The sequence below is a fragment of the Anomaloglossus baeobatrachus genome, chromosome 4, assembly GCF_048569485.1.
Source record: "Anomaloglossus baeobatrachus isolate aAnoBae1 chromosome 4, aAnoBae1.hap1, whole genome shotgun sequence".
Lineage (NCBI taxonomy): Eukaryota > Metazoa > Chordata > Amphibia > Anura > Aromobatidae > Anomaloglossus > Anomaloglossus baeobatrachus.
In genome coordinates this window covers 116,044,250-116,332,607 of record NC_134356.1, presented here as the reverse complement: position 1 = coordinate 116,332,607, position 288,358 = coordinate 116,044,250, and positions in this window count along the sequence as shown.

Genomic DNA, 288,358 nt, shown 5'->3' with positions numbered 1-288,358 from the left:
TGCTTAGACCGCATGTTGTCTGGTCACAGCAACAGCTTCCAAATGCAAAACCACACACCTGTAATCAACCCCAGACCTTTTAACTACTTCATTGATTACAGGTTAACGAGGGAGACACCTTCAGAGTTAATTGCAGCCCTTAGAGTCCCTTGTCCAATTACTTTTGGTCCCTTGAAAAAGAGGAGGCTATGCATTACAGAGCTATGATTCCTAAACCCTTTCTCCGATTTGGATGTGAAAACTCTCATATTGCAGCTGGGAGTGTGCACTTTCAGCCCATATTATATATATAATTGTATTTCTGAACATGTTTTTGTAAACAGCTAAAATAACAAAACTTGTGTCACTGTCCAAATATTTCTGGCCCTAACTGTATATATATATATCCAGTGCCTACAAGTAGTATTCAACGCCCTGCAGATTTAGCAGGTTTGATAAGATGCAAATAAGTTAGAGCCTGCAAACATCAAACAAGAGCAGGATTTATTAACAGATGCATAAATCTTACAAACCAACAAGTTATGTTGCTCAGTTAAATTTTAATACATTTTCAACATAAAAGTGTGGGTCAATTATTATTCAACCCCTAGGTTTCATATTTTGTGGAATAACCCTTGTTTGCAATTACAGCTAATAATCGTCTTTTATAAGACCTGATCAGGCCGGCACAGGTCTCTGGAGTTATCTTGGCCCACTCCTCCATGCAGATCTTCTCCAAGTTATCTAGGTTCTTTGGGTGTCTCATGTGGACTTTAATCTTGAGCTCCTTCCACAAGTTTTCAATTGGGTTAAGGTCAGGAGACTGACTAGGCCACTGCAACACCTTGATTTTTTCCCTCTTGAACCAGGCCTTGGTTTTCTTGGCTGTGTGCTTTGGGTCGTTGTCTTGTTGGAAGATGAAATGACGACCCATCTTAAGATCCTTGATGGAGGAGCGGAGGTTCTTGGCCAAAATCTCCAGGTAGACTGTGCTATCCATCTTCCCATGGATGCGGACCAGATGGCCAGGCCCCTTGGCTGAGAAACAGCCCCACAGCATGATGCTGCCACCACCATACTTGACTGTAGGGATGGTATTCTTGGGGTCGTATGCAGTGCCATCCAGTCTCCAAACGTCACGTGTGTGGTTGGTACCAAAGATCTCGATCTTGGTCTCGTCAGACCAGAGAACCTTGAACCAGTCTGTCTCAGAGTCCTCCAAGTGATCATGAGTAAACTGTAGACGAGCCTTGACGTGACGCTTTGAAAGTAAAGGTACCTTACGGGCTCGTCTGGAACGGAGACCATTGCGGTGGTACGTTACTTATGGTATTGACTGAAACCAATGTCCCCACTGCCATGAGATTTCCCGGTGCTCCTTCCTTGTTGTCCTTGGGTTAGCCTTGACTCTTCGGACAAGCCTGGCCTCGGCACGGGTGGAAACTTTCAAAGGCTGTCCAGGCCGTGGAAGGCTAACAGTAGTTCCATAAGCCTTCCACTTCCCGATGATGCTCCCAACAGTGGAGACAGGTAGGCCCAACTCCTTGGAAAGGGTTTTGTACCCCTTGCCAACCTTGTGACCCTCCACGATCTTGTCTCTGATGGCCTTGGAATGCTCCTTTGTCTTTCCCATGTTGACCAAGTATGAGTGCTGTTCACAAGTTTTGGGGAGGGTCTTAATTAGTCAGAAAAGGCTGGAAAATAATTAATCCAAACATGTGAAGCTCATTGTTCTTTGTGCCTGAAATACTTCTTAATACTTTAAGGGAATCAAACAGAATTCTGGTGGCTTGAGGGGTTGAATAATAAATGACACTCTGAATAAACTTTTCACAATTTAAAAAAAAAAAATAAAAAAAGAAATAACATTCTTTTTTGCGGCAGTGCATTTCACACTTCCAGGCTGATCTACAGTCCAAATGTCACAATGCCAAGTTAATTCTGAATGTGTAAACCTGCTAAATCTGCAGGGGGTTGAATACTACTTGTAGGCACTGTATATATACACACATACACTAGCCATTGAACCCGTTCTACATCTGGGTGTCAACGATTTAGTATCGGGGAGGGGCTTTGTGGGTGGGTGTTTTTTATCTCTTCCTCCCTTGATACTTTCCTCCTCTTTATTTAAATTTTTCACCTTAGCTGACATCATCATCCATATGGCCGGCATGTGCGCAGTGCTACGTCCACTTTGTAGTCAGTGCACACACATACTGCCGACTCCGGCTCCGTTTTATTGAAGACACTGTGTCTTCTGAAACAAAACTGGTGACTGGTGATATTGACAGAGACAGTGTTTTCAATAAAATGGCACCGGAGTTGGCGGTATGTGTACGTACAGAGTCCAGTGCCATTTTATTGAAGAATTCAACTACAACATGAACATACGGTAGCACTGCACATGTATCGACCAAATGGTTCGATCCCAGCTTGGGCCAGAAGGACGCGTTCAGCATTATATAGTGAATATAGTGAATAAATGAGTGTATTGGCAGATAACAGAGAGCAGCAGCTTGCAGTGGTCGGCAAAGGTGATGTCAGTGAATTGGCCTCATTTGTGTGTGTATTAGCAGATAACAGAGAGCAGTAATGCACACCCTTGTGGTTGGTGCAGTGACATCAGTGACCTCAGCCGGCCTCCGCACTGCTGTATCTGCTTCAACAGATTCTCAACCTCCTGCTGCCCAGGGTCCTGCTCTGAGACATCACTGCTGGCCTCTAAACACACCGCACCATGCAGCCTCCACGGAGACCTCACGCAGAGAGGGGTTTTTGGGGAACGCAGCTCGCCTGGGGAATCTCTGGCGCTCGGGTCTTGTGCTTCTGCTCCTCGGTGGCTCCAGCACGGGGTCGGACCCGGGGGCTCAAGCAGCGCCTCCTCGCCCACGAGTGAAAAGGGGAAGGTTTGGTAGTGGGATGTCGGTTGTGACGCCACCCACGGGGTTGTGGTGATGGTGGGCACCGCCGCTGCTGGTGACGGGGGTTCCCGGGAGCGATGGTGGGGAGCAGCTGAGGTGGTGGCCCCTCCGTGGGTAGGGGCCGTTGGTCCCGGGGCCCCGGTTGGTGGTCGGATGGATGTATGTTGGTGGGTAGGGGCTAGGTGCAGGTGCCGATGCGGGGAGGCAGCGCCGAAGCGGGGCAGCGATGTGGTGCAGCGCTGTGCTGGATGGCACTGGTGTACTCACTCAGGCAGTCAATAACAGAGTCTCTAGTAAACCAAACGGCTGGATGGATGGGGCCTGCTGTCGGCTGCGGCGTCTTCACTCTCCCCGGATGGGTTGATGGCGGCTGTCTTTCCCTGCACCTGTGTGTAAGTGTTTGACCCCTATGGATTCCCACGGGTGGTCCGCTCCCCGGCTTGTACGTGTTGGGAGAGCCCGTTTTGCCCGTAGGCTCTGGCCCTTGGATCTCTGGCCGTTGGCGGTGGCTCTTATCCGGACGGGTTGGGCTGTTGCCTTCTGACTGGACTTTGTTGGGAATGAACCCCTGAGGTCCAGACCGCAATCAGAAAATTTGACCATTATGGCGGCTTCCGAGCCTAGTCGGGGTCTGAGTACCCTGCCTTGGTGCTTAGCTTCACTCCGCTCCCTGGTTCAGTACCGGTGGGCCACCGCCCGACCCCGGTCCTATGGTTCCGCAGACGTTCACTAACTACTGCAGACGGCCACCACCGTCTGCCGACCTTGCTGACTGTGCCTGGCCTCCGACCCAGACACACACAGTCTCTCCATTTCAACCTCCAACTCCACTACTCCTCACTCAACTGTCTACTACAATCTGCTGTTTTTTCCCGCCTCCAAGCCTGTCAACTCCTCGGTGGGTGGGGCCAACCACCTGGCTCCGCCCCACCTGGTGTGGACATCAGACCCTGGAGGGGGCAAGAAGGGTTTTGTTTGACGGGTGTTCCCTATCAGGGGAGGGGGGGTGTGTGTATGTGATGTTATTCTGTGACCCCTGGGGTCCAGGGTGTCACACTCCCATGTTCAAAAGTCAAACCCCTGCAGCCGGCAACTTCGGCTTGTGCAACCCATGCCCTGCACAAGAGCATGCTGGTCAGCAGCCTCCATAAAGGCGCTGACCAGCACATCTCGGTTTTAATTCTGCAGTAGTATAGAGGCATGGCCTGTAACTGAATGGGGCAGGTCTCTTGGGCTGGGTGCGTGTCTTCTTGCCATCCTGGCTTTGGAAAAAAGAACGAGTTCAGCATTATATAGTGAATTCATGCCCCGCCCCCATATGTCTCCCACACGTAATTATTCCCTCACAAATGCCTTCCCCATATATTATATATATATATATATATATATATATGTGTGACGCCCTGACCTATCAGGTCGTCACAGGGTATTGTGCAATCTGCCCTTCTGTGCAATATCCACCTCTTCCTTGGTTACGGGTCCCCAACCAATGGTGTTGCCGAAACCCGCTAATCAAAATCCTAGGAACACTCTGCACCACACCCACCAGACACACCAGTGGACGGCCTGAGTGGAATAGGGGCACGGCATTGTCGTGGATGACAGCCGGCGGCCTTGAATCATCACCGGGCTGGGACCAGGACGTGGACTCTAGGTCAGGGACCCTAGGTCAGGCAACCTGACAATTTACCCAACGAGAACGGAGCCTTCAAGATCCGCTCTCCAGCCGCTCCAAAATCAGGGCACTAGCGCAACGAGGAGGATAGGACTTTCCACACATACGGTCCAGGAAATCCCAAGCGTGAACCCTAAGAGCAAGCTCCCACAGTTAGCCATATTGGGGAGTGGGACCCGATTAGTTTCAAGCTACAGGGGCTAATAGGAAGAGAACGGTGCCAAGAGAAAGGTCACAGATCAACAGGCAACACCAGCAGAAATGGGACCCAAACGTGCTCCCCTCAGCGGCAGCGGTGTCCAGAGCTTTGGTCTACTAAGTTGTCGGTGTCAGCGTCATTGGACTGAGTGAGTACGCAAGTGACCCTTACCTCCCCAACGGCACATCTCTGTCACCATTAAAGATGAGCGAACCGGTCGCGGTTCGGCTCAAGCTTGGTTCGCCGAACGGAGGTCTGGTTCGAGTTGGGTTCGGCGAACCACTCGAACCCATAGGAAACAATGGGAGGCAATTACAAACACATAAAAACACATTATAAATGTACACATACAGTTAATAAACATTGCCATAACACTTACCTGTCCCCGGGATGCGTCCTGCACTCTGTCTACCGCCGCTTTTCCATCGGTAATCGCTGCATCTTCCCGGTAACCAGCAGTGATGCAGGAGCTATCGTGACGTCAAAATAGCCATGTGACCAGTCACGTGTCTATTATCTCATTGGCTACAGACTGGTCACATGACTATGACACGTCATGCTAGGACCTGTCATTGCATCTCTCTGGTACAGGGTGCACGTTTGTGCATCGCCGTGTACCGGCGACATGCTCTAGCACACGGTCGACTCCCCGTTCTGCTTCCCCGTTCCCTTATTGACCGGCTGACACAGCCAGTCAATAATGGAGATCACCGTTGCCATAGCAACGCGCTTGGTAGCGGTGACGGTGATGTCACCGCTACCACACGCAGCGGCACCGGAATCACGTGATCGGAGCAGCGTTGCTATGGCAACCCGTCGCTTACAGCCGGGAGCCTGTGGTCACTCTCACAGAGTGATTTCTTCACGGAGCACAGCGTCCTTTCTCTCATGCTGTCTAATGTAGCAGAGCTGCATGTGTTGAGAAAGAAGGCAGAAGAGCATGGATCGTGGACGGGTAAGAGGGGGTAATAAAGATGGAGTCCCTAAGTGTGTCTGTGTATTTATTTCTATTAAAGTATTTTTTTTCTGTATTGTGTTTTTTTTTAACCCTTTATTGGAGATTCTTAATGGCCGGGTCAAACTTGCCTGACATTAAGAATCTCTGGCTTAATACTGGCTAGTAAAACAAAGCTGGTATTAACTCATGATTACCCAGCAAGCCACCCGGCTTCAGGGCTGCTGGAAGAGTTGGATTCAGCGCCAGATGATGGCGCTTCTATGAGAGCGCCATTTTCTGGGGCGGCTGCGGATTACAATTCGCAGCAGAGACGCCCTCAAACCTCGGGCTAACCTTTGCTGCGGATTCCAATCCCCAGCTGCCTAGTTGTACCCGGCTGGACACAAAAATGGGGCGAAGCCCACGTCTTTTTTTTTTTTAATTTCATAAAATTAATGAATTAATTAAAAAAAGGGCTTCCCTATATTTTAAGTTCCCAGCCGGGTACAAATAGGCAGCTGGGGGTTGGGGGCAGCCCGTAGCTGCCTGCTGTACCTGGCTAGCATACAAAAATATGGCGAAGCGCACATCATTTTTTTTGTACTTTTTTGGCAAAAAAAATAAAAATGCTTCCCTGGATTTTCCATTGCCAGTGAAGGTAACACCAAGCAGTGGCGGTTAGCAGCCAGTAGCTGCTTGCATTACCCCTAGCTAGCAATACAAAAAATGCAGCGGGATCCCATATATATATTTTTTTTAATTATTTATTTAAATAACTAAAAACAAAAAGGGCTTCCCTGTATTTTGATTGCCTGACATCACAGTGCTGTAAAAATAAATCATTAATAAAATTACATAGCGCTCCGCGGTATTTTTGATTCTCAGCGCAGTCAAAGCAGACAGCTACTGGTTGCCACCCCCATCTGCCTGGCGTTACCTTGGCTGGCAAGCAAAATACAGGGAAGCCCATTAATTTTTTTATTTTTTTTTTAAAAATAGTTAAAAAAAAATGACGTTGGGTCCCCCCATTTTTGATAGCCAGCTAGGGTAAAGCAGAAGGCTGTAGCCTGAAAACCACAGCTGGCAGCTTTACCGTGGTTGGGGATCCAATGTGGAGGTCACCCCCGGTTTTTTTTATAATTATTTTATAAATAATAATAATTACAAAAAAAAGTAGGGTCCCCCCCAAATTGGATCACCAGCCAAGGAAAAGCGGACAGCTGTGGTCTGGTATTCTCAGGGTGGGAAGGTCCATAGTTATTGGCCCTTCACAGCCTAAAAATAGCAGGCCGCAGGCGCCCCAGAAGTGGTGCATCCACTAGATCCGCCAATCCTGGCGCTTCACTCCAGCTCATCCCGTGCCCTGGTGCAGTGGCAAACGGGGTAATAAATGGGGTTGATACTAGTTGTAATGTCACCTGACATCAAGCCCAGCAGTTTGTGATGTCATGGCATCTGTCAGATACCTGACATCACAAACTGTCAGTACTAACAAAAAAATAGACAAAACAATGTATTTGAAAAAACACTCCCCAAAACATTTCCTCTTTCACCAATTTATTGTAAGGAAATAAATAAGGGGGTCCCACAACGACTCTGGACTGTCTAGAATATGATGGGGACATGCTCAGGGAACGTATCCCCCATTTTCTAGGAGTGCAGACTCTCCATGTGAGGAGAAATTGGTTAAAGGATTTCACCAGCACAAAACTCCAGGCATTTTGTTCTTTAAAATAAAACTTCCTTTATTTTCCTATCATTAAAAAGTCCATGCTATGGTGGTCAAGCCCATGTCAGAGAGGACGCGTTTCGAACATCCAGTTCTTATTCAGTCTCTAAACCATCTAGTCACAGAACTGTTTAAAAAGGGCTGAACCCAAACATGTGATCAAATGCAAGGAGAGAGCAAGACAATTACAAAAACATTAACCCCTTGAGTTATATCACTCCATATAATGCTTATAACACTTATATATATACAAAGTATTTTTTAGCCAGATTAATATGCAAACATCAATTCATTTCTTTTATTTAAACCTTTCGGAAATCTTGTGCCCATTAAAAACATCCATTTTATTTCTCTCTGAAAGAGGATATCTTTCAAATTTCCACCTCTTCTAGGTAGTTGAATTTTTTCAATGGCATTGACTTTCATGCCTGTTAAATTACCTGCATGTGCGTCGCGAAAATGTTGAGACGCTCCTGATAATTTTCTGGTGGTGGCATTATTAACATCATAAATGTGTTCAGATATCCTCTTTCTGAGAGAACGACAAGTGCTGCCTATATATTGTAACTGGCAAATAGTACACGATATTAAATAAACCACATGGTCTGAACTGCAGTTTATGAGTGACATTATTTTATACGTTTTTTTATCTGTAAATGAAGAAAATTCCTTCACATTTGACATATAACCGCATAGTCCACACGATCTGTGGCCACATTTGAAAGAGCCTGTGCTGGGTAACCAATTGCCAGTGTTTTTTTCTTTTTTAGTGGAACCGCACCTATTCATATGATCACTAGGTGATAACATGGATCCCAATGTAATGTTCCTTTTTGAAACAAATTTAACTCCATTTTTTAAGATTTTGTGTAATGTGTCATCTGTACATAAAATGGGTAAATATTTTTTAATAATTTTGATTACATCATAATAATTTTTACTGTATGTTGTTGAAAAAACAACTGAAAATTCTTTCTGGGGATTATCTCTGGTTTTATTCATGTCCAAATATTGTGACCTACTCACTTTGATTGCCTTGGTTTTGGCTTTCTGGAGATTTATCATTTTATACCCTCTTGCCAAAAACCTTTTTTCAATAGTGCTGCATTCTACCTCAAAACCATTTTGGGTGTTGCAACATCTCCTAGCACGGATATATTCACCTGTAGGGATGTTATTTATAACATGCTTTGGATGGCAACTTCCCGCATGTAATAGTGAGTTGCCTGATATGGGTTTTCTATAAAGACTACAATTAATTTCACCATTGTCACCCTTCCCATGGAATTGTATATCCAAAAAATTAATTTTTGATACATCATGAAAAAAAGTGAAAAAAAGATTATGGGCATTATTATTAATGTATGATATGAAATCCTCAATTTTTTTATTTGGATTTTGCCATACAATAAGTACATCATCTATAAATCTCAGATATAAAGCTATATCCGAGAAAAAAGGATTGCACTGATTAAAAATATATTGTTCTTCCCACCAAAACATAAATATGCCTGCTAGAGAGGGGGAAAACCGTGCGCCCATTGAACATCCCTGTAACTGAATATATCCTTTATTTAAAAAGGTAAAATAGTTGTTTTTGAGTAAAGACTCAGTTACGTCAATCAAATAGTCCTGTAATTCAAGTGAGTAGTCAGAATATTTTTTAAGCAAATCTTTCAACGCTAAAATGGCAAGAGAATGTGGAATGGATGTATACAATGATTGCACATCACAAGTTAACCAACTAACCCCATCCACTTCTTCAAGTGTGTCAAAAAACTTGAAAAACCAGCCGTTTTTTCAAAAAAATCGAAAAAAACAAGGAGGAGCGGCCGCAAACATAGAAAGTCATGTGTACCAACACAATCATTTCACGAGGGGGAAAAGGAAATGAATATTGATAATAATAATTTCTCTGTTATAAATATGTCAGCATGCATTTTAAACAGCAGTGAAATTAGTGTTTTGAAAAGGGGTTTAAATTTTGTTCCCAACAAGAGGTTAGAAGGGCAGTGAGCCCCATAGGGGTGAATGGACCCCATGACGATCGGGAGGGTGCAAGGTTAGGAAAGGGTTAATAGTTTGCATGGGATGGGGGATGTGTGGGAGTACAGGATTGGTAGTAGGGAGCTGTAAGGGGATTGGGGGGGAGCAAGGAAGGGGTGGGGTGTTGGGAGAGGTATAAGAGAGGGGGGTGTGCTGTTTACCTCCCCTTTCGTCGATTGATCTTTGTGTCTCAGGACGTAGTGCTGCTGCTGCTTCCTGCCATGGCTGCCCTTGCTGAACTCCTGGAGATGGTGCGGGGGGCATCCGAGGTCATGGGAGTGGATGCCCTGAGGCAGCAGCTGGCAGCGGTCTGTGGGGCTGGAGCGGCGCCGCCTGCTGTTCCAGCGCCCGGGCCGTGGCTACGTGCTCGGCGGGCGCGACCGCCGGAGCGCTACTCCCCCAGCTGGAGGGGGAGAATCAGATCAAGGAGCCCCTGCGGGGACCCTCCGGAGCAGCGGCGGAGCCCTCCAACTAACCTAGGGGAGCAGCCGGCCACCGGGAGGAATCCGCGACGGAGATCCCGTGGGTCGGGGGTGGGCGAAGCCTCTGCGAGGCCCACTTCCGGTCCGCGGCCTGCGCAGCACCAGACCGGAGCATGGATGACGGCAGCCCCCAGTGATGTGCCGGCTGGGGGTGGCGCTCGGCGTGACGGATTGCCGGAGGAGACTCCCTGCAGGCCGCAGGGGAGAGCAACAGGACGGGGGACGGGAGCGGATGTGAGTGGCGAGGTCAGGAGATCGGAGGAGGGGTACGGTGGCCCGCAGGCACAGAGGAGATCGGTAGTCACGGTCCCCCCCGGCGAGGAGCGTGCTGGGGGTGGGTCCCGGCGAGGAGCAAGCTCGGCACGGCCTTCCGGCAGTCGGCAGGGAGGGAGCCCACTGAGGACGACAGGAGAAGGGGCGGCGCAGCAGGATATCACGATTACAGCGGGAAGAGACGGCGGCAGGGCGCCACGGCAGGAGAAAAGGAAGAGGTCAAGCAGGAGTCGCCCGGACGAGCGGGGTGCGGTGACCGTGGGAGTCGACGGCCGCCAGGTGCGGGCTGTCCCCTCGCTGGTCCCCCCTGAGGATTTCGGCAGCGCATCAGACTCCAGCGAGGAAGAAGGAGCAGCGGCAGGTCGGACGGAGCGGCAGCTGGAAGATCGTGGCACGGCTGTTCCGGCGTCGGCTCAACGGCAGCCTGGTGAGCAGACAACAGAAATGTTACATGCTGTGGGTAGCGCGGGCGAGGGCGGGGGTTCCGTCGCGGGACGCGTTGCGCTGGGGGCGAGTGCGGTCGGGCAGTCTGGTTTACCGGGTCCAGAGTTTTGGGGGCAGCTTTTGGGGGTGTTGCAGGGGTTGTCTGCGGAACGGGGTAGTCGGACTGGGCCTGGGGCTCCGGTGGGGGCGTGGGTGGGCCCCACGGAGGTGGTGCGGACAGAAGCGCCGGTGCGCGATGTTGCTGCGGGGGACACGACCTCGGCGGCAGGTACGGGACAGGAGGCTGGTGGGGCGGCTTCCGTGGGTGCGAGTAAGGAGGCGGAAAAGGAAAAAGAAAAGGAGGATGAGGTAGTGCGTTTGGATGATAGGGCACGGAGTGAAATTTATGTGTGCTTTGAAGGGCAGTTAGGGGTTCATTTGGAAAAGGAGGTGAGGGAAAAGATTTGGAAGGGGGAGTATGTGGAAATTTTTTCCCTGCTTCCCTTGGAAAAGTTTAATTTGGATAAGGTGAAACCTAGTGATACAAAAAAGGAGAAGGAGGATGAGGAAAAACGGCGGTATAGGTTGATCCCGAGGACGTTTACCAATTGGTTGCAGGCCTTTGCTATCTTAGCCAGTGTGATCGGGGAAAAGGAGCCGGAGCATTGTTCCGCCCTATTTGGATATATGGACGCGATAGGGGAAGCGTATAGAGTATACGGCGGTTTGGGGTGGTTGAGATATGATGAGCAGTTCCGGCAGCGGAAGGCTCTGCGGCCGGGAGTCCAGTGGGGCCACAAGGATATTTCTTTGTGGATGCGGTTAATGACGGCGCCGGCTCAGCCCTTTCGAGGGGGTGCCGGGAGCCCGGGTGCGAGTGGCGGGTCCTCGGCTGGACAGAAAAAGGGAGCTTGTTGGCAGTATAACGAGGGACAGTGTAAGTTCGGGGCCTCTTGTCGGTTCAGACACGAGTGTTCCGGATGTGGAGGGTCCCACCCTCTGGCCAGGTGCTTCAAGAAAGGCAAAGGAAAGGCGGGGGAGGGGTCTGGAAAAAGGGAGGACGCCAGTGAGGGTAGAGGCGATGCTTCCCTATTTAAGTAGATACCCGGATGTGCGGGCGGCGGAGTTGTTGGAACGTGGTTTTACAGAGGGCTTTCGGATTCCGTTTGAATCTGAGGCGCCGGTGTTTCGCCCGGGAAACTTGCGGTCCGCAAAAGAACATCCGGCGGTGGTGAAGGAAAAGCTGCAGAAGGAGGTGGAGTTGGGGAGGATGGCGGGCCCATTCCAGGACCCGCCATTCTCTAATTTACGGATTTCCCCCCTTGGGGTGGTACCTAAGAAGGAGCCGAACAAATTTCGGCTCATTCATCATTTATCTTATCCGGCGGGATTGTCGGTGAATGATGGGATATCACCGGAATTGTCGGCGGTATGTTATGTATCGTTCGATAGGGCCTTGGAGCTGGTAAGGGTAGCGGGGCGGGGGGCCCTGATGGCAAAGGCGGATGTGGAAGCAGCTTTTCGTTTACTCCCGGTGCATCCAGAGAGCTTTCATCTCTTAGGGTGTATGTGGGATGGTGAATACTATGTGGATCGTTGCCTGCCGATGGGCTGTTCCATTTCGTGTGCTTATTTTGAGGCATTCAGTACGTTTGTGGAATGGGTAGTCAAGGAGGTGGCAGGAGTCCATTCGGTGATTCACTATTTGGATGACTTCTTTTGCGTGGGTCCGGCGGGCTCTTCGGTTTGCTCCTTGTTGTTGTTTACGTTAGAGCGGATCGCGCGGAGCCTGGGTATTCCGTTGGCAAAAGACAAAACAGAAGGGCCGGTGACGGTATTATGTTTCTTAGGTATCGAAATTGATACACTGGCAATGGAATGCCGGTTGCCGGAGGGAAAGCTGTTGGATTTGAAGGCGTCGGTGCGGTTTTTGTCTCAGGCCAAGAAGGTGCGGTTGCGCGAGTTGCAGTCAGTGCTCGGAAAATTGAATTTCGCTTGTCGCATTATGCCGATGGGGCGGATATTTAATAGGAGACTGGCGAGCGCAACCGCAGGGGTAAAAGCTCCAAATCACTTTGTCAGAGTGACAAAAATGATGAAAGGGGATTTGTTGGTGTGGGAGGAGTTCTTGGACCGGTACAACGGTCGGACCCTTTGGATGAGCGAGGCAGTGTCCAATAGCCAGCTGGAATTGTACACGGATGCGGCTGGGGCGACAGGTTTTGGAGCAATTTTTCAAACGCGCTGGTGCGTGGGAAAGTGGCCGCGGCGGTGGGTGGAAGCAGGTTTGGTGAGGAATTTGGCGCTGTTGGAATTGTTTCCCATTATTGTGGCGGTGGAGTTGTGGGGCCCTGTTTTTGCTGGAAGAAGGGTTTGCATGCATTGTGACAACATGGCGGTGGTGCATTCCATCAACGCACTGTCGGCAAAATCCCCGCCGGTTGTGGGGTATTTAAGGCATCTAGTGTTGCGTTGTTTGGAGTTAAACATTTGCGTGGTGGCTCGGCATGTGCCTGGGATTCGCAACAAGGTGGCTGATGCGCTATCACGGTTTCAGTTTTGCAGGTTCAGGAAGCTGGTGCCGGAAGCGGACGCGGAGGGGGAACCTTGCCCGAACTGGCTGTGGGACCTGGCATCGGTGTAGCTTTTGAGGGAATTCGGAGATCGGTGTCTGAGGCTACTTGGTGCCGATATCAGGCGGTGTGGCAGGAATGGGCAAAGTTGGAAAGTAGGGAGTTCATGGAGTCGGGTTACCAGGGTCGAGTGTTGGGGGTACTGATGTTAATAAGTGGGGATTTTTCGGAAGGCAGGTCTGTTTCGGTGATTGGTTGCAAGTTGGCGGCGTTGGCCTTTTTGTTCCAGATGCAAGGGGTTCGTGACGCGACTAAGGATTTTCTGGTGCGACAGGCGATGAAGGGTTTTCGAAAAGGGGCCCAGTCGCGTGACTGTAGGCGGCCGGTGTCATTGCCATTGTTGGTGCGTTTGGTGGGGGTGTTTAGGGGAGTTGTGTTCGTCTCCTTATGAGCGGGTGTTGTTCTCGGTAGCTTTTGTACTGGCGTTTTTTGGGGCCTTTCGTATTGGCGAATTGGTCAGCCCGACTAAGCAAGCGATGGGTGGTTTGCTGTTGGGTGATGTGATGCTGGGGGAGGATAGAGTGGAATGTCGGCTTCGTTTTTCTAAGACGGATCAGAGGGGCCGGGGGCGCTTAGTAGTGTTGTACGCTTTACCGGGGCACCAGTTGTGCCCAGTGTTACATGTGTCAGAGTTTTTAAAGGTGCGCGGCGGTTACCCTGGTGTTTTTCTTAGACATACGGACGGATTGGCTTTGTCGCGGTATCAATTCAATGCGGTGCTGAAGATGGCTCTAGCAAGGGTGGGGGAGGAGCCACGTGAGTACGGGTCTCACTCCTTCCGGATTGGGGCGGCAACGGAGGCCGCCAGGTGGGGCTTGAGTGAGGATTGTATTCGGCGGATTGGGAGGTGGGAGTCTTCCAGGTTCCGTTTGTACATTAGGCCTCACTTGGTCAGGTGATGGTCAGGGGTGGGGGATTCAAGGTTGGTGTTAGATGCCGGTTTGTGGGCAATTTCTTGTGCTGTTGCTGTTTTTATTCGTGGTCTTTGTATTTTATAGGTCCATGCCTTGTGTGGATCCTCGGGCACTCCTATGTGTATTGGGGAGCGTTGCGGGCGGATGTGCGGCGTGACGGTCGGCAGCTCGGAGTGTCGGTGTCAGAAGCTCGAGTAAAGTGGCTCGGAATTCGGGGCATGACCTGGGGTAGGGTGCGCCCTGAGGTGGCTTATTATAGCCGTATGGATCGTGTCCCTGATGTGTTAATTTTGCATGTGGGAGGGAACGATTTGGGAGTAAGGTCGGCGAGGGAATTGAAAAGGGATATAAAGCTGGACCTGTTACATTTGTGGAGGGCGTTCCCGGGCATAGTTATCGTTTGGTCGGACATTATAGCTCGGACGCAGTGGCGTTTTGGGAGGTCGGTGGACCGTATTAATAGGGCTCGGAGCAAGCTGAACCGGGCTATTGGCAGGTTTGTGGCGAGAAATGGTGGGTTGGTGGTGCGGCATAGAGAATTGGAGGAGTCCACGGAGCAGTATCTAAGGAGAGATGGGGTTCACCTGACTGATGTGGGTCTGGATTTATGGATGTTGGGTTTGAGGGATGGCCTAGAGCAAGCACTGGGGGTGTGGGGGGCCCGGGCCAAGTAAGGGTGTCACTTGGCCGGCCTGTGGCGGGGTGATAGGTCCGTCTGAGAGGTTGGGAGTACCGACAGTCGGCTTGTTGGTACGAAGTCGCTCAAGGGGAGTGGCTTCGGAGTGGATGGGAACTTGTGGGCGGAGGTCCCGCAGGTTCTGGGTAGGGGTAATTAACGATGGAACGTTGTTACCCCTCACCTCGGGCCGGGTGGTCACGGCCGAGGTGGTCCTCTGGGCCGGTTTGGAGGTTACGGCCGGGGGGTTAGGAATGATGGTTTGCCTCTCGGACGGATCTATCGGTGTTTCTGGTTATACGGGTATATATGTATAAGGTTAAGTTTAACAATTGAGTGGCATGTTGGGCCACAAGTTTGGTATACATATATACGGTAAAATAAAACTGTGGCCATTCCTGCAATAAAGTCGTGGTTCTCGTCTTCATTTAGGTAGATATGGTACGGGGGGGGTGTTTTACAGGATAACCTGCTTATCCCTTATAGATGCGTCAAGAAGGGCAGTGAGCCCCATAGGGGTGAATGGACCCCATGACGATCGGGAGGGTGCAAGGTTAGGAAAGGGTTAATAGTTTGCATGGGATGGGGGATGTGTGGGAGTACAGGATTGGTAGTAGGGAGCTGTAAGGGGATTGGGGGGGAGCAAGGAAGGGGTGGGGTGTTGGGAGAGGTATAAGAGAGGGGGGTGTGCTGTTTACCTCCCCTTTCGTCGATTGATCTTTGTGTCCCACCCGCCCGCCCTGATATATAATTATATGTATATGTTCAAAAAAAAAAAAAAGATAAAAAAAAAAAAAAAAAAAAAAAAAAAAAAAAGGTGAAAAGGTGATGGTTTTTTCAAAAAAAAAAAAAAAAAAAAAAAAAAAAAAAGAGGAATAAAGGAGAATACAAGGTTGAGTTGCTAATTTATTGTTGTCACAGCGGGGTGATAGGTCCGTCTGAGAGGTTGGGAGTACCGACAGTCGGCTTGTTGGTACGAAGTCGCTCAAGGGGAGTGGCTTCGGAGTGGATGGGAACTTGTGGGCGGAGGTCCCGCAGGTTCTGGGTAGGGGTAATTAACGATGGAACGTTGTTACCCCTCACCTCGGGCCGGGTGGTCACGGGCGAGGTGGTCCTCTGGGCCGGTTTGGAGGTTACGGCCGGGGGGTTAGGAATGATGGTTTGCCTCTCGGACGGATCTATCGGTGTTTCTGGTTATACGGGTATATATGTATAAGGTTAAGTTTAACAATTGAGTGGCATGTTGGGCCACAAGTTTGGTATACATATATACGGTAAAATAAAACTGTGGCCATTCCTGCAATAAAGTCGTGGTTCTCGTCTTCATTTAGGTAGATATGGTACGGGGGGTGTGTTTTACAGGATAACCTGCTTATCCCTTATAGATGCGTCATGATCTTTTTAAAACAATACTAGATGTTAATAAGTTTATCCGAAAATTAACAGTAAAAAAACACTTCTTTCACGATGAAAATGAGGTTAATGTTCCTAATGTTTCAAATGCATCAGCTGACATTTTTTTCTCTCCTATGTCATTTAAAGAACAAATGGCTTTACAAGATTTGCATGATTTGTCAAGTGATAGTGGTGCCGGACCCAATCCACATTGTGCGGTTTCCCACTTTAATGTTCCTAATCCCAGTTTTTATCCCATACCTTCGAGGTGTGATCAGATGACTGATTTCCAGAACATAGTAGAAAAGGAGTTAACTGCTCTTTCTCATTTACAAGAACCTATGGTTCAAAATTTGTCTAAGACTGAGAAGGATGCGATTATTTCCTTGCAAAAAAACTCTAACATCATAATAAAAAATTCTGACAAGGGGGGGGCAGTCGTAGTTTTGGATACTGGACTTTATGAAAGGGAGGTATTGACTATGTTACAGGATTGTGATACCTACAGGAGAGTCGATCATGACCCCTCTGCAGATATAAAAAAATCCTTGGAAAAAATTCTAGAAGAAGGCTTACATTTGGGTTTAATTGATGAAAAATTGAGAGATTATCTTAATCCATTTTATTGTTTAATACCATTATTGCATGCCTTACCCAAGTCACATAAAAACCAATTTCCCCCAAAAATGAGACCGATTGTCTCAGGTATAGATTCTTATACTGAACATCTAGCAGAGTGGTTGGATAACCACCTTCAATTTCTTCCTAAAATGTCTCCTGGCTATGTCCTGGATAGCAAACATGTGTTGAATATTATTTCTCAGATGAAATGGCAGGATAATTACAGTTGGTTAACTTGTGATGTGCAATCATTGTATACATCCATTCCACATTCTCTTGCCATTTTAGCGTTGAAAGATTTGCTCAAAAAATATTCTGACTACTCACTTGAATTACAGGACTATTTGATTGACGTAACTGAGTTTTTACTCAAAAACAACTATTTTACCTTTTTAAATAAAGGATATATTCAGTTACAGGGATGTTCAATGGGCGCACGATTTTCCCCCTCATTAGCGGGCATATTTATGTTTTGGTGGGAAGAACAATATATTTTTAATCAGTGCAATCCTTTTTTCTCGGATATAGCATTATATCTGAGATTTATAGATGATGTACTTATTGTATGGCAAAATCCAAACAAAAAAATTGAGGATTTCATATCATACATTAATAATAATGCCCATAATCTTTTTTTCACTTTTTTTCATGATGTATCAAAAATTAATTTTTTGGATATACAATTCCATGGGAAGGGTGACAATGGAGAAATTAATTGTAGTCTTTACAGAAAACCCATATCAGGCAACTCACTATTACATGCGGGAAGTTGCCATCCAAAGCATGTTATAAATAACATCCCTACAGGTGAATATGTCCGTGCTAGGAGATGTTGCAACACCCAAAATGGTTTTGAGGTAGAATGCAGCACTATTGAAAAAAGGTTTTTGGCAAGAGGGTATAAAATGACAAATCTCCAGAAAGCCAAAACCAAGGCAATCAAAGTGAGTAGGTCACAATATTTGGACATGAATAAAACCAAAGATAATCCCCAGAAAGAATTGTCAGTTGTTTTTTCAACAACATACAGTAAAAATTATTATGATGTAATCAAAATTATTAAAAAATATTTACCCATTTTATCTACAGATGACACATTACACAAAATCTTAAAAAATGGAGTTAAATTTGTTTCAAAAAGGAACATTACATTGGGATCCATGTTATCACCTAGTGATCATATGAATAGGTGCGGTTCCACTAAAAAAGAAAAAAACACTGGCAATTGGTTACCCAGCACAGGCTCTTTCAAATGTGGCCACAGATCGTGTGGACTATGCGGTTATATGTCAAATGTGAAGGAATTTTCTTCATTTACAGATAAAAAAACGTATAAAATAATGTCACTCATAAACTGCAGTTCAGACCATGTGGTTTATTTAATATCGTGTACTATTTGCCAGTTACAATATATAGGCAGCACTTGTCGTTCTCTCAGAAAGAGGATATCTGAACACATTTATGATGTTAATAATGCCACCACCAGAAAATTATCAGGAGCGTCTCAACATTTTCGCGACGCACATGCAGGTAATTTAACAGGCATGAAAGTCAATGCCATTGAAAAAATTCAACTACCTAGAAGAGGTGGAAATTTGAAAGATATCCTCTTTCAGAGAGAAATAAAATGGATGTTTTTAATGGGCACAAGATTTCCGAAAGGTTTAAATAAAAGAAATGAATTGATGTTTGCATATTAATCTGGCTAAAAAATACTTTGTATATATATAAGTGTTATAAGCATTATATGGAGTGATATAACTCAAGGGGTTAATGTTTTTGTAATTGTCTTGCTCTCTCCTTGCATTTGATCACATGTTTGGGTTCAGCCCTTTTTAAACAGTTCTGTGACTAGATGGTTTAGAGACTGAATAAGAACTGGATGTTCGAAACGCGTCCTCTCTGACATGGGCTTGACCACCATAGCATGGACTTTTTAATGATAAGAAAATAAAGGAAGTTTTATTTTAAAGAACAAAATGCCTGGAGTTTTGTGCTGGTGAAATCCTTTAACCAATTTCAATGCACATGGACTGGCTCTCCAAACCTCTTCTCCGTGCACAGCCCAGGATCACTGGCTTCCATCACACAGGTGAGCTGGGCAAAAAACCTCTTTCTATCTCCATGTGAGGAGTATGGGTGCAATGAATCTGCACCCACTCTCCCCAGGTCCACAGCAGCAGAGTCCATGTCGTAACTGTTGCTACCAAAGCTGCAATGCCCTGCTCATGAGGTAAGGGCATGCGGAATCTGGAGAACTATTCTACATTTCCAAATATTGGTATTTGCTGATATTATTGCTATTCCACCTACTATATATTGGGGATAGGATCTTGGAGATGGAATACCCCTTTAAGTCCAGTTATCCAGCTGAATGAATACTAAACAACAGAGCTCGCTATTTAGATGTGTTTTCTTGTGGCGTATAACGGACTGTCATGTTTGGTAGTCGTTCAGCAGGGCAACTATAAAATCAAATACCTCCATTTGGAAATGTAGTATAGCTCTCCTGATCAACTATGTTCCTTACCTCATGAGCAGGGCATTGCAGTAATAATTATAATAATAATTTATTCATTTATATAGTGCTATTAATTCCATAGCGCTTTACATACATTGGGAATACTGTCCCTATTGGGGCTTACAATCTAAATTCCCTATCTGTATGTCTTTGGAGTGTGGGAGGAAACTGGAGAACCCGGAGGAAACCCATGCAAACATGGGGAGAACATACAATCTCCTTGCAGATGGTGTCCTTGGCGGGAATTGAACCCAGGACCTCAGCGCTGTAAGACTGCAGTGCTAACCACTGAGCCACCATGCCGCCCGTTTAGCTTACAGATGCATAACCACCAATCACTGTGTCTGAAGACAGGAAGCTGAGCTGACAGCCGCTTTTTGCATGCGGTGTATACCGGTGATCACGTGAGCGGGGACCGGAAACACCAGCCTAAATCATGATCTCCAGGGTCTCAGCTACCCCCTGAAACCCCGGAGATTTTCTGACGCTGGGGGGGCGCTTTTCACTTATTTCTGCCTGCTATTTATAAACGGCAGACCAGAATAATGCTTTATTCACATGACCGATCCTTTTTTGTGGTCCGCAAAAAACGGTTCATTTTTTTACGGGTGCATCCGTGTGGCATCCGTTTCTGTTCCATATACGGTCCGTATGTCATCCGTGTGCCTTCCTTCTGCAAAAAAACAGAAGGAGGGAAAATACATAAATTTACCCAGGATCTGTGACGCCCTGGACCCCCAGGGGTCACAGGTAACAACACACAACACCACACACACCCCCACCCCAGTGAGGCACCAGCAGCCAACAAGTCCTGACCGCCTTCCTCAGGTCTAGCCAGGCACACCAGGTGGGCGGAGCCAGGCGGATAGGCACGCCCTCCGAGGAGTCTGCTGGCCTGAGGCAGGGAAAGGACAAGTGAGTCGAGTGGGGAGAGGAGTAGTGAGAGGAGTAAAAGTGGCGAGCTGAGAGTCAGGGGCCTAGGACAGAGCCTAGGACCCCTTGGAACGGTCAGGCAGGCAGACGGGGGTGGCCGTCTACAGGAGTCCAGTCATGGACTGAACTGCGGAACCGTAGGGATCGAGAAGAGGGTGGTGACCCTTCGGACTCGAACCGGGGAGCTAACAAGTCAACCGGAGCACCAGGCAGGGTACTCAGACCCCGTTCTAGCCCAGAAGCAACCGGGCTCAGACAAATCTACTGATTGCGGTGTGGACCTCAGGGGTTCATTCCCACCCAAAGTCCCGATAGACGGCAACAGCCCACCGATTCCGGATAAGAACCACCGCCAAGGGCCAGAGATCCAAAGGGCCATGGCCTGCGGGCAAAAGGGCTCCACCGGTACCAAAAGCTGGGGAACGGACTACCGTTGCTGAAGCATAGGAGTCACTATAGCAAATTTAAAGGTGCAGGAGAAAGGCGACATTGCCAACCTCACTGGGGACACACGCAGCTGGCTGCGGGCACCGATCTACACCGAACTTGGTTTACCATTGACTCTGTGTGGTTTAATCGTGAGTATACCAGTGCCATCAGGCACCGCGCCGCAAGCGAGCCCCTGCGTCCTGCAACCCCCCGCTCCTGCCACCTGGCCCCAGGACCAACAAACCCCCTACCCACGGAGGGGTCAACACCTAGCTGAGACCCACCAAGGATCCCGGACGAGCCCCCGCACCCTCACCGCAGCGGTGGTGCACATCACCTCACCACGACCCGTGGGTGGTGTCACGAATTGTTACCGGTCACCGCGGCTCCGGCCGTGAAAGCGGTCCACCCCAAACCAAACAACCAAACACCCCCCCCCTTTCCAGAGCGACGTGGCCCCCGGTCCGGAGGCACTCGAGCCACCGACAACCCGAGCCCGGATCCAAGCGGCTCGGCGGAGAGCAGCCGAGCCCCCAGGGCGGTACAGATCCAAAGCTTTAACCTACATGAGGCGGTCATATGTTCACTCCAGTGCCATTTTCTACTGCTTTTCACAGCGTAGAGCGCTCTGGTGATTTTCTTTTGCCTGTACACTTTATATCAGTCTGTCATTATAGTGGCAGAAAGACACATAATGTCCCACTCTCCTGCATTTTGTAATTTTGCACCCTTTGGTGCCTTTCATGTGGCACTAAGGGGTGCTTAGCCTTGTATTTAGCCAAAAAAATGAAAACAAATGACGTGGGGTTCCACCTATTTTTGTAGCCAGCTAGGGTAAAGCAGACGGCTGCAGCCTGCAGACCACAGCTGGCAGCTTCACCTTGGCTGGTAATCCAAACCTGAGGGCACCCCACGCTGTTATTTTAAATTAAATAAATAATTAAAAAAAAAAAAAAACACGTGGGGGTCCCCCCAAAATTGTATCACCAGCCAAGGTAAAGCAGACAGCTGGGGTCTGAAATTCTCAGACTAGGGAGGTCCATGGTTATTGGACTCTCCCCAGCCTAAAAATAGCAGGTCGCAGCCGCCCCAGAAGTGGCGCATCCATTAGATGCGCCAATCCTGGTGCTTCGCCCCAGCTCATCCCGTGCCCTGGTGCGGTGGCAAACGGGGTAATATATGGGGTTAATACCAGATGTGTAATGTCACCTGGCATCAAGCCCTGGCGTTGGTGATGTCAGGCGTCTATCAGATACCCGACATCACCAACCCAGTCAGTAATAAAAAAAAAATAGACGACAAACACATTTTTATTTGAAAAAACACTCCCCAAAGCATTCCATCTTTCACCAATTTATTAGAAAGAAAAACAAATCCAGGTCTGCTGTAATCCGAGGGGTTCCCATGATGATCCATACCATAGTCCCTGTCCCAGTCAATGAAGAACAGAATGTTCCCCATTGGCTGGGAGAGCAGTGCAGTGACCTGAGCTAACATCAATAGGTCAGCCCAGGTCACTGCAGGGCATGACTAGTGCTGCTGTCAGTGAGGTACATTACCTGCGGTGAAGATCTCCTGCACTGCTGATAGCAGAGCTGTCACTGACTTCAATGACCTTTACAGCCAAGTATCATGAGAGCCTGTGATGTCACCGCTAGTGACAGTCTCTGGTCGGCAGCGAGAGGAGGAGATGTGACAAGCGGCGTCCATGGAGGACAGTGATAGCTGAGGTCGGGAGGGCGGGACTTCATCACCGCAGGTAAGCCGAGCGGGGCCATGTGTGAGGTGGGCGGAGCCAAGCAGGGTAATGTGTGCAGAGTGCCAGGTGGGCGGAGCCAAGCGGGGTGATGTGTGCGGAGTGCCAGGTGGGCGGAGCCAAGCGGGGCCATGTGTGCGGAGTGCCAGGTGGGCGGAGCCAAGCGGGGCCATTTGTGTGGAGTGCCAGGTGGGCAGAGCCAAGCGGGCCATGTGTGCAGAGTGCCAGGTGGGCGGAGCCAAGCGGGGCCATGTGTGCGGAGTGCCAGGTGGGCGGAGCCAAGCGGGGCCATGTGTGTGTAGTGCCAGGTGGGCTGAGCCAAGCGGGATAATGTGTGCAGAGTCCCAGGTGGGTGGAGTCAAGTGGGGTAATGTGTGCAGAGTGCAAGTGGGTGGAGCTTAGCGGGGCCATGTGTGCGGGCGGCGGAGTGCAAAAGTAGGTGGAGCCTAGCGGGGCCACGTGTGCGGGCGGCGGAGTGCAAAGTGGGTGGAGCCTAGCGGGGCCATTTGTGCTGAGGACGCCAGTGCCGGGGACTGCATGGCTGGGGACAGGTGAGTGTGAGTGTGTGTGTGTGTACATGCCGAGTGCAGGAGGGGGCGGAGCCCAGCGGGGAAGTGTCGGCTCCCTGCACACGTAACTAGGATAAATATCGGGTTACTAAACAAAGCACTTTGCTTGGATACCCGATGTTTATCTTGGTTACCAGCTGACCGCAGGCTGCCAGCGATGGCTCCCTGCACACTATAGCTGTAAAAAGCCATGCTTTTGCTGATAGAACCGTTCTCGAACGTAACTCGAACTGCCGAACTTTTACCAAAAAGCTCGAGTTCGAGTTCTAACTAGAACACCCCCCAAAATCACTCGAACCGTGAACTGGAGAACCACGAACCACGAACCGCGGTCAACTCTAGTCACCATCACCGAGTTCCGGGGCACTCCCCCCTACCCGTGGAGGGCTTAAACACCTGGATCCCCACTCCATCGCCACTGGGTACTCCCCAGCTTCAGCGGTAGTACTCCACCTTACCACACACCACGGGTAGCGTCACGAACTGTAAATACACCGTCCCCTGTAAATATCCCCTTAATTAGAGTGGCCGCACGACCCCCGGGTCCGGACGCCCCTCAAGACACCGCGGATCCGGATCCAAGCAGCCCAGCTGCTGACACGGGGCTGTCACGAACAAGATACGAGCAGGACCCACATACCTGGGTGATGTGCGCCTTGAAGACCAAAATTCGCCAGTCAAGATCCTATTCTCGCCAATTCCGACATCTTCCTCCATCTTTTTGCGCCAAAAACGCCATCTTCCCCACGAAATCGTGCAAAGCAGAAGGCCGCCCTTCGTCCTGTGTGTGAGGCCGAAACCGGAAGTTCCCAGAAGGCCACAGCATCGAGAGGAGTGCTGAGTGAAAACCGAGGGGGCGTGACGGAATGTAACCACAGTGGAAGAGAAGCAGGGACTCCAGGACTCTGCCATAACGTTCCTGGACAGCGCAGAGGCAAGATGGCTGAGGGGAGCTGGTCTCCAGAACGTGCTGTTCCCAGGACCACGACCTGGATCAAAGAAGAGACGGAGCAGCTGTGCAGGTGAATGCGGACGCAGCTCCTCTTTATACTGGACCATTGGAGGGAAGAGATGAGGGGCCTGGTGGTGCGAGCCCATGAGATTGAGATCCCACGCGAAGAGAGGGTAAGCAGTTACCCAGCCCCTGTGTCCAGTCCCAGTCCCGCCACCAACCCACATCCTCATCGGACGCCGAGCTGCCTACCTCCACCCCGGCAGCGGAACCTTCAGTGCCATTGTATGAAGCTCCAGCTGCGGAAACCCCGATTCTGTCTCTCGACCTGGTCACGACAGCGGTCACCCCAACACCGGCCAGACCAGACCCGGCCGCATCACCGGGCCCGTCCTTAGAGGCGGAGCACCCGGACTCTGCAACCCCGGCTGCGGAGCAGTCAGTTCTCCTGTTAACCAAGGCAGAAGTAGAGCCTGGAGGGCTGCCGGTTTCACCGCCATGCGGCATCCCAATGGCTGTTGGGGCCGCAAGAGAGCTAGTAAGAGCCAGCTAGGGAGCCAAAGGCGGACGCCAATGCCCCCTACTGGGAATGACAACACTTAAGATTGAAACCAAAGATGACGAATCCAGATCAGAAGCAGCGGGAAGCAGTTGCTTGTGCACAGAGGGCGAAGAAGCAGCTGAGGAAGGCCACATTCCACATCAGAGGGCCATGGCGCAGGGGCCTCGTAAGGCGGTTCAACCCCGAAAAAGGGTAGGGTTTCCTATGGAAAGCAGATCTCTCCGAGGAGGTGTTTGTGTGGCGCCCTGGACAAGCCAGGGGCCACAGAGCACAACACCCACACACCCCACACTCCCGGTCAGGCACACCGAAGTCAGACACAAAACCCTTGTTGTCTCCCTCCAGGGGCTGATGTTCACACCAGGGGGTGGGCCAGGTGGTTGGCCCCACCCACCGAGGAGTTCACAGTCCTGGAGGCGGGAAAAGTAGACAGTCTAACTAGGGAAGTGAAAGTGGAAGGAAGGAAAGTGGCAAGTGAGCAGACAAAAGTTGGTCCGGGTGTGTGGCCCGGACGGACCAGCAAGGTTGGCAGACGGTGGTGACCGTCTGCAGGAGTGGCCTATCTGAGTCTACCGTAAGGACCGTGGACGGGCGGTGGCCCGGCGGTACCGGACCGGTACGCAAGGAGAAGCCAGCACCATCTGGCAGGGGCTTACGGACCCCGGCAAGGCTAGGAGTCGCCGTGAATTTGCCGAATTCGTTAGTGAAGGGAACCTCCTGGGTTTCCCAGCAGCCAAGTCCCGACAGAAGGCAACAGTCCAACCAAGAGAGGGAGACACCGCCACCGCCAAGGCAACCGTTTCCCCGGGCCAGAGCCTGCGGGCAAAAGGGGCTCCTCCAGCCCATATCCAAGCTGGGGAGCGGGTTACCGGTGGGAACCCACTGGAACCATCTACTGTACATAGGTGCAGGGAAAGGCAGTCACCATCAACCTGCCGGGAGAAACAACACCGCAGCCGTCTGTGGGACCCGTCCCTCCAGCCGTGTGTTTTACCGAGAACTGTGTCCTCATCATTGGCTGAGTGAGTACCACCGTGCCGTGCGGCACAGCGCTGCCCCTGCGACCCTGCACCTCACAAGGCCCTGTAACCCGCCTGCCATCCATCCCTACCCCTATCACCGGGCCCCGGGACAACCAACCCCCTACCCACGGAGGGGAGAACTAACAACAAAGCTGCTCCCTGTCACCACTCCCGGGATCCCCGTCTAGAGCAGCAGTGGTGTCACCAATATCACCACAACCGTGGGTGGCGTCACGGACAACAATCAAATCCCCACAATCAAAATCCCCCTTTTTCACTCACGGGCGAGGAGCGGCGCTCGAGTCCCCGGGATCCGGCCCACCGCTCGAGCCACCACCGAGCAGCAGCGGCAGCCGCAGCAGCAGCAGCGGCCGGACCCGAGCAGTGGGAGAGCGCAGCGTCCCCTCCTCCGCCCGCGACAACTTGGCGTCACGAACAGGATCCTACCGTTCTACCGACTGGTGGAAGTGCGCCTTGTGTGACCGCCGGAGGTGTCCGGCCGGAAAATTTGTGAAGCCGCCATCTTGGGCGCGAAGAATTCCAGCTCGAGCGTCTCCTCGAGTAGTGGAGGCGCGAAGGCCAAAACCCGCCCCTGTAGAGGAGGAGCCGGAAAGAGACTAAGGGGGACGGAAACAAGATGTCTGCGCCCGCTGGAAGAGCGGCGGACGCAGCCGCGGGAGCACCCGTAGATGGGAATGGGCCTGCCCAAGTCCCGGCCGCGCTGGCGGGGGGGCGCCGCGGCCCCAGCTCTCGCTCAGGTGATGCCGTTCTCTTTGCCCTATGTGCCCGGAGCTGCCTGTCTACCGCAGTACGATGGGAAACTTGATGCCTTGTAGGTTTTCCGGAAAAAAACTTAGTCCGCTACTAGAACTGTACCCCCTGACTGATAAGCAACGTGCAGCGCTAGTGCTGGGGCAGCTAACCGGCGCGGCTGAGCAAGAGGCGGAGACCTGGGTCGAGGGGGACCGGTCCTCTGTAGCCACCATATTCGAAAAGCTGCAGACTGCATTTGAGACCCGTACCAAGGCCGAGTTGCGGATGCAGTTCTATCAATGCCGGCAACGGCCCGCAGATAGTATTCGGGACTATGCCCTGCGCCTGCAAACCGCACTCCGCACACTGAAGCGGGTGGACACCATCAACAGTGTGGACAGTAACAAATTAAGTGTGTTAAGTGAGCAGTTTGTGCAGGGGATGAGGTCCTCAGAGGAACGCAAACAACTTTGGCTGTGGGCCCTAGAACACCCTGATGTGGACTTTGCCGTCTTAAAGGAACGGGCCATCAAAGCTCTGCAACCCCCCACATTTGAAGCTCCTGAGCCAGCCCCGTGGCCGGTGGAGACTGCTCCCGTCGTGGTGGCCCCTACCCCAACAGCAACTCCAGTGCCTGCAGCCCCAAGCGGAACGATGGAAGAGCTCGCTGCTCAAGTTCGCCGCATGGATGGGGACCTCGCTAAGATTCTCGCCGCACTCCAGCCTCCTACCAGATCCCAGGCCCCGGTGAAGATGCAGCTCGCCGACAGCCCTGAGGACGTCCCCTGGATGCAGCGGAGAAGGGCCAATGACCCACGGAATGGGCCCCCAATCTGTTACAGGTGCAGCAAACCCGGCCACTACTCCCGACGATGTCCGTTAAACGAGCAACCCCTGGGGCCACGGGCCAATCCTCAGGAGTAGAACCCCATGGCCCCCCTACTGGCGGGACCGGTACATCGGGGCCCGGCCCATCATCCCCGTGGCTGTGGACGGCATACCGGTGATGGCTCTCCTGGACACTGGATCACAGGTAACCACCATACCATATACACTGTATCAACGGTATTGGGGAAAAGATGAGCTGGCTCCCCCAGATGCCAGTATAACACTGATTGCTGCTGATGGACTCCCATTGACCCAAGTGGGATACAAACAAGTGGCCATGACTGTGGAGCGAGCTGAACTGCAACACCAGGGTATGATTGTGATAATGAATGAACCCAGTGATCATAACCCGAAAGTAGTGCTAGGGACCAACGTGATGGAGCACTGTATGAGTGACGTGCTGACCCTACTGCAGCAGCTGGCCGCCACGGTGGCGGGGAGCCGACAGAGAGCTGTGCAGCGTGAGATCCGAGCCTTGATGTACCGCCAACATGTGAACTCAACAGGAGGAGAGATTGGTGGGGTGAGAGTGATGGATGTTGCCCCTTTGATTGTGCCTCCCAGGAGCGAGATGATGATTTGGTGTAGGGCAGCGGTAGGGCCCCAGGGGCGTGACTACCCCACCATGATAGAGCCCATGCCCTCTGAACACTGGCCCACAGTAATGGCCGCCCGAGGGGTGGTAGATGTAAAGAAGGGGAGAGTGCCCGTGAGGGTGCTGAACTGCGGGGAGGAAGAAGTCAGGCTTCCCCGGTACGCTACCCTTGCCAAGCTGTTCACCTTGGATCCCCACACCATCCACGAGGCCATTCCCCCAACCTCACCACCTACTGCCAGCACTCACCCATCCCAAGGGGAGTTAGACGAGTGGTGTCGACAGCTACACGTAGGCACTGTCGATACCCCTACACATCACAAAGAAGGGGTATACCGGGTGGTACGGGAGTATGAGCGGGTTTTTAGCAAACATCCCCTAGACTTTGGGCAGATTAAAGGGGTCCAACACCATAGCCCCACCGGTGAGCATCCCCCTATTAAAGAGAGGTACAGGCCTATTCCCCCTGCACACTACCAATGTGCCAAGGACATGTTGAGGAACATGAAGGAGGCAGGGGTTATTAGGAACAGCTGTAGTCCCTGGGCCGCCTCGTTGGTACTGATTAAGAAGAAGGATGGCACCATGCGGATGTGTGTGGACTACCGAAAAATTAACCAAATAACACATAAGAACACTTACCCTCTGCCCCGCATTGAGGAATCTCTGGCTGCGCTGAGAACCGCTAATTACTTTTACACCCTTGACCTCACCAGTGGGTACTGGCAGGTGGCTGTGGCACCAGAAGACCGAGAGAAGACTGCATTTGCTGTCTGGGGCATCTAAACTTTGAGACCGTCCTGCTGTACCTGGATGATGTGATTGTGTACTCCCAGACATATGAAGCCCACCTGGAGCACCTAGCTGAGGTGTTCGCGTCCCTTGCCAAATATGGGATGAAGTTGAAGCCCTCAAAGTGTCATCTGCTGAAACCCAGAGTGCAGTACCTAGGGCATGTGGTCGGTGCAGAGGGTGTCGCCCCTGACCCTGAGAAAATCACCGCCATTCAGGACTGGCCGAGGCCGACCACAGTGAAGGAGGTGAGGCAGTTCCTGGGCCTGGTAGGGTATTACCGTCGCTTCATCAAGGGGTACACGAAGATGGCTGCCCCCATGCAAGACCTCCTCGTGAGACAGACCAAAGGTGGTAGACCCCTAGGAGCCCCATTGGTGTGGGAAGAAAGGCATGAGGAATCCTTCCATCAGCTGAGAGCGGCCCTGATCAGAGAAGAAATCCTAGCATACCCTGATTACAACCACCCCTTCATCCTTTACACCGATGCCAGCAATGTAGGCTTAGGGGCAGTCCTATCCCAGGTCCAAGACGGAAAAGAAAAAGTGATTGCTTATGCTAGCCGAATGCTTCGACCGACTGAGAGGAACCCCGAGAACTACAGCTCTTTCAAGCTTGAACTCCTGGCACTGGTATGGGCTATCACCGAGCGGTTCCGCCATTACCTGGCAGCGGCTAAGTTCACCGCTTTCACGGATAATAACCCGCTGACCCACCTGGACACCGCCAAGCTGGGTGCGTTGGAACAGCGGTGGGTGGCTAGGCTAGCCAACTACGATTTCACCATCAAGTACAGGGCCGGCCGTGCCAATGTTAATGCCGATGCACTCTCTCGGATGCCCCACTTGTTGGACGAAGGGCCTGAGGATGACGACCTTGCAGAGATTGAGCTGCCCGCATTTCATCAGCCACCAACTGAGAAGGTCCATGTCTATCAACAACGGATAAACCTGGACTCGCTGCCCAGCCAGGAGTGGCAAGAAGCTCAGGACCAGGCACCTGCTGTTCGCTTAGTCAAGATCTTGGTGGAACAAGGCGCTGCTGGAATAGACCCTGCCGCCCCTGTGCCTGTGGCGAGAACGGACCCGGCTGTATCTACACCAGGGGAAGTTGTACCGTGAGCTGATTAACGCGAAGACTCATGAGAAAATCCGCCAGTTGGTGATTCCCCAGGCTAACGTGCCCACCGTCCTGCAAGCATACCATGATGGTGCTGGACACTTCGGATGGAAGAAACTGGAAATGCTGTTGAGAGAGAGGTTCTATTGGAGTGGAATGCGGGAATCTGTAGAGGCCTGGTGCCGAGAGTGTGGCCCTTGCACGCTGAGAAGGAAGGACGACGCCAGCCAGAAGGCGCCTCTACACCCGATCGTTACACATCAACCGCTGGAGCTGGTCGCCCTGGACTATGTAAAGCTCACACCCAGCCGAAGTGGGTACACCTACGCTCTAACCATTGTAGACCACTATTCAAGATTCATGGTGGTTGTCCCAGTCAAAGACCTAACTGGCCGTACCGCCGCTAGAGCGTTCCAGGCTTATTTCTTTCGACCACATGGATACCCTGAGAAGGTGCTTACTGACCAAGGCCCGGCCTTTGAAGCGGAGGTGTTCCATGAATTTTGTCAGTTGTACGGCTGCAAGAAGATCCGGACCACGCCTTACCATGCCCAAACCAACGGCATGTGTGAAAAGATGAACCATCTGGTCCTGGGCCTCCTCAAGACGTTGCCGCTAGAAGAGCGGAACCAGTGGCCGGAGAAGCTACCTGATTTGGTCGATATGTACAACAATATCCCTTCCAGCTCAACGAAATGCACACCAGCATACCTGATGAGGGCTCGCCCCGGCCGGCTACCGGTGGATCTGGACAGGGAATTGGAAGCCCCAGAAGCACTCCCTTCGACAGCTGAATGGGACACTCGGTGGAGGGTGCAGTACCGACAGATTCAGGAATATGTTGAGAAGAACTTGAGTCGGAGTCGGGAACAACAAGAGCAGCGCTTCAACCAGAAGGCGTCTGCTGGCCCTTTCCAGCCTGGAGATGTAGTGCTGAAGCGAAAGAGGAGGACCCACAAGCTGGATGATCAATGGGAGTAAACCCCATATGTCATACAGCCCACAGGATGGGAAGATGGGAAGGCCTACCAGATCAGTCGTGACCAAGGGGGCACTTTGGTCACGGTTTCCCGGGACCATCTAAACAGGTGCCCACCAGCATTGAGGGCAGCGGCTGAAGTTCCGGTTCCTAAACCAGCGGAGAAGGCAAAAGAGGTAATCCACACCGTGATGGGTGACTTCCCAGCGGACTGGCCTACACAGAATGGCGTGGTGATTCTTCCAGTGATACTGTTCCCACAACCCGTGGATGAGGAAGTGATGGAAGTGGTCGACCATGAGCCAGTGCCCAGGGATGAACCTGTACCCAGCTCCCCTATGCCTCCGCCTGCCCCACACGATAGCAGGGAAGAGGAACTGATTGTTCTCTCTGCCCCACTGCCTGTCCCCACTGACACTGGACCCCGGAGGTCCACTCGACCCAACCTAGGTAGGCCCCCACTTAGGTACAGGGAAACTGTTCTTTAAAAGGGGGAAAAAGTGGGTGTGTGTGTTAAAAGTGCTGTTAACAGTTTTGAAAATGAAAAAATGATTAACCGAAGATTCACCTGATTGAAGCTTTGATTTGCACCGGTCGTTGCTGGCAACTGGTCCCCGTTGGGACCCCCTTTTCAAATTATGCATAAGGGTCTCCTTATGAACAGGCCCGAGAACTAGCAGGGCAACCACAAACTTGTGGCTTGTAAATAATAATGTTTTTATGGCTTATACCGTTACCGCCTCCGGAGAGGCAGATTGGAGGAAGGGCCCACAGTGGAGCAGGCTGGGGCCCAGCCACCACCGGAACCGGTGGCAATCCTCTGGGGGTTTCAGGGGTTCCCCATGGACGTGGGTCCCCTGAAAAGGACAGAACCCGCTCGGGCAACTTGTGCTGGACTGGGGTCAAGGGGTGCTGCCTATTTGCTTAGGGGCAGCATCAGGGCCAGGTTCCTTGGGTGGGAGAGAGCGGAAGCCGTAACCGTAACGTTTAAGTAAGAGTACCTCTCGATGTGGGAAGATGTTATTTTAATTGTAATGTGTTACCGTTTTTCTATTTTTCAGTTGGTGAAAATAAAACCGGTGATGGACGGGCAGCCTGCGGACGGTCTGCATTTAACTAAGGGGGAATGTGGCGCCCTGGACAAGCCAGGGGCCACAGAGCACAACACCCACACACCCCACACTCCCGGTCAGGCACACCGAAGTCAGACACAAAACCCTTGTTGCCTCCCTCCAGGGGCTGATGTTCACACCAGGGGGTGGGCCAGGCGGTTGGCCCCGCCCACCGAGGAGTTCACAGTCCTGGAGGCGGGAAAAGTATACAGTCTAGCTAGGGAAGTGAAAGTGGAAGGAAGGAAAGTGGCAAGTGAGCAGACAAAAGTTGGTCCGGGTGTGTGGCCCGGACGGATCAGCAAGGTTGGCAGACGATGGTGACCGTCTTCAGGAGTGGCCTATCGGAGTCTACCGTAAGGACCGTGGACGGGTGGTTGGCCGGCGGTACCGGACCGGTACGCAAGGAGAAGCCAGCACCATCTGGCAGGGGCTTACGGACCCCGGCAAGGCTAGGAGTCGCCGTGAATTTGCCGAATTCGTTAGTGAAGGGAACCTCCTGGGTTTCCCAGCAGCCAAGTCCCGACAGAAGGCAACAGTCCAACCAAGAGAGGGAGACACCGCCACCGCCAAGGCATCCGTTTCCCCCGGCCAGAGCCTGCGGGCAAAAGGGGCTCCTCCAGCCCATATCCAAGCTGGGGAGCGGGTTACCAGTGGGAACCCACTGGAACCATCTACCGTACATAGGTGCAGGGAAAAGCAGTCACCATCAACCTGCCGGGAGAAACAACACCGCACCCGTCTGTGGGACCAGTGTCCTCATCATTGGCCGAGTGAGTACCACCATGCCATGCGGCACAGCGCTGCCCCCGCGACCCTGCACCTCACCAGGCCCTGTAACCCGCCTGCCATCCATCCCTACCCCTATCACCGGGCCCCGGGACAACCAACCCCCTACCCACGGAGGGGAGAACTAACAACAAAACTGCTCCCTGTCACCGCTCCCGGGATCCCCGTCTAGAGCAGCGGTGGTGTCACCAGTATCACCACAACCGTGGGTGGCGTCACGGACAATAATCAAATCCCCACAATCAAAATCCCCCTTTTTCACTCACGGGCGAGGAGCGCCGCTCGAGTCCCCGGGATCCGGCCCACCGCTCGAGCCACCACCGAGCAGCAGCGGCGGCCGCAGCGGCCGGACCCGAGCAGTGGGAGAGCGCAGCGTCCCCTCCTCCGCCCGCGACATTTGCTGCTCGAAGAGATATAGAGCAACACCTCCCGAGTAGAGATGAGCGAACCGGTCCCGGTTCGGCTCGAGGCGGTTCGCCGAACGGGGGGTCTGGCTCGAGTTCGGCTCGTCGAACGTTCGACGAACCGAACTCGAGCCCATAGGAAACAATGGCAGGCAATCACAAACACAGTAAAACACCTAGAAAACACCCTGAAAGGTGTCCAAAAGGTGACAAACAACTCACAACATAACACAAACACATGGGAAAGTGACAAGGACATATACTCATGTGAAAACAAAACAGCTGGACAAGGAAAAAGAGGGAGACACACAGATATATGAGTATATGCAAAGAAACATCGATTCCATTATTGTGCAACTTGAGCCCTGCTCATTTTAGGCTTCCAATCTGGATAAATTGCCTGAGCTCGCCACGTACGCCTTGAGGATCTTGTCGTGTCCTGCAGCCAGCGTTCTCTCGGAACCTGTCTTCAGTGCTGCTGGGGGTCTGCTGGCAGATAAGCACACGTGTCTGTCCACTGACAATGTGGACCTGGCTCTCAGAGGACTTTTCTTCCCCTGGGTCAGCCAGGGGAGGCGAAAGGCACGCGTATTTTTGAGAGTGCTTCATGCAAAGCATCTTTTTCTTTGTCAAAAGGGGGGCTCAACCGATGCCAGTCAAGTGGGGTGTGTGTGGCCCAGTTAGTGGCAACGAGGGAGACTGTGGTTGGAGTCCCCTCGCTGTGTCTCTAAAAGAACCAAGATGAACAAGTCATGGCTCTCAGAGGACTTTTCTTCCCCTGGGTCAGCCAGGGGACGGGAAAGGCACGCGTATTTTTGAGAGTGCTTCATGCAAAGCATCTTTTTCTTTTTCAAAAGGGGGCTCAACCGATGCCAGTCAAGTGGGGTGTGTGTGGCCCAGTTAGTGGCAACGAGGGAGACTGTGGTTGGAGTCCCCTCGCTGTGTCTCTAAAAGAACCAAGATGAACAAGTCATGGCTCTCAGAGGACTTTTCTTCCCCTGGGTCAGCCAGGGGACGGGAAAGGCACGCGTATTTTTGAGAGTGCTTCATGCAAAGCATCTTTTTCTTTTTCAAAAGGGTGCTCAACCGATGCCAGTCAAGTGGGGTGTGTGTGGCCCAGTTAGTGGCAACGAGGGAGACTGTGGTTGGAGTCCCCTCGCTGTGTCTCTAAAAGAACCAAGATGAACAAGTCATGGCTCTCAGAGGACTTTTCTTCCCCTGGGTCAGCCAGGGGACGGGAAAGGCACGCGTATTTTTGAGAGTGCTTCATGCAAAGCATCTTTTTCTTTGTCAAAAGGGGGGCTCAACCGATGCCAGTCAAGTGGGGTGTGTGTGGCCCAGTTAGTGGCAACGAGGGAGACTGTGGTTGGAGTCCCCTCGCTGTGTCTCTAAAAGAACCAAGATGAACAAGTCATGGCTCTCAGAGGACTTTTCTTCCCCTGGGTCAGCCAGGGGACGGGAAAGGCACGCGTATTTTTGAGAGTGCTTCATGCAAAGCATCTTTTTCTTTTTCAAAAGGGGGCTCAACCGATGCCAGTCAAGTGGGGTGTGTGTGGCCCAGTTAGTGGCAACGAGGGAGACTGTGGTTGGAGTCCCCTCGCTGTGTCTCTAAAAGAACCAAGATGAACAAGTCATGGCTCTCAGAGGACTTTTCTTCCCCTGGGTCAGCCAGGGGACGGGAAAGGCACGCGTATTTTTGAGAGTGCTTCATGCAAAGCATCTTTTTCTTTGTCAAAAGGGGGGCTCAACCGATGCCAGTCAAGTGGGGTGTGTGGCCCAGTTAGTGGCAACGAGGGAGACTGTGGTTGGAGTCCCCTCGCTGTGTCTCTAAAAGAACCAAGATGAACAAGTCATGGCTCTCAGAGGACTTTTCTTCCCCTGGGTCAGCCAGGGGACGGGAAAGGCACGCGTATTTTTGAGAGTGCTTCATGCAAAGCATCTTTTTCTTTTTCAAAAGGGGGCTCAACCGATGCCAGTCAAGTGGGGTGTGTGTGGCCCAGTTAGTGGCAACGAGGGAGACTGTGGTTGGAGTCCCCTCGCTGTGTCTCTAAAAGAACCAAGATGAACAAGTCATGGCTCTCAGAGGACTTTTCTTCCCCTGGGTCAGCCAGGGGACGGGAAAGGCACGCGTATTTTTGAGAGTGCTTCATGCAAAGCATCTTTTTCTTTGTCAAAAGGGGGGGTCAACCGATGCCAGTCAAGTGGGGTGTGTGTGGCCCAGTTAGTGGCAACGAGGGAGACTGTGGTTGGAGTCCCCTCGCTGTGTCTCTAAAAGAACCAAGATGAACAAGTCATGGCTCTCAGAGGACTTTTCTTCCCCTGGGTCAGCCAGGGGACGGGAAAGGCACGCGTATTTTTGAGAGTGCTTCATGCAAAGCATCTTTTTCTTTTTCAAAAGGGTGCTCAACCGATGCCAGTCAAGTGGGGTGTGTGTGGCCCAGTTAGTGGCAACGAGGGAGACTGTGGTTGGAGTCCCCTCGCTGTGTCTCTAAAAGAACCAAGATGAACAAGTCATGGCTCTCAGAGGACTTTTCTTCCCCTGGGTCAGCCAGGGGACGGGAAAGGCACGCGTATTTTTGAGAGTGCTTCATGCAAAGCATCTTTTTCTTTTTCAAAAGGGTGCTCAACCGATGCCAGTCAAGTGGGGTGTGTGTGGCCCAGTTAGTGGCAACGAGGGAGACTGTGGTTGGAGTCCCCTCGCTGTGTCTCTAAAAGAACCAAGATGAACAAGTCATGGCTCTCAGAGGACTTTTCTTCCCCTGGGTCAGCCAGGGGACGGGAAAGGCACGCGTATTTTTGAGAGTGCTTCATGCAAAGCATCTTTTTCTTTTTCAAAAGGGTGCTCAACCGATGCCAGTCAAGTGGGGTGTGTGTGGCCCAGTTAGTGGCAACGAGGGAGACTGTGGTTGGAGTCCCCTCGCTGTGTCTCTAAAAGAACCAAGATGAACAAGTCATGGCTCTCAGAGGACTTTTCTTCCCCTGGGTCAGCCAGGGGACGGGAAAGGCACGCGTATTTTTGAGAGTGCTTCATGCAAAGCATCTTTTTCTTTTTCAAAAGGGGGCTCAACCGATGCCAGTCAAGTGGGGTGTGTGTGGCCCAGTTAGTGGCAACGAGGGAGACTGTGGTTGGAGTCCCCTCGCTGTGTCTCTAAAAGAACCAAGATGAACAAGTCATGGCTCTCAGAGGACTTTTCTTCCCCTGGGTCAGCCAGGGGACGGGAAAGGCACGCGTATTTTTGAGAGTGCTTCATGCAAAGCATCTTTTTCTTTGTCAAAAGGGGGGGTCAACCGATGCCAGTCAAGTGGGGTGTGTGTGGCCCAGTTAGTGGCAACGAGGGAGACTGTGGTTGGAGTCCCCTCGCTGTGTTTTACATGCTTTTAGAAGGGCATGAAATGGCTTGGAGGTTGACTTTCATCATATGCAAACTGTTGGCTACCAAAATGCTGCCTTTCCAACAACTGTGGTTATAGGCAATGAGGAACATACTGATGAAGATGAGACGCAGATACCCGATTGGGATGACAACTTAAATATTCGGTCAGGGCAAGAAGAAACTCGGTCTGAGGGGTAGGGGAGTGCAAACACAACAATTGATGATTAAGTTCTAGATCACACCTACTGTCAACCCACAGTCAGACACTCGAGGAGGTCAACAGAGGCGGTGGAGGAGGATGCAACCGACGTCGAAGTAACCTGGCGCCTTCCTGGACACAGTCGGAGCACTGGTAGCACGTCTACAACTGCATCCTCAGCCACCACTCTGCCTCTGAGCATTATTCGGGGTGGATCAACAGGTCGCATGGCCTCTAAGCCTTGCCTAGCCAGGTCCTTTTTTGACATAGAAAAAGATCGCCCAAATTATGTGATCTGTAAAATTTGTCATGGTTCTCTTAGTAGAGGTCAAAACCTCAGCAGTTTGACAACTTCTTCCATGAATCGTCACATGAATAAATATCATATGGCCCGATGGGAAGCTCACCGTGCTGCAATGCGGCCTAGCGGAGCGAACCATCCACCGCCTGCCCCTTCCAGTGCATCCGCGCGCTCGTCATCTTCTAGGACTGTGGGGACAGCTGTCACACCTGTTTTTCCACCCACAACTTCCACCACTGTAACCGCAACAGGCAGTTTGCTTGGTAGGTCGTCAGTTGGTTTGGAAGGGGAAACAAGTGAGTGTGTACAGCTCTCTCAGACATCGATAGCACCAACTTTGGATGAAGGCAACATCATGTCTCCGCCTGCACTTTCCTCACAAAGCTGCATTTTTCCAGGGACACCCGACTCAACACCGTCTACACACAGCAGCCAGATCTCTGTCCCTCAGATGTGGTCAAATAAAAGGCCACTTCCTGCGACCCATGACAAAGCGAAGAGGTTGACTCTATCCCTCTGTAAGCTGTTGACTACAGAAATGCTGCCTTTCCGCCTAGTGGACACACAGGATTTTAGAGACCTTATGTCTGTCGCTGTGCCCCAGTACCAGATGCCTAGTCGCCACTACTTCTCTAAGAAAGGTGTGCCCGCGCTACACCAGCATGTCGCACACAACATCACCGCTTCCTTGAGAAACTCTGTGTGTGAACGGGTGCATTTCACCACCGATACTTGGACCAGTAAGCATGGACAGGGACGTTACATGTCGCTGACTGGCCACTGGGTAACTATGTTATAGATGGTGAAGGGTCTGCTGCACAAGTCTTGCCGTCCCCACGACTTGTGTGTCAATCCTCTGTCTGTCCAAGTTCCGCCACTGCTTCTGCATCCTCCACCTCATCTGGGTCCTCCACCTCCGCCCCAAGCCTGCCTGGTCAGGCCACCAGCGTTCTCACTGCGCAGAAGGAATCACGCACCCCTCATTACTATGCTGGTAGCAGAGCGCAACGGCATCAGGCGGTCTTTAGCTTGACATGTCTTTGAAATAGGAGTCACACAGCGACTGAGTTGTGGGCAGCTCTGGAGACTGATTTTGATAAATGGTTGTCTCCACTCAACCTGCAGCCTGGTAAGGCCGTGTGCGACAATGCTGCAAACCTGGGTGCGGCCCTTCGCCTGGGCAAGGTGACACACGTGCCTTGTATGGCTCACGTGTTTAACCTTGTTGTCCAGCAATTTTTAACACACTATCCCGGCCTAGATGGCCTTCTGACCAGGGCACGGAAACTGTCTGCAGTGCTCACTTCCGCCGTTCAACCGCCGCACCTGAGCGACTTGCATCGCTCCAGAAGTCTTTCGGCCTGCCGGTTCATCGCCTGAAATGCGATGTGGCGACACGCTGGAATTCAACTCTCCACATGTTACAGCGACTGTGGCAGCACCGGCGAGCCCTGGTGCAATACGTCATGATGTATAGCCTGGGCCAACGAGATGCAGAAGTGGGGCAGATCACCCTGATGGAGTGATCTCAGATCAAGGACCTATGCACCCTTCTGCACAGTTTCGACATGGCGACGAATATGTTTAGCGCTGACAATGCCATTATCAGCATGACGATTACAGTCATTTACATGCTGGAGCACACGCTAAACACTATTCGTAGTCAGGGGGTGGGACAACAGGAAGGGGAGGAACTACAGGAGGATTCATATGCGCAAGACACAACAACATCACCAAGGTCCAGACGTTCATCATCACCAACGCGGCAGGCATGGGACCATGGGGGACAGGGATCAACAAGGGCGCATGGTAGCAGGTGAGATGTTGAGGAAGGTGCAGGAGGACATGAAGATATGGAGGACGAACTGTCCATGGACATGGAAGACTCAGCAGATGAGGGGGACCTTGGTCAAATTTCAGTTGAAAGAGGTTGGGGGGAGATGACAGAGGAAGAAAGAACGGTTAGCACCTCTATGCCACAAACACAGCGTGGACTTGGTGCGCATGGCTGCGCAAGACACATGAGTGCCTTCTTGTTGCACTACCTCCAACATGACCCTCGTATTGTCAAAATTAGAAGTGATGATGACTACTGGCTTGCCACACTATTAGATCCCCGGGACAAGTCCAAATTTTGTGACATAATTCCACCCATAGAAAGGGACGCACGTATGCAGGAGTATCAGCAGAAGCTGTTACTCGATCTTAGCTCGGCTTTTCCACCAAACAACCGTGCAGGTGAAGGGAGTGATTCTCCCAGTTGTAACTTGACAAACATGGGACGGCCTCGTCATCTTCAACAGTCTACCCGTACCAGTAGGACCGTATCTGGTGCTGGTAACAGCAATTTTATGGAATCTTTTCATAATTTTTTTAGACCCTCCTTTGCAAGGCCACCAGAGACAACAAGTCTGACACATAGTCAACGGATGGAGAGGATGATACAGGAGTATCTCCAAATGAACATCGATGCAATGACTTTGCAAATGGAGCCTTGCTCCTTTTGTGCTTCAAATCTAGAAAAATGTCAAGAGCTCTCCAGTTACGCCTCGAAGATTTTGTCGTGTCCAGCTGCCAGCGTTGTCTCTGAACGTGTCTTCAGTGCTGCTGGGTGTGTGCTGACAGATAAGCGCACGCGTCTGTCCAGTGACAATGTGGACAGACTGACGTTCATCAAAATGAACAAGTCATGGATCCAGAAGGAATTTACTACCCCTGTGTCATCCTGGGGAGAGTAAATGCTTGTGGATTTGGAATGTGCTTGATGCAAATCAAAACATCCTGTTTGCAACTAGGGCACAAGTGCTGCCACTGATAAGGTGTCTGTGTGGGGCCCAATTTTTGGAAAAAAAGGGAGACTCCGCTTGGAGTAACCCTTGCTTGCTGTGTTTTTTAAAAATGATACAAGATGAACAGATCTGAAGGCAAGATGAAGCCAACATCATGTCTCCGCCTGCACTTTTCTCACAAACCTGCATTTTTCCAGGGACACCCTACTCAACACCGTCTACAGACAGCAGCCAGATCTCTGTCCCTCAGATGTGGTCAAATAAAAGGCCACTTACTGCGACCCATGACAAAGCTAAGTGGTTGACTCTATCCCTCTGTAAGCTGTTGGCTACCGAAATGCTGCCTTTACGCGTAGTGGACACACAGGATTTTACAGACCTTATGTCTGTCGCTGTGCCCCAGTACCAGATGCCCAATCACCACTGCTTCTCCAAGAAAAGCATGCCCGCGCTACACCGGCATGTCGCACACAACATCACCACTTCCTTGAGAAAATCTGTGTGCGACAGGGTGCATTTCAACACAGATACTTGGACCAGTAAGCATAGACAGGGTCATTACATGTCACTGACTGGGCACTGGCAAACTATGGTGAGAGATGGAGAAGGGTCTGCTGTACAAGTCTTGCCGTCCCCACGAGTTGTTTCAATCCTTGTTCTGTATGTAGAAGTTAATACACTGCTTCTGCCTCTTCAACCTCGTGTGGGTCCTCTACCTTTGCGCAAACCCTGTGTGGTCAGGCCACCCTTCCTTGCAACTGCGCACAAGGACTACCACACACCTCCTTACTATGCTGGCAGCAGAGCTCAATGCCATCAGGCGGTCAAAGTTTTACTTTGAAATGTATGGGAAATGTGAGTCACACCGCTATTACAGAGAATAGTAGTCAGGCAGGGTCAAAACATTAATTGAGGAACAGGAACAGAATGGGACGGCCAGGACTTAATCAGAAAACAAGCAGAGGTGAAATGCGTATCGGCCAACAAGGTACATAAACAGCAAGCAGGAAAAGTAGTCAGGTAACAAGCACACAAAATCATAAAACTGAACTGGGGGTAAAATTAACCAGAGGTTCATAGCTATGTCTGGCAGTGGTCTGCAGACAGGATGGGCATAAAAAAGGGTGTGGTGTCTTCCCATTGGTTGTAGCTGAATGATGGTATTTCATCTGTGAGATACCCACCAGCTACATTCAGCCAGAGATTCTGCATCTGTCAAGGTAATGCAGCCCAGTGGGTGAGCATAACCTGCGTCCACCTGCGCCGCTGGCATCGACTACTCTCCCATCATCAGCACTATTCATGAAAGGAACACGTTGTCACCTGGCGACCGGAGTACAAATTGACGGAGCGGACTCCGTTGGTGACTTAACAGCCGTGTGCGGCAATGATGCAAACCTGGCTGCGGGCCATCCTCAGGGCAATGTGACACACGTGCCTTTTATGGCTCACGTGTTGATCCGAATTCTCCAGCAATTTTTAAAACACCATCACGGCCTACATGTCCTTGTGCAGCGGGCACGCTCGCTATGTGCTCACTTCCATCGTGCGCACACAGCAGCTCAACAACTTTCATCACTCCGGAAGTCTTAGGGTCTGGCAGTTAAACGCCGGAAATGCGATGTTCCGACACGCAGGAATTGGAATCTGCACATGTTGCAGCGTGTGTGGCAGCACCGCAGAGCCCTGCTGAAATACGGTAAGACATATAGCCTGGGATAAGTTGATCCAGAGGTGGTGCAGATCACGCTGCTGGAGTGGTGTCAGATCAAGGACCTATGCACCCTGCTACACAGTTTTGAAATGTCGACGAAGATGTTTAGCACTGGCAATGTCATTCTCAGCGTGACAATTCTGGTCATCTACATGATGGAGCACACTGTAATTATTATTCGGAGTCAGGTGTTGGGACAAGAGGAAGGGGAGGAAGTACAGGAGGAGTCATATGCGGAAGGGATAACAAGATCTACGAGGTCCAGATGGTCAGCGGCACCTATGCGGCAGTCATGGTGAGGGAGAGGGATTAACAAGAGCGCATAGTATCAGCAAAAAGTGTTGATGAAAGTGCAGGAGCCCATGAAGAAATGGAGGACGAACTGGCGATGGGCATGGAAGACTCAGCAGATGAGTGAGAGCTTGCTCACATTTCGGTTGTGCGAGGTTGTGGGTAGAGGGCAGAGGAAGGATGCACGATTCTCACCTCTCTGCCACCAACACACCAAGGACTTGGTCCTCCTGGATGCACAAGACACATGAGCGCCTTCTTGCTGCACTACCTACATGACCCTCGGATTGTATGAATTTGAAGTAATCCTGAATACTGGGTTGCCACACTGTTAGATCCCCGGTACAAGACAAAATTTGGCGAACTAATTCCTGCCATAGAAATAGACGCACGTATACAGGAGTATCTGCAGAATGTGGTACGCAATCTTAGATCTACTTTTCCACTAAACACCAGTGCTGCACAGAGTGAATCTCAACACTTTGTCATGGATAGGAGGAAATGGTCTTTTACTTGTCCACATCGGAGGGACCGAGGGATGGCTGCTGTGCTGAGATGGCGTTGAGTACGGTGTCCCTGCACAGTTGCACTTTTGGTCATATCCCAAAATGAGTTGAAAAAGGACAGATGCTGTTGGAAAGGGGAACAGGTGTGTTGGAAAGGGGAAAAAAATTTGGGTCCGTGGATTTGGTGGTTAAACAACTGTAACATTTGCTGAAGAAACAACATCTGTTACAGTGGGACTGGCAGATTTGGATAAAGTGGTATATAATCTGTGACCGCTATATAACAAAAATTAATAAGAAAAGAAAGAGAAAGGTATATATCACCTTCAGCAGTCAGTGTCCACCGTGCTCCCAGTTGGAAAAGGAGAGGTTGGCAACTTGAAGGTTTGGTGGAGGATACAGAGCTGTGTGGCTATGAAACTAATAGTAGCCTGAACCGAGTTAGACGCCATTCGGATCTGGAGACTGTGAGCCCTGTTAGCGTCACAGGGTCCACATGCCCACCCAGCCCAGGAACTCCCTGTTAACAACACAGGGGCCATTGAGTACGCTGACCGTGTGCGTAGGGGCCACACCTGTGGACAGCAGGCGCATCAGCAGCAGCAGGCCTGTTAATGCCACTGGGCTGCACAAGCAGGACTGTTAGGACAGGAGCTGGTCTTAACCGTTCTGCGTTACCAACTGTGGTGGTGGCCTGCATCCACCACCCTATCCCTGCCTACCTCTGGCCTAAAGCCGCAATGGGTTCAACACATGGAGGTGTGCTCTTTCGGAGCATAATAGAAGACTGCGCACCTCCTTGTTGGCTCCAGCCCCTTTTATAACCTGGGTCCGCCCCAAACCAGGGTGAACCACAATGCACCTCCTGGAGACAAAAGCAGAGTGACACGTCATGAGTGGCATAACTAGCGTCCTATTTGGAAACGCAACTTCAATGATGACCTCATGGCTGCCATGACCCAAACACCTCACCAGTCATCGTCTGACCATCAATAATGCGGTGACAAGTCATAGGTGTGGGCCTCTGCAAGCCATTTGGGAGGACACCTGATGCCCTGTGGTCTATATGGGACCCCCACATCAGGGCCAGGGCCAAAGAGTTCATTACCGGACCTAGTCTCTGATGCAGGAAGTGCCTGAGCATGCTCAGTAGCATGAAATACAGTCTCTGAAAAAAGACTATCAGCTTTAGCATGGTGTCTAGGCACAAAACAGGACTTAGACCCGGCACAGAATGCAAGCACCTGTGCAAAGAGGCTTTTCACACTTAGTGTGGGAGCATGCGCTGTATCCCGAAATGAAGACTTAGCGTCAGGAATGGCACAGTCAGGCTGAGCATACTCACTAGGCGAAACACTGTAATTATGCTGCAGCTGGGGTACATCGGCACACGCATGCGCACTAGCTGCCTCTCCACACTTAGACGTGGAGGGGAAATTTGTCTTGGAGATGCTGTCTATGAACAGAAGGAAAAGCTAAAGGAAGCCTGACTTTCTATCCCTCCGAATTATGAAATGCAGCAATGAATTCCATGAGTTTGCTATAACATTAGCGTAGCTAAATGTGCATGAGGGTGTGATGTAGAGGTGCTAGAAATAGCTTGTCACCAGTGGGGCACTAATGGAATACAACAGCCAGTTCTATGATGCCACAAAATGGCAGTATTTTGTGCTATCATTATAGCTTATTAAAAACAGAGCACGAGGTTGTCATGCAGAGGTGCTGCACATAGATTTGCAGTAGTGTGAATAGACAAAAGTACAATAGCCACGTTTAGGATACAACTAGGTACACTGAGTGTTTGCTACTATAAATGGCTGAGTTTAAAAAAGTTTGAGTGTGCAATGCAGGCAGACGTGCTGCAAATAACGTTCCAATACTGTGAATTGACAAAAGTACAATAGCCACGTTTAGGATACAACTAGGTACACTGAGTGTTTGCTACTATAAATGGCTGAGTTTAAAAAAGTTAGAGTGTGCAATGCAGGCAGACGTGCTGCAAATAACGTTCCAATACTGTGAATTGACAAAAGTACAATAGCCACGTTTAGGATACAACTAGGTACAGTGAGTGTTTGCTAGTATAATGGCTGAGTTTAAAAAAGTTAGAGTGTGCAATGCAGGCAGACGTGCTGCAAATATCGTTCCAATACTGTGAATAGACAAAAGTACAATAGCCACGTTTAGGATACAACTAGGTACACTGAGTGTTTGCTACTATAAATGGCTGAGTTTAAAAAAGTTTGAGTGTGCAATGCAGGCAGACGTGCTGCAAATAACGTTCCAATACTGTGAATTGACAAAAGTACAATAGCCACGTTTAGGATACAACTAGGTACAGTGAGTGTTTGCTAGTATAATGGCTGAGTTTAAAAAAGTTAGAGTGTGCAATGCAGGCAGACGTGCTGCAAATATCGTTCCAATACTGTGAATAGACAAAAGTACAATAGCCACGTTTAGGATACAACTAGGTACACTGAGTGTTTGCTACTATAAATGGCTGAGTTTAAAAAAGTTTGAGTGTGCAATGCAGGCAGACGTGCTGCAAATAACGTTCCAATACTGTGAATTGACAAAAGTACAATAGCCACGTTTAGGATACAACTAGGTACACTGAGTGTTTGCTACTATAAATGGCTGAGTTTAAAAAAGTTTGAGTGTGCAATGCAGGCAGACGTGCTGCAAATAACGTTCCAATACTGTGAATTGACAAAAGTACAATAGCCACGTTTAGGATACAACTAGGTACACTGAGTGTTTGCTACTATAAATGGCTGAGTTTAAAAAAGTTTGAGTGTGCAATGCAGGCAGACGTGCTGCAAATAACGTTCCAATACTGTGAATTGACAAAAGTACAATAGCCACGTTTAGGATACAACTAGGTACACTGAGTGTTTGCTACTATAAATGGCTGAGTTTAAAAAAGTTTGAGTGTGCAATGCAGGCAGACGTGCTGCAAATAACGTTCCAATACTGTGAATTGACAAAAGTACAATAGCCACGTTTAGGATACAACTAGGTACAGTGAGTGTTTGCTAGTATAATGGCTGAGTTTAAAAAAGTTTGAGTGTGCAATGCAGGCAGACGTGCTGCAAATAACGTTCCAATACTGTGAATTGACAAAAGTACAATAGCCACGTTTAGGATACAACTAGGTACAGTGAGTGTTTGCTAGTATAATGGCTGAGTTTAAAAAAGTTAGAGTGTGCAATGCAGGCAGACGTGCTGCAAATATCGTTCCAATACTGTGAATAGACAAAAGTACAATAGCCACGTTTAGGATACAACTAGGTACACTGAGTGTTTGCTACTATAAATGGCTGAGTTTAAAAAAGTTAGAGTGTGCAATGCAGGCAGACGTGCTGCAAATATCGTTCCAATACTGTGAATAGACAAAAGTACAATAGCCACGTTTAGGATACAACTAGGTACACTGAGTGTTTGCTACTATAAATGGCTGAGTTTAAAAAAGTTTGAGTGTGCAATGCAGGCAGACGTGCTGCAAATAACGATCCAATACTGTGAATTGACAAAAGTACAATAGCCACGTTTAGGATACAACTAGGTACAGTGAGTGTTTGCTAGTATAATGGCTGAGTTTAAAAAAGTTAGAGTGTGCAATGCAGGCAGACGTGCTGCAAATATCGTTCCAATACTGTGAATAGACAAAAGTACAATAGCCACGTTTAGGATACAACTAGGTACACTGAGTGTTTGCTACTATAAATGGCTGAGTTTAAAAAAGTTTGAGTGTGCAATGCAGGCAGACGTGCTGCAAATAACGTTCCAATACTGTGAATTGACAAAAGTACAATAGCCACGTTTAGGATACAACTAGGTACACTGAGTGTTTGCTACTATAAATGGCTGAGTTTAAAAAAGTTAGAGTATGCAATGCAGGCAGACGTGCTGCAAATATCGTTCCAATACTGTGAATAGACAAAAGTACAATAGCCACGTTTAGGATACAACTAGGTACACTGAGTGTTTGCTACTATAAATGGCTGAGTTTAAAAAAGTTTGAGTGTGCAATGCAGGCAGACGTGCTGCAAATAACGTTCCAATACTGTGAATTGACAAAAGTACAATAGCCACGTTTAGGATACAACTAGGTACACTGAGTGTTTGCTACTATAAATGGCTGAGTTTAAAAAAGTTTGAGTGTGCAATGCAGGCAGACGTGCTGCAAATAACGTTCCAATACTGTGAATTGACAAAAGTACAATAGCCACGTTTAGGATACAACTAGGTACACTGAGTGTTTGCTACTATAAATGGCTGAGTTTAAAAAAGTTTGAGTGTGCAATGCAGGCAGACGTGCTGCAAATAACGTTCCAATACTGTGAATTGACAAAAGTACAATAGCCACGTTTAGGATACAACTAGGTACACTGAGTGTTTGCTACTATAAATGGCTGAGTTTAAAAAAGTTTGAGTGTGCAATGCAGGCAGACGTGCTGCAAATAACGTTCCAATACTGTGAATTGACAAAAGTACAATAGCCACGTTTAGGATACAACTAGGTACAGTGAGTGTTTGCTAGTATAATGGCTGAGTTTAAAAAAGTTAGAGTGTGCAATGCAGGCAGACGTGCTGCAAATATCGTTCCAATACTGTGAATAGACAAAAGTACAATAGCCACGTTTAGGATACAACTAGGTACACTGAGTGTTTGCTACTATAAATGGCTGAGTTTAAAAAAGTTTGAGTGTGCAATGCAGGCAGACGTGCTGCAAATAACGTTCCAATACTGTGAATTGACAAAAGTACAATAGCCACGTTTAGGATACAACTAGGTACAGTGAGTGTTTGCTAGTATAATGGCTGAGTTTAAAAAAGTTAGAGTGTGCAATGCAGGCAGACGTGCTGCAAATATCGTTCCAATACTGTGAATAGACAAAAGTACAATAGCCACGTTTAGGATACAACTAGGTACACTGAGTGTTTGCTACTATAAATGGCTGAGTTTAAAAAAGTTTGAGTGTGCAATGCAGGCAGACGTGCTGCAAATAACGTTCCAATACTGTGAATTGACAAAAGTACAATAGCCACGTTTAGGATACAACTAGGTACACTGAGTGTTTGCTACTATAAATGGCTGAGTTTAAAAAAGTTAGAGTGTGCAATGCAGGCAGACGTGCTGCAAATATCGTTCCAATACTGTGAATAGACAAAAGTACAATAGCCACGTTTAGGATACAACTAGGTACACTGAGTGTTTGCTACTATAAATGGCTGAGTTTAAAAAAGTTTGAGTGTGCAATGCAGGCAGACGTGCTGCAAATAACGTTCCAATACTGTGAATTGACAAAAGTACAATAGCCACGTTTAGGATACAACTAGGTACACTGAGTGTTTGCTACTATAAATGGCTGAGTTTAAAAAAGTTTGAGTGTGCAATGCAGGCAGACGTGCTGCAAATAACGTTCCAATACTGTGAATTGACAAAAGTACAATAGCCACGTTTAGGATACAACTAGGTACACTGAGTGTTTGCTACTATAAATGGCTGAGTTTAAAAAAGTTAGAGTGTGCAATGCAGGCAGACGTGCTGCAAATATCGTTCCAATACTGTGAATAGACAAAAGTACAATAGCCACGTTTAGGATACAACTAGGTACACTGAGTGTTTGCTACTATAAATGGCTGAGTTTAAAAAAGTTTGAGTGTGCAATGCAGGCAGACGTGCTGCAAATAACGTTCCAATACTGTGAATTGACAAAAGTACAATAGCCACGTTTAGGATACAACTAGGTACACTGAGTGTTTGCTACTATAAATGGCTGAGTTTAAAAAAGTTTGAGTGTGCAATGCAGGCAGACGTGCTGCAAATAACGTTCCAATACTGTGAATTGACAAAAGTACAATAGCCACGTTTAGGATACAACTAGGTACACTGAGTGTTTGCTACTATAAATGGCTGAGTTTAAAAAAGTTTGAGTGTGCAATGCAGGCAGACGTGCTGCAAATAACGTTCCAATACTGTGAATTGACAAAAGTACAATAGCCACGTTTAGGATACAACTAGGTACACTGAGTGTTTGCTACTATAAATGGCTGAGTTTAAAAAAGTTTGAGTGTGCAATGCAGGCAGACGTGCTGCAAATAACGTTCCAATACTGTGAATTGACAAAAGTACAATAGCCACGTTTAGGATACAACTAGGTACACTGAGTGTTTGCTACTATAAATGGCTGAGTTTAAAAAAGTTTGAGTGTGCAATGCAGGCAGACGTGCTGCAAATAACGTTCCAATACTGTGAATTGACAAAAGTACAATAGCCACGTTTAGGATACAACTAGGTACAGTGAGTGTTTGCTAGTATAATGGCTGAGTTTAAAAAAGTTAGAGTGTGCAATGCAGGCAGACGTGCTGCAAATATCGTTCCAATACTGTGAATAGACAAAAGTACAATAGCCACGTTTAGGATACAACTAGGTACACTGAGTGTTTGCTACTATAAATGGCTGAGTTTAAAAAAGTTTGAGTGTGCAATGCAGGCAGACGTGCTGCAAATAACGTTCCAATACTGTGAATTGACAAAAGTACAATAGCCACGTTTAGGATACAACTAGGTACAGTGAGTGTTTGCTAGTATAATGGCTGAGTTTAAAAAAGTTAGAGTGTGCAATGCAGGCAGACGTGCTGCAAATATCGTTCCAATACTGTGAATAGACAAAAGTACAATAGCCACGTTTAGGATACAACTAGGTACACTGAGTGTTTGCTACTATAAATGGCTGAGTTTAAAAAAGTTTGAGTGTGCAATGCAGGCAGACGTGCTGCAAATAACGTTCCAATACTGTGAATTGACAAAAGTACAATAGCCACGTTTAGGATACAACTAGGTACACTGAGTGTTTGCTACTATAAATGGCTGAGTTTAAAAAAGTTAGAGTGTGCAATGCAGGCAGACGTGCTGCAAATATCGTTCCAATACTGTGAATAGACAAAAGTACAATAGCCACGTTTAGGATACAACTAGGTACACTGAGTGTTTGCTACTATAAATGGCTGAGTTTAAAAAAGTTTGAGTGTGCAATGCAGGCAGACGTGCTGCAAATAACGTTCCAATACTGTGAATTGACAAAAGTACAATAGCCACGTTTAGGATACAACTAGGTACACTGAGTGTTTGCTACTATAAATGGCTGAGTTTAAAAAAGTTTGAGTGTGCAATGCAGGCAGACGTGCTGCAAATAACGTTCCAATACTGTGAATTGACAAAAGTACAATAGCCACGTTTAGGATACAACTAGGTACACTGAGTGTTTGCTACTATAAATGGCTGAGTTTAAAAAAGTTTGAGTGTGCAATGCAGGCAGACGTGCTGCAAATAACGTTCCAATACTGTGAATTGACAAAAGTACAATAGCCACGTTTAGGATACAACTAGGTACAGTGAGTGTTTGCTAGTATAATGGCTGAGTTTAAAAAAGTTTGAGTGTGCAATGCAGGCAGACGTGCTGCAAATAACGTTCCAATACTGTGAATTGACAAAAGTACAATAGCCACGTTTAGGATACAACTAGGTACAGTGAGTGTTTGCTAGTATAATGGCTGAGTTTAAAAAAGTTAGAGTGTGCAATGCAGGCAGACGTGCTGCAAATATCGTTCCAATACTGTGAATAGACAAAAGTACAATAGCCACGTTTAGGATACAACTAGGTACACTGAGTGTTTGCTACTATAAATGGCTGAGTTTAAAAAAGTTAGAGTGTGCAATGCAGGCAGACGTGCTGCAAATATCGTTCCAATACTGTGAATAGACAAAAGTACAATAGCCACGTTTAGGATACAACTAGGTACACTGAGTGTTTGCTACTATAAATGGCTGAGTTTAAAAAAGTTTGAGTGTGCAATGCAGGCAGACGTGCTGCAAATAACGTTCCAATACTGTGAATTGACAAAAGTACAATAGCCACGTTTAGGATACAACTAGGTACAGTGAGTGTTTGCTAGTATAATGGCTGAGTTTAAAAAAGTTAGAGTGTGCAATGCAGGCAGACGTGCTGCAAATATCGTTCCAATACTGTGAATAGACAAAAGTACAATAGCCACGTTTAGGATACAACTAGGTACACTGAGTGTTTGCTACTATAAATGGCTGAGTTTAAAAAAGTTTGAGTGTGCAATGCAGGCAGACGTGCTGCAAATAACGTTCCAATACTGTGAATTGACAAAAGTACAATAGCCACGTTTAGGATACAACTAGGTACACTGAGTGTTTGCTACTATAAATGGCTGAGTTTAAAAAAGTTAGAGTGTGCAATGCAGGCAGACGTGCTGCAAATATCGTTCCAATACTGTGAATAGACAAAAGTACAATAGCCACGTTTAGGATACAACTAGGTACACTGAGTGTTTGCTACTATAAATGGCTGAGTTTAAAAAAGTTTGAGTGTGCAATGCAGGCAGACGTGCTGCAAATAACGTTCCAATACTGTGAATTGACAAAAGTACAATAGCCACGTTTAGGATACAACTAGGTACACTGAGTGTTTGCTACTATAAATGGCTGAGTTTAAAAAAGTTTGAGTGTGCAATGCAGGCAGACGTGCTGCAAATAACGTTCCAATACTGTGAATTGACAAAAGTACAATAGCCACGTTTAGGATACAACTAGGTACACTGAGTGTTTGCTACTATAAATGGCTGAGTTTAAAAAAGTTTGAGTGTGCAATGCAGGCAGACGTGCTGCAAATAACGTTCCAATACTGTGAATTGACAAAAGTACAATAGCCACGTTTAGGATACAACTAGGTACACTGAGTGTTTGCTACTATAAATGGCTGAGTTTAAAAAAGTTAGAGTGTGCAATGCAGGCAGACGTGCTGCAAATATCGTTCCAATACTGTGAATAGACAAAAGTACAATAGCCACGTTTAGGATACAACTAGGTACACTGAGTGTTTGCTACTATAAATGGCTGAGTTTAAAAAAGTTTGAGTGTGCAATGCAGGCAGACGTGCTGCAAATAACGTTCCAATACTGTGAATTGACAAAAGTACAATAGCCACGTTTAGGATACAACTAGGTACACTGAGTGTTTGCTAGTATAATGGCTGAGTTTAAAAAAGTTAGAGTGTGCAATGCAGGCAGACGTGCTGCAAATATCGTTCCAATACTGTGAATAGACAAAAGTACAATAGCCACGTTTAGGATACAACTAGGTACACTGAGTGTTTGCTACTATAAATGGCTGAGTTTAAAAAAGTTTGAGTGTGCAATGCAGGCAGACGTGCTGCAAATAACGTTCCAATACTGTGAATTGACAAAAGTACAATAGCCACGTTTAGGATACAACTAGGTACAGTGAGTGTTTGCTAGTATAATGGCTGAGTTTAAAAAAGTTTGAGTGTGCAATGCAGGCAGACGTGCTGCAAATAACGTTCCAATACTGTGAATTGACAAAAGTACAATAGCCACGTTTAGGATACAACTAGGTACACTGAGTGTTTGCTACTATAAATGGCTGAGTTTAAAAAAGTTTGAGTGTGCAATGCAGGCAGACGTGCTGCAAATAACGTTCCAATACTGTGAATTGACAAAAGTACAATAGCCACGTTTAGGATACAACTAGGTACACTGAGTGTTTGCTACTATAAATGGCTGAGTTTAAAAAAGTTAGAGTGTGCAATGCAGGCAGACGTGCTGCAAATATCGTTCCAATACTGTGAATAGACAAAAGTACAATAGCCACGTTTAGGATACAACTAGGTACACTGAGTGTTTGCTACTATAAATGGCTGAGTTTAAAAAAGTTTGAGTGTGCAATGCAGGCAGACGTGCTGCAAATAACGTTCCAATACTGTGAATTGACAAAAGTACAATAGCCACGTTTAGGATACAACTAGGTACACTGAGTGTTTGCTACTATAAATGGCTGAGTTTAAAAAAGTTAGAGTGTGCAATGCAGGCAGACGTGCTGCAAATATCGTTCCAATACTGTGAATAGACAAAAGTACAATAGCCACGTTTAGGATACAACTAGGTACACTGAGTGTTTGCTAGTATAATGGCTTAGTAACAATGAGTTGTAGTGTGCAATGCAGGCAGACGTGCTCTGCAAATGTCTTTGCACTAGTGGGACTATAGCAAAGTCCAATAGCCACGTTTAGGATGCCACTAGGTACACTGAGTGTTTGCTAGTAAAATTGCTTAGTTTAAAAAAGTTGGAGTGTGCAATGCAGGCAGATGTGCTCTGCTAATATCTTTGCACTAGTGGGACTATAGCAAAGTCCAATAGCCACGTATAGGATGCCACTAGGTACACTGAGTGTTTGCTAGTATAATGGCTTAGTTAAAATGAGTTTGAGTGTGCAATGCAGGCAGACGCGCTATGCAAATGTCTTTGCACTAGTGGGACTATAGCAAAGTCCAATAGCCACGTATAGGATGCCACTAGGTACACTGAGTGTTTGCTAGTATAATGGCTTGGTTTTAATGAGTTGGAGTGTGCAATGCAGGCAGACGCGCTCTGCAAATGTCTTTGCACTAGTGGGACTATAGCAAAGTCCAATAGCCACGTATAGGATGCCACTAGGTACACTGAGTGTTTGCTAGTATAATGGCTTGGTTAGAATGAGTTGTAGTGTGCAATGCAGGCAGATGTGCTCTGCTAATGTCTTTGCACTAGTGGGACTATAGCAAAGTCCAATAGCCACGTATAGGATGCCACTAGGTACACTGAGTGTTTGCTAGTATAATGGCTTAGTTAAAATGAGTTTGAGTGTGCAATGCAGGCAGACGCGCTATGCAAATGTCTTTGCACTAGTGGGACTATAGCAAAGTCCAATAGCCACGTATAGGATGCCACTAGGTACACTGAGTGTTTGCTAGTATAATGGCTTGGTTAGAATGAGTTGTAGTGTGCAATGCAGGCAGATGTGCTCTGCTAATGTCTTTGCACTAGTGGGACTATAGCAAAGTCCAATAGCCACGTATAGGATGCCACTAGGTACACTGAGTGTTTGCTAGTATAATGGCTTAGTTAAAATGAGTTTGAGTGTGCAATGCCGGCAGACGCGCTATGCAAATGTCTTTGCACTAGTGGGACTATAGCAAAGTCCAATAGCCACGTATAGGATGCCACTAGGTACACTGAGTGTTTGCTAGTATAATGGCTTGGTTTTAATGAGTTGGAGTGTGCAATGCAGGCAGACGCGCTCTGCAAATGTCTTTGCACTAGTGGGACTATAGCAAAGTCCAATAGCCACGTATAGGATGCCACTAGGTACACTGAGTGTTTGCTAGTATAATGGCTTGGTTAGAATGAGTTGTAGTGTGCAATGCAGGCAGACGCGCTCTGCAAATGTCTTTGCACTAGTGGGACTATAGCAAAGTCCAATAGCCACGTATAGGATGCCACTAGGTACACTGAGTGTTTGCTAGTATAATGGCTTGTTTAGAATGAGTTGTAGTGTGCAATGCAGGCAGACGCGCTCTGCAAATGTCTTTGCACTAGTGGGACTATAGCAAAGTCCAATAGCCACGTATAGGATGCCACTAGGTACACTGAGTGTTTGCTAGTATAATGGCTTAGTTATCAGTTGGAGTGTGCAGAGGACAAGAGGGTACAGTGGCAGGATTGTGGTGCTCTGGGTAGAGGAATGGAAGCCTGCCTTTCTATTCCCTCCTAATGGTGAAATGCAGGTAGGAAATCCCTGACCTGGGCTACACAGACGCTGTTGCTGTTTGCAGGACCTGTCACCTATGGCTCTCTGACCCTGCCGGTTGGAGCCCTTAAAAGGACTGCTATAAAGTGCTCTCCCTAAGCTGTCTAACGCTGTGTATGCAGCGCATACAGCTGTATCGGCTATAGGACTCAGGAAGACGGAGCTGCGACAGTGATGTCTGACACCAAAGACGCAGAAGGCAGATAATGGCGTCCGTGAAGAAAATGTCCGGTTTTATAATGCAGGGACATGTGACATGCAGATCCTATCACACATGCCGTTGCTTCTCTGGCTCAAAGTCCACTTAGCTGTGTGTGTGTCTGGGATTGGCTGACATGCTGGCCCGCCCCACAAGACGCGCGCACTTAGGGAAGGAAGACAAGAAAAAAAAAAAAAAAAAATGGCGATCGCCATTATAGAAACAGCAGTGATCTGAAGGCGCTGTTCACGCACACTATACACTGAAATGTCATAATAGTTTGATTCACAGAGTGACTTACACTATTACAGCAGAAACCAAGCTATGATTTAGCTGTTTTTTGGCTGCTAGAACCGTTCTCGAACGTTTCTAGAACTACCGAGCTTTTGCAAAAAGCTCGAGTTCTAGTTCGATCTAGAACATGCCCCAAAATCACTCGAGCCGCGAACTGGAGAACCACGAACCACGAACCGCGCTCAACTCTACTCCCGAGAGACAACCCGGGCCGTAATCTGGAGCCGGGAGAGGTAGTTGGATACACTCGGCATTGGAGTGAATGGGGCTGGTACGCCCTTGATGTGAAACGGCTCGCTATGGTAAATGAGCAGGTGTTGCCAGCCACTGCTGTCAATTACCAGCCTCCCAGTGAGCGGTGCCAGAAATGTTTAATTTAAATAATAGGAATTGTTAGGTATCTGTGCCTTCGTTTGGTGTTTTCGAAAGTTTATTGTTTTTCATATAGAACATATTAGAAAATGAGTGTCTAATCAACCGGGTCTAAATGAAAAGAGTGAAAATTACCAGATGTACGAGAATATTTGTTATAGTGTGTACCCCGGTACATAGACTGCATTAAGTATACATATATAGTAAAAATGGACCACGGTCACAGGACTGGTTGTGACCAACATGAACTTGTGTTTTTGTAAATAGTTGCACCTCCTGTCTGTGAATGGATACTTGGCCTTGATATTTCCCTTGTCATATCTTTAAACTTGTCAAAAAGTTGGATATTGACTAAAAGGGCCACTTAATATGGTGGTTATGGTGGTCTCCTAAAAAGAGCCACTCCTTGGCTGAGTCCTTCCCGGAGGGATATCTGGCTGGTTTCTGTGTCGAGACTCCTAACAGAGGCTCCACGGACTTTTTTGATTTGCATATTTCCCAGGAGGCAATGTACCTAGGATTTCACTGTGTTGAGCGCCCTTGCTGGCTGCCAGCAGTGTTTTCTCAGGCTCCACTGACTTTTTTGATTTCCACTCACTACCTTGGACGGTTTCAGCCCAACGATTTCCCTAGGCCCGTCCCGAGGAACTCTCTCTCAGGCATGTCTGTCTAGTCCCTGCACTCTTCTAAGCCCATCCCAAGGTGAATCTAGAGGCCCCGTCACACACAGAGATAAATCTTTGGCAGATCTGTGGTTGCAGTGAAATTGTCGCGGGCGGAGGAGGGGACGCTGCGCTCACCCACTGCTCGGGTCCGGCTGCTACTGCTCGGTGGTGGCTCAAGCGGTGGGCCGGATCCCGGGGTCTCGAGCGGCGCTCCTCACCCGTGAGTGAAAGGGGGTGGTTTGGGTTTAGGGATATTGTCCGTGACGCCACCCACGGTTGTGGTGAGGTTGGTGACACCACCGCTGCTCTGGACGGGGATCCCGGGAGCGATGACAGGGAGCAGCTTGGATGTTGGTTCTCCCCTCCGTGGGTAGGGGGGTTGGTTGTCCCGGGGCCCGGTGAGGGGGTAGGGTCGCGGGGGCAGCGCTGTGCCGCACGGCACGGTGGTACTCACTCAGCCAATGATGAACACAGAATCTCCGGTAAAACAAACGGCTGGATGGACGGGTCCCACAGACGGTTGCGATGTTTCTCCTCCTGGCAGGTTGATGGTGACTGCCTTTCCCTGCACCTGTGTAGTGTGTACGGTTCCAATGGGTTCCCACCGGTAACCCGCTCCCCAGCTTGGATATGTGCTGCAGGAGCCCCTTTTGCCCGCAGGCTCTGGCCCGGGGAAACGGATGCCTTGGCGGTGACTGTGTTTCCCTCTAACGGTTGGACTGTTGCCTTCTATCGGGACTTGGCTGCTGGGAAACCCATGAGGTTCCCTTCGCTAACGGATTTGACAAATTGCATGGCGACTCCTAGCCTTGTCGGGGTCCGTAAGCCCCTGCCGGATGGTGCTGGCTTCTCTTTGCGTACCGGTCCGGTACCGCCGGGCCACCGCCCGTCCACGGTCCTTACGGTTAGCTCCAATAGGCCTCTCCTGCAGACGGTCACCACCGTCTGGCAACCTTGCTGTTCCTTCCGGGCCACACACCCGGACCACTTTCTGTCTGCTCCTCTACCACTTCACTCCTTCCACTTCAAACTCCAAAACTCCACTCTCTCCTTTTCTCGCCTCCAGGACTGTGAACTCCTCGGTGGGCGGGACCAACCGCCTGGCCCACCCCCTGGTGTGGACATCAGCCCCTGGAGGGAGGCAACAAGGGTTTTTGTTTGACTTTGGTGTGCCTGACCGGGAGTGTGGGGTGTGGTGGTGTAGTGCTTGTGACGTCCTGGCTTGTCCAGGGCGCCACATTCCCCCTTAGCAAAATGCAGACCGTCCGCGGGCTGCCCGTCCATCACCGGTATATTTTCACAACTGAAAAGAGATAAACGGTAAAACACATAATACAAGCATATTAACTCTTCCCACATCGGGAGGCACATTTCTTAAACGTTGCTAACGGTAACGGCTTCAGCTCTCTCCCACCCAAGCAACCTAACCCTGATGCTGCCCCTAAGCAAATGGGCAACACCCCTTGACCCCAGTCCAGCACAAGTTACCCGAGCGGGTTCTGTCCTTTTCAGGGGACCCACGTCCATGGGGACTCTCTGAAACCCCCGGAGGATCGCCACCGGTTACGGTCGTGGCGGGCCTGGGCCATCACTTCCCTCCAGGCCCATCCTCCAAATCAGCCTCTCCGGAGGCAGTAACGGTTTAGCCATAAAACATATTTATTTACACACCACAAGTTCGTGGTTGCCCTGCCAGTTCTCGGGCTTGTCCGTAGTAGTTTCTATGCATAACTTTTAAACAGTCCCCACGGGGACAACAGTTGCCGGCAACGACCGGTTCTAATCAGGGTTTGTCAATCAGGTGAACTTCGGTTGATCACTCTTATCATCTGTTAAAACTTTCAAAACGGTACTTTCAACACACAAAGTCCCCACGGGGACAACTTGCAACGGGGCTCCGCTGCCATTACTCGGACTCTTCGGTGTCGGCCGGGGGAGGGGGCGCGGTAGACACTCGGGCCTCTTGGCTGCCCCTCAGCTTTGCATCCAACGCGAACCACCCCCTCTCCCCGCAGTGTCGGGTGTACTGTACTAGGTCTCCCGGCATTAGGTTGTGGCCCGGGTGTTCCTCCGGTAGGTGGGCGTTGACATTCCGCCGGGCTACAAAGACTTCGGCCTCCAGGCCCGGCTCGTAGATAAAGCCATAGCCCCGGCGGATATCAAACCACCTCACCTGCCCTTCGTAGAGTGGGCCCCGGACACGGAAGGTCGCTTGACGGAGGCTTTCTTTTTCCCGGATCATGCGGGTCACCAACTCCGCCTTCTTTCTCTCCCTCTCGGCGATCTCCGGGCCCAGCGGCGTCGGCTCCCTGTCCCAATACGGGGCTGCTGCGAGCTCCGGCGCACGGGTCGGGCCCCGCGAGACCTTCTGGACACTGCCCACCACTGGCAATCTGGGTGGAAGGTCCCGCGGTGACTTGGCCTGGGGTGCTGCCCTGCAGCGGCAACCCGGCGCAACCTCAGCCGAGGTGTGGGGGACGGGCGCAGGGGTCCTCTTCCGCTGGGCCTCCTGCACGGAGCGGCCTGTCGGCTCCGGCTCGGGAAAAGTCTCCGCAGATGCCTCCGGTTCAGGCTTCGGCACCTTCCACGGTAGCAGTTCTGGTCGATCACGGGCTCCGGCTACAGGCCGATACGCCTGGGCAGACGTGCGGGGTACCACTACCGGTTGCGGTGGTAGCGGGCCTAGTGGCGGGGGCGCGGCAGCCAATATGGGTAGCGGGGGAGGTAGCTGGGCGAGCGGGTATGGACCGGGTCCCTCGGCCGCGATGACTGACCCACTAGGGGTACAGGGGCGTGGGTCACTCACCCTCCCTTCTGAAACTCCCTCTTCCTCGAGTCTCCGCACGGTCGCCACAACTTCCGCCATGTCGGCCTCCCACTCCTCCAGGAGGAGCTGCATTTTGACGTGCAGCCGTTGTTGGAGCTGAGTGGTCCGGACCTCCACCCACGCTGCAGTTCCAGGCGCGGGGGCTACGGTGCTGCGGGACGGCATAAACATGGCTCTGGCGGCCTCTTCTAGGAACCAGCAACTTTCTGTCTGCTCCTCTACCACTTCACTCCTTCCACTTCAAACTCTAAAACTCCACTCTCTCCTTTTCCCGCCTCCAGGACTGTGAACTCCTCGGTGGGCGGGATCAACCGCCTGGCCCACCCCCTGGTGTGGACATCAGCCCCTGGAGGGAGGCAACAAGGGTTTTTGTTTGACTTTGGTGTGCCTGACCGGGAGTGTGGGGTGTGGTGGTGTAGTGCTTGGGACGTTCTGGCTTGTCCAGGGCGCCACAAAATCATGGACATATTGTTCCATTTTGTACACAGCCACAAACCTGGCACTGATTGTCCACAATTTCACTGCAACCACAGATCTACCACAGATTTATCTCTGTGTGTGACCGAACCTTTAGGCGCTGGACACTTGGAAGATACCTCCAGGTTCCCCAACAGGCCCAAGTTACCAAGTACCGTCCATACTCCTAGAACCCCACTGCAGAACTGACTTCTCTCAAGCCTGTCTCTCCAGCCAACCCTCTGGTTCTCTGTCACTCCTCCCATCCTGGTTCTCCTTTCCCTCTGCAACCGGGAAGTACCTGCTACACTGTACATTCTAAAATCTTCACTAAAGGGGGCTTTACACGCTGCGACATCGCTAATGCGAACTGGTTGGGGTCACGGAATTGGTGACGCACATATGGCCGCATTAGCGATGCCGTTGCGTGTGACACGTATGAGCGATTTTGCATCGTTGCAAAAACGTGCAAAATCGCTCATCGGTGACATGGGGGTCCATTCTCAAAAATCGTTACTGCAGCAGTAACGAGGTTGTTCCTCGCTCCTGCGGCAGCACACATCGCTCCGTGTGACGCCGCAGGAACGAGGAAGCTCTCCTCACCTGCCTCCCGGCCGCTATGCGGTGGGAAGGAGGTGGGCGGGATGTTTGTCCTGCTCATCTCCGCCCCTCCGCTTCTATTGGGCGGCGGTTCAGTGACGCAGCTGTGACATCATTGTGACGCTGAACGAACCGCCCCCTTAGAAAGGAGGCAGTTCGCCGGTCACAGCGACGTCGCCGGGCAGGTAAGTATGTGTGACATGTCTGGGCGATGTTGTGCGACACGGGCAGCAATTTGCCCGTGTCGCACAACAGATGGGGCGGGTACCCACGCTAGCGATATCGGTACCGATATCGCAGCGTGTAAAGTAGCCTTTAGGCTGCTTTCATACTACGTTTTTTTAACATGCATCATGAACGTTTTTTTAACGCAAAAACGGATCCAGTGCAAATGCGTTTTCATTTCAATGCATTTGCAATGGACTCGCATAAACATGCGTTCACATGCGTTTTCGTGCGTTATAGTGAGGATCCAGCGACTTGCAGTTTTTTAACTTTTTTCAAAAACGCTTGTAGCGTTTTTGTGCTGCGTCCAAATACTGTTTTTCACTGGATGCTGACTAAACTGCACGCAAACGCATGTGAACGCCGGCATACTGATAGACAGGATCCTGCTTGCTCTACTGAGCATACCCACAAACCAGCCTGGCGTGATCAGTCTCTCTCTCCCCTTCCCTCTCTCCCTTCCCTCTGTAATACTATTGTATGTACTGAGGATTTCGATAGCGTTAGGGCAATGACAACCAGAGACGAGTTCTTGTTGCAGAGATGTTTATAATATGTAACCAACGATAGGTACACAAACGGAACAAAACACAGTAGAACAATAAACACAAGAAATACCTTCCAGGATCGGAGCGAAGGGAATTCCCGGGGCCACGCACCGGACTCCCCCAGGGAGACCACCAAGAGCGAACCCCTATACAGGGACTGTCTGGCAATCACCCCAGAAGGCCTAAATGCGCAGCAGCCGGGACAATAGGTAAAGTCCAAAAATGTCCACACGGGATGAGAGTCCAGAAGGTTACGAACCGGAAGGAACCGGGCAGAAGTGCTGACCAAAGACGGCAGACGGAGTACGGGCACAGCTTGATGAGACCGGGTAAAGTCCAGAGTCGGTGTCGGTTGTTTTTCAGGAGGATCCAAATGTCAATCAGGAACCAAGAGCAGCAAAGCAGGAGCACACAGCAAGCAGTATACTCAGGCACTGGACTAAGCTTAGAGGCGGCCTTTTAAGCAGCTGGACAGGAAGTAGGGCAACAGAACAGCAAACTCCATGTTAACCGAGGGCAAGCTCTTTCAAAAGAGAACTGGAAATCCCGGAAGCCTGACACCCTCTCTCTATCTCTCCCCCCTCTCTCTCCTCTCTCTCTCCCCCGCCTGAGAGCGGCGGACGCTCGTAACCAAGGTAAAGATCGGGTAACCAAGCAAAGCGCTTCGCTTAGTTACCCGATGTTTACCTTGGTTACGTGTGCAGGGAGCAGGCAGCCCGGCTCCTAGCAGCTACGGACGCTCGTAACCAAGGTAAATATCGGGTATCCAAGCAAAGCACTTCGCTTAGTTACCCGATGTTTACCTTGGTTACCAGCGTCTGCAGCTGTCAGATGCCGGCTCCCAGTCTATCACGTTCAGTTCCCCTCACTCCCGATCACATGACTTCAATGCCCGCCCATAAACTTCAAGTGGCAGGGTCCTGCAAAATAACACATGCGTTTGCATGCGATATTCTTTGTAAAAACAGGATACACTTTTACAGCAAAAAACCATTCATGACGCCTGTTAAAAAAACGTAGTGTGAAAGCAGCCTTAGGGGTACTTTGCACGTTGCGACATCACAAGCCGATGCTGGGATGCCGAGCGCGATAGTCTCCACCCCCGTCGCAGCAGCGATATCTTGTGATTGCTGCCGTAGCGAACATTATCGCTACGGCAGCTTCACACGCACTTACCTGCCCTGCGACGTCGCTCTGGCCAGCGACCCGCCTCCTTATTAAGGGGGCGGGTCGTGCGGCGTCATAGCGACGTCACACGGCAGGTGGCCAATAGAAGCGGAGGGGCGGAGATGAGCGGTACGTAAACATCCCGCCCCCCTACTTCCTTCCGCAGAGTCGGCTTAGACGCGGTGACGCAGGTAGGAGATGTTCCTCGCTCCTGCGGCTTCTCACACAGCGATGTGTGCTGCTGCAGGAATGAGGAACAACATCGTACCTGACACTGCTGCCAAATTATGGAAATGTTGGACCCTACACCGATGATACGATAACAACGCTTTTGCGCTCGTTAATCGTATCAAAAAGGATTTACACACTACGATATCGACTGCAATACCAGATGTGCGTAACTTTAGATTTGACCCCACAGATATCGCACCTGCGATGTCGTAGTGTGCAAAGCCCGCCTTACTCTAATCCCTATCCAGCGAACACTCATACTTTACATTAAACTGTTAACACATTAATCACACATAACAGATTATACTTTACACTACTATAAAATACACATTATAATAAAACGCAATCTTCAATGAAAACACTTTAAACTCTAGATGGCTCCGGCAGAGGCACTGCTCAGCAACACTTAAGGCCCTGTCACACACAGAGATAAATCTGCGGCAGATCTGTGGTTGCAGTGAAATTGTGGACAATCAGTGCCAGGTTTGTGGCTGTGTACAAATGGAACAATATGACCATGATTTCACTGCAACCACAGATCTGCCAAAGATTTATCTCTGTGTGTGACAGGGCCTTTAGGCTCTTTTCAGATTGCGGTTTTCCCTACGTCCACAGGTCCTGTCGGAGCATCCGTCCGAGCCACCCCTCCCCTGTGGCGCCCCTGACCTGGTCAGGCACCACTGAGTACTGCACCCATGCTGGGGACAGTACAAGACAGGTAATCCAGAAGGCTGACCGAGGTGTGACTATACAGGCGCATAGTGATCAGGTCTCACACATGTACCTATGAGAGGACCCCTGGGGATCCCAGGAGGGGGAAAAGCCTTCACCTCCACTGGAATAGTGGAGGGGGCCAAAAGCCTCCATCTCCTCTCAAGGGGTGTGGTAAGAGAGCCTGGTTGCTAGGTGGCGTAGGCAAGAACAGGAGAGGAGGAGCAGTGAGCCGGTTCAGTGCAGAGTCCAGGGAGCTCCGAGAGGAGCTGACCCCTTCCCCTGGGGCTGTTGCAGTCTGACAGCGTCCGCGCAGTGGCTACCGACGGGGGAGAACGGTCACCTAGGAGTGCTACCCGAAACCCATCTCCAGCTAGAGAGAGAGCACAGAGTGGGAAGTAAGGAGACTGCTAGGGAGTACCAGGCCCAAACGGGCGGCAGATCCCGGAGCGGGGATAGATCCACCTTTCCCTGCTAAACCTGCCGGTGTGGGGCCCTCAAAGCCCACACCACAACACCTAAAAGCCGCAGCCACGTAGCCACAGTTAGGGCCCATAGTTCACAGGAGGCAAGCAGCTGGAGTGATCTGGCCCAGGCAACAAGCAAACGGCAAACGAAGGGGAGAGAGGCTTCAGCAACTTCCCTGGGTGACCCCCATAGGGACTAAAAGTCGGGGTTACCCCAAACCACCAAGGGCTAAGGAAGGCGAGTTGGTAGTCACCATCAGAAGTCAGCCTGAAGGATGCCTGGTTCCCGCCTGGTTCATCCCAGCTACGCCCGGGTTACTCACCCTGCCACCTGAAGTGAGTAAAACCCCTGAAAGACATCCTGCGTGTGTGGAGTTATTCTGCGCCTTGTGGTACTACGCACCTACACAGGGCCCTGGGGCTTGCCTCACTCTCAGGAGGCTATTCCAACTAACTGCACTCACCATCAGCCCCAGGTGTCCCTCAACCTGCAGTGGCGGTCCCCACTGACCGCAATACTGAGAGTGGCGTCACGACAAATAGAAGATTCCCTACCTGTGACGAGATCCAGCCGAGTGGAGTCCCTGAAGGTAATGCACCGACACCACACCTGAGGGGCTTCACATCTGGCGTCACGAACAGGATAAGGACTAGACCTGTTCAGACAGGTGACCATGTGCCTGGGCGGTCCGCTTGAAAAATTGGAAGCGCCGCCATATTGCCACCATGAAAAGCGCGCTGAAAAACAACAGCAGCCCGCGCTGGGAGAAGTTACCGCCCACGAAGAGGTGTGGCTACCCAGAGATCCCCTGCAGAGTTCTGACCTCGCTTGTGAAGAGAGCGGAAGCGTCCAGAGACGGCGGAACGGAAAAGAAGCCAGCAGCTTGTTGTTAGAGAAAATGGTGTCTGAATGCAGAGACCCAGAGCCAGGCTCCGCTGCCTGGTGGTGTCGGGAGCTTGCCGAGTTCTGCGATCAACTGGAGGCCAGGGTCGGAAGGCTGATCAGAGGGGGACGTGCGGAGTTCCTGGGAATGACCGCGGCGGTTCAGGCCTATGAAGAGAGAGCCGCGCGCCGAGTGCCAGACCGGGCGGTGACGACTCAGACCCCGATGCTGCCACCGATGGGTGAGTCCAGTGATGCCCCTGCCAGCGCGAGTGCCCCGACCCCTGCTGCCACGTCCGCGGTCCCTGAAGAGGCGTCCGGCGCGGCGACGCTGAAGCAGGCCGCAGCCACGCCAGGTGCAGCCCGCCAAGCTCAGGCCGCCGCAGCGATGCCCTGCTCGGCCCACCAAGACCCGGTCCCTGCAGCGACGCCCAGTCCGGCCCGCAGAGAACCGGCTGCCACCGCGACCCTCATCCGCGCCGCAGGTGTGACGCTGACCCAGGCCGCCGCCATGCTAGGCCCGGCCCGCCGAGACCCTACCGCAGCCACAACGCTCGTCCGCGCCGCAAGTGAGGTGCTGAACCAGGCCGCAGCCCCGTCAGGTGCGGCCCGCCAAGCCCAGATCGCTGCAGCGACGCCCAGCCCAGCCTGCAAAGACCCCATCGCAGCTGCGACGCCGATCCAAGCTGCGCCAGAAGTGCCCATCCAGGCCGCCGCCATGCCAGGCGCGGCCCGCCAAGACCAGGCCGCCGCCATGCCAGGCGCGGCCCGCCAAGACCAGGCCGCCGCCATATCGGGCGCGGCCCGCCAAGATAAGATTGCATCACCATTTCCCCCGGCCTGCAAGGCCAGAGCAGCCACCGCTCCCCAGTCCAAGGAGGTCCCTGCTAGGAAATCCCTGATAGGTGAGGACCCCGCATACTGGCAGCTGAAGGCTGACCTGGAGGCCAAGTTCCCACAGGAGATGGTGGACCGGTACATGCTACCCCCGCATACCCCCAAGAGGATTCCGGCAACCCCTGCAGCAACCACGCCAAAGAGTCCCCCGCCTGGGCCTGCTGATGAAAGTCCATCCCCAGCACTGCCACCAAAGGAGTGCTCAGAAGAACTAAGGGGGAGGGGAGGCCAGGAAGCTGAGAAGCTGACTCCAGAGCCATCCGCACTGGATCCATACCCAGAGCCGGAGATGTTGCCATATTCCCGCTGGGATGAAGAGAGCCCGACACCCTCCGCTGAGGAAGACTTGTCCAGCAACCTCACCTGGGAGCCTGCCAGCAGTGAAGCAGCCACCCAGCAGAACCCAGCCCGTAGGACACGGCGCCGCAGTAGAACCCAGTCTTTCCCTGCACCGCAATCTCCAGAGCAAAGAGATGAAATAACGGCCAGAGACCTACAGGAGAAACGGTTCCTGAGAAGAGCCAAAGCCCAGGTCAGAGGACCCCTTTGTCGAGGAGTAGTGGAAGATTTCAGCCTAAAATCAGGATACGGCTTCATAGTAGCACCTGGTATGAAAGAAGGCATTTTTGTCAACAGAAGAGACGTTAGAGCTCATTTGCCCAGAGGACATCCTGGAATGAACCTAAGGATGGGAGATTCAGTGGAGTTTACCATGCATCAAGGAGAAAGAGGCTGGTATGCACTAGATGTAACCCCATGTCCTAAAGAAAAAGAAACAGACACAGACGAAGAAAGAGGTCAAGAAAGCAACAGGTGCCGCAGCCCTACAGGCCCAAGCCCTGGTGAGGAGGAATCTGCATAAAGTAAAGTACACCAAGTTACTGTTTGACCAGTTTGAAGTTTTGCAACGTTTTCAAGTTTAAGCAATGTGCCCACATAAACTAATGTGTGAAATGAACCTTAAGGCTATGAACTGGCTATAGCCACAAACTCTCGCGGTGTAAATAGTTACACCAGAGGGCACCACCACCACCAGAGTCAGCCTGTTTAGGGGCTTGGCTCGTCTGCAACCAGGGGGCACGTCCGTATATAGGGCCTTGGCTTACCTGCAACCAGAGAGCATGCCTGTTTATGGGGCCTGGCTCTCCACCACAAAGAGGGTACCTGGTCAGCACCAACTGTGAAGGCCGCCTCTGGATCCTGCCAGAAGTGGCTGAAGGCGCGGCTTCACCAGGCCAGGTATGCCCTGAAGACCACCAGACCATGAAAGCCGCCTCTACATCCTGCCAGAAGTGGCTGAAGGCGCGGCCAACGTGAGAGGGTTTTGGGTGGGTTAACGGACTTGTGGATGGAGGGTGGTGATGTATGGTACCTGGTGCTTTTAAAAATGTTTTACATGTTTTAATGTTTTATGCATTTTAAAATGTTGTCTTGCAGCCTGAGGACGTGCTGGTGATAACTAAGGGGGAATGTGGCGCCCCTGACCTGGTCAGGCACCACTGAGTACTGCACCCATGCTGGGGACAGTACAATACAGGTAATCCAGAAGGCTGACCGAGGTGTGACTACACAGGCGCATAGTGATCAGGTCTCACACATGTACCTATGAGAGGACCCCTGGGGATCCCAGGAGGGGGAAAAGCCTTCACCTCCACTGGAATAGTGGAGGGGGCCAAAAGCCTCCATCTCCTCTCAAGGGGTGTGGTAAGAGAACCTGGTTGCTAGGTGGCGTAGGCAAGAACAGGAGAGGAGGAGCAGTGAGCCGGTTCAGTGCAGAGTCCAGGGAGCTCCGAGAGGAGCTGACCCCTTCCCCTGGGGCTGTTGCAGTCTGACAGCGTCCGCGCAGTGGCTACCGACGGGGGAGAACGGTCACCTAGGAGTGCTACCCGAAACCCATCTCCAGCTAGAGAGAGAGCACAGAGTGGGAAGTAAGGAGACTGCTAGGGAGTACCAGGCCCAAACGGGCGGCAGATCCCGGAGCGGGGATAGATCCACCTTTCCCTGCTAAACCTGCCGGTGTGGGGCCCTCAAAGCCCACACCACAACACCTAAAAGCCGCAGCCACGTAGCCACAGTTAGGGCCCATAGTTCACAGGAGGCAAGCAGCTGGAGTGATCTGGCCCAGGCAACAAGCAAACGGCAAACGAAGGGGAGAGAGGCTTCAGCAACTTCCCTGGGTGACCCCCATAGGGACTAAAAGTCGGGGTTACCCCAAACCACCAAGGGCTAAGGAAGGCGAGTTGGTAGTCACCATCAGAAGTCAGCCTGAAGGATACCTGGTTCCCGCCTGGTTCATCCCAGCTACGCCCGGGTTACTCACCCTGCCACCTGAAGTGAGTAAAACCCCTGAAAGACATCCTGCGTGTGTGGAGTTATTCTGCGCCTTGTGGTACTACGCACCTACACAGGGCCCTGGGGCTTGCCTCACTCTCAGGAGGCTATTCCAACTAACTGCACTCACCATCAGCCCCAGGTGTCCCTCAACCTGCAGTGGCGGTCCCCACTGACCGCAATACTGAGAGTGGCGTCACGACAAATAGAAGATTCCCTACCTGTGACGAGATCCAGCCGAGTGGAGTCCCTGAAGGTAATGCACCGACACCACACCTGAGGGGCTTCACACCCCCACTCTGCAAAGTGTGTTCCGGACGCATGCGCCCGGCGGGGCCATTCACTGTAATGGAGCACACTGCGTTAGCGTGTGCTCTGTTTTGTTCCATTTTTGCACATATACGTTTTCTGCAGACGGACACCCGAACGTAGTGGACTACATTCGGGTGTCCGTCTGCAGAAAACGTATATGTGCATAAATGGCACAAAACAGAGCACACGCTAACGCAGTATGCTCCATTACAGTGAATGACCCTGCCTGGCGCATGCGTCCGGAACACGCTTTGCAGAGTGGGGGAGGGGCGGTTCGGACGGATGCTCCAACAGGACCTGTGGACGTAGGGAAAACCGCAATCTGAAAGGAGCCTTAGACAGTCATTTTGTAAAACACAATTATTATGATGCTCACACTATAAAATACATCGGACATATATTTAAGCAGCATAGGATTGGGGTAATCTAGCCACCTCCTACACCTGCACACTTTATAGAGGATTTGTCGCCAAGTCAAAAATTGCTAATCTGTGCAAGATGTGTTGTAGGCAAACCTCAAGTTTCCATTGCATTACAGGAGCTTTGTTATGAAGGATTGTGGCTTTTGATAAGCTTGTTGTTCATTTCCAGTAACAAGCAAGAGATCTGACTATGCAGATCTGCTTCATAAAAGACATTATGAGCATTATATAATAGGTTTTATGTCTATAACGCCAACATATTCCCCAGCAGTTTGCAACATTATATCTATATATAAACTGTAAACTGGGGTAAATGGAGAACATACTCTTAGAGCACACATGCACAGATATCGGATTTGAAGTCTATATGGGCCAGACCATTTTATTTGGCCAACATTTAATAATTGGCATAATCTAATTTATATGGTACCTATCCTTTCACCCAAAACAATATAAAAACATGGTCTTCCTGTTCTCATACCCCACAAGTTAAAGCTGATTTTTGTGCACATACCAATTTATTATGTTCATGTACTGTCCAAAGTCTCATCATCTTTAACTTGTCATTTTCACTAGCATCCTATGAGCACTGTATGTGCAGAAAGATCTCTATTCTTGCGTCCCAACATGCACTGTACTGATATGTTTATTGACTTACCTGCCATGTCCTCTGTCATTCCTATATGCAGACTGGTATTTTTTTTACTCATTTCCACAACGCTCTAGAGACTACATCATCACTGTCTCCATTCGGCTCAATCTACATTCCCTATCAATATGTCTTTGGAGTGTGGGAGGAAACCCATGCAAACACAGGGAGAACAAACTAACTGCTTGTAAATGTCCTTGGCGGGATTTGAACCCAGGACCCCAGCGCTACAATGCTAACCACTGAACCACTTTTCTTCCCAGAGTAGGAGCAGTGAGAAAAAGACCCTCTTCAACTTCCTACATTCTCAGAATGCAAAAAAAGATGACTTTATTATACCCTATATAGCTCTATCCTTGTCCATAGACCATATATGGTATGGCCACTTTACACGCAGCGATGTCGCTGCCAATCGTACCTGCCCCCTGTCCCCTACCTACCCTGTCCCTGTCGGTCGTGCGTCATGGGAAAATCGCTGCCCGTGGCGCACAATATCGTTAGTCCCCGTTACACATACTTACCTGCCTAGCGACATCGCTGTGGCCGGCGAACCGTCTCCCTTCTAAGAGGGCGGTTTGTGCGGCGTCACAACGACGTCACACAGCAGCCGTCCAATAGAAGCGGAGGGGCTGAGAGCAGACGAAAGAAAGACACACCCACTTCATTACTGGTGGACGCAGGTAAGGAGATGTTCGTCATTCCTGGGGTGTCACACATAACGATGTGAGCTGCCTCAGGAACGACGAACAACCTGCGTCCTGCAACAGCAACAATATTTGGGATTAGAACGACGTGTCAACGATCAACGATTAGGTGAGTAATGTTGATCGTTAGCGGTCGTTCGTATGTTTCACACGCAACGACGTCGCTAATGTGGCCGGATGTGCGTCACGAATTCCGTGACCTCAACGACATCTCGTTACCGATGTCGTTGCTTGTAAAGGCCCGTTTAGAACAATGGTTAACACTATAAAGAAAATATATATTTTTTAAATCCCATACAAGCCTCTTAATTGATAGCAATATACAATATAATAATGTATCTATTCATTTTGGAAATGTTAAGTCTATATGGAATGTTAAAATAATAAGTAACATTTCTTTTAATCATAGTCCTTTATAGTATTTTAGTTTCATTCATTTAGTATGTTGGCAGAATTTCTCCCTGAATTTTCTCTCTAAACGTTCTGTTGTGTACATGATAGATACTGAGAAGCATATTCACTCTCTTATAGGGTAGTGCATATTCAGCATCTGTTCATTGCTGCCAATTATTCATGGCTCTAGTGCCAACTACAACAACCACATGTAATTAGCATTTGCTTGTGAGAGCCAAGTCATGGAGCCTATTTTTTTATGTTTATAGTTAACCTCAATAGAAGTAACACAGAAAAATCATTTACTTCAATTGTATTCTTTACTATTTATCACTGGATATGCAGGTGATTTACTGAACTATTTCAGGAACTAGGTCATAGATATGTGAGATGAAATTGGCCATACAGTAACATTTCCTTCAATGATCAAATACTTATATGGTTAAGAGCATATGGTGAAACAGATATGTAGACATTTTTGGCCCAATTTATAAATTTATTTAGTGGGACAGTTCATGGGCTAGCCAATAGGGAGATCCATGTTGCTGTTGATAGGCAGGTCTGACTTCAGTGGATGATTCCATGGTGTCATCTGATCTGTGGGTTGGCCCTCTAGCTTGGCCAGTGGGACTTTTCCTTCTTATATTGTGGTCTTCTTACATCTGGACATTCCTTGTATTCCAGGCAAGGTGTGGAAAACAGGAAATGGCAGCCATCCTTAAATCTGTGTCATGTGCATGATCTGAAACCTGAATTATGTAAGGCAAATCAACATATTTCCCACAATCCCTTTGTCAAGAGGTTAATTAAGTATTTGATGGAAAGGTCCTCCTCAACAATATAATAATAAACCATAAACTGTATACCCTTTTGTGATTTGGGTATGAAGGGGTGCATGAAAATAAACCAGAAAAAAGGAACACCTATTATTTACCCTGGGAGCTTTCCACATATGGGTGCTCTGAGGAACAGTTATCCTCCCTCTTCCTCTACCACACTACTGCTTCTTCCATCCTGCTAATTGTGTTGCTGATCCTGCCAACTCTGCACTGCTGTCCTCGCTCTGCATGGCACCTTGCCAGGCTGGGTCAGTGACTTCATCGTCCACCTCCTCATCTGACACTTCTGCACGCTGATACTCCTCCTCACTGGTTGACTTAATATGATTTGTTAAGACAGTAATTGCCATTGCACACTATCGTCCTTTTCTCACCGTGTCTGCTCAAATATTTGCCATCACTACAAACAATCTCCTCGTGTCCCTCTTGAAACGTGCATGGTGAAGGACCAGAATCAATAAAAGGAAATGTAAAGATTTGCTCTTCAGAGTTTCCAAGTGTGGGATAACTTGTCTCCTGTGGGAGGAAGAATGATCATTTTGAGGATTAGGTGGTCCACACTCTTGGCTACTGAGACTGGACCATGTGCAAGACAAGTTGCTGCCGGGAAACAGATGTAAAGCGTTACCTGCCATCAACCCGACCATCTGTTTGCACTGTTCTTGTCTTCATAAGCGTTGTTCCGTGCAACCCTGAAAAGTTGGAAAGGAAACTAGGTCTTGTGGATGACAGTATTTCTTATGCTCCCGCATGCAAACTGCAAGTTTTTGAAAAAAAAGAAATGTATCCCTGAAAAGGATTTTTTTTTAGCTCTTCCTACTGGGCCTTAAAAAAATTATTATTGAGGGCAGACTGATGGCCCTTCAAACTGTATGAGAGAGGTCCACCTGGTGGCCTTCCAAAAGTTATGAGTGAGGGCTAACTGATAGGCCTCCGAAATTTTTCAACGAGGGCTACCTGATGGCCCTCCAACATTTATGAGTGCCCTAAAAAAAATTGGAGAGAGGGACATATGTTGATATAGTAAGGGAGGAGAAGGAGGAAGAGGATAGGAAAAATAATAAACCATGAAACGTATATCACTTTTGGCATTGAAGGGGTGAATGGGAATATCCCAGAAAAAAAGGAACATTTGATTTGGCTTTATGTTCCGCTATTGTCATCTGCTGTGGCTGAGAAGTCGGTGCCAATTCAAGACTTGTTCATTTTGAGAACAGTCAGACAGTGAGCATTTTCAGTTGATCAGTTATGCCTTGGCGGCACTAAAAACCCTTTCTAACAAAACACTAGCAAAAGGGCAGGCCAGCACCTCCGAAGTGTAGAGAGAGAGTTCATGCCACATGTCCAGCTTGGATACCCAATAGTTGTACAGTTGTACAGAGGAATCACAGAGGAAGCTAGTACTGTTGTCTTGTTATTCTTTGACCATCTTCATAAACTTTTCCCTACTTGTTAGACTACCCTGCACATCAGGGCCTGGCCACTGGGAGGGTCTAATAAACTGTCCCAGGCCTCTCATAGTGTTCTCTTGCCTTTGTTAGACTTGGTGTGTATCTCCTTCATCTTCCCTCCTTGGTTGCCCAAGGAACTATGACCTCTGCCGCCAGCATTATTAATTGAGAATTTTTGTACTAATTGTTCTATTACGGCCTTCTGTTATTGCACCATTTTCTAACCTTCTCCACCTCAGAAAGGAGAGATGTAAAGTTCTTGCAGAAAAGGGTGCACACGCGGCTTACATTCCCAAGTAGCTCAGGGAAATCTGGTTAGGTTTTCTGGTTACGTTTTCAGAAAGTGGTGAACCACTTGGTGATCAACTTTATACAACACTACAATCTCTGCAGCTCTCGAATCAGCTGCCCCCCTCACACACACCAAAACCCGCACAATCAACAGGCAACCCTGGCACACAAGGCAGACTAAAGAACTAAGACGGCCTTCCAGAATTGCTGAGCGCAGATGGAAGAGGTCTCATTCCACTGAGCACTTCATTGCATATAAAGAGTCCCTCACCACTTTCAAGTCCACACTCACTGCTGCAAAACAAACCTACTTCTCATCCCTCATATCTTCTCTCTCTTACAACCCTAAACAGCTATTCAACACTTTCAATTCTCTCCTCCGTCCTCCGGCACCACCTCCCTCTCCTCTCATCTCAGCTGAAGACTTTGCCTCTTTCTTCAAGCGGAAGATTGACAACATCAGAGCAAGCTTTGGCCCACAATCACCACAGCCCCTTATCATAGCTACTCATCCCTCTTCCTCCAAATCCAGCTTCTCCACCATGACAGAAAACAATCTCTCCACTCTACTCTCAAGATCACATCTAACCACCTGTGCACTGGACCCACTCCCATCGCACCTCATCCCCAACATCACCGCAGTCCTCATCCCAGCCCTAACCCATCTCTGCAACCTATCACTAACAACTGGTGTATTCCCTTCATGCTTTAAACATGCCTCTATTACACCCATCCTCAAAAAGCCCTCCCTTGACCCATCCTCTGTGTCAAACTATCGCCCCATATCCCTTCTCCCCTATGCCTCAAAACTACTGGAACAGCATGTCCATCTTGAATTGTCCTCATACCTCTCCCCCTGCTCCCTCTTTGACCGGCTTCAATCTGCCTTCCGACCACATCATTCTACCGAAACTGCCCTAACCAAAGTCACCAATGATATACTAACCGCCAAAGCCAAGCGACACTACTCTATCCTCCTCCTCCTGGACCTGTCCTCTGCCTTCGGCACAGTAGACCAATCCCTCCTACTACAGATTCTCTCATCTCTGGGCATCACAGACTTGGCCCTATCTTGGATCTCCTCATACCTAACCAACTGAACTTTCAGCGTCTCCCATTCTCACACGACTTCCTCATCTCGCCCCCCTATCTGTCGGTGTCCCCCAAGACTCAGTTCTCAGACCCCTGCTGTTCTCCATCTACACCTTCGGCCTGGGACAGCTCATAGAGTCCCACGGCTTCCAGTATCATCTCTCTGCCGATGACACACAGATCTACCTCTCTGGACCTGACATTACCTCTCTACTACTCTACCTCTGGGCGGCACGGTGGCTCAGTGGTTAGCACTGCAGTCTTGCAGCGCTGGGGTCCTGGGTTCAAATCCCACCAAGGACACCATCTGCAAGGAGTTTGTATGTTCTCCCCGTGTTTGCGTGGGTTTCCTCCGGGTACTCCGGTTTCCTCCCACACTCCAAAGACATACAGATAGGGACTTTAGATTGTGAGCCCCAATGGGGACAGTATTGCAAATGTATGTAAAGTGCTGTGGAATTAATAGCGCTATATAAATGAATAAAATTATTATTATTACTAACCAAAATTCCACAATGTCTGTCTGCTATTTCATCCTTCTCTGCACGATTCCTAAAACTTAACATGGACAAAACAGAGTTCATTGTCTTTCCTCCTCCTCACTCATCTCCTCCAACAAGCCTTTCCATCAAACTTGATGGTTGCTCACCCACCCCAGTCTCACAAGCTCGTTGCCTTGGAGTAACCCTCGACTCTGCTCTATCCTTCAAGCCACACATCCAAGCCCTCTTCAACTCATGCCGATTACAACTCAAAAATATCTCCCGGATCCGTGCTTTCCTTAACCAAGAATCTGCAAAAACATTAGTGCATGCCCTCATCATCTCCCGCCTCGACTACTGCAACCTCCTGCTCTCTGGCCTCCCTTCCAACACTCTTGCACCCCTCCAATCTATCATAAACTCTGCGGCCAGCTTAATCCACCTCTCTCCTCACTACTCCCCAGCCTCGCCACTCTGCAATCCCTTCACTGGCTTCCCATCGCCCAACGACTCCAGTTCAAAACATTAACCATGACATACAAAGCCATGCACAACCTGTCTTCTCCCTACATCTGTGACCTAGTCTCCCGGTACCTACCTGCACGCAACCTCAGATCCTCACAAGATCTCCTTCTCTGCTCTTCTCTTATCTCCTCTTCCCACAATCGCGTACAAGATTTCTCCCGTGCATCCCCCATACTCTGGAACGCTCTACCTCAGCACATCAGACTCTCCACTACCGTGGAAAGCTTCAAGAGGAACCTCAAGACCCACCTCTTCCAACAAGCCTACAACCTACAACAGCCCTCAGTCCAGTAGACCACTGCGCAACCAGCTCTGTCCTCACCTATTGTACCATCACCCATTCCCTGTAGACTGTGAGCCCTCGCGGGCAGGGTCCTCTCTCCTCCTATACCAGTCTGTCTTGTACTGTTAATGATTGTTGTACATATACCCTCTCTCACTTGTAAAGCGCCATGGAATAAATGGCACTATAATAATAATAAATAATAATAATAATAATAACCACCAAGTTGAGCATGTGGGCCAGCCAGGCATGATACATGTGCAAGCTTGCCAAGCTTCAGAGCTGCCACCAGGTTACGGCCATTAAAACATGCCACCATACCTGGTTGTGGATTAAGCGGCTAGAGTCACAGTTTTGTCTGGTCTGATATACTTTTGAACAACTCTGAGGTGGAGTGCTGTTTGTCACCTAAAAAAAATTAGGCAGTGCTTACAGCTTCCAACTGATATGGACGACATGCTCGGAGAAGACAATTTGGAGATAGAGGATGAGGAGAGGAAGGGTCCAGCAACTAGTGTAAGAGGTGGGGGAAACCCTGATGGACCTGAGACCCACCATTCTCAGCGTTGGTAGCATGTGTACTGTCCCAGGGCCTGACTCTGTCCCAACCTCCACAAGGTTCAACCAGTGTGCAGTCAGGCAAATATAGCAACATTGGCCATAAATACTTCTCGATTTGTCAGTTGCTAAGTGAACTTTCCCAGTAAATGTGCTGGTGAGGGCACGGGTGATATAATGGGACTCGCACTGCTGTAAAGCGGGGATGGCACACTGGGAATAATAGTGGCAGTTGGGGAATGAAACCGAGGGATGGCCTCCACCATGAGGTTGCAGAAAACCTCAGTGTCTACAAGCGCCAATGCTAAATTTCCAGGTCAAGAAGTCTGGAAATGTGGCCGTTTAGTGTTTGGGGCCTGAGGATGGGTGGGTGGCTGGGCATTTATGTTTACATTCCAAGGCATGGGCTAAGGACAGCTGAGTCCTGTGCTAGGACAAAGAGTCGGAGAACATTGCTGATGGTGCTTATGATTGTGCAATGATAGGTGCAGGGCAGGAGACACTGACTGTGAACCCAGGCGTTCGGCCCACCTAATTGAGTGCTTTGATGTATTGTGCCTGAGCATGCTGGTGCTGCTGAAGCTTACAATAGTAAAAAACAAAACCTTGCTGACCATAAGAGCTTATGCTGTACATGTTTGAGAGAGAGAGAAAGAAAGATATAGAGCACATAGCTGACCATAAGAGCTTACAATTTACAGGTGAGAAAGATTGGATCTAGTTGACCTTTAAAAGCTTACACACTATAGGTGAGAAAGAGAGGACAACCTGTAGCGCCCCTGAACCCTTTCAGGGCACTACTAGATACTGCATCCTGTCACGGATCAAAAAAGTCCGTGGAGCCTCTGTTAGGAGTCTCGACACAGAAACCAGCCAGATATCCCTCCGGGAAGGACCCAGCCAAGGACTGGCTCTTTTTAGGAGACCACCATAACCACCATATTAAGTGGCCCGTTTAGTCAATATCCAACTTTTTGACAAGTTTATAGATATGACAAGGGAAATACCAAGGCCAGATATCCATCCACAGACAGCTGTTTCGGGGAATTGCCCCTTATCAGTGTGGAGTAGGATTATGGCCAGGTGGGAGCAATGCCTAGTAGACCGACAAGACAAAACAATCACAGATCTCGGGGAGACCAGCCAGAGAAAACACTGCCGGCAGCCAGCGAGGGCGCTCAACAAGTTTAACGATATGACAAGGGAAATACCAAGGCCAGATATCCATCCACAAAATGGATATCTGGCCTTGGTATTTCCCTTGTCATATCTTTAAACTTGTCAAAAAGTTGGATATTAACTAAAAGGGCCACTTAATATGGTGGTTATGGCGGTCTCCTAAAAAGAGCCACTCCTTGGCTGGGTCCTTCCCGGAGGAATATCTGGCTGGTTTCTGTGTCGAGACTCCTAACAGAGGCTCCACGGACTTTTTTGATTTGCATATTTCCCAGGGGGCAATGTACCTAGGATTTCACTGTGTAGAGCGCCCTCGCTGGCTGCCGGCAGTGTTTTCTCTGGCTGATCTCCCCGAGATCAGTGATTGTTTTATCCTGTCACGGATGCAGGGCCTACCCACAGGGACCAGGAAGCTCAATTCCGGTACCAATCAACACACATAACATCCCCAGTTCCCTCACCCAGACAGGGATGACTGACTGGTTAGGGACCCAATGGATGGCCACCTACTGGTAGAGCCAATCCAGCCCACTAGCCAACAACCTGGGGGATGAGGAGAAGAGACAATAGGGCAGTGAGTAGATGGAGGAGACGGATGTGTCTCAAGACGGGGTTGTGTAATGGTGGCCTGACTGGTACAGGAGAGTGGTTGCCAGGGAGGGTACGACGAGGTAACCTTGGAACCAAGGTACAGACAGGGCACAGGGCCCTAGGTTAGGTGAGCGTTTTAAACTGCCTAGCAAATACCTGCACAGTGAGGGGACCTCACTGACCCAAGAATCCGGGGGCACCAGCAGTAACGATTGAGCCAGGGACCAGAACAGAATACTGACCCTACAGGGTTCACACTGCCCGCCGTACGGACAAGAGCCTGGCAACTGACAGGAGGGGACTCCCAGACACTCCAAGTTACGGGGTTCCACAAAACGACAGAGAGGTGCAGGGGAAAAAGCCATCAGGGTACCACACCGGCATTGGGAGTACAGAGACCAGAGGTCTGAACCAGCCATCCAGCTTCACCATCTGCTGTGAGTAAAACGAGAGTTGCACTGCATTCCCATCGTGTGGTCTCCGTTCTTCCTACGCCACACGCCATCCTCTACACTCTGGGGCTCAGCCCTGCTTGTGGAGAGCCCAAGATCTCAGCTCCCATCACCACCAGCCCCAGTGGACATAAACTGTGCACCGGCGGCTCCAACTACTTAGCCGCAACCCGCAAGTGGCGTCACAATATAAACTCTTTCATCACTCTTGTATATAAACCCTTTTTAAAAGCGTCCCCAGGGTCACGGAACCGGGCAACGGCCATAGCACACCCGTGACACAGCATCCCCGTACATAAATATGTCCCGGACCGAGTACTCCATAGCCCTGGGCGACACAAACCCCTAGCCATGAGAACTTACACTCTACTCTGAGAGAGGACCCTGTTAACCATAAGAGCTTACATTCAACAGGAGAGAGAGACAGGCCACATGTACACATTGAGTATTTGGTGAGTTCTTTATCTCAGTATTTGTAGCCAAAACCAGGAGGGGAATAGTAAGAGGAAAAGTATAATAAAAACACGTCACCACTTCTGCATTTTTTTTTTACCCACTCCTGGTTTTGGTGTAAAAAGAACCTGATGTAATATTATAATATACTGACCTAATACTGAAAGTGTGAACATGGCCTTACCCAGTGATTCTGGAGATGGAAAATGATTCTGCTGTATAAATTGCAGATTTCTGGATTATAAGAACGTATTTCACATTGTATGTTTCTAAAATATAGAGAAAATGAAGGCACCAACAAGCTCAGTGATGAATTACTAATCCCAGGCAATTATTTTGTGACATTTATATAGTCAGTGAAGTAGCAATATAGTTATATAGTTTATTGATCTGCAAACATTGTTACTAGCGTGTGATATTGCAAGACAGCTTGCTAGAAATGTCTGTCTGGCTTACTTATTGTCTGTCTAAGGGGCTCAGTTAACCTATATCAGCAGAATTCCTGGAGCATGAAAATGACTGCCAAAAATAATACAGGAATTCAATTTGTCTTAGCGTCACCTCCTTCACATTCTTCATACTTAATCACTAGCTATTTCAACATACAGTTAGCTGACCTTTTTTCAGTAGTATGGTCACATACAAGGCACAATAATTAGGATTATTGGAAGGGAAAAGTAAATATAATTGGACTGTACATTAAACCTCATAAGTGACTTGACGAACTATAGTAATATATCATCTTAGCGGCCAGGAAGTCCAATATCTAGAAAAATCCAAACTATTCATACCAGTAAACAGACTTGGAGCTTGTTTTCATATATACACGTTCTGCTTATGACTAAGTAGCAGCATGCGAATTTGCACAACAGTGTTACAAGGTGGTATTTGTTAACTCATTGCTACATTTTGACTATGTCTAACAATGTGGTTTTATCTAGTATAAACGTCTTATTTGAAGTGAAGTCACGCTGATCAGCCTCTTTAACTCTTTCCTGGCCACTCCTAATGCACAGCATGGACAGCTGTGCTATATATTTACACTGTGTGCAGAATTATTAGTCAAATGAGTATTTTGATCACATGATACTTTTTATACATGTTGTCCTACTCCAAGCTGTATAGGCTTGAGCGCTAACTACCAATTAAGTAAATCAGGTGATGTGCGTTTCTGTAATGAGGAGGGGTGTGGTGTAATGACATCAACACCCTATATAAGGTGTGCTTAATTATTAGGCAACTTCCATTCCTTTGGCAAAATGGGTCAGAAGAGAGATTTGACGGGCTCTGAAAAGTCCAAAATTGTGAGCTGTCTTGCAGAGGGATGCAGCAGTTTTGAAATTGCCCAACTTTTGAAGCATGATCACTGAACAATCAAGCGTTTCATGGCAGATAGCCAACAGGGTCGCAAAATGCGTGTTGGGCAAAAAAAGGCGCAAAATAACTGCCCATGAATTGAGGAAAATCAAGCGTGAAGCTGCCAAGATGCCATTTGCCACCAGTTTGGCCATATTTCAGAGCTGCAACGTTACTGGAGTATCAAAAAGCACAAGGTGTGCCATACTCAGGGACATAGCCAAGGTAAGGAAGGCTGAAAAACGACCACCTTTGAATAAGAAACATAAGATAAAACGTCAAGACTGGGCCAAGAAATATCCTAAGACTGATTTTTCAAAGGTTTTATGGACTGATGAAATGAGAGTGACTCTTGATGGGCCAGATGGATGGGCCAGAGGCTGGATCAGTAAAGGGCAGAGATCTCCTCTCTGACTCAGATGCCAGCAAGGTGGAGGTGGGGTACTGGTATGGGCTGCTATTATCAAAGATGAACTTGTGGGTCCTTTTCGGGTAGAAGATGGAGTGAAGCTCAACTCCCAGACCTACTGCCAGTTTCTGAAAGACAACTTCTTCAAGCAGTGGTACAGGAAGAAGTCAGTATCGTTCAAGAAAAACATGATTTTCATGCAGGACAATGCTCCATCACATGCATCCAACTACTCCACAGCGTGGCTGGCCAGTATATGTCTAAAACATGAAAAAATAATGACATGGCCCCCTTGTTCACCTGATCTAAACCCCATAGAGAACCTGTGGTCCCTCTTAAAATGTGAGATCTACAGGGAAGGAAAACAGTACACCTCTCGGAACAGTGTCTGGGAGGCTGTGGTGGCTGCGGCACGCAATGTTGATCGTAAACAGATCAAGCAACTGACAGAATCTATGGATGGTAGGCTGTTGAGTGTCATCAGAATGAAAGGTTGCTATATTGGTCACTAATTTTTTTGGGTTTTGTTTTTACATATCAGAAATGTTTTTTTCTAAATTTTGTGCAGTTATATTGGTTTACCTGGTGAAAATAAACAAGTGAGATGGGAATATATTTGTTTTTTTATTAAGTTGCCTAATAATTCTGCACAGTAATAGTTACCTGCAAAACAGATATCCTCCTAAGATAGCCAAAGCTAAAAAAAAAAACCCCTCCAACTTCCAAAAATATTAAGCTTTGATATTTATGAGTCATTTGGGCTGATTGAGAACATAGTAGTTGATCAATAATAAAAAAATCCTCTAAAATACAACTTGCCTAATAATTCTGCACACGGCGTATAGGGCAGTGATGACATGACCATGTTAGAGATCGCAGATAGCACTGCTCCTGGTCGTTTACCTGGTTACATGTGTGATAGTATATAAACATCTGTCATTCCATGACCCCAGCAACATGATCATCGCAGCTGATAATTAAATGTGGCTGCTTGGGACTTAACAAAGGGTCCAGGGTTTTTGTGTAGATAGATAATATGTTTCTGATACGTTTTCACTGATAGGCATTAATGTAATATTCCAGACCATTATTAGTTTAAGCAACTAAAAATGATCAGAAACAAAGTTTGCTAGTGTCCTTGTCACTATTGGTTGCATAAAGCAGAACCTACAGCCCATTAAGGCTAGGTTCACACACTGCGTTTTTTTGACGCTGCGTTTTTGTGCTTTTTTTACGACAAAAAACGCACAAAAACGCACCCGCGTCAAAAAAACACGGCAAAAAACGCACACGTTTTGCCGCGATTTGCTGCGTTTTTGCTCACTGGGTCTTTATGTGGTTTTTATCAGTGAACAATGCCTTTAAAGATTGTTGAGAAAAAAAAAGGTCTGATGTCATTTCCTTCTTCAATATGTTCTTCATTCTCCACTTGTGTATGCAATAGAGCAGACAGCTGCAGAACTACAAGGCTCAGCATGCTCCATACAGGACTGTATGCTGGAGGGAGAGGCAGAGGGAGAAGAACTACAAGGCTCAGCATACTCCATCCAATAGTGTATGCAGGAGAGCAGACAGCAGCTGCAGAACTACAAGGCTCAGCATCCTCCATCCAGGACTGAATGCAGGAGTTTTTTGCCCCCCCAAAAAATGACGTGGGCTTTGCCTTATTTTTGTATGCTAGCCGGGTACAGCAGGCAGGTACAGGCTGCCCCCAACCCCAGCTGCCTATTTGTACCTGGCTGGGAACCAAAAATATAGGGAAGCCCTTTTTTTATATTTCATGAATTTCATGAAATAATTTTAAAAAAAAATGACGTGGGCTTCGCCCAATTTTTGAGTCCAGCCGGGTACAACTAGGCAGCTGGGGATTGGAATCCACAGTGCAGGGTGCCCATGCTTTCTGGCCACCCCTGCTGTGAATTGCAGTCCCGCAGCCACCCCAGAAAATGGCGCTTTCATAGAAGCGCCATCTTCTGGCGCTGTATCCAACTCTTCCAGCTGCCCTGATGCCGGGTGGCTCGCTGGGTAATAATGGGGTTAGGGCTAGCTGTATATTATCAGCTGGCCCTAAGCCCGAGATTCATGGTGTCACGCCAATATTAGACATGGCCACCATGAATTTCTAGTAAAGATAAAAAAAACCACAACACACAGAAAAATATTTTTATTAGAAATAAAACACAACACAATTAGTGACTCCATCTTTATTGAAATAAAGAACCCTTCTCCGCAGTAATCCTGGGTCGAGGTTCCCGTGCCGTCCAATCCGGATCCAATATCATCTGATCGGTTTGCTGGAGGGCAAAGCGATCAGATGATGTGTCAGGTTCTAGGGGCTGAAGCACATCACACATCAGCTGATTGCATAAAAGCCGTTTATACAATCAGCTGATGCATCGGTGCAAAAAAAAAATAAAAAAAAATGCTCACTTATGTGCTGATTACCGGCAGCTCCTGGAGTGAGTCTGATCCCGTCCGATCGCTGCAGTAGCTGCCGGTAATCAGCTGATGAAGTCTCCTGACGCATCCGCTGATAGGTTAAACCGGCCGGGCGCCCGCGTCACCGCGATGCTTACGATCAGCTGATGCGTCAGGTGACTGCATCAGGTGATCCATCGCCAGGTCCTGCATCTATCGGAGGTGTCCCGGCCGTCTGCACACAGCCGGAGCGGCGATACCGTGAGAGGAGATGGGAGCGGGCATGGCACCGGGACCCTGCAGACAGGTGAGTATGACTTTTTTTTTTTTTCTACTGTTCACTTGTGTTTTCGCAGCCGCTTCCACCTCCCGCCCGAACATGGCGCCGCACGGCAGCATACATGCACAGGACTGGAGGTGGAAGCGGCGTTGACGGTACCGGGAGGATTCACGCTTCTGTGTTTACTGACAAAAGGAATCCTCTTCCTGTACATGTCACTTTACTACCCACCTCCTGCGTTTATAGCTGCGTTTTTGGTCTTAGAAACGCACCAAAACGCAGCTATTTGCGTTTCTCATTGCGTATTTCAACATCCCATTGCACTCAATGGATGAAAAGCGCAGTGGAAAACACGGGAATAATTGACATGCTGCGTTTTTGTGGCACCACAAAAACGCAGCTGAAAAAAACCGCTGTGTGCAGACAGCAAAAATGAAAACTCATAGACTTTGCTGGGGAAGCAAAGTCATGCAGTTTTCTGAGCAAAAATGCACCCGAAAACTGCACAAAAACGCCGCGAAAAACGCACTGTGTGAACTTACCCTTAGGTTGCTCATGTTGTCCAGCTACTCATCCATGTATACCATTGCTAAAAGGTTTGCCAAGTTTTCTTGCATGGATCAGAGCAAGGATCAGATACTAGGACATGGATTGTTAGGGTATGTTCCCAAGATCAGTGTTCACAGCGATTTGGACGCAGTGTATTTTCCCTGTTACCAAAATGCTGCCTTCTACAGTCAAGCCCAAAGAATGGGATTCATAGAAATCCCATGCCCATTGTGCTTCTTTTTTCTGCAGTGTGAACTTTTCAAGCCGCAACATGTCAATCTATGCTGCGGAGGCTCAAGTGTTCTGGGCAGGAGAACAGAGCAAAAATCTGCTCACTCCAGAGCCCTGATCATGGGCACAGACATTGCGGTCTAACGCGGAGAACACTCACATCTCCACAAGAGAAGACATGCTGTTTAAAGAACCCAGCATGTCTGGATCTTGGGAATGGGCCCTTACACGAAGAGTCAGACATAGCAGTAGAAGGGCATCAACCCAGCAGCATGACTGGTATCTTCTCTTTAGTGCAAAGAGGGATACTACCAGATGCCTAAAAAATTAACTCCATTGGGCACCTAGTGTACATGATTCTGACAAAACTGACAGAAACTGAATGCATAAGGGTGGCATGAGGGCCAATATCCTGTAATGGGACCTGTTCTCACAGCCCAGCAATACAACTTGATTATCATTTACTAGAGAACAGCAGAGTTGTCAGCTCTGCCAAGGGTACATCTTTCTCATATGAGAGCAAGTTCTCACTGAGCATGCAACAGATGTGAAAGAGTCTGCAGCTGCCATGGTGAACGTAATGCTACCAACATTATCATCCAGCATGACTTTGTTGAATGGTTTGGAATAGCATGACATTCGTGGTTCACATATTCCTCCCCATGATAACCATCCCTGAGTGGTTGGTACTAAGATGAAATCCTCACAATTTTGTCAGGCAATATACTGGTGTATTGGCCTCTGGGCTTCTCTGATGTCTGGCCATATGTGGCCAGAGTGGGTAGTCGGCTTCCTGGATAATGAAGATATTTATGCCCATGACCTATGGTCCCCAGACCTGAATCCAATTGAGAACTATTAGGATATTATATATAGATAGTCCACTGGAGCCACAGTTGTCACGGAGCTCACTAATACCCTCATCCATATTGGGGAGGAGATCCCCCAAGACAAGAGCCACCATTTCATAAAGTGCATGCCAAGACATCGCCAGGAGTGCATACAGGCACATGGGGCAATAGACAATACTGAATCACATTATGAGTTATTACAGTGAAATTCACACAAATTGGTTTCCCCTGATATCTCCGTTTTATTTTTCACTTTGATTTCCAGTTTAATTTGGAACCCAGGCCTCAGTTTATTGATTTAATGTCTTTTAATATGCAATTTTGTCCTCAATAAATGACATACTTGAATTTTTCATTCACCAAGATGTGCGATTTCAATGTTCCCTTTTTTTTGAGCAGTATATATGTGTGGTTTATTAAAAAAGCTGTGGCTACATTTCTTTCTATTATCTCAAATAACTATGGCTGTAAGCAAAGACTTTGTGACTATATTTAGAACAAAGCATTTTAAAAACTATGTACAGCTTCTAGACAGCAAACATGCATAGAGTCCTACATCTCTTGCTCTGCAGACATCTCTGCTTTTTCAATGGTCCAAATTATTCTGGCACACAGTAATTTTGGATTGTTGCGAATGCTGATTTAGACAACTTTGTGTTTATAGATAGTACCTTCTTATTGACACAAATGAGATACAGGCACCTTACACTTCAGATAGCTGTTGGCCAAATATTGGTTCTTTCTGTGCCAAGTGCTCCTATGTTCTCCTTGAGGGAACTGAAGCCAGATATTTCTAGTGATAGATTTTTTTTTTTTTAGAGAAAAAGAGCATTGTCAGTCTGAAATTGGATATGGCTGATCCTTATTGCCGACAATATCATTTGCGACACCCATAAACTTCAGCTGACCCTGTTGATATCAGCGCTAGTCTAATGCGTATGAGGGTCTAAACAGATGTCATCAAATTTTTTAGAGTCATTGTGGGGCACTGTTATGGCCGTATCCCTGTAGTTGGAAACTAGTGACAGCCTTTGGACTGGAACCTCTCATCTCCACCTGGCTCTTTACTAGTGATGAGCGAGTACTAAAAAGCTCGGGTGCTCGAAGCTCGGGCCGAGCCTCCCAAGATACTCGTGTACTCGGCCCGAGCACCGAGCCCAATGTTATCCTATGGGAGACCCGAGTATTTTTGTGAAATGACCCCCCGGCAGCATGGAGAAACCCTAAAAATGTCACAAAAGTCTCAGAAGAGTGCTCAAATGACATGGCATCAGCATGGGGAAGACCCCTTGAAGCATTTATCACTCAAAACTCACAGCTGTGAACAATTTTGTCCGAGTTTTACGCCATTTTTACGGACTCACCAGAAAACCTTCCAAAATGACACCAAAATGAATTTTCATGGCGGAAATGTTAAGGGCACATACCCAATAGTGAGATAGAGCTGGTGTATGTTACTTTTTGAGATTAATACATGAAAGATTTTACATGAAAACCTTGTGTGGCACTCCGATGTCCAAAACGCACGTTTTGTGCTTTTTACTAGCGATGTCGGTCATTTTTTTTTTTTTATTCTATCTCCCTCAGTCCGTCGGTCTGTCTCTCTCTGTCTTGTCTGTCCCCCTCTCACAGTCTGTCGGTCAGTTCCCCCCCCTCTCTCTTACTTACCGTTCCCCGATCACTGCCGCGGCGCTGCACAGCTGTTCAAACTCCGGTGGCTTTTCCTCTTTTGAAAAAGCCGGCCGCTCATTAATCAATCTCCTATTCCCTGCTGTCCTGCTTTTCGGCGCCTATGATTGGTTGCAGTGAGACACGCTCCCACACTGAGTGACAGCTGTCTCACTGCAACCAATCACAGCAGCCGGTGTGTGTATACTGTGCAGTGAAATAAATAATTAAATAATTAAAAAAAACGGCATGCGGTCCCCCCAATTTTAATACCAGCCAGATAAAGCCATACGGCTGAAGGCTGGTATTCTCAGGATGGGGAGCTCCACGTTATGGGGAGCCCCCCACCCTAACAATATCAGTCAGCAGCCGCCCAGAATTGCCGCATACATTAGATGCGACAGTTCTGGGGCTGTACCCGGCTCTTCCCGATTTACCCTGGTGCGTTGGCAAATCGGGGTAATAAGGAGTTAATGGCAGCCCATAGCTGCCACTAAATCCTAGATTAATCATGTCAGGCGTCTCCCCGAGATTCCTTCCATCATTAATCTGTAAATTACAGTTAAAAAACACACACACCCGAAAAATCCTTTATTAGAAATAAAAAACACTAACAAAGTCCCTCATTACCAATTTATTAACCCCGACAAACCCTCCATGTCCGGCGTACTCCACAGTCCTCCAGCGTCGCGTCCAGCTCTGCTGCATGGAAGTGACAGGAGCTGCAGAAGACACCGCCGCTCCGGTCACCTCCACGCAGCTAATGAGATGAGTATAGCGATCAGCTGAGCTGTCACTGAGGTTACCTGGATGCAGCGGTGGATGCAGCGGTGGCCGCGGGTAACCTCAGTGACAGCTCAGCTGATCGCGCTACTCACCGCCGCTCCAGTCAGCTCCATGCACCAACTGAGGTGAGTAGAGCGATCAGCTGCTGTCACTGAGGTTAATCGCGGCACCGCTGGATCCAGCGGTGGCCGGGAGTTACCTGACTGACAGCAGCTGATCGCGCTATTCCCTTCATTAGCTGCGTGGAGGTGACCGGCGGCTTTTACTATTTTGAAAAAGCCGGCCGCTCATTAAACAATCTCCTATTCCCTGCTTTCCCCGCCCACCGGTGCCTATGATTGGTTGCAGTGAGACACGCCCCCACGCTGAGTGACAGGTGTCACACTGCACCCAATCACAGCAGCCGGTGGGCGTGTCTATACTGTGCAGTAAAATAAATTAATAAATAATTAAAAAAAAACGGCGTGCGGTCCCCCCCATTTTAATGCCAGCCAGATAAAGCCATACGGCTGAAGGCTGGTATTCTCAGGATGGGGAGCTCCACGTTATGGGGAGCCCCCCAGCCTAACAATATCAGTCAGCAGCCGCCCAGAATTGCCGCATACATTATATGCGACAGTTCTGGGGCTGTACCCGGCTCTTCCCGATTTGCCCTGGTGCTTTGGCAAATCGGGGTAATAAGGAGTTAATGGCAGCCCATAGCTGCCACTAAATCCTAGATTAATCATGTCAGGCGTCTATGAGACACCCTCCATGATTAATCTGTAAGTTACAGTAAATAAACACACACACCCGAAAAATCCTTTATTAGAAATAAAAAACACACACACATTCCCTGGTTCACCACTTTAATCAGCCCCAAAAAGCCCTCCATGTCCGGCGTAATCCAGGATGATCCAGCGTCGCATCCAGCTCTGCTGCATGGAGGTGACAGGAGCTGCAGAAGACACCGCCGCTCCGGTCACTTCCACGCAGCAAATGAGGTGAGTAGCGCGATCAGCTGAGCTGTCACTGAGGTTACCCGCCGTCACTGGATCCAGTGACAGCGGGTAACCTCAGTGACAGCTCAGCTGATCGCACGGCTGTCTTCATTAGCTGCGTGGAGGTGACCGGAGCGGCGGTGTCTTCTGCAGCTCCTGTCACTTCCATGCAGCAGAGCTGGACGCGACGCCGGAGTCCGTGGAGTACGCCGGACATGGAGGGTTTGTCGGGGTTAATAAATTGGTAATGAGGGACTTTGTTAGTGTTTTTTATTTCTAATAAAGGATTTTTCGGATGTGTGTGTTTTTTAACTGTAATTTACAGATTAATCATGGAAGGAATCTCGGGGAGACGCCTGACATGATTAATCTAGGATTTAGTGGCAGCTATGGGCTGCCATTAACTCCTTATTACCCCGATTTGCCAACGCACCAGGGTAAATCGGGAAGAGCCGGGTACAGTCCCAGAACTGTCGCATATAATGTATGCGGCAATTCTGGGCAGCTGTTGGCTGATATTGTTAGGGTGGGGGGCTCCCCATAACGTGGAGCTCCCCATCCTGAGAATACCAGCCTTCAGCCGTATGGCTTTATCTGGCTGGTTTTAAAAATGGGGGGAACCGCACGCCGTTTTTTTTAATTATTTAATAAATAATTAAAATTAATAATTAAAATTAATAAATAATTAAAAAAAACGGCGTGCGGTTCCCCCCATTTTTAAAACCAGCCAGATAAAGCCATACGGCTGAAGGCTGGTATTCTCAGGATGGGGAGCTCCACGTTATGGGGAGCCCCCCACCCTAACAATATCAGCCAACAGCCGCCCAGAATTGCCGCATACATTATATGCGACAGTTCTGGGACTGTACCCGGCTCTTCCCGATTTACCCTGGTGCGTTGGCAAATCGGGGTAATAAGGAGTTATTGGCAGCCCATAGCTGCCAATAAGTCCTAGATTAATCATGTCAGGCGTCTATGAGACACCCTCCATGATTAATCTGTAAGTTACAGTAAATAAACACACACACCCGAAAAATCCTTTATTAGAAATAAAAACACACACATATACCCTGGTTCACCACTTTAATCAGCCCGAAAAAGCCCTCCATGTCCGGCGTAATCCAGGATGATCCAGCGTCGCATCCAGCGCTGCTGCATGGAGGTGACCGGAGCCGCAGCAGACACAGCCGCTCCTGTCACCTACACACAGCAAATGAACACAGCCGCGCGATCAGCTGCTGTCACTGAGGTTACCCGCGGCCACCGCTGGATCCAGTGACAGCGGGTAACCTCAGTGACAGCAGCTGATCGCGCGGCTGTGTTCATTTGCTGTGTGGAGGTGACCGGAGCGGCGGTGTCTGCTGCAGCTCCGGTCACCTCCATGCAGCAGCGCTGGATGCGACGCTGGATCATCCTGGATTACGCCGGACAAGGAGGGCTTTTTCGGGCTGATTAAAGTGGTGAACCAGGGTATATGTGTGTGTTTTTTATTTCTAATAAAGGATTTTTTCGGGTGTGTGTGTTTATTTACTGTAACTTACAGATTAATCATGGAGGGTGTCTCATAGACGCATGACATGATTAATCTAGGACTTATTGGCAGCTATGGGCTTCCAATAACTCCTTATTACCCCGATTTGCCAACACACCAGGGCAAATCGGGAAGAGCCGGGTACAGTCCCAGAACTGTCGCATATAATGTATGCGGCAATTCTGGCCAGCTGCTGACTGATATTGTTAGGGTGGGGGGCTCCCCATAACGTGGGGCTCCCCATCCTGAGAATACCAGCCTTCAGCTGTATGGCTTTATCTGGCTGGTATTAAAATTGGGGGGAACCGCACGCCGTTTTTTTAATTATTTATTTATTTATTTTACTGCACAGTATAGACACGCCCACCGGCTGCTGTGATTGGGTGCAGTGTGACACCTGTCACTCAGCGTGGGGGCGTGTCTCACTGCAACCAATCATAGGCGCCTGTGGGCGTGGAAAGCAGGGAATATGAGATGGCTGTGTACAGAGCACAGCGCGCCGGCCGGTATAAAGGCTCGGTCACGCTGTGCAGGCCGGCCAATCACTGCAATTCCACAACTAACAGGGCTGTGGCATTGCAGTGGTCTGCCAGCCAATCCCTGCATGAGGGCTGGCTCTCAAAAGAGCGCCAACATGCAGGGATGAAGACCACGAGTAAAGCACGAGTATTGCAAAATTACTCGGTACCCGCCGAGTAGCCCGAGTACAGTGATACTCGTGCGAGTACCGAGTAGTTACAAGCATGCTCGCTCATCACTACTCTTTACATTTAAATGTGTTTCATTTCCTTTAGTACTAAAATGGTTAATGTCAGTTTTGCTGCTGGCAGCTTTTCCAGCAGTTCCTAGCTGAGAGTGTTTCAACTACAATTATTTTGTAGTCATGCCCTTCAAGTTAATAGAGGTGTTACCCAGCAATCCCTGCTAAAGATACAAATCCAATTGTATACTGGCCCCTTTGGTGGAAGGAGCTAAGTTGGAGCATTCCAGAAGCCAGACTTTATACTTTTGTGTTGCTGTTTATTCCCTGTTTGTCTCCCCTACCCACTTGTCTTATTAGTGCAACAGTGGATTTAGTGAACCTCACTTGCCTCTTACTAGTTAGGGCATCTATAGAGTCTTTTAAGGGTCTCAGGGTGCCGCTTGGCGACAGTTGCGGAGACTGTATGGGGACTGGCTAGGAAAGTAGGGACAGCTACAGCTGAGGATAGGAGGTTTCCCATCTACCCTCTCACTAGCACCAGAGCCCACTGTTGTTATTGTGTCCCCGGTGTCCCCCCTTGTTTGTGGCATTGTTTTGGAGATTTTTTAATTGTGTGTCAGACTCTTTTTGGTCTGAACGTGCTCACCACGCTTATTGTGTGACATTATCTTCAGCCCAACATTTTTTCCCTGTATCACTATGGCTCAGGCTGCAGAGCTTGCACAATTAATGCAGACCCTGCCTCAGGAGTTCTCAGACAAGCGGTCCCAGATTGTGCAGCAACTGCAACAAATTGCTAGTTTTCTGGTCTTGGCGCATGCCAGGCACAACCAGAACCCAAGATTGCCCTCCCGGATAAGTTTTCTGGTGGGAGAGATAACTTTACCACCTTCAGGGAAGCCTGCAAGTTATACTTCAGGCTCTGCCCTCGAACGTCCGGGAGTGAGGAACAGTGAGTGGGGATAGTAGTCTCTCTGTTGCGGGGAGCTCCCCAGTCTTGGGCCTTTTCACTGCCTACCAACTCCCGTTCATTGCTGCCAGTAGATGATTTTTTTGTGCCTTTGACCCCCATTTATGGCGACCCTGATGGAGTTACACTCGCGGAGTCTAAACTCCGTAGACTTCAACAGGGGGCATGGCCAGTGGAGGAGTATTGCTTGGAGTTCCGGAAGTAGGCCCCTGACACCCAGTGGAATGACCCAGCACTTAGGATTCATTTCTGCCAGGGGTTGTCAGGTAAGCTTAGGGAATCTCTGGTGCAATAATCCGCCCTGGAGTCACTGGCGGCCGCTATGGCTCTCGCTATAAGAGTGGATTGATGCCTCAGGGAAAGACTATCCAAGATCCTGTCCCCTGCCGTTTTCCCCAGGGAGTAGCTCCCGCTGGTGCAAGCCAACAAACCCATGCAGTTGGGGGAACCTCCCCTCAGACTGAGTTGCTTGCAGTTCATCGTGGGTCTGGGTCCTGCTTCTACTAAGGTGATAAGGGTTATTTCATTGGGGCCTGGCCAATAAAACCTAAGCCAACTCCATTTGGCAATAAGCTGCATTTTCCTGGTTGGGTGGAGGGAAACGACCAGGCTGTGAACATCTCCTCCATTCATACGTCTCAGTTCACTAATTCAGCAGAGGTGGTTATAGGTGGAAAAACTGAGACAATCTCTGAGCTAGTGGATAGCAGAGCGCGGGGCCAATTTGGTGGATTCCTGCTTTGCTCAGAATTGAGGTCTGACGCGTAGTGCACTGACAAGATCCATTAACATCCAGGCTATTAACTCAGCTCTGCTCAGCCAGAGAGAGTTCACCCGTACTATGCCTAACATCAACCTGAAAGTAGGCTCTGTACATAGTGAACATCTGTCCTGCTATGTCTAGGAGGGTCTGCCCACTCCCATGATGTCGGGACTTCCCTGGTTGAACCCTAAGGCATAATCTGGTGATTGACTGGCAGTCATAGGAAATAGTCAATTGAGGCAGTTTCTGTGAAAATAAGTGCTTGTGTGCTACCATCTCTGTGGTACTTATTAAAAACACGCCCCCCTGTCCACCAGTAGTGACCACCAAGGTGTCTAAAAAAGTAAGTGTGCGCTACCCCCTCCTCTGGGAAAGAGTAGGTCTCACTACGTTTCCGGTAGAGGTTATCAGGGGAGGGTGGTCATTCCCTCTAAGTGTGCGGTACCGGAGTGTAAGTTGTTGAATGGACAGAGACTCCTCTGTTGTTGGTTTTTCCAGGAGTTTTTTCTCTACTACCCAGTGCATGCGAGTGAATAAATGTCCAGGCCCGACCTGTGTAAAAATTACTTTATATGGATGTCCACTAAAAACACCAGGTGGAACTTTGTGTCTGGGGCGCTAGGCTCAAGATTTGTTGGTCCTTTTAGGGTACCTAACATTCTTAATTCTATGGCCGTATGGCTGGAGCTACCTTCAGCACTTCACACCTATGATGTAGTCCACGGGTCATTGCTCTGGAAATGTGTGTTGCCTCCTTCTGGTAACCAGAAGGACCTGTTCACATTAGAGGGGAATGATATCATTCTTGAGAGTCCGGAGGTCTCTCGTTAAAGGGGGGATACTTTCACGGTCACCTCCCTGTTTTTGGAGACTAGTGACAGCCTTTGGACTGGAGCTTTTCATCTCCACCTGGTTCTCTACATTTAAATGTGTTTTGTTTCTTTTAGTACTGAAATGGATAATGTCAGTTTTGCTGCTGGCAGCTTTTCCAGCAGTTCCTAGCTGAGTGTTTCAGCTGCAAGTAATTTATAGTCATGCACTTCAAGTTTAAATAGAGGGGTGTTACCAAGCAATCCCTGCTGAAGATAGAAATCCTTTTGTATACTGGCCCCTTTGGTGGAAGGAGCGGAGTTGGAGCATACCAGAAGTCGGACTTTATACTTTTGTGTTGCTGTTTATTCCCTGTTTGTCTCCCCTACCCACTTGTCTTATTAGTGCAACAGTGGATTTGGTGAACCTCACCTGCCTCTTACTAGTCAGGGCATCTATAGAGTCTTTTAGGGTATGTGCGCACGTTGCTTTTTACCTGCTTTTTTGCTGCTTTTTCTTCTGCGCTGTTTAATGCCAAAATGGATGTGTTCTTCTATTCAAGCAAAGTCTATGGAAATTTGGGTTTCTTGTTCACACTATGTTGTTCAAAATGCTGCCTTTTTGTGGCAGAACTTTGGTCAAAAACTCAGCTTTGCAGTGCAAAACCCAAATGGCAAAAACAATTGACATGTTGCTTCTTTGAAAAGCTGAGTTTTTGACCAAAGTTCTGCCACAAAAAGGCAGCATTTTGAACAACATAGTGTGAACAAGAAACCCAAATTCCCATAGACTTTGCTTGAATAGAAGAACACATCCATTTTGGCATTAAACAGCGCAGAAGAAAAAGCAGCAAAAAAGCAGGTAAAAAGCAGGTAAAAAGCAACGTGCGCACATACCCTTAAGGGTCTCAGGGTGCTGCTTGGCGACAGTTGCGATGACTGTATGGGGACTGGCTAGGAAAGTAGGGACAGCTACAGGTGAGGATAGGAGGTTTCCCATCTACCCTCTCACTAGCACCAGAGCCCACTGTTGCTATTGTGTCCCCGGTGTCCCGCCTTGTTTGTGGCATTGTTTTGGAGATTTTTTAATTGTGTGTCAGACTCTTTTTGGTCTGAACGTGCTCACCACGCTTATTGTGTGACATTATATTCAGCCCAACATTTTTTCCCTGTGTCACTATGGCTCAGGCAGCGCTTGCACAATTAATGCAGACCCTGTCTCAGGAGTTCTCAGACATGCGGTCCCAGATTGACCAGCTTGTGCAGCAACTGCAACAAATTGCTGGTTTTCTGGTCTTGGCACATGCCAGGCACAACCAGAACCCAAGATTGCCCTCCCGGATAGGTTTTCTGGTGGGAGAGATAACTTTACCACCTTCAGGGAAGCCTGCAAGTTATACTTCAGGCTCTGCCCTCGAACATCCGGGAGTGAGGAACAGTGAGTGGGGATAGTAGTCTCTCTGTTGCGGGGAGCTCCCCAGTCTTGGGCCTTTTCACTGCCTAACAACTCCCGTTCATTGCTGCCAGTAGATGATTTTTTTGTGACTTTGACCCCCATTTATGGCGACCCTGATGGAGTTACGCTCGCGGAGTCTAAACTCCGTAGACTTCAACAGGGGGCATGGCCAGTGGAGGAGTATTGCTTGAAGTTCCGGAAGTAGGCCCCTGACACCCAGTGGAATGACCCAGCTCTTAGGATTCATTTCTGCCAGGGGTTGTCAGGTAAGCTTAGGGAATCTCTGGTGCAATAATCCGCCCTGGAGTCACTGGCAGCCGCTATGGCTCTCGCTATAAGAGTGGATTGATGCCTCAGGGAAAGACTATCCAAGATCCTGTCCCCTGCCGTTTTCCCCAGGGAGTAGCTCCCGCTGGTTCAAGCCAACGAACCCATGCAGTTGGGGGAACCTCCCCTCAGACTGAGTTGCTTGCAGTTCATCGTGGGTCTGGGTCCGCTTCTACTAAGGTGATAAGGGTCATTACATTGGGGCCTGGCCAATAAAACCTAAGCCAACTCCATTTGGAAATAAGCTGCATTCTCCTGGTTGGGTGGAGGGAAATGACCAGGCTGTGAACATCTCCTCCATTCATACGTCTCAGTTCACTAATTCAGCAGAGGTGGTTATAGGTGGAAAAACTGAGACAATCTCTGAGCTAGTGGATAGCAGAGCGCGGGGCCAATTTGGTGGATTCCTGCTTTGCTCAGAATTGAGGTCTGACATGTATTGCACTGACAAGATCCATTACCATCCAGGCTATTAACTCAGCTCCGCTCAGCCAGAGAGAGTTCACCCATACTATGCCTAACATCAACCTGAAAGTAGGCTCTGTACATAGTGAACATCTGTCCTGCTATGTCTAGGAGGGTCTGCCCACTCCCTTCATGTCGGGACTTCCCTGGTTGAACCCTAAGGCATAATCTGGTGATTGACTGGCAGTCATAGGAAATAGTCAATTGGGGCAGTTTCTGTGAAACTAAGTGCTTGTGTGCTACCATCTCTGTGGTACTTATTAAAAACTCGCCCCCCTGTCCACCAGTAGTGACCACCAAGGTTTCTAAAAAAGTAAGTGTGCGCTACCCCCTCCTCTGGGAAAGAGTAGGTCTCACTACGGTTCCGGTAGAGGTTATCAGGGGAGGGTGGTCATTCCCTCTAAGTGTGCGGTACCGGAGTGTAAGTTGTTGAATGGACAGAGACTCCTCTGTTGTTGGTTTTTCCAGGAGTTTTTTCTCTACTACCCAGTGCATGCGAGTGAATAAATGTCCAGGCCCGGACCTGTGTAAAAATTACTTTATATGGATGTCCACTAAAAACACTAGGTGGAACTTTGTGTCTGGGGCGCTAGGCTCAAGATTTGTTGGTCCCTTTAGGGTACCTAACATTCTTAATTCTATGGCCGTATGGCTGGAGCTACCTCCAGCACTTCACACCTATGATGTAGTCCACAGGTCATTGCTCTGGGAATGTGTGTTGCCTCCTTCTGGTAACCAGAAGGACCTGTTCACATTAGAGGGGAATGATATCATTCTTGAGAGTCCGGAGGTCTCTTGTTAAAGGGGGGATACTGTCTCGGTCGCCTCCCTGTTTTTGGAGACTAGTGACAGCCTTTGGACTGGAGCTTTTCATCTCCACCTGGCTCTCTACATTTAAATGTGTTTTGTTTCTTTTAGTACTGAAATGGATAATGTCAGTTTTGCTGCTGGCAGCTTTTCCAGCAGTTCCTAGCTGAGTGTTTCAGCTGCAAGTACTTTGTAGTCACGCCCTTCAAGTTTAAATAGAGGTGTTACCAAGCAATCCCTGCTGAAGATACAAATCTTTTTGTATACTGGCTCTTTTGGTGGAAGGAGCTGAGTTGGAGCATTCCAGAAGTCGGACTTTATCCTTTTGTGTTGCTGTTTATTCCCCGTTTGTCTCCCCTACCCTCTTATCTTATTAGTGCAGCGGTAGGTTTAGTGAACCTCACTGCCTCCTACTAGCCAGGGCATCTATAGGGTCTTCCGAGGGTCTCAGGGTAATGCTCGGTGACAGTTTTGGAAATTGTATAGGGGCTGTCTAGGAGAGTAGGGACAGCTACAGATGAGGAAAAGAGGTGCCCCATCTACCCTCTCACTAGCACCAGATCTCACCGTTCTTATTGTGGGTCCCCCCTTATTTGTGGTGTTGTTTTGGAGATTTTTTCATTATGCGTCAGACTCTTTTTGGTCTGAACGCGCTCGCCACACTTATTGCATGACACAGGCACTCACTGTACTTGTAAAGTAGTCCATTCCAAATGACAGGATCTACATCTGTAGTGTAACCTCAGACCACAAATTACAGCAGAAAGTCTGTCCATGAAAGACTAGTCATTTGGAAAAAGTCCTGAAATCAGAAGTGTATGGCCAGATTTCGAGTTCTAGTATTTTATGTGTAAGGGGTGCTTCACACACAGCGAGCTCGCTGCCGAGATCGCTGCTGAGTCACGCTTTTTGTGACGCAGCAGTGACCTCATTAGCGATCTCGCTGTGTGTGACACTGAGCAGCGATCTGGCCCCTGCTGCGAGATCGCTGCTCGTTACACACAGCCCTGGTTCGTTTTCTTCAAAGCCGCTCTCCTGCTGTGACACACAGATCGCTGTGTGTGACAGCAAGAGAGCGACAAATGAAGCGAGCAGGGAGCAGGAGCCGGCGTCTGACAGCTGAGGTAAGCTGTATCCAAGATAAACATCGGGTAACCAAGGTGGTTACCCGATATTTACCTTAGTTACCAGCATCTGCAGCTCTCACGCTGCCTGTGCTGCCGGCTCCGGCTCTCTGCACATGTAGCTGCTGTACACATCGGGTTAATTAACCCGATGTGTACAGCAGCTAGGAGAGCAAGGAGCCAGCGCTAAGCAGTGTGCGCGGCTCCCTGCTCTCTGCACATGTAGCTGCATTACACATCGGGTTAATTAACCCGATGTGTACTGTAGCTATGGTAGGAGAGCAAGGAGCCAGCGCTCAGTGTGCGCGGCTCCCTGCTCCCTGCACACACAGCTGTGCGCTGGTAACTAATGTAAACATCGGGTAACCATACCCGATGTTTACCTTAGTTACCAGTCTCCGCAGCTTCCAGACGGCAGCTCCGTGCAAGCGCAGCGTCGCTTGCACGTCGCTGCTGGCTGGGGGCTGTTCACTGGTCGCTGGTGAGATCTGCCTGTTTGACAGCTCACCAGCGACCATGTAGCGATGCAGCAGCGATCCTGACCAGGTCAGATCGCTGGTCAGATCGCTGCTGCATCGCTAAGTGTGAAGGTACCCTAAGTATTCCAGATATGGTTAAAATAGTTCACTTGTGAGTGCTTAGTGATTACAGATAGGCTTTTACTTTGCTCTGCCTGTATGTCAATATCCTGTTTCATTTCTTTGTACCAGTTCTGTGAGACAGAACAGCACCTGGGACAACATACAGCCCTTCTCAGACATGAGTCGTGTATTCCTATGCACCTTACCAGGACCTTCATAAAGTGCAATGTTTTCTCCTTAGCGTAGGAAAGGTCACACAGGTTGTAGATGAAACAAAACACAACTGAATAAAGATCTTGCTTTATGGAAGTGCATATTAGTCCTGTCTGTCATCACAACTTCTCTGGTGCTAAACCCATGGACAGTTGGAAAAGTTCCATGATGACAGTAAGTGTCAGTAGACCGAAAAGGTGTTTTCTTAAGTAAACAGTAGAGAGAGTGTTCAGTGACTGAAGGCTTTGTCAATGACATGTCTATTTCATTTGAATGTAAAATAGTTTACATGGTAGGCACAAAACACAACCTCAAAACACAAAACGTGTCACATAATTTCCATTTGGAAAGCTTCTCAGAATAGAAAATGGGAAGAATGCTGAAATGTATGCAAAATCGAAAAGATAATATTTAAAGTAGATGACTGCCGATAGATTAATTATATAACATATACTCAGAAAGTCAAAATCTGGATAACTATCATCTGTAAACTTCTTAAAGGGAATCTGTCAGCAGGTTTTTGCCCCTTAATCTAAGACAGGAATACTGTAGATAGCATAGAGAATTTAATATGTAATTTTTAATAAGTACCTTAAAATGATTCTGAAGTATATGTACACAATGATGTGAATAAAGTGCAAGTTCTAAATAAACAGTGAATTAATAGTCCATATACACTCATGAACAAAAGAGTAACAATGTTTTGAACTTTTGACTTTCAGGCTCCATATCTCACCATCCACTACAGCTATGAATGTGAGACTACCTTCATTTTATAGACAATCATCTTGGCTATCTCACACATTAATTCAACTTGCAACTATTTAGCAGATGATTATTGTCATACCACAGCATTGGTACTGTTTTGCTCTTGGTGGTGGAAAAATCTTTTTTTTTCCCTGTATACCACAAATTACAACCTGTTCTCACATTCCCTAATAGCTCAGTGTGTTATTAAGTTGAGTCTCAGGTAAAATAGAATGGGTTTGCATTGAAAAGCAGAAATTAAGACATTTTCCCAAGAAACGAGAAACCGCATCATCCAGCTCATTGATTGTGTTCTCTCAGCCAAGAAAATTGTCATACTGCATCATGTGAGTGCCGAGACAATTGGAAGAATATGAAATGTATTCCATCCATCTATTCGAAAGCCAAGAGATGAAATTATATATTGGTGTCAATAAGTCGACTCATCACAGGGTCTATCAGTTTTGGAGTTGCAAACACGACAGTGAAGGTCACTTGTATATTTCGTAATACTGAGATCACAGATTCAAGCACCGTGTGATGCACTTTACCTAAGCCGTGAAATGGTGGCAAGGGAAAAGGTGAAGAAGCCTCAACTTCAATATCGTCGTAAGAAGCATTGGCTCGTGTTTGCAGAAAAGTACGAAAAGTGACCAGTAGAAGATTGGAAACAAGTGATTTGAAGCAATGAGATGAAACTCAATATATAGGCTCTGATTAGTACAAATGGGTCTGGAACAAACAATGGAAGAATTGGGCTAATGGATTGAGAAATTGTAGGAACTATCAAGTTTGGTAGAGGAAGAATTATGATAGGTTGTTTCATAGCCAAAGGCATTGGATACTTAACAAGGATTGGTGCTCTCAATGCTGAGCTATATGTGAGTATCAAACAAGATGAGTTTCTTTGTACACTCGAGTACTATGGATATGAAAAGGACAACATAGTGTTCCAGCAGGATAATGACCCGAAGGATACACCAAGATTGGCGAGAAAATAGTTCAATAACAATGAGGTAAAGGAAAAAACAAAAACTTTTATTTGAATGTGCTCTCTAAAATGTGTTTCAGAGAACATGTTCTCCTTCTTCAGGAGTCACATTTGATGTGATGTTCCTGAAGAAGAAGAAAGTGTTCTCAGAAACAGGTAGAGAAATAAATAACCATCCATATCTTTGATTCCACGTGTGGTTACAGCAAGCCATGTATCCTATGCAATTGCAGTTGGTTGTGACTTTCACAACCTTACAAGATGAGCCTTCTTAGGCGGGCTTTGCACACTACGACATCGCAGGTGCGATGTCGGTGGGGTCAAATTGAAAATGACGCACTTCCGGCATCGCATGCGACATCGTAGTGTGGAAAGGCTCGATGATACGATTAACGACCGCAAAAGCGTCGTAATCGTATCATCGGTGCAGCGTCGGCGTAATCCATGATTACGCTGACGCGACAGGCCGATGTTGTTCCTCGCTCCTGCGGCAGCACACATCGCTGTGTGTGAAGCCGCAGGAGCGAGGAACATCTCCTACCGGCGTCACTGCGGCTTCTGTAGGATATGCGGAAGGAAGGAGATGGGCGGGATGTTTACATCCCACTCATCTCCGCCCTTCCGCTCCGATTGGCCGCCTGGCATGTGACGTCGCTATGACGCCGCACGACCCGCCCCCTTAACAAGGAGGCGGGTCGCCGGCCAGAGCGACGGTCGCAGGACAGGTGAGTCCATGTGAAGCTGCCGTAGCGATAATGTTCGCTACGGCAGCTATCACAAGGAAATCGCTGCTGCGACGGGGGCGGGTACTATCGCGCTCGGCATCGCAGCATCGGCCTGCGATGTCGCAGCGTGCAAAGTACCCCTTAGTGTCTTCCCATTAGGGATCTGGAGATCCAGTGTCGGTAACACCAAAAACCCCGATAATCCCAGTTTTTCCCAACAATTCCCCATACAATGGTACTTAGCTATGGTCGAACTAATGGATGGCCGCCTAGAGGTGGAGCCAAACCAGTCCACTAGTTGAACAGGAGGGAGGGGAAGTCTGTGGAGAGTAGTCAGTACAGTGCAGAGTGAGAAGGTGGACGTGAGGAGACGGTCTGACGCAGGTTAATGGTGACCTGGTACCCAGGAGAAGTGGTTGCTGGTGGAGTACGGTGGAGTACTCCTGGAACTATGCAGCGACGGGGTACAGGACCCTAGGACAGGAAAGAGCTCCAAGCCGACCTGTTAACACTTGCACAGCAAAGGCACCATTCAGGACCTTTCTGAGCCAAAGAATCTGAAGACTCAGTAGCAAAGGGAGAGCCAGGGACAGGACCAGAGACTCCATCCCCATAAGGTTCACGCTACCATCAGGCGGACAGAAGTGGACAAACCACCAGACGGGGACCCCCAGTTGCTCTACGCCATGGGGACCCATTTACCAGAGATAGGTGCAGGGGAAGAAGGTACCAGAGAACCAAACTAGCACTGGAACAAAGGGGACTTGGAGGTGAAACCAGCCGGCCTCGGGCAACTAGTTATTCCAGCCAGCCGTGAGTAAAACCAGTTGCACTGAACTTTGGTGTGGACTCCCTTCTTCTAGCACTCGTCACAACACTTGTCCACTGGGGCCCGGCCCTGCTTGCGGAGGGCCTACCATCCGAGCTGCAAATAACACCAGCCCCAGCAGTGACATTCTGCAGCGGCGGCTCCATTCCTCTAGCTGCAACACCGCAAGTGGTGTCACATATGAACACAAATCTAACTCCTTGTAAATATATCCCCATTACAAAAAGGGCCCAGGGCATGGAACCGGGCAACGGCCACCACTGTGACATCCTTCAGGAGATACATTGCCCGGGACCGAGTACCCCATATCCCTGGGTGCTACACTTCAGCACACAGTGTCTGTCCTAGCATGCTCACCAGATGATAGGGCAGACTAAATTACATCATAGGAAACACTTGTTGGCAAAAAGGCAATGAACACACAAGGTATCCACACAGAGATAAAGTGTTCAGAACCAGGACTTCAACTGAACCTAACTATGGCTCAGGGAAGAGACAAATGGAACACAGCACAGGAGGCCGATGGATCAAATCCAAGGCATCCCCACTTCCATGAGGGCCCACTGTACCCGCTGATATTCCCATTTTCTGATAAAACTATTTTACCAATCAGCATACAGATCTTCCACACTTACCTAGGAGATATCCTGTGCACCGTAACCCTTCCATTTAGGCCTGTTTCACACTCCAGTGAAAAACACAGACGTTTATCACTGCCGTGTTAAAAACACATATGTTCCTCCATGTGCCGTGATTCACAGCATATGTGGGTTGTCTCAACACAGTGATTCTAGAGCAATGCCCCCTGGGAAATATGCTCTAGAATCACTGCATTGAGAAACATGTGATGGTGCTCCGCGGTGCTGGATGTTGATCTCCCTAATAGAGTTGAGCGCGGTTCGTGGTTCGTGGTTCTCCAGTTCGCGGCTCGAGTGATTTTGGGGCATGTTCTAGATCGAACTAGAACTCGAGCTTTTTGCAAAAGCTCGGTAGTTCTAGAAACGTTCGAGAACGGTTCTAGCAGCCAAAAAACAGCTAAATCATAGCTTGGTTTCTGCTGTAATAGTGTAAGTCACTCTGTGAATCAAACTATTATCACATTTCAGTGTATAGTGTGCGTGAACAGCGCCTTCAGATCACTGCTGTTTCTATAATGGCGATCGCCATTTTTTTTTTTTTTTTTTCTTGTCTTCCTTCCCTAAGTGCGCGCGTCTTGTGGGGCGGGCCAGCATGTCAGCCAATCCCAGACACACACACAGCTAAGTGGACTTTGAGCCAGAGAAGCAACGGCATGTGTGATAGGATCTGCATGTCACATGTCCCTGCATTATAAAACCGGACATTTTCTTCACGGACGCCATTATCTGCCTTCTGCGTCTTTGGTGTCAGACATCACTGTCGCAGCTCCGTCTTCCTGAGTCCTATAGTCGATACAGCTGTATGCGCTGCATACACAGCGTTAGACAGCTTAGGGAGAGCACTTTATAGCAGTCCTTTTAAGGGCTCCAACCGGCAGGGTCAGAGAGCCATAGGTGACAGGTCCTGCAAACAGCAACAGCGTCTGTGTAGCCCAGGTCAGGGATTTCCTACCTGCATTTCACCATTAGGAGGGAATAGAAAGGCAGGCTTCCATTCCTCTACCCAGAGCACCACAATCCTGCCACTGTACCCTCTTGTCCTCTGCACACTCCAACTGATAACTAAGCCATTATACTAGCAAACACTCAGTGTACCTAGTGGCATCCTATACGTGGCTATTGGACTTTGCTATAGTCCCACTAGTGCAAAGACATTTGCAGAGCGCGTCTGCCTGCATTGCACACTACAACTCATTCTAAACAAGCCATTATACTAGCAAACACTCAGTGTACCTAGTGGCATCCTATACGTGGCTATTGGACTTTGCTATAGTCCCACTAGTGCAAAGACATTAGCAGAGCACATCTGCCTGCATTGCACACTACAACTCATTCTAACCAAGCCATTATACTAGCAAACACTCAGTGTACCTAGTGGCATCCTATACGTGGCTATTGGACTTTGCTATAGTCCCACTAGTGCAAAGACATTTGCAGAGCGCGTCTGCCTGCGTTGCACACTACAACTCATTCTAACCAAGCCATTATACTAGCAAACACTCAGTGTACCTAGTGGCATCCTATACGTGGCTATTGGACTTTGCTATAGTCCCACTAGTGCAAAGACATTTGCAGAGCGCGTCTGCCTGCGTTGCACACTACAACTCATTCTAACCAAGCCATTATACTAGCAAACACTCAGTGTACCTAGTGGCATCCTATACGTGGCTATTGGACTTTGCTATAGTCCCACTAGTGCAAAGACATTTGCAGAGCGCGTCTGCCTGCGTTGCACACTACAACTCATTCTAACCAAGCCATTATACTAGCAAACACTCAGTGTACCTAGTGGCATCCTATACGTGGCTATTGGACTTTGCTATAGTCCCACTAGTGCAAAGACATTTGCAGAGCGCGTCTGCCTGCGTTGCACACTACAACTCATTCTAACCAAGCCATTATACTAGCAAACACTCAGTGTACCTAGTGGCATCCTATACGTGGCTATTGGACTTTGCTATAGTCCCACTAGTGCAAAGACATTTGCAGAGCGCGTCTGCCTGCGTTGCACACTACAACTCATTCTAACCAAGCCATTATACTAGCAAACACTCAGTGTACCTAGTGGCATCCTATACGTGGCTATTGGACTTTGCTATAGTCCCACTAGTGCAAAGACATTTGCAGAGCGCGTCTGCCTGCGTTGCACACTACAACTCATTCTAACCAAGCCATTATACTAGCAAACACTCAGTGTACCTAGTGGCATCCTATACGTGGCTATTGGACTTTGCTATAGTCCCACTAGTGCAAAGACATTTGCAGAGCGCGTCTGCCTGCGTTGCACACTACAACTCATTCTAACCAAGCCATTATACTAGCAAACACTCAGTGTACCTAGTGGCATCCTATACGTGGCTATTGGACTTTGCTATAGTCCCACTAGTGCAAAGACATTTGCAGAGCGCGTCTGCCTGCGTTGCACACTACAACTCATTCTAAACAAGCCATTATACTAGCAAACACTCAGTGTACCTAGTGGCATCCTATACGTGGCTATTGGACTTTGCTATAGTCCCACTAGTGCAAAGACATTAGCAGAGCACATCTGCCTGCATTGCACACTACAACTCATTCTAACCAAGCCATTATACTAGCAAACACTCAGTGTACCTAGTGGCATCCTATACGTGGCTATTGGACTTTGCTATAGTCCCACTAGTGCAAAGACATTTGCAGAGCGCGTCTGCCTGCGTTGCACACTACAACTCATTCTAACCAAGCCATTATACTAGCAAACACTCAGTGTACCTAGTGGCATCCTATACGTGGCTATTGGACTTTGCTATAGTCCCACTAGTGCAAAGACATTTGCAGAGCGCGTCTGCCTGCGTTGCACACTACAACTCATTCTAACCAAGCCATTATACTAGCAAACACTCAGTGTACCTAGTGGCATCCTATACGTGGCTATTGGACTTTGCTATAGTCCCACTAGTGCAAAGACATTTGCAGAGCGCGTCTGCCTGCGTTGCACACTACAACTCATTCTAACCAAGCCATTATACTAGCAAACACTCAGTGTACCTAGTGGCATCCTATACGTGGCTATTGGACTTTGCTATAGTCCCACTAGTGCAAAGACATTTGCAGAGCGCGTCTGCCTGCGTTGCACACTACAACTCATTCTAACCAAGCCATTATACTAGCAAACACTCAGTGTACCTAGTGGCATCCTATACGTGGCTATTGGACTTTGCTATAGTCCCACTAGTGCAAAGACATTTGCATAGCGCGTCTGCCTGCATTGCACACTCAAACTCATTTTAACTAAGCCATTATACTAGCAAACACTCACTGTACCTAGTTGTATCCTAAACGTGGCTATTGTACTTTTGTCAATTCACAGTATTGGAACGTTATTTGCAGCACGTCTGCCTGCATTGCACACTCAAACTTTTTTAAACTCAGCCATTTATAGTAGCAAACACTCAGTGTACCTAGTTGTATCCTAAACGTGGCTATTGTACTTTTGTCAATTCACAGTATTGGAACGTTATTTGCAGCACGTCTGCCTGCATTGCACACTCAAACTTTTTTAAACTCAGCCATTTATAGTAGCAAACACTCAGTGTACCTAGTTGTATCCTAAACGTGGCTATTGTACTTTTGTCAATTCACAGTATTGGAACGTTATTTGCAGCACGTCTGCCTGCATTGCACACTCAAACTTTTTTAAACTCAGCCATTTATAGTAGCAAACACTCAGTGTACCTAGTTGTATCCTAAACGTGGCTATTGTACTTTTGTCAATTCACAGTATTGGAACGTTATTTGCAGCACGTCTGCCTGCATTGCACACTCAAACTTTTTTAAACTCAGCCATTTATAGTAGCAAACACTCAGTGTACCTAGTTGTATCCTAAACGTGGCTATTGTACTTTTGTCAATTCACAGTATTGGAACGTTATTTGCAGCACGTCTGCCTGCATTGCACACTCAAACTTTTTTAAACTCAGCCATTTATAGTAGCAAACACTCAGTGTACCTAGTTGTATCCTAAACGTGGCTATTGTACTTTTGTCAATTCACAGTATTGGAACGTTATTTGCAGCACGTCTGCCTGCATTGCACACTCAAACTTTTTTAAACTCAGCCATTTATAGTAGCAAACACTCAGTGTACCTAGTTGTATCCTAAACGTGGCTATTGTACTTTTGTCAATTCACAGTATTGGAACGTTATTTGCAGCACGTCTGCCTGCATTGCACACTCAAACTTTTTTAAACTCAGCCATTTATAGTAGCAAACACTCAGTGTACCTAGTTGTATCCTAAACGTGGCTATTGTACTTTTGTCTATTCACACTACTGCAAATCTATGTGCAGCACCTCTGCATGACAACCTCGTGCTCTGTTTTTAATAAGCTATAATGATAGCACAAAATACTGCCATTTTGTGGCATCATAGAACTGGCTGTTGTATTCCATTAGTGCCCCACTGGTGACAAGCTATTTCTAGCACCTCTACATCACACCCTCATGCACATTTAGCTACGCTAATGTTATAGCAAACTCATGGAATTCATTGCTGCATTTCATAATTCGGAGGGATAGAAAGTCAGGCTTCCTTTAGCTTTTCCTTCTGTTCATAGACAGCATCTCCAAGACAAATTTCCCCTCCACGTCTAAGTGTGGAGAGGCAGCTAGTGCGCATGCGTGTGCCGATGTACCCCAGCTGCAGCATAATTACAGTGTTTCGCCTAGTGAGTATGCTCAGCCTGACTGTGCCATTCCTGACGCTAAGTCTTCATTTCGGGATACAGCGCATGCTCCCACACTAAGTGTGAAAAGCCTCTTTGCACAGGTGCTTGCATTCTGTGCCGGGTCTAAGTCCTGTTTTGTGCCTAGACACCATGCTAAAGCTGATAGTCTTTTTTCAGAGACTGTATTTCATGCTACTGAGCATGCTCAGGCACTTCCTGCATCAGAGACTAGGTCCGGTAATGAACTCTTTGGCCCTGGCCCTGATGTGGGGGTCCCATATAGACCACAGGGCATCAGGTGTCCTCCCAAATGGCTTGCAGAGGCCCACACCTATGACTTGTCACCGCATTATTGATGGTCAGACGATGACTGGTGAGGTGTTTGGGTCATGGCAGCCATGAGGTCATCATTGAAGTTGCGTTTCCAAATAGGACGCTAGTTATGCCACTCATGACGTGTCACTCTGCTTTTGTCTCCAGGAGGTGCATTGTGGTTCACCCTGGTTTGGGGCGGACCCAGGTTATAAAAGGGGCTGGAGCCAACAAGGAGGTGCGCAGTCTTCTATTATGCTCCGAAAGAGCACACCTCCATGTGTTGAACCCATTGCGGCTTTAGGCCAGAGGTAGGCAGGGATAGGGTGGTGGATGCAGGCCACCACCACAGTTGGTAACGCAGAACGGTTAAGACCAGCTCCTGTCCTAACAGTCCTGCTTGTGCAGCCCAGTGGCATTAACAGGCCTGCTGCTGCTGATGCGCCTGCTGTCCACAGGTGTGGCCCCTACGCACACGGTCAGCGTACTCAATGGCCCCTGTGTTGTTAACAGGGAGTTCCTGGGCTGGGTGGGCATGTGGACCCTGTGACGCTAACAGGGCTCACAGTCTCCAGATCCGAATGGCGTCTAACTCGGTTCAGGCTACTATTAGTTTCATAGCCACACAGCTCTGTATCCTCCACCAAACCTTCAAGTTGCCAACCTCTCCTTTTCCAACTGGGAGCACGGTGGACACTGACTGCTGAAGGTGATATATACCTTTCTCTTTCTTTTCTTATTAATTTTTGTTATATAGCGGTCACAGATTATATACCACTTTATCCAAATCTGCCAGTCCCACTGTAACAGATGTTGTTTCTTCAGCAAATGTTACAGTTGTTTAACCACCAAATCCACGGACCCAAATTTTTTTCCCCTTTCCAACACACCTGTTCCCCTTTCCAACAGCATCTGTCCTTTTTCAACTCATTTTGGGATATGACCAAAAGTGCAACTGTGCAGGGACACCGTACTCAACGCCATCTCAGCACAGCAGCCATCCCTCGGTCCCTCCGATGTGGACAAGTAAAAGACCATTTCCTCCTATCCATGACAAAGTGTTGAGATTCACTCTGTGCAGCACTGGTGTTTAGTGGAAAAGTAGATCTAAGATTGCGTACCACATTCTGCAGATACTCCTGTATACGTGCGTCTATTTCTATGGCAGGAATTAGTTCGCCAAATTTTGTCTTGTACCGGGGATCTAACAGTGTGGCAACCCAGTATTCAGGATTACTTCAAATTCATACAATCCGAGGGTCATGTAGGTAGTGCAGCAAGAAGGCGCTCATGTGTCTTGTGCATCCAGGAGGACCAAGTCCTTGGTGTGTTGGTGGCAGAGAGGTGAGAATCGTGCATCCTTCCTCTGCCCTCTACCCACAACCTCGCACAACCGAAATGTGAGCAAGCTCTCACTCATCTGCTGAGTCTTCCATGCCCATCGCCAGTTCGTCCTCCATTTCGTCATGGGCTCCTGCACTTTCATCAACACTTTTTGCTGATACTATGCGCCCTTGTTAATCCCTCTCCCTCACCATGACTGCCGCATAGGTGCCGCTGACCATCTGGACCTCGTAGATCTTGTTATCCCTTCCGCATATGACTCCTCCTGTACTTCCTCCCCTTCCTCTTGTCCCAACACCTGACTCCGAATAATAATTACAGTGTGCTCCATCATGTAGATGACCAGAATTGTCACGCTGAGAATGACATTGCCAGTGCTAAACATCTTCGTCGACATTTCAAAACTGTGTAGCAGGGTGCATAGGTCCTTGATCTGACACCACTCCAGCAGCGTGATCGGCACCACCTCTGGATCAACTTATCCCAGGCTATATGTCTTACCGTATTTCAGCAGGGCTCTGCGGTGCTGCCACACACGCTGCAACATGTGCAGATTCCAATTCCTGCGTGTCGGAACATCGCATTTACGGCGTTTAACTGCCAGACCCTAAGACTTCCGGAGTGATGAAAGTTGTTGAGCTGCTGTGTGCGCACGATGGAAGTGAGCACATAGCGAGCGTGCCCGCTGCACAAGGACATGTAGGCCGTGATGGTGTTTTAAAAATTGCTGGAGAATTCGGATCAACACGTGAGCCATAAAAGGCACGTGTGTCACATTGCCCTGAGGATGGCCCGCAGCCAGGTTTGCATCATTGCCGCACACGGCTGTTAAGTCACCAACGGAGTCCGCTCCGTCAATTTGTACTCCGGTCGCCAGGTGACAACGTGTTCCTTTCATGAATAGTGCTGATGATGGGAGAGTAGTCGATGCCAGCGGCGCAGGTGGACGCAGGTTATGCTCACCCACTGGGCTGCATTACCTTGACAGATGCAGAATCTCTGGCTGAATGTAGCTGGTGGGTATCTCACAGATGAAATACCATCATTCAGCTACAACCAATGGGAAGACACCACACCCTTTTTTATGCCCATCCTGTCTGCAGACCACTGCCAGACATAGCTATGAACCTCTGGTTAATTTTACCCCCAGTTCAGTTTTATGATTTTGTGTGCTTGTTACCTGACTACTTTTCCTGCTTGCTGTTTATGTACCTTGTTGGCCGATACGCATTTCACCTCTGCTTGTTTTCTGATTAAGTCCTGGCCGTCCCATTCTGTTCCTGTTCCTCAATTAATGTTTTGACCCTGCCTGACTACTATTCTCTGTAATAGCGGTGTGACTCACATTTCCCATACATTTCAAAGTAAAACTTTGACCGCCTGATGGCATTGAGCTCTGCTGCCAGCATAGTAAGGAGGTGTGTGGTAGTCCTTGTGCGCAGTTGCAAGGAAGGGTGGCCTGACCACACAGGGTTTGCGCAAAGGTAGAGGACCCACACGAGGTTGAAGAGGCAGAAGCAGTGTATTAACTTCTACATACAGAACAAGGATTGAAACAACTCGTGGGGACGGCAAGACTTGTACAGCAGACCCTTCTCCATCTCTCACCATAGTTTGCCAGTGCCCAGTCAGTGACATGTACTGACCCTGTCTATGCTTACTGGTCCAAGTATCTGTGTTGAAATGCACCCTGTCGCACACAGATTTTCTCAAGGAAGTGGTGATGTTGTGTGCGACATGCCGGTGTAGCGCGGGCATGCTTTTCTTGGAGAAGCAGTGGTGATTGGGCATCTGGTACTGGGGCACAGCGACAGACATAAGGTCTGTAAAATCCTGTGTGTCCACTACGCGTAAAGGCAGCATTTCGGTAGCCAACAGCTTACAGAGGGATAGAGTCAACCACTTAGCTTTGTCATGGGTCGCAGTAAGTGGCCTTTTATTTGACCACATCTGAGGGACAGAGATCTGGCTGCTGTCTGTAGACGGTGTTGAGTAGGGTGTCCCTGGAAAAATGCAGGTTTGTGAGAAAAGTGCAGGCGGAGACATGATGTTGGCTTCATCTTGCCTTCAGATCTGTTCATCTTGTATCATTTTTAAAAAACACAGCAAGCAAGGGTTACTCCAAGCGGAGTCTCCCTTTTTTTCCAAAAATTGTGCCCCACACAGACACCTTATCAGTGGCAGCACTTGTGCCCTAGTTGCAAACAGGATGTTTTGATTTGCATCAAGCACATTCCAAATCCACAAGCATTTACTCTCCCCAGGATGACACAGGGGTAGTAAATTCCTTCTGGATCCATGACTTGTTCATTTTGATGAACGTCAGTCTGTCCACATTGTCACTGGACAGACGCGTGCGCTTATCTGTCAGCACACACCCAGCAGCACTGAAGACACGTTCAGAGACAACGCTGGCAGCTGGACACGACAAAATCTTCGAGGCGTAACTGGAGAGCTCTTGACATTTTTCTAGATTTGAAGCACAAAAGGAGCAAGGCTCCATTTGCAAAGTCATTGCATCGATGTTCATTTGGAGATACTCCTGTATCATCCTCTCCATCCGTTGACTATGTGTCAGACTTGTTGTCTCTGGTGGCCTTGCAAAGGAGGGTCTAAAAAAATTATGAAAAGATTCCATAAAATTGCTGTTACCAGCACCAGATACGGTCCTACTGGTACGGGTAGACTGTTGAAGATGACGAGGCCGTCCCATGTTTGTCAAGTTACAACTGGGAGAATCACTCCCTTCACCTGCACGGTTGTTTGGTGGAAAAGCCGAGCTAAGATCGAGTAACAGCTTCTGCTGATACTCCTGCATACGTGCGTCCCTTTCTATGGGTGGAATTATGTCACAAAATTTGGACTTGTCCCGGGGATCTAATAGTGTGGCAAGCCAGTAGTCATCATCACTTCTAATTTTGACAATACGAGGGTCATGTTGGAGGTAGTGCAACAAGAAGGCACTCATGTGTCTTGCGCAGCCATGCGCACCAAGTCCACGCTGTGTTTGTGGCATAGAGGTGCTAACCGTTCTTTCTTCCTCTGTCATCTCCCCCCAACCTCTTTCAACTGAAATTTGACCAAGGTCCCCCTCATCTGCTGAGTCTTCCATGTCCATGGACAGTTCGTCCTCCATATCTTCATGTCCTCCTGCACCTTCCTCAACATGTCGCCTGCTACCATGCGCCCTTGTTGATCCCTGTCCCCCATGGTCCCATGCCTGCCGCGTTGGTGATGATGAACGTCTGGACCTTGGTGATGTTGTTGTGTCTTGCGCATATGAATCCTCCTGTAGTTCCTCCCCTTCCTGTTGTCCCACCCCCTGACTACGAATAGTGTTTAGCGTGTGCTCCAGCATGTAAATGACTGTAATCGTCATGCTGATAATGGCATTGTCAGCGCTAAACATATTCGTCGCCATGTCGAAACTGTGCAGAAGGGTGCATAGGTCCTTGATCTGAGATCACTCCATCAGGGTGATCTGCCCCACTTCTGCATCTCGTTGGCCCAGGCTATACATCATGACGTATTGCACCAGGGCTCGCCGGTGCTGCCACAGTCGCTGTAACATGTGGAGAGTTGAATTCCAGCGTGTCGCCACATCGCATTTCAGGCGATGAACCGGCAGGCCGAAAGACTTCTGTAGCGATGCAAGTCGCTCAGGTGCGGCGGTTGAACGGCGGAAGTGAGCACTGCAGACAGTTTCCGTGCCCTGGTCAGAAGGCCATCTAGGCCGGGATAGTGTGTTAAAAATTGCTGGACAACAAGGTTAAACACGTGAGCCATACAAGGCACGTGTGTCACCTTGCCCAGGCGAAGGGCCGCACCCAGGTTTGCAGCATTGTCGCACACGGCCTTACCAGGCTGCAGGTTGAGTGGAGACAACCATTTATCAAAATCAGTCTCCAGAGCTGCCCACAACTCAGTCGCTGTGTGACTCCTATTTCAAAGACATGTCAAGCTAAAGACCGCCTGATGCCGTTGCGCTCTGCTACCAGCATAGTAATGAGGGGTGCGTGATTCCTTCTGCGCAGTGAGAACGCTGGTGGCCTGACCAGGCAGGCTTGGGGCGGAGGTGGAGGACCCAGATGAGGTGGAGGATGCAGAAGCAGTGGCGGAACTTGGACAGACAGAGGATTGACACACAAGTCGTGGGGACGGCAAGACTTGTGCAGCAGACCCTTCACCATCTATCACCATAGTTACCCAGTGGCCAGTCAGCGACATGTAACGTCCCTGTCCATGCTTACTGGTCCAAGTATCGGTGGTGAAATGCACCCGTTCACACACAGAGTTTCTCAAGGAAGCGGTGATGTTGTGTGCGACATGCTGGTGTAGCGCGGGCACACCTTTCTTAGAGAAGTAGTGGCGACTAGGCATCTGGTACTGGGGCACAGCGACAGACATAAGGTCTCTAAAATCCTGTGTGTCCACTAGGCGGAAAGGCAGCATTTCTGTAGTCAACAGCTTACAGAGGGATAGAGTCAACCTCTTCGCTTTGTCATGGGTCGCAGGAAGTGGCCTTTTATTTGACCACATCTGAGGGACAGAGATCTGGCTGCTGTGTGTAGACGGTGTTGAGTCGGGTGTCCCTGGAAAAATGCAGCTTTGTGAGGAAAGTGCAGGCGGAGACATGATGTTGCCTTCATCCAAAGTTGGTGCTATCGATGTCTGAGAGAGCTGTACACACTCACTTGTTTCCCCTTCCAAACCAACTGACGACCTACCAAGCAAACTGCCTGTTGCGGTTACAGTGGTGGAAGTTGTGGGTGGAAAAACAGGTGTGACAGCTGTCCCCACAGTCCTAGAAGATGACGAGCGCGCGGATGCACTGGAAGGGGCAGGCGGTGGATGGTTCGCTCCGCTAGGCCGCATTGCAGCACGGTGAGCTTCCCATCGGGCCATATGATATTTATTCATGTGACGATTCATGGAAGAAGTTGTCAAACTGCTGAGGTTTTGACCTCTACTAAGAGAACCATGACAAATTTTACAGATCACATAATTTGGGCGATCTTTTTCTATGTCAAAAAAGGACCTGGCTAGGCAAGGCTTAGAGGCCATGCGACCTGTTGATCCACCCCGAATAATGCTCAGAGGCAGAGTGGTGGCTGAGGATGCAGTTGTAGACGTGCTACCAGTGCTCCGACTGTGTCCAGGAAGGCGCCAGGTTACTTCGACGTCGGTTGCATCCTCCTCCACCGCCTCTGTTGACCTCCTCGAGTGTCTGACTGTGGGTTGACAGTAGGTGTGATCTAGAACTTAATCATCAATTGTTGTGTTTGCACTCCCCTACCCCTCAGACCGAGTTTCTTCTTGCCCTGACCGAATATTTAAGTTGTCATCCCAATCGGGTATCTGCGTCTCATCTTCATCAGTATGTTCCTCATTGCCTATAACCACAGTTGTTGGACAGGCAGCATTTTGGTAGCCAACAGTTTGCATATGATGAAAGTCAACCTCCAAGCCATTTCATGCCCTTCTAAAAGCATGTAAAACACAGCGAGGGGACTCCAACCACAGTCTCCCTCGTTGCCACTAACTGGGCCACACACACCCCACTTGACTGGCATCGGTTGAGCCCCCTTTTGAAAAAGAAAAAGATGCTTTGCATGAAGCACTCTCAAAAATACGCGTGCCTTTCCCGTCCCCTGGCTGACCCAGGGGAAGAAAAGTCCTCTGAGAGCCATGACTTGTTCATCTTGGTTCTTTTAGAGACACAGCGAGGGGACTCCAACCACAGTCTCCCTCGTTGCCACTAACTGGGCCACACACACCCCACTTGACTGGCATCGGTTGAGCCCCCCTTTTGACAAAGAAAAAGATGCTTTGCATGAAGCACTCTCAAAAATACGCGTGCCTTTCCCGTCCCCTGGCTGACCCAGGGGAAGAAAAGTCCTCTGAGAGCCATGACTTGTTCATCTTGGTTCTTTTAGAGACACAGCGAGGGGACTCCAACCACAGTCTCCCTCGTTGCCACTAACTGGGCCACACACACCCCACTTGACTGGCATCGGTTGAGCCCCCCTTTTGACAAAGAAAAAGATGCTTTGCATGAAGCACTCTCAAAAATACGCGTGCCTTTCCCGTCCCCTGGCTGACCCAGGGGAAGAAAAGTCCTCTGAGAGCCATGACTTGTTCATCTTGGTTCTTTTAGAGACACAGCGAGGGGACTCCAACCACAGTCTCCCTCGTTGCCACTAACTGGGCCACACACACCCCACTTGACTGGCATCGGTTGAGCCCCCTTTTGACAAAGAAAAAGATGCTTTGCATGAAGCACTCTCAAAAATACGCGTGCCTTTCCCGTCCCCTGGCTGACCCAGGGGAAGAAAAGTCCTCTGAGAGCCATGACTTGTTCATCTTGGTTCTTTTAGAGACACAGCGAGGGGACTCCAACCACAGTCTCCCTCGTTGCCACTAACTGGGCCACACACACCCCACTTGACTGGCATCGGTTGAGCCCCCCTTTTGACAAAGAAAAAGATGCTTTGCATGAAGCACTCTCAAAAATACGCGTGCCTTTCCCGTCCCCTGGCTGACCCAGGGGAAGAAAAGTCCTCTGAGAGCCATGACTTGTTCATCTTGGTTCTTTTAGAGACACAGCGAGGGGACTCCAACCACAGTCTCCCTCGTTGCCACTAACTGGGCCACACACACCCCACTTGACTGGCATCGGTTGAGCCCCCTTTTGAAAAAGAAAAAGATGCTTTGCATGAAGCACTCTCAAAAATACGCGTGCCTTTCCCGTCCCCTGGCTGACCCAGGGGAAGAAAAGTCCTCTGAGAGCCATGACTTGTTCATCTTGGTTCTTTTAGAGACACAGCGAGGGGACTCCAACCACAGTCTCCCTCGTTGCCACTAACTGGGCCACACACACCCCACTTGACTGGCATCGGTTGAGCCCCCTTTTGAAAAAGAAAAAGATGCTTTGCATGAAGCACTCTCAAAAATACGCGTGCCTTTCCCGTCCCCTGGCTGACCCAGGGGAAGAAAAGTCCTCTGAGAGCCATGACTTGTTCATCTTGGTTCTTTTAGAGACACAGCGAGGGGACTCCAACCACAGTCTCCCTCGTTGCCACTAACTGGGCCACACACACCCCACTTGACTGGCATCGGTTGAGCCCCCTTTTGAAAAAGAAAAAGATGCTTTGCATGAAGCACTCTCAAAAATACGCGTGCCTTTCCCGTCCCCTGGCTGACCCAGGGGAAGAAAAGTCCTCTGAGAGCCATGACTTGTTCATCTTGGTTCTTTTAGAGACACAGCGAGGGGACTCCAACCACAGTCTCCCTCGTTGCCACTAACTGGGCCACACACACCCCACTTGACTGGCATCGGTTGAGCCCCCTTTTGAAAAAGAAAAAGATGCTTTGCATGAAGCACTCTCAAAAATACGCGTGCCTTTCCCGTCCCCTGGCTGACCCAGGGGAAGAAAAGTCCTCTGAGAGCCATGACTTGTTCATCTTGGTTCTTTTAGAGACACAGCGAGGGGACTCCAACCACAGTCTCCCTCGTTGCCACTAACTGGGCCACACACACCCCACTTGACTGGCATCGGTTGAGCCCCCTTTTGAAAAAGAAAAAGATGCTTTGCATGAAGCACTCTCAAAAATACGCGTGCCTTTCGCCTCCCCTGGCTGACCCAGGGGAAGAAAAGTCCTCTGAGAGCCAGGTCCACATTGTCAGTGGACAGACACGTGTGCTTATCTGCCAGCAGACCCCCAGCAGCACTGAAGACAGGTTCCGAGAGAACGCTGGCTGCAGGACACGACAAGATCCTCAAGGCGTACGTGGCGAGCTCAGGCAATTTATCCAGATTGGAAGCCTAAAATGAGCAGGGCTCAAGTTGCACAATAATGGAATCGATGTTTCTTTGCATATACTCATATATCTGTGTGTCTCCCTCTTTTTCCTTGTCCAGCTGTTTTGTTTTCACATGAGTATATGTCCTTGTCACTTTCCCATGTGTTTGTGTTATGTTGTGAGTTGTTTGTCACCTTTTGGACACCTTTCAGGGTGTTTTCTAGGTGTTTTACTGTGTTTGTGATTGCCTGCCATTGTTTCCTATGGGCTCGAGTTCGGTTCGTCGAACGTTCGACGAGCCGAACTCGAGCCAGACCCCCCGTTCGGCGAACCGCCTCGAGCCGAACCGGGACCGGTTCGCTCATCTCTACTCCCTAAGGTCAACCATCCTTACCTATGTAGTCTTCTACTAGGCATTGTTCCCACTAGCCAGTTTCCTACTCCACACTGAAGAGGGGCAAATACCCCGAAACAGCTGTCTGTAGATGGATACCATATTTTGGCATAGGTGGTTTTCTTGACTGGAGACTGCCCTTCCCGTAGTTGTTCCTTCCCGATGAAAGACCTGGCTAGTTACCTGCCAGCATTGAGAAACATGTAATGGTGTCTCCGCGGCTTCCTTGTTTTGCATATTTCCCAGGGGAAATATGCTCTAGAATCACTGCGTTGAGAAACACGTGATGGTGCTCCGCGGTGCTGGATGTTGATCTCCCTAAGGTCAACCATTCTTACCTATGTAGTTTTCTATTAGGCATTGCTCCAACTAGCCAGTTTCCTACTCCACACTGAAGAGGGGCAAATACCCCGAAACAGCTGTCTGTGGATGGATACCATGTTTTGGCATAGGTGGTTTCCTTGACTGGAGACTGCCCTTCCAATGGTTGTTCCTTCCCGATGAAAGACCTGGCTAGTTACCTGCCAGCGTTGAGAAACATGTGATGGTGTCTCCGCTGCTTCCTTGTTTTGCATATTTCCCAGGGGGCATTGCTCTAGAATCACTGCGTTGAGAAACATGTGATGGTGCTCCACAGTGCTGGATGTTGATCTCCCTAAGGTCAACCATCCTTACCTATGGAGTCGTAAATGAGACCCAGTGCAAAAAAGATAGTATCTACAGAGGTAACTAATAGGAGAATCCTCAGGCAAAGAAAATCCCCAAAGAGGATCCCCAAGAAGGAAACACATAATAATGCCAACACGCTGAGCAAAACAGATGAGACACTGATAGTAATAACTTACAAATGAGCCCAAAATGGATACAAATTGAGTCTAGCACGTAGAAGAAATCTGATCTGTTTGTTTCTCATACGCAGGAAAAAAAGAAAGACATCTGAGTGAGACCTAGCTATTAGATGAGTGAGAATTAGCCAAATTTTTAAGGGGGCGGCATCACACATCGCTGTGTGTGACACCGCAGGAGCGACAAACATCTCCTTGTCTCCGTCCACCGGCAATGAGGAAGGAAGGAGGTGGGCGGCATGTTACGGCCGCTCATCTCCGTCCCTCCTCTGCTATTGGACGGCCGCCGTGTGACGTCGCTGTGACGCCGCATGACCCGCCCCCTTAGAAAGGAGGCGGATCGGCGGCCAAAGCGACACTGCTGATCAGGTATGTGCGTGTGACGCTACTGTAGCGATAATGTTCGCTACGGCAGTGATCACACAATATCGCACATACGACGGGGGCGGGTGCTATCACGCTCGACATTGCTAGCCGATGCTAGCGATTTCGCAGCATGTAAACCCCGCTATACGCCAGTGTGACTCTGACCTTACTACAGACGTCTGAATCCTGACAGTGGGTGCTGTCAGGATTCACTGGAATTGCCATAGATTTGCATACTTGCAGTGATGTGCCAACTAGACGTGTTCTGTTTCTCTCAATTAGTTCGTATTAACAGAAGCCAGGCATGTCTAGTCGGAATGTGACCAAAAGTATGCAAATAGGATACTTTTTTCACGTGAAACCCACTCTCATCAGCAATACTCGTGAATCTTGACAGCACGCTTACCCCATGTCAGTCATTATATAAAGTGACTGCAGACTTTTATCAGAAGACTAGACAACCCCTTTGATTGATATCTAAATTTCTCGTAACAACAATGTATAATAGATAGATAAAATAGATTAAAAAAACAATAATGTAAAACTATACAAGATGACATATGATCTAAGGCTAAGTTTGCTATTTACTGACCTACTGAATACTGACTAATATTGTCTGGTTACTTGTAAAACATTGTTCTAATAGCAACAATAACATCAATATATTCTTTACTTTTGGATCCAAATCAGAGTTTTGATGCATTTATCTGACCACGTGATAGAAGTCCAAGGCAGGATGGGAGATGGCTCCTTGCGAGTAGCTAACTATGAGATGTCATCCTTCATCAAAATGAGAAATGTCAGAGTACTGTTCCCAAAGGAGCTAGAGTTAAAATGCTAAAGAACTGTACTGCTCTAAGGCTAGTTTCACACTACGTCTTTTTAACATCCGCTGAAAACGTTTTTTTTAGCGGAAGTACGGATCCTGCTTTTACAGCAAATAACGTATGCAAACGCATATGTTATTTTGCAGGATCCTGCACTGGATGTTTAGGGGCGGGCATTGGAGTCATGTGATCGGGAGTGAGGGGAACTAGACTGGGAGGAGGCTTCTGACAGCTGCAGACCCTGGTAACCAAGGTAAACATCGGCCTTGGATACCCGATATTTATCTTGGTTACGAGTGTCTGCAGCTGCTAGGAGCAGGGCTGCCTGCACGCGTAACCAACGTAAACATCGGGTAACTAAGAGAAGTGGTTACGCGATATTTACCTTGGTTACGAGTGTCCGCAGCTCTCAGGTGGGAGAGAGAGGAAGGGGGAAAGACAGAGATAGAGAGAGAGGGGGTGAGGGAGGGAGTAGAGAGATAGACAGATCACTGGAGACTGGTTCTGGGCATGCTCAGTACTTTCTGGGCATGCTCAGTACAAAAGCAGGATCCTGTTACAACGCAACTGAACGCATTCTGCTAGGCAGGATCCAGCACTCATTGAAATGCATTGCAGCTCGCGGCGCAATGTGAAGGATCCTGTGAGATGCGTTATTTTAACAAAGCAAAAAAACGCTACATGTTGCGTTTTTGAAACATGTTAAAATAACGCAAAAGGACGGATCCTGCGTCTAACGGACGCAAACGCATGCAAACGCAGGTGGACGCGAGTCCATTGAAAATGCATTGAAGTGAAAACGGATTTGCACAGGATCCGTACTTCCGTTAAAAAAACGTTTTCAACGGATGTTAAAAAGACGTAGTGTGAAACCAGCCTAAAGCAGAAAGTCACACTAGCAAACAGGGGAATAATTAGAATAGTAGCGAACTCAGGAAGACTTGTACACACCCCACCAAAACACAAGTTTGTTGCTCAGATGCCGCAGTCAACTTTGTGCCTTCAGAAAATACGGTATGCCTCTTCAAGGCAGCCATATAATAATGCTTCTTTCTGGGCTACCAAATAGAATTAAATCCATCTTTGTGCCTTGCATCATATGATAGTAATGCCCTCAGTACCCCCCCATTTTTTTAAAAAAATAACTAGTGATGAGCGAGTACCAAAAAGCTCGGGTGCTTGAGGCTCAGGCCGAGCATCCCAAGATACTCGTGTATTCGGCCCGAGCACCGAGCCCAATGTTATCCTATGGGAGACCCGAGTATTTTTCTGAAATGACCCCCGGCAGCATGTAGAAACCCTAAAAATGTCACAAAAGTCTCAGAAGAGTGCTCAAATGACATGGCAACAGCATGGGGAAGACCCCTTGAAGCATTTATCACTCAAAAGTCACAGCTGTGAACAATTTTGTCCGCGTTTTACGCCATTTTTACGGACTCACCAGAAAACCTTCCAAAATGACACCAAAATGAATTTTCATGGCGGAAATGTTAAGGGCACATACCCAATAGTGAGATAGAGCTGGTGTATGTTACTTTTTGAGATTAATACATGAAAGATTTTACGTAAAACATTGTGTGGCACTCCGATGTCCAAAACGCACGTTTTGTGCTTTTTACTAGCGATGTCGGTCATTTTTTTTTTCATTCTATCTCTGTCTGTCTCTCTCTGTCTTGTCTGTCCCCCTCTCACAGTCTGTCGGTCATTCTCCCCCCTCTCTCTTACTTACCGTTCCCCGATCACTGCCGCGGCGCTGCACAGCTGTTCACTAAACTCCGGCGGCTTTTCCTCTTTTGAAAAAGCCGGCCGCTCATTAAACAATCTCGTATTCCCTGCTTTCCTGCTTTTCGGCGCCTATGATTGGTTGCAGTGAGACACGCCCCCACGCTGAGTGACAGGTGTCTCACTGCACCCAAACACAGCAGCCGGTGGGTGTGTGTATACTGTGCAGTGAAATAAATAATTAAATAATTAAAAAAAACGGCGTGCGGTCCCCCCAATTTTAATACCAGCCAGATAAAGCCATATGGCGAAAGGCTGGTATTCTCAGGATGGGGAGCCCCACGTTATGGGGAGCCCCCCAGCCTAACAATGTCAGTCAGCAGCCGCCCAGAATTGCCGCATACATTATATGCGACAGTTCTGGGACTGTACCCGGCTCTTCCCGATTTACCCTAGTGCGTTGGCAAATCGGGGTAATAAGGAGTTAATGGCAGCCCATAGCTGCCACTAAATCCTAGATTAATCATGTCAGGCGTCTCCCCGAGATTCCTTCCATGATTAATCTGTAAATTACAGTTAAAAAAACACACACACCCAAAAAATCCTTTATTAGAAATAAAAAACACTAACAAAGTCCCTCATCATCAATTTATTAACCCCGACAAACCCTCCATGTCCGGCGTACTCCACAGTCCTCCAGCGTCGCATCCAGCTGTGCTGCATGAAGGTGACAGGACCTGCAGAATACACCGCCGCTCCTGTCAGCTTCACACAGCAACTGAAGACAGCCGCGCGATCAGCTGAGCTGTCACTGAGGTTACCTGGATCCAGCGGTGGATGCAGCGGTGGCCGCGGGTAACCTCAGTGACAGCTCAGCTGATCGCGCTACTCACCACCGCACCGGTCAGCTCCACGCAGCAACTGAGGTGAGTATAGCGATCAGTTGAGCTGTCACTGAGGTTAATCGCGGCCACCGCTGGATCCAGCGGTGGCCGTGAGTTACCTGACTGACAGCAGCTGATCACGCTACTCACCTCAGTTGCTGTGTGAAGCTGACAGGAGCGGCAGTGTATTCTGCAGCTCCTGTCACCTTCATGCAGCAGAGCTGGACGCGACGCTGGAGGACTGTGGAGTACGCCGGACATGGAGGCTTTGTAGGGGTTAATAAATTGGTGATGAGGGACTTTGTTATTGTTTTTTATTTCTAATAAAGGATTTTTCGGGTGTGTGTGTTTTTTAACTGTAATTTACAGATTAATCATGGAAGGTATCTCGGGGAGACGCCTGACATGATTAATCTAGCATTTAGTGGCAGCCATGGGCTGCCATTAACTCCTTATTACCCCGATTTGCCAACGCACTAAGGTAAATCGGGAAGAGTCGGGTACAGTCCGAGAACTGTCGCATATAATGTATGCGGCAATTCTGGGCGGCTGCTGACTGATATTGTTAGGCTGGGGGGCTCCCCATAACGTGGGGCTCCCCATCCTGAGAATACCAGCCTTCAGCTGTATGGCTTTATCTGGCTGGTATTAAAATTGGAGGGAACCGCATGCCGTTTTTTTTAATTATTTATTTATTTATTTTACTGCACAGTATAGACACGCCCACCGGCTGCTGTGATTGGGTGCAGTGAGACACCTGTCACTCAGCGTGGGGGCGTGTCTCACTGCAATCAATCATAGGCGCCTGTGGGCGGGGAAAGCAGGGAATATGAGATGGCTGTGTGCAGAGCACAGCGCGCCCGCCGGTATAAAGGCTCGGTCACGCTGTGCGGGCCGGCCAATCACTGCAATTCCACAACTAACTGGGCTGTGGCATTGCAGTGGTCTGCCAGCCAATCCCTGCATGAGGGCTAGCTCTCAAAAGAGCGCCAACATGCAGGGATGAAGACCACGAGTACAGCACGAGTATCGCGAAATTACTCGGTACCCGCCGAGTAGCCCGAGTACAGTGATACTCGTGTGAGTACCGAGTAGTAACAAGCATACTCGCTCATCACTAAAAATAACCCCTTCTGTGCCTCCATGTAATACTAATAACTCCTTCTGTGCCTACATACATTGATTCCCCCTACTGTTCCTCCATAAAAAAATGAATTTCCCTTTGTAACTGGCTCCATATGATGTTAATGTTCCAATTTTCCCCCATATATTAATAATAATAACTCTATATAATACAAATAACCCCTAATGTGCCTCTGTGACGCCCCCTGGACTATTCAGGTCGTCACAGGGTTCTGCACAATCTGCCCTCCCCGTGCAGTATTCAACCCACCATGGTTCTGGGAACCCAACCTGCAGTACTGCCTCCACCAGCATTCACAAATCCTAGTTACACCTTACACCACACCTGTCAGGCACACCAGTGGGCTGCTTAAGCTGGAATAGGGCAGTCCCCCTAGGGGTCAGACAGACTGGTGGTAGAGGGGAAGTCAGCAAGGGAGGAAGTGTAGAGCAGAGCTGACAGGCAGAACAGAAGAAGCTCCCAGTGAGAGAGGAGTTGGGAGTAGCAGCTCCCCGGAGTTGAGTGGTAGCCCTCGAGCTGTGAGGAGCTCTGAGGAAGCTGAGAGTTGTAGCTTCCAGAGGAGAAGCAGACTAGGTCGCAGACGGTGGTCTGGACCTAGAGAAGTCGGACCCCCGGTCGCAGGGGATTGAGGCTAGGTGCCTGGGACCTGTCTTGGAGGATGGTCAGCAGCCTGGGCCTAATCACGGGTCCAGGACCGAAGGTACATGGACCCTAGGTCAGGGAGAAGCTTTAGGTGACCCGGCAATTAACCTGCGGAGGACAGTACCTCTATCGACTGTTCCCATTAAGCTCAGAGATCTGGGGCACTAGCGCAACGAGGGGGATAGGGCTTTCCAAACAAGCGGCCCACTGAAATCCCAAGCGTGAGCTCCTGAGAGCAGGCTCCTTCACTGGAAAGCTCCAAGCTGACAGGCCACAAAGGACACTTTAAATTCTGTGCCAGGAGGCAGGTCACGGACCACCAGGCAGTGCTGCAGGGGACAGGACCCGGACAAGCTCTCTCAAGAGACAGCAGCAGTCAGAGACTTGGTTTACCCTGTTGTCAGTGTGACGCCCTGGACCCCAGGGGTCATAGAATAACACCACATACACACAACCCCCCTCCCCTGGTCAGGAACATCAGTCAAACAAAACCCTTGTTGCCTCCCTCCAGGGTCTGATGTCCACACCAGGTGGGGCGGAGCCAGGCAGTTGGCCCCACCCACCAAGGAGTTCACAGGCCTGGAGGCGGGAAAAGTAGGGAGTCAAGTACAGGAGTTGAAGTAGAGAGGTGGAAGTGAGAGGAGAAAAGACTGTGTGTGTCTGGGTCGGAGCCCAAGCACAATCAGCAAGGGCGGAAGGCGGTGGTGGCCATCTGCAGGAGTTGGTGGAGGTCAGCGGAACCATAGGACCGGGGGTCGGGCGGTGGCCCGCCGGTACCGAACCAGGGAGCAGATTGAAGCCAAGCACCAAGGCAGGGTACTCAGACCCTGACTAGGCAAGGAGCCGCCGAAAAGGTAAAATTCTCTGATTGCGGTCTGGACCTCAGGTGTTCATTCCCAACCAAGTCTCGTCAGAAGGCAATGGCCCAACCCGTTCGGATAAGAGCCACTGCCAAGGGCCAGAGATCCAAGGGTCAGCGCCTGCGGGCAAAACGGGCTCTCCCGATACGTACACGCTGGGGAGCGGACTACCCGTGGGAAGCCATAGGAGTCAAACACTTACACATAGGTGCAGGGAACGACAGCTGCCATCAACCCGTCCGGGGAGAGTGAAGACACCGCAGCCGACTGCGGGCCCCGTCCATCCAGCCATTTGGTTTACCAGAGACTCTGTTCTTGTCTACCTGAGTGAGTACACCAGTGCCATCCAGCACCGCGCTGCACCGCAACGTTGCACCCGCGTCCACGCTGCCTCCCCGCATCGGCACCTGTACCTATCCCTCCTTCCTTCTCCCCAACCGGGGCCCCGGGACCAACCGCCCCTACCCACGGAGGGGTCAACACCTTAGCTGCTCTCCGCCATTGCTCCCGGGATCCCCCGTCACCAGCAGCGGTGGTACCCACCATCACCACAACCTGTGGGTGGCGTCACAACCGACATCCCACCACCAAACCTCTCCTTTTCACTCGTGGGCGAGGAGGTGCTGCTCGAGCCCCCGGGTCCGGCCCAGTGCTCGAGCCACCGAGGAGCAGAAGCACCGGACCCGAGCACCAGCGATTCCCAGGCGAGCGGCGTTCCCAACTCCTCCGCCCGCGACATCATCGTCTGCTTTATTGCTGAGTGAGTACCCAATTAACCCCTGCAACCAGCAAGCCTGCGCTCCCCCTGCATGCCATAGCACCATCCAGAGTCCCGGGGCCTTCCACTACCCGTGGGGGGTGACGACATCTAGCTGCCCCACTCCATCTCCCCGGGAACTCCTAATGGCAGCGGCGGTACTCCCAATTACCGTACACCATGGGTGGCGTCACGAACTATACGTATCCCCTGTCAATAATACAGTTCTTCATTTGAGTGTGGCCCCTAGCCCTCGGTCTGGAACCCCTCGAGCGACAAGTAATCATCATCCCGGGATCTGAGCGGTTTGACTGCTGCAGGGGCGGCACACCTCCATACAATAATGTCCCCTCTGTGCTTCCATATGATAATAATAATAATAATAATATTAATGATAACAACACACCTTTTTGTGCCTCCATATAATACAATAACACAAATAGCCCCTTCTATGCCTTTATATATTGTAATCAGACCCTTGTTTGCCTCCATATATTAATAAGGACCCCTTTTGTATTACCATTTATTAATAATGCCCTCTTTGTGCCTTCATATATTCATAATGACCTTTTCATGAGTGTGTCACAGCCTGATGTGATCTCAGGGGGATCTGGAATCAGAAAGTCTCCCAGCGTATCTGGGATCTGAAGTGTATTGTCGATCACAGACCTGCTTTAGTGCCACCTCCTCGTTTACCATGAGTTGGAGCGTATTTAATTCCATCTGCTACTGTACGGGTTAAGGTTTATTTCTATCCTGCAGTGATCTAACAGTTGCAACCTCTGCTGCAGCCACTCCCTTCTGCTATAAATATCCACTCCTCACTCCTCCCTATGCCAGCTAGAGATCATACCTTTGATGTCCACTTTGAAGGAGCTAGTCTCTGGAGAAGCTAAAGTGTTGCTTCTGTTGCAGCTGAGAAGTTCCTGTTGGAGAAACTATGGAGTTTTATTTGTTGTATATTACCCCACCTGTTTGTCTTACCTTCTGTGTGTTGTGTATTAGCCGTGGCGAGACTAGCGTCTTGCAGGCGTTCACTAGTCAGAGTGAGTTCAGAGATAGAAAGTACCTAGGCATGTGACAGCGCACTGGGGAAAGGCCTCTTCCAGGGAAGTTAGGTAGTGCAGGGATAAGCCTCAGGTGAGTGTGAGGTGACGCTGCTGCTCTCTCTCAAGCGCTAGGGGCTTGCGTTGTATGGCTACACTGTTATTCCCTCTGTTCTGCACCGCTCGCAAAGAGACCTCTCGTACCTAGCGTAACAGTTGTAGTCACATTGTGACAGGCCTCTTCTGTACTTCCATATATTAATAATAACCCTTTGTGCATGGCCCGTATGATAATAATGTCCTCTTAGTGTAAAAAAAAAAAAAAAAATCATCTCTGCCGCTAAGATTAGAGAGCCTCCATATCTCACCATCCACTACAGCTTTAAGTGTGAAACTACTTTATTTTATAGACAGTCATCTTGGCTATCTCATACATGCATTTGACTTGCAAATATTTAGATTGTGATTAGTTATGCAAATTCTTGTAATGTCACTGCATTGTTACTGTTTTGCTCCTAAAAATCTAAATTTTAATTTTTATTATTTTAAGAGTATTTTGTAAATCCACCTTTGGCATGTTCTTGATCAGATTCAAGTATGTCTCGAGAGAATAGTGTTCCCGGGTCTTTTCTACATGTTCCCAATGTTTCTGCATACTGGTCACTTGGGTATGTATACAGCTTTTTCTTCAACTCTACCCACAAATGTTCAATTAAGTTGAGGTCTGGGGACTGTGAGGGCAAATCCAGAACCTCTACTTCATTGACATTGATCATTTCTCTACCAAGCTTGATGTATGCTTTGGGTTGTCCTGCTGTAGCACGATTAAAGTCCTTTCCATACATTGTATTTGAGTATACAAATCACTTGTGCTGTAGGATTCTCACATATAGCTTAGCACTCAGACCACCATCAGTCCTGGTCAAATATCCAATGACTTTAGCTGTGAAACATCCCCATATCATCATGCTTCCTCCACTGAACTTGACAGTTGGGCTACTATATGTTCACACAGGGCTTTTTTGGTAAGTTTCTGCTGCATTTTTTAGCTGCAGATTTGCCTTGGTTTTATCCAAATCCATGCTAATAAAAAGCTGTTTTTTACAGCCCCAGCAAAGTCTATGAGATTCTGAAATCTCATGCACTCACACAAAAACACCTGCAGATTTTTCCTGACTGTTTTGTCAAATACCTGCGTTTTTTCTGCAGATTTCAAAGAATGAGCATGTCAATTCTTTGCAACGTTTTTTCATTGATACAACCCATTTTGTAGAAAAAATGCACCAACAACGCACCAAAAGCGCCACTAAAAAAGGCACAAAAACGCAGATGACTCAAATGAGATTTCCTGCCACAAGATCAGGTTTTGGGCAGGAAAAAACTTACCAAAAAAGCCCTGTGTGAACATAGCCTTAAGGCTGCTTTACACGCTGCGACATCGCTAGCGATGTCACTAGCGATCGCACCCGCCCCTGTCATTTGTGCGTCACGGGCAAATCGCTGCCCATGGCGAACAATATTGCTAGGACGCGTCAAACGGACTTACCTTCCTAGCTACGTCGCTGTGGCCAGCGAGCAACGGGATAGTTCTTGTGGCGTCATAGCGACGTCAATCAGTGGGCCACCAATAGAAGCGGAGGGGCGGAGAGCAGCCGTATTCACGTCACTCCCACCTCGTTGCCGGAGGACGCAGAAACGTTGTTGTTCGTCGTTCCTTGGGTGTCACACGTAGCGATGTGTGCTGCCTAAGGAACGACGAACAACCTGCGTCCAGCACGAGCAACGATATTTTGAAAATGAACGACGTGTCAACGATCAGCGATTTGGTGAGTATTTCTGATCGTTACCGGTCGCCCGTAGGTGTCACACGCAACGACGTTGCTAACGAGGCCGGATGTGCGTCACGAATTTCATGGCCCCGACGACATATCGTTAGATACGTCATTGCGTGTAAAGCGGCCTTAAGGCTTTATTTCTCGATCCGTTAGCCCTTTTTTCATTCTTTCTTGCATACCCATTGAAGCCTAGTATATTGATTTTTGTCTCATTGCTCAAAATTACCCATTTCCAATATTCTACTGTCCACTTTTTGTAGCCGACGCTTCTTATAATTCTTATGATTATATTGAAGTTGAGTTTTGACTTTTTTTCAGGTCGCCATTCCACACTGTGCAACATGTGTCACATGGTGCTTGCATGGATGTCTGTGATCTCACTATTATGCAGCATATAAGCCACCTAGACTGCTGTTTGTTGGGTCTCAACTGCTAGTGTGCCGCCCCCGTGCCAGCAGCCGAGCTGCTCGGATCCGGATCAGCGGTGGCTCGAGGGGTCTCCGGACCCGGGGGTCGTGCGGCCACTCAAATGAAGGGGGTATTTACATGTATTTTGTGTTAAAGTTCGTGATGCCACCCGTAGTATGGGGTAATGTGGAGTACCACCGCTGCAGTTGGGAGTAGCCGGGTGCGATGGAATGGGGAAGTCAGGTGTTAGAAACCTCCATGGGTAGGGGGAATGCCCCGGGACTCGGTGATCATGTTGGGGAGTGCCGTTGGGTGAGAAGGGGGTCACTTTCGTACTCACTCAGTCCATTAAGCTGATACCGACAACTGAATACACCAAAGTTCTGGATACCGCTGCTGCTGAGGGGAGCTTAGTTCGGGTTCCGTCCCCAATGGTGCTGCCTGGTGATCTGTGACCTCCCTCCTGGCACTAAGTTACTTCTCTATTGGTCCCGGTAGCATGGAACTAGTCGGGTCCCGCTCCCCACTATGGCTAAGTGTGGGAGCTTCCTCTTAGGGTTCACGCTTGGGATTTTCTGGACCGTTTGTGTGGAAAGTCCTATCCCTCTCGTTGCATTAGTTCCCCGATTTTGGAGCAGGTGGAGAGCGAATCTTGAAGGCTCCGTTCTCGTCGGGTAAATTGTCAGGTTGCCTGAAGCTACTCCCTGACTTAAGGTCCACATAACCCGTTGTGCCCTGGTCCCAGCCCGGTGATGGTGCAAAGCCGCCGGCTGTCCTCCTCCACTGTTCCGTGCCCCTTGCCACGATCCCCTGCGACCGGGGGCCCAGCTTTTTCTAGGCCCAGACCACCGTCTGCCACCTAGGTAACTACTTAGGAGCCCTGCTCCTGACCTCCTCTCTCCTTCACTTCCAAACTCCTCTTTTCAACTGACTGACACTCCTGACCTCCCCTAACCAACCCCCCAAGTGGGCGACCCAATTCCACTCATGCCGTCCACTGGTGTGTCTGGTGGGTGGGGTGCAGTGTTCCCAGGATTTTGATTAGCTGATGTAGGCAACACAATGTAGTTGGGACCCATAACCAAGAAGGAGTTGGATATTGCTCGGGAGGGCAGATTGTACAATACCCTGTAACAACCTGATAGTCCATGGGCGTCACACTAGACCTTGTAATGAACTGACTTGTTGACTCCAATATTTTGCCTGGGCATCCAATTCTTAGGTTTTGAATGGATGGATAGACCTAATATTGGATTATTCCAACAGTCATGGCCCTCACATGATGCAATTTGGCAATTTTCTTGGCCAAGAGACTGCTATCGATTATCTGAATATTGCTATTTCTCTTTTCTTGGGATGTCTCCTTCATGGCTGCTCCTTGATTCAAACCAGTGCCCTTTCACTTTGGACTCAACCTAATAAAACACTGAGATATTGAGGAATGTAAGAACAGGTTGCAATTTGTAGTTTACTGGTGTAAAGTGTGGTCACGAGGTGGTAGTCGCTAGAGAGGGATTTCATCCGGGAGGTGCCTCAGCCCCACTTCACAGGAAAAGTGTTGTGGGCCTGGCTGGGCAGGGCCGCCAACAGGGCATTACTACTATGCCTGGTGTCCTGGGCCCGGTGAAGAGAGGGGGCCCGGTCAGGCCTGGGGTAATTACTTGGGTTTGTTAAGCCCCAGGCAGGACGGGCCCCTTCTCTTCACCATGCCCCAGTAACAGGCGCAGCAGAGGGGCCCGGCCATGTCGTTTCTACCACTGCACACACGGCTAAATTGCAGGCGAAGCCCTTCTAGGACATCGCATACAAATTAGCCATGTGGCCGGAAGCGAGTAGAGCAAGGAGATGGTGCATCATCACACAGCATTGTGATGAGGTCATCACTCTGCACCTCATCACAGTGCTGCGGACAACGCGGAGGTGGCAAGGACATGGCATCCGGCGGGGACAGGTAAGCACTGTAAGCTGAAGACGATCGTCGGGGGGGGTGAGGTCCACCAGATCCCAACCCGGGGCCGCCCACAGACCCGCCGACCGCTGGACCCGCCGACTGCCGGACCACAGACCCGCCAACCGCCAGCCCGCCGGCCGCAGACCCACCAACCACAGGCCCCGCCGACCGTAGACCCGCCGACCGCAAGCCCGCCTACCGCAAGCCTGCCGAACCCAAGCCCGCCGACCACAGACCCGCCGGCCACAAGCCCGCTGGCCCGCCGACCGCAAGCCCGCTGACCACAGACCCGCCGGCTGCAAGCCTGGCGGCCCGCTGACTGCAGGTCCGCCAACCACAGGCCCCACAACCGCAGGCCTGTCGACCCCTGCCCCTGTCTTGCTTCAGCTAGATCAGGGGTGGGAAACCTCCGGCCCGTGGCCTCATGCCTCCCTGCTGTGAGCCTCCTGCCACTCTGCTGTGAGCCTCCTGCCACTCTGATGTGAGCCTCCTGCCACTCTGCTGTGAGCCTCCCTCTGCTGTGAGCCTCCTGCCACTCTGCTGTGAGCCTCCCTCTGCTGTGAGCCTCCTGCCACTCTGCTGTGAGCCTCCTGCCTCTCTCCTGTGAGCCTCTAGCTCTCTGCTGTGAACCTCCCTTTGCTGTGAGCCTCTAGCTCTCTGCTGTGAGCCTCCCTCTGCTGTGAGCCTCCTGCCTCTTGGTGCTGTGAGCCTCCTGCCTCTTGGTGCTGTGAGCCTCCTGCCTCTTGGTGCTGTGAGCCTCCTGCCTCTCGGTGCTATGAGCCTCCTGCCTCATGGTGCTGTGAGCCTCCTGGCTCTCAGTGCTGTGAGCCTCCTGCCTCTTGGTGCTGTGAGCCTCCTGCCTCTCGGTGCTGTGAGACTCCTGCCTCTCTGCTGTGAGCCTCCTGCCTATCTGCTGTGAGCCTCCTGCTTCCCGGTGCTGTGAGCCTCCTGCCTCCCAGTGCTGTGAGCCTCCTGCCTCCCACTGCTGTGAGCCCCCTTGCTCCCACTGCTGTGAGCCACCCTCCCTCCAGTGCTGTGTGCCACACCCTCCAGTGCTGTCTGTGCTCCCTCAGTCCTGTTCATGACCTCCAGTCCTGTTTTGTGCCCCTCTAGTGTTGTCCGTGCCACCGCCAGTACTGTCCGAGCCCCAGCCCCTCCTGTGATATGTATATGCCCCCAGTCCCTCCTGCTGTGATATGTGTATATGTCCCCAGCCCCTCCTGTGATGTATATACATGTCCCCAGCCCCCCTGCTGTGATGTGTGTGTATGTCCACAGCCCCTCCTGTGATGAGTGTATATGTCCCCAGCCCCTCCTGTGATGTATATATGTCCCCAGCCCCTCCTGTGATGTATATATATGCCCCCAGCCCCTCCTGTGATGTGTATATATATGCCCCCAGTCCCTCCTGTGATATACGTGCCTTCAGCGTCTCCTACATGATGTATATGATTTAACAATCTGTTGACATATATACCGAGAGGACGACATATTCACCAGGAAGGGTCAGAAATCAGGCTGGGAACATATATACCCGCATGTGCCCAGGGGGGTATATATATATATATATTTACACATGTTTTTCCAAGAGTGGTAGTGAGAATGTGGAAGGTTTGAGGGGTGGAGGCAGAGCCGGGGTGGAGCCTGGGAAGAGTCCCAAAGGGGCCCAAAAATTTTGCCAGTATGGGGCCCTGAAATTCCTAGTGGCGGCCCTGTGGCTGGGTCTGTGGGCTTTAGGACTTCAGTTGGTAAGTGTGGCGCCCCAGAGGTACTGCACCGGTGCCCCATCCTGGGTAGGAAAGAGGCCATCTGCCGATTCACGCACTAAAAACCTGCAGACACTCAATTGTTAACTCACACATTAGATCAGGGCTGGGGCAAGTCCCATTAATGCTTAACGACCAGTAGTCTGGTTATGTCACTTAAGCCCCGTGCACTGACTAATACCAGCTTGGGGGAGGAGCTTAGCGGCTGAGGTGCCTGAGGTAAAATGGGTGGAGCTAAATTTGAAAATTGGTGGTTAAGAGAGTCAGTCAGTCAGGAGGAGTGAGGAGACCGACTAGGGGTGAGGGCCCCAGGGGTCCTGCTCAACTCTGAGGAGATGGAAGAAAGAATCCTGGTGACTTAGGGAAAGTGTGTCAGACACCCCTATAGTCACGTTTCACAGAAAGTAGCTCATAGTGAAGGGATTGGTCACAAACGGGGTCCCGGTCCCTAGGCTAGGACAATACTTCAGGACTTCCTAGTAACACCGGAGGCCAGGGTGGCTGTACACACCTTTGGGCCACAAGCAGCACACGAATACACTAGAAGAGGGCCACAGAGGACCAGTGAGCCAGGCAGGCAGAAATCCCTTTGAAGGTCCCCAGAGGGAGCCAGGCTGGCAGAAGTCCCATTGCTAGTCCGCGGCCCCTGGCTCAGGGCACTGTGTGTGGAGGCGCAGGGCAGGAGGGTGAAAGTCAGCACAGAGAGATAGCCAGGAAGGGAAAATGAAAGGAGAACTGGTACTGGCCTCGGATTTATATGGGATTGGTGGTTGCCCGTCACAGGGGATCCGAGCACACTATGGGTGGACTAAAAAGGCTGTAAAGTTGAATTAATACAGTGAGTAAAAGACTCGTTGCAAAGCCTTGCTGTCGTCTCCATCCCTCCTGCGTCACAAACTGCCATCATAGACTTTCATTTAATCAACAGTTATCTTGGGGCTTCTCTCTACCTGTGGGGAGTAAGAACACAGATGTTATCGATGTGGGCAGCCTGGCCATCTACAAGACACTTGCCCAGCTAGTCAACTGAGGAATGATTCTGCACCAAATCGACCTGTTAACTATCTACAGCCAAGTACAATGAGGGAAGAGGTGTCACCCCTTCAAGTTGACTTGCCTAATAAATCAGACACTCATGTTCGACCACTAGGTGTTTATGGGCTGTGAGCCACAGCCCCGAATCCTGCTTATCATCCAAGAAAGCACTTACAGGAGGTTGTACTGGATGGACAGAGTTCTTGGTTTTTGTGACTCTGGGGCATTCCTCACAATAGCTGATCCCCGAATGGTTCGGCCAGAGGCAATACAGCCAGTACCAGGGTTTAACATTGAATTGGCTGGAGGACAAAGGAGAAATATCCCAAAAGCAATTGTAGATCTGGACTTTGGCTTTGGGATCAAGCAATGTGTGGTTGGGGTGATGAGCGGCCTGCCTGCAGATATTCTCCTAGGCAATGATGTGGGAGATCTACAATGCCGATTTGTGGGTGCAGGAAGCAGAGTTTAAGTCAAGGAGGATACAAACTGGAGCCGAATCTTCAACCCTACATCTTCACCATACCCTAAAGAACATGGACCCAACACCCAAAATGCAAATGGATTGTCCAAGCAGGAGGAGCCCTGAGACCGGTCAGCCATGTTTCCGTGTACGTGACAAGCGACCTCTAGAGGTCACTAGTCCGTACACAAATTGAGGGGGGAAGGGGTTGTGCCGATGTGTCCCTCCCCAACCCACGGCCTTAATTCATGTACTCTATGCCATATAGGGTCATGTAGGTTGCTTGGCTGTCTTTGTTCTTTGGTTGTAACATTATATCCCCCCAGCCTGTACCATATTGTAATCAGGCTCCAGCAGGAGCTATTGTCCTGTATGTACTGCTTTTAGTGGGAGATTGTTTGTTCCTCTCAGCACGGGGCTCCTCCAATTTACAATTGGTAAACAGAACAGAGCCAGAATGTCTAGAATCCTTTCATGTATCAAATATCCAGGGGAGGTGTGCCCTTCTGCCCATCTAAGGGGCTAATCCCAGGAGAGGAGAATAATGAGATCCATGTTAGTCAGTTTTAGTTGGATCTTGGCTGGAGAAGGACTAGGATCTATAGTTGAGGCTAGATCCTAGTGTCTGTGTACGGACTGGAGATCAGAGATTGGAGATCAGTGGCCACGTGGGATTGTGTTTTGTTGTTTACCCTGTTGAACTCAAGGAATGCATATAAGGACCATTGCCATATTTTCCCTGGTGTCGGAAAACCGGGAGTCGCCCCCGGATCTGTTGTCCTGTTGTGGACTCCTTGCAGACTTTAAGGATTTATATTCATGTTTGGTGCTTTATCTGTGTGGTTCCAATAAAGCCCTTTGGATTGTTCCTCGGCCTGGCGTCCATTACTGTTCTGTCGTATACCCCGTCACATCACTCTCATTTCATCAGTTCATAAAACCTTTGAAAAATCAGTCTTAGGCTATGTGCGCACTTACCGGATTTTTCGCGGATTTTGCCGCGGATTTGCTGCATGTTTCGCTGCAGAAAATGTTCATAACATCTCTGCAGTGAATCACCAGCAAATCCTATGGAGAAAAAAAATCCTGTGCGCACTGGGAGGAATTTGACAGCTGCATGTTTTGCTGCGGGAATCCCGCAGCAAAAACAAGTGCATGTCACTTCTTTTCTGCACAGCGCTGCGGGATTTCTCTCCATTGACTCAATGTTAATCAAGAAATCCCGCAGGGAATAACGCAGGCAGCAAATTCTGTGCGGTTCACTGCGTTTTCCTGCGTTATTCCCTGCGGTATTTTGCGGTTTACCTCCGGTAATGTGCATCACTTGCTTGCGGTTTTGCAGGGAAGTGATGTCATTACAGGAACAGGAAGTCGTGCAGAGTAAACACACACACATCAGACACAGACACAGACATCACAGACACATAGATCACATAGACACAGACACATAGAACACACATCGAAAGAAAACGGAAATATAGGAAAAAAAGAACGTGGGCTCCGCTGCATATTTACCGTCCAGCCGAGGTAAGCACACAGCGGCGGCCCGGTATTCTCAGGCTGGGGAGGGAGAGGGGCAGGGGTAATGTCCCCCGCCTCACTCCCACCTCCTGCAGCCGAGAATATCAGCCGCAGCTGTCCCGGCACTGTCGCATGCAATATGCGGCAATGCCGGCGTGTCCTCGGCTCTTCTTGCTGCCGTGTAGCAGTGGTGGCAAGGTAATACAAGGGGTTAATGATGGTGGGGGACCACCGCCATTAACTCCAGGCTTGATCATGGCAGCGTCTATGTGACAGCTGACATGATCAACCCGTAAGTAAAGTGAAAAAAAACACACACACCGAAAAATCCTTTATTTTAAATAAAACAAACAAGCCTTGTTCACCATTTTATTAACCCCTCCCGCACCAAAGCTCCGGCGTAATCCAGGTCCGACGTCCAGCGCTGCTTCCATCCAGCCGCGACTGTCACAGACACAGGCTGAATGAAAGCAGCAGAGGTAATTACCGGTCATTTCCCACGGCCGGTAATGTGAACTCACTGCCGACCGTGGGAAATGCAGCGATCTGTCATCTATCTCTCTATCTATCTATCCCTCTGTCTATTCTTCTGTCTATCCCTCTGTCTATCTATCTATCCCTCTGTCTATCTATCTATCCCTCTATCTATCTATCCCTCTATCTATCTATCTATCTATCTATCCCTCTATCTATCTATCTATCCCTCTATCTATCTATCCCTCTGTCTATCTATCTATCCCTCTATCTATTCTTCTGTCTATCTACTATCTCAGAATTAAATGACTTTTTTTTTTTTTTTTTTTTTCTTCAATGTGCTTTATTGCATTGAATGCAATAAAGCACATCCCAACCCGCACGCGGCAAAACCGCGGCAATACCGCGAATAATACCGCGGTAAAACCGCAGCAAACCGCATGCGGTTTTCGGGTGCGGTTTCCCGCGGTTTTTTACCGCGGGTGCGGTAATCTTTGAGGGCATGCGGAATGTTCTCAAGAAAATTCCACTTCCCAGTGCGCACAGAGCCTTAAGACGTTTCTTGGCCCAGTCTTGACGTTTTATCTCAAGTTTCTTGTTCAAAGGTGGTCGTTTTTCAGCCTTCCTTACCTTGGCCATGTACCTGAGTATGGCACACCTTGTGCTTTTTGATACTCCAGTAATGTTGCAGCTCTGAAATATGGCCAAACTGGTGGCAAATGACATCTTGGCAGCTTCACGCTTCATTTTCCTCAATTCATGGGCAGTTATTTTGCGCCTTTTTTGCCCAACACGCTTCTTGCGACCCTGTTGACTTTTTGCCATCAAACGCTTGATTGATTGGTGATCATGCTTCAAAAGTTTGGACTGCTGCATCCCTCTGCAAGACATCTCACAATTTTGGACTTTTCCGTGCCCGTCAAATCTCTCTTCTGACCCATTTTGCCAAAGGAAAGGAAGTTGCCTAATAATTAAGCACACCTTATATAGGGTGTTGATGTCATTACACCACACCCCTCCTCATTACAGAGATGCACATCACCTGATTTACTTAATTGGTAGTTGGCTCTCAAGCCTATACAGCTTGAAGTAGGACAACATGTAAAAAAAATTATCATGTGATTAAAATACTTATTTGCCTAATAATTCTGCACACAATGTATATTTATAAGTTACACTCTATCTTATGCATTTGTGGCGCCCCTGAGGCTTCCGTCGCCACAGGAACATTGCACCCCATCCAGCGGTGTGATGTCCCATCCTGGGTAAGGAAAGGGGTGAACGCCGGTCCACAGGCAAATTGCACTACACCATTTTTAGGTACACACAGGGACCAGGGACAGTAGCAGCAACCCTCCCATGCTGCATGCTTGGAGGGGCCGTAAGACCCATCCCTGCTCCCATAGGGTGGTAGCTTAGATACTGGGGGGTTGGAGGAGCCACCCGAGAGCAGAGTAGTAAGGAAGGTCAGAGTTTAGGCAGTCTGAAGGAGAAGAGAGAGAAGGAAGGAGTGTGAGGAGGTCTGCGGGAGGCAGAGGAGAAGGAAAGACAGTAGGAAAGAGCTCTAGTCAGTCAGGAGCAAGAAGAAGAAAGCGACGCTTCCTGGTGAAGATCCTGGGACCCAGTAGGTCCAGGTGACACCAAGTAGAACAGAAGGGATTCCAGGGCCACAGACAGCTTTCAGGCTGGTGTCCTGTTCCACGAAGTCAATAGGTGGAGGGGTCAGGCCGCACACAGGGGACGGTCCCTAGAAGCTGGAGGACGCGAAATCAGTTCCAAAGGCAAAAACCGAGGTCCCGGGTGGCTGCAAGCGCCCAGGGCCACAGCCCACAGCAGAACCTCTGGAAAGGGGGTAGAACACCAACTAGGCTAGCCCTCGGCCCAGAGGCTGTATTGGAGGCCAAGCCAGGTCCATCCATAAAAGGCGAAGCTTAGAAGACGACCGAGAAAGAGACACAATAGAGGGGTGTACCGGCTTTTGCCCCCAGATCTACCCAGGATCGGCGGAGGTCCCTGACAGTGGGTCTCAGCAGTCCAGAGGCACCAGTGGGCACCTACCAGGAACTGTGAGTAAACACCTTGTAATTGCACCCTCTGGAGTTGCCTCAGTTATTTCGCCGGCACTACATCGACACTTACAAGCATCCAAGCTGCCATTCCACCAGCCCCAGAGGCCCCATACAGCAGCGGCGGCTGCAAACCACAGGTGGCGTCACGAATAATACAAATTTTAATCACCCCCAAGTCACCAGCCATACTAATTGACCCCACCAGGGTACGGAGTCAGGCCCAGCCACCACTGACGACCCTCCGGACTAGTCCAGCCCGGCACTGGGTGTCCCATAGCCCTGGGGTGGGCGAGTCACGTTCATATACCTTACATTACTTTCCTACATAACATTACTCTGTATGTTATTTTTTAACACCCTTGGTGTTGCCTCTGTTATTCCATCTGCATAGACTTCCACTACACCATAGACTCTCACGAGCACCAACTGTGCCCCGGGGTACTCCTCCACCTGTGGGGAGCAGTACCATCATTGCTGCCATTCCATCACCCCGGAGGCCTCATACAGCAGCTGCGGCTTAATAGCCGCATACCACAGGTGGCGTCACGAACACAAACTTTATTCACCCCAATTCACCAGCCATATTTAACTGACACCCACCAGGGCCACGGCGTCGGGCCCCGCCACCACTGACGACCCCCGGACATGTCCGGCCCGGCACCGGGTGTCCCATAGCCCTGGGGTGGGCGAGTCACCGGCACCACCCCTTACCCACTGATCCGGTCACGCCATCACGGCACCGCTCCTTACCCACTGATCTGGTCCACATGCCCACAGGTCACGGCTACTGCTCCCGCTCATGCTCTCCTGCGTCCTGTTCCTGGTCTCTTGAGTCTGACTCTGATTCTTAGGCACATGCATGTGTATAGGGCGGGGCTGCGCCCACTCACCTTGTCTTATAGGCCCAGTACTCCTGAAACAGGATATGGCTGAGACAGGTGCAGAGTATATAAGACTCCCCATTCCATGTGGGCGGCGCCTGATCAATGTGTTTCTGTAAGCTAGGTGTTCAGGTCTCCTAGTGCCTTGCCTCTCTCTAACCCTGTGTCTTCCACAGAGCCAGCCCTGATACCTTAACCTGGTCCTGACTGCGGATTGCCGAGGAAGTCCTCCGGTGACTGTCGGCTGTGAATCCCATCATCTGCCTTCAGCCTGAACCTGTCTCCGATCAAGGAGATCAAGGACTTCACCTGGTGACCTCTGCCCTCACGTCCAGCAGCATCCAGATCCCGCTTGATGTTTCTTCCTGGTACCTGAACCTGGTCTCCGTCATCTGCATTGCCTCCAGGAACTCTGTGACTCTAGAGACATCTTGCTACCAGTCCCCTGCAGGACGCCGACCCAGTACCAATAGTGCTCCGGCTACCGTGCATCTAGGCCCTCCGGTGGGGTGATCAGGACAGTCCCTGTACAGGGGTTAGCTCCGGGTTGCCTCACTGGGGGAGTCTGGTGCACGGCCCAGAGGATCCATCACCAGGACATAACATCAGGGCCGGCGTCAGCACCCGGCAAACCCGGGCAAATGCCGGGGCCCTGGAGAGCCGGGGGGGCCCACTCGGCCTCATCAGTTCTCCTGTCCCTTGGCCGGGGCCCACTCGCCTTTACAGTTCTGCTGCCCCCGGCCGAGTTCCGGGGACCGCAGTCCTCGGCAGCAATCTGCGGCGCCGTCACTTTAAGGCGCGCAGACATCCTGGTTTGAATTTCATCTGTGGGCGGAGCTACCGCCTTCTCAGTCCCACAGATGAAGGAGGCGAGCTTCTGTCCGGCGCTGTGTGGGCCCCCTCTCCACTGTGACCTAATCGGGTAAGTGCCCTCCCCGCCTCCCCATTATGGGCCCCGGTGAGCTGCTTCTAACCCCCCAGATGTATGCCCTGCCAATCCCCCCCCGCCGATTCCGCGGGTGCTGGCCCCGCCGAGCCGCGGGTGCTGCCGCGGGTGCTGTACCTGCCGAGCCGCGGGTGCGGGCCCCACCGAGCCGCGGGTGCTGCCGCGGGTGCTGTCCCCGCCGAGCCGCGGGTGCGGGCCCCGCCGAGCCGCGGGTGCTGCCGCGGGTGCTGTACCCGACGAGCCGCGGGTGCGGGCCCCGCCGAGCCGCGGGTGCTGCCGCGGGTGCTGTACCCGCCGAGCCGCGGGTGCGGGCCCCGCCAAGCCGTGGGTGCGGGCCCTACAGAGCAGCAGAGTTGTGTGTATTTGTCTGTATGTAGCAGAGTTGTGTGTGTTTATCTGTATGTAGCAGAGTTGTGTGTGTTTGTCTGTATGTAGCAGAGTTGTGTGTGTTTGTCTGTATGTAGCAGAGTTGTGTGTGTTTGTCTGTATGTAGCAGAGTTGTGTGTGTGTTTGTCTGTATGTAGCAGAGTTGTGTGTGTTTGTCTGTATGTAGCAGAGTTGTGTGTGTGTTTGTCTGTATGTAGCAGAGTTGTGTGTGTTTGTCTGTATGTAGCAGAGTTGTGTGTGTTTGTCTGTATGTAGCAGAGTTGTGTGTGTTTGTCTGTATGTAGCAGAGTTGTGTGTGTTTGTGTCTGTATGTAGCAGAGTTGTGTGTGTTTGTTTCTGTATGTAGCAGAGTTGTGTGTGTTTGTCTGTCTGTATGTAGCAGACTTGTGTGTGTTTGTCTGTCTGTATGTAGCAGACTTGTGTGTGTGTGTCTGTCTGTATGTAGCAGACTTGTGTGTGTGTGTCTGTCTGTATGTAGCAGACTTGTGTGTGTGTGTCTGTCTGTATGTAGCAGACTTGTGTGTGTGTGTGTGTGTCTGTATGCAGCAGACTTGTGTGTGTGTGTCTGTCTGTAAGTGTATATGACTGTATAGATTTGTCTGTTTATATGTATTTTTGTGAGTTTGTCTTTAAATATGTATATGTACGTGTTCGTATCGGTGTCTGTGTGTGGATGGGGCCCACTGGGACTCTTCCGCCCGGGGCCCACAAAAACCTGGAGCCGGCCCTGCATAACATTATATATATATATATATATATATATATATATATATATATATCCACGCACGGTGGGGAAAAAAAGTATTTAGTCAGCCACTAATTATGCAATTGTGCAAGTTCTCCTAAAAAAAAGATGAGAGACGACTGTAATTGACACCATAGGTAGACCACAACTATGAGAGACAAAATGAGAAACCAAATCCAGAAAATCACCTTGTCTGATTTGGCAAGATTTTTTTTTAAACTTACGGTGGAAAAGAAGAATTTGGTCAATAACAAATGTTCATCTCAATATTTTGTTATATATCTTTTTTGGCAGTGACAGAGGTCAAAAGTTTTTTGTAAGTCTTCACAAGCTTGGCACACACTGTTGGTAGTATATTGTCCCATTCCTCCATTCAGATCTCTAGAGCAGTGATGTTTTGGGCCTGTCGCTGGACAACACGGACTTTCAACTCCCTCCAAATGTTTCTATGGGGTTGAGATCTGGAGACTGGCTAGGCCACTCGAGGACCTTCATATGCTTTTTACGAAGCCACTACTTTGTTGCCCTGGTGGTGTGCTTGGGATCATTATCATGCTGAAAACCCAGCCACGTTTCATCTTCAATGCCCTTGCTGATGGAAGGAGGTTTGCACTTAAAATCTCACGATACATGGCACCATTCATTCTTTCATGTACACAGATCAGTCGTCCTGGTCCCTTTGCAGAGAAACAGCCCCAAAGCATGATGTTGCTACCCCCATGCTTCACAGTAGGTATAGTGTTCTTTGGATGCAACTCAGCATTCTGTCTCCTCCAAACACGATTTGTGTTTCTACCAAACAGTTGTACTTTGTTTTCATCAGACCATTTGACATTCTCCCAGTACTCTTTTGGATAATCCCAAAGCTCTCTAGCAACTTCAGACAGGCCCAGACATGTACTGGCTTAAGCAGGGGAACACATCTGGCACTGCAGTATCTGAGTCCCTGGTGGTGTAGTGTGTCACTGATGGTAGCTTTTGTTACGATGGTCCCAGCTCTATGCAGGTCATTCACTAGGTACCCCTATGTGGTTCTGGGATTTTTGCTCACCATTCTTGTGATCATTTTGACCCTACGGGGTGAGATCTTGCGTGGAGGCCCAGATCAACGGACATTATCAGTGGTCTTGTATATCTTCCATTTTCTTATTATTGGTCCCACAGTTGATTTCATCACACCAAGCTGCTTGGCTATTGCAGATTCAGTCTTCCCAGCCTGGTGCAGGGCTACAATTTTGTTTCTGGTGTTCTTTAACAGCTCTTTGGTCTTCACCATAGTGGAGGTTTGAGTGGGACTGTTTGAGGTAGTGGACAGGTGTCTTTTGTACTGATAACAAGTTCAAACAGGTGCCATTACTACAGGTAATGAGTGGATGACAGAGGAGCCTCTTAAAGACGAAGTTACAGGTCTTTGAGATCCAGAAATCTTGCATGTTTTAGGTTACTAAACACTTGTTTTCTACCAATCATTTTTTAAAAAAATCTTCTTGCCAAATCAGACAAGGTGATTTTTTTGATTTGTTTTCTCATTTTGTCTCTCATAGATGTGGTCTACCTATGATGTCAATTGAGAGATAACTGCACACTTTCATAACAATCAGCTTCTCTACATGTCTGACAGCCATTCCATTCCAATGTCAGTTGAATTCCAACCAGAGTACACCTCATTCTACTTAATGTGCTTCTGATTAGGTGATCACCTGAACCAAATCTTATTTAATTAGGGAAAGTATAAAAAACACTGTTGTGGTCTTCACAATCCTCTTGCAATAGGACAAGCTGGATGGCAAAACAAGTGCTAGTAATATCCCAAAAGTATTAGGAAGGAAAAAATAACTTTTAAGCATGCCAAATGAGTTGAAAAGAAAAGTCTTGAGCGATGAAAAGAAAGAAGGGCTCAATTCTGGCTTTGCTAGCAGAGGAATACAGCGAGCATCATGTTGCCTCCATCCTTAAAATTTCTAAGACGGCAGTCCATTACAACAAGATCAAGCAGCAGACCTTGGGGGCAATAAAGGTCGAAGTTGACTCAAGTGACCTACAAAAGGAATGGCAAATGACAGCTAGTGTGAAGTGCACAGCAAGAACAGTTCCTAACAGGATCCTAGAGGCAAGGCTCAAGTCATGTAAAGCTATAAAAAAGCCTTTCATCAATGAGAAGTAAAGGAGAGCCAGGCTGAAATTTGCCAACGACCATAAGGATTGGACCATAGAGGACTGAAGTAAGGTAATCTTCTCTGATAAGTCTAATTTTCGCTTTGTCCAACACCTGGTGGTCTATTGGTTAGACGGATACCTGGAGAGGCGTACAAGCCACAGTGTCTTGCACCCACTGTGAAATTTGGTGAAGGATCTGGGGATGATTCAGCGAGGCTGGAATTGGGCAGATTAAACTTTGCGAAGGACGTATGACTCAAGCCGCATACAACGTTATCCTGGAAAAATTTTGGGAACTGTGTCCTTTCTCCAGTTAGCTGCTATCAAATGCTTTAAAAAAAGTTGACTAAAAGTGGAACAAATGCAGGATCAATATTCTCCAATTCTAAAGACATGAGGACCATCTGAGGAGAAATTATAATGTTTGAGGAAGTATTTTGGTTCAATAGCTTATTGACCTCCAACCAAAGCTCCTCAATTTTAGGACATTCCCACATCAAACTACCCTCAAATCCACAACCCCTTCAGCGGAAAAAGAGTTTGTAGCATTTAATCTATTTAAACAAACTGAAGTGTAGTACCATCTTGACAATGTTTTATAGTAAGCTTGTTGAAGTTCAGCGGAGATGGTAGAAGAATATGTAGCTTTGAGGCAATTCTGCCACTGTTCATCAGAAAAAATATTTTTTAAACCTCTTTCCCATCCTTTCATGTAGCTTCTTTCACAGAAAATAATATCTTTATTTAGGAGCCTATAAATGGCATTGGTACTCCAAACGCTTTTTTCCTCAAGGTTACAAAGTAAAATGTTAATAAAATCAGGTAGAGGGCTGTTATTGCACAAACGTTTCCGCAGGGAATTCCTCAAGGAGATTAGAGCTTAAAATCGGAATCCAACAATTTATATTTAATTTTGATATCCAAAAAGTTAATTAAATCTTTGTCATTGTGGATATCCTTAATCAATTTTGGGCCCAAATTGTTCCATGAGGAAGGTATAGTCTCATTCGCCAGTAATAAATTTATTCAGCAAGCTTTGTAGCTTAAATAGGTCATTTAAGGGGATCAATAGAGGAATAGCTCTGAAGTAATATAAAATTTTTGGTAGGACAATCATCTTGAATGCCATTATTTTCCCTACTCAATTTATGTTGTTTCTAATCAAATCAGTCATCTCCCTCTGTGTATTCACAAGGTCCTCCATGTTTAGTTTGATTAATGAGTCCATATCCTTAGTAATTTTGATGCCCAGGTGTTTAAACGAATTTTGTTCCCAAGTGAAAGAGAAGATACTCTTAATAAGACTGATGGTATTGTCCCCAAGGAAAAAGGAAAGAACTTTGGATTTATTATTATTATTCAATTTCTAATAGGATGCCCTGGAGTAACTATCCAAGATTGTTTGAACTTCTATCATGGAATTAAGGGAGTCTGAAAGGGAAAAAAATTACATCATCTGCAAAAAGTCAGATTTTATTTTAGAATGCCTAAAATTTTGGGGTTTCCTTTAATTAATTCTGCAAGGGGCTCTAAAGCTAAAACAAAAAGAAGGGGAGATAGAGGGCATCCTTGTCGGGTTCCGTTTGTGATTTGGATAAGTGGTTATTAGCATACATTTTAGCGGTGGGATTCGAATTTAGGGCCAGGATGGGCTCAACAATTTTCCAATCAAAACCGAATTTAATTAGGGTCAGCTATAAATACCTTCAATTAATTCGGTCAAAAGCTTTCTCAGTGTCTAACACCAACAATAAGGAGGGAGTTTGCTTACTGTTGATGTGAGAGGCTAGATTTAATATCCCATCGGAAGTCTGCCGACCTTCTACGAAGCCAATCTGATCATTGTTCACAATCCCTGGTAAAAAATCTTTAAGCCTAACAGCAATCAATTTGCCGTAGAACTTAACATCCGTGTTAATAAGAGAAATTGGCCTTTAATTGCTTACACAATCCTCATCTCCCTTAAGGGGACTTTACACGCTACGATATCGCTAATGCGAAGTCGTTGGGGTCACGGAATTGGTGACGCACATCCGGCCGCATTAGCGATGCCGTTGCGTGTGACACCTATGAGCGATTTTGCATCGTCACAAAAACGTGCAAAATCGCTCATCGGTGACATGGGGGTCCATTCTCAATTATCGTTACTGCAGCAGTAACGAAGTTGTTCCTCGTTCCTGCGGCAGCACACATCGCTCCGTGTGACGCCGCAGGAACGAGGAAGCTCTCCTTACCTGCCTCACGGTTGCAATGCGGAAGGAAAGAGGTGGGCGAGATGTTTACGTCCCGACTCATCTCCGCCCCTCCGCTTCTATTGGCCGGCCGCTGTGTGACATCGCTGTGACACCGAACGTCCCTCCCCCTTCAGGAAGAGGATGTTCGCCGCCCACAGCGACGTCGCTCAGCAGGTAAGTGCGTGTGACAGGGGTTTAAATTAACGACTTTGTGCGCCACGAGCAACTAATTGCCCGTGATGCACAAACGACGGGGGCGGGTACGATCGCTCGTGCGATCGCACGATAGATCGTCTCGTGTGACGCCCACATAAGTTTGTCTAATTGTTGTTGGGAAACTAGTGGGAGACGTACTTTATTGAGAAAATTATTCATTATAGTGTCATTAGGTTGGGGAACTAACGGGTCATTCTTTAGATTGTATCATTTGGAATAGTAGTTGGCAAAGGTGGCAGCTATATTTTATTCCTAACGTACAGAAACTTCACTAATGACTTTAAGCCATAAGTCTCCACGATGTCCCCTATCACCTGAGTTGGAAATAGCAGTAAAGATGGATGACAACTCATGTTCAAGAACAGGCAGGTCAAGTCCATTCTTCCCATACTCCAAAAACATACTAGAAAGTTTTTTATGACATTGCACCTCGTATGTGTGAGTTTGAGAGAAAGAATTCAGATTGTGATCCCCAGTAGAGACAAAACCAGAGTGAGTAATGACGATATCTGTATGGTGTTACAAAGTATGTTGGCATGGCCGGCTTTAGGCATGTGCGACTTGTGCGGCCGCACAGGGCGCCGACGGCCATGCTTCAGGGGGGGCGCCGCAGAGAGGTAAGAAGTTAATTTCCTGCCTCTCTTTATGGGCGGCCGGGTGCCTGCCTCTCTTTGCGGCGCCGGCCGCTTGTCTGTGCGGGCAGGCAGCCGCCTGCCTCTCTGTGCGGGCGCCAGCCGCTTGTCTGTGCGGGCGCCAGCCGCTTGTCTGTGCGGGCGGGCGGGCAGCCGCCTGCCGCTTGTCTCTGCCTCTCTGTGCGGGTGGCCGCCTGCCTCTCTGCGCGGATGACTGGCTGCCTCTCTGCACGGGCGACCGGCTGCCTCTGTGCGCGGGCGACCGGCTGCCTCTCTGTACAGGCAACCGGCTGCCCCTCTCTGCGGGCGACCGGCTGCCCCTCTCTGCGGGCGACCGGCTGCCTCTCTCTCTGCGGGCGACCAGCTGCCTCTCTCTGCGGGCGGCCGGCCGGCTGCCTGCCTCTCTGTGCTGGAGGCCGGCCGGCTGGATATCTGTCTGTGCGGACAGCGGTGGCTGTGTGGAGCAGGGTGGTGTGGCTGATGTCCCAGATGCTCTGGGTTCAAATGATGGCGTCCGGGGCGGCACGTGTGCAGGTGGAGCCCTTAGCTCAAGATCTTGTCAATGAACTGAGAGCTCAATCTGCTCCGGAGGCTATATCTTTGAAGCCCGCACCGCTGACAGAGCATCTGGGACACCCGCCACACCAGCTTGCTCTACACAACCAGCACAGCTTCCGCTGCCAGCACAGCTTCCGCTGCCAGCACCGCCACACCGTTCCCACCGCCGTGCCTGCCTCCTGTGACTCTGCTCCCTCTCCAGTAAGACAACAATGGAGTATAAGACGGACCCCATTTTTTTACATTTTTTTATCTCTAAATTTGGGGTGTGTCTAATATAATCCGGCACATCTTATAAAACAAAAAATATGGTATGTGCTTTTGTTACCATCAAGGATATCGGAATGTGTTCCTGGAGTGGGCATCATTTTCATGCAAGGGGTGCTGTGTGTGTGTGTGTGTGTGTGTGTGTGTGTGTGTATATCTGTGTGTGTGTGTGTGAGTCCTTACATAGTAGTATATTAATATGCACCATTACTGTAAAATGGCCCCTCCTTGAAGCATAACCACATACACCCTTTGTAATAAAATGATGCCCCACTCCAGTCCATAAAAGGGAAGTCCACTACTTGGACAACCCCTTCTCATTCCCCTTGTTTGCTACAGAAAAATAAAGAAAGCTATACACCTGTCACGCTCCCCGACTCCCCTGTCACGCTCTCCGGCTCCCCTGCCACACTCCCCGGCTCCCCTGCCACGCTCCCCGGCTTCCCTGCCTCGCTCCCCGGCTCCTCTGCCAGGCGTCCCCCGCTCCACAGCCTCCATGCCCCATCACCTGCGGTCCCCAGGCAGCCCGGTCCCCGCTCCCAGCGCCCATCGGCGACTCTGCTCCAGCCCGGCTCTCCTGCCTCCTGTTCACCGCTCCCTGCTCTGGCTTCTGGCACCCGGGCCTCGCGCATGCGCATTAGGACGCGCGCGCGGTCATTGACCCTCTCTTAAAGGGCCAGTGTCCTCAAACAGGATATTGAAGAATCAGGTACAGGGTATATAGGGAGATCCTTTCCAAGTGGGCGGGGCCTGTTCTTCGTGTTTTGCTAAGCTAGGAGTCAGGTCCCCTTGTGTCTTGTGGTATACTTACCCATCTCTCTCCTAGAGCCGCTCCTGCCTCGCCAACCGGTCCTGACGATACCCGAACCCCGAACGGTGACGGTCTGCCATCCCGTCAGTTCATACCATCTCCGATCCCTGTGGTGACCCGTCTTCTCGCTCCGTCGGTTCCGGACTCTGCCTGACGTCATCTCGGCCTCCGAACCTGAGCTACGTCACCCGGACTACCTTCAGTGACTCCGTGGTCCCAGGGACTTCTACTCTCCACACCTCTGAACGGACTGTCCTGCTACCCGTAGTGCTCCGGCTTCCGGGCACCTTGCCTTCGGTGAGGTGTTCAGCCCAGTGGATCCACCTTCTGGGTCTGCCCGTCCACCTGGCCCTAACAACACCCCTCCAGTGCAGCCTCGGTTCCAGCGATGTCTAAAACTGCGTTCCAGGGACATCTGTGACATTGTTATGACACACGAGCCCCAAAAGCAATCAGCGCCGGCTTTCTTATGCCCACCTTTGGACATTTTGGCAGAAATTCAGTGTAGCGCTCACATCCTGCTCAAATGTTTGAAGGCGGAGAGAGAGACACTGGGCGCTGTTTGGTCAAGGGGCCTCATGGAAAGCAGCTTTAGGCCCCCTTCACACGTCCGTGAAAAACACGCACGTGTGTTACGGGCCGTTTTTCGGGTCCGTGTCCCGTTTTTGTGTCCGTTTTTATGGTCCGTGTGGCACCTGTGTGAATTGCGTATGCTAGCCGTGTTTGTGTGCAGAACGTCCGTGTGTGCGTGTGGAATTAACGTGTATGTGTACGTGTAATGTCCGTGTGTAATGTCCGTGTGTGTGATGCACAATGTCGTTTATAAATGTCGGCTGACAGCAGACAGAGTTGCGCGATGAGAATGAACTCGGGTGAACTTCACCCGACTTCATCCTCATACCGCGGCTCTGTCTGTGTCGAGTACTGATTAGCGGTCACCTGTGAAGGATTCACCGGTGACCGCTAATCCCCCGAGTGACTGACGTGTCCCCCCCTCTCTCATACTCACCGATCCCCGATCACCGGCGCTGCACGGCATTCACACTGCTGCGGCGGCTTTTACTATTTTGAAAAAGCCGGCCGCTCATTAAACAATCTCCTATTCCCTGCTTTCCCCGCCCACCGGCGCCTATGATTGGTTACAGTGAGACACGCCCCCACGCTGAGTGACAGGTGTCACACTGCACCCAATCACAGCAGCCGGTGGGCGTGTCTATACTGTGCAGTAAAATAAATAAATAAATAATTAAAAAAAAACGGATCCAGTGACAGCGGGTAACCTCAGTGACAGCTCAGCTGATCGCACGGCTGTCTTCATTAGCTGCGTGGAGGTGACCGGAGCGGCGGTGTCTTCTGCAGCTCCTGTCACCTCCATGCAGCAGCGCTGGATGCGACGCTGGAGCATCCTGGATGACGCCGGACATGGAGGGCTTTTTCGGGGATGATTAAAGTGGTGAACCAGGGAATGTGTGTGTGTTTTTATTTCTAATAAAGGATTTTTTCTGGTGTGTGTGTTTATTTACTGTAATTTACAGATTAATCATGGAGGGTGTCTCATAGACGCCTGACATGATTAATCTAGGACTTATTGGCAGCTATGGGCTGCCATTAACTCCTTATTACCCCGATTTGCCAACGCACCAGGGCAAATCGGGAAGAGCCGGGTACAGCCCCAGAACTGTCGCATATAATGTATGCGGCAATTCTGGGCGGCTGCTGACTGATATTGTTAGGGTGGGGGGCTCCCCATAACGTGGAGCTCCCCATCCTGAGAATACCAGCCTTCAGCCGTATGGCTTTATCTGGCTGGCATTAAAATTGGGGGGAACCGCACGCCGTTTTTTTTTAATTATTTATTTATTTTACTGCACAGTATAGACACGCCCACCGGCTGCTGTGATTGGGTGCAGTGTGACACCTGTCACTCAGCGTGGGGGCGTGTCTCACTGTAACCAATCATAGGCGCCGGTGGGCGGGGAAAGCAGGGAATAGGAGATTGTTTAATGGGCGGCCGGCTTTTTCAAAATAGTAAAAGCCGCCGCAGCAGTGTGAATGCCGTGCAGCGCTGCGCCGGAGATCGGGGAACGGTAAGTATGAGAGAGGGGGGGAAACTGACCGACAGACTGTGAGAGAGGGACAGACAGACAGAGAGACCGACAGAGAGACTGACCGACGGACTCAGGGAGATTGACGGACATACACAGAAATAGAAAGAATAGCCGACATCACTAGAAATAAAAACACCAAACGGACACGGACTATAGGTATATGCATACGTGTTTACTAACGTGTGTGCACATACCCATAGACTTTCATTGTGTCCACGTGTGCGTGCTCCGTGCAGATAACGGACATGCATCCGTTCCAAACGCAAACACATACGGATCACGGACACACGGACATAATGAAATAACGGACGTGTGACCACAATCATAGATTAACATTGGTGCACGTTTGGCCGTGTCTCCGGTATATACGGAAACGGACCAAACACGCACGTGTATCACGGACGTGTGAAGGGGGCCTTAGACATCGCTGGAACCAAAGCCATACCGGAGGGGAGTATAGCTTTATTTATTTTTCTGGGGCAAACAAGGGGAATGAGAAGGGGTTGTTAACATCCCTTTTATGGATTGAAGTGGGGCATCATTTTATTACAAAGGGTGTATGTGGTTATGCTTCAACAAATGGAATGAATAGGGGTTGTCAAATTTAGTGGACAGCGCTTTTAAAGGGGCTGTTCTTTTAGTAAATGTCTAAGCTAAGGTGTAGGTTATTATAAAGAAATTATAATGCTGTTACGCAAACACCATAAATTTTAAAAAAAAAAAAAACTTTGGGAAAAATCACTCCAAAAATGTTTTTTTGTCTTACTGAAAACACAAAAATTGAATAAAAAGCCAACAAAAGTCCTATGTGGAGGAATAAGCCCTAAAAGCTCTTTTGAACAAAAAAAATTAAAAAAGTTACAGCTTTTAGTATGCTTTTAGTATGCAAACGTCGCAAAGTATAAAAAATTGTATAAATCTGGTATAGTGTAATCATTCTGACCCGAAGAATAAATCAGTCATCACTTTTATCGCATGGTGAACTGAGCAAAAAATTTAAAAGAATAAGCGAATCGCTGGTTTTCCCTCAAAAATCTGAATAAATAGCAATCAAGAACTGGTATGTACCCCATAATAGTACCAAAAATCCTTCAGCTTATCGCGCAAAAAATAAGCTTCCACACAGCCCTGTTCGCTCCAAAAAGAAAAAAGTTACAGTTCTCACAATATGAAGACGAAAAAACTTTTTTTTTTTTTATAAAAAAAGCATATTCACTATGTGATAGAAGCTGAACAATATAAATCTGGTATCAATGTAACAGCACCAACAAAGAGAATCTGTCAGCAGCTTCTGCTACCTCACCAGAGATTACTGACTGCATCCGTTCTGACTAGTGATGAGCGAGCATGCTTGTTACTACTCGGTACTCGCACGAGTATCACTGTACTCGGGCTACTCGGCGGGTACCGAGTAATTTTGCAATACTCGTGCTTTACTCGTGGTCTTCATTTCTGCATGTTGGCGCTCTTTTGAGAGCCAGCCTTCATGCAGGGATTTGCTGGCAGACCACTGCAATGCCACAGCCCTCTTAGTTGTGGAATTGCAGTGATTGGCTGGCCTGCACAGCGTGACCGAGCCTTTATACCGGCCAGCGCGCTGTGCTCTGTACACAGCCATCTCATATTCCCTGCTTTCCACGCCCACAGGCGCCTATGATTGGTTGCAGTGAGACACGCCCCCACGCTGAGTGACAGGTGTCACACTGCACCCAATCACAGCAGCCGGTGGGCGGGTCTATACTGTGCAGTAAAATAAATAAATAAATAATTAAAAAAAACGGCGTGCGGTCCCCCCAATTTTAATACCAGCCAGATAAAGCCATACAGCTGAAGGCTGGTATTCTCAGGATGGGGAGCTCCACGTTATGGGGAGCCCCCCACCCTAACAATATCAGTCAGCAGCTGCCCAGAATTGCCGCATACATTATATGCGACAGTTCTGGGGCTGTACCCGGCTCTTCCCGATTTACCCTAGTGCGTTGGCAAATCGGGGTAATAAGGAGTTAATGGCAGCCCATAGCTGCCACTAAATCCTAGATTAATCATGTCAGGCGTCTCCCCGAGATTCCTTCCATGATTAATCTGTAAATTACAGTTAAAAAACACACACACCCGAAAAATCCTTTATTAGAAATAAAAAACACTAACAAAGTCCCTCATTACCAATTTATTAACCCCGACAAACCCTCCATGTCCGGCGTACTCCACAGTCCTCCAGCGTCGCGTCCAGCTCTGCTGCATGGAAGTGACAGGAGCTGCAGAAGACACCGCCGCTCCGGTCACCTCCACGCAGCTAATGAAGGGAATAGCGCGATCAGCTGCTGTCAGTCAGGTAACTCCCGGCCACCGCTGGATCCAGCGGTGGCCGCGATTAACCTCAGTGACAGCAGCTGATCGCTATACTCACCTCAGTTGGTGCATGGAGCTGACTGGAGCGGCGGTGAGTAGCGCGATCAGCTGAGCTGTCACTGAGGTTACCCGCGGCCACCGCTGCATCCACCGCTGGATCCAGGTAACCTCAGTGACAGCTCAGCTGATCGCTATACTCATCTCATTAGCTGCGTGGAGGTGACCGGAGCGGCGGTGTATTCTGCAGCTCCTGTCACTTCCATGCAGCAGAGCTGGACGCGACGCTGGAGGACTGTGGAGTACGCCGGACATGGAGGGTTTGTCGGGGTTAATAAATTGGTAATGAGGGACTTTGTTAGTGTTTTTTATTTCTAATAAAGGATTTTTCGGGTGTGTGTGTTTTTTAACTGTAATTTACAGATTAATCATGGAAGGAATCTCGGGGAGACACCTGACATGATTAATCTAGGATTTAGTGGCAGCTATGGGCTGCCATTAACTCCTTATTACCCCGATTTGCCAAAGCACCAGGGTAAATCGGGAAGAGCCGGGTACAGCCCCAGAACTGTCGCATCTAATGTATGCGGCAATTCTGGGCGGCTGCTGACTGATATTGTTAGGGTGGGGGGCTCCCCATAACGTGGAGCTCCCCATCCTGAGAATACCAGCCTTCAGCCGTATGGCTTTATCTGGCTGGTATTAAAATTGGGGGGACCGCACGCCGTTTTTTTTTAATTATTTAATTATTTATTTCACTGCACAGTATACACACACCGGCTGCTGTGATTGGGTGCAGTGAGACAGCTGTCACTCAGTGTGGAGGCATGTCTCACTGCAACCAATCATAGGCGCCGAAAAGCAGGACAGCAGGGAATAGGAGATTGATTAATGAGCGGCCGGCTTTTTCAAAAGAGGAAAAGCCACCGGAGTTTGAACAGCTGTGCAGCGCCGCGGCAGTGATCGGGGAACGGTAAGTAAGAGAGAGGGGGGGGGGAACTGACCGACAGACTGTGAGAGGGGGACAGACAAGACAGAGAGAGACAGACCGACGGACTGAGGGAGATAGAATAAAAAAAAAAAAAATGACCGACATCGCTAGTAAAAAGCACAAAACGTGCGTTTTGGACATCGGAGTGCCACACAAGGTTTTCATGTAAAATCTTTCATGTATTAATCTCAAAAAGTAACATACATTAGCTCTATCTCACTATTGGGTATGTGCCCTTAACATTTCCGCCATGAAAATTCATTTTGGTGTCATTTTGGAAGGTTTTCTGGTGAGTCCGTAAAAATGGCGTAAAACTTGGACAAAATTGTTCACAGCTGTGACTTTTGAGTGATAAATGCTTCAAGGGGTCTTCCCCATGCTGATGCCATGTCATTTGAGCACTCTTCTGAGACTTTTGTGACATTTTTAGGGTTTCTACATGCTGCCGGGGGGTCATTTCACAAAAATACTCGGGTCTCCCATAGGATAACATTGGGCTCGGTGCTCGGGCCGAGTACACGAGTATCTTGGGAGGCTCGGCCCGAGCTTCGAGCACCCGAGCTTTTTAGTACTCGCTCATCACTAGTTCTGACATGTGCTAAAATTTAAGATTTTAGGCCTGTTTTGCATGTCAGTGAAAAACAGACGTTTTTCACTGACGTGTTAAAAACGCATGTGTCCCTCTGTGTGCCGTGATTCACAGCACACGTGGGTTGTCAATGTGCAATCCGTGATCTGTGATACATGATAGAACATGGAGATAAACTCACCTGCCCGCGCTCCTGCTGTCTGTGGTGCTGAACTCTCCGGCTCTGCTGCATCTGGCCGCCGCTGTGTCTCCCTTCTGCAAGTACTTCCGGGTCGGCTGTGCCATGCATAAATGAATATGCATGACAGTAATTAGCCGGGCAGGAAGCAGCAGCCAGCAGAGGCCAGACACAGCTGGAGAAGTTGAATGTAAAAATCACTTTATTTTCAATGTCCGTGTTTTTCTGGTACATGTTTCATGGATCACACCATAGTGTGATCTGTGGGACATCAGTGATGCCGTAAAAAAGCGGACATGTTTCTGTGCACAACAGATAAAGCGTGTGAGCAACAGGGAGTACCTGCCTAAAAAAGCGCTGCAAATACACCATAGCAAAGGGACATGATGCACAGCAATTTCAAAATGATTTTGCTGTGCACATGTTCCGTCTTTGGTAATTATTTTAGCTGCTGTAGGCTTCAAAAGCCATGAAACGGCTAAAAGAAGTAACCTTCTCATTCGTGGGGCGGTTAAAATTGGAAGAAGCCACTCGCTCTATATACTTAAAGGACACAGAATGCCATCATTGCGTAGACACCAGAAATGAAGCCAGTAACAACGGCGCATACATATAGACTTTCAGGATGTTTTTTGCACATTATTTTTATTTTTTTTTAAATAACTAAATTGCAGTATGCTTAGGGCGAGGTTTTTTTGTTATTTTACAGTACATGAAAAAAAACAAACGCAGCAGAAAAGCAATACACCGGGCACCGGGGTCTTGTGATCTGCAGCCAATCAGCGGCTGCATCACTAGCCCTCTTTCAAAACTGTAATCCAGAAGAAGTGAGAGCTGCTGCTGATTTATGACTTCCTCTGGATGTCAGTTTTATCTAAAGGATGAGAGAGTAAACCAGCTGCTGATTGGCTGCAGGTCGCCTGTGACATGGTCTGGGGGCACCAAAGGGTAATTTGGCACAGGGCGCCATTTAGCCTAAGGCCGGCCCTGTATGTCGGTGCTATAAAAATAACAAAAATTAATATTGGAAAAACCCCAAGGCAGTGAGCAGTACATCCATCAAAAAACAGGCATAAAGAAAGATTTATAATGCTCATAAAACAGTAAAAAGATAATAATCTATGGAAATAGAAACCATGAGTTACCTGATTTTGTGTAAAAATGTGTCCTCTAAATTGTAAATTGCTAGAAAATATGTTGGTATTATATGACTAAAATTATTATTATTATTATTATTATTATTAATAATTATAATACCTCCAACCAAGACTTTTTAATGGCTCTTGGAAAATTATTACTGGCAATGTAACAAGTGGTTTGCTTCTCTTCATATCTCGGAATGCTTTTAATAAGATCCATGTCTGACAAGGAAAGTATCCAACAAGTGCATTCATTTCATTCAGCGACAGCTAGACATAATGCCAACTGCGTACATAAGCCTTCAACCACTTGGTGCCACTGCAAGTTTGGCCTTTGTAATGCATCCTTCTTTGTTGTTTTTACATCACTATTATTGAGTCCTTGTTATTCATAAGTTGCTGGCTAACATGACTGATTTATAGCTTTCCCTATAGTGTGCATGCAGGCCCTAGCCCAGGAAAAAGGATCATGCTGCAGAGGTGGTACAAGAGTAAACTCTGCTTTGCTGCAGTGTAGCGTGTGGTTGTGTAAGGCTATGTTCACACGTTGCATCTTTGTTGGTTTTTCCAGCACAGAAAACTGGTTCTCTTGGTAGTAAAAAAAACTACTGCTAAAAAGTACAAAAGCAAATCCAGCGTCTTGGCAAGGAGACTCGAGTGATAAAACTCCAAACTTTATTGTATCAAAATTAAAAAATACAGACCACTATGTGGGGGGACAAGAAAAAGTGATCCACAGACAGAGGAAAAATTCCTACATGTTTCGACCAGTAGAGGTCTTAGTCATGGAATGAAGGAAGGTCTCCAGTGGAGGTGATTTAAAACCACATGCACACCATGTCATCAGAGCAGGTGCTCTAATTAAGAAATATGTGTTACCAGTCCATTCGAAGTGAATGTGTGCAAACATATGTAACAAGACATAATAGAGACAAAAAATAAAATAAAAAAACTACACAATGTGGCAGTCTATGAGAAAAAATTAAAATAAAAATGGATACAGAGGAGGAAGATCCAGAAAATACAAAAGCAAAAACCCATGTATGCTAAAAATTGTAATAAGGAGGGGATGTAGTCACACGATACATGAGGAGAGAAAAAAAAAAAATATATTTTTTTTTCTTTTTTCTTCTTCCCTTCTCTCTCTCTTCTCCCTTATTCTCTTTTCCCCCTTCCTCTCCCCAAAAACATCCCTATCTCACCTTCTTCTCACTATCTATTATTGGATCAAATACTAGGTCGACAAACTAGATATAATTTTTTATATATATTTTTTTTTTTTTTTTTTTTTTTTTATATATACTATAATTAATTTATTATTAGATCCAAGAGAGAAGGAGAGAAGGGGGGGGGAGAAACAAAAACAAAAACCCCAAGGGGGGAGGGGAGAGGAATAACTCCTTTGGTGTGTTACAATTAATAAAATCTTTTGTCATAGGATAGACCGGTGGTGATAGAAGTAAACGTTTTACTTTTTTTGACATGCTTGCAAGAAATACACTGATTGTGACCACAGCCGTAGAACCCAGTACATGAGAGCCAATTTTTGTTGTTTTTATTAGTATTCTGTGAGTCTTTGCTGGCAACAAAACTGGGAGCCAAAAGATTTGATAAATTGAGAGCCCATTTAGCAACAAAATTGATGGAATAGCTAGTAAGAATTTGACTTAAGTTATTATCTTGATGTAAAAGAGGTAGGTATTTTCTGATGATTCTTACAATATCATTGAAATGCGGGGAATAAGCCGTAGCGAATGTTATTTTGTCAAGATGTTTCTTATTGTCGATTTTTTTGCATTTGAAAAGGTCTGTTCTATTGAGATCCTTTACTATAGCTTGTGCTCGATTGAGACACCAGTCTGGGTAGCCCCTTTGTTTCAGACGTGTACATATCCCTGATGATTCCTCCAAAAATATGTCAGATCTGGAACAATTTCGTTTAGCCCTAATCAATTCTCCTAGAGGAATATTTTTGATGGTATGGGGAGGATGGCATGACTGGGCTTGTAGAATAGAGTTGGAATCAGTGTCTTTTTTGAAAGGATATATGTCAATTTTGTTTCCATTTCCCACGAACGTTACATCGAGATAATTAATGCTGGTAGGATGTGTATGGTAGGTGAATTGTAAATTAAATCTGTAGTAAAGGATCTCAATAGAACAGACCTTTTCAAATGCAAAAAAAATCGACAATAAGAAACATCTTGACAAAATAACATTCGCTACGGCTTATTCCCCGCAATTCAATGATATTGTAAGAATCATCAGAAAATACCTACCTCTTTTACATCAAGATAACAACTTAAGTCAAATTCTTACTAGCTATTCCATCAATTTTGTTGCTAAACGGGCTCTCAATTTATCAAATCTTTTGGCTCCCAGTTTTGTTGCCAGCAAAGACTCACAGAATACTAATAAAAACAACAAAAATTGGCTCTCATGTACTGGGTTCTACGGCTGTGGTCACAATCAGTGTATTTCTTGCAAGCATGTCAAAAAAAGTAAAACGTTTACTTCTATCACCACCGGTCTATCCTATGACATAAAAGATTTTATTAATTGTAACACACCAAACGTCATCTATCTGATTGAATGCACGGCCTGCAGAATCCAGTACGTGGGATGCACTAGTGGCCCGTTGAAAAAACGCATCAGACGGCATATGTCCGATGCGTCAAATTTAACGGCTGTTAATATATCTGCGGTCACTAGACATTTTGTTTCTATACACAATAGGAACCTTGATTCTCTTATCTTTTCTGGTATTGAGAAAGTCTATAAACCATTGAGAGGGGGTGACCATCGTAGAAACATTTTCAACAGGGAGTCTTTTTGGATTTTTAAATTGGGTACACGGGTTCCACATGGTATGAATTTTAGAAAAGACCTCATCATACAGTATTCATAAGGAGTTATTCCTCTCCCCTCCCCCCTTGGGGTTTTTGTTTTTGTTTCCCCCCCCCTTCTGTCCTTCTCTCTTGGATCTAATAATAAATTAATTATAGTATATATAAAAAAAAAAAAAATATATAAAAAATCATATCTAGTTTGTCAACCTAGTATTTGATCCAATAATAGATAGTGAGAAGAAGGTGAGATAGGGATGTTTTGGGGGAGAGGAAGGGGGAAAAGAGAATAAGGGAGAAGAGAGAGAGAAGGGAAGAAGAAAAAAAAAAAAAAAAAAAAAGGAAAAAAAAAATATAATTTTTTTTTTTTTTCTCTCCTCATGTATCGTGTGACTACATCCCCTCCTTATTACAATTTTTAGCATACATGGGTTTTTGCTTTTGTATTTTCTGGATCTTCCTCCTCTGTATCCATTTTTATTTTAATTTTTTCTCATAGACTGCCACATTGTGTAGTTTTTTTATTTTATTTTTTGTCTCTATTATGTCTTGTTACATATGTTTGCACACATTCACTTCGAATGGACTGGTAACACATATTTCTTAATTAGAGCACCTGCTCTGATGACATGGTGTGCATGTGGTTTTAAATCACCTCCACTGGAGACCTTCCTTCATTCCATGACTAAGACCTCTACTGGTCGAAACATGTAGGAATTTTTCCTCTGTCTGTGGATCACTTTTTCTTGTCCCCCCACATAGTGGTCTGTATGTTTTTTAATTTTGATACAATAAAGTTTGGAGTTTTATCACTCGAGTCTCCTTGCCAAGACGCTGGATTTGCTTTTGTTTTTGCACCGTATGTTCCTGCCTAAGTCCGGGCGTTTTCCTGCGCGCCGCCGGTTCTCCATGGAGTGAAGAGGGGTGAGCTGGAACTCTTTTCTATTTATTCTATACTGCTAAAAAGTAGGTTTTGCTGCTTTTTTGCTGCTATTTTGCTGTGTTTTTTTGGCTGTATTTTTGTTGTGTCAGAGGTCTACAGCGCATGATATTTAAATAGTTTAATTCACCAAAACACAGCAAAAATTCAGCAAACAGGCAGCTGTTGCGTTTTTGCACTTTCACTGCTTTCAATGGTGAAAAAATGCTGCAAAAATGCTGATAAAGTTGATATTTTGCTTCTTTCAAAAGCGCAGTTGCTTTCCATTTCAGTCAGGGTAAAAAAAAGCAAGTGTGCGCATGAGATTTGTGGAATCTCAGCGTTTTCAGGTACTGTAAAAGGCTGCAATCACTGAAAAGGACCTGTAAGACTATATTAGGCCACCAAACATTAGTAAAATCACTGGTCTATAGTGGACAATTTGTAAAACTTAACCTTTTAGGCCATGTGCGGACGTTGCGTTCTGTACCTTGTAGAAATAAACGCATCCTCTGGCAGAATTTGTCATTGTCAAATTTGGTTTTGACCACAAACGCAGGAAATTCGCATGCGTTTTTGTTGCATTGTTGCTGCGTTTTGACCGCGTTTTACATGCATTTTCAGTGCTTAAAATGAGATGCGTTTTCAATACAAATACACAACTAAATAAATTTTGAATATTCAAACATTAGGAAAAAAAAAGAAATCATGCTTTAAATCATACACTATAATGATAATTTTCATAAATAGATTATTGAGATTTAATATTTATGTTAAAAATAAATTTAACTTATTGTTTAACTCTTTTTTTAAAGTCGGGCTGCATGTGAGGGCTAAAGGAAACCTCTTGACCTGACTATAATGCTAAAAATGCATGCTTCAATTTTTATAAGAAAGCATGCGTTTAGCATCAAAAATGCTTGTATTTTGATTTTGGATGCGTTTTTACAACTGTCATTGACTTCAATGTTAGCTAAACGCTGCCAAAACACAAAAAATAATTGACATGCTGCTTTTATAAACGCAGAGATTTTGACAATTTTGTCACTCAAAACGCTGCATTTAAGAGCGCATCGTGCGGACGAATTTTGGTAAATTCCCATAGACTTTGCTTGGAAATCAAAACGCAAGCTTTTTGGCATTGAAACACTGCAGTTCAAAACGCTGCGGAAACGCATAAGCAAACGCAACGTGCGCACATGCCCTAAGGCTAAGGACACATGGCGAGAAAAATGGAGGAAGCTGAATGTGCTAAAAAACTTGCATTCTACTGGGACCCACATTACTCTATGGGGCAGCTCCAATGAGCAATTTTTTTTTCTCAGTCCTAATTGGACCGAGAAATCAATTGCAGCATGCTGCAGGTGGAATCAGATTTGTTTTCTCTCACACATACAAGTCTATGGGTGTAAGAGAAATATAAGACTGCACTTACATTACAGCAGAGTGCAGTGCGATATACGCATCAGCTGACAATGGAAGAGATGGGAGATTAGTTTCTCCCTCTCCCCCGTAGCGCCCACCTACTCCTCCGCAGCTGTGCTCCGATCGTAGGATCGCATCACAGTGGCATGACACTCAACTTACACTCCAGCAGAGCGGGAGCAGAGTGTCATGCGATGCACTCGCAGTGGTGCTCGTGTGGCCCGAGCCTTACTATTGTAAAGGGATAAAATGTGCACAACCTGAACCACCATGTAAACTAAAGCCTATCTGAACCAACTATACCAAAAAGCCTCAGACACAATTGACAATAATTGTCCAGCTGCTATTCTGAATATCAGACCTGCTATAAGGATAATACTTGAAATTAGAAAAATGGGCGATTATTTTCTTCCAGCTAATGTCGCCTAAGTTTAAATATACACTTATTATCCTACTGGGACAAGAGCCTATGTATTATATCACAAGGTATGTGACACAGCCTAATGACTATTGCACCTCCTACCTGTGCCTGTTATGGTTCCACCGCACAATTAACCTCAGCCTCTTAGCTGCTTCTGATGCTGCAGTCTAATATGCCTCACTGTAAAAAGCAGTTTTTAATTTGCATATAATTCATAAGACAAACGCAGCAAAAATGCAATATGTGAACATAGCCTAACTGCTCTTAGCAGCACTCACCTGGTCTATTTAAATTTGGGATGTATTCCACCTGTCTAGATTTTGGCGGTTGGTGACTGTTCACATTCAGTCATCAGGCCCTGTCCACAGGCTATTTACTTCATGCAGCATTTGCTTGGACCTGTCCCGCCCACAGCCATGACTCAGTAATGGGTACGAGGTGAAATATACCAGGTGAGTGCTGCTAAGAGCAGTTCTACTATTCATATGTGAGGCCGAATGGCACATTTTATAAAAATATTTTAGTGTAGGACTGCCCCAAATGAGATTTGCCGTGACGTGGCGGGGTAGCTCAAGAAATTGCGATTTTTGGCAAAAAATTGCCAAAATTTTTATAATAAGTACAGTTTGGAATTTTTAGTGCTGAAGTGCACATTTAGTGCTGGATTTTTGTTTTTTCTTAATTGTTTGGAGAACCCTGCCTGCCCCAGGATTGACCTTCTTACTGATGTTACTAGAATGTTGAGAAAAATAACACTAGAGAATCAAGGGGAATGTCTAGACCTGAGACTAGATGAAATAGAAACCTTACCTCTGCCCAAAAGTATATTAAGATTAATTTATAGAGTTGACAGCATTTTCTGAATAAAAAAAATAAATCTTATCATTAAAAGATGATGTATTTTCTGTTGCAGATTTTAGCTTTCAGCATGATTATCAGCATTCTTACAGTTTTAGAAAATGAACTTACTTGGGACATAGAGACAGCATTATCTCTATCATCACTGTATGGAAGATTACATGGAAAAAAACAACAAATGAGAGATCATACAATGGTATTTAAGGAGGAATAATGCACATGTGTCGCCCTGGGCAAGCCAGGGGACACAGGTCACACACCACCACACCCCACACTCCAGGTAGGCACATCTAAGCTAACCAGAAATCCTTGTTGCCTTCCTCCAGAGGCTGGTGATCCACACCAGGGGGTGGGCCAGGCGGTTGGCTCCGCCCACCAAGGAGGTCACAGCTCTGGAGGTGGGAAAAACCAGGCAGTCAGCTCAGGGAAGAGCTTGAGTGAGGGAGTCCAGTGAGGGACATGAAGGAGTAAACAACGAAGTTAAGCCCAGGCAGGGCAAGTGTGAGGAGCTAAGTAGAGGAGTTAAGAAAGTGAAAGTAGAAAAGTGGAAAAGGAGGAAAGCAAGTGAAGTGAGAGCAAAGAAAGAAAGCCTGAAGGGTCCAGCTTTGTGGAGGGCTAGATCAGCAAGGTCAGCGACGGCGGTGACTGTCTGGAGGGGGACCGTTTGGAAGTTCCTGGAAGGACCCCGTTGGCTGTGTGCCCGGTGGTCTGGAGCAGTGTTCCGAAGGACAGTCAGCACCAGGGCAGGGGCCTCTCGGACCCCGGCAAGGCTAGGAGTCGCCAAATTTGCCGAATCCGTCAGTGAAGGGGACGCAGATCCCCCAACAACAAAGTCCCGATTGAAGGCAATAGCCCAACCTGAAGCAGAGAGACACCGCCACCGCCACGGCACCAGTTTCTCAGGGCCAGCGCCTGCGGGCAAAGTGTAGAGCTCCTCCGGCCCAGATTGTAGTCGGGGAGCGGGTAACCGGAGGGAATACACCGCTACCACAAGTCAAACATAGGTGCAAGGAAGAGGGACATCACCGTCACCTACCGGGAGTGCAGGTGCAGCCGTCTGTGGGACCGTCCTACCAGCCGTTTGGTTTACCGTACAAACTGTGTCCGTGTGTCAGGCTGAGTGAGTACCACAGTGCCGCAAGGCACAGCGCTGCCCCCGCGTCCCTGCGCCCATCAGGCCCCGCACCTACTTCCCCATCACCGGGCCCCGGGATCACCAACCCCTACCCACGGAGGGGCAACACAACACCTGGCTGCTCCGCATCACCATCCCCGGGAGCCCCGTACAGAGCAGCGGTGGTGAAATCACCACAACCGTGGGTGGCGTTACGAACTATAACAATCCCCACACCCAACTACAAACCCCTTTTCACTCACGGGCGAGGAGTGTCGCTCGAGAAACCCCGAGATCCGGCCCACAGCTCGAGCCACCACTGAGCAGCTGCCGGACCCGAGCAGAAGGGGTGAGCGCGGTGTGCTGACACCCTCCTCCCCGCCCGCGACACACATATAAACAAGCTACGTATAACAGGTAACACACAGCATTATCTTCTGACCACTCAACACAGTCCTCCTCAACACAGCAACAACTCAGTGGTTGTATAGTGCAACATACTTACCCACTCTGCATTGACAAATGCTCCTTGACAGATATACGTGAATAATTGATTCTCCTTCTGTACCTATGCATTATCTATAACCTCAAGTCATCACCTAACACAGCATGGGATTATGAATAAGTCAACCCGAGTTTCGTTGTACGGTGTTCGCACTGAAATCAGACTTTTCCCCAAACAGAGCTAAAGTGCTTTACTTATGCACACCACTCGCGCGAGCATTGCTGTGCTCAGGTACGCTCAATGCTCAGCCAAGTGTGAGCCACTTGGAGTGTTTGATTTGCTTGCACTGGGAGTAATAACAGCATGATTGGATGTAATGTGCATCAAACAAAAAAAATAAGAAAAAAAACGTGCCCACCTGCCCCTGGAAGTGTTCTGTTTATAGCTGGTTGCATATGGGCGAAGACCTGAACTGCCCAGTTAGTGATTTCCATTGGGGTTCAAGTCAAGTCCGGGTTCCAAACTACAGTTTATCTAAAGTCCGGCTGAACACGCTAAATTGAACTTCCATCAGTCCGCTTATCTTTAGTACACACTACATCTGATCATGCTGTTGTTACCCCAGTGCGAACCATTCAAACACTGCAAGCGGCTCGCACAGGACTGAGCACTGAGTGTACCCGTGCACAGCACTGCTTGCTCAAGTGGTTTGCATATGTAAAGCTCCTGAACGCCGAACTCAAACTCTGTTTTGGGGATAAGTCTGTGATCGGTATGAACACAGAACACCAAACCTCTTTGGTTCGGTTATCTCTAGTTCGTAATAGAGATGAGCGAACCCAAGGTTCGGTGTTTGTACCAAATACAGACTTTACAATAAAACAGAGTTCGGGTTTGGAATTCGAATGCTTTATATATGCAAATGACTCACAAGAGTATCGCTGTGCTCAGGTACACTTAGTGCTCAGTGTGAGCCACTTGCAGTCATGAAATGGCTCGTATTAGAGGTAACAACAGCGTGATTGGATGTAAAAAAAAAAAAGGAGAAAACCCCGCTCACCCACCCCCAGAAGTGATCTGTTTATGGCTGGCTGCATGTGGGCAGAGACCCGAACTGCCCAATTAGTGACTTCCATTGGGGTTCAGGTCAAGTCTGGGTCCCAAACCGAAGTTTAGGTAAAGTCCGGCTGAACCCACCAAACCAAACTTTCACGTGTTTGCTCGTTTCTTGTTCGTACCTAAAATAAGAATAATGGGACAAAGGGAAAATTTGTGTATTTGGGTTAACAACTACCTCAATGAGAGGAAACAAAGGCTGGTTATTAAGGGAACACACTTAGTTTGTCACACAGTTAACAGGGAGGTACCAAAGAGGGCCGGGTTAATATATTTATCAATAACTTTTAGGGGGGCATAGAGAGTAGTATTTCAATATTTGCAGATGATAATAAACACTGTGTTGAGGATAAGAATTAAGTAACCAAAAATACTTAATTCAGCCATTTCATAGACTCAAATATATAGTTTAGTTGATGTAGCCTAACATATATTTATGAATGCTTTTGTTTCTTACTAACATAAATATATATATATATTGTCAGGGCCGGGAGGACTGGTAGGCCCAGGAGGTGGATCCACTGGACCGAGCACCCCACCAGAGGGCAGGGTACACGGCAGCCGGAGAACTGGCGTGGCAGGGATGGCTCCCTCCAGAGATGGGTAGAACAAAGTCACACGGTACTAGGGAACCAGCGTCCCTCCGGGGACGGGTAGAACAAAGTCACCGGGGTCACAGAGTTCCTCGAGACAGTGCAGGACACTGGTACAGGTGCCGGGTAGTAAAGACAGGCAGTAGTACAGGACACGGCACAAGGGGACCTGAGCACCTAGCTCACAAGACAAAGCTTCAAGACACGTTGATCAGGCCCCGCCCACATGGAAAGGCCAGACTCATATACCCAGCACAGCCCTATGTCCTATCCTGCTTCAGGTTTGCTGGTCCCATAAGCAGGAGAGTGGGCGTGGCCCGGTCCTATACAGAAGCATGAGTCTAAGACTCAGGGTCAGACTTATGAGACCAGGAGCAGGACACAGGAGAGCACGAGCGGGAGCGGCAGCCATGACCGGTGGACACGTGAGCTGGATCAGTGGTTACGGAGCGGTGCAATGACGGTGAAGCCGGATCAGTGGGTACAGAGCAGTGCAGTGACGGTGAGACCGGACCAGTGGGTAAGGAGCACTGCCGGGACACTAGGAGCGTGATTATATATATATATATATATATATATATATATATATATATATATATATATATATATATATATATATATATATATATATATATATATATATAATATATACACACAATACACATACACACTGCATATTCAGAGAATTTCCTTAGTACAATATATCAGCACATGTAACTTAAAGATGGCTCCTACATCCTGGACAATGCCCAAGAAGTTGAGAAACAGAGGAATTCCCAAAGTTTGGAACAACCAATCCAGCATAGACTATGCAAATTCCTATATGTCCTGAGTCCAGCCTGCGATGCTTGATTGGACCATATTTTGTCTACACCCTTTACTTCTTCTGAATTATAAAGTTTCCCGAACAATAAACTGAAGCAGAAGCTCACTGTGTCAGTCATGAGAGAAAGTTCATAACCGATCCAGTGTCAGTTATTGTTCTTTCTCGAAGTGCACACATGGCATTATAATTTGAACACGACAGTCAGACCTTAAGAGACCCATTGTAGTCTCACCTCAACAACTGCAAGTTGTTCTGACCCACTTAAAGGTGATTGAAGGTGCATAGTTGTGGGATGGCGTGAGAATCTTACCTTCGTTTTCCAATAGGTGAGGCAGACATGACCAGAGCGCTTCAGAGTTGATGTATAAACGTGCACACGCTGAGATGAACAACGGTGGTTTATTTCTCCATAAAACATGCACAGTTACAGAGAACCGAGTTCTTGGTGTTGTGGTATTCTAGTGATGTTGTTTCTGATGCCACTAAGGTCAGAAGACTGTGCTTCTAGCAGCTCAAATAAGGGGTGTGATTCTCGCGATCTCTGGCTGTGAACTGAACAGGATGCCAGGATGTGATGTAAGAGGAGCAACAGACACTCCCATGGGCTGGATAAAAGGAAACAGAGGAGCTGAAAGGTCTGACCAGTAGATGGCAGCAGAAGACAAGCATGAAAACATTAAATAACAGTTTTAAATAAAACAAGTAGGAACAGCACACTCCCCGTCTGAAATTCACTTTGGGGATTTCACTATTGAGTCCATAATATAACCTGAAAGGAAAGGCACGTTAAATGCAAAAACAAACTCAGTAGATTCTAAAACAAGAATGATGGCTCAAAGTTCAGGTCCGGTAGCGTTCATCCCGTAGGGACGCGCTCTATGGGCAACAGCAGAACAAGTTCGTGGATTGGCCTTGCAAAGGTCTTCGTCTCACCTTTCCTGATGACATTTAGCTACACCTTCTGAACATTGCCATCCTGGCTAGGCAGTATCCTAGTAATCAGTCCCATAGGCCAGTCATTCCTTTCTGTGGTCTGGTCTTTCATGAGGACTAGGTCTCCTTCTTTGAGGTTCGGCCTGGGATGTTGCCACTTCTTTCTTCCTTGAAGAATGGTGAGGTATTCCTTCCTCCATCAGTTCCAGAAGTAGTCAGCCAAGTATTGAACCAGTTTCCAGTGTTCACGTGGGTGAACTCTCCACTGGGCATTATCGTGTTGTCAGTTTTTTGGGTAATAAGAATGGTAGGGGTCAATATGGTTGGTGTTTCTGGATCCATGGTCACCAGCACAAGGGGTCTTGAATTGATAATGACTGAGACTTCAGCTAAAAGAGTGACTAGAGTCTCATGTGTGAGTCTTGAGGAGTTGACGTCCATTAGCATGGAGTTCAAGATATTGCGTGAAATCCCGATCATCCTCTCCCAGGAGCCTCCCATGTGAGAACTGTGCGGGGGATTGAAGATCCAGGTGCAACCTTTCTCTGCCAGCTGATCTTGGATAGGCTTGGTGTCGATGTTCACTTCTCTACATACACCGACGAAGTTGCTTCCACGGTCAGACCTCAGCTGTTTGTCAGGAGGGAGTGGGGTATCCCAGTCCTTGACGGTTTCAGAGAATTGTCTTAGCAGGGATTTGCCTTGTATAGTGATAGGCGCGACAAATCCCAGCGGGTCGAATAAGCTGTTCACTATAGAAAGGACATCACGTTTTGTGAATGGCTTGTCTGAGCAACTTACTTGAAATCCGAAGGAGTCAGCTGCAAGATCCCATCTGATGCCCAGGCTCCTCTGCACGGATAAACTATCTAGCCCCAAGTCAATGTCCTTGAACCCAGGCACGTGATCACCTGACTCAAAGGCTCTCATTACGGTCAGGCTGTTTGAAGCAATTTTGTGTAACCTGAGTTTTGCTTGGGACAGCATGCCTTGGGTCCTTTTGAGTAAATCAATGGCTGCGTCTTCGGTGGGTAGTGATTTGAGCCCATCATCTACATAAAAGTCTTTCTCAACAAAATCTCTGGTGTCTGTTCCATATTCAGACTCTCCCTCTAATGCGGTTCTCGGGAGGCCATAGGTTGCAACTGCGGGTGAAGGGCTGTTTCCAAATATGTGGACTCTCATACGATATTCCACCATCTCTTTATTGGTGTCATTGTCCTTGTACCAAAGAAATCTGAAGAAGTTCCGGTGGTCCTCTCTGACTAGGAAACAGTGGACCATCTGTTCAATATCGGTGGTGACGGCGACAAGCTCTTTTCTGAACCTCAGCAATACTCCTACAAAGTTGTTTGTAAGGTTGGGACCTGTGAGGAGAACATCCATTAAGGGTTACGCCTTTATGTTTGGCGCTGGAGTCGAAGACAACCCTGATTTGATTCGGTTTCCGTGGGTGGTATACACCGAATGAAGGCAGATACCAGCACTCTTCATTCTTCAAGGATAGAGCAGGTTCTGCGTGGTTGTTGCGGAATATTTTGTCCATAAAGGCAACAATATGTTCTCTCATTTCAGGTTTGCTGTTCATAGAATGCTGAAGAGAGTTAAATCTGGTCTGAGTTTGATCTCGGTTGTTTGGGAGTTTTACCCTGGTAGACCGGAATGGTAATGGAGAGACCTAGTGGTTGGTTTTGTCTTTAGAAAACTCACAGTCCATTATTTTGATGAATTCTCTGTCCTCTACCGACAAGGCTACTTTATCGTCGTGCTTGGTTGTGAGAAAGACTGATATTCCCAAGTTGTTGGTATGCAAAGAAGCGATGTCAGGTAGCTGTATTGTGTCTGGAGACTTCTCTTTTCACTCCATAGGGATGAGGACATGGCTTTAGGCAGGTTGTGCGCCCATCTCCATGCACGTAAGTCTTGAAGGAATCAATTTCTGATCGATCAACGCAGACATTTCCTATGACTACCCACCCCAAGTCCAGTCTCTGGGCGTATGGTGCATAGTCAGGCCCATTACACTGTTGTCGCACCTTGTGTACCCTTAGATTGTCTCTGCCGAGCAGGAGTAGAATCTCAACGTTGTTGTCTAAAGGTGGGATAACGCTAGCGAGGTGTCTTAGGTGTGGTTGATGAAATGCAGCTTCTGGGGTAGGAATTTCATTCCTGTGGCGGGGTATTTGGTCACAGTCAATGAGCGTTGGTAGAGGTATTTCAGTCTTCCCATTGATGGGAGAAGCAATGAATCCCTGGGCTCTTCTGCCGCTAGTCTCTATGTGACCCGAGCAGGTGTTCAAGGTGTAGGGTTCTGATGGTCCATTAATTCCGAAGGCTTCAAAGAATTTGGTTCCTGCCAGGGACCGGTTGCTTTGGTCGTCTATGATGGCATACACCTTCATTGCCTTTTCTGGATGTCCATCGGGATAAACCTTGATGAGGCATATTCAGGCACATTTCTCCATTTGGCCCTCTCCACCTAACTCTTAGCATGAGTAGGAGACGGCTGTGGTGGTGTCAGTCTAATTCTTGGACTCCCCGCCATGACTTGGAGTGGGAGTGATGGTGACTGCAGCCGGTGTGTCTCTAGCTAGCTGGGTTGGGTGCATGGCTGAAACATGTTTTTCACTATGACACTCCTCACACTTGACGATGGATTTACAGTCCTTGGCCATGTGCTCAAGTGATGCGCAGCATTTGAAACAGATCCCAAGCTCTGTGAGGACTTTCTTGCGCTCCTGTAGGGTTTTGGATCTAAACCCTCTGCACTTGTTCAGTGAGTGTGGTTTTTTATGGATGGGACATTCTCGATTGAAAGACATATCTCATGATGAGATGGTGTACTGTTTATCTGTGGGTGCTGTAGGTGATGGTGGCTCAGTCTTCCTAACACTCACAGTGTTCTTAATGTCTCTGCATTTATGTATGGCACTTCATACCTTGATGATGATGTTGTTGCAGCTGCTGAAGTGTTGAACTCTAGGAAGTCGAGGCTGGGGTCGTTCCTCACCTGGGCCTGCACGTCGACGAACCTGCAGAAGTGAATAAATGGGGGAAAGGTGACATCAAGCACTCTTTTATACCTTGAGACTGACGTTGCCCATTTCTCCTGCAGACTGTATGCCAGCTTCACCATTATTGGGTTCACTCCATCGGCTGTATCGAGGTAGCACAGCCCAGACTGACGAGGGTCTCTTTTGGCAAGCTCCAGCTCCATGAGCAGATCACTTAGGTCTTGAAGCTTCTGGACTTATTTAAGGTTGATTATTAGTTCTGCAGTCTCTTGAATAGGGCTTTCTCTATTGCTTCTGCGCTGCCAAAGGTACGTTCCAGTCTTTGCCATGCAGCAGAAAGACCTGCTTCGGCTTGTCCCACATAGATGGTTCTAAAGATCTTGATTAGAGATGAGCGAGCCTCTAGAGGCTCGAGTTCGGTTCGTCGAACGGACTTCGAGTTCGGTTCGGTGAGCCATTTGACAAACCTCTTGAACCCCATTGAAAACAATGGGAGACAAACACATAAAAACACATTATAAATGTACACATACAGTTAATAAACATTGCCATAACACTTACCGGTCCCCGCGATGCGTCCTGCACTCTGTCTCCTGCCGCTATTCCTTCCAGTGATCGCTGCGTCCTCCCGGTAACCAGCACTAATGATAGGACCTATCGTGATGTCAAAATAGCATGTGACCAGTCACGTGTCTTTTATCTCATTGGCTACAGACTGGTCACATGGCTTTGACGTCATGCTAGGACCTGTCAGTGCATCTCTCCAGTACGCGGTGATCGTTTGTGTATCTCCATGTACCGGCGACATGCTCTGGCACACGGTCGGGTTCCGGTCAGCATACTCCATGCAGGACTGTATGCAGGAGTTTTTTGCCCCCCCCAAAAAAATTGTGTGGGCTTTGCCATATTTTTGTATGCTAGCCAGGTACAGCAGGCACCTACGAGCTGCCCCCAACCCTCAGCTGCCTATTTGTACCCGGCTGGGAACCAACAATATAGGGAAGCCCTTTTTTTATTATTTCATGAAATAATTAAAAAACAAATGACGTGGGCTTCGCCATATTTACGTGTCCAGCCAGGTACAACTAGGCAGCTGGGGATTGGAATCCACAGCACAGGTTGGCTTGAGCTTTCCGGGCCCCTCTGCTGCGAATTGCAATCCGCAGCCGCCCCAGAAAATGGCGCTTTCATAGAAGAGCCATCTTGTGGCGCTGTATCCAACTCTTCCAGCTGCCCTGGTGACGGGTGGCTCGCTGGGTAATAATGGGTTTAGGGCTAGCTGTATATTATCAACTGGCCCTAAGCCCAAAATTCATGGTGTCTCGCCAATATTAGACATGGCCACCATGAATTTCTAGTACCGATAAAAAGAACCACAACACACAGAAAAATATTATTATTAATAAAACGCAACACAATTAGTGACTAGATCTTTATTGAAATAAAGAACCCCCCTCCACAGTAATCCTGGGTCAAGGGTCCCGCGCCAGCCAATCCGGATCCAATATCATCTGATCGGTTTGCTGGAAGGAAAAGCGATCAGATGATGTGTCAGGTTCAAGGGCCTGAATCACATGACACAGCAGCTGATTGTATAAACGGCTTTTATACAATCAGCTGATGCATCAGTGCAAAAAAAAAAAAAAAAACACAAAACAAACTACACACTTCAGTGCAGACTCCTGTCCAACAGCATCAGCTGATAGTTTAGCCGGCTGGGCGGTAAAAAGCTGGCCTCACCGCTCGACTTATAGTGTCAGCTGATTCCGTCAGGTGCCCGATTCAGGAGAGAGAGAGAGAGCTCTCACAGCTGATGTCTGGCTCCTTTCCTTAGTGCATAATTGAATTATAATTATAAATATATTATAAATATAATTTTAAAATAAAAAAAAACAAAAAAAACAAGAAACAAATTCTTTACCGGGTCTAGAACTCAAAACCTTATGCTTCGTAGGTGAGTGCTCTATCCACTCAGCTACTGCCTGTAGTGTGAAAGTTCGGCTGATTTGGTAATCTTGAAGTCTGGATTGTTGAAGTCTCAGCTGACCACGTGATTCACTTGATTGCTACGTGGAGCTCACACAGAGCGCTCGTGTTCTGTAGCAGGGATGATAGTGTTGTGTGGATTACGTCGGACCTGGAGGGGTATTGGAGGATTTTAATAAAATGGTGAAACTGTTTTTTTGTCTTTTATTCCAAATAAAGGATTTTTCGCGGTGTGTGTGTGTGTGTTTTATTTACTTTAACTTTCAGTTTAATCATGAAAGGTATCTCGGGGAGACGCCTGGTATGATTAAACTCATTATTACCCCGATTGCCACCGCACCAGGGCAATTCGGGATGAGCTGGGTGGAGTCCCCCGGGACTGTCGTACCTAATGGATGCGGCTATTCTGGGCGGCTTCTGGGTGATATTGTTAGGGTAGTGGGTTCCCGATAACGTGGAGCTCTCCATCCTGACAATAACAGCCTCCAGCCATGTGGCTTTATCCTGGCTAGTATCAAATATGGGCAAAACTGCATTTTTTTTTTTAAATTTATTTATTTTACTGCACAATATAGACCCGCCCACCGGCGGCTGTGATTGGTTGCAGTGAGACAGCTGTCACTCAGCTTGGGGACATGTCTGACTGCAACCAATCATAAGCGCCGGTGGGCGGGGAAAGCACGGAATAACTAATTGACTAATGATGCGGCAGCAATTTCCAAAGAGGAAAAGACGCCACAGATTTGTGACAGACGTGGAGCGAGACGCCCATGATCGGTGAGTAGGAAAGGGAGAGGGATTGTGCTGGGGACGCAGGACGCATGCAGATAGCAACATGTGCACATAGCCTTACTGTGAAAAGCCACGTTTTTGGTGATCGAACCGTTCTCGAACCTAACTCGAGCTGTAGAGCTTTTAGCAAAAAGCTTGAGTTTGAGTTCGATCTCGAGCAACCCCCAAAATCACTCGAACATGAAATTGGCGAACCTCGAACATCGCTCATCTCTACTCTTGATATGGTCTGTAGAGCCTGGACCCAACCACTTCATCATGAGGTTGAGCTCCTGTTCTGCAGTTAAGTTGAGATTGGCGATGGCTGCCTTGAAAGTTGCTTTCCAGTAGCTCCCAGCACAATCATCAAATTTCATGAGACTAGTGTTGATTAGCTCTCTGCTCACCATGAACCTGGCAAACTCAGACATATCTGATTTCTCACCACTTGTTGGAGGTTTCAGTGTTGTCGGTCGGCTTGGACGGTACTGCAAACCAGGGTTGCTACAGGTAACTGATTCAGTACATAGTCTCTTGTGTGATCAACTGGATTGTCTGCTTCCAGTGGTGGCGAGTGAGCTGGATCAGGACCTTGGCTCAATGCTTGCTCAAGTAGTCTCAGTTTAGCTAGCGCAACTTCCTCTTCCATCTGTGACCGAAGAATCTTTATCCAAGTCTTCGCTTCTGCCCTTTTGGCTTCTGCTTTAGCAGCTTCTGCTTTTGCAAGGGCTTCTGTCCTTTTTGCTTCTGCTTCTACTTTTTTCTGTGAAGGAACGTCTCACCTTGGAGTCTTCTGCTCTTATGCGGGCCGCTAGTATCCTGTTGCTCAGGGCTGAGCTTCTTGAGGATGATGACCCAGATGACCGAGAGAAATGTCTAGATGAGGTTGATTGGGGTGATCTAGTTTCTTGCTAGTGAGAGATACGGTGTTCGGCCTTGTCTATGGCATCTTGCACCTTGGCATCTCTTTCCTTGTCCACCTCTTCTGCCTTGCTCGGGTCTGAAAGAGCTTCATCAATTTTAGAGTCTTTTAGAAAGTTAATGTACCTTGTTGACAGTCTCTTGTATCTTTCATGAGCTGTGTTCAGCCATTCCATAGCGGCTTGTAAGCATTCAGCATCGCCTTTAGTCTGATTGTCGTATGTGGAGTCAAGAAGGAAGTTTCCCCTAATGTGAGGCTTACTATCTGCATCATGGGGATTGGTCTTCCTGTGGATCAACATGTTAGGCTATGGGTTGAACTCGATGGACTTAAGTCTACCTTCAATCTTAAAAACATTGAAATTATAAAACTGTCGGTGCCCAGCTGATAGCCATAACCTGGTCCCTACTGAATCTGGAGAAGGCTAAAGAGGACCTATAATTGTATGTGTGTTTCCTTGTTTTAGATAGATACTGACTTTCAAAACAGTAGGTACCATTTAAAAAAAACATTGATTTATATATTTATCTGGTGGGTAGCAGAGCTTCTCATTGATCCATCTGCACCATGCATGCATCTAAGGGTAGGATCATAAGACCGTTTCCACCACACCTGAGAAAAACAGTTTGAATACTCTAATCAGACCTTAATCAGGCTTAGATCAGAGCTTGATTAGAGTGGCATCTGCTTTTCTTGGACACGGAGAGGAAAAAAAATGATTTCCACCTTCTCCATTCTGTCAGTTTTCACCAACCCATATGATTATGTGCCGCCCCTGTGCCAGCAGCCGGGCTGCTGCTTGGATCCGGATCCGCGGTGGCTCGAGGGGTCTCCGGATCCGGGTGTCGTGCGGCCCCTCAATGAAAGGGGGGTATATTTACAGGGCGGAAATGGAAAGTTCGTGACGCCACCCATGGTGTGTGGTAATAGGAGAGACCACTGCTGCCGTCGGGGAACCCGGGGGTGGCAGCCTGATGTTTAACCCCTTTGTGGGTAGTGGGTTTGTGCCCCGGGGCCCGTTGGGTGATGTGGTGCTTGGGTGCCGAAGGGAGTAGGAACACGGGTTTCAGTGTACTCACTCAGTCCAGAAAATAACAACGTCAGCTTGTAAACCAGAATTCTGAGCACCACTGCAGCTTGTAGGGAGCACGATTGGGTCCGTGCCCTTGGTGTTGCTGTTAGCCTGTGGCCCTGTCCTTGGCACCTCTGTCTCTGTTGGAACCGTGAGTATAAAACTCTTTGGGTCCCGCTCACCCGTGTGACTAACGGAGTGAGCTTGCTTTCAGGGTTCACGAGTAGGATTTCTTTGGACTGTATTGGGAAAGTCCTATCCCATCGGTGCGCTAGTACCCCAATTTTGAAGCGGGTTGGGGATGACACTTGAAATCTTCACCCCCGTCGGGTAAATTACCGGAACGTGTGAAGCTACTTTCCGGCCTGGGGTCCACGTACCCAGTAGTGCCCTGACCCCTGCCCGGTGATAGCTCAAGGCCGCCGGCTTCCCTCCTCAGCTGTCCGTGCCCCCTGACACTATTCCCTGTGACCGGGGTTCCAGCTCCTACCAGGCCCATACCAACGTCTGCCACCTAGTACACAGAAGCTCTCCTCCGTGACCTCTCCCTCTCAGAGAGTCACTTCTACTTCACCTTCTATCTCCTCAACTCTTGCTCAACTGTCACTTTCTTCACTTTCCTCTCACCAACCCCCCATGTGGGCGGCCCTATTCCCTTCAGGTCCCCCAATGGTGTGTCTGGTGGGTAAACTGTGAAGTGTTCCTAGGATTTCGATTGGCTATGCTGTTAGCAACACCAAAGAACCAGGATCCATAACCAAGGAGGGTGAATACTGTGCAGAAGGGTAGATTGCACAATACCCTGTGACGACCTGATAGGCCAGGGCGTCACATTTACATTGCTGATTTTGATCCAACTCTTCAGATCAAAACTGGACATGTCTACAGCACTATAGAATATCATGGCTATGAGCCATGTCCACAGCACTATACAGTAGAATACCATGGCTATGAGCACTTTCTAGGAAAACGCTCATACAAGAAAATCAGGCGTGTGCACGAGTTTTATTGCACATGTGTGGGTGTTTCGCCCGGGGACCAGGGGTACTCAGATCCGGGCCACATAGTCACTTCTGCGGGTATCACGGTGGCGTGACCCGGTCTGTGATCCCAGGCTCCACAGTAAAAGGGGGTTTTGTTAGGGGAGATTGTCCGTGACGCCACCCACGGTTGTGGTGATGGTGGAACACCACCGCTGCTCTGGAAGGGGATCCCGGGAGCGATGACAGGGAGCAGCGTAGTTGTTATGTCCCCTCCGTGGGTAGGGGGGTTGGTTGTCCCGGGGCCCAGTGATGGGGTAAGCGGGGGGCAGGGCGCAGTGCTGCAGTGCGATGCCCGAGGGCACGGGTGTACTCACAAGAAAGTCACACGGAGTCACTGGTGAACTAGAATTGCCGGTGTCCGCAGCCTTTGGTACGGGGTGTTAGTGTCCCACACACGGTGCAGCAGCCCTGGTTGTTCTTTCCCTGCAGCAAGTGTCTTTCTCTCCACTCTCTTCCACTGCTCCTCAGCCGGGAACGGGGAATCCACTCCCCTGTAGTGATCCGGGTACCCAGGCACTGAGGGGCCACCGCCCGGCTCCGGCTACCTGTTCTGGCCCCTTCCTCACTACGGCCTGTCCCGGCCCTCTCAGAGCACACTTCACTCCCAGCCGGGAGCTACAGCTTCAGACTTCCGTCCTGTCTGCCTCCACACACTCTCTGCACCAGCCCCTCCCCTCTGCTTTTCCCTTACACTGGGGGCTGTGCTTTGTCCTGCTGCACCGGTGTGAGATCAGATTACCAAGGAGGATTAACTCTTTATGTGACAACCTGGCTGTGCCAGGGCGTCACATGGGCAGAAGAAATAGAAGCACAATGACAGTGCTATTTCATTAGAAGTGTGTTATCTGCCTTCGTGCACTGCTTCAGTGTTCATTGCTGTCATACTGGTCTCTGAACGGCATGTCCACTGACCAGTAACAGCAGAAGACACTAAAAAGTGAGAACTCATGATAATTTGCAGTGTCTTGTGATATTTAACTGTTTAGTGCATGGGAACTGGAGAGAGACCAATATTGTACTCGCAGCTGACAAGGATATTATTTCAGGATAAGAGTCATTAGGAGTAAGTACTTTGTCAGTTTCCCCTGTATTTGCATACTGTTTCACGTGTCTATGACTGTTACACTACCCTCTGATATAATTGTGCATGGTAACATACAGATGAGAGCATAGACCAGAGTAAGAGAAACAAAGAACATGGTTCTAATCCAATAAAATTGTCCTCGGTAGCAGCCTCATGCCACAATCCTAAACATGATCTCCATGCTCTTAGCGATGACATCTCTTCTGGGCTCTGGAGTATCTGGCTATGTGCCCACGGGACTCTGTATCTGCGGATTTTTCTGCATCAAAATCCGCAGCTTTCCCCCGGAATCCGCACCTTTTCATAGGTGCGGATTTTGTTGCGGATTTTGCTATTTTTTTTATTTCAATTGAATAGGTAAAATCCGCACGAAAATCCGCAACAATAATTGACATGCTGCAGATTTTTCCGCACGAAAATCTGCACGATTTCCGTTGCGGAAAAATCCGTATCGTGGGCACAGCATTTCCCAAATGCCATAGAAATGGCTGGGGAGTAGCTGTGCTGCAGATTTCTGGAAAATTCGCAGCTTTTCCACGAGAAATCCGTGGCAAAATCCGCGCATTTTCCGCAGCGTGGGCACATAGCCTCATAGTGCCGCTGAGAATGCTGGAAGTTGGAAGGAACTTTCTCCAAATAGTTTTTTTTTGCATACCACGTGCATACCCTTCACATGGTATGAAAACTGCACGCTCTCATGGAGCTATGTCAATGGAAAAGCAGGTCTCTCAGAAATAGTTAAAAATACGATTTTTTTTTTTTTTTTTTTTTTTTTTTTTTTTACCCCAATAAAAACCAAATGCTATAAAAAAAACAGATAAAAATCTAATAAAAACCAAAGTCTGTAGTGTAAGATCCTGGGCTTTAACCATGTGCTGATAATTTTCATTGAAGGGTTACATTTCCAATTATCTAGCAGTAGCAGTTCCAGTCCTCAGCTGTCAGATACAACAGGAGACCCTAAGAAGATATAAACTGATTATTGCCATTTATCTAAATTATTTTGCTAATTACATAGTGCTCAGTGAACGCAATACAGTGAACAGATACTGCAGTATAGCCTGGTGTTACATAATCGTCTGGTCTCTTCCCGACTTAGCAGAGCTCTTGGTTCCTAGCAGACTCAGCAGATCACTCACATCACTCACTCAGATCAGCTCTGCTAGTGATTTCTGTTAAATATAGTAAGCTGTTTTCTCCTGTAACTTGGGCTCTTGAGAATGCCCTAGTAAGGCTGGGGCCACACGGGGACTACTGTGATCCACTTGCATGACAATCGGCTCGTACTGGCAGTACAGCAGAGCCGAGTGTCATGCGTGTGTCCTTGCAACTGAGGTCCGTTCGTGCGAGCAGACCTCAGCTGCGGGGGGCGGGCCGGCACTGAGGAGGGGAGGGAGGGATTTCTCTCCCTCTCTCCTCCGTAGCCGGCTATTGCCATTCTCGCACTACACTGGCAGTACACCGGTGTACCGCGAGTGCAGTGAGATTTTTCTCTCGCCCCATTCACTTGAATGGGTGCGAGAGAAAGAGACTCAGCTTACAATCGCAGCATGCTGCGATTGTTTTCTCAGTCCGATTAGGGCTGAGAAAATAATCGCCCATGTGCGCTGACACACAGGCTAGAATTGGTCCGAGGGGAATGCGATGTTTTATCACACTCCACTCGCACTGTTTTTCTCGCCGTGTGGCTTAGGCCTTACAGTAGAAAGAAGTCAGCAAAAGATAAACAAAAAATGTACCCCAGTCATTTTTAATGTTCTTTCGGAATACAAGTCCTGTAAAAAAATATATGCCAAAACTGGGGGGATAAATGGGGGTGCGTCTTACAAACCGCATATGGCTTACTGGGGCGGCAGTAGTGGTGCAGGGTCAGCGATATAGAGAGCCCGGCAGGGGTGTCACTGATGTGGAAAAGCTCCGGAGGGTCAGTGTGCGGCAGTGGAGGGTCGGCGATACTATGGGCTTGTGGGTGTTTCGGTGGCACTCCACACACTGACCCTCTTGAATTGTGACAACCCTCCTGAAAGCCTGCAGCATCGCTGACCAGCCTGAGCCACAACACCCCCTCCTCCAAGCCCGCAACATTGCTGACCCTACTGAGCCACAACACCCCCTCATTCAAGCCCACAGTATCGCCTACCCTGCCTCCTGTAACCTTCCTGAGCACCTTCACTACCGCCGCTCCCCCCTGCTGAGCTAATATATGAAGCACTAGAATTATAACATGGTCCCTCATTTTAATAGTAACTTTTTTTTTTACTATTTTCCTCCTTCAAATTTGGTGTGCGTCATATAATTCAGTGCATTTCATAAAATGAAAAATACGGTACGTATAAAACATCTGCAGAAAGAGAATAATGATAATGTGCTCCAGCCACAAAAAATATGGAAAGATCTGAGACTCCAAAAGCTTACGCAATTAGATAGTCACATGATCTTAATTATTTTAACAGATTCTTTATTGTAAAACAGGAACAATAACAAAAAATATAATCAAAAAAAGTTAACCAAATATGTTTTTTTGTAACATGTAAAACAAATCATCAAACAGCCATCTCAGTTAAAGAATAGTCATTTTTGGCTGCTAGAAATTGGTGATGCAAAAGTGAAATAAAATTGGTTGATTATTATGGACCTTTTGAGCCTGGATAATAAAGCGTTAAAGACTGGATGTTAATACACAAAAGTAGGTGTAGTGCAGAGACGCCAGCTTGCTTACTGCCGTGGCCGGGTCCTGTCTTTCCCCTCTGTCTCGCGGTGGCCCACGTGCTCTGCCTCTCTCTCCTATCCTATGGTTGAGGGGCACTATGTATTTAAGGCATCCTCCCATTAGGGGAGGTGCATGCACAATACATTTCAGTTAGTCAAGTTAGTTAGTGTCCTTTCTGCCTAGCAAGTTGTCAGGTCCCGTGCCCCTGCCCCGCATTTACTAACTGTACCTGTACCGGTGTCCGCCTTCCTAATGGAGTTTGTCCCTACCATACCCTCCATTCCTGTCAGTACTTATTGTTCTACCTGCCTTAGCCATCCCGTCTGTACTTGGCTCGCACTAGAGACCATAGCTGCCTATACCAGTGCCTGTACCTGACCTGGGGGTTAGATGCCATAGTTCCTTTCACTCTCTCGGAGTTGTGCCACGTGGTAGCGCTTAGTTAAGCTCCTTCCACTAAAAAGGTTTCTCCCTGTGGTCCAGTGGGTCCAGTACTATCGCTTACTGCCTCTACACCAGCTATCTTTCATGACAGTTTATTTTTAATTATCAAAATCCAGGCAAAAAAATGAGAACGTGTGGGCCATTGCCTTGACCAGGAAGCTTGCTCCAACCAATCATTGTTTTGTAAATGAATGTATTTCTAACATTAGACATGTATGAAGAACAGCTGCATAGAAGTGATCTGTTGAGGAAAGGTCATCTGTATGGCTGCATAAAAAGCTATTTTCTCACACTGTCAATACAGGATTTACTGGTTTAATAACATGCTACATAGTTTTGTACAGAGATCACTGTTTGTACTCCAAGCACTTAGTTTATGAGTAGTAAAGTCTATGTAACGATAAATAATTTTGTGCCAAAAAAGACAAAAGTATTATAGAACTGATCCCTTACTTGGCTAATCTAAAGTCTAATATTTGCGGTAGACAGACAACGTCAACAGGCAAGTATGAAATCTCTGACTAAAAGAAGAGTCCAACAGTTGGAGTGTAGTGATGAGCGAGCATGCTTGTCACTACTCGGTACTCGCACGAGTATCACTGTACTCGGGCTGCTCGGCGGGGACCGAGTAATCTCGCGATACTCGTGCTTTACTCGTGGTCTTCATTTCTGCATGTTGGCGCTCTTTTGAGAGCCAGCCCTCATGCAGGGATTGGCTGGCAGACCACTGCAATGCCACAGCCCTGTTAGTTGTGGAATTGCAGTGATTGGCCGGCCTGCACAGCGTCACCGAGCCTTTATATCGGCCGGCGCGCTGTGCTCTGCTCACAGCTATTCTGACAGTGAGTGTAGGGAGAGTGTCGCTGATTCAGGGAAAGCTTTGCGGCCCTTTATAGCTTTTTCAGTTGCAGGGCTGCAAACAGTGTGACCAAAAGTCCTTCTCAGGACTATTCTAGTTGTATACAGGCAGGCAGGGTATAGCCAGGTCGGAGTACAGTAGCAGAGTCCTTCTCAGGACTATTGTTGCTATATACAGGCAGGGTATAGCCAGGTCTGAATACAGGCTAGTGACCAAAAGAGTCCTTGTCAGGACTATTGTAGCAGTATACAGGCAGGCAGGCAGGCAGGGTAGTGGTGACCGTATACCAGCCTTCATATCTGGGGCTGGTGTACACAGTGTAAAACAGTCCAGATAGTGTCTGACTTGTCTGTACTGTAATTGTCGCTCCCCAAAAAAACCTGTTAGTAGGTTATTATTGCGTCCGTGCTTGGTTTTTAAAACCGCACGTGTGTGCCTGTTGGTGGCAGCGTACAGGTGCACTGGTGTGCGTTTACCAAACTATTATATAACGCACAAGTGTAGTGTATAATACACGTCAGTCAGCAGTGGCTGATAGTGTCAGAGTTCTTAATTTTTGCTCCTAAAACCTGTGTTAGGTTATTATTGCGTCCGTGCTTGGTTTTTAAAACCGCACGTGTGTGCCTGTTGGTGGCAGCGTACAGGTGCACTGGTGTGCGTTTACCAAACTATTATATAACGCACAAGTGTAGTGTATAATACACGTCAGTCAGCAGTGGCTGATAGTGTCAGAGTTCTTAATTTTTGCTCCTAAAACCTGTGTTAGGTTATTATTGCGTCCGTGCTTGGTTTTTAAAACCGCACGTGTGTGCCTGTTGGTGGCAGCGTACAGGTGCACTGGTGTGCGTTTACCAAACTATTATATAACGCACAAGTGTAGTGTATAATACACGTCAGTCAGCAGTGGCTGATAGTGTCAGAGTTCTTAATTTTTGCTCCTAAAACCTGTGTTAGGTTATTATTGCGTCCGTGCTTGGTTTTTAAAACCGCACGTGTGTGCCTGTTGGTGGCAGCGTACAGGTGCACTGGTGTGCGTTTACCAAACTATTATATAACGCACAAGTGTAGTGTATAATACACGTCAGTCAGCAGTGGCTGATAGTGTCAGTTCTTAATTTTTGCTCCTAAAACCTGTGTTAGGTTATTATTGCGTCCGTGCTTGGTTTTTAAAACCGCACGTGTGTGCCTGTTGGTGGCAGCGTACAGGTGCACTTGTGTGCAATTTCCAGAAACTTTGATATAACGCACAAGTAGTGAATATACACGTCAGCAGTGCACAGCATTGCAAAATGCGCAAGGGCATTGGCAAGGAACAAGGAAGTGGACGTGATGGTGGTGCAGGCAGAGGCCGAGGTCGTGGGCAAGCTCTAATTTCGCCACAACAAAGGGCCACATCTAGTCGCTCGCACGTCCTGTCCCAAATTCTTGGGGACCGCAGCAGTACACCGCTCTTGAACCAAGACCAGTGTCAACAGGTTGTTAGTTGGATAGCGGATAATGCTTCCAGTCAGATTGGCACCACCACAAACACTCTGTCTTCCACACGGTCAAGTGTCAGTAGCCGTGATACTGCACCGCACATTTCTGAACCTGATCCTCCTTCCTACCACCAGGCTGAGTACACGTCCTCCTCGGACATTAATGATCCCACACTTGGACACTCGGAAGAGCTGTTCACGTTTCCATTCACACATTCTGGCCTCTCGCCAGCTCATATTGAAGTGGGTCATGAGGAGATCGTCTGTACAGATAGCCAAATATTTGAGCAGCCACGTTCTCACGAAGTTGGCAACGTGTCTCAACAAGTGGTGGACGATGATGAGACACAATTGTCAGCAAGTCAGGAGGAGGAGCAGGGTGCGGAAGAGGAAGACGACGTGGTGGATGATCCAGTAACTGACCCAACCTGGCAGGAGGATATGCAGAGCGAGGACAGCAGTGCACAGGGGGAGGGAGGCGTAGCATCACAACAGGCAGTAAGAAGCAGGGTGGTGGCCCCAGGCAGAAGTCAGGCAACCGTTCCCCGTAACAACACGACGACACAAGGTGCCTGTACAAATGTTAGGTCTTCACGAGTCTGGCAGTTTTTTAAGTTGGATCCAGATGATTCAAAAAAGGCCATTTGCAACACCTGCCGTGCCAGCATCAGCAGGGGTACCAAAACTAGCAGCCTGACCACCACCAGCATGATCAGGCACATGTCAGCCAAGCACCCGACTTTGTGGGAAGTACAACAGAGTCGAGGAGCAGTGCTTGCTGATGTCACTGCTACGTCTTCGCTGGTTGTGCATGCGAGCCAATCCTCTGTCCATGCTGCCTGCGAACAAGCCTCCTCCACTCCTGCACCTGCAGTTGCCTACGCAGAAAGAACACCATCATCAAGCACGTCCTTGTCCCAGCGCAGCGTTCAGTTATCCATTGAGCAAACCTTTGAACGCAGGCGCAAATACACTGCCAACACCCCACATGCCACAGTTCTAAATGCTAACATTTCGCGACTGCTTGCGCTGGAAATGTTGCCTTTTAGGCTGGTGGAGACAGAAGCATTCCGTGACCTGATGGCGGCAGCTGTCCCACGTTACTCGGTCCCCAGCCGCCACTATTTCTCCCGGTGTGCCGTCCCCGCGTTGCATAACCACGTGTCACAAAACATCACACGTGCCCTGAACAACGCTGTTTCACCCAAAGTCCACCTAACCAAAGACACGTGGACAAGTGCTTGTGGGCAAGGCCGCTACATCTCGTTGACGGCACACTGGGTTAATATTGTGGAAGCTGGGACCCAGTCTGAGCGAGGGACGGAACACGTCCTTCCCACACCAAGGTTTGCAGGCCCTACCTCAGTCAGTGTTTCACCCACACTCTACAGCTCCGGAATGTCATGCTCTTCAGCCTCCTCCTCCTCCTGCGCATCCTCATCCACTGTGCCCTCCACACCAGTCACAAGCTGGAAGCACTGCAGCACTGCCTCGGCGAAGCGGCAACAGGCTGTGCTGAAGCTAATCTGCATAGGTGACAAACCCCACAATGCAGAAGAGCTGTGGACAGCTCTGAAACAGCAGGCAGATCACTGGCTCACACCTCTGAACCTAAAGCCAGGAAAGGTCGTTTGTGACAATGGCCGGAACCTGGTGGCGGCTTTGAGGCGAGGCCAGCTGACACATGTTCCATGCGTGGCCCATGTGCTCAACCTCGTGGTTCAGCGGTTTATAAAGTCATACCCAGAGCTGTCTGATCTGCTGGTAAAAGTTCGCCGCCTGTCTGCACATTTTCGAAAGTCACCTACTGCTTCAGCCGGCCTTGCCGGCTTTCAGCGCCGTTTGCATCTTCCGGCTCACAGACTGGTGTGTGATGTCCCCACGCGTTGGAATTCAACTCTGCACATGTTGGTCAGGATATGTGAGCAGAAGAGGGCAGTTGTTGAGTACCTGCATCACCTAAGCCGTCGGGAAATGGGTCAAACTCCACACATAACACCTGAGGAGTGGAGATGGATGTCAGACCTATGTACCATCCTCCAAAACTTTGAGGACTCCACCAAGATGGTGAGTGGTGATGACGCCATTATTAGCGTCACCATACCGCTACTCTGCCTTCTAAAACGGTCCCTGCTGAAAAACAAACATGATGCATTGCAGGCGGAGCGCGATGAGTTGCAGCAAGAAACAGTAGTGGGTGTGGGTGATAACACACAGCCCAGCCTCGTCTCATCACAACGTGCAGTGGAGGACTATGACGAGGAGGAGGATGAAGACATGGAGCAACTCTCCGGCCAAATTGAGGATATGACATGCACACCAGTCATATCCTCGATTCAGCGTGGCTGGCCAGAGGACAGGGTAGATGAGGAGGAGGAGGAGGAGGAGGAGGAGGACAGCATGTTCAGTCATCTTGTTGGTCAGGCTACTGAAGTCCTGGCTGTTAAGAGTCTGGCGCACATGGCTGACTTTATGGTAAGCTGCCTGTCTCGTGACCCTCGCGTTAAGAACATCTTGGCCGACAATCATTACTGGTTGGTAACACTGTTAGACCCACGCTACAAGGAGAACTTTTTGTCTCTTATTCCCGTGGATGAGAGGTCAACCAAAATGCAGCAGTTTCGGAAGGCCATACTCACGGAAGTAGGCAAAGCATTCCCCTCACAAAACGCTAGCGGCATAGGTCAGGAATCAGTGGACAACCGAGGCGTACAGCCGAGAGAGGCACAAGTCCAATCCGCCAGAGGTAGGGGAACAGTCTTTAAGATGTGGGACAGTTTTCTCAGCCCCTCACGTACCACAGCCCCTGAGGTGCGGGGTAGTGCCACAAGAAATCCTAAGTTTGCCCAGATGCTGAAGGAGTACCTTGCAGATCGAACAACTGTACTCCGACATTCCTCTGTGCCTTACAATTATTGGGTATCCAAGCTGGACACGTGGCATGAATTGGCTCTCTACGCCTTGGAAGTCCTGGCCTGCCCTGCTGCTAGCGTTTTGTCAGAGCGTGTTTTTAGTGCCGCAGGTGGAATCATTACAGATAAACGCACCCGCCTGTCAACTGAAAATGCTGACAGGCTGACTCTGATAAAGATGAACAAGGGTTGGATTGGGCCAGACTTCACCACACCACCAGCAAATGAGAGCGGAATTTAAAGTTTGCCATGTACCTCCACTCACCCATGGGTACACTTCTCGACTTTGGATAATCGCTGGACTGCTCCTCCTTCTCCTCATGCGCCATCATGATGACAGTTACAATAGTTAGGTCTTTGTTTCAGGTATACCCCCAGTGGTAAATTTTTTCGCCCATTCTTTGCAGAATGGACATTACAACGACAGGAGACCCGCTCCTTTGCAATGGGAACAATGTTTTGAGGCCCTCATGCACGTCTCTACCCAGGGACAACGTGTAGCCTCCCAATTTTTGGCTGCCCTGCCTAAGGGCTATACTATAATACACCCACTTCCTTAAAATGGACACTTAATGTTTTGAGGCCCTCATGCACGTCTCTACCCAGGGACAATGTGGAGCCTCCCAATTTTTGGCTGCCCTGGCAAAGGGCTATACTGAAATAGACCCACTTCCTTACAATGGGCACTTCAGGTTTAAAGGCCATCATGCACGTCTCTATCCAGGGACAATGTGGAGCCTCCCAATTTTTGGCTGCCCTGCCTAAGGGCTATACTATAATACACCCACTTCCTTAAAATGGACACTTAATGTTTTGAGGCCCTCATGCACGTCTCTACCCAGGGACAATGTGGAGCCTCCCAATTTTTGGCTGCCCTGGCAAAGGGCTATACTGAAATAGACCCACTTCCTTACAATGGGCACTTCAGGTTTAAAGGCCATCATGCACGTCTCTATCCAGGGACAATGTGGAGCCTCCCAATTTTTGGCTGCCCTGCCTAAGGGCTATACTATAATACACCCACTTCCTTAAAATGGACACTTAATGTTTTGAGGCCCTCATGCACGTCTCTACCCAGGGACAATGTGGAGCCTCCCAATTTTTGGCTGCCCTGGCAAAGGGCTATACTGAAATAGACCCACTTCCTTACAATGGGCACTTCAGGTTTAAAGGCCATCATGCACGTCTCTATCCAGGGACAATGTGGAGCCTCCCAATTTTTGGCTGCCCTGCCTAAGGGCTATACTATAATACACCCACTTCCTTAAAATGGACACTTAATGTTTTGAGGCCCTCATGCACGTCTCTACCCAGGGACAATGTGGAGCCTCCCAATTTTTGGCTGCCCTGGCAAAGGGCTATACTGAAATAGACCCACTTCCTTACAATGGGCACTTCAGGTTTAAAGGCCATCATGCACGTCTCTATCCAGGGACAATGTGGAGCCTCCCAATTTTTGGCTGCCCTGCCTAAGGGCTATACTGAAATACACCCACTTCCTTAAAATGGACACTTAATGTTTTGAGGCCCTCATGCACGTCTCTACCCAGGGACAATGTGGAGCCTCCCAATTTTTGGCTGCCCTGGCAAAGGGCTATACTGAAATAGACCCACTTCCTTACAATGGGCACTTCAGGTTTAAAGGCCATCATGCACGTCTCTACCCAGGGACAATGTGGAGCCTCCCAATTTTTGGCTGCCCTGCCTAAGGGCTATACTATAATACACCCACTTCCTGACAATGGACACTTAATGTTTTGAGGCCCTCATGCACGTCTGTATGCAGGGGCATTAGTGAACCTCACAATTTAGGACTGCCCTGGCAAAGGAAAATACTACAAAGACTCACTTCCTCAAAATGGGCACATTAGACTCAAGAGGCCTTCATGTACGTCTCTTCTCAGGGACATCGGAGTGCCACACAATGTTTTCACGTAAAATCTTTCATGTATTGATCTCAAAAAGTAACATACACCAGCTCTATCTCACTATTGGGTATGTGCCCTTAACATTTCCGCCATGAAAAATCATTTTGGGGTCATTTTGGAAGGTTTTCTGGTGAGTCCGTAAAAATGGCGTAAAACGCGGACAAAATTGTTCACAGCTGTGACTTTTGAGTGATAAATGCTTCAAGGGGTCTTCCCCATGCTGTTGCCATGTCATTTGAGCACTCTTCTGAGACTTTTGTGACATTTTTAGGGTTTCTCCATGCTGCCGGGAGGTCATTTCACAAAAATACTCGGGTCTCCCATAGGATAACATTGGGCTCGTTGCTCGGGCCGAGTACACGAGTATCTTGGGAGGCTCGGCCCGAGCTTCGAGCACCCGAGCTTTTTAGTACTCGCTCATCACTATTGGAGTGGTTTTCCAAGCCATCACAAATTATGCGGAAACTTTTGAAATGCAGTATGATGTGTTACTTTCTAATGTAAGTTGTGTTAAAGGGAAGGTGTCACATTTTTAAATTTTTGTATTACTAATAGTGATTATGGAATCAATTATTTTTAATACAAAATTAAATTGTTTATTTAGGTTTTATTTAATTCTGTTTCTACTCAAACACTGGGGGCTGCCATTTACCTCAAATACGACAGCCCTGTGCACAATGGCTGATAGTCGGGCTCCGACCCTATATTTACACTGTGTGCTTCCGGCTGTGACCTGGACAAACTGCTGTATGTAAGACAGTACTACATGTAAGAATGAAAAAATGACAATAGAATCTGCATAACTGCCATGAACTTTAAGAATAAAGAGAAATTTAGCTATTGAATTGATCAATGCAACAGAGCCCCAACACCTCGTCACGGTATTCTCTTACATTGGGGTCCCTAGCTAATGTGTGTCCTCTCATACAGTTAAAAAACTTACTGTGTATGGGAAGCTGAGACCCAGGCTATATATGTATAATGTGGACTGGTGATAGGTGTGGGTGGGGTCGGGTTCACAAATGAAAGACTACAAACCAATTAAGAAATAACAACTGGAACACCATTCTAAGTCTGAACTGGGTACAAAAACCCTAAAAAACTTCACTATATAAAGAGAAGGGCTGCACACCAGCGACAGTGCAAGGAGAATAAATGTAAAGCAGAAACTGCAGTATGAATACTGACATGAAAAATACAATAGCTATATGTAAGAATGAAACTATGACAATGGTATCTGCATTACTGCCATGAACTTAAGAATAAAGAGAAATGTAGCTATTGAATTGATCAATGCAACAGAACTCCAAAACCTCGTCACGGTATTCTCTTACCTTAGATATGGTATTTTTCATGTCAGTATTCATACAGCAGTTTCTACTTTACATTTATTCCCCTTGCACTGGTGTGCAGCCCTTCTGTTTATATAGTGATTTTTGTAGGGTTTTTGCACCCAGTTCAGACTTAGGGGTACTTTGCACATTGCGACATCGCTACTGCGATCTCGTCGGGGTCAAATCGAAAGTGACACACATCCGGTGCCGGTAACGACGTCACAACGTGTAAAGCCTAGAAGCACCGATAAACGATCGCAAAAGCGTCGAAAACCGGTGATCTGTGTAGTGTCGGTCATTTCCATAATTTCGCTGCAGCGACAGGTACGATGTTGTTCCTCGTTCAGTGGGCAGCACACATCGCTCTGTATGAAGCCGCAGGAGCGAGGAACATCTCCTTACCTGCTTCCCGCCTGCAATGAGGAAGGAAGAAGGTGGGTGGGATGTTTACGTCCCACTCATCTCCACCCATCCGCTTCTATTGGCCGCCTGCCGTGTGATGTCGCTGTGACGCCGCACGACCCGCCCCCTTAGGAAGGAGGCGAGTCGCCGGCCAGAGCGACGTCGCAGGGCAGGTAAGTGCGTGTGAAGCTGCCATAGCGATAATGTTCGCTACGGCAGCTATCACAAGATATCGCATCTGCGACGGGGGTGGGGACTATCGCGCTCGGCATCGCTACAATCAGCTAGTGATGTTGCAGCGTGCAAAGTACCGCTTAGAATGGTGTTCCAGGAATTATTTCTTAATTAGTATTTATGGTTATGACTTTTCTGATTGGCCCTCATTTTTGCTCTTGCGCAGCATAAGTACATTATCTAAGACTATTAAAGTACTTTAAGACTGCTGCACGGTTTATCTAATTTAACTTACTGCTCTTATGTGGCGCCCTGGCCTAGCCAGGTCGTCACAGATAACATACAAACTCCCCCACCCCCACTAGACAGGGACACCAGCCAAACAAAAACCCTTGTTGCCTCCCTCCAGTGTCTGATGTCCACACCAGGTGGGGTGCAGCTAAGCGGTTGGCACCACCCACCGAGGAGTTCACAGGCCTGGAGGCAGGAAAAGTGTCAGATAGAGTTTAGAGTTTGAAGTGAGAGGAGTGAGCACTTGGGTGTCTGGGTTTGTGGCCCAGGCATTGACAGCAAGGTTGCAGATGGCCACCACCGTCTGCCAAGAGTGGTGGAGCAACGCGGAACCATAGGACCGGGGACGGGCTACGGCCCGCCGGTACCAATCGGGGAGCGAAGTGAAGCCAGCACACACAGGCAGGGCCATCGGACCCCGACCAGGCTTGGAGCCGCCGTCAATAGTCAGATCCGAATGTGACTGGAACCCCAGGGGTTTCACAACAGCAAAAGTCCCGATTAAAGGCAACCGCCCACACCGTGAGGGTATACAGCTACCGCCTAAGGCTAGAGACCCAAGGGCCAGCACCTGCCGGCAAACGGGCTCCTCCGGTACCTATATACCGGGGAGCGGACTACCGTTGAGAATCCATAGTAGTCAGAAGGAGAACATCAAGGTGCAGGGAAAGACAGCCGCCATCACCTGTCCGGGGAGAGACACTGCAGCCGGCTGTGGGACCCGTCCATCCAGCCATTTGGTTTACCGAGGACTTTGTACCTTTCTTGCTGAGTGAGTACATCCGTGTCATCCGGCACCGCGCCGCGCTGTCCCTGCAACCCTGCACCTCACCAACCCTGCCTCCCCGTCACAACATCACCAGGCCCCGGGACCACCGACCCCTACCCACGGAGGGGGAAAACAACATCCCAGCTGCTCCCCAGCATCGCTCCCGGGATCCCCGTCATCAGCAGCGGTGGTGCCTATCTTCACCACGACCCGTGGGTGGTGTCACGAACTAAATTCCCCAAACCAACCACCCCTTTCACTCACGGGCGAGGAGTGCCTCTCGAGTCCCCGGATCCGGCCCACCGCTCAAGCCACCAAGCAGCCATCGCAGCAGCGCCGGACCCGAGCGTTAGCAAGAGCGCAGCAGCGACGGCGTCTTCCCCGCCCGCGACAACTTGGCGTCACGAACAGGATTGAACTCCTCTATCTACCAGTAGAAGTGCGCCTTGTGATCTCCGCCGGCGGTGTCCGGCCGAAAATTTTGAAGCGCCGCCATCTTGGCGCGAAAATCTCCCGCTCAAGCATCTTCTCCGAGCAAGGGAAGGCGCAAAAGCGAAGCCCCGCCCCCAACAAACGGAAGTGAGGAAGAGTACCAAGGGGGCGCGAGAGTGTGTCTGCCTGATGTAGCTGAGGCTATAAAAGCGGGGATGCCAGGATTCTGCAGACAATTGTTCCTGGAACACGGCCACGCATGATGTCCTGTCCGTCCGGCACCGCGGAAATCCCCGAGCCCACGCCAGGAACAGCGGCGTGGGTGGAAGCCCGGACCGCACAGATGTGCTGCCGCCTTCAAGCCCAGGTCCGGTTCCTGATGCAGCGCTGGGTGGCTGAGATGGAGGAAGTGGCGGCGGCCGTGCGGAGACGCGAGGTGGAGACAGAGTTGGAGGAGCGGGTAAGCAACCCACGCCCCTATGTCCGAGAAGGACCGGTTGCTGCGGCTGAGGGGCCCGGCCTGCGCCCGCTCACCCTCCTGCTTCCCCCGCCATCCGTACCGGCTGCTGTTGTCCCTCCCCTTGGTCCGCTACCCCCAACACCAGTAGCGGAAGCCAGTTTGTCCGCCCTAGAGGACCGGCCTGGGGGCGTTGTTCGGGAACGGCCTGTGTCCCTTTCGCTACCGTGGAAGGCCCCGTGGGAAGTAGCCATCTGCGACAAGGAGCCATCGGCCCCGGAAGTGGCCGCACCTGAAGCCGTCCCGGCTCCGGCAGTCCGCCCGGCCGTGGAAGAACCAGCCGCTGCTGGCCCGAAGGCTCAACCAGTGAGGTCAGCAAGCCCTGAGTCCTCCGCCTCGGCTGATGCTGCGCCGGGCCGCAACTGCAAAGCCGCAGTCCAGGCCATGTCACCGCAGGACCCCCACGAAAGAGAACCGGTAGTGGCCAGTGTGGGTGCGGTCCAGCGGGGCCCAATCCGGGCGCAGGGGTCTGCCAACGCCCCATACTGGGACAGGGAACCAAACCCGTTGGGCCGGGAGATCGCCGCTAGAGAGCAACAGAGGGCCGAAGTGATGGCGAGGGTGATCCGAGAGAAAGATGCACTCCGTCAGGCCACCTTTCGGGTGCGGGGCCCGGTGTACGAGGGTCAAGTCCGGCAGTTCGACCAACGGAGGGGGTTTGGCTTCATCTATGAGCCGGGCCTGGAGGCCGAAGTATTCGTGGCCTGCCGCGATGTCAATTCGCACCTCCCCACGGGCCATCCAGTTCGTGATTTATTGCCTGGTGACCTAGTGACTTATACCCGCCACTGCGGAGAGAGGGTCTGGTTCGCCCTGGATGTAAAACAGAGGAAGAGCCACAGTGAGCAGACGCGGCCCCAGCCCCCTCCATCTCCACCAAGCCGTCCGGATGTGGAGCTAGAAGAGGTCCTGGAGGAGTATGACCTCAAGTAGTGGCAGCGGTTCGCCGTTGCAAGCAGTTGTCCCCCGTTGGGACCCTCAGCAGTGTGATTGAATGACTCTAATGAACCGTGAACCTTTACCTATTATCCATGTGATTATTCCGGCCGTTGCCGGCAAGTTGTCCCCGGAGGGACCCTGTGTGTTTTACCACCTGCATGAGAGATTACTCATGGACATGGCCGAGAACTGGCAGGCCACCCACAAACTTGTGGGCTTGTAAATAAGTTGAGGGGTGATATTCCGTCGGAGCCGCCTCCGGAGAGGCAGATTGGAGGAAGGGCCCGCAGCAGAGCAGGCTGGGGCCCGGCCACCACCAGGACCGGTGGCCATCCTCCAGGGGTCAGGGGTCCCCCAAGGACGTGGGGTCCCCTGAAGTGACAGCTGGGTGCGAGTAACCGTACCAGTGCCCGCTCGGGCAGCCTGAACCTGGCTGGGGTCAAGGGGTGCTGCCCACTTCTTAGGGGCAGCATCAGGGCTAGGTTGCTTGGGTGGGAGAGCGGAGGACATCCGTCAGTCCGTCTGTTAGTATTAAAAATGTTTATGTTTATATGTGCAACGTTCAAGTGTCCTCACAAAAATGCTTATGTTTGAAAATGTTTACATATTATTTATATTTTTACAGTTTTAAAAAAGAAAAATAAAACCGGTTATGGATGGGCAGCCCGCGGACGGTCTGCATTTCACCAAGGGGGAATGTCGCGCCCTGGCCTAGCCAGGTCGTCACAGATAACATACAAACACCCCCACCCCCACTAGACAGGGACACCAGCCAAACAAAAACCCTTGTTGCCTCCCTCCAGTGTCTGATGTCCACACCAGGTGGGGCGAAGCTAAGCGGTTGGCACCACCCACCGAGGAGTTCACAGGCCTGGAGGCAAGAAAAGTGTCAGAGTTTGGAGTTTGAAGTGAGGAGTGAGCACTTGGGTGTCTGGGTTTGTGGCCCAGGCACTGACAGCAAGGTTGGCAGATGGTGGTGGCCGTCTGCAGGAGTGGTGGAGCAACGCGGAACCGTAGGACTGGGGACGGGCTACGGCCCGCCGGTACCGATCGGGGAGCGAAGTGAAGCCAGCACACACAGGCAGGGCCATCGGACCTCGACCAGGCTTGGAGCTGCTGTCAATAGTCAGATCCGAATGTGACTGGAACCCCAGGGGTTTCACAACAGCAAAAGTCCTGATTGAGGGTATACAGCTAACGCCTAAGGCTAGAGACCCAAGGGCCAGTGCCTGTGGGCAGACGGGCTCCTCCGGTACCCATATACCGGGGAGCTGACTACCGTTGGGAATCCATAGTAGTCAGAAGGAGAACATCAAGGTGCAGGGAAAGACAGCCGCCATTACCTGTCCGGGGAGAGACACTGCAGCCGGCTGTGGGACCCGTCCATCCATTAGTTTGGTTTACTGAGGACTTTGTACCTTTCTTGCTGAGTGAGTACACCCATGCCATCCAGCACCGCGCCGCGCTGTCTCTGCAACCCTGCACCTCACCAACCCTGTCTCCCCGTCACAACATCACCGGGCCCCGGGACCTCCGACCCCTACCCACGGAGGGGGAAAACAACATCCCAGCTGCTCCTTACCATCGCTCCTGGGATCCCCGTCATCAGCAGCGGTGGTGCCTATCTTCACCACAACCCGTGGGTGGCGCCACGGACTAAATTCCCCAAACCAGCCACCCCTTTCACTCACGGGCGAGGAGCGCCGCTCGAGTCCCCGGATCCGGCCCACCGCTCGAGCCACCGAGCAGCCATCGCAGCAGCGCCGGATCCGAGCGTTAGCGAGAGCGCAGCAGCGACGGCGTCCTCCCCGCCTGCGACACTTATACTGTATGTTCTCCTGCGTATGCATGAATTTGCCTACTAGCTTATGTATATATTGCCTTTTAACCGCCATCTATGTATTACACTGCTATTAATTGACCTGGGTGTCAGGTTTCATGCGTGCGCATGGGTCCTATTTCTGACATCGTTCTATTCCCCTTTCCTTGCTTACTTTTTTTGGGCACGTGCTGGCTGGCTTACATGTGAGTTGCCTCAAGCATGCACACTTTATGCCATTTTATCTTGTTGGAGCACACCATGCACACTGTGTCTCTCTGTGCGCCATAGTAATTAACTCTCACATACAGCTGCACCTACACAGGGGTATGTAATCTGGACTAATTACATGCCTACTTATACAGCTATGTCTTGTTATAATGTGGATACTGCTCTGTGACCCCTGACAAAGCTGCACTGCTGGCAGTGATACGCATAGGGTCTACCCTTACCCCCTTCTCTCTTTGCACTTACATTATAGGACCTTTCTGACCTCGTACAGACGGTATCGTATCTATTTCCATTCCTATACATTCCAGGTTCTGACCTTGGGGCTTTACCTCCTTTCTCTTCCAAGGGCCCTGAATTGTTTTTTTACAGCTTTATTGTTTTCTTGGCTCTGTTAGAGATTATTTGGTCCTCTTATTGTTATGCACTGAGGTGCTTGTGTATATGTGGCGCCCTGGACAAGCCAGGGGCCACAGATAACAACACCTCCACACCCCACACTCCCGGTCAGGCACACCGAAGTCAGACACAAACCCTTGTTGCCTTCCTCCAGGGGCTGAAGTTCACACCAGGGGGGTGGGCCAGGCAGTTGGCCCCACCCACCGAGGAGTTCACAGTCCTGGAGGTGGGAAAACCAGGCAGATCAGTTTTGAGTAGAGTTGAGAGAGGAGTGAAGTGGCAGTTAAGCAGCCTGAAGTTGGTCCGGGTGTGTGGCCCGGACGGATCAGCAAGGTTGGCAGACGGTGGTGACCGTCTGCAGGAGTGGCCTATTGGAGCTAACCGTAAGGACCGTGGACGGGCGGTGGCCCGGCGGTACCGGACCGGTACGCAAAGAGAAGCCAGCACCATCCGGCAGGGGCTTACGGACCCCGGCAAGGCTAGGGGTCGCCGTGAATTTGCCAAATCCGTTAGCGAAGGGAACCTCCTGGGTTTCCCAGCAGCCAAGTCCCGTCAGAAGGCAACCGTCTAACCGAGAGAGGGAAACACAGTCACCGCCAAGGCTAAAGTTCCCAGGGCCAGAGCCTGCGAGCAAAAGGGGCTCCTTCGGCACCCATCCAAGCTGGGGAGCGGGTTACCGGTGGGAACCCATTGGAACCGTTACACTACATAGGTGCAGGGAAAGGCAGTCACCATCAACCTGCCGGGAGGAGAAACACCGCAGCCGTCTGTGGGACCCATCCATCCAGCCGTGTGTTTTACCGAGAACTGTGTCCTCATCATTGGCTGAGTGAGTACCACCGTGCCGTGCGGCACAGCGCTGCCCCCGCGACCCTGCACCTCGCCAGGCCTCGTAACCCGCCTGCCATCCATCCATCCCCCCTCACCGGGCCCCGGGACAACCAACCCCCCTACCCACGGAGGGGCGAACCAACATCCAAGCTGCTCCCTGTCATCGCTCCCGGGATCCCCGTCTAGAGCAGCGGTGGTGTCACAACCTCACCACAACCGTGGGTGGCGTCACGGACAATATCCCTAAACCCAAACCACCCCCCTTTTCACTCACGGGCGAGGAACGCCGCTCGAGTCCCCGGGATCCGGCCCACCGCTCGATCCACCACCGAGCAGCAGCAGCAGCCGGACCCGAGCAGTGGGAGAGCGCAGCGTCCCCTCCTCCGCCCGCGACATATATCTGGGTAATTTGGGTACTACAGGAGACACTTTGCCCCATGATCAGGTTTTAAACATTTTTACTATTGTGTATCCAATAAAGAATATTTGAATATTTTTATTATTTAATGGTGTGCTTCCTTATGCTGGTTCTTTCTTCTCATGATTATATTTGTAGCTTTGTCAACATAAAAGGAGGGAGGCCAAGGCACAATTTCTTGCACAGGGGCCCCAAGCTGTCAGTGTCCGCCTCTGGAAATATCAAAACTACACTAAGCAGCCCACTAAGTGAAACACTGCTGGAATCAGGATCTCTGTCCCTACTTTGTTCTGTTCTCAGATTAGGTTACAAAAATCTGGTGACAGATTCCCTTTAAGAGTGTCATCCGGCCACCCTTGCTCCAAATTTTAAGATAGTAAATGACAAGATGTATGAGAAAAACGGGTTTGATGCTGCGCTAAAAACCACAACTCCAGGGGATTTGATGAAATCCTTTTCTTTATTTGCACGGGTCAACGCGTTTCGAAGGCACAGCCGCCTTCTTCATCAGGACAATACAAAGCAAAAAAGAACAGCATAACACATGTTGCTGCACACAGTGAGATATATAGTAATGAACAAGCAACAGGAATGACGTCAGAAGACCAGTGACTAATCGCCACGTGGAGTTCTCAGAGTAGAGAGAAAAAAAAAAAAGGGCGGGTGTAACTGTGAGATGAGAAAAAAGGAAAAAAAAAAAAAAAAAAAAAAGAGAGGGTGTAACCAGTATTGGTCTCAAAGGTGCTGGAAAAATACATTGATAACATTAAATTAATGAAAATAAATTGTGAAAAATATATATATGCACATGTATGTATATCTGCAAAAAAATACACATGCATAAAAAGCTGCAAAGATATGAATTTATATAAATAAAAATGAATTAATAAGAAATATATGAAAAGTGTACAGTGAACACATGAAGGTATCTGATATATCCATATTCTTCTTCAAAAAGAAGTGATAACTGTTAGATAAAAATATTGTTTAAGGGGTTTAATTTATTAGATTCATTAAAGTGACCGATAAAGTATATTTGGTGCAGGACTATTGTGGTTGAACAAGTGTGGAGAACCCTTATCTAGATCGAGGTGAAGAAAGTTCAAACAAGACCATGGGAAAAAAAGATACTGAGCATGCGTGAGCTGACCCAGCTCATTATCACAGGGACCCGCTCGCAAGGGTAATGTGCGGACAGAGCGTGGGAAAAAGGAAAAAACACATGTGTAAAAGGAAAAAATAAACGCAGCAAAGGGAAGGATTAAGAAATATGCCTGCGAAGGCTAAAGATAGGGAAAAAGGGGGGGAGGAGGAAGAGAAGGTCCTACATTGAATCAACTGTAGGAAACCAGTTGAGATGTGTTCATAAAATGGTAGAACATGTCCTGCAGAAATGTGGCCGACAATAGTAAAATGAGCACGGGGAGCTATGAAGGTGGCAATGCAAACCTCAAATTTAGAATAATGACATATATGTCTACATAAAAATATATCATATAAAAATATAAATATATATAAATATATCATATAAAATGATTTCATCCTTAAAGAAAACACACTAAAATGTGGAATAAAAGGGGGGGCAAAAATGACCTTCCCATCGGGGCTGCAGCTGACCACCATATGCACTTTCTGCCTAAATGCTCGCAGAGGAGTTGTGCCTGTCACAACTGAAACAGGTGAGTACCTGTCTCTTTACATTTTAATCTCTTGTCCACCAGATAAGACCCTATTTTGCGCTTTCTTCCTCCACAGTTTTTTCCTAAGATAGTAAATGGGCAGCCCTTGCTCAACATTTTAAGAAGGTCATTATGCGACTGTGCCGCCCCTGCAGCGGTCGAATCGCTCGGATCCGGAGGTCTGCTGTAGCTCGAGGGTCTCCGGACCCGGGGCTTGCGGCCACTCAAATGTAAAGGGGACTATTTACAGGGGATAAGAGTTTGTGACGCCACCCGTGATTCGTGGTAAGGGGAGTTCCGCTACTGCCGATGGGAGTACCCGAGGGAGATGAAGTGGGGGCAGCCAGATGACGTTTCCCTCCACGGGTAGGGGAGACCCCGGGACTCTGGATAGTGGTATTGGGGAGTGGGGTGCGGATTGGAAGCAGGGGAGGACCATGTATTCACTCAGTGTTGGTGATGATGCGGCCGCAAAGCAGACTCTGACAACAAGGTGAACCAAGTCTCTGGGTGCCACTGCCCTCTTGGGGGAGCACATCTGGATATCCGTCCCCTATAGTACTGCCGGGTGGTCCGGAGCCTGCCTCCATGCACAAATTAAAAGTTTTCTTGTGGCCCGTTGGCATAAAGCTGTCCGGGCCCCGCTCCCTACTTATTGGTAGTAGAGCTATGCTCTCAAGGGCTCACGCTTGGGATTTCTGTGGGCTGCTCGAGTTGGAAAGCCCTATCCCCCTCGTTGTGCTAGTGCCCCTGATCTCTGAGCTTCTATGGGGACAGTCTGTAAAGTCACTATCCTCCGCAGGTTAATTGCCGGGTTGCCTGAAGCTATTCCCCGACCTATGGTTGAGTACCCCACCGTGCTTTCGGTCCCAGACCGGTTATTAGACTCAGATATTAGAGCCTGGACGCTCTTCTTGAAAAATATAATATTACCAGTTATGTATATTAGATTTTATGACAGGGTGTTGATCCAGGGAACTAGTCTGATTGCCGTATGTGGAGTCAGGAAGGAATTTTTTTCCCCATTGGAGCTTATTTGACACATTGGGGTTTTTTTGCCTTCCTCTGGATCAACATGTTAGGCTACGGGTTGAACTAGATGGACTTAGAGTCTCCCTTCAACCTTAAAAACTATGAAACTATGAAACTATGAAGATGCCTCACGTCCTCCAAGACCGGGTCCAGGCACCCAGCCTCAATACCCTGCGACCGGGTCTCTGACTCCTCTGGCCCCGACCACTGTGCGACCCAACCTCTAACTCCCCGGGAGCTCCAACTCCCAGCTCCTCACTCTTTGGGAGCTACTACTTCACTGACTAAGCTTTGCTCTCCACTTCCTCTCACTGACGTCCTCCCTCCAACCAGCCCGCCTGACCCCTAGGTGGGCGGCCCTATTCCAGCTCAGCAGCCCACTGGTGTGTTTAACAGGGTGTGGTTGGGATTTGGATGCTGATGGAGGCAGGACTATAGGTTGGTAACCCAGAACCATGGGGGGTTGAGTCCTAAATTAAGGTATAAAGAGTGTGTGTGACGCCCTTGACTAGCCAGGTAGTCACAGATAGCACCCCGCACCACACCTGTCCCCTAATAAGGTAACATCACCCAACCACATTAAACCCTAGTCACCTCCCTCAGTGCTTGATGGACACACCAGGGGGCGGAGCCAGGCGGTTGGCACGCCCACCGAGGAGTTCAGAGAGCCTGAGGCAGGAAAAACAGTTCAGTTTAGTCTGGCAGTTCAGTTTAAGTGTCGAGTGGAGGAGGTCAGGCCTGTGACAGGCCTGTGACAGACTGACAGGTGCCAGGGTAGGAGCCCTTGTACCTCTGGCTAGGAGGCAAGCGGTTGCCTCAGCCTGCAGGAGCCGGGAAGACGGCTCGGTGGAACCGTGGTGGACCAGGACACGGTAGTGGTCCGCCAGTACCGACCTGGGGAACCGAATCGGAAACCGAAGCACAAAGAGGGGGTACTCAGACCCTGAAACGAGGTCCAGAAGCCACTGGACCGAGTTAATTAACTGATTGTGGTCTGGACTATAGGTCCTTTCCCACCCAAAGTCCCGACTGAAGACAACAGCCCAACGAGGGGGGTAGAAAGCCACCGCACAGGCAGAGAGATCCCACGGGCCAGCGTCTGAGGGCAAAAGGGCTCTCCCGACATTCACAAAGCCGGGGAGCGGACTCCCGTCGCTGAAGCGCATGCAGTCCACAGCTACACTACACGGTGCAGGAGAAAGGCAGAGACCACCAACCGGGTGGGGGACCAGACGCAGCCGGCTGCGGGCACCGACCACCATCAACTTTGTTTACCAGAGACTTGTGTGTGTTTATAATCGTGAGTACAACAGTGCCCTCTGGCCGCGCACCTCCCTGCACCGCCCAACCAAACTACAACTCCCAACGGGTCCCGGGGCCACCATCCCTGCCCACGGAGGAGTTAACAACTTGCTGCATAATATCTCCCCCGGGTGTCCCGCAATAGCAACGGTGGTGTCCACCTTCACCACAACCCGTGGGTGGCGTCACTAACTCAAATACGGCTCCGGACGTACACCTACGTCCCCTAAACCGCCAGCCCCTTTCAGATCGAAGTGACCACGGGGCCCCCGGGTCCGGAGACGCTCGAGCCACCCACCAGCGAGCCCGGATCCGAGTGGCTCGGTCGCAGCCGAGCCCGGGGCGGTACATGTGCAGTACCCTGTGATGTCCTGACTAGTCCAGGGGCATCACACGATGCTCGCTCTTCATTTTTCCACGGGTGTGTATGATGTCTTCCGTCATATTTTTTTCAGAATGTGTATAAGGCCTACCTCGACAATTCTCATATATATATATAGATGTAAAGCCTCTCAGGGGTAAATGTTTTTCAGCCCATGCATAGTCTTTATGAGTGCAGAGTCTTTGAGTGCAGAAATCCCACTACCTAACATTTTTAACAGAATGTGTATGAGGCCCTCCTTTACGTTTAATAAAGGGTATATCAGAGTCCCTTTTTATTTACAGTTTTGGCAATTCTTGCATTGTTCTCGTAGGCTTTGTTAGTTTCAGAGTCTCTCCATAAATTAAACAGCATGTGTCTGACCATGTTGCACACACCACATGCCCAGCTAAGGAAGTTAAATGTTAAAGCATGTAACGGTCATTACCGATGGGTGTAGTTTTATTTCTCTCTCTACTATGTCATCTACTGTAGTCATAAGTGACAAGGAAATATGCTGAGAAATGGCCTGGCCTGCTCTAATCCCTAAATATCCCTCCTCCAGCAGCTATCCCTACAGTGAATGCAGGTAACAGCAGTTTACTTCAGCAGTTTACTTCAAGAAATGACAATAATTAATCCTGAAAGGACTTTTGGTTTTAAGTTGCAGCAGCAGAATAACTATAGAAGGACTGTAAGGCAATAAACCCTTCCTATATACCTGCTCTAATCCCTAAATATCCCTCCTACAGTAGCTATCTGTCACGCACAAATTTTCGGAAGGTCAAGCGCATGGCGAGACACACAATAAACAAGGGATTCACCACAACAAACAAGGGGTACACCAGGGACACTTTAGCAATGGTGAGCTCTGGTGCTAGGAAAAGGGATGATGGTACACCTCCTGCACTCACCTGCGGCTGTACCCTACTCTCCTAGCCAGTCCCTATACAGGTTCTGCACTTGTTGCTGAGCAGGATACCTGAAACCCTGAGAGACACTGTAATAACCCTGGCTAATGAGCTGGCAGGTGAGAATCTCTAGTTCCACTGCTGTGCTAATACAAAAAGAGGGGAAGGTATGACAATCATAGAAAACAACAAAAGTTAAAGCCCAACTTCACAGCTGAAGTCAGACACCAGGATTGCAGTCTACACCACTGCACACAATAAGCAGCTTCTTCCACCTCGAGGCTTAGCTTCAGAATGAATCAGAATAACCAGCCCCCTCTGCTGGGAGATGTGACCATATATAGGGAAAGGGAGTGGTCACCAACGAAAAGCACCTTAGGCCAGGAGTCACAAGCTGCTAGAAAATAAAACTGACATTAACCCTTTCAGCACCAAAGGAAAGGGAAATACGTTTAATGTGAGGAGTCTCAGTTGTCAAAGAGAGACACTGGCCCAGATCCTGTTACAAGTCTCTAAATGTAGAGAAATGGCTGCCACACTATCTCTACAGAGAATGCAAGTAACAGTGGTTTTACTACAAGAAAGGACAGTAATTAGCCCTGATTAGCAATATAGCTATAAAATGACTGTAAGGCAATAAATCCTGCCTATATGCCTGCTGAAATCTAACCTCTCACTCCTAGATCAACTCTCCATGAACTGCCGTGTGCCGAGCATCACGTCCACGGGTCTTTTATAAAACCTGATGATGCGATGCAGCCGGCCAGTTACAGTAATGCCAGTAGACAACATGGGTACGGCATTAGCATGTATCGCAGGCAATCGCCTTATGTTAATTGGCAGTGAAAAATCCCCAAAACATGAGGGATAAGTGCTTGAGCATGGCGCTTGAGCACACACAATACTCAACTGAGTAAAGAGCTGTCATGCTAGTGATGAAGTGACTGGGAATTGGGACTCCTAAACTGACCATTAGAGTAGGTGAGTCCCTGTCCCTCATCCCAGATGTACGCCTGATGGTGGCAAAGTCTGGAACCCCCAGCATAGCCCTAACTCCGGAGAAGTCCTGGTCTTTTACCCCCTCTTCCTCACCCCGAGAGTGGGCCAGGACTGAAGTGATAAATCCCGACCCCAATAGACAGACCAGAAAGAACTAAAACTGCAACTCACATTAGTCACTCACAAAGGTAAAGACAATATGTGTACAGGAGGAAGTAAAGAAAAAGAAGGAAATACACAACGACAAGGATATCTCCACAACCATAAAAATAGCAGACAGCAGTGCTCCAGAAGCTGAATCACCATGCACCAAGACCAGTATTGCTTTTACAATATTCAGCATGGAGGAACAAGATCCACCATCTTTTAACGGGAACCTGTCATCAGAAATTTTGCACTAAACCTAAAAGATTCCCCCTCTGCAGCTCCTGGACTGCATTCCAGCAATGTTCCTGTTGTTTGTGCCCCCTTTCTGACCAAAATAAAGACTTTGTAAAGTGGTACCTTTTTGTATTCAGATCTTGATAATGGTACACGGGGGCAGGCTCTCTGGTGTCCGTTAGTCTGCCTCCCTGTTGCTTTAGGCCGTCCCCCATCGCGCAATTTCAAAGAGGTGACGTGAGGTAAGCTGGCCAGCGCTTGCGCAGAATGGTGGAGGCGGCGGTGGAGGCGGCGGTGAAAGCACGAGCACGCGATTATGGGCGGGTTCTTGCTGATGAAAATCACAGTGCTGGCCATGATCTCGCGCATGCGCAACACATCACCAGCGGTCACACTGCACATTGCACAGTCCCGCGAGAGTGGCACGATGCATGCGTGAGATTATGGCCGCCCATAATCTCGCGCATGCGCAACACGTCACCAGCGGTCACACTGTACATTGCAGTCCCGCGAGAGTGGCACGTCGCATGCGCGAGATTATGGCCGCCCATAATCTCGCACATGCGCCGTGCCACTCTCGCGGGACTGTGCAATGTGCACAGTGTGACCGCTGGTGACGTGTTGTGCATGCGCGAGATTATGGGTGGCGCTGTGACTTTCATCAGCAAGTACCCGCCCATAATCTCATGGTCGTGCTTTCACCGCCGCCTCCACCGCCGCCTCAACCATTCTGCGCAAGCGCTAGCCAGTTTACCTCACATCACCTCTTTGAAATTGCGTGATGGGGGGACGGCCTAAAGCGTTAGGGAGGCAGACTAACGGCCACCAGAGAGCCCGCCCCCATGTACCATTATCAAGATCTGAATACAAAAAGGTACCACTTTATAAAGTCTTTATTTTGGTCAGAAAGGGGGCACATAAACAACAGGAACATTGCTAGAATGCAGCCCAGGAGCTGCAGAGAGGGAATCTTTTAGGTTTAGTGCAAAATTTCTCATGACAGGTTCCCTTTAAAGGGCAGAGGCAGCTGTGATAGGTCTTCTGTAACCTGCGACTGCAGGAACAACTCACCGGCTAGCAGGAATTAACTCCTGCCAGACCGATTACCATCGAGTACAGAACTTGTCGATGGCCAGCTTTATAGTATAGTGAACACGGTGAATAAAATATCACCAAAACAATAGTGTAATTGCACTTTTTTTTGCAATTTCACCGCGTTGGAATTTTCCCCCCATTTTTCAGTACAATATATGGTAAAACTAATGGTTTCGTTCAAAAGAAAAACTTGTACCACAAAAAATAAGCCCTCATATGACAAGATTGACAGAAAAATAAAACAGTTATGGTTCTCGGAAAAAGGGGAGGAAAAAATGAAAATGAAAAATGGAAAATCGCCCAGAGTGAAGGGGTTAAGAAGGGCGTCCGCAATGCCAGTCTATGTTACTTTAAAAAAAAAAAAAAAATTAAGTCCTAAAATGACAGCAAAACCTTCCACCTGGCACTACTACAATTCAGGCAGCTCTAATAGTATTGGAAGGCAGAAAATCATTGAAAAAAAAAGCAAAACATCATGACATGCGCAGCTATCAATATAGAAGTCAAGGTCCCCCTCACTGTATATTATACTTACAGGATATCACTAGTAACAAAGCGGATAAAATTACAGGGGACAACATCACAGACGGTGCCCTCTGGCTTTCTCAAGGGTCTACCATCTGTGATTGCAAATGTGCTAGCATCTCTCTCGCTAGAATACTGGACTTATAATTTTGTAATGTGAGAAATCTTACAAAAGAAAGTACACAGGCAGCCGATATAGGAAAAAGCTAAAATGGTCATCTTTATTGGATGGCACGATTAGTATAACAGTAGATGCGTGTCACTCATTGACAGACTCACTTTTTTGTGTGTATTATTGTCCTAATCGTGTAAATCAATAAAGATTACCCTTTTAACTCTTTCTTATATTGGCTGCCTATGCAAAAACAAAGTAGCTTTATTTAAAGGAAGACACACCAAACAGACAAAAACGTAGCATCAAATAAGCGATGAAAATCCCAAGTAAGCTAAGGTGCATAAATTCTGCAGTCTCAAAAACTCAACAAACACTGATCATGGAAACGTAGCCTTTCACTTTCCTATGTTGCAGAATTGCTTTGTATGACATCTGATTTTTTTCTCGCACCCATTGACTTGAATGAGTGAGTGTCATCTGATTTCAGAGTCAAATTGTGGCATGCTGCGATTTTTTTTCTCACTCCGAATCGGCATGAGAAAAAAAATATTCATCAGCACTGCCTCAATGAATAATATTGGTCCAAGTGCAATACCTGTTTTTCTCGATTTGCACTCATCTGATTTGTACGGTGGTGTGAGTGAGTCCGAATGATGAGTCTAGGAGGCAAGAAGAGGAAAACTAGACTAAAAAGAAGCACATTTCTCTTATAAAGTTCATTGCAAACAATCTTATATTCAATCATACTATTCATTTATGCAAAGTTTAAAGTTTAAGGCACCAGCATCTATTAACCGGAAAGGAATTCAGTCTGGCACATGCGCATTACCAAATTTTTCTCTGTCCTTATTACAGTAGAGAAACGTGCGCCTGCGCAGGTCTGCAGTTCAACTGCCTTAGGACTCATCCACATCAATCAAGGCTTGAGGTTGGCGATTCTGCCAACAAAGGATAAGTTGACCTAAGACCCAACGTCCATGGGACAGGACTGTGCTGATTACCATATGGCACTGAAAGCTTATAAAAACATTTTTGGGCTATGCGGGTGGGTTTGGGGACATATATGCAGTTTGATGGACCGCAGTAATAAACCAGTTAATAATGGTGGCTTTAGTTTATATTAGTAAAACCTGGTGACACATTCTCTCTTGGTCCCATTTTGTAATGAAACCTAGCAACACATTGAACTGGTGTAATGAATGATTATTATATAATGATACATTTAGTTGTAATTACTTTTGAACAATTACAGTACCATTAATGTAAAAAAAAAATTCTTATTTATATTGTTCTAAGCCAAGAGTCATAACATTTTTTTTTTGCCATTCATATAAATGTAAAAAGTCTTGTTGTTGATGAATATTCTTATATGACCTTTTACAGAAAACTTTATTTTTATTAGTAAAAAAAGAGATTTTAACAAGCAAATGGGTAAGAGTACATTGGAATATACTGCAGTGGACAGACTACACAGCTACTGCAGAAGAGGTAGCATGCCTCGACTAAAAGGCACTAGTCCAGGGAATTAAGGAACATTTTGTAAAGTTATCCCTGTTTTAGATAAACAACTGGATTGCTGTGTTGAAACAGAGGGAACCATAGATTTTTTTTCCAACTTAAAGTTTTATTGAGTTTTTTAAAGAATACATTAAAGGAACATGGATCCATGTTATAACTGACAATGCAAAACCAAAGTCTATGCGACACAACACATTCGCAAACATCATGACAGTATGTAAATGATTGGTATGATATATGGATAGTCGTTTTGGGAACCATAGATTTTTAAAAAGCTGTGCACAAATGATTTTTTTTTTTGGAAGCTATTTCAGGCTTATTTATTATGTACAGAGTAGGGTTCCCAGCAGCAGGACAGTAAAGCCAGAGAACCCAAATGGACCAGCTGGCTGTCCATCAGCAGCAAAAGTGCCAGCTGCAGCAACCATTCAATATAGAATATGATGGGACAGGCAAGGAGATGTCCATCTGTGCAGAGGCAGCATGGAAAGCCCAGTAACACACCACCAACTGCATTAGCAAATGGATAGGCAGAAGATTCTCAGCTGGGCAGGGGTATCAGCACTGGTAAAAGCAGAACAGTATATGTTGTAGAACACAATGCATTGAGAGACAGATCCTATGGCTTTTCTAATCATGGGCATCAGCCATAGGTGCATGAAAATCGGCACGGATTCATACCTTATCCATTTTGATAAATACAAGATTTTACAGATTTGCAAAGGGTAATTTGGTTAGGCATGATAAAGCCACCTGCCACAATAAATACTCTCTCTGACCATATACTGAAGGCTGGACAAGACCGGACGCCCACAGTGATTGCTAGTCACTACTTACGGATAGTATAGACGGAAGGATAGTCAAGCAGGGATCCGGAAACAGGAGGACACGACAGGGCACAGGGAGTAAGCAGAAACATCGTCAAATCACAGGCCGAGGGTCAAAATTCCAGGAGAGTACGTATTAAATTCAGGGACCAGACAGAGACGTGGTCAGGTAACAGTCTGAGGTCAGAAGCCAGGAGATAACCACAAGAACAGGGAAAGGGCATAGAGGAGTCAAACAGTGGTCCGGGGTCAAGAAACTTAGATAACACATAACATAACACAAGCACAAACACAAGCCAAGTGCACAACTGCAGAACCAGTGAGTACAATTGCCAAGATTCTGGGAGAGCATGCTCAGTAATGAAATAGAGCAATTACTAAGAAGGTGGAACATCTAAGCAAAAGCACCTCCCAGAACCTGCATGGAATCCTGTACTATTAAAAAACTGTCAACTAGTGCTCAAAGAAACAGCAGAGCATCTCCAAATATGCAAGATGCTTTGCAGAAAGAAACATGTCACTGCCGTCTCTGTAGTTCAGGAAGGTGCGGTAAAGCATCACCTGTGTTCTAGATGATCTGCACAGAAGAATGTCACTGTTGGCTCCGTAGTTCAGGAAGGCACAGCAGAGCATCACCTGTGTGCAAGATGCTCTGCACAAAGGAACCATGACAATCAAGATGCTGATTAGACAGCATGATTATTGCAAAGGTATGCCTTAAGGCCGCTTTACACGCTGCGATATCGTTACCAATATCGCTAGCGTGCGTACCCACCCCATCGGTTGTGCGAAACGGGCAAATCGCTGCCCATGGCGCACAACATCGCTCAGACCCGTCATACTACTTACCTGCCTAGAAACGTCGCTGTGGCCGGCAAACCACCTACTTTCTAAGGGGCTGTTCGTTCGGCATCACAGCGATGTCACTAAGCGGGCGCCCAATAGAAGCGTAGGGATGGAGATGAGCGGGACATAACATCCCGCCCACCTCCTTCCTTACTCATTGACGGCGGCCGCAGGTAAGGTGAGGTTCCTCGTTCCTGCGGTGTCACACATAGCGATGTGTGCTGCCGCAGGAACGACGAACTACATCGTACACGCAGCAGCAACGATAATTGGGAATAAGTGGGCATGTCACCGATTAGCGATTTTGCACGTTTTTGCGACAATGCAAAATTGCTCATAGATGTCACGCGCAACGACATCGCTAAAGTGGCCAAATGTGCGTCACAAATTCCGTGACCCCAACGAGATCGCTTGAGCGATGTCGTAGCATGTAAAGCGGCCTTTAGGCTAGCCACATGAAAAGCCACCCTAAATTATATGTTGAACATATTCATTGCTTACACTGGAATAATTAAATCTGTAACTAATTTTTGAGCTTATATGGATTATTGTGTATTATTTAAATTATATATATATATATATATATATATATATATATATACATACATACATACATACATACATACATACATACATACATACATACATACACACACAGTACAGACCAAACGTTTGGACACACCTTCTCATTCAAAGAGTTTTGTTTATTTTCATGACTCTGAAAATTGTAGATTCACATTGCAGGGATCTAAGCTATGAATTAACACATGTGGAATGAAATACTTAACAAAGAAGTGTGAAACAACTGAAAATATCTTATATATTTTAGGTTCTTCAAAGTAGCCACCTTTTGCTTTTATTACTGCTTTCCACACTCTTGGCATTTTCTTGATGAGCTTCAAGAGGTAGTCACCGGAAATGGTCTTCCAACAGTCTTGAAGGAGTTCCCAGAGATGCTTAGCACTTGTTGGCCCTTTTGCCTTCACTCTGCGGTCCAGCTCACCCCAAACGATCTCGATTGGGTTCAGGTCTGGTGACTGTGGAGGTCAGGTCATCTGGCGTAGCACCCCATCACTCTCTTTCTTAGTCAAATAGCCCTTACACAGCCTGGAGGTGTGTTTGGGGTCATTGTCCTGTTGAAAAATAAATGATGGTCCAACTAAACGCAAACCGGATGGAATAGCATGCCGCTGCAAGATGCTGTGGTAGCCATGCTGGTTCAGTATGCCTTCAATTTTAAATAAATCCCCAACAGTGTCACCAGCAAAGCACTCCCACACCATCACACCTCCTCCTCCATGCTTCACGGTGCGAACCAGGCATGTAGAGTCCATCCGTTCACCTTTTCAGCGTCGCACAAAGACACGGTGGTTGGATCCAAAGAAATTTGGACTCATCAGAACAAAGCACAGATTTCCACTGGTCTAATGTCCATTCCTTGTGTTCTTTAGTCCAAACAAGTCTCTTCTGCTTGTTGCCTGTCCTTAGCAGTGGTTTCCTAGCAGATATTTTACCCTGAAGGTCTGCTGCACAAAGTCTCCTCTTAACAGTTGCTCTAAAGGTGTGTCTGCTGCTAGAACTCTGTGTGGCAATGACCTAGCCTCTAGTCTGAGCTGCTGTTAACTTGCGATTTCTGAGGCTGGTGACTCTGATAAACTTATCCTCCGCAGCAGAGGTGACTCTTGGTCTTCCTTTCCTGGGGCGGTCCTCATGTGAGCCAGTTTCTTTGTAACATTTGATGGTTTTTGCCACTGCACTTGGGGACACTTTCAAAGTTTTCTCAATTTTTCGGACTAACTGACCTTCATTTCTTAAAGTAATGATGGCCACTCATTTTTCTTTACTTAGCTGCTTTTTTCTTGCTATAATACAAATTCTTGATTGTGTAGTTAATGTATGATTTTTGTTATATATATATAGATGTTGTTGTGTGTAGTTGCCAAGTGTTTGTGTAGGGCACTGTAAATGTTCTGGGTGTTGTCTGGGTGTGGGGGTGTGTGAGAGCGGTCATTGTGTGTGTGTGTTGCGTGGTTTGTGTGGGTGTGGGGTGCGTGTGTGTGTTTTGGGGAGGTATATTTTGTGCAGTGTGTGCGTATATTTGTGTGTACTGTGGTGTTTGTGTGTTGGGTGTTGTGTGTGTGCGGCGTTGTCTGTGTGTGTGGGTGTCTGTGTAGGGCGGAGTTTGTGGTTCCCAGTGTGTGTGGTGTGTTGTGCAGTGTGTGGCAGTGTGTGTGTGTGTTTTTCGGGGGAGGTGTGCACCCCCATCGTGCTCCATCCCCCATGCTGCGCACCCCCCATCGTGCTCCATCCCCCATGCTCCGCACCCCTCAGAGAGGAGTATAATAGGAGGAGTAGTCCTGGGGGAAGAGCAGTATAATAGGAGGAGTATTCCTGGGTGGAGAGGAGTATAATAGGAGGAGTAGTCCTGGAGGTGAGGAGTATAATAGGAGGAGTAGTCCTGGAGGTGAGGAGTATAATAGGAGGAGTAGTCCTGGAGGTGAGGAGTATAATAGGAGGAGTAGTCCTGGGGGTAGAGGAGTATAATAGGAGGAGTAGTCCTGGAGGTGAGGAGTATAATAGGAGGAGTAGTCCTGGGGGTAGAGGAGTATAATAGGAGGAGTAGTCCTGGGGAGAGAGAAGTATAATAGTAGGAGTAGTCCTGGGGTGGGGAGAGAGGAGTATAATAGGAGGAGTAGTCCTGGAGGTGAGGAGTATAATAGGAGGAGTAGTCCTGGAGGTGAGGAGTATAATAGGAGGAGTAGTCCTGGGGGTAGAGGAGTATAATAGGAGGAGTAGTCCTGGGGAGAGAGAAGTATAATAGTAGGAGTAGTCCTGGGGTGGGGAGAGAGGAGTATAATAGGAGGAGTAGTCCTGGGGGAGAGGGGTATAATAGGAGGAGTAGTCCTGGGGGAGAGGAGGATAATAGGGGGGGTAGTCCTGGGGGGAGAGGAGTATAATAGGAGGAGTAGTCCTGGGGAGAGAGGGGTATAATAGGAGGAGTAGTCCTGGGGTGGGGGGAGAGGAGTATAATAGGAGTAGTAGTCCTGGGGGAGAGGAGTATAATAGGAGTAGTAGACTTGGGGAGAGAGGAGTATAATAGGAGGAGTTGTCTAATAGGTGAAGTAGTCCTGGGGGGAGGTGTATAGGTGCCCAATGTGTGCCGGGGGCAGGGCCGAGCGGGCAGCGTGTGTTGGGGCAGGGCTGAGCAGGCAACGTGTGTTGGGGGCGGGGCCGAGTGACCAACATGTGGCGGGGCGGGGCCGAGCGGCCAATGTGTGCCGGGAGCAGGGCCGAGTGGCCAACGTGTGCCAGGGGCAGGGCCAGGATGAGTGGCCAATGTGTGCCGGGGGTGGGGCCGAGCGATCAATGTGTGCCGGGGCAGAGCCGAGCGACCAACGTGTGCTGGGAGTGTGGCCAAGCAGCCAACGTGTGTCGGGGGCGGGGCCGGGCTGAGAGGCCAACGTGTGCCGGGGCCGGGTCGAACCGAGCGGCCAACGCGTGTGGGGAGCATTTCGCTATACGAGCAAAGTTTGCTCTAAATTTGTAACTCAGTTTACGAGCAAGCTTTGCTGTACGAGCAAATATTCACCACACACTTCCGGTTCCGTACTTTAACTGCGCTCTAACCCGCTCTTGCAGTCCGCACAAACACACACAAACACACACATATTATGCTCCCCTTACCTTCCGTTCCATCGCCGGCCTCCTGGTTCTTGTAGTTCGCCGGTACAGGATGTGAATGAGGTAACCATCACGACGATGGAGGAACTTCCGCTGTCAGCAGCTACTCAAAGGCAGCGTGCTGACCAATCAAAGGCAAGCATCTCCTGCCTTTGACGTCAGCACTCTGGCAGAGTAAGTTCCTCCATCGTTGCGATGGTTACCCGATTCGCATCTTGTACCGGCGAACTACAAGAACCATGGGGCCGGCGATGGAACGGAAGGTAAGGTGAGCATACTATGTGTGTGTTTGTATGTATTTGTGTTCCTTTTTTTTAAGAAAAACATCGAGGTTCAGGAAATGAAGAGGATAATGCTGCGCTACTGAAGAAATGCCAGATGGCAATGTAGGAATGTGATGTTTTATTAAGTCAACACGCTTCAAAGATCTATGTCTCCTTCATTAGATCAAAACATCACATTACACTTAAATATACAGATCAGGGCTATATATACATGTCTCAAAATTCTAAAAAATTCAAAATAGGAAGGGCAGGTACCGTTTCGAAAACGCGACAGCATTATACACACAATGGGTTCAAAACCCATTTAAAAACTGCATGTGAAATAGTATGTACCGTAACCCTGGAATGTTAAAATAATGCTAAAATAAATTTACAAAATCAGTGTAATAGAAAAAAGAAAAAGGAAGAAAAATAAAAAAATCATAATTACTGTTTGGGACATTAAAAGTGTCAAAAAAAGATTTGAAGTTGTGGTGGACTGATTATTATGGGGTGGATAGCTAGTTAATGGTCGTGAGCTATTTTGTAAGTGGAAATAAAGATAAATAGAAGACTCCAAGTGTCAACAAAATGGATTAATATATTATTCTAAAATCAAATAAATTATCAATATAAATGGAATTACATAAGATAAAATTGCATGTTGTGAGAAAAAGTAATCAATATTTTAGTGTGTGTGCTGTAGGTCAAGGACGTGGATCACTGGGCTTAATATAGTGTTATAACTATGTGTAGTCAAAGCGCAGGCGCAAAAGGTGAATCAAGTGCACGGCGTGGAAAAAAATGAAGTGCGCCTGAGCGAAAAGTGAAACAAGTTCAGGACCGTGGGAAAAGATCTATTGCGCATGTCAAAAGAGGTAACTAGAGTGCAAAAACTATCCTAGATTCATGTGTCGTGGGTATAGGTATTGGATAAAGACTACGAACTCCACTGGAAAGAGAAAAAGGAGAACTTGAAAGTTCTCCTGACCATTGTGAAAAAATTCTGTAAAAGTGAAAAAGAAAGAAGACAAAAGAACAGAACTATATGATGACTATGGAATACTAGAGCCATAGACAGAATGATCAATCCCTGTTAGTAATTAGTGCAGGGATTGCATGATTACAGTGAACCCAGGAGTATAGGTAGATGTTATTCATGTGAGGATTTAGGGGTTAATGCTGTTATCTGCCCAGCAATGCGAGTGAGCCTTAGTAACCAATGGCTTCACTGCGCACCTATTTTTGAATCATCTGGATTGGTGGTTCAGGTTACTGAGCAGGGTTTTTCAGGTATATATAGGGGTGTTTTGTCAGCTGTGAGTTAGTCACAGCTGATGAAGAAGAATTTTCTCCATGGACGACATCATCCAGCGGATCCTGAGGAGAGTCGGGAAAGAGGACAGAGAGGCCTGGCTGAAGAAATGTCTGGAGAGCTCAGCATCGGGAGCGGCGATATCTGGCCCGGGAGCGACGTCTGGGACGGAGGAGCTGTCGGCGGTTCTTGAGCCAGCGGCGACGTCAGGGCAAAAAAGAAGACTGAAGGGGAGAGAGGTGTACTCACCGCCGGCGTCATCGAGGAAGTCGTCGCGGGGTCGGAAGAAGATGTCGGCAGCTCTTGGCAGTGGAGGAGCTGGTGCCGGCGCTGAGAAGACATCGCGTGTGGAGGCGGTCGGCACGAGAGGACGCTCCAGGACTTCTTGCGTGGCTTCGGTGTCATCGTGAGAGCTGCCGGCGTCATTGAAATCCAGGAAGCTGCGTCATCCGAAAGTGTGCAGCCTGGTGTCAGTCCGCTTGGTTCCCCCATGCAACCGCGAGCATGTTCCGAGTGCGGTGCAGTCGGTCAGCGGTGATATGGTGCTGGGCTGTTATAGTCTGGTGCTGCCACAGCCGCCTCTTTTGCAAAAGAGCTCACATGAGGCGGTGGTGGTATCACAGGCGTGGGGTTCCGGGTCATCCTCTGGGGATGAGGCTGCGGCAGGCACTGAGGAGATGGCGGCGTGGAGGCAGTATTCTAGGAGCAACCAGCAGGATCGTTGTCCGGAGAAGCAACATGCGGGTCTGCAGAGGCATGGTGAGCACTCCCATTTCCCCTATTTTGGTGGGCAGGGCTTTAATTTAGGACTGGTTAAAGATATGATTTATAATGTATGTAGAGAAGTATTAGAAAAAGAACGCAGGGTTATGCCAGTCTAGAATTCCCAGGGGGAGGGTATCCCAGGTACACTATTTAAGGAAGCTATGACTTGTCAATCCTCTCCACTGGGTTTCCACTTGAACACGGGTGTCAAGGAAAAAATATGGCGGAGAGAATATGTGGATATTTTTTCCTTGCTCCCATCAGGAAAAGAGCAGCTGCGTACGGTAGGGCGTGAGGCTAAAAGTGATAGTGACCCTGAAAAAAAGAAAATTTTTAAATCTTTTCACAATTGGCTGCAGCTGTGCTGGGGGAAAAATGTAATGAACATTGTAGTGGTTTATTCCAGCACATGGAATCTATTTTGGAGGCTTACAGGAATTTTGGCGGAACGGCTTGGCTCGTTTATGACGAGTCGTTCTGCCAAAAGATAGCGGTTCACCCTTCTATGAAGTGGGGTGAAAAGGACGTGGGCCTGTGGCTTAATTTGATGGTACCGCAGCGTAGTTACACAAATAGGCAAAATTCAAATGTGCAGTCCAAAAGGGGGTTTTGCTTCTCATTTAATGAAAGTGCCTGCAAATGGCAGAACAACTGTAAATTCCGGCACGAATGCTCATTTTGTGTAGGAGGACATCCATTATTTAAATGTTTCAAGAAACAGTTATCAGAGGGTCAGCAGCTTACCAACACCAGGGAGCATTTTTTCAAAGGCTCGGACGCCAGTGAGCCTGGAAAAAAATGCTACCCTGGCTAGACCAGTTTCCCGACAGACAGAAGGCTAATGTGGTTCTTAATAGGTTCCGTTATGGTTTTTTTGTGCCCACTTTTAGAGGTCAGGGTTCTTTTTTGGTTAATAACCTCGCTTCAGTTAATATGCATGAGAGTTTTATTGCAGAACACATTAGGAAGGAATTGGAGTTGGGGAGAATAGAGGGACCATTCTTCCCCCCCCCTTTTAAGGACGTTAGGATTTCCCCTTTGGGAGTCGTTCCCAAGAAGGATCCTGGCACGTTCAGAGTTATCCACCATTTATCATATCCAATGGGTTCTTCATTGAATGATGAGGTGGATACTGATTTAGCATCAGTGCATTACGCCTCTTTTGACCTGGTGGTGGATTTGTTGAGGTCATTCAATGTTAGGGCATTTTTGGCGAAGACTGATATTAAATCAGCGATTAGGATCTTGCCGGTGCATCTGGAAGGTTTTAACTCTTTAGGGTTTTATTTTAATCGGGAGTTTAATTTCGATAAATGTTTACCCATGGGTTTTTCTTTGTCGTGTTTATATTTAGAATGTTTTTCATCTTTTTTACAGTGGGTTGTTCAGGAGAAGGTCCCGGGGGGAGGGGTCCTACACTATTTGGACGATTGTTTATTTATTGGCGACGGGTCTTCCGACATGTGTGATAGATTATTGGATAATTTTTTAGCTTTAATGCAGCATTTTGGGGTTCCTATTGCAAGGGAGAAAACAGTTTTCCCTTGTAATAGGTTGGAGTTTCTGGGTATCACATTGGACTCCGTTGCAATAGAATGTAGCTTACCAGAAGAGAAGATAGTTGCATTGCAAGCGGCAATTGCTGGGATGTCGTTGAAAGAGAAAGTGACTACGGGAGATGCAATCAGTATTGGGTTCCTTGAATTTTGCCCTTAGAATTATCCCTATGGGTAGAGTTTTTTGTAGGCGTCTTTATGATGGTGCAAAGGGGTTGAAGTCGCCGAATCCCCATTTAAGGTTATTAAGAGAGATGAAGGAAGATTTAGCAATTTGGCAACAATTTTTACAGAGTTTTAATGGTGTCATGTTTACAGCAAGAATTTTGTTTCTCAGATGAACTGTCATTGTTTGTTTTCTCTGATAGGAGCTGGGGTTTTCGGGTTATGCTGAATTCCGATTGGTCTGGCGGTGCTTGGCCTGACACATGGCACGCTATGGGAGTAGAAAAGAAGGATGTGGTTCTGGAACTATTTGCTATTTTAGTAGCATTTCGATTTGGGGTCCTCTCTTGTCAAACAGACGTATTAAGTTACGGTCTGGGAACAGCGGGGTAGCCTTTTGTATTAATACACTGTCTTCAAAGTGCTTATAGGGAAGTAGGATACTGAAGCTTCTGGTTTTACAGTGTCTGTCCTTTAATATTTGGTTAAAGTGTTCTTTGGTGTCGGAGACAGGTGATAAGACAACACTGTCTTTTTTTACAGCAAAGCTGGATGGATGGTTGGGCAAGGAAGGTGCCTTTTCCAAATGCGCTGTGGGAAATAATTTTGATCTGATCCCTGGTTTTATTTAAGGTTCCCTGGCTCCTAGTACATGGGCGGCTTATGCCGCTGCATGGGAGGATTGGAAAGAATTCTGTGCATCAAATCACGCTGCTTATGATAGTTTTAATGTGGGATTAGTTCTTCAGTACATTTATCTTGCGTTAGACACGGGTAAGAGCTATGCATCACTTCACAAAAGTTTATCAGGTGTATCGTTTTTTCTGAAATTACAAGGGGGTATCACTTTTTTCTTTTCTCCCGGTAAAACGGGTATTAAAGGGGTTAAAAAAGTGAACTGTCATCCTGATTCTAGGCGCCCTCTGTCTGTGGAGTTGCTAGAAAAACTATGGGAAGTGTTAGGCTCTATTTGTTATGACGTAGTAGAAACTGCTTTGTTTTGGTCTGCCTTTGTTATCGCGTTTTTTGCAGCACTCAGGATCGTCGAACTGGTCGCTCCTAGCAAGTCGAAGGTAGGTGGCTTAATGCTCAGTGATGTAAATTTATTTGGGTCACACTGTTTCATTTTTGTTAGTAGATCCAAAACAGATCAGTATGGTAAGGGTGTGACTATTAAAATAAATGCTGTTGAGGATTCCCGCGTTTGCCCTGTCAATAATTTGAGAATTTGGTTGGGGTTGCGCCCAGGTGCGCCTGGTAATTTATTTATGCACTCTAATGGGGAGCCTGCTACGAGATTTCAGTTTTGCAAGTTAATGAGGCGTTCTTTACAGGAGCTGGCCTTGGGCGACTTGAGGTACTCGTCCCATTCTTTCCGGATCGGGGCAGCGACCTCTGCTGCATGTCATGGTATTCAAAAAAGTAAAATTAAAAGAATTGGGAGGTGGGGCTCTGATTGTTATAGGTGTTATGTTAGGCCGGATATGCTTTTATAATAAATTTTCTTTGTTTTTAGGACCTTTAACCGTTTGGATAATTGGTCACTCTTTTATTCACTGGGCACAGAAGAGGGCTTCTTTGCGGAGTTACTCTGAGAATCTGTCTTTTCCCATTCAAGTGTTTAATGTTTTTTGGTTCAGCCTTAGGGGAATGAAATGGAATCAATTACTCTGAGTTGAAGAAGAACTCTTCGTTTGCTCCAGCTCCTGATTTATTAATTATATATTTATCCGGTAATGATATTGGCTCCATTAAAACATTAAATTTAATGTATTTCATGCGTCGTGATTTAGTATTAATTAAAAAGTTTTTTCCATGGCGTTTCGGTGGTGTTTTCGGAGGTGATCCCAAGGTTAGTGTAGTGCCCCTGGTGGAAGGATCGCCCAGCCATTTGGGTGGATTTTGGAGTTCGGTGTATACTGTTTTTTTAATGGATTTTACGGTATTTACGGTTTAATTAAAATGGTTTAATATATTGATAAATGAACTCTTAATAAACAACACAGCCATTTCTTTCCATAATATCTGTCTCTGGTGTCAGTCATTTTAGCATGAAAGGTAATGTGAGAGGAGTGTGGGTCATGTCTCATCATACAGTTCTGTTCTTTCTCTGAAGTTTGATTGCCTCTCACCATGGGGCTGTGGCATCCTTTTCTATATGTCCGGTTCAGTAGTTGTGGCTTCTCACAACTCGCCAAGGTGATACTTATTGCATTTATATCTCCTGGTTTACCAGGGTAAGACCCTTTGCGCTTCTTTTTTTTTTTTTTTTTCTACTGTGATGTTTTTAAACATGTTAGGACATTTCTATCTTTGTGATAACACTTTCTACATTGTCTCTTCTTTTATACTATGGTATATGTCGTAACTTTGTATGTTTGTCTCTTGAATAATGTTATTAATTATATAAATGACATTACTGAACCTCTCATGTGAAAATATACCATTAAGGCCAGGTTTAATGCCTAGTTGGCTGTCAGACAGTGCTGGTAGTGGGTTTACAGCTTTTGCTCACTATTCACTAAGCAGTCACTGAACCTGCACCGGCGCCTCCCCTGTGACTGGAAGCCGACTGCTGAATTTTCTCCCGGCAGCGGGGCTGTAAGTGCCAGAGCCAGGCAGGTTTTAATTGCAATTAACCTGCAGGTTAGGGTACTTTCACACTTGCATTGTTTTCCTTCAGTTGCAATCCACCGTTTTGGAAAACAGCGCAATCCGTTAACAGATTCCGCTGTTTCCCATAGACTTGTATGGATGACGGATTGTGCCAAAAGTACCTGCGTTGCTTCCGCTGGCCGACACTGCGTTGCTTCCGCCGAGCGGAAGGAACGCAGCATGTAACATTAATTGCCTGTGTCAAAATGACGCCGAGCGGCTGATTCCGTTACATCCGTCAATAGTTATAATGGATCCCTATGGTGGTTTACAACGGATTCCACTAATTTCTATTGAGCATGCCCAGATTGGAAAAAAAAACAAAAAAAAAACGGAGCCGACGCATTCCGTTAGACGGACGCCTAACGGACACCAAACGGATGCAATGGATGCAACGGGTCCGTTATTTCACAGGAATCAGCTCACGAATTCCTGTGAAATAACGGACCCGTTGCATCTGTTGACAACACAAAAATAACGGATGCGTTAAAACGACGCAGCAACGGACCCAGTGGATTCAACCCAACGCAAGTGGGAAACTAGCTTTAGCTCCATATGTGCAGGTTAATAGCATTTTTTCAAACAACATGTTACCTTTTAAAAGAAGGGCATAGTGGTGTGATGTCAGGGCCAGATGAAGGATACTTAGATACAAAACAGCTGTAGCTCAGTCTGTGTGACTTTAATCTGTGTTCCCATGTGACCTTGCAATAATAAAGAACAAAATAATGCACAAGTGCAAAACTGGTGAGTGCCGCTTATTTTTCTTCTATTCCTATAGGTTTTGAATATTGTGAGCACCACCCCGTCTGGCGTTCTCTTTTAAACCAAAATTGCCCCCCCCTGAGGTTCAGGTCGCCACAGGGTACTGCACCTCAATTAAGGTGTGGTATCTATCTCAGGTAATGAGGGAGTTAATCACCGGTGTTCCACCTTCATACACTACATACAGCTTAAGAACCTTCACATATGGTGGGTTGGCTCAGGGTAGGCGGGGGATGATCATAAGGGTCATGGGACTTTCCGGTCACTGAAGCCAGCCAACTGGGAGTAGAAGAAGGTGCAACACATTCACATGGTTAGCTGAGTCAGGACCTTAGTTCTGGCAAGATCTCCTTTCACAATGCCAGTGGTGACCCCTGACCAGATCTGGGATTGACCTGAGCCCATCACGGCAGTGGCCAGTGTTACTGGGCTGGCAGCTAAAGTTGTGAGTAAACTACACTCTGAGCCCGCAGAGACTGTGCTGGCTTGTCCTTACCAGCGCCACCACCCAGCACTTAGGCATCAACGGTCATTACAACCCTCATCATCCACCTGGGGCCCGATCCGTCTGTGGGGAGCGATAGCATCCCGGCTGGCTTAACACATGCCCCGGAGAGGAACCCAGCTATTCCCTGGCCGCATACCAAAGGTGGCATCATGACAAACGCTCCCCAATACCCCGCTTCTTCCACCATTTACTGTATGCCTCGGGGCACGGAACCATGCAAGGCCACCCCGTGACAGCGCCTGACCCAACCCAAAACGGCTCGGTGATGAGTAAGTTAACCGCCTGCCCCATTGGTCGCTACATTTGGCGTCACGAACAGGATATCGTGCCCATTAAACTGGGTACTGTCCACCTACAGAACTGTGTTAAACCGGTTAATTTGGCATTGACAAAAAATGAGTCGCCATTGTCGGCAAAGCGCGGGAAAAGAGGAGGCATGTCTTTGTGGGCGGAGCCCAGATAAGCGCATGAAGAAGAGCACCACTGCCAGAAATTACCAGTAAACCCCGTGTGTTATGATCCGGAACCATGGAAGATCACCACAAATCATTGGCAAAAAGGTGACAAGAGCATTGGTAACTAATCTGGCCGCCATCCCCTTACTAACCAACACAACTAGAAGTAGCCGAGGGGTGAACTAACATCCTGTGCACCGCGAACCCAGCCGGAGAACTAACTATCCTAAAGGTAGGAAAGATGAATAACTCTCTGCCTCAGAAAATAGACAAGAATAGCAAGCCCCCCATATTCAAAGACTGCGGTGATATAGGAAAAACACAATACACAGGTAGATGACAGGATTAGCAAAAGGTGAGGCCCCCGCTGACTAAAATAGGAAAGGACAGGAAAGGGACTGATGGTAGCCAGAGAAAAACCCTGCAAAATACCAACTTCCTGATAGTACAAAAAGGCCCTCAGATCGCTCGATCTGAACTCCGTCCTATACCAGGTGCCCTTGTCATACCAATGAACAGAAAACAAGAATTATAACAAATTCAACAAGCATAAACACATGGACCCAAAGGAGCTATACTCCACACAGAACTGCAGGGAGTTCCTCAACAATCCACTGACGGGGAAAATCCCTGGAAGGAAATAAACTGAAACCAACCACAACAAATGACAAACCCAGATAAGCAAAAGAAGCAGGCAATAAATAAAGAGCAAGAACTTATCTGGAGTGGATGTGATGTAGAGCAGGATTAAGCAGGCTAGAGATACAAAGAACAACTGACATCCGGCAACAGCCTGCAATCAGACCAGGACTTAAATAAGCAGAGAGTTAGGAAAGGAAACACCCACTGCACAACACACCTGGTCTCTGTCCAAATCCTTCCTGGCCACCAGAGGGAGCCTCCCAGCAGCCAAGACATAACTAACATTCACAACACCCGTGTCTCCAGCCAAGGGCGAGAACTGTTTTCCAGGATAGACTGTACAGCTTATTTGAACTGCAACTCTAGATTTTGGAACTGAGAAAAGACATGGCTACTCTGATCAAGGTAATGCAGACCAAAACAGGGACCCAGCAAACGGGGACCATTGAACTGGCTTCCAGTGCTGATGATCTCCCATGGCGGCGACGTGGGAAGAACCCGCCGCCCACAGCAAGTGACCATTATGATACTGACGGGCAGCCCATCTGCCGCCGATGCAGCAAGTCAGGACATTATGCTAGAGGATGCCCAGTGATCGTGCCAAGCCAGGGGGTCGGGACCAGCCCTCTGGAAACACCAGCAACCAAGCAAGAATAATTGTTGATGTTTTCCTATGCTGAATGTTTTTTCATTTCTGATATTTTCTTGACTTGAACTGCTTTGATTATCTGTGACCAGTAATGTTGAACATGTTTGAAATGTTTGACATCAATGCTGCTTCCCAAAAAGGGGAAAAGATGTTTTTCTTGTTAACCTGTTACATACATATAAGAATTGTGGTGTCAATTGTGTTTTGTTGCAGCCCGGGAGTGCTGCCATTTGCAGTGGGGGGATGTGGCACCCCTGAGGTTCAGGTTGCCACAGGGTACTGCACCTCAATTAAGGTGTGGTATCTATCTCTGGTAAGGAGGGACCTAATCACCGGTGTTCCAACTTCATACACTACATACAGCTTAGGAACCTTCATATAGGGTGGGTTAGCTCAGGGTAGGCAGGGGGGTGGTCATAATTTCATGGGAGTTCCTGGTCACTGAAGCCAGCCACCTGGGGGTGGGTTCCACTGGGGTTAGAAGGTGTAACACACTCACATAGTTAGTTGAGTCGGGACCATAGTCCTGGCAAGATCTCCTTTCACAACACCAGTGGTGACACCTGACCGGATATGGGATTGACCTGAGCTCATCACGGCAGTGGCAAGTGTGACCAGGCTGGCAGCTGGAGCTGTGAGTAAACTACTCCCTGAACCCGCAGAGACTGTGTTGGTTTGTCCTTACTGGCGCCGACGCCCAGCGCTTAGGCGCCAATGGTCATTACATCCCTTATCATCCACCCGAGCTCGCTCCGCCTGTGGGTAGCGATACCATCCCGACTGCCTTAACACCTGCCCTGGAGAGGAACCCGGCTGTGGCGGCTATTCCCTGGCTGAAGACCACAGGTGGCGTCACGACAAACTCTCCCCAATACCCCGCTTCGCCCACCATTTACTGTACGCCTCAGGGCAACGGAACCAGGCAAGGCCACCCCCTGACAACACCTAACCCGACCCGAAATGGCCCAGCTACAAGTAGGTTAACCGCCTGCCCTGTAGGGCGCCAGCCACACTTGCAACTGTGTCAGTCTGCTGATCTTTTGAAATGGCTAACCAATTTTTTATGTACAAAGAGTTAACATTCCCATCATTGTAATCAGTAGAATCATTACATATGCTAAATCTTTATGAATATTTTATTTATTCAGTAACTCAGAATAGAAATCTAATAAGGAAACTGTATACGTCAATGTTAACAGGCAGGCTAATGTAAGAATGCAGAGTAATCCAAAGGTCAATATCCAGAGAAAACAGCTGGGCTTCAAGGTCATTGACTTCAAATAATTATTCATGATTGTAGTAGTGAACAAACTCGGTTAAAGACTAAACAGATCATCTTAACATAGAAAGAATAGTTCAGTATACAGTTTTGCATAATGCACCTTTATTCTAGGACGCTGTATGCACCAGAAACCTGTCACCAGGTATTTGCTTTGTAATTTGATAGCAGAATAGTGTAGGGACCCTGTTTCCAACAATGCGTCACTTGCTGATCTGTGTACTGTTATTTTGATAGGGGGGCTAGGTTATATAAGCTATGTGTGTGGGAGTGGGGACTAGGCTACATAGGTTATATGTGGAAGAGGAGGACTAGGCTATATAGGCTATATGATGGAGACAAGGAATTTGGTAATATAGGCTATTGGTGGGGACGGGGACTAGGCTATATATGCTATATGTTGGAGAAGGGGGAATAGGTAATATGTGTGGAAGGAGGGGAAGGTTAAATATGCTATATATAAAGGAGAGGGAGTAGGCTATATACAGTAGGCTATATGTGGGAGAGGGGGACTTGGCAACATGTGGGAAAGAGGAGACTAGTCTATATATGCTATATGTCCTGGAGGAGAGGGACTAGGCTATATAGGCTATATGTGGGAGAGAGGGACTTTGCTATATATGCTATATGTCCTGGAGGAGGACTATTTTAAAATAGTGCAAAGCTTCATGGAAAGTGGGCACAGGTAAACGCAGCCAATAAATGCAACACAATGTACTCCATAAAAGTGGTATAAAAATGAAAGAATTGTAAACCAGTCCCTGATTGTAGTAAATTTATTGTGCTGGCGCAAAATCTGAAAAATGTGCCAAATTCATAAAGAGGCACACTCTGTTTTACACACTGTATTGATGCTCACGTACATTTGCATGAGACTGGAGTATGTGTAATGTGGCTCAAGGCGGTAGCCATGGGCGAGATATGCATTTTCTGTGCCCTAGCACAATACAGAAAATTGGGTGTTGCTGGCTTTGTGTGTGTGGGGTTGTTATTACCATGGACACCTTCACCTTAGGTCTTGCTGTGCTCTGTCCGGCATCCAACCCTATCTATCTAGGTTGAAGAAGTTAGACAAGTTTGTAAAGACATTTTCTTTACTCGACATTAAACTCAAGTACACAGGTCAGCAGGCACGTTCATGACAGCTACAGGCAACAATACTTTACTTGTGAACAGTATACACCATCTTCCTGGTACAGGGCCACACAGGAACCCTGCACCCAGACCACTGACTGTGATCCCTGACAAGGGCCGCTCCTAGAGCCACTACCATTTTCTTGTGTCCACAGCTGGGCAGATCCTTTTCTTTCCTGCGGTGACTACATGACTGGGCTCACTTCTCTACCAAGTTTCCCTTTGGCAGGCTTCCTCCACTTGCCTGTAAGCTGAATCTCTGTTGCCACTTAGGTTACTTGCTGGTCTTGCTCCTTTGAACTGAACACACACACACCCAAATTAACTCTTCTCTTTAAAGGTCTTCACTGCACTGCCTAGGAACCCTCTCACATAAATACCTATCCAAACTATGGGCCAACCTTACAGTTAACACAATTGCTCACATCCGGGATCCTCCGCTGCTCTTAGTGAAAGTGCTGCCGGACTGTCAAATTGTGGGTCACAACCATGACACACAATCCGACAGTCCGGCATCGGCTTCAACTTTTACTAGGAGCAGTGGGGGAAACCGGATGTGACCTCTGCTGAACTGAATTACATCACCTGCTCACAGCTTGGTTGCCCTGTCAGTGTTTCCTGGAGCCTGCAGAGAACAGATGTATTTTCTCTCTCTGCAAGTTCTGGATGTAGCAGAGCTGAGGATCGTCTTGGGACTTCGTATGGATTACATCGGATCTGCAAGGGTGTTTTGGGGGTTAATAATTAAGGGGTGAAAAAAGTGTGTGTATTTTATTTCAAATAAAGGATTTTTTTCATTGTTTTTCTTTTACTTCTGTTCACTTACAGGATTAGTAATGGGGTGTCTCATAGACTCCTCCCATTACTAATTTAGGGCTTCATGGCAGCTGTCACTTGTTGACAAATCACTGCTGTCATTAACCCCTTATATTACCCCGATTGTCACACCACCGGGGCAATTAGGATGAGTTGTGTAAAGCATCAGGATTGACCCATCTAATGTGATGTGCCAATTCTGGGCAGATGCTGGCTGGTATTTTTAGGCTGAGGGGTTAATATCCTTGGATTCTCCCATCCTAATAATACCAGCCCTCACCTATATGATTTAATGTGACTGGATATAAAAAATGGGGGGACCCTATGTTTTTTTTTCATCCTCTATTTTAATATCCAGCCACGGTAAAGCTCACAGGTGGGGGTTGTGTGGCGCCCCAGCATCTGGTTGCCACAACAGTGTTGCCCCTCCTAAGGGTTAATGCTGAGCCTGGGGGTAATTGGGGAAATCTATTGGCCAGTAAGTTCCAGCATCCAACACCGTTCCTCTCCCAGGCCAGCAGGGGGAGCTCTAAACCTGGAGTTCCAGGGAGGATCCCTTAAGCTCTGACCTGGGGGAGGAGTTAAGTAGTCTGTGAGAAGAGTTCAAGGAGAGAGGAGTTGAGTAGTGCAGGCTTGCGAGCTGGGGCCTGGAGCTAAGATAGCTCAGCCCAGAAAAGCAGGGCTTGCAGAGAGGCACAGAGAAGAGATTCTAGGGGAGAACAGGTCGGAACCGGTTCGCCTCAGAAGAACTCACTGAAAATTAGACATCGGAGTCTGTGGTTGCCAGGGTGTTAGATCCCCCAGTAACCGAATCCGAAGGGCAAGAGAACTGTAGGTCTCCTGGCCCCCAAAACAACCCGAAGGTACAGCTGCATTACAGGGGCCCGGTGTGGACTTCAGCAGAGAAGCATCAGAGAGGGCCTGCGCAACCTACCATACGGGAACGGGACGTACCACAAGTCTCAGCAGAGAGGGCTCCCGCTAAACCAATATTTCTGGGTCCTGTAAAAGAGAAGAAAGAGTTAAGCGGGCTTTACATGAGACGACTGATCGTGCGATGCATCGTCGGGGTCACGGTTTTCGTGACGCACATCCGGCATCGTACACGACATCGTCTCGTGTAACACCTCCTAGCGATGCAGTATCGCTCACAAATCGTAAGTCGTGTACTCGTCGCTAGGTTTCTTAAAATTGTTTAATTAAAATGGCGGCGGTTGTTCATTGTTTCCGTAGCATCACACGTTGCTCCGTGTGACACCACGGGAATGATGAACAGCAGCTTGACCTGCTTCCCGCAGCACCCGACGGCTTAATGGAAGGAAGGAGGTGGGCGGGATGTTTACATCCCGCTCATCTCCGCCCCTCTGCTTTTATTGGCCGGCTGCCGTGTGACGTCGCTGTGACGCCAAACGTCCCTCCCACTACAGGAAGTGGACGTTCGTCGCCCACAGCGAGGTCGTCCGGAAGGTAAGTACGTGTGACGGGGGTTAAACGAGTTTGTGCGCCACGGGAAACTAATTGCCCATGACGCAAAAACGACGGGGGCGGGTACGATCGATCGTGCTATCGCACAATCGGTCGTATCGTGTAAAGCAGGCTTAAGGATAAGGCCTCAATACTCACCTGGCCAAGGAGATAACCCCAACTGCTTCCAGGCTGACCGGATCGCCACCACTACTTGTGACGGTCTCCCAGGACTGCACCGTTTGTCGCAGAGTAAAAGAGTAAAAGAAGGTAAAGAGACTGCTGTTTGTGTCTGTTCCTTTCACTGCCCTGTCGGCCTTGCACCGCATCATTCACAAAACCACCATAGACTCTTACAAGCACCAACGGTTATCCCGGGGTACCGCTCCACCTGTGGGGAGCAGAACCACCCTAGCTGCCATTACATCAGCCCGGAGACCCCATCCAGCAGCGGCGGCTGCATAACCGCAATCCACAGGTGGCGTCATGAATATCTATTTCCACAAACTTTATTATTGATCATCTCCCTCAATATCGCCACTTTAATTGACTCCACCAGGGTCACGGAGTCGGGCTCCGCCACCGCTGACTACCCTGGACTAGTCTGGCCCGACACCGAGTCACCTAAGGCCCTGTGGTGGGCGAGTCAGTTGCAGCCTGCCGCTGTTGTTTTACCTGCACTGGCTATCAAAATATGGTGGGAGTCTACGTCTTTTTTTAATTATTTATTTATTTTTACACTACTATACAGTAAACTGACTGCAACTAATCACAGACGAAGACATAGGGGACATGTATAGCAGATTGCAAGCAATCACAGACACTGACACAGAGGGTGGTCAGGAGAAGCAGTGAATAACGAAGAACCATAATTAGCGGGCTCAGAAGAGAGTCTAACTGCAGCGTGATTCTCTGGGAATCTCCACTAAACAAAGTATGTATAACTATTCTGCTCTTACAACCATTTAACTTCCATTTATAGCCCAGTAGCCCTGAATGTTTTGTCTTCATTGACTTGTATGGGGTTCGCAGTTTGGGGTCAAGCTCTCTTGCGAAACCCGATTTCACTTTCAGAGGTAACAAGTGTGACCTGTGTTCTGTACCTACCACTGATGCCAGCAGTGCCAGTAGTTCTGTTGCTTCTACCCTCACATTGTTTTGCCTCAGCATTGTTTTTTTTTCTTTCACACTACTGTACTTCAATTACAATAGATTTTGGAAAAATTTCCTAACACATTTAGCCACACTTAGAAAAAATATGTACTCCACCAAGAAAGCAAGGTAAGGCACATACACATGACAACTGGTAAAGCAAATGCAACACCATTTCGCCAGAAGCATCAGTGTGTTGTGGATGTGTCTCCAATTTGACAAACTAAACAAGTTTCCAAAAACAGAACTGCACAGGTAAATGTTTCAATTTAATGTAATAATTTATTTTTAGATTCATGGTTAAACAGATTAATTTTAAGTTACCGAAAAAGAACAAACAAGGGAAACAAGAAATACCAGAATGGCATCCAAGTGCGGAAACAGCCCACAGCATAGTTGGGAAATATAGCTGCCAAATTTGACTAGAAAACATCATTTTATTTCAAAGGCACGTGTTTTCTCCGCTATGTGGCACACGGATCCCACAACTGTGTGACATCAATGCTGCCAAAGAAAACAGACTTGTCTCCGTGCAGAACACACGGACACACGTGTGCGCCACACGGACACACGGTCTGTGAAAAATCACTAATGTGTGCACAGACCCATTGATTTTAATGGGTCTGTGTATGTCTGTGATTACAGTACCTATAAAAATGGCGTCATACATACCGGAATCACTGATGTGTGAAGGGGGTCTAAGAAAGTACTTTGCTATGTAAGTACACAAACAAAAGGGAAGATCAGCAAAAGCCAACAATATTGTTATGGTCACTAAATTGGATTAGTAAAGCAGGTATGCAAAAAGTAATGTAGACTTTTCAAAAAAAATCTTTTAAATAATAAATATAAAACACCACCCCTGGACCTTTACCAATATGGACATGACCAGAAAATCTAAGTATGAGGTTTATGTCCCCCAAAGCAAGCTGCACAAGCCACTGTATTTGAACATTGAGTACAATTGTAATATTTGACTATGACAAGTATGGAAAAAATAAACAAAAAATTTAAAAACATTTTTAAAACATGGACACTTTGGGAGATTGACTCTTGCACTTGAATTTAAATTTTTGTAGTATTCAGATTTTTCCTTTTAAAAACACAGAAGAAAAAATAACAAATACAAATGCATACAAAAAAATGCAAAAGAAATGTAAAAATTCATAGCATGACGTATGGCTTGTCTGTCTAAAAACCTAGGGAGCACATTGTGTATGACAGACGAGCCTTGGTTTAAAGAGGTTGCCCAGTCTAAAACAAGTCTACACTCTAGTGTCTCCTCACATTGTATGCACAGTTAACTGTGAGGACTGTCCTGTGTCAATACCGGAACCGACAGCCACATGAATGCAATTAGTCAATATTCATTCTCACAGCCAGAAACCAGATAGACTGTTTCCGGCATGTTCAATGCAACTGTATTGCGTGGGGCTAGCATATTGCATTATTATGGTCGCGTGGCCGTTATTCCCGGCTCTGACACCAAAGAGTCTTCACAGCACACGATGTGAGGATTCACATGTTACGTAAAGAGTAATTTTAGACCAGACAATCTTTACATATTTTTCTTCAGTATAAAAATTAAGAATTTTTGGAAATTAAATTGCTATTTTTTTTTAAATTGCATTGGACTCCCACTGCGAGAAATAAATGGACAGCACACAGGCTTTCCTAGCGGTGTCTGTTTTTTTTAGGATACGTTACCACTCTGTAACATAGAAAACTGTAAATGGTTCTATGAATAATTGTAGAATAACAGTTGCAAAGAAAAAAAAACACGTCATACAGATGGTACAGGAAAAACACTTGTAGACATTGTGCCGAAATGATCTTCCCAGGATACAATGGGCCGTGGATAAAGGACGAGCCCAAACAATGCGAGGGAACATTTACTTTACTAAAGGTGTAGCAGAAAACTTTAAGAGTCCCCCACAACAACACAAGTGAAATTTCACACACACGTGGTCACACAAGTGACCAGGACTCCTGTGTTGCACAAGTGACGCGGACCTGAGATGTCCCAGGCGATGTCTCAGCAAGTTACCTAACTTGGCCCTTCACCTAGCGCAGCAACCAAAGAATTAATATATAAGAAACAGTGTACATCGATGTGTACACTAACTGGCCCATCAATGGTGCAGCACAAAGGTTTCCAAAACTTATTTTATCTCTATGCTGCCCTTTTTACCCCCATCCAACGAGTCACCTCAAATGGAGGTAGAATGGAAGGAGAAGGTGATCAAAGTCTCATACTGTGAGCACTTTGCTTGTAGAAACAAAGTTCTGTCCTCTTAGACTCTAGACCTAACTAACTACTAACCTGCACCATCTCACACACTCACATAGCACTTACATTACATGTAGAATACCCAACAGATTTCCCTCGTCCAACTCTTCTGAATGAAAATCGGACCTATTTTTTTTTTTACACAGATGTAAACAAACCCTTACAGTCACTCTGCAGGTCCAGCACCTCCTGATCACTTATATCTATATATTATTATTCACAAAGTGAGACTACCACTACCATTGTCTATCTTCTTCAGTGTAGTATAAATGCACCAAATTCCATTTCGGCCTTTGTATTCCTATGTGTAGTGATGAGCTGTGTGCCCTGACCTCTTACCCACTTTGCGCAGTCACACAAACTAGCTCTCCTGACCCGAGTGTGAACGCTGCATAGAAATACATGATGTCACACTTGGGTTAGGAGAGCCTCCAGCCAGTCCAAGCATTGCGATGCGATCCTCAGATGAGTTATATTGCTGTGTGAGTGTGCCCTTAGGCTGTAAAACCTAAAATGGCCAGTGGTTTTCCTACCCCAATTTGTTATAGTGCCAGAACAGTCCCTCATGCATTTGTTTTAGTTTTTTTTCCAAATCAAATCACAAATTGTTAGAATTCATTGGGACTTGGATATTCCAGAAAATTCGACTACAGGTTGTTTAGCAGCAGATTGATTTGATCTTGTTTAGTGCCTGGCGCTCTGCCATTGTAAATGAACATGAAGGACATTATACCAGCTAGAGGTTCATTCCAATGAGCACGTCTTGTCCTTAGTATTTTTTGCCCATACAGGGCAATTGTTAATTAATACTTAACCCGGTGATACAGTCACATTGCTGATCTTTACTCTATTTTCATCATGACAGAAGAGGGACTCTCTGTTCCTGACTAGAATTAATGCCATTAGATGGCCATGGATCACCGGCTAGATTAAGGCAGTTACTTTTTTATATTCATCAAATGATTCTATGATTTCTGCTTCCAACCGGTTTCATCTATCTGTGAAAACAATGGGTAGGTTACCTTATTTAGATTAGACATAAGTATTAACTTTTTTTCCCCAGATATTTTTAACCCTACTATGTCCAGCACATATTCTTGTGTAAACCTTACTGTGTATGTCTTATATATATATGTTCACAATTTCTGGGAAAGGGCAAGTAAGTAAAACACTTAAAATTAATGCAAGATGAAACAGAAGGAGCCCATTAAGTAAAATGTGTTGTCTGGTTTATGTCTTCTACTTGTCGCTCTTTTTGTTCAAAAATAGATAGAAAGCAGAAACCAGACAGACCCTATTATAGCTAATGTAGCACTTAAAAGTATAGGTATATTACGAATAGGTGTGAACAGAGGCGTGCCCAACATTTACTGTGTTCTTATACATTTACCTCAAAAGAGTTTCTGCTCCTTTCTTTAAAGGCAATCTGTCTGCAGATTTTTGCTATGTAATCTGAAGACAGTATGAAATAGGGGTTGAAACAGATTTCAGTGATGTGTCTTTTATTAAGCAGTAGGCTGTTGTTTTCTTAGAGGGAAGGTTTTATCAGTAGGACATTATCATTGCTGGAAATAGCCGCCACGTGCCAACTTGTCCAGCTGTGCCCCCTCCTCTGATAAGCAGCTCACTCTCAATATACAAGGTATATAGAAAGATGTAGGGTGGGCAGGGTTTGTTATTTGATCTCTTCTACATTTTACATCTAAAAACTTTGATTATAGCGCAACTGCTGCGGCCAGGAAACTAAGTGATACACTTTTGACATCAGGGTCTCTTTTCCTACATGATGCTGTTCTCAGATGAGGTAGCAAAAACTTGGTGACAGATATCATTTAACTCATTTAATGACTTATTGTCCAAGATTGCATATATTCACTTATCAATCCAATGCACTCCTCTGTCTTAGGCTATGTGCACACACTGCATTTTTTTGACGCTGCGTTTTTGTGCGTTTTTTAGCGCTAAAAACGCACAGAAACGCAGCATCTTTAAAAACGCATGAAAAAAACGCATGCGTTTTTACCGCGTTTTGGTGCGTTTTTGGCTGCGTTTTGCTGCATTTTTGCTCACTGCGTTTTTCTGCGTTTTTTTTATCAGTAAACATTGCCATTAAGGCTATGTGCACACGCTGCGTTTTTTTGACGCTGCGTTTTTGTGCGTTTTTGGCCGCTAAAAACGCACAAAAACGCACCTGCGTCGAAAAAACGCGGCAAAAAACGCACGCGTTTTGCCGCGATTTGGTGCGTTTTTTTGCTGCGTTTTGCTGCGTTTTTGCTCACTGCGTTTTTTATCAGTGAACAAAAAAAAAAAAGGTCTGATGTCATTTCCTTCTTCAATGTGTTCTTCATTCTCCACTAGTGTATGCAGAAGAGCAGACAGCTGCAGAACTACAAGGCTCAGCATCCTCGATCCAATAGTGTATGCAGGACAGCAGACAGCAGCTGTCGAACTACAAGGCTCAGCATCCTCCATCCAATAGTGTATGCAGGAGAGCAGACAGCAGCTGTCGAACTACAAGGCTCAGCATCCTCCTTCCAGGACTGTATGCAGGATTTCTTTGCCCCCCCCAAAAAAAAAAATGACGTGGGCTTCGCCATATTTTTGTATGCTAGCCGGGTACAGCAGGCAGGTACGGGCTGCCCCCAACCCCCAGCTGCCTATTTGTACCCGGCTGGGAACCAAAAATATAGGGAAGCCCTTTTTTTTTAAATTATTTCATGAATTTCATGAAATAATTTAAAAAAAAAAATGACGTGAGCTTCGCCCCATTTTTGAGTCCAGCCGGGTACAACTAGGCAGCTGGGGATTGGAATCCACAGTGCAGGGTGCCCATGCTTTCTGGGCACCCCCGCTGTGAATTGCAGTCCCGCAGCCACCCCAGAAAATGGCGCTTTCATAGAAGCGCCATCTTCTGGCGCTGTATCCAACTCTTCCGGCTGCCCTGATGCCGGGTGGCTAGCCAGGTAATAATGGAGTTAGGGCTAGCTGTATATTATCAGCTAGCCCTAAGCCCGAAATTCATGGTGTCACGCCAATATTAGACATGGCCACCATGAATTTCTAGTAAAGATAAAAAAAAACACAACACAGAAAAATATTTTTATTAGAAATAAAACACAACACAATTAGTGACTCCATCTTTATTGAAATAAAGAACCCCCCTCCGCAGTAATCCTGGGTCAGGGTCCCGCGCCGTCCAATCAGGATCCAATATCATCTGATCGGTTTGCTGGAAGGCAAAGCGATCAGATGATGTGTCAGGATCAAGTGCCTGAATCCCATCACACATCAGCTGATTGTATAAAAGCCGATTATACAACCAGCTGATGCATCAGTAGAAAAAAAAAAAAAAAATAATACTCACTTATGTGCTGAATTACCGGCAGCTCCTGGAGCGATGGGGCGGGAGTCTGATCCTGTCCGATCGCTGCAGCAGCTGCCGGTAATCAGGGATGAAGTCTCCTGACGCATCCGCTGATACCGGCCGGGCGCCCGCGTCAGCCCGAGACTCGATCAGCTGATGCGTCAGGTGACTGCATCAGGTGATCCATCGCCAGGTCCTGCAAGCAAGGTCCTGCCCCGGGGAGACTGCACACAGCCGGAGCGGGAGCGGCGATACCGTGACAGGAGCTGGGAGCGGGCATGGCACCGCGAGGCTGCAGACAGGTGAGTATAACTTTTTTTTTTTTTATTCTACTGTTAACTTTTGTTTTCGCAGCCGCTTCCACCTCCTGCCTGTACATGGCGCCGCACGGCAGCATACATGCACAGGACGGGAGATGGACGCGGTGGTGACGGTACCGGGAGGATTCATGCTTCTGTCTATACTGACAGAAGGAATCCTCTTCCTGTACACGTCACTTTACTACCCACCTCCTGCGCTTATAGCTGCGTTTTTGGTCTTAGAAACGCACCAAAACGCAGCTATTTGCGTTTCTCATTGCGTCTTTCAACATCCCATTGAACTCAATGGATGAAAAGCGCAGTGAAAAACGCGGGAATAATTGACATGCTGCGTTTTTGTGGTCACCACAAAAACGCAGCTGAAAAAAAACGCTGTGTGGGGACAGCAAAAATGAAAACTCATAGACTTTGCTGGGGAAGCAAAGTCATGCAGTTTTGAGGCCAAAAACGCACCCGAAAAACGCGCAAAAACGCCGAGAAAAACGCACCGTGTGCACATAGCCTAAAGATTGTTGAAAAAAAAAAAAAAAAAGGTCTGATGTCATTTCCTTCTTCCATATGTTCTTCATTCTCCACTAGTGTATGCAGGAGAGCAGACAGCTGCAGAACTACAAGGCTCAGCATGCTCCATCCAGGACTGTATGCTGGTGGGAGAGTCAGGGGGAGCAGACCTACAAGGCTCAGCATCCTCCATCCAATAGTGTATGCAGGAGAGCAGACAGCAGCTATCGAACTACAAGGCTCAGCATCCTCCTTCCAGGACTGTATGCAGGATTTCTTTGCCCCCCCAAACAAAAAAAATGACGTGGGCTTCGCCATATTTTTGTATGCTAGCCAGGTACAGCAGACAGGTACGGGCTGACCCCAACCCCCAGCTGCCTATTTGTACCCGACCGGGAACCAAAAATATAGGGAAGCCCCTTTTTTTTTAATTTCATGAATTTCATGAAATAATTAAAAAAAATGACGTGGGCTTCGCCCAATTTTTGAGTTCAGCCAGGTACAACTAGGCAGCTGGGGATTGGAATCCACAGTGCAGGGTGCCCATGCTTTCTGGGCACCCCCGCTGTGAATTGCAGTCCGCAAAAATAATTGACATGCTGCATTTTTGTGGGCACCACAAAAACGCAGCTAAAAAAATGCTGAGTGCAGACAGGAAAAATGAAAACTCATAGACTTTGCTGGGGAAGCAAAGTCATGCAGTTTTCTGAGCAAAAACGCACCTGAAAAACATGCAAAAACGCCGCGAAAAATGCACTGTGTGAACTTACCCTTAGGGTATGTGCGCACTAGGCGTTTTTTTCACGCTGCATTTTTATGTGCATTTTTGTCTCAAAAAATGCACCCGCGGCAAAAAACGCGACAAAAACTCATGCGTTTTTACCGCATTTTAGTGCGTTTTTTGCTACGTTTTTGCTTACTGTGTTTTTAATCAGTGAACAATGCCATTAAAGATTGTTGATGAAAAAAAAAAGGTCTGATGTCATTTCCTACTTCAATATGTTCTTCATTGTATGCAGGAGAGCAGACAGCTGCAGAACTAGTGTATGCAGGAGAGCAGACAGCAGCTGCAGAACTACAAGGCTCAGCATCCTCCATCCAGGACTGTATGCAGGAGTTTTTTGCCTAAAAAAAAACGAACAAAAAGACATGGGCTTCGCTATATTTTTGTATGCTAGCCAGGTACAGCAGGCAGGTACGGGCTGCCCCCAACCCCCAGCTGCCTATTTGTACCCGTCTGCTAATCAAAAATATAGGGAAGCCCCCCCTTTTTTTTTTTTTTTTATTTCATGAATTTCAAGAAATAATTAAAAAAAAAATGACATAGGCTTCGCCCAATTTTTGAGTCCAGCCAGGTACAACTAGGCAGCTGGGGACTGGAATCCGCAGTACAGAGTGCCCAAGCTTTCTGGGCACCCCCGCTGCAAATTGCAGTCCACAGCCACCCCAGAAAATGGCGCTTTCATAGAAGCGCCATCTTCTGGCGCTGTATCCAGCTCTTCCAGCTGCCTGGTGACAGGTGGCTCGCTGGGTAATAATGGGGTTAGGGCTAGCTGTATATTGTCAGCTGGCCCTAAGCCCGAAATTCATGGTGTCACGCCAATATTAGACATGGCCACCATGAATTTCTAGTAAAGATAAAAAAAAAACACAACACAGAAAAATATTTTTATTAGAAATAAAACACAACACAATTAGTGACTCCATCTTTATTGAAATAAAGAACCCCCCTCCGCAGTAATTCTGGGTCAAGGATCCCGCGCCGTCCAATCCGGATCCAATATCATCTGATCGGTTTGCTGGAAGGCAAAGCGATCAGATGATGTGTCAGGTTCAAGGACGTGAATCACATCACACAGCAGCTGATTGTATAAAGGCCGATTATACAATCAGCTGATGCATCAGTAGAAAAAAAAAAAAAATACTGAGTCACGTACGTGCTGATTACCGGCAGTTCCTGGAGCGATCGGATGAGAGTCTGATCCTGTCCTGTCCATCGCTGCACGAGCTGCCGGTAATGAGCTGATGAAGTCTCCTGATGGCAGGATCAGCTGATAGGTGAAACCGGCCGGGCGCTAAAAAGCCGGCGACACCGCGAGAATTACGATCAGCTGATGCGTCAGGTGACCGCATCAGGTGATCCATCGCCAGGTCCTGCAGGCATCGGATGTACCCGGGGAGACTGCACACAGCCGGAGCGGCGGTATCGAGAGAGGAGCTGGGAGCAGACATGGCACCGGGTCCCTGCAGACAGGTGAGTATGATATTATTTTTTCTACTGTTCACATTTGTTTTTGCCGCTGCCTCCACCTCCCGCCCAGACATGACGCCGCACGGGAGCTGACATGGCACCGGGCGGGTTGTGGAAGCAGCGGTGGTAGTACCGGGAGGATTCACGCATCTGTGTTTACCAACAGAAGGAATCCTCTTCCTGTACACATCACTTTAGTACCCACTCCTTGCGTTTATAGCTGCGTTTTTAGTCATAGAAACGCAGCTATATGCGTTTTTCATTGCGTTTTTGAAAATCTCATTGAACTCAATGGGTGAAAATTGCAGTGAAATATGTAGAAATGATTGACATGCTGCGTTTTTGTGGTCACCACAAAAACGCAGCTACAAAAAAACGCTGTGTGCGGACAGCAAAAATGAAAACTCATAGACATTGCTGGGGAAGCAATGTCACTGCGTTTTCAGCATAAAAACCCTGCTAAAAACGCAGCAAAAACGCCTAGTGCGCACAAGGCCTTTCTGTCTCCTGTTCTGATCTGGTTGGAGGTTAACCCCTGTAGCCAATTGCTGTGAAAATTAGTTTATTGTAAACCTCACTAAATGCAAAAGGATAATGGGATTTCATTTGCTTGTCAGAAATACAGAATACATTGGTAATAAAAAAAATACTACATGTATTTCCAGCAGCGAGGCTATACTTAAAGGGAACCTGTCAGGTCCCTTATGCGTTCTAACCTAGATGCAGGGTGATGTGGGGCCTAGTAACCTCTTCCTACCCATCCCTGTGTTGTAATATTGTGTAATATAAATGTATAAAAATATGTTTTATTACTTACATGTTCCCTATGTAAATGAGCAGAGGCACTAGTGTGCCGCCCCTGTGTGACGCCCTGGGCAAGCCAGGGGTCACAGGTCATCACACCACCACATCCTACATCCCAGTTAGGAACACCAAAGCTACTGAAATCCTTGTTGCCTTCCTCCAGGGGCTGATGTTCACACCAGGGGGTGGGCCAGGCGGTTGGCTCCGCCCACCGAGGAGTACTCAGCCCTGGAGGCAGGAGGAACCAAGCAGTCAGCTCAGGGAAGAGCTTGAGTCAAGTGAGAGATAGAAGTGGACGTTCAAAGTAGAAGGAAGTGGTAGAGGAGCTAAGTGAAAGTGAAGTGGTAGTAGAGCAAGGAAGAAAGGAGTAAAAGTGAGCGTAGAAAGACCTGAAGTTGGTCCGGCTAAGTGCAGGACAGTGTCAGCAAGGTCAGCAACAGCGGTGATCGTCTGGAGGGGGACTGCTCGGAGGTTGCTGGAAGTACCGCGGACGGGTAGTGGCCCGGCGGTCTGGAGCAGTATACGAAGGACAGTCAGCACCAGGGCAGGGGCCTCTCGGACCCCGGCAAGGCTAGAAGTCGCCATAATTTGCCAAATCCGTCAGTGAAGGGGACGTCGATCCCCCAACAACCAAGTCCCGACTGAAGGCAAAAGTCCAACCATTAAGGAGGAACACTGCCACCACCAGGGCACCAGTTCCTCGGGGCCAGCGTCTGCGGGCAAAGCAGGGCTCCTCCGGCCCATATCCAAGCCGGGGAGCGGGTTACCGGTGGGAACCCATCGCTACCAACATAGAAACACTAGGTGCAGGTCAAAGGGACATCACCGTTACCTACTGGGAGAGCAAGTGCAGCCATCCGTGGGAACCGTCTTTCCAGCCGTGTGGTTTACCGTAAAACTGTGTCAACGTCTCAGGCCGAGTGAGTACCACAGTGCCGCAAGGCACCGCGCTGTTCCCGCGTCCCTGCACCCACCAGGCCCTGCATCTCCCACCTCATCACTGGGCCCCGAGATCACCAACCCCTACCCACGGAGGGGCAACACAACAACTGGCTGCTCCATACCACCCTTCCCGGGATCCCCATACAGAGCAGCGGTGGTGCCAATAAATCACCACAACCGTGGGTGGCGTCACGGACAATAAACCATCCCCACACCCAACTCCCCCCTTTCACTCACGGGCGAGGAGCGCCGCTAGAGTCCCTGGGATCCGGCTCATCGCTCGAGCCACCGAGCAGCAGCAGGCCGCAGCAGCCGCGGCGGCCGGACCCGAGCAGCAGTGGGAGAGCGCGGCGTCCCCTCCTCCGCCCGCGACAACTTGGCGTCACGAACAGGATCATACCGCTCTGCCGTTGGGTAGAGGTGCGCCTTGTAACCGCCGGAGGTATCCGGCTGAAAATTTCCAGAAGTCGCCATCTTTGGCGCGAAAAGTTCCCGCTCGAGCGTCTTCTCGAGTAGCAGAGGCGCGAAGGCCAAAACTCCGCCCCAATAAAGGAGGGGCCGGGAAGAAGCTAAGGGGGACGGAAACAAGATGTCTGCGCCCGACGGAGCCGCTGGAGGAGCGGTGATCGCAGCCGCAGTGGCACCCGCGGATGGGAATAGGCCTGCCCAGGTCCCGGCCGCACTGGCGGGAGGTGTCGCGGCCCCCGCGCTCGATCAGGTCATGCCGTTCTCCTTGCCCTATGCGCCCGGAGCTGCCTGGCTACCGCAGTATGACGGGAAACCGGATGCCTTACAGGCCTTCCGGAAAAAGCTTAACCCGTTGCTAGAACTGTACCCCCTGACTGATAAGCAACGTGCAGCGATAGTGCTAGGCCAGTTAACCGGTGCGGCTGAGCAGGAAGCGGAGACCTGGGCCGAGGGGGACCAGCTCTCTGTAGCCACCATCTTTGAGAAGCTACAGACTGCCTTTGAGACCCGGACTGAAGCTGAGCTGAGGATGCAGTTTTACCAGTGCCGGCGAAGGGCTGTGGATAGCATTCGGGACTATGCTTTACGTCTGCAAACCGCCCTCCGCACGTTGAAGCGGGTGAACCCTATTAATGAGGCGGATAGCAACAAGATGTTAGTAGAGCAATTTGCGCAGGGGATGAGGTCCCCTGAAGATCGTAAACAACTCTGGCTGTGGGCCCTGGAACACCCTGATGTGGACTTTGCCGTGTTAAAGGAACGGGCCATTAAAGCACTACAGCCCCCAGCCTCAGAAGCCCTGGAGCCAGCCCCGTGGCCCATCGAGACAGCTCCCGTAGTGGTGGCCCCTGCCCTACCAACCTCTCCAACACCTGCAGCCCCAAGCAGCACTATGGAGGAACTGGCAGCCCAGGTCTGTCGCATGGACGGAGACCTCGCCAAGATTCTTGCTGCACTCCAACCGTTGACCAGATCTCAGCCTTCAGCACCGATACAGCTTGCCGACAGCCCAGAGGATGTCCCCTGGATGCAGCGGAGAAGTAATAGCAACCCGCGGGGCAGGCCTCCCATCTGCTACAAGTGCCGTAAGCCTGGGCATTACATCCGAGAGTGCCCGTTAAACGAGCAACCCCTGGGGCCCCGGGCCAACCATCAGGAGTAGAACCCCGTGGCCCCCCGGACTGGCGGGACCGGTATATCGGGGCTCGACCCATCATTCCCGTGGTTGTGGACGGCATACCGGTGATGGCTCTCTTGTACACTGGATCCCAGGTAACTACCATACCTTATTCGTTGTACCAGCGGTATTGGGGGATAGACGAGCTGGCACCCCCAGATACTAGTATAACGCTAATTGCTGCCAATGGACTCCCATTGACCCAAGTGGGGTATAAACAGGTGGCTATGACGGTAGGGCAAGCTGAACTGCAACACCAGGGTATGATTGTGATCATGAATGAACCCAGTGATCATAACCCGAAGATAGTGCTAGGAACCAATGTGATGGAGCACTGTATGGGTGATGTGTTGGCCCTACTACAGCAGCTGGCCGCCACGGCGGCGGGGAGCCGACAGAGAGCTGTGCAGCGAGAGATCTGAGCCTTGATGTACCGCCAGCATGTAAACTCAACAGGAGGAGAGATTGGTGGAGTGAGAGTGATGGATGTGGCCCCGTTGCTTGTGCCCCCTAGGAATGAGATGATGATCTGGTGTAGAGCAGCGGTAGGGCCTCAGGGGCGTGACTACCCTGCCATGATGGAGCCCATACCCTCTGAGCACTGACCCACGGTAATGGCCGCCCGAGGGGTGGTAGACGTGAAGAAGGGGAGAGTGCCCGTGAGGGTGTTGAACTGTGGGGAGGAAGAAGTCAGGCTTCCCCGGTATGCCACCATTGCCAAGCTGCTCACCCTAGATCCCCACACCATCCATGAAGCCAGTCCCTCCATCTCCCCACCTACTACCAGCACTTCCACGCTGCAAGGGGAGGTAAATGAGTGGCACCAACAGCTACACGTGGGCACTGATGATACCCCTACACATCACAAAGCAGGGGTATACAGGGTGGTGCGGGAGTACGAACAGGTTTTCAGCAAACACCCACTAGACTTCGGGCAGATCAAGGGGGTTCAACACCATATCCCCACCGGGGAACACCCCCCTATCAAAGAGAGGTACAGGCCTATTCCCCCTGCACATTATCAGTGTGCCAAAGATATGTTGAGGAATATGAAGGAGGCAGGGGTTATTCGGGACACCTGTAGTCCCTGGGCCGCTCCGTTGGTACTGGTTAAGAAGAAGGATGGTACCATGCGGATGTGTGTGGACTACCGGAAGATTAATCAGATAACCCATAAAGATGCCTACCCACTGCCCCGGATTGAAGAGTCTTTGGCCGCGCTGAGAACTGCAAATTACTTCTCTACCCTTGACCTCACAAGTGGGTACTGGCAAGTGGCCGTGGCCCCGGAAGATCGGGAGAAAACCGCCTTCACCACCCCGATGGGGCTCTGTGAATTTAATAGTGTGCCGTTCGGGCTGTGCAATGCCCCAGGAACCTTCCAACGGCTGATGGAGTGCTGTCTGGGACACCTAAACTTCGAGACCGTCCTATTGTACTTGGATGATGTGATTGTTTACTCCCAGACGTATGAAGCCCATCTGTAGCACCTGGCCGAAGTGTTTGCGTCCCTTGCCAAATACGGGATGAAGTTGAAGCCCTCCAAGTGCCACCTGCTGAAACCCAGAGTGCAGTACCTGGGGCACGTGGTGAGTGCAGAAGGTGTTGCCCCTGACCCTGAGAAGATCACTGCCATCCAGGGCTGGCCAAGACCAACCACCGTGAGGGAAGTAAGGCAGTTTCTGGGTCTTGTGGGGTACTACCGGCGCTTTATCAAAGGGTACACGAAGATGGCTGCCCCCATGCAAGATCTCCTCGTGGGACAGACCAAAGGTGGTAAACCCATCGGTGCCCCACTGGTGTGGGAAGAAAAGCATGAGGAATCCTTCTGCCAGCTGAAAGCGGCCTTGACCGGAGAAGAGGTCCTGGCGTATCCCGACTATGGCTGCCCGTTCATCCTCTACACAGACGCCAGCAATGTGGGGCTAGGAGCAGTCCTGTCCCAGGTCCAGGATGGGAAAGAGAAAGTGATTGCTTATGCTAGCCGGAAGCTTCGGCCAACTGAAAGGAATCCGAAGAATTACAGCTCCTTCAAGCTCGAGCTTCTGGCATTGGTATGGGCTATCACGGAGAGGTTCCGTCACTACTTGGCTGCAGCAAAATTCACCGCTTTCACGGACAACAATCTGTTGACTCACCTGGATACGGCCAAGTTGGGCGCGTTGGAGCAGCGGTGGGTGGCCCGGCTAGCCAACTATGAGTTCACCATCAAGTACCGTGCTGGTCGTGTCAACATTAATGCTGATGCACTCTCCCGAATGCCCCATTTGTCAGAAGAAGGGTGCGAGGATGATGACCTCGAGGAGATCGAGTTGCCTGCATTTCACCGGCCCTCAACCGAGAGGATACAGGTACACCAACAACGGGTGGACTTGGACCTACGGCCCAGTCAAGAGTGGCAGGAAGCTCAAAACCAGGCGCCGGCTGTCCGCCTCGTCAAGACCCTGGTGGAACAAGGTGCTGTTGGGATAGACCCTGCCACCCCGGCTGAAGCCCAGCGCTTGTGGAAAGAACGGAAACGGCTGTATCTACATCAAGGGAAGCTGTACCGTTAGCTGATCAACCCGAAGACTCATGAGAAAATCTGCCAGTTGGTTATTCCCCAAGCTGATGTGGCTACTGTTTTGCGGGCATACCATGATGGTGCCGGGCACTTCGGGTGGAAAAAGCTGGAGATGCTGTTGAGAGAGCGGTTCTACTGGAGTGGGATGCGGGAGTCGGTAGAAGCCTGGTGCCGGGAGTGTGGCCCTTGCACACTGAGGAGGAAGGACGAGACCAGCCAGAGGGCACCCCTGCACCCAATCATCACACATCAGCCGCTGGAACTGGTCGCCCTAGACCATGTCAAGCTCACCCCCAGCCGAAGTGGGTACGCCTACGCGTTGACCATCGAAGACCACTATTCAAGATTCATGGTGGTTGTCCCCGTCAAGGACCTAACTGGCAGAACTGCTGCTCGAGCGTTCCAGGCTTATTTCTGCCGCCCAGAAAAAGTGCTTACTGACCAAGGCCCGGATTTTGAAGCGGAGGTGTTCCACGAGTTTTGCCAGTTGTACGGCTGTAAGAAGATCCGGACCACCCCTTACCATGCCCAGACCAACGGCATGTGTGAGAAGATGAACCACTTAGTCCTGGGACTCCTCAAGACGTTACCGCTGGAAGAGCGGAACCTGTGGCCGGAGAAGCTACCTGACTTGGTCGACATGTACAACAATATCCCGTCCAGCTCGACAAAGTGCACCCCAGCATACCTAATGAGGGCTCGTCCCGGCCGCCTGCCGGTGGACCTGGAAATAGGGTTGGAGTCCCCGGAAGCACTCCCTTCGACAGCTGAATGGGAAACTCGGCGGAGAGCACAATACCGGCAGATTCAGGAATATGTGGAGAAGAACCTGAGTCGAAGTTGAGAACAGCAAGAGCAGCGATTCAAACAGAAAGCGTTTGCGGGCCCTTTCCAGCCAGGAGATATGGTGTTAAAGCGGAAGAGGAAGACCCACAAGCTGGATGATCAATGGGAACCAATCCCATACGTTATACAACCCACAGGGTGGGAAGATGGGAAGGACTACCAGATCAGTCGGGACCAAGGGGGCACTTTGGCCACTGTTTCCCGGGACCATCTGAAAAGGTGCCCACCAGCATTGAGGGCAACGGCAGACGAACCAGTTCCTCCACCAGCAGAGAAGGAAAAAGAGGTGATCCACACTGTGATGGGTGACTTCCCAGCAGACTGGCCTACACAGAACGGCGCGGTGATTCTTCCAGTGATACTGTTCCCACAACCTGTGGATGAAGAAGTGGTGGAAGCGGTCGACCGTGAGCCAGAACCAGTGCCAGTGCCCAGGGATGAACCTGTACCCAGCTCCCCTATGCCTCCGCCTGCCCCACACGATAGAAGGGAGGAGGAACCGGTTGTTCCCTCTGCCCCACTGCATAGCCCCACTGACACCGGACCCCGAAGGTCCACCCGTCCCAACCTAGGTAGACCCCCACTTAGGTACAGGGAGACTGTCCTTTAAAGAGGGGGGTCAGGAAGTCTGTGTGAGTTCATGTTTAAAAGTTTGAAAGTTTTTAAAATTGATGAAAAATGATGATTACCGTGTACTTCACCTGATTAACAGTGATTGAACCGGCCGGAGCCGGCACCGTTGTCCCCATGGGGACCGTTTAAAAAAGTTGTTTAGCACGGGAACTATCCATGGACAAGCCCGTGAACTTGCAGGGCACCCACAAACGTTAAGTGGCTTGTAAATATGTTGTTTTACCGTATCGTTTTCCGCAGTTGCCGCCTCCGGAGAGGCAGGTTGGAGGGAGGGCCCTCAGCAGAGCAGGCTGGGGCCCAGCCACCAAAGGAACCGGTGGCTACCCTCTGGAGGGGAAGGACAGATCCCGCTCGGGTAACTTGTGCTGGACTGTGGGTCAAGGGGTGCTGCCTGGGTTTTAGGGGCAGCATCAGGGCCAGGTTGCTTGGGTGGGAGAGAGCGGAAACCGTACCCGTAAAACCGTTTAGTAACGTTTAAGAAATGTGCCTCCCGTTGTGGGATGATGTTATGCTTTACATGTTACCTTTTTACATTTACAGAAAATAAAACCGGTGTTGGACGGGCAGTCCGTGGACGGTCTTCATTTTGCTAAGGGGGAATGTGACGCCCTGGGCAAGCCAGGCGTCACAGGTCATCACACCACCACACCCTACATCCCAGTTAGGAACACCAAAGCTACTGAAATCCTTGTTGCCTTCCTCCAGGGGCTGATGTTCACACCAGGGGGTGGGCCAGGCGGTTGGCTCCGCCCACCGAGGAGTACACAGCCCTGGAGGCAGGAGGAACCAAGCAGTCAGCTCAGGGAAGAGCTTGAGTCAAGTGAGAGATAGAAGTGGACGTTCAAAGTAGAAGGAAGTGGTAGAGGAGCTAAGTGAAAGTGAAGTGGTAGTAGAGCAAGGAAGAAAGGAGTAAAAGTGAGCGTAGAAAGACCTGAAGTTGGTCCGGCTAAGTGCAGGACAGTGTCAGCAAGGTCAGCAACAGCGGTGATCATCTGGAGGGGGACTGCTCGGAGGTTGCTGGAAGGACCGCGGACGGGTAGTGGCCCGGCGGTCTGGAGCAGTATACGAAGGACAGTCAGCACCAGGGCAGGGGCCTCTCGGACCCCGGCAAGGCTAGGAGTCGCCATAATTTGCCAAATCCGTCAGTGAAGGGGACGTCGATCCCCCAACAACCAAGTCCCGACTGAAGGCAAAAGTCCAACCATTAAGGAGGAACACCGCCACCGCCAGGTCACCAGTTCCTCGGGGCCAGCGTCTGCGGGCAAAGCAGGGCTCCTCCGGCCGATATCCAAGCCGGGGAGCGGGTTACCGGTGGGAACCCATCGCTACCAACATAGAAACACTAGGTGCAGGTCAAAGGGACATCACCGTTACCTACTGGGAGAGCAAGTGCAGCCGTCCGTGGGAACCGTCTTTCCAGCCGTGTGGTTTACCGTAAAACTGTGTCAATGTCTCAGGCTGAGTGAGTACCACAGTGCCGCAAGGCACCGCGCTGCCCCTGCGTCCCTGCGCCCACCAGGCCCTGCATCTCCCACCTCATCACTGGGCCCCGGGATCACCAACCCCTACCCACGGAGGGGCAACACAACAACTGGCTGCTCCATACCACCCTTCCCGGGATCCCCATACAGAGCAGCGGTGGTGCCAATAAATCACCACAACCGTGGGTGGCGTCACGGACAATAAACCATCCCCACACCCAACTCCCCCCTTTCACTCACGGGCGAGGAGCGCCGCTAAAGTCCCCGGGATCCGGCTCATCGCTCGAGCCACCGAGCAGCAGCAGGCCGCTGCAGCCGCGGCGGCCGGACCCGAGCAGCAGTGGGAGAACGCGGTGTCCCCTCCTCCGCCCACGACACCTGCAGCGGATCGAACCGCTCGGATCCGGGGGTAGTGTTCGTTCGTGGCTCGGGGGTCTCCGGACCCGACAGCTTAGGGGCCACACTCAAATGTAAAAGGGGTATTTACAGGGGATTTGGTATAGTTCGTGATGCCATCCGTACATCTGTACGGTAATTGGGAGTACCACTGCTGCCGTTGGGAATACCCGGGGTGATGAAGCGGGGTAGCTAGGTGACGTTGCCCTCCACGAGGAGGGGTAGGCCCTGGGACTCTGGTGTGTGATGTTGGGACGCAGTGCAGGGGTCAGTCGGGTACTCACTCAGCAATGAAGCAGACACTGACAACAGGGTAAACCAAATCTCTGAACGCCGTTGCCTCTCGAGGGGAGCTTGTCCGGGTCCCGTCCCCTACAGTGCTGCCGGTGGTCTGTAACCTGCCTCCTGGCACTAAGTTTTAGATTGTCCTTTGTGGTCCAGTAGCTTGGAGCTATTCGGGCCCCGCTCCCCACTATGGCTAAGTGAAGGAGCCTGCTATCAGGAGCTCACGCTTGGGATTTCAGTGGGTTGCTTGCTAGGAAAGCCCTATCGCACTCGTTGCACTAGTGCCCTCGATCTCTGAGCTGGGTGGGAACAGTCCATAAAGGGCCGTTCTCCTCAGGTTAATTGCCGGGTTGCCTGAAGCTTCTCCCCGACCTAGGGTCCGTGTACCCCATCGTGCCTTTGGTCTCGGACTGGTGATAGGACCAGGCTGCTGGTCGTCCTCCTCAATGGGTTACAGGCACCTAGCATCAATCCTCTGCGACCGGGGGTCCGACTCCTCTAGGTCCAGACCACCGTCAGCGACCTAGTCTGCTTTCCCCTGGGAGCTCCAACTCCAAGCTTCCTCAGAGCTCCTCACAGCTCGAGGGCTACCACTCAACTAACTTGACATCTCCCACCTACCTGTCTGACCCCTAGGTGGGCGGCCCTATTCCTGCTTAAGCAGCTCACTGGTGTGCCTGACAGGTGTGGTGCAAGGTGTATCTAGGATTTGTGAATGATGATGGAGGCAGCACTGCAGGACAGAGACCCAGAACCATGGGGGTTGAATACTGCATGGGGAGGGCAGTTTGTGCAGTACCCTGTGACGACCTGAACAGTCCAGGGGCGTCACACTAGTCCCCAGGACGTCGTATCGCCCCGTGGGCATTTGCATGTTTTCCATGGTATCATTGATTTACATGAGTGGTGTCACCATCGCTCCTTGAGATCCTTGAGATCCCACGCGTCCACGCTTACCATTCCCGCAGCCTTGTTATCCGGGTGCTTGCTTCTCAGCTTCAGCCGCGCTCTGCGTATGGTCAGAACCGCAGTAGTCTTCTGAGCATGTACAGTGCGCATCTGAAGCCGAGAAGCAAGCACACAGATAACAAGTAGCAATAGCAGGGACTAAAACTTAACATTTAATTATAAATATTAAAATGGTAATAAAGTGCAGTGCATAATACAAACAAAAGTGCCAAAAAGAAAAGGGAACAATCTCACCCGATCTTTCTCCACAGGTAAGGAAAAGCACCAATCAAATAGGAGAGGAAACACGGGCCAGAATGTACCACTGTCTATCTTTGCACACACAGGTTTTTTCTACACGTGTACCATTTGTACCAATTCCTGCCACTGCAGGTTGAGATATTTTGTTTCTCCCCTGATGAACTCTCCATATTGAGAGGGAAATGCGACGGTAGGGCGTTTCTTTAATTTTGATGAGGTTGTGGGGCAGACAGCTTACTTGGGCGCTGCCCTTGTCAGGGCGAAAGCTATTACGGGGCACGACAGGGATTTTTACACAACTACCCGACTGCTGACACTGGTTCTTCCGGCCCGTGTTTCCTCTCCTATTTGATTGGTGCTTTTCCTTACCTGTGGAGAAAGATCGGGTGAGATTGTTCCTTTTTCTTTTTGGCATTTTTGTTTGTATTATGCACTGCACTTTATTACCATTTTAATATTTATAATTAAATATTAAGTTTTAGTCCCTGTTATTGCTATTGGTTCCTTCAGGAGTATTGGGCGTTATCTTTCTGCATTGCTTATTTTGCTTTCACATGGATAACAAGGCTGCAGAAATGGTAAGCACGCATGCGCGGAATCTCAAGGAGCAACCGTGACGTCACTCATGTAAATCCATGATATTGTGACGCCCTGGGCAAGCCAGGGGTCACAGGTCACAACATCTCATGCACCCCACATTCCCTGCAGGAACATCCAAGCTAACCCTAAATCCTTGTTGCCTTCCTCCAGGGGCTGATGTTCACAACAGGGGGTGGGCCAGGTGGTTGGCTCCGCCCACCGAGGAGTTCCAGCCCTGGAGGCGGGAGAACCAGGCAGAACAGAGAACAGCTAGGGGAGTGAAGGAGTAAACAGTGAAGTGGTAAAGGAGGACAATAAGAGTGGCGACAGAAAGTGACAGTTAAGAAAGCCTGAAGTTGGTCCGGGTGTGTGCCCCGGACTGAGAGACAGCAAGGTCAGCAGACGGCGGTGATAGTCTGCAGGGGGACTGCTCGGAGGTTGATGGAAGGACCGCGGACGGGTGGTGACCCGGCGGTACCGGAGCAGTATACAAAGAACAGTCAGCACCAGGGCAGGGGCCTTTCGGATCCCGGCAAGGCTAGGAGTCTCCATAATTTGCCAAATCCGTCAGTGAAGGGGACCTCTGTCTCCTAACAACCAAGTCCCGATTGAAGGCAACAGCCCGACCGTGAAGGGGAGACACCGCCACCGCCAGGGCACCAGTTTCCCAGGGCTAGCGCCTGCGGGCAAAGTAGGGTTCCTTCGGCCCAGATTGAAGCAGAGGAGTGGGTAACCGGTGGGGACCCATCGCTACCAAGAGACTTTACATAGGTGCAGGGAAGAGACCGTCACCGCTAACTGCAGGGAACCGCAGCACCGTAACCGTCCGAGGGACCCGTCCAACCAGCCGTTTGTTTACCGAGAACTGTATCGTGTTTACTGGCTGAGTGAGTACCTCCGTGCCGTGCGGCACAGCGCTGCCCCTGCACCCCTGCACCTCCACAGGCCCCCATACCCGCCTGTCACCATACCAACCCCATCACTGGGCCCCGGGAGCACCAAGACCCCTACCCACAGAGGGGAAAATCAACAACTGGCTGCTCCGTGCCATCATTCCCGGGCTCCACAAACAGAGCAGCGGTGGTGTCCATTCAATCACCACAGCCGTGGGTGGCGTCACGGACAATAAACTATCCCAAAACCCAATCCCCTTCCACTCACGGGCGAGGAGCGCCGCTCGAGTCCCCGGGATCCGGCCCATCGCTTGAGCCACCGAGCAGCGGCAGCAGCAGGCCGCAGCAGCCGCAGCGGCAGCCAGACCCGAGCAGTGGGAGAGCGCGGCGTCCCCTCCTCCGCCCGCGACAACTTGGCATCACGAACAGGATCTTACCGCTCTGCCGTTGGGTAGAGGTGCGCCTTGTGACCGCCGGAGGTATCCGGCCGGAAAATTATAGAAGTCTTTGGCGCGAAAAGTTCCTGCTCGAGCGTCTTCTCGAGTAGCAGCGGCGCGAAGGCCAAAACCCCGCCCCGATAGAGGAGGGGCCGGAAAGAGGCTAAGGGGGACGGAAACAAGATGTCTGCGCCCGACGGAGCCGCTGGAGGAGCGGTGGTCGCAGCCGCAGTGGCACCCGTGGATGGGAATGGGCCTGCCCAGGTCCCGGCCACGCTGGCGGGAGGTGCCGCGGCCCCCGCACTCGCTCAGGTGATGCCGTTCTCCTTGCCCTATGCGCCCGGAGCTACCTGGCTACCGCAGTATGACGGGAAACCTGATGCTTTACAGGTCTTCCGGAAAAAGCTTAACCCATAGCTAGAACTGTACCCCCTGACCGATAAGCAACGTGCAGCGGTAGTGCTGGGCCAGTTAACCGTGCGGCTGAGCAGGAGGCGGAGACCTGGGCCAAGGGGGACCGGCTCTCTGTAGCCACCATCTTTGAGAAGCTACAGACTGCCTTTGAGACCCGGACTGAAGCTGAGCTGAGGATGCAGTTTTACCAGTGCCGGCAACGGTCTGTGGATAGCATTCGGGACTATGCTTTACGTCTGCAAACCGCCCTCCGCACGCTAAAGCGGGTGAATCCTATCAATGAGGCGGACAGCAACAAGATGTTAGTAGAGCAATTTGTGCAGGGGATGAGATCCCCTGAGGATCGCAAACAACTCCGGCTCTGGGCCCTAGAACACCCGGATGTGGACTTTGCCGTGTTAAAGGAACGGGCCATTAAAGCACTACAGCCCCCAGCTTCAGAAATCTTGGAGCCAGCCCCGTGGCCCATTGAGACGGCCCCCGTTGTGGTGGCCCCTGCCCTACCAACCTCTCCAATACCTACAGCCCCAAGCAGCACGATGGAGGAACTGGCAGCCCAGGTCCGTCGCATGGACGGAGACCTCACCAAGATTCTTGCTGCACTCCAACCTTTGACCAGATCTCAGCCTCCAGCACAGATACAGCTTGCCGACAGCCCTGAGGATGTTCCCTGGATGCAGCGGAGAAGTGCTAACAACCCACGGAGCAGACCTCCAACCTGCTACAAGTGCCGTAAGCCTGGGCATTACTTCCGACAGTGCCCGTTAAACGAGCAACCCCTGGGGCCCCGGGCCAATCCTCAGGAGTAGAACCCCGTGGCCCCCCCAGACTGGCGGGACCGGTATATCGGGGCCCGGCCCATCATCCCCGTGGCTGTGGACGGCATTCCGGTGATGGCTCTCTTGGACACTGGATCACAGGTAACCACCATACCATACACATTGTACCAGCGGTATTGGGGGATAGACGAGCTGGCACCCCCAGATATTAGTATAACGCTAATTGCTGCTAATGGACTCCCATTGACCCAAGTGGGGTATTAACAGGTGCCTATGACAGTGGGGCAAGCTGAACTGCAACACCAGGGTATGATTGTGATCATGTACGAACCCAGTGATCATAACCCGAAGATAGTGCTAGGAACCAATGTGATGGAGCACTGTATGGGTGATGTGTTGGCCCTACTGCAACAGCTGGCCGCCACGGCGGCGGGGAGCCGACAGACAGCTGTGCAGCGTGAGATCCGAGCCTTGATGTACCGCCAGCATGTAAACTCAACAGGAGGAGAGATTGGTGGAGTGAGAGTGATGGATGTTGCTCCGTTGATTGTGCCCCCTAGGAGTGAGATGATGATTTGGTGTAGGGCAGCAGTAGGACCTCACGGCCTTACTACCCTGCCATGATGGAGCCCATACCCTCCGAGCACTGGCCCACTGTAATGGCCACCCGAGGGGTGGTGGACGTAAAGAAGGGGAGAGTGCCCGTGAGGGTGCTGAACTGTGGGGAGGAAGAAGTCAGGCTTCCCCGGTATGCCACCATTGCCAAGCTGCTCACCCTGGATCCCCACACCATCCACGAAGCCATTCCCTCAGTCTCTCCACCTACTACCAGAACTTCCCCGCCTCAAGGGGAGGTAAATGAGTGGCACCAACAGCTACACGTGGGCACTGATGATACCCCTACACATCACAAAGCAGGGGTATACAGGGTGGTGCGGGAGTATGAACAGGTTTTCAGCAAACATCCACTAGACTTCGGGCAGATCAAAGGGGTCCAACACCATATCCCCACCGGTGAACACCCCCCTATCAAAGAGAGCTACAGGCCTATTCCCCCTGCACATTACCAGTGTGCCAAAGATATGTTGAGGAATATGAAGGAGGCAGGGGTTATTCAGGACAGCTGTAGTCCCTGGGCCGCTCCGTTGGTACTGGTCAAGAAGAAGGATGGTACCATGCGGATGTGTGTGGACTACCGGAAGATCAATCAGATAACACATAAAGATGCCTACCCTCTGCCCTGTATTGAAGAGTCTTTGGTCGCACTGAGAACCGCAAATTACTTCTCTAGCCTTGACCTCACCAATGGGTACTGGCAAGTGGCCGTGGCCCCGGAAGACCGGGAGAAAACCACCTTCACCACCCCAATGGGGCTCTGTGAATTCAATAGTATGCCGTTTGGGCTGTGCAATGCCCCTGGAACCTTACAACGGCTGATGGAGTGCTGTCTGGGACATCTAAACTTCGAGACCGTCCTGTTATACTGATGATGTGATTGTGTACTCTCAGACGTATGAAGCCCATCTGGAGCACCTAGCCGAGGTGTTCGCGTCCCTGGCCAAATACGGGATGAAGTTGAAGCCCTCCAAGTGCCACCTGCTGAAACCCAGAGTGCAGTACCTGGGGCATGTGGTGAGTGCGGAAGGTGTTGCCCCCGACCCTGAGAAGATCACTGCCATCCAGGACTGGCCAAGACCAACCACCGTGAGGGAAGTAAGGCAGTTTTTGGGTCTGGTGGGGTACTACCGGCGCTTCATCAAGGGGTACACGAAGGTGGCTGCTCCCATGCAAGACCTCCTCGTGGGACAGACCAAAGGTGGTAAACCCATCGGAGCCCCACTGGTGTGGGAGGACAGGCATGAGGAATCCTTCCGTCAGCTGAAAGCGGCCTTGACTGGAGAAGAGGTCCTAGCGTACCCTGACTACGGCTGCCCATTCATCCTCTACACAGACGCCAGCAATGTGGGTTTGGGGGCAGTCCTGTCCCAGGTTAAGGAAGGAAAGGAGAAGGTGATTGCCTATGCTAGTCGAAAACTCCGGCCGACTGAAAGGAACCCTGAGAACTACAGCTCCTTCAAGCTCGAGCTCCTGGCACTGGTGTGGGCTATCACCGAGCGGTTCCGCCACTACTTGGCCGCAGCAAAATTCACCGCTTTCACGGATAACAATCCATTGACTCACCTGGACACGGCCAAGCTGGGCGCGTTGGAGCAGCGGTGGGTGGCCAGACTAGCCAACTATGACTTCACCATCAAATACAGGGCCGGTCGTGTCAACATTAATGCTGATGCCCTCTCTAGGATGCCCCACTTGTCAGAAGGTGGGTGCGAGGATGATGACCTCGAGGAGATCGAGTTGCCTGCATTCTACCGGCCACCAACTGAGAAGGTACAAGTCCACCAACAACGGGTGAACCTGGATCCGCTGCCCAGTCAGGAGTGACAGGAAGCTCAAAATCAGGCGCCCGCTGTCCGCCTAGTCAAGACCCTGGTGGAGCGAGGCGCTGCTGGGATGGACCCTGCTGCCCCAGCTGAAGCCCAACGCTTGTGGAAGGAACGGACCCGGCTGTGTCTACATCAGGGGAGGTTGTACCGTGAGCTGATCAAACCGAAGACCCATGAGAAAATCCGCCAGTTGGTTATTCCCCAAGCTGATGTACCCACTGTTCTGCAGGCGTACCATGATGGTGCCGGCCACTTCGGGTGGAAGAAGCTGGAGATGCTGTTGAGGGAGCGGTTCTATTGGAGTGGGATGCGGGAGTCTGTGGAGGCCTGGTGTCGAGAGTGCGGTCCTTGTACGTTGAGGAGGAAGGATGAAGCCAGCCAGAAGGCTCCCCTACGCACGATCGTTACACACCAACCGCTGGAGCTGGTCGCCTTGGACCATGTAAAGCTCACCCCCAGGCGAAGTGGGTACACTTACGCTCTGACCATAGTAGATCATTACTCCCGGTTCATGGTGGTTGTCCCGGTCAAGGACTTAACCGGCCGTACCGCCGCTAGAGCGTTCCAAGCTTACTTCTGATGACCCCATGGATACCCTGAGAAGGTGCTTACCGACCAAGGTCCAGACTTTGAGGCGGAGGTGTTCCATGAGTTCTGTCAGCTGTACGGCTGCAAGAAGATCCGGACCACACCTTACCATGCCCAGACCAACGGTATGTGTGAGAAGATGAACCATCTGGTCCTTGGCCTCCTCAAAACGTTGCCGTTGGAGGAGCGGAACCTGTGGCCGGAGAAGCTGCCTGACTTGGTCGATATGTACAACAATATCCCGTCTAGCTCAACGAAGTGCACCCCAGCGTATCTGATGAGGGCTCGGCCTGGCCGACTGCCGGTGGACCTGGAAATGGGACTGGAAGCACCAGAGACACTCCCCTCAACGGCTGAACGGGATACCCGGCGGAGGGTGCAGTACCGACAGATTCAGGAGTATGTGGAGAAGAACCTAAGTCGGAGTCGAGAACAACAGGAGCAGCACTTCAATCAGAAAGCGTCTGCGGGCCCTTTCCAGCCTGGAGATGTGGTGTTAAAGCGGAAGAGGAAAACCCACAAGCTGGATGATCAATGGGAACAAATCCCGTACGTCATGCAACCCACAGGATGGGAAGATGGAAAGGACTACCAGATCAGTCGTGACCAAGGGGGCACCTTGGCCACGGTTTCCCGGGACCATCTGAAAAGGTGCCCACCAGCATTGAGGGCGATGGCTGAAGTACCAGTTCCTCCACCAGCAGAGAAGGCAAAAGAGGTGATCCACAGTGTGATGGGTGACTTCCCAGCAGACTGGCCTACACAGAACGGCGCGGTGATTCTTCTAGTGATACTGTTCCCACAACCTGTGGATGAAGAAGTGGTGGAAGCGGTCAACCGTGAGCCAGAACCAGTGCCAGTGCCCAGGGATGAACCTGTGCCCAGCTCCCCTATGCCTCCGCCTGCCCCACACGATAGCCGGGAGGAGGAACTGATTGTTCCCTCTGCCCCACTGCCTAGCCCCACTGACACCGGACCCCGGAGGTCCACCCATCCCAACCTAGGTAGGCCCCCACTTAGGTACAGGGAAACCGTTCTTTAAAAGGGGGAGGGGAAAGAAAACAGGTGTGTTTTAAGTGTGTTTGTTTGAAAAATGATGATAAGCAAAATGATTACCGTGAAAGTAACCTGATTGTCTGCAAACCGTGATTTGGAAACCGGCCGTTGCCGGCACCGTTGTCCCCGTGGGGACCGTTTGAAAAGTTATGCATAGGAACTCCTATGGACAAGCCCGTGAACTTGCAGGGCAACTACAGACGCTAGTGGCTTGTAAATAAGTTGTGTTACCGTTACCGTTTCCGCATTTACCGCCTCCGGAGAGGCAGGTTGGAGGGATGGCCCACAGCAGAGCAGGCTGGGGCCCAGCCACCACAGGAACCGGTGGCTACCCTCTGGAGGGGAAGGACAGATCCCGCTCGGGTAACTTGTGCTGGACTGGGGTCAAGGGGTGCTGCCTGGGCTTTAGGGGCAGCATCAGGGCCAGGTTACTTGGGTGGGAGAGAGCGGAGACCGTAACCGTTAACCGTTTTAATGTTGCAACGTTTAAGAACTGAACCTCCCGATATGGGATGATGCCATAAATTGTATATATGTTACCGTTTTCCCTATCTTTTCAGAAAAACAAAAGGAAAATAAAACCGGTGTTGGACGGGCAGCCCGAGGACGGTCTGCGTTTTGCTAAGGGGGAATGTGACGCCCTGGGCAAGCCAGGGGTCACAGGTCACAACATCACATGCACCCCACATTCCCTGCAGGAACATCCAAGCTAACCCAAAATCCTTGTTGCCTTCCTCCAGGGGCTGATGTTCACAACAGGGGGTGGGCCAGGCGGTTGGCTCCGCCCACCGAGGAGTTCACAGCCCTGGAGGCAGGAGAACCAGGCAGAACAGAGAACAGCTAGGGGAGTGAAGGAGTAAACAGTGAAGTGGTAAAGGAGGACAGTAAGAGTGGCGACAGAAAGTGACAGTTAAGAAAGCCTGAAGTTGGTCCGGGTGTGTGCCCCGGACTGAGAGACAGCAAGGTCAGCAGACGGCGGTGATAGTCTGCAGGGGGACTGCTCGGAGGTTGCTGGAAGGACCGCGGACGGGTGGTGACCCGGCGGTACCGGAGCAGTATACAAAGAACAGTCAGCACCAGGGCATGGGCCTTTCGGATCCCGGCAAGGCTAGTAGTCTCCATAATTTGCCAAATCCGTCAGTGAAGGGGACCTCTGTCTCCTAACAACCAAGTCCCGATTGAAGGCAACAGCCCGACCGTGAAGGGGAGACACCGCCACCGCCAGGGCACCAGTTTCCCAGGGCCAGCGCCTGCGGGCAAAGTAGGGTTCCTTCGGCCCAGATTGAAGCCGAGGAGTGGGTAACCGGTGGGGACCCATCGCTACCAAGAGACTTTACATAGGTGCAGGGAAGAGACCGTCACCGCTAACTGCAGGGAACCGCAGCACCGTAACCGTCCGAGGGACCCGTCCAACCAGCCGTTTGTTTACCGAGAACTGTATCGTGTTTACTGGCTGAGTGAGTACCTCCGTGCCGTGCGGCACAGCGCTGCCCCTGCACCCCTGCACCTCCACAGGCCCCCATACCCGCCTGTCCACCATACCAACCCCATCACTGGGCCCCGGGAGCACCAAGACCCCTACCCACGGAGGGGCAAATCAACAACTGGCTGCTCCGTACCATCACTCCCGGGCTCCCCAAACAGAGCAGCGGTGGTGTCCATTCAATCACCACAGCCGTGGGTGGCGTCACGGACAATAAACTATCCCAAAACCCAATCCCCTTTCACTCACGGGCGAGGAGCGCCGCTCGAGTCCCCGGGATCCGGCCCATCGCTCGAGCCACCGAGCAGCGGCAGCAGCAGGCCGCAGCAGCCGCAGCGGCAGCCGGACCCGAGCAGTGGGAGAGCGCGGCGTCCCCTCCTCCGCCCGCAACAATTTCACGCCCACAAGGCGATGCGACACCCAGGGGGCTAGAGCCTCTGCTCATTCACATAGGGAACATGTAAGTAATGAAACATATTTTATACATTCATATTACACACTATTACAACACAGAGATGGGTAGGAAGGGGTTACTATGCCACACATCACACTGCTACTAGGTTAGAATGCATAAGGGAACTGACAGGTTTCCTTTAAGAATAGGGCATAAAAACATTTTTGAATTTTGTATGGCTCGTCATACTCTTGGTTCATTAGTCTAATAACAGCTTATTAGCACAGCACAGATTTTGTTTTATGTCTGAGGATTTTAAGTTACAGTAAATAAATCATTAATATGTGACGATGATGTGTGCCGGGAAGATATGTACATTGTACACAAGACGTTGTTATGCAGACATTAGGAAGCAGTAATATATTGAGAGCTGGGGGCACATACCAAAACTACATGGAGCTGATCTGAAGGTTCTTGCCTTCTGTTTATTCTTAGGCTTGGCAAGATTGGTGAGAAGTGGAAAGGTGGCGCAGTGTAACTCAATAATACACTGTCAAGTTGGCTGCGATATCAGAATTAGCTCTAATGAAACATTATGCCGAAGCCTTCTTATTTACATCTCTAAATTACCTGCTGTATATATTGAAATGGGGATTTACTAACTGTACAGGTATTAATTATTTTCAATTTACATATAGAATGCACCAAGAAAGAAAAAAATAAACTGTTTCTTACAGAGTGCTTCCAATCACTATGATTTAGGCCTCTGCCACACTCAAGTGGAAATCACGCACGTGCTGTGAGACACGTATTTTCCCTTCGTGTTGCGTGTGGTAAGTATGTGTTTACAGTACGTGCGGCCCACGTGTGTTCTACATGTGCTATCCGCGATAACACACGGAGAACCGGTAATGTGCATACTCACGTGGTAGATGCTGCTGTCCAGGGTTCTGATCTTCGGCTCCAACCCCGCCCACTCCCCGCTGATGCTGCTTCCGGCCGAGCGGAGGGGCGGAGATTAGAGCCCGTGACAGCACGCCTACCTCCATAACACGCTCATAACGAGCGGCGGTCGGCAGCAACTGTTTGCAGCGGAAGATTCTACAGGGCTGGTGGAGGTGAGTATATGTTTTTTTATTTTAAAATAATAACACATGTTTCAAACGGGACCGCATCCACATTACATCCGTGTGGTACGGGTGCGGGCCGTGTGACACCCATGCTGCCGGAGAACACGTGGACATGTCGGCGTGAGGAACATACGGACACACGTAAGTACGGAACGGACACACTTTCCGTTCCAAAATACTTACGTGTGTCCAAACCATTATGAAATCATATGTCCACGTGTGTACGTGAAAAAACTGGCAAACACGTACCGGAGGCACGAACGTGTGACAGAGGCCTTAGATTGTATACAAATGGGCTAAATACAACCAATAAAAAAACAGGATTCTTTGGATACAAACTGAGCTTTTAATTTATTTATTTATTTATTTATTTTCTTAGAAAAAAGTCATAATTTCTTCCATTTGGATATTATAATTAAAGAAATAGTACAAACAAAATGTTAATCCATGCATTTTGGGATAACAATACTTTTTGTTATTTAGTTTCATAAATAAATTTGCGCTGTGTGTCTTCCATAGCCTACAGTTATGCTCAAAAGTTTACATACCCCGGCAGATTTTTTGCTTTCTTGGCCTTTTTTCAAAGAATATGAATGATAACACAATTTTTTTTTCCACTTATGGTTAGTGGTCGGGTTAAGCCATTTATTGTCAAACTAATGTGTTTTCTCTTTATAAATCATAGTGACAACCAAAAACATCCAAATGGCTAATAAAAGTAACATCCTGTGACCTGTTTTCTTGTAATCAGTGTGCGTGCATAAAAGCTCAGTGAGTTTCTGGGATCCAGACAGACTCTTGCATCTTTCATCCAGCCACTGAGGTTTCTGCTTTGTGAGTCATGGGAAAGCAAAAGAATTGTCAACAGATCTACGAGAAAAGATAGTTCAACTGTTTAAAACAGAAAACGGATACAAAAAGATATCCAATGAATTGATAATGCCAGTCAGCAGTGTGCAAACTGTGATTAACAATTGGAAAATCAGTGGCTTTGTAAAAACCAAATTACGATCAGGTAGAGCAACAAAAAATTTGTCCACAACTGACAGGAAAATTGTTCAAGATGCAGAGAAAAACCCAAAAATAACATCAGCTGAAATACAGGACTCACAGTACAGCGGTGTGGCTGTTTCAAGATGCACAATAAGGAGACACTTGAAGAAAAATGGCCTGCATGGTTGAGTCGCCAGAAGAAAGCCATTGCTGCGCAAATGCCACAAAGTATCTTGCCTATAATATACCAAACAGCACAGAGACAAACCTCCAAACTTCTGGAACAAGGTAATCAAATTTTTTGGCCACAACGAAAAATGTTACATTTGGAGAGGTGTCAACAAGGCCTATGATGAAAGGAACACCATTCTTACTGTAAAGCACGCAGGTAGATCGCTGATGATGTGGGGATGTGTGAGCTACAAAGGCACAGGAAACTGACAAAGTTGAAGGAAAGATAAATGCAGCACGTTATCAGCAAATACTGGAGGTAAATTTGCACTCCTCAGCCAGAAAGCTGTGCATGGGGCGTATTTGGACATTCTAATATGACAACGATCAAAAACACAAGGCCAATTTGACCTGTCATTGACAACAGCAGAACAAAGTGAAGGTTCTGGAGTGGCCATCTCAGTTTCCTGACCTCAATATCATTGAGCCACTCTGAGGAGAACTTAAGCGTGCAATTCATGCATGCAATAAAGCCCAGGAATTCACAGGAATGGGAGGCTTTTTGCCAAGAAGAATGGGCAACTTTATCATCTGAGAAAATAATTCACAACTACCACAAAAGACTTCAAGCTGTCATTGATGTTAGAGGGGGGCCATACTTGGTATTTAGAACTGGGGTATGTGAACTTTTGATCAGGGTCATTTGGATGTGTTTGGTTGTCATTATGATTTAAAAAGAGAAAACAGTAGTTAGACATTAAATGGCTTCATCCAACCACTAACCATGAGTGAAAAAAAAAAGATTTTGTGTTATCATTCATATTCTCTGAAAAAAGGCCAAGAAAGGTGGGGGTATGTAAAAGTTTGAGCACAACTGTATGTGCTGCACTGTCTATTGCTGGCAGAAGAATGAGTTAATTGAGAATACTACAGTGATCTAGTTCTGATGGGGAGTGTGTAATTATTTTTTGTCTTTTTTTATGTCTTTTTTTAAGTTCTTTTCAGGTGATTTATGACCTGGAAAAATAAAACAATGCAACATTTTAGATGAAACCCAAATGCAAAAATAATTTTTAGACCAAAATATTATTAATATACATATAATATAAATCAAATAAAATGATATTAAATAAATATAAAATGTGACCAAAATTATAATGATAAAATATTTAATTATGAGATATATTTATATATCTAATATATAAAGCTGAATGTGTGTATGTATGTCCGGGATTGGCATCTGCACCGTCGCAGCTACAGCCACAAAATTTTACACTCACACGTCTGGACCAAGAAAGTCATAGGCTATGTTGTGAGGTGAAATTTTAACCCTGCGCATTCCAATTTACCAATCAATTTTGCCCCTATCTACATAATGGGGAAAAAGTGAAACGAAAAGTGTATCCGGACCGTCACATTTACAATCACGAAATTTTGCACAGACACCTCATGTGACCCAGGGAACATCGTAGACTATGTTTTGACAGGAAAATGTAACCCCGCGTTTTACACTTACGCTCCAAAAAACATGCCTTCATTAAAGTAAATGGAGCCTGGAACTACAGGTTATTAGTAGGAGCTGTGATTGGTTGCTATAGGAACAAAAGACATTCATAGTATAAGAAGCTTATATGTGAGGTAATAAGATGTCGGTGGGGAGACAGATAGAGAGAGACAGACAGAGAGACAGAGAGAGACAGACAGAGACAGACAGACAGGAAATAGACAGAGAGATAGAGACAGACAGGGAAAGAGACAGACAGAGACAGATGAGGAAAGAGACAGACAGAGACAAACCTGGAAAGAGACAGACCTGGAAAGAGACAGATGGGGAAAGAGACAGACAGACATGCAGACAGGCACAGAGACAGGCAGACAGTGAAGGAGGAGACAGCCAGAGAGACATACAAAGATAGATGGGGAAAGACACAGACCTTGATAGAGAAATAGAGAAAGACAAGGAAAGAGACAGACAGAGACAGGCAGACAGGAAAAGGGACAGACAGGAAAAGACACAGACAAAGAGACGGGGAGACAGACGGGAAAAGAGACAGACCTGGAAAGAGACAGAGAGATAGAGACAGACAACGAAAGAGACAGGCAGGCAGATACATACAGGCAGATGGGGAAAGAGACAGACGGGAAAGAGACAGACGGAGAAAGACAGACGGGGAAAGAGACTGATGGGGAAAGAGACAGATGGGGAAAGAGACAGACAGAGACAGATGGGGAAAGAGACAGACGAGGAAAGAGGCAGACCTGGAAAGAGACACCTGAAAAGAGACAGACGGGGAAAGAGACAGACAGAGACAGACCAGGAAAGAGACAGACCTGGAAAGAGACAGACCTGGAAAGAGACAGACGGAGCACATTACTTGGCCAATTTAGTTAAATCTGTGTGGAATATCTGGGGTATTGAAATATATGTTGTGAAATGCTTGTATTAGCTTAGTTTTTGCCTTTTAATAATTACATTTGTATTTGTTTTGTGGTTTTTGTGTGCAGAATAAATTTTTGCTAATACATTCTATTTTGTTAACAGCAGTTATTAACCCGGGCGAAGTCGGGTAGTACAGCTAGTGTATGTATATATATATATATATATATATATATATATATATATATATATATATATATATATATATATCTAATATATAAAGCTGAGTGTATGTGTGTATGTATGTATGTGTGTATGTCCGCTAAAGGAATCCGCACCGTCGCATTTACAATCATGAAATTTTGCACAGACGCCTCATGTGACCCAGGGAACATCATAGGCTATGTTTTGACAGGAAAATTTAACCCCGCACTTTGCAGTTACGCTACAAAATCCTGCCTCCATTACCTGAATGGAGGTGGGAGCTACAGTATAGGCTATTAATAGCAACTGTCAGTGGTTGCTATAGGAACAAAATAAACTGTTAGTATAAGAAGCTGATGTGTGAGGTAATAAGATAATAATAATTATAATTTTATTCATTTATATAGCGCTATTAATTCCACAGCGCTTTACATACAGTCAGTGGTTAGACGGATAAAGAGAGACAGAAAAAAAAGACAGACAGAGAGAGAGACAGACAGAGACAGACGTGGAAAGAGACAGACAGAGACAGAGGGGCAAAGAGACAGCCCTGGAAAGAGACAGCCGGGCAAAGAGACAGCTGGGCAAAGAGACAGCCCATCAAAGAGACAGCCCGGGAAAGAGATAGCTGGACAAAGAGACAGCCCTGGAAAGAATCAGCCCTGGAAAGAGACAGCCCGGGAAAGAGATAGCTGGACAAAGAGACAGCCCTGGAAACAGTCAGCCCTGGAAAGAGACAGCCCTGGAAAGAGACAGACCGGGGAAGAGACAGACCTGAAAAGAGACAGCCCGGCAAAAAGACAGCCGGACAAAGAGACAGACAGGCAAAGAGACAGCCCTGGAAAGAGACAGACAGGCAAAGAGACATACATGGAAAAAGACAGCCCTGGAAAGAGACAGCCCTGGAAAGAGACAGACGGGGAAAGAAACAGACCTGGAAAGAGGCAGCCGGACAAAAAGACTGCTGGGCAGATAGACAGCCCTGGAAAGAGACAGCCCTGGAAAGAGACAGACCAGGAAAGAGACCGCCCTGGAATCAGACAGCCCGGCAAAGAGACAGCTGGGCAAAGAGACAGACCGGGAAAGAGACAGACCGGGAAAGAGACAGCCCTTGAAAGAGACTGATGGACAAAGAGACAGCCCTGGAAAGAGACAGCCTTGAAAGGTACAGACTGGGAAAGAGACAGCCCTGGAAAGAGACAGCCCGGCAAAAAGACAGTCGGACAAAGATACAGACAGGCAAAGAGACAGCCCTGGAAATAGACAGACAGGAAAAGAGACAGCCCTGGAAGGAGACAGACGAGGAAAGAAACAGCCCTGGAAAGAGACAGCCCTGGAAAGAGACAGACCTGGAAAGAGACAGACCTGGAAAGAGACAGACCTGGAAAGAGACAGACCAGGAAAGAGGTAGGCCGGAAAAGAGACAGGCCGGAAAAGAGACAGACCGGGAAAGAGACAGACCGGGAAAGAGACAGACCGGGAAAGAGACAGACCGGGAAAGAGACAGACCGGGAAAGAGACAGACCGGGAAAGAGACAGACCGGGAAAGAGAAAGACCGGGAAAGAGACAGACCGGGAAAGAGACAGACCGGGAAAGAGAAAGACCGGGAAAGAGACAGACCGGGAAAGAGAAAGACCGGGAAAGAGACAGACCAGGAAAGAGAAAGACCGGGAAAGAGAAAGACCGGGAAAGAGACAGACAAAGACAGATGGGGAAAGAGACAGGCGGGGAAAGAGCGAGACAGACAGACACACATACACACATATAGAGACAGACACAGAGACAGATACAGAGAGAGACAGACAGATACAGAGATGGAGATAGACTGATACAAATACAGACAGAGAGATAGAAACAGACAGACAGAGAAAGAGACAGACAGACAGCGAACCACAGACAGAGACTGGGAGAGAGACAGAGAGACAGTTACTATCCCGGGCAACGTCCGGGTACTACAGCTAGTATGTGTATATGTATATATATATATATATATATATATATAAAAATATATACTAGCTGTAGTACCCGGGCGTTGCCCGGAATAGTAACTGTCTCTCTGTCTGTCTCCCAGTCTCTGTCTGTCTCTGTCTCTCTGTCTGTCTCTTTCCTTGTCTGCCTCTGTGTGACTGTGTCTAGCGCTCTGTCTGTCTCTATATCAGCCTCTCTGTCTCTCTCTATCTTTGTGTATCTGTCTCTCTGTCTCTATCTCTGTGTCTGTTTCTATCTTTGTGTCTGTCTCTGTCTCTCTATCTCTGTGTCTGTCTTTCTCCATCTCTGTTTCTGTCTCTCTCTCTATGTCTGTGTCTGTCTCTTTCCTATCTGTCTCTTTCCCCGTCTGTCTCTTTCCCCGGTCTGTATCTTTCTCTGGTATGTCACTTTCCCTGTCTGTCTCTTTCCCTGTCAGTCTCTTTCCAGGTCTGTCTCTTTCCAGTTGTGTCTTTCCCCTCTGTCTCTTTCCACGTCTGTCTCTTTCCCCATCTGTCTATTTCCCCATCTTTCCTTGTCTTTCTTTGTCTGTCTCTTTCCTTGTCTGTCTCTCTCTGTCTCTTTCCCTGTCTGTCTCTTTCCCCATATCTTTCCCTGTCTGTCTTTGTCTGTCTCTCTGTCTGTCTCTTTTCCCGGTCTGTCTCTTTTCCCGGTCTGTCTCTTTCCCCGGTCAGTATCTTTCCCCGTCTTTCTCTGTATGTCTTTATCTGTCTTTCTGTCTTTCTCTTTCTCTGTCTGTTTCTTTCCCTGTCTGTCTCTTTCCCTGTCTGTCTCTTTCCCTGTCTGTCTCTTTCCCTGTCTGTCTCTTTCCCTGTCTGTCTCTTTCCCTGTCTGTCTCTTTCCCTGTCTGTCTCTTCCCCTGTCTGTCTCTTCCCCTGTCTGTCTCTTTGCAGGTCTGTCTCTTTCCAGGTCTGTCTCTTTCCAGGTTTGTCTCTTTCCCCGTCTGTCTTTTTCCCCGTCTGTCTCTTTCCAGGTCTGTCTATTTCCCTGTCTTTCTCTTTCACCATCTCTTTCCCTGTATGTCTTTGTCTTTCTCTCTGTCTCTTTGCCAGTCTGTCTCTTTCCCCATCTGTCTCTTTCCAGGTCTGTCTCTTTCCCCATCTGTCTTGTTCCCCGTCTATCTCTTTCTCCGTCTGTCTCTTTCCCTGTCTGCCTGTCTGTCTCTTTCCCCATGTGTCTTTCTGTCTGTCGCTTTCTGTATCTGTCTGGCTTTTTTTTCCTATCTGTCTCTGTGTGTGTGTCTCTGTTTGTCTCTGTCTCTTTCCCTGTGTGCCTCTTTCTCTGTCTGTGCCTGTCTGTCTGTCTCTGTCTGTCTCTCCACCGACATCATATTACCTCACACATAAGCTTCTTAAACTATGAATGTCCTTTGTTCCTATAGCAACCAATCATAGCTCCTATTAATAGCCTGTAGCTCGCAGCTCCATTCACTTTATTGGAGGCATGTTTTTGGGAGAGTAACTGTAAAGCGCGAGGTTAAATTTTCTTTTCAAAACATGGTCTATGACGTTCCCTGAGTCACATGGGGTGCCTGTGCAAATTTTGTGATTGTAAATGCGACGGTGTGGATTCCTTTAGCGGACATACACACACATACACACATACATACATATACACATACACACATACACTCAGCTTTTTATATATATTATATATATATATATATATACACACTATGTATATACAGTGTGTCAACCCATATCCTGTCCACCGCCATTAACTTGAAGACGGCAGCAGCTAACTATAGGAATTGAAGGGGAGTCTAGGTATAGTAAAGTAGCCATGCAATGAAACCACCTATTGCGCCACCTGGTGGAAAACAACGGCGTTAGCATTTTTATTTCGAAAACGCAACGAGATAGAGAAAAAAGTGAATTAAAAAATTGTAGGGCATCATCAATTCAATATGAATAGACACCTTGCATACAGAAATGCTATGATAAGAACATGTAAAACTCACAAGGATGCAGACATGAAGCGATACCTCATGGAGCACAGTCTGGCAGTGGTACTGCAGGTTCTAGGGAAACCCAGCATAATGGATGAGCGGAGTCTGTGCTCAGGAGAGCCACGGACACCGACTCCTCTCCTATCACCAGCACTATCCATGGCGGGAACACGACGTCTCCTGGCGCTCGGAGCAGAAGTCGCAGGAGCAGACTCTGCTGGGGACATGAAAATCTCTTTCCCTGTTTGTCTTTTTCCCTGTCTGTCTCTTTGCCTGTCTGTCTCTTTCTTTCCCTCTTTGTCTCTTTATCTGTCTGTCTCTTTGTCTGTCTCTGTGTCTGTCTTTTTGTATGTCTCTTTGTCTGTCTCTTTGTCTGTGTCTGTCTCTTTGTCTGTCTCTTTGTCTGTGTCTGTCTCTTTGTCTATCTATCTGTCTGTCTGTTTCTTTGTCTGTCTCTTTGTATGTCTGTCTCTTTGTCTGTCTCTGTGTCTGTCTTTTTGTATGTCTCTTTGTCTCTTTGTCTGTCTCTTTGTCTGTGTCTGTCTCTTTGTCTGTCTCTTTGTCTGTGTCTGTCTCTTTGTCTATCTATCTGTCTGTCTGTTTCTTTGTCTCTCTTTGTATGTCTGTCTCTTTGTCTGGCTGCATTGTGACATTCCATTCAAGGGTGTGGCTGCACAATGTGACATGCCAACATTCTTCTGAAGTTCTGGATGCATTGTGGTTCCCAGCTCCATTGATTTTAATGAAGGTAGGTTTTTTGGCAAATAACTGTAAAGTGCGGGGTTAAAATTTCCCCTCAAAACATAGTCTATGACGTTACCTGAGTCAAATTTGATGTCTGTGCAAAATTTCGTGATTGTACATGCGACGGTGCAGAATCCTTTAGCAGACATACACACACACACACACACACACACACACACACACACACACACACATACATACACACACATACATTCAGCTTTATATATTAGATACACACACTGCTGAAAAAAATAGAAAGGGAACACTAAACTGTCACATTCTAGATCTCAATAAATGAAAGATTCCAGTTGCAAGTCTTTATTCATTACATAGTGTAATGTGCTGAGAACAATAAAACATAAAAATGATCAATATAAACCAAAATTAATATCCCATTGAGGTCTGTATTTTGAATGATGCTCAAAAACAAAGTGAAAAATCAAATTACAGGCTAATTCAACTTCAGTGGAAATGCCTCAAGACAAGGAAATGAGGCTCAGCAGTGTGTGTGGCCTCCATATGCCTGTATAACCAACCAACAATGCCTGGGCATGCTCCTGATGAGGCAGGGGATGTTCTCCTGAGGGATATCTTCCCAGATCTGGATTAAAGCATCAGTCAACTCCTGGGGAGTCTGGTTGCAATGTGGCGTGTGTGTGTAAAGTGCCAGGGAGGGGCAGTCGTGGGTGAGGGTCTTGACGGTCCTCAACCCACCCAGGCACAGTACAGACAAGGGGGGCAGAGTGGAGTGTGGAGTGTGTGGTGTGGAAGTTGTGGCACCCCTGAGGCGTCAGTCACCACAGAGGTACTGCACCTCAGCCAGAGGTGTAGTATTCCAATCTCAGGTAAGGAGGAGGTCAGCACTGGTTCACACAGCAGCACAACACCCAGGCTCAGAAACACCTCATCAGACATGCCAAGGGCATGATTATACCCGAAGGCAGGATGGGGGCTGGAGTCGTAAGAGTGGGAACACAACAGTAAAAGTGGGAACACAGTTTAGAGTGTTAGAGTTCAGTCAGAGGAGCAGTGGAGCAGTTAAGACCCGCAGCTTGGAGCAGGTACCGCTCGGCCCTAGCACCGACTGAAGGGGTCCTAGAGACCACGGGAAGTGCAACTTCATCCCGTGACCTTGTTCCACATATAATCTTGGGGTGGAAGGACTTGGATGCATTACGGGGACTGGTCCCTAGGCTAGGGGAGTATAACCTACAGGCTCAACTAGCAAAACCTGCGGCTGAGGTGACTACATGCACCGAAGCTACAACCGCACGTGAATTCGCTGGAAGGTGGCCCTCAAGGACCAACAGCATAAAGCTTCACGCCACCCCACAGGGTTCATGGGCACTGATACAAGGTTCAGTGACCAAAGGCGCAATGCAGGAGGGAGAAGCAAGTGCAGGAGTCGGCCAGGAAAGGGTACACTTTAGAAAGGTGCACCGGATTCTACCTACTAACAACCCGGGGCCCATCACGGTGAATCCCAGCATTCCAAAAGTGGTCCCTGGCATGTGTGTAACCGGCTACAGTGAGTAAACACCTTGAAACTGCACCCCTGTGTCGCTTCGTTATTTGCATGTGCCCGCCATCATAGACACTACTACCACCACCATCTGCCCTGGGGCCCAGCTCTACCTGTGGAGAGCTACACCATCTAAGCTGCATCACCATCTGCACCAGAGACCCTCGTCCTGCAGCGTCGGCATCTCCACTTGCCGCAAACCACAGGTGGCATCACAAACTACCATCCCCATCATCCATCAAATCTCCGTTCCCCTTTTGATTGACACTGCCATGGTCACGGAATCGGGCCACACCACTGCGTTGTCCCAGAGCCAGAAACGCCGCCCGGTATTGAGTCACCACACGGCCCCGGTATGGGCATGTCAAAGTGACCTGCTGACTGCTGCACTTCTGTATCTTCAGCCAGCTTCTCCGGCTCCTGTTCACTTCTATGGACCTTGTGCTCTGTACCTTAAGTAAGGGGACGACCACCAGGTAACACTTGCAAAACTTTACTAAAAAGACATTTGACAGCAGCTTGCCGTTTTCTCATGGCAGAAACATTGTCATAGTCATCATCATTGGTTACAGTCTTTTGTTCCTGTACCCGGCTCGGCTCTACACAGACGGCCACTGTGGGGCGACTTATCCTCCTGTTCCTGACACAGTCTCTCAAAATGGTGGCAGATATTGCAGCCAGGCACACTAGATGGATACACTCTCTTGATGCTCTCCCTCTGCGACTGCATTCCCTGAAGTACAAGTAGGTGGTAGCCTAAGGTAGGGGTGCCTTAACTTCTCCTTTTACGTCTCCATGACAAAACGGGACTTACACTCCACTGCAGATGAGCTTCTTTCTGCCTGTATTTTGTTCACTCTTCTTGCTCCTTCACACTGGTCTCTGCCAGTTCCATCCTACTCACTCCACTCCGCTTCTTCCTGACCCTCCTGGTCCTCTCTCTTTTCTTCTCTCTAACTCTGCATTTCCCTATCTGACACAGGAAGCTGCTTTTTCCTTTATCTTTTCCTGTGCTGCTGAGCCCCTCTCTCACTTAACCTCTTCTGTGCTGTCACTCCCTATGCATCCCTTCTCTCTAAAAGACCCGGGACCAATGACACCTGGTGGCAGCCGGTCATATTACACAGGAAAGATATTGTACATTTAAATGCAATTCAGTTTACACATACAAATACAATGCAGTTCCATTAGTCACCATAACGAAGGGGGGTGGTAAGGCACTAGTCACCCTACTACAGGTCGATGGCACGAGACATGATGTCCCAGATGTGCTCAATAGGATTCATGTCTGGGGAACGGGCAGGCCAGTCCATAGCATCAATGTATTCATCATGCAGGAACTACTGACACACTTGAGCCCCATGGGGCCTAGTATTTTCATGCATCAGAAGAAACCCAGGGCCCACTACCTAAATCTGCATATGGTGTCACATTGGTACTTAATGACAGTCAGGGTACCTCTGGCTAGCACATGGAGGGCTATGTGGCCCTCCAAAGAAAAGCCTTTCTGCACCAATACTGTCCAACTACCAAACTGGTCATCCTGAAGGATGGTGCAGCCGGGCAGCAGAATGTTCTCCAAGGTGTCTCCAGACTCTGTTATGTCTGTCACATGTTGTCAGTGTGAACATGCTCTCATCCAGTAAGAGCAGAGGAAGCCAATGACGAATCTGTCAATCTGATGTTCTCTTGCAAATGCCAATCGCCCTGTATGGTGTTGAGCTGTGAGCACAACACCCACTTGTGGATGTCGAGCACTCATACCACACTCATGGAGTCTGTTTCTGACAGTTTCAGTAGACACATGGATATTAGTGGCCTGCTTCAGGACAACTTGCAGGGCTCTAGCACTACTCTTTCTGTTCCTCTTTGCACAAAAGAGGAGGTAGTGGTCCTGCTGCTGGGTTGCTGTCCTCCTACGGCCCCCTCCACGTCTCCTGGCCTGTGTCCTAGTATCTGCTCGTTGCTCTGGACACTGTGCTGACAGACACATACATCTAAGTGGGGCGCCCTGGACAAGCCAGAACGTCACAGGTACTGCAACAATACACCCCACACCCCGGTTAGGCACATCAGCCGCACACACAAAATCCTTGTTGCCTCGCTCCAGGGGCTGAGGTCCACACCAGGTGGGGTGGAGCCAGGCGGTTGGCCCCACCCACCGAGGAGTTCACAGTCCTGGAGGTGGGAAAAGAGTTCAGTAAAAAAGAGAACAGTTTGGAGAGTGGAGGAAGTGGTTGTGGAGCAGACTGACCGTGTCTGGGTACGTGGCCCGGGCACAGAAACAGCAAGGTTGGCAGACAGTGGTGACCATCTGCAGGCGAGGTCGATTGACGCACAACCGTAAGGACCGGGGACGGGCGGTGGCCCGCCGGTACCGGACCGGAGAGCGAAGAGAGGCCAGCACCATTCGGCAGGGCCTACGGACCCCAACCAGGCTTGGAGTCACCGTTAAACCGGTCAAATCCGTCAGCGACGGGAACCTCCGGGGTTTCCCAGCAGTAAAGACCCGACTAAAGGCAACCGCTCAACCGTGAAGGGAAATACAGCTACCACCTAAGCTAGAGTTCCCAGGGCCAGTGCCTGCGAGCAAAAGGGGCTCCTCCGGCAAATATACCGCTGGGGAGCGGGTTACCGGTGGGAAGCCATCGGAGCCGAGAACGTAACACCGGTGTCCGTTATTGGCTGAGTAAGTACCACCGTGCCGGCTGGCACTGCGCTGCCCCTGCGACCCTGCACCTGGCCAAGCCCCGCAATCCACCTTACAGTCAACATCACCGGTCCCCGGGACTACCAAAATCCCCCTACCCACGGATGGGAGAGAAACATCCCAGCTGCTCCCTGTCATCACTCCCGGGATCCCCGTACAGAGCAGCGGTGGTGCCCCAACCTCACAACACACCGTGGGTGGCGTCACAAACCGACATCCCAAACACCAACAAAACACCCCTTTCACTCACGGGCGAGGAGCGCCGCTCGAGGACCCGGGATCCGGCCCACCGCTCGAGCCACCGAGCAGCAGCAGCAGCCGGACCCGAACCGCAAGCGCGGAGTCGAGCAGCGCACCCCCCGCCCGCGACAACTTGGCGTCACGAACAGGATCTTACCGCTCTGCCATCTGGTAGAGGTGCGCCTTGTGTCCTGCCAGAGGGTCCGGCCGAAAATTTTCAGAAACCGCCATCTTGGGCGCGAAAAGTCCCCGCTCGAGCGTCTTCCCGAGCAGTGGAGGCGCGAAAGCCGAAGCTCCGCCCCTAAAGAGGAGGTGCCGGAAAGAAACAAAGGGGGCACGGACGGAGTCTGGCCGCATGTAGACCGCGGCTATAAAAGCAGGGACGCCAGGACCCTGCGGCCATCTTTTGGTTCCTGGAAGAGGCCTCCGCAGCGATGCACCGTCCGACCAGCAACACCGTAGCCTCCGCGCCCGGCACCGCGGCGTGGGTGGAAGTCCGAACCGCTTAGCTGCATAGCCATCTGCAGATCCGAGTGCAGCTCCTCTTGGAGGAGTGGGATGCCGACATGACGGATGTGGTGGCGGCCATACTGAGACGCGAGGTGGAGGAAGTTTTGGAAGAGCGGGTAAGTGACCCACGCCCCTGTATCCCGATAAGGCCGGCCATCGTGGCAGAGGAGCCCGGTCTGCACCCGCTCGCCCTGCTGCCTCCCCCGCTGCCCGTGTTGGTTGCCGCTGCTCTGCCACTAGGCCCGCTACCACCGCAACCGGTAGTGGTACCCTGCCAATCCGCCCAGGCAGACCGACCTGCAGCCGAGGCCCGTGACCGTCCGGAACCGCTGCCCTGGAAGATACCAAAAGCCGAGCCTGTTAGCGGAGATGTCCCAGAGGCACACGCAGTGACCGTGCCTAGGCCCGAACCAACTCCGGCAGCTTGCCCCGTGCAGAAAGAGACAGAGGTCAAGCGGGAGAAGCTCCCTGTACTCATCCCCCATGCCTCGGCTGAGGCTGCACCGGGTCGTTGCTGTGAGGCAGCACCCCAGGCCATGACACCGTGGGACCTTCCACCCCGAACGCGAGTCATAGGCAGCGTAAAGGAGGTCTCGCGGGGCCCGATCCAAGCCCGCAATAGCCCCTTACTGGGACAGGGAGCCGACACCGCTGGGCCAAGAAATCGCGGAGAGGGAGAAGAGGAAGGCGGAGCTGGTAGCCTGCACAATAAGAGAGAAAGAGAACCTCCACAGGGCCACTTTCCGGGTGCGGGGCCCGAGGTAAGAGGGGCAAGTGAGGAGGTTCGATGTCCATAGGGGATATGGCTTCATTTTCGAACCGGGCCTGGAGGCTGAAGTTTTTATAGCCCGGAGGGACGTAAACGACCACCTGCCGGAGGATCACCCAAGCCGCAACTTGCTCCCCGGCGACCTTGTCACCTATACCCGGCACTGCGGAGAGAGGGGCTGGTTTGCCCTGGACGCTAGGCTGAGAGGAGGCCAGGAGCCTCAAGCACCAATCTAGCCCCCTCCCCCCAGGTGGAGTGGATCTGGAGTGATGGCAGCGGTCCCCCACCGCAAGTTGTCCCCGTTGGGACCACCAGCACCGTTGTATGTTGTTGTTGAATGTAGCTGAATGATAAGAAAAGGAATCAACCGTTGTTTATCTGATTTGCACCGTGATTGAACCAGCCGTTGCCGGCAACTAGTCCCCGTAGAGACCTTCTGCAACCGTTGCGTAAGGAACTACTTACGGACAAGCCCGAGAACTTGCAGGGCAACCACAAACTTGTGGCATGTAAATAAAAATGTTGGCTTGTTACCGTGACTGCCTCCGGAGAGGCTGATTTGGGAGGATGGGCCTGGAGGAAATGGATGGCCCAGGCCCGCCACTACCATAACCGGTGGCGATCCTCCAGGGTTCAGGGGTCCCCATGGATGCGGGTCCCCTGAAAGAGACCGTACCCGCTCAGGCAATTTGGTTCTGGACTGGGGCAAGGGGTGCTGCCCATTTTCTTAGGGGCAGCATCAGGGCCAGGTTGTTTGGGCGGGAGAGAGCGGAAGCCGTACCGTTAATAAAAATGTTCGTAACGTTTAAGAAAAGTGCCTCCCGTTATGGGAAGTTTTATAAAGTGATGCTTGTTTTTACATGTTTTCTACTTTTTCAGTTGTGAAAATAAAACCGGTGATGGACGAGCAGCCCGCGGATGGTCTGCGTTTAACCAAGGGGGAATGTGGTGCCCTGGACAAGCCAGGACATCACAGGTACTGCAATAACACACCCCACACCGTGGTTAGGCACATCAGCCACACACACAAAATCCTTGTTGTCTCCCTCCAGGGACTGATGTCCACACCAGGTGGGGTGGAGCCAGGCGGTTGGCCCCACCCACCGAGGAGTTCACAGTCCTGGAGGCGGGAAAAGAGTTCAGTAAAAAAGAGAACAGTTTGGAGAGTGGAGGAAGTGGTAGTGGAGCAGACTGATCGTGTCCGGGTAGGTGGCCCGGGCACAGAAACAGCAAGGTTGGGAGACAGTGGTGACCATCTGCAGGCGAGGTCGATTGACGCACAACCGTAAGGACGGGGACGGGCGGTGGCCCGCCGGTACCGGACCGGGGAGCGAAAAGAGGCCAGCACCATTCGGCAGGGCCTACGGACCCCGACCAGGCTTGGAGTCGCCGTTAAACTGGTCAAATCCGTCAGCGACGGGAATCTCCGGGGTTTCCTAGCATTAAAGACCCGACTAAAGGCAACCGCTCAACCGTGAAGGGAAATACAGCTACCGCCCCAGCTAGAGTCCCCAGGACCAGCGCCTGCGGGCAAAAGGGGCTCCTCTCGAAAATATACTGCTGGGGAGCGGGTTACCGGTGGGAAGCCATCGGGGCCGAGAACACAACACCGGTGCAGGGAGAGACAGTTACCGCCAACCTACCGGGAGTGACCGCCGCAGCCGTCTGTGGGACTCGTCCATCCAGCCGTTTGTTTTACCAGAGACTCCGTGTCCGTTACTGGCTGAGTAAGTACCACCGTGCCGGCTGGCACTGCACTGCCCCTGCGACCCTGCATCTGGCCAAGCCCCGCAATCCACCTTACAGTCAACATCACCGGACCCCGGGACTACCAAAATCCCCCTACCCACAGAGGGGAGAGAAACATCCCAGCTGCTCCCTGTCATCGCTCCCGGGATCCCCATACAGAGCAGCGGTGGTGCCCCAACCTCACCACACACCGTGGGTGGCGTCACAAACCGACATCCCAAACCCCAACAGACCACCCCTTTCACTCACGGGCGAGGAGCGCCGCTCGAGGACCCGGGATCCGGCCCACCGCTCGAGACACCGAGCAGCAGCCGGACCCGAGACGCAAGCGCGGAGTCGAGCAGCGCACCCCCCGCCCGCGACATAAGCTTCTATTGAGATGTTGCTTCAGTATTGCCACATAATCTTCTTTCCTCACGATGCCATCTGTTTTGTGAAGTGCACCATTCCCTCCTGCAGCAAAACAACCCCACAACATGCTGCTGCCACCACTGTATTTCACAGCTGGGATGGTATTCTTAGGCTTCAAAGCTTCTCCCTTTTTCCTCTAAATGTAACGATGGTCATTATAGCCAAACAGTTCAATTTTAGTTTTGTGAGACCACAGGACATGTCTCCAAAAATTAAGGTCTTTGTTCCTGTGTGCATTTGCAAGCATTAATCTGTTTCTTTTATGTTTCTTTTGTAATAATGGCTTTTTCCTGGCAGAGTGGCTTTTCAGCCCATGTTGATTCAGTACTCATTTCACTGTGGATAATGACACAAGTTTACCAGCTTCCAGCAGCATCTTCACAAGATCTATTGCTTTTGTTCTTGAGTTGATATGGACATGTCCGACTAAAGCATGTTCATCTCTGGTACACAGAACCCGTCTTCTTACTGAGTGGTATGATGGCTGTACATTCTCATCTTGATTTGTACTTGCAGATAATTGTTGTACAGATGAAAGAGGCACCTTCAGGTATCTGGAAATTGTACCCAAGGATGAACCAGACTTGTGCAAGTCCCCAATTCTCTTCTTCAGATCTTGGCTGATTTATTTTGACTTTCCCATGATGCTACATAAAGAAGTAGTGTGTTTCAGGTGTGCAATAAAATACTTCCCCAGGTGTGTCTCTAATTAACTGAGATGTTGCCACTAAATCCATAACAAGCTATTAAAAACATGACATCATCCTATGCGCTGTCTCATATTGTTTAAAGGCATAGTACTCTTAAGGCTACTTTACACACTGCGATATCGGTCCCGATATCGCTAGTGTGCGTACCCGCCCCCATCTGTTGCGCAACATGGGCATATCGCTGCCCGTGCCGCACAACATCGCCCAGAGCCGTCACACATACTTACCTGTCCGGCGACGTCGCTGTGACCGGCGAACCGCCTCCTTTCTAAGGGGGCGGTCCGTGCGGCGTCACAGCGACGTCACTGAACCGCCGCCCAATCGCAGCGGAGGGGCGGAGATGAGCGGGACGTAACATCCCGCCCACCTCCTTCCTTCCGCATAGCGGCCGGGAGGCAGGTAGGGAGACGTTCCTCGCTCCTGCGGCGTCACACGCAGCGATGTGTGATGCCGCAGGAACGAGGAACAACCTCGTTACTGCTGAAGTAACGATTTTTGGGAATTAGGACCCGTGTAGCCGATCAGCGATAAATCACGCTTTTGCGACAACTTTACATCGCTGAATGCTGTTACACAAAGCTATATCGCTAACGATTGCGGAAGTGCGTCACCAAAACCGTGACCCCAACGACAAAATTCGGGCGATATCGCAGTGTGTAAAGCCCGCTTTAGTGTATGTAAACTTTTAACTTTGCAGAAAGTAATAAAAATGTCTTAACACGTTCTCTCTCATTATTCTGGCATTTTGCAAATATAACTAATTTTGGTAATCCTAATTGACCTAAAATGGGAAAGGTTTATTCTGATTTCATGTCAGATAGTGTGAAACGCATGCATATGTGTCTTTTTACATAGTGTATGTAAACTTCTGATTTCAACTGTATATACATTTGTGCTCAAAATTTTACATACCCCAGATTTTTTACTTTCTTGGCCTTTTTTCAGAGAATATGAATGATAACACAAAAAGTTTTTTCTACTCATGGTTAGTGGTTGGGTGAAGCCATTTATTGTCAAAGTGCTATGTTTTCTCTTTTAAATCTAATGACAACCAAAAACATCCAAATTACCCTGATCAAAGTTCACATACCCCAGTTCTTAATACTATGTATTGCCCCCTCTAACATCAATGACAGCTTGACGTCTTTTGTGGTAGTTGTGGATGAGGCTCTTTATTTTCTCAGATGGTAAAGCTTCCCATTCTTCTTGGCAAAAAGCCTCCAGTTCCTGCAAATTCCTGAGCTCTCTTGCATGAACTTTGTGCTTGAGTTCTCCCCAGAGTGGCTCAATGATATTGAGGTCAGGAGACTGAGATGGCCACTCCAGAACCTTCACTTTGCTCTGCTGTAGCCAATGACAGGTCGACTTGGCCTTCTGTTTTGATCGTTGTCATGTTGGAACATACAAGTATATCCCATGCGCAGCTTCCGGGCTGATGAGAGCAAATTTGCCTCCAGTATTTGCTGCATTCATTTTTCCTTCAACTTTGACTAAGTTTCCAGTGCATTTGTAGCTCACATATGGTGAGGAATGGTGTTCCTTTCATCATAGGCCTTGTTGACACTTCTCCAAATGTAACGTTTATGGTTGTGGCCAAAAAGTAAAATTTTGGTTTCATCACTCCAAATTACCTTGTTCCAGAAGTTTGGAGGCTTTTCTCTGTGATGTTTGGTATATTGTAGGTAAGATACTTTGTGACATTTGCGCAGCAATGACCTTCTTTTGGCGACTCAACCATGCAACCCATTTTTCTTCAAGTGCCTCCTTATTGTGCATCTTGAAACAGCCACACCGCTAGTTTTCAGTGAGTTGTGTATTTCAGCTGATGTTATTTCTCGGTTTTTCTTTGCATCCTGAAAAAATTGTCTGGCAGTTGTGGCCAAAATTTTTGTTGGTCTACCTGATTGTGGTTTGGTTTTTCCAGAGCTCCCGATTTTCCATTTGTTAATCACAGTTTGGACACTGCTGACTGGCATTATCAATTCCTTGGATATCTTTTTGTATTCCTTTCCTGTTTTATACAGTTAAACTATTTTTTTCATAGATCTGTTGACAATTCTTTTGCTTTCTCCATGACACACAATTCAGAAACCTCAGTGACTGGATGAAAGATGCAAGAGTCTGTCTGAATCCCAGAGCCGCACTCAGTTTTTATGCACACACACTGATTACAAGCAAACAGGTCACAGGTGAGAACATTACCTTTATTAGCCATTCAAACCCATTTGTGTCAACTTCTGTGCATGTTATCATGCCAATATCACCAGGGTATATGAACTTTTGATCAGGGTCATTTGGATGTTTTTGGTTGTCATTATGATTTAAAAAGAGAAATCACAGTAGTTTGACAATAAATGGCTTCACCCAAAAACACTAACCATGAGCGGAAAAAAAGTTTTTGTGATTCATATTCTCTGAAAAAAGGCCAAGAAAGCAAATAATCTGCTTGGGTATGTAAACTCTTCAACACAACTATACGATATATATATATATATATATATATATATATATATATATATATATATATATATATATATATATATATATCTGGTGAGGTTGCACCCAGTTCGCACACCACAACATGGGGGTTTTTACTCGCTTTTGCTGCGATGCAAGGTAGCATTAGAGAACACACAGTTCAAGTAACGTACAACAGTTTATTGGAACACGTTGCTTGAACTGCTCCGCAAACAAAAATATGAACCTCTTGCAGCTTTACAGGAAAAATAAACAAACATGGTTTTTCAGTCCATTTAACTGTGGACTCCCCCAGTGATCACACTGACCCCAGTCAGGATTAATCCACAGATTCTCAGTCGGTTCCTCTCAGGAGATTTAGCAGTCTCTCCACACATTCACTAAAGTGAGTCCACACACCTCTCCATGAGGTTTCTTCATGGAAGCCTGGCATCTTCCTCACACACACTGCCTCCTGGCAGTCTCTCTTAGTTTGGCTTCTGCCAGCCTCTCATCACAGGTTGACTTGCCTTAGCTGTGTTCCATCCAGAGTTTCCAGCCTATCAGAGATTAGCAACCTCTCTCAAGCTGCTTCTCCTACAGTGTTGCTCCACACACTGCTCACAGACTCCACACAGTCTGCCATGTGCCAAACAACAGACTCTATTAAAGAACCATGTGGCCTGTCAGACACATGTGAAACACACCCATGGCCAGGGTATGTAGGTGGCCAGAACCACCCATTTCCTTAGCCAGCTATGAACCTGCCCTAAAAATACCTTAGCAGAAACATTGGGCACTACAAGTACCAACATGGAACTCCAGGTTCACGCCACGTATGTGGTACATACATACACATATATATATATATATATATATATATATATATATATATATATATATATATGTGGATATAGTCTCTTATTTAACCCCTTAAGGTTCTAGCCACTTTGTACATTATTAAAGACCAAGCCTCGTTTTCCAAATCTGACCAGCGTCATTTTATCTAACTCTGGAACGCTGGAACGCTTCAACATATCCTAGTAATTCTGAGATTGTTTTTACATGACACATTGTACTTCATGATGGTGGTAATTTTTGTTTGAAATAAGTTGCATTCAATTATGAAAATTTTGAAAATTTATTTTTTTTGCCCTTAAACTCTATAGTTTTACAACACAAAATTGTTAATAAATAACATTTGCCACATACCTACTTTATATCAACACCATTTTAAAGCAGATTTTTCTTTTGTTAGGAATTAGAATGGCTAATGGTTTATCAGCAATTTCTCATTTTTCCACAAATTTTACTAAACTAATGTTGCAAGGGACCACATCCCATTTGAAGTGACTTTTGAATCCTATGTGATGGAAATACCCAAAAGAGACACCGTTTTAAAAACTTCACACCTCGAAGTGTTCAAAATTACATTGAAGAAGGTTATCAACTCTTCAGGTGCTTCACAGGAATGAAACCAATGGGGAAATAAAAAATGAAAATGTTACTTTTCCTCCACAAAATGTTTTTTAGCTGCAAATTTTGCATTTCACAAGGGTAACAGGAGAAAATGGACCATAAAATTTGTAGTGCAATTTATGCTGAGTACGCCAATACCCCATATGTAGTGGATAATTACTGTTTGGGGGCACAGCAGGGCTCAGAAGGGAAGGAGCACGATTTGACTTCTGGAACGCAAAATTAATTGGGATAGCAGGAGCCATGTCGTGTTTCCAGAGCCTCTGAGGTGCAGAAACAGTGGAAACCTTCCACAAGGGACCACATTTTGGAACCTAGACCCCTAAAGGAATTTATCTAGAGCTGTGATGAGTACTTTGAACCCACAGGTGCTTCACACAATTTTATAATGTTGAGCCATGAAAATGGAAAATTACATTTTTCCTACAAAAATGTTGCTTTAGCCCCAAATTTTTCATTTTACTAGGGTAAAGTTTGGACACACCATCTCATTCAAAGAGTTTTGTTTATTTTCATGACTCTGAAAATTGTAGGTTCACATTGCAGGCATCAAAACTATGAATTAACACATGTGGAATGAAATACTTAGCAAAAAAGTGTGAAACAACTGAAAATATGTCTTATATTCTAGGTTCTTCAAAGTAGCCACCTTTTGCTTTGATTACTGCTTTGCACACTCTTGGCATTCTCTTGATGAGCTTCAAGAGTTAGTCACCGGAAATGGTTTTCACTTCACAGGTGTGCCCTGTCAGGTTTAATAAGTGGGATTTCTTGCCTTTTAAATAGGGTTTGGACCATCAGTTGTGTTGTGCAGAAGTCTGGTGGATACACAGCTGATAGTCCTACTGTATACACTGTTAGAATTTGTATTATGGCAAGAAAAAAGCAGCAAAGTAAAGAAAAAATGAGTGGCCATCATTACTTTAAGAAATGAAGGTCAGTCAGTCCGAAAAATTGGGGAAACTTTGAAAGTGTCCCCAAGTGCAGAGGCAAAAACCATCAAATGCTACAAAGAAACTGGCTCACATGAGGACCGCCCCAGGAAACGAAGACCAAGAGTCACCTCTGCTGCGGAGGATACGTTTATCCGAGTCACCAGCCTCAGAAATCGCAGGTTAACAGCAGCTCAGATTAGAGACCAGGTTAATACCACACAGAGTTCTAGCAGCAGACAAATCTGTAGAACAACTGTTAAGAGGAGACTTTGTGCAGCAGCCCTTCATGGTAAAATAGCTGCTCGGAAACCACTGCTAAGAACAGGCAACAAGCAGAAGAGACTTGTTTGAGCTAAAGAACACAAGGAATGGACATTAGACCAGTGGAAATCTGTGCTTTGGTCTAATGAGTCCAAATTTGAGATCTTTGGATTCAACCACCATGTCTTTGTGTGATGAAGAAAAGGTGAACAGATGGACTCTACATGCCTGGTTCCCACCGTGAAGCATGGAGGAAGAGGTGTGATAGTGTGGGGGTGGTTTGCTGGTGACACTGTTGGGGATTTATTCAAAATTGAAGGTGTACTGAACTAGCATGGCTACCACAGCATCTTGCAGCAGCATGCTATTCCATCCAGTTTGCGTTTAGTTGGACCATCATTTATTTTTCAACAGGGCAATGACCCTAAACACACCTCCAGGCTGTGTAAGGGCTATTTGACTAAGAAGGAGAGTGATGGGGTGCTACGCCAGATGACCTGGCCTCCATAGTCACCAGACCTGAACCCAAATCGAGATGGTTTGGGGTGAGCTGCAAGGCAAAAGGGCCAACAAGTGCTAAGCATCTCTGAGAACTCCTTCAAGACTGTTGGAAGACCATTTCCGGTGACTACCTCTTGAAGCTCATCAAGAGAATGCCAAGAGTGTGCAAAGCAGTAATCAAAGCAAAAGGTGGCTACTTTGAAGAACCTAGAATATAAGACATATTTTCAGTTGTTTCACACTTTTTTGTTAAGTATTTCATTCCACATGTGTTAATTCATAGTTTTGATGCCTTCAATGTGAATATACAATTTTCAGAGTCATGAAAATAAAGAAAAATATTTGAATGAGAAGGTGTGTCCAAACTTTTGGTCTGTACTGTATGTGATGGAAAACTACTGTTGTTCATGCAAACAGCAGAGTTCGGAAGTTAAAGAGCACCATTTGACTTTTGGAGTGCAAAAGTGGTTAGAATAGAAAGCGGCTGCCATATCCTTTATATTTAAAGAACCCCTGATGTGCCTTAACAGAGGAAACCCAGCATAAATCACTCCATTTTGGAATCTTCTCCCTTGAGGACTTTATTTAAAGTTGTGGTGAGCATCTTGAACCCACAGGTGCATCACAGAATTTTAAAACATTGGAACTTGAAAATTAAAAATATTTTTTCCCCAAAAAATGCTACTTTAGTCCCAAATTTCTCATTTTTGCAAGGTAGACAAGAAAAAAATGGACCACATAATTTATTGTGCAATTTCTCCTGCGTACAGGGATATTCCATATTTCATCAGAAACTCTTGATTGAGCACACGGCAGGGCTCGGAAGGGAAGAAGCGCGATTTGATTTTTGGAGTGCAATATTGTCTGTAATATATGGCGGACACCATGTCACATTTTCAGAGCAGCTACGGTACCAATACAGGAGAAACACCCCAGAAGTGACACCATTTTAAAACTACACCCCTTAAGGAATTATCTAGGGGTGTGGTAAGCATCTTGAACCATTTGGTTCTTCACAGAATTTTATAATACTGGGCCTTGAAAATGAAATATTAAGTTTTGTTCAACAAAAATGATGCTGAAGGCACAAATTTTAAAATTTTACAAGGGTAACAGAAGAAAATGGACCACAACATTTGTTACACTATTTCTCCTCAGTACGGTAATACCCCCATAGGATCAGAAACTATTTTTCAGGCACAGTGCAAAGCTCAGAAGAGAAAGAGTGCCAAATCAGAGTGCAGTTACTTGGAATGGTTTGTGGGTGCCATGTCACATTGGTAGAGCCCCTGAGATGCCAGAACAGCAGAACAAAGCCCATAAGTGACCCTTTTCTAAACTCCAGATCTTAATGAAATCCTCTAATGCTAGTGATGTATTGAGAATATTGACACCACATATGTTTTACAAAATGTTATAACATTGGATGGTTAAGAAAAAATAATTACACTTTTACCACTAAAATGTTGTTTTAGCCCCAGATTTTCCATTTGTACAAGGGAAAATAGATAAAAATGACCACATTATGATTACACAAATTCTATTGAATGTGACAATACCCCATATGTGACGGTACAGTACTGTTTTGCCCCACTGCGAGACTCAGGAGATAAGGAGCACAATTTGACTTTTGGAACACATATTTTCCTAGAATAGTTTGCAGACTCCATATACTGAGTCCCTAAAATGCCAGAAGAGCAGAAATCTCATTGAAGTGACTACAATTTGGAAATTTACACCCCTTTGGGAATTCATCTAGTTGTGTAGTGATGATTTTCACTTCATGGTTGTTTTCCAGAAACAAGCAGCAATGGATGTTTCAGAGTGAAAATTGAAATCTGCCATTGTCGTGCCTAGCACATTGAAGTTTTTGTATCACCTTATGTTGAGAACTATAATTTTCTATATTTCTGCCGACACAGTAAAGTGAGGGATTTTTGTTGCTGGATAAGTTGACGTTTTTATTGGTATCATTGTCAGGCACATAGTATTTTTTGATCATTTTCTATTCCGATGTTTGGGATGCAGCATGAACAAAAAACAGCAATCCAGAAATAGATTTGTTTTATGCCATTCACCGGGTGGTAAAAGTGATAAGACACTGTCTGTATGCCTACAGTTATGCCACATTTATATATATTTTTTATGTTTTGCCGTGCAATAAAAACAAATTTAGAGAAAAAATCTTTTTACATTGCTGAGGCTTCTTGTGTTTTGCAGGACCAGATGACATTTTCAGCGATACCATTTCTATTTACAGTCTTATTTTTGATCGCGTTTTATTCCACTTTTATTTCAGAGGTATTATGAAAAAGCATTGTTTCTTGCCATGTTTTTCGTTTATTTTTTTCACATTGTTCACTGTGGGGATTAAATATTGTGACGGTTTTATAGATCATGTTATTCTGGATGTGGAAGTACCAAAATGTGTACTTTTTTAGTTTATTTTTATTTTAGACAAATATTCCATTTATTGGTATAATATATTTTGTTCTTTATTTTGTCTGGGGGTGTTTTTTTTTTTTATTTTTGCAATTTTTTTTCTTAACGTTTTTTATCTTTTTACTTAGTCCCTCCACGGGACTTCAACTTTTGTTATTTTGATCACTGGTCTCATGCATTACAATAGACATGAATTGCAATACATGAGACCTGTCAGATTATACTGACAGATCACCATTTAGATTCTGCCTGTGGCTGACTCTAACAGGCCAGCATACTTGGCACACTAGGAGGTCATTGTTTGACCTCCAGGTGCCATGACAACCATCGGTTCCCTGAGATTTCATTACGGGTGGGCGGATGGAACCCCCTCCTTCCCATAAATTTTTAAATGCAGTGATCGCTCTCGATCTCGACATCTGCATGATTAATCATCTAGAGGCGATGTGGGCACTGGTCCTGGCTGTTATTCCAGGAGTTTGGCTGTCAGCTAAGCTGAGCTCTTGCGGTGATCATGAAGGGAAGTGATGATATTTCAGCACCTCTCGCACCATCATGCAATGCAGTTCACACATACTTGAGGTTCACGCTGTCTTGCCAACTGTCTCCTCTCCATTGCCACAAATCCCCCACTGTATGCAGCATTTTTTCATGAGCTTTAGGCTATGTTCACATGTTGTATTTTGCAGTGTGTTTTCATGCACAGGATTGCTTTTTTTCATCACTGAAATGGAAAACTGTTGCGTTCTTTAAATAAGCAGTATATCAATTCATTCAGCTTTTTTTGTAGACTTTTTTTGACCATTAAAAGCAACAAAAAAGTGTAAAAACACTAAAAATACAACCACAGCTTTTTTTTTACTGCCAAGAAAGCAGGTTTTGGCTGCGGAAAAAAAACAGCAAAAATGCAACACTTGACCATAGCCTTATTCTTTGTGTACCTGTTGCAGATTTGTTGCATTTTTAATGCATCTTTAGTGCAGTTTTGTCACAAAACCTGAAGAATTTCCTAATGCCAGCAAAGTGAATGAGAATCCTGAAGTCTCATGCACAAGGTGAATATTGTTTATTGCAGGTTTGATGCAGATTTAAATCTGCAGTATGTACATTTTTTCAGCATTTTTGCAACAGATTTCACCTATACTAATGTATGGGAAAAATCTTCACCAAAAATGTGCTGCAAAAATGCATCAAAACGCTGCAAAAATGCATGATTTGTCTGCTGCATTTTTCCTGCTAAGACATGCACAAATGATGTAGAAATTTCTGAACCAAATACTGTACGTGTGCATATTAGAGATGAGCCACCCCCCTAGAGTTCGAGTTCGGTTCAGTTCATCGAACAGTACCCTGTTCGACAAACCGTTCGACGAACCTCTCGAACCCCATAGGAAACAATGGGAGGCAATCGCAAACACCTAAAAACACCTGGAAAACACCCTCAAAGGTGTCCAAAAGGTGACAAACAACTCCCAAGACAATACAAACACATGGGAAAGTGACAAGGACATATACTCCTGCGAAAACAAAACAGCTGGACGAGGAAAAAGAGTATGAGGCACAGATATAGGCATGGCATGCCCTTCTAAAATGATGTAAAACACCGCAAGGTGACTCCAAGCGGAGTCTCCCTTTTTATTCCAAAAAGCTGTCCCCAAGATGGCACCGGGGTAGGTAGCAAAGTCTTTGCTGAACCATGACTTGTTCATCTTGGCTTGTTTTTAAAAACACAGCAAGAGTTACTCGAAGCGGAGTCTCCCTTTTTTCCAAAAATTGGGCCCCACAGACACCACTTCAGTGGCATCACTTGTGCCCCTGTTGTACACTTCACAGGTAGATTTCCATCAAGCACATTCCAAAATACGCCAGCCTTAACTGTCCCCAGGATGACACCGTGGTAGGTAGCAAAGTCTTTGCTGATCCCATATCTGTTCATCTTGGATCATTTTTAAAAGCAATGCAAGCAAGCGGACTCCAAGCACAGTTTCCTTTATTTCCAAAAATTGGGCCCCACAGACACCACTTTAGTGGCATCACTTATGCCCCATTTGCAAACTTGACAGGTAGATTTGCATCAATCACATTCCATAATACGCCAGCCTTAACTGTCCCCAGGATGACACCGGGGTAGTTAGCAAAGTCTTTGCTGAACCATGACTTGTTCATCTTGGCTCGTTTTTAAAAACACAGCAGGGGGACTCCAAGCAGAGTCGCGCTTTTTTCCAAAAATTGGGCCACACAGACACCCCTTCAGTGGCATCACTTGTGCCCCAGTTGCAAACTTGACAGGTAGATTTGCATCAAGCACATTCCAAATCCACAAGCCTTTACTCTCCCCAGAATGACACAAGGGTAATAAAGTCCTTGCGGATCCATGACTTGTACATTTTGATGAATGTTAGTCTGTCCACATTGTCACTGGACAGACGCGTGCGCTTATCTGTCAGCACACACCCAGCAGCATTGAAGACACATTCAGAGACAACGCTGGCAGCTGGACACGACAAGATCTCCAAGGCGTAAGTGGAGAGCTTAGGCCATTTTTCAAGATTTGAAGCCCAAAATGAGCAAGGCTCCAGTTGCAAAGTCATGGCATCGATGTTCATTTGGAGATACTCCTGTATCATCCTCTGCAGCCGTTGACTATGGTCAGACTTCTTATCTCTGTTGGCCTTGCAATGGATGGTCTAAAAAAATTATGAAACGATTCAATAAAATTGCTGTTACCAGCAACAGATACGGTGCTGCTGGTACGGTTAGACTGTTGATGATGAGACCGTCCCATGTTTGTCAAGTTACAACTGGGAGATTCACTCCGTGCACCACTGGTGTTTGGTGGAAAAGCCGAGCTAAGATTGAGTAACAGCTTCTGCTGATACTCCTGCATACGTGCGTCCCTTTCTATGGCTGGAATTATTTCACAAAATTTGGACTTGTACCAGGGATCTAATAGTGTGGCAACCCAGTAGTCATCATCACTTCTAATTTTGACAATCCAAGGGTCATGTTGTAGGTAGTGCAGCAAGAAGGTGCTCAAGTGTCTTGCGCATCCATGCGGACCAAGTCCTTGCTGTGTTTGTGGCATAGAGGTGCTAACCGTTCTTTCTTCCTCTGACATCTCCCCCCAACCTCTTTCAACTGAAATTTGACCAAGGTCTCCCTCATCCGCTGAGTCTTCCATGTCCATGGACAGTTCGTCCTCCATTTCTTCATGTTCTCCTGCACCATCCTCAACATTTTGCCTGCTACCATGCGCCCTTGTTAATCACTCTCCCCCATCGTCTCATGCCTGCCGCCTTGGTGATGATGTACGTCTGGACCTTGGTGATGTTGTTATCCCTTGCGCATATGAATCCTCCTGTACTTCCTCCCCTTCCTGTTGTCCCACCCCCTGACTCCGAATAGTGATTAGCGTGTGCTCCAGCATGAAAATGACTGGAATTATTATGCTGATAATGGCATTGTCAGCGCTAAACATATTCGTCACCATTTCGAAACTGTGCAGAAAGGTGCATAGGTCCTTGATCTGAGACCACTCCATCAGGGTGATCTGTCCCACCTCTGCATCTCGTTGGCCCAGGCTATACGTCATGATGTATTACACCAGTGCTCGGCGGTGCTGCCAAAGTCGCTGTAACATGTGGAGAGTCGAATTCCAGCGTGTCGGCACATCGCATTTCAGACGATGAACCGGCAGGCCGAAAGACTTCTGGAGCGATGCAAGTCAGTCAGCTGCAGCGGTTGAACGGCGGAAGTGAGCAGACAGTTTTCGTGGCCTGTTCAGAAGGCCATCTAGGCCGGGATAGTATGTTAAAAATTGCTGGACAACAAGGTTCAACACGTGAGCCATACAAGGCACGTGTGTCACCTTGCCCAGGCGAAGGGCCGCACCCAGGTTTGCAGCATTGTCGCACACAGCATTACGTGGCTGCAGGTTGAGTGGAGACAACTATTTACGAAACTCGTACAGCAGATCTGCCCACAACTCAGCTGCTGTGTGACTCTTATTTCCAAGACATGTCAAGCTAAAGACCGCCTGATGCCATTGCGCTCTGCTGCCAGCATAGTAAGGAAGTGTGCGTGATTCCTTGTGCGCAGTTACAATGCTGGTGGCCTGACCAGGCAGGCTTGGGGCGGAGGTGGAGGACCCAGACGAGGTTGAGAAGGCAGAAGCGTTGGAGGAACTTCTACATACAGAGGATTGACGCACAAATCGTGGGGACGGCAAGACTTGTTCAGCAGACCCTTCTCCATCTATCACCATAGTTACCCAGTGCCCAGTCAGCGACATGTAACGCCCCTGTCCATGCTTACTGGTCCAAATATTGGTGGTGAAATGCACTCGTTCACACACAGAGTTTCTCAAGGAAGTGGTGATGTTGTGTGCGAGATGCTGGTGTAGCGCAGGCACACCTTTCTTAGAGAAGTAGTGGCAACTGGGCATCTGGTACTGGGGCACAGCGACGGACATAAGGTCTCGAAAATCCTGTGTGTCCACCAGGCGGAAAGGCAGCATTTCGGTAGCCAAAAGCTTACAGAGGGATAAAGTCAACCTCTTAGCTTTGTCATGGGTTGGAGGAAATGACCTTTTATTTGTCCACATCTGACGGACAGAGATCTGGCTGCTGTATGGAGACGGTGGTGAGTAGTGTGTTCCTGGAAAAATGCAGGTTTGTGAGGAAAGTGCAGGCAGAGACATCATGTTGCCTTCATCCAAAGTTGGTGCTATCGATGTCTGAGAGAGCTGTACACCCGCAATTGTTTCCCCTTCCAAACCAACTGACGACCTACCAAGCAAACTGCCTGTTGCGGTTACAGTGGTGGAAGGTGTGCGTGGAAAACCAGGTGTGACAGCTGTCTCCACAGTCATAGAAGATGAAGAGCGCGCGGATGCACTGGAAGGGGCAGGCGGTGGTTGGCCCACTACGCTAGGCTGCATTGCAGCACAGTGAGCTTCACACTGGGAATTATGCTTGGTATTCATGTGACGATTCATGAAAGAAGTAGTCAAACTGGTGAGCTTTTTGCCTCTACTTATAGATTCCCGACAAATTTTACAGATCACATGATTTGGGAGATCCTTTGCAAGGTCAAAAAAGGACCAGGCTAGGCAAGGCTTAGAGGACATGCGACCTGCAGAGCCACCCAGACTTGTGTTCAGAGGCAGAGTGGTGGCTGAGGATGCAGTTGTAGACGTGCTACCAGTACTCCAACTCAGTCCAGGAAGGCGCAAGGTAACTTCGTCGTCAGTTGCATCCTCCTCCACCGCCTCTGTTGACCTCCTCGAGTGCCTGACTGTGGGTTGACAATAAGTGGGATCTAGAACTTCATCATCAAGCATTGTGTTTGCATCCCCTCGCCCTCATGCCTAGCTTCTTCCTGCCCTGACCGAATATTTAAGTTGTCATCCCAATCTGGTATCTGCGTCTCATCATCATCAGTATGTTCCTCATTGTCTCCACCAACAGGTATTACAGTTTGTGAATGAGGGTCTACATTATGCTCAGAAACTTGGTCATCAGGGCCTGAATCTGAGTCACAAAGCTTCTGGGCATCACTGCAGACCATTTCCTGGTCTGTACTCACTGTAGCTTGGGAGCAGACCTCTGAATCCCAGGCTATAGTGTGACTGAACAGCTCTGCAGACTCAGCCATCTCTGTTCCACCATACTGTGCAGGGCGGGTGGAGACTTGAGAGCTGGGAGAAAGCAAGTGTGATTGGGATGACAACTCAGAGGACTGGTGTTTTTTGGATGTGGTAGTTGAGGTGGAGGAGAGGGCACTTGTTGGAGCACTTGAGATCCATTCAAGCATGTTCTTTTTTTGTGCATCATCTACCTTTCTTACAGTTGTTCGGGTCCGTAAAAAAGGGAGCACATCGGATTGTCCACGGAAAGTAGTAGATATCTTACTTTTGCTGGAAGATGGCCTATCTTCAGCAGATGTTAATGTAGCTTTGCCACCTTACCCATGGACACAATCTTTTTTTTCCTTTTCCAACACGCCTGTTCCCCTTTCCACCAGCATCTGTCCTTTTGCCACTCATTTTGTTAGCGACAAGATTAGCCACTTAAAATGTAGTAGCAAAAATTGAGAGGTGGTGTAGTTTGCAGAGGTGGTCTAGCTTTATTGACAGCTGAAGAACCAACACTGACTATCCCTGACAATGCAACTATTCCCTAAATCTGGCAGCACTGTTTGTTATTAAAATAGCATAGCAAAATGTGCATGAGTGTAGAATGCAGAGGTGGTGGGACTTGCTTGGCACAAGTGGGACACTAAATTAGTATAGCAGACACTTTGTGGATGCCACTAAGTTTCAGCACTGTTTGCTATAAAAATAGCGTAGCAAAATGTGCATGAGGGTAGAATGCAGAGGTGGTGGGACTTGCTTGGCACAAGTGGGACAGTAAATTAGAATAGCAGACACTTTGTGGATGCCACTAAGTTTCAGCACTGTTTGCTATTAAAATAGTGTAGCAAACATGGGCAGGAGGGTAGAATGCAGAGGTGCTGAATTCTTGCTTGGCACCAGTGGGACACTAAAGGAGTATAGGAGACACTTTGTGAATGCCACTAAGTTTCAGCACTGTTTGCTATAAAAATAGCATAGCAAAATGTGCACGAGGGTAGAATGCAGAGGTGGTGGGACTTGCTTGGCACAAGTGGGACACTAAATTAGTATAGCAGACACTTTGTGGATGCCACTAAGTTTCAGCACTGTTTGCTATTAAAATAGCGTAGCAAAAATGGGCAGGAGGGTAGAATGCAGAGCTGCTGGAACTTGCATGGCACCAGTGGGACACTAATGGAGTATAGGAGACACTTTGTGAATGCCACTAAGTTTCAGCACTGTTTGCTATAAAAATACCGTGGCAAAAGTGGGCAGGTGGGTACAGTGGCTGGGTTCTGTGGGTCAGTGGACAGGAAAGGAAGCCTCACTTTCTATCCCTCCTAATGATAAAATGCAGCAAGGAATTCCCTGAGCTTAGGTACACAGACGCTATCTAAAGCTGTATACAGCGTTTCCACAGACCTGCCTATCAGCTATGGCTCAGAGCCCCAGGAAATCAGCCCTTCAAAGGGCTGAAATAAACTTCTGTCCCTAATCTGTACAGCGCTGTGTGTGTAGCGTACACAGCAGGAGCGGCGACAGGTGCTGCGTGAGCGGTGACTGTCACCCACACGCAGAAGGCAGATAATGGCGCCGTGAGGGAAAATGGTCGTATTTATAATGCAAGGACATGTGACATTCACAGCCTATGACACATTGCCTTGCTTGTCTGGCAAAAAGTCCGCTTAGCTGTGTGTGTGTCTGGGATTGGCTGACATGCTGGCCCGCCCCACTGCACGCGCGCTTAGGGAAAAAAAAAAATGGCGATCGCCATTCTCCCAGCAGCACAGATCTAAACGCGTCCCCCCCGCACACTAGATGCTGAAATTTGATAATAGTGTGAATCACAGAGTGACTCAAACTATTACAGTGAAAAGCCAGCTAGTAACTAGCTAGGCTTTTTGCTGATCGAACCGTTATCGAACGTGACTCAAGCTGTCGAGCTTTTAGCAAAAAGCTCGTGTTCGAGTTCGATCTCGAGCACCCCCCAAAATCACTCGAACATGAAATTGGCGAACCTCGAACATCGCTCATCTCTAGTGCATATACCCTAAAGTAGACACCACAGTAGTGCAATCGGGAGTTATTGATGGTTGGTATGGCAACATGGAGGTCTAACAATTGCCTCTGTGTCTACCACCATAAATCTCAGCCAATCACATCCCACTGGGGCTTTGGGTCTAAAAGGCTACTTATCAGTCAAACACCGAAAGGTTAGATAATGCACTGTACAACCTCGGCTGATCAAAGGATCTCATGTTCAAGTACTGTTGTGGAGCCAGTACTGTATAGAAAGAAAAAAAATGTAATAAGTAAAAGTATTTAATTGTAAGAAAAAAAAAAAACCTCCACAAAAACAACATAGATTTGTTATCAACACCTTCATAGAAAAAGTATTTAATTGTAAAAAAAAACCCCAAAAAACCTCCACAAAAACAACATAGATTTGTTATCAACACCTTCATAGCAATCTGTATTATAAAGTTATCTTATCATTTATAGTGCATGGAAAATGCCATAAAAGATAATGCAAAGCTCACCACTGGTGTTGTTAAGGCAGTGAGCAGGAGTGGACCCTCTGGACCACAGTCGGAACCTGAGCTTACCCTTTAGTGGTAGGGACTTAACTAAGCGGCCACTGAGAGGCCGACGCCAATACCATTCCTTGGCAGCTGACCCCCACGAGAGGGGACGGACTCAGGTACAGACACAGGCGCAGGTGTCGCGGGCGGAGGGGACGCGCTCGCCACACTCGGGTCCGGGGCTTCTGCTGCTGCTCGGTGGCTCGAGCGGTGGGCAGGACCTGGGGACTCGAGCAGCGTTCCTCGTCCACGAGTGAAAAGGGGGTGGTTTGTTTAGGGAGATAGTTCGTGACGCCACCCACGGGTCGTGGTGATAAAGGGCACCACCGCTGCTGGTGACGGGGATCCCGGGAGCAATGGTAGGGAGCAGCTAGGATGTTGTCCCCTCCGTGGGTAGGGGTTGGTGATCCCGGGGCCCGGTGGTGTAACGAGGAGGCTGGATGGCTGGGGTGCAGGGTTGCAGGGGCAGCGCGGCGCGGTGCCGGATGGCACTGGTGTACTCACTCAGGCAGTCAATGACAGAGTCTCTGGTAAACCAAACGGCTGGATGGACGGGTCCCGCAGCCGGCTGCAGTGTTTGTGCTCTCTCCCCAGACAGTGTGATGGTGGCTGTCTTTCCCTGCACCTTGTTAGAATGTTCTGACTCCTGTGGTTGCCCACTGGTAGTCCGCTCCCCGGCGTATAGGTACCGAAGGAGCCCGTTTTGCCCGCAGGCGCTGGCCCTTGGATCTGTAGCCTATGGCGGTGGCTGTATATCCTCACGGTGTGGACTGTTGCCTTCTGTCGGGTCTTTGTTGTTAGGAAACCCCTGGGGTTCCGGTCACACTCGGATTTGACCGTTGTCGGTGGCTCCAAGCCTAGTCGGGGTCCGATAGCCCTGCCTGTGTGTGTGGCGCCCTGGACTAGCCAGGTTGTCACAGATAACACACAAACACCCCCCCACCCCCATTAGACAGTGACACCAGCCAAACAAAAACCCGTGTTGCTTCCCTCCAGTGTCTGATGCCCACACCAGGTGGGGCGGAGCCAAGCGGTTGGCCCCACCCACCGAGGAGTTCACAGGCCTGGAGGCGGGAAACGTAGTCAGTTGAGTCCAGGAGGTTGAAGTGAGAGGAGTGAAGTGGAGAGTGTCTGGGTTTGTGGCCCAGG